The sequence below is a fragment of the Sciurus carolinensis genome, chromosome 7 (assembly GCF_902686445.1).
Source record: "Sciurus carolinensis chromosome 7, mSciCar1.2, whole genome shotgun sequence".
NCBI classification, from domain to species: domain Eukaryota; kingdom Metazoa; phylum Chordata; class Mammalia; order Rodentia; family Sciuridae; genus Sciurus; species Sciurus carolinensis.
This window is the reverse complement of record NC_062219.1, coordinates 85,272,379-85,521,914: the sequence shown is the minus strand read 5'-3', so window position 1 is coordinate 85,521,914 and position 249,536 is coordinate 85,272,379. Positions and strand designations below refer to the sequence as shown.

General features: G+C 35.8%; 3 protein-coding genes and 1 non-coding gene across 10 annotated transcripts; all 4 read right to left on the bottom strand.

Moving 5' to 3' along the window:
* Positions 1-11,741: 11,741 nt before the first annotated feature.
* Positions 11,742-11,839, bottom strand: LOC124989852 (small nucleolar RNA U13). The gene has a single exon (XR_007109665.1). It is a non-coding gene; the product is annotated as a small nucleolar RNA U13 (small nucleolar RNA).
* Positions 11,840-13,519: 1,680 nt separating this feature from the next.
* LOC124988296 (cytochrome c oxidase subunit 7A2, mitochondrial) lies at positions 13,520-20,133 on the bottom strand. The gene is made up of 4 exons (XM_047557654.1): positions 20,003-20,133; positions 18,648-18,737; positions 14,864-14,948; positions 13,520-13,721 (listed from the first exon to the last, which is right to left on the bottom strand). Exons 1-4 carry the CDS (start codon positions 20,018-20,020, stop codon positions 13,663-13,665), a joined length of 252 nt encoding a protein of 83 aa, XP_047413610.1. The 5' UTR covers positions 20,021-20,133; the 3' UTR covers positions 13,520-13,662.
* Positions 20,134-28,391: 8,258 nt separating this feature from the next.
* Tmem30a (transmembrane protein 30A) lies at positions 28,392-56,658 on the bottom strand. Its single transcript, XM_047557653.1, has 7 exons — positions 56,198-56,658; positions 40,347-40,454; positions 38,467-38,574; positions 34,134-34,221; positions 32,978-33,127; positions 32,141-32,350; positions 28,392-29,745 (listed from the first exon to the last, which is right to left on the bottom strand). The coding sequence occupies exons 1-7, from the start codon at positions 56,432-56,434 to the stop codon at positions 29,552-29,554; spliced, it is 1,095 nt and encodes a 364-aa protein (XP_047413609.1). The 5' UTR covers positions 56,435-56,658; the 3' UTR covers positions 28,392-29,551.
* A 4,924-nt stretch (positions 56,659-61,582) lies between these two features.
* Filip1 (filamin A interacting protein 1) lies at positions 61,583-242,515 on the bottom strand. 7 transcript variants are annotated; one of them, XM_047558227.1, is made up of 8 exons: positions 242,148-242,515; positions 159,171-159,452; positions 120,885-121,058; positions 114,883-115,061; positions 84,203-87,011; positions 81,321-81,378; positions 69,576-69,640; positions 61,583-61,601 (listed from the first exon to the last, which is right to left on the bottom strand). In XM_047558227.1, exons 2-7 carry the CDS (start codon positions 159,444-159,446, stop codon positions 69,600-69,602), a joined length of 3,537 nt encoding a protein of 1,178 aa, XP_047414183.1. In that variant the 5' UTR covers positions 159,447-159,452; positions 242,148-242,515; the 3' UTR covers positions 61,583-61,601; positions 69,576-69,599. The 7 variants fall into 7 exon arrangements, 6 of the variants coding, with proteins under 6 accessions (XP_047414183.1, XP_047414182.1, XP_047414179.1 ...); XR_007109450.1 differs by lacking the exon at positions 61,583-61,601 and adding an exon at positions 66,108-67,233 and having other exon boundaries at positions 81,155-81,378; XM_047558226.1 differs by lacking the exon at positions 61,583-61,601 and adding an exon at positions 66,108-67,233.
* Between the last annotated feature and the right edge of the window lie 7,021 nt (positions 242,516-249,536).

Genomic DNA, 249,536 nt, shown 5'->3' with positions numbered 1-249,536 from the left:
CCAAAAGTACAGGTAACAAAAGCAAAAATAGACAATAAGATTACATCAAACAAAAAGTTTCAGCAGAGCTAAGGAAACAATTCATAATAAAGAGTCAATTTATGGAATGTGAGAATGTTTGCAAATCATACACCTGATAAGAGGTTAATATCAAAAATATATAAATACAAAAAAGTCAAACTCATTGGAATAGAAAATGGAATGAAATGTTAAGATTTGCAACTAAAAAACTAACAGAAGAAAAGAGAAAGTTCAGAGACTGGGCTTGGGGAAATGAAGAGATGTTGGTCAAAGGGTCCAAATTTTCAGTGATACAGAAGTAATAAGGTCAAGAAATGTATTATACCTCATAGTGACTACAGTCAACATCAACATATTGTCTACTCGAAAATTACTGTGAGGGGCTGGGGTTGTGGCTCAGTGGTAGAGAGCTTGCCTAGCATGCATGAGGCACTGACTCTGATTCTCAGAACCACATAAAAATAAATAGATAAATAAATAAATGAATAAAATAAAGTTTAAAATTTTTTTTAAAAAGAAAATGGCTATAAGAGTATATTTCAAGTGTTTTTACCAAAAAATAATAAGCATGTGAGATAATGTATATGTTAAGTAGATTGATTTAGCCACTCTACAATGTCTGCATGTATCAAAACATCATGTTGCATGTCATAAATGTATGCAATATTAAATTGTCAAATTTTTTAAAACTTCAAAATCATATATAAAAACTTTCTGAAACATTAAGAACTCAGTGTGTATTCAGAGGCTGCTCATAAAATATTCATTCCTTAAACTGATAAATATAATAGACTAAAGAAGCATAAGACCTCCTTCTCCTCAAAGAACTTACAATTGAATGGGGGGGAATAAGAAATGCAAAACATGCTTGCTTACATGTATGTGTAAGCAGTGCTATAGCTGTTCACAGAAGTGAATGGCTTCACCAAACAGCATGGTGACTCTGTAAGACCCTCAGATAGCAGCCGCCCCAAGGAACATGAACATCAAGGAAAAGAGGAGAAAGAAGTAGATATACCTCTCTTCAAAGTGAATAAGCTATTACCCGTAACCCTAATGATACAAGTCACAGGGGCACACTTTGTAAATGGTCAGGATAAAAACCAAACCCGTGTGTCAGATCCCAGCACTACTTTTTACTATGGGGGTGGGGGGATCGAAAATTCTACTTTGAATTATTTAGCTTTTCTGTAACAGTGGGTTGTGTTTGTGCTACTGCCACATTTTGGCACTTACAGAACATACTGCCCATGCACAGAATTAAGACAGTTTTGTGTGACACTAGTAGTCTGGGAGTAATATTTTACATAAGAACAACTACTTATGAATAAGATTACCCCAACCATGTTGAGGAGGATGTTCATATATTAGGACTGTGCTACCAAATGAATTTTGCCTCTATTGTGCTATTTTACTTTGGAGTGGGGAAAGTAAAATCTTGCTTTATTTGTTTCAAATAAAAACATTTAGACAAAAAAAGTGGATATTTTAAATTTAGATTTATTGAAATATCATTTAATGATATTCTGTGGTAAGAAGGCAATACTGCCCCCTTGTGGTAACATGACCCTTTGCAATGTCTCTTAATTTTTTTATTTTATTTATTTTTATTTTTTAATTTTTTTAATGCAGGGTCTCAGTAAGTAGACAGGCTGCCATCAAACTTGCAGTCTTCCTGCCTCAGCGTCCCCAGTGGTGAGTCTCTGGGGATTGTGCCACCATGCCTGCTAACCTGAGAATTTCCACTACATCATGAAATTGCTGTCGAATCTGAATTGATTTGTGAACATTACTTTCAAGTTGAGCTGTTTTTCAGGATTTTTTGTTTGTTTGTTTGTTTGTTTGTTTGGGGGTACCGGGGATTAAACTCAGGGGCACTCAATCACTGGGCCACATCCCCAGCCCTAGTTTGCATCTGATTGAAACAGGTTTCTCAGAGTTTTGAAAATTCAATGCATGTATCAAAAGTCAAATGTCAAAAGAGTAACTGTTAGCTGGGTGCAGTGGTGTACACCTATAATCCCAGCCACTAGGGAGGCTGAGGCAAGAGAATAAAAAGTTCAAGGCCAACAGCCTCAGCAACCAAGAGAGACCTTTGCAACTTGGCATAACCCTGTCTCAAAATAAAAAATTAAAAGGACTGGGATGTAACTCTCTAGTAAAGCTCCCCAGGGTTCAATCCCCAGTACAAAAAAAAAAAGAGTAGTTCTTTTGCCAGAAGTGACAACCTAACTGTTACCCTGTTCTGTGAAGATTCTACAATAGCCCAAGTAACCACTTGAGGGGAAACAACTGAGGTTCCACATAGATGTGAAAGGTTGTTAGTGCAGTAGGGAGTTACATTTGCATGCTTTTGTTCCATCAACTAAACAAAAATGTAGATAGCTATGCAAGTATGGATTGAAGTATTGTGTGTTTAAAAATGGTTTATTCTTTCTGTGGTATAGAGGGCTTTATTAGAGAGATCCTAATGGGAACCCAAAGTGGGAACAGTGATCTTCACCAGCAACCTAGCAACACTCTGGCCTCCAGAATTGCTGCTTCAGAGGTTCATGGAGGAATCATGTCTCAGAATGTAACTCCCTGACAGAAGAAACTGTGTAGAACCTTGCCAGGATCATAGGAGGCATTTCAATGCTTGTTGAATGAATATATGAAGAAAAAGTGTTCCTTGTTTCTCCATGCAAGTCAATTCTTCCCAGGACACAGGGGAGGGAAAGCATGGGAGTGTCCGAAGACAGAAGCTTGAGTAGAGCAGCACATAGCCAAGTTGATTTTACAAGAAGTTGGTGAAGCAGTTGACAACAGGTAAAGAGGGGAGAGATGTGGAAAATCATGTTCCTGGGCGTATGTGATGTGCCAAGGACAAAAATGAACTGGGAAGGGTAGTGATGTTCCTGTACGGACAGGTGGGAGCTCAGAATCATGGTTATTTGGGTATGATTATAGATAAGACCTTGACTGGCTTCCAACATGGTGCGGCCTCCAGCATAACCTGCACAACACAGCATTAACCACCCATGTCTCCTGGGCGTCTCTTTTCAGTTTTACCATCCTCCTATTTTTAGATTTGAAGGCCTTGGATGTTGTGTCCTCTTCTTTAAGGAAAATGTTGCAACTATAAGTTGCAACTACAAGCCCTAAATCATCTCAACTGTCAACTTTCCTTTTTCCTGTGATTATTAAAGGTAGAATAACATTAAAGAATTATTAAAGGTAGAATAACATTAGTGAAGAATAACACCTTCTACCCTCTTTACCAATTTACTTATTAATTTCTCTCTGTGGCAGTTACTCTGTTTCTCATGCATGGCATAAGTTTTAAGACATTAGGTCATTACACATATCCTTACTAGCACCTCCTGCCCCCTTACTCTTGTCTAAGATGACAATTCACTTTCCTTAATATTTTAAAATCTGCTCAGTCTATTATAGTATTCTTTTCATTAGCTATTTTATCTCCATTCCAATTCACCTAAATCTACTGACTTCCTCCAATAATGTTTCTTCCTACCACCCATAAATCCCCATCAAAAAGAAATTCTCTAATGGATCTTTGAATGACAAAATATGAATTTCAGTTCCTGTACATGTCAGAATTTCTTTCTCCTGCCACCAAAATTCTGAGCAGAATAATCTATAGTTCTAGAATTAATTTGTTTTTCTCACCTACCAAGGTACTTTTCATCCTTTTGTTACTCTTAAAAAAGGACTATATTCTTCATGTTTAAATTCTACTCACACTTGATTGGCACATCGAGTGCATATAGTATTATAAAGAGGAGGTTTAGTCTATAAAAAACTCTTCAGAGCATTGGTTCTTAATAGTAAGCCATCTGATGAAAAGTAAGTCCTGCAGAAAAATTGTTACAATGATGGTTTCCCTTAACTTCCCTTAATGGATCCTGAGCCAATTAGAGCTTTTTAAAAAATATTTTTGGGAACCAATCTAGATGTCCTTCAATTGATGAATGGATAAAGAAACTGTGGCATATATATACAATGGAATATTAACACACCTCTCTCACCACTGGATAGATCTTCCAAACAAAAATTGAATAAAGAAACCATAGATCTCAATAACACAATCAACAATTTAGACTTAACAGACATATATAGAATATACCATCCAACAAAGAACGAATACACTTTCTTCTCAGCAGCACGTGGATCCTTCTCTAAAATAGACCATATTTTATGCCACAAAGCTACTGTTAGCAAATACAAGAAGATAGAGATACTACCTTGTATTCTATCAGATCATAATGGATTGAAATTAGAAATAAATGACAGAATAAAAAACAGAAACTTCTCCAATACCTGGAGATTAAATAATACGCTATTATATAATGAATGGATAACAGAAGACATTAGGAGGGAAAGAAAAAAATTCTTAGAAGTAAATGAGAATGAAGACACATCATATCAAAATCTCTGGGACACTATGAAAGCAGTACTTAGAGGAAGATTTATTTCATGGGGCGCATTCAACAAAAAAGTAGAAATCAACAAATAAATGACTTAACACTACAGCTCAAAGCCCTAGAAAAAGAAGAGCAGACCAACACCAAAAGTAGTAGAAGACAGGAAATAGTTAAAATCAGAGCCGAAATCAATGAAATTGAAACAAAAGAAACAATCAGAAAATTTAACAAAATAAATAGTTGGTTCTTTGAAAAAATAAACAAAATTGATAAACCCTTAGCCACACTAACAAAGAGAAAGAGGGAAAAAACTCAAATTACTAAAATTCGGAATGAACAGGGAAATATCACAACAGACACAAGTGAAATACAAAACATAATTAGAAACTATTTTGAAAATATGTATTCCAACAAAACAGAAAAACTCGAAGACATCAACAAGTTTCTAGAGACATATGAATACCTAAAGAGAAATGGGGAGTTCTAAAAACACGTTTGTCTTCCACTTACTTATACAGAACAAAGAGTGGAATGCTGTCAGAAGTATTCTTTTTTTTTTTTTTTTCCTTTCCGTACCTATGAAATGTATGAATGAATGCGTTTCATAATCAGGAAATGACTTTTTTAGATACAGGTATACCTTGTTTTACTACACTTCAAAGATACTACATTTCTTACAAATGGAAGTTTTTGTGGCAACCCTGCACCAAGCAAGTCTATTGATGTCATTTTTCAAATAGCATGTTCTCGTTTCCAGGCTCTGTGTCACATTTTGATCATTCTCACAATATTTCAAACTTTCTCATTACTATTAAATTAGTGACCTTTAATGTTACTATTGTAATTGTTTTGGGGGCCTATGAACCTAGCCCATGGGAGATGAAGAGCTTAATCTATAAATGTGCATGCTCTTACTGTGCATGCTCTTCCCTCTCTGAGGTCTCTCTATTTCCTGAAACACAATACCGAAGTTAGGCCCATTAATGACCCTACATTGGCTTTTCAAGTGTTCGAGTGAAAGGAAGATAAGCATGTCTTTCATTTTAAATCAAAAGCTAGAAATGATTAAGCTCAGTGAGGAAGGCATGTCAAAAGCCAAGACATGTAAAAAGCAGGGCCTCTTCCCCAAAATCAGCCAAGTTGTGAGTGCAAAGGAAAAGTTCTTGAAGGAAATCAAAAGTGCTACTCCAGTGAATAAGAAGGGGAAATGGCCTCATCAGTGATACAGAGAAAGTTTTAGTAACCTAGTTAGAAGATCAAACTAGCCACAACATATCCTTAAACCAAAGCCTAATGAAAAGCAAGACCCTCACTCTCTTCATTTCTATGAAGGTTGAGTGAAGGGAGGAAGCTGCAGAAAAAGTTTGAAGCTAGCAAAGTTTGGTTCATGAGGTTTAAGGAAAGAATCCACCTCCATAACATAAAAGTGCAAGGTGAAGCAGCCAGTGCTGATGGAGAAGAATCCAGAAGCTATAGCTAAGGTCATTGATGATTACAGCTGCACTGAATAGTGGCGCATGCCTGTAATCCCAGCTACGGCATTGGCTGAGTCAGGAGAATCACAAGTTTGAGGTCAGCCTCAGCAAATTATCAAGACCCTATCTGGAAAAAAAAAAACTATTTTCAATGTAGATGAAACAACTTTACTTTTGAAGACAATGCTATTTAGGACTTTCATAGCGAGAGAGAAGTCAATGCCTGTCTTCAAAGAGCAGGCTGTCTCTTATTAGGGGTAATTTTAAACTGGTGACTTTAAATCAAAGCCAATACCCATTTACCATTTCAAAATTCCTAAGGCATTTAAGGTTCAAGGCTTCAGTGGAGAAAGTAACTGCAGATGTTGTGGAAATATGGAGAGAACTAGAATTCAAAGGGTAGCCTAACGGGACTGAATTGCTACAACTTTATGATTAAATTTTACTGGATAAGGAATTGATTCTTATGAATGAGCAAAGAAATTAGCTTCTTGAAATAGAATCTACTTCTAATAAAGATGCTATGAACATTATTGAAATAAGAACGAATGACTTAGAATACAACTTAAATTTAGTTGATAATGCAGTGGCAGGGTTTACTCAAATTTTCAAAGAAATTCTACTGTGGGTAAGAAACTGTCCACTACCTTTACATGCTACTGAGAGATCTTTCATGAAAGGAAGAGCCAGTCACTGCTAAAAACTTTATCATTGTCTAATTTTAAGAAATTGCCACAACACCCCAGCTTTCAGCAAGCACCAGCCTGATTAGTCAGCAGTCATCAACACAAAGGCAAGACCCAGCAACAAGGTTATGACTCCCTGAAAGCTCAGATGGTCATTAGTACTTTTAGCAATGAAGTATTTTTAATCAAGGTATATACATTTTTTAGACATAACACTATCATACACTTAACAAACTACAAAATAACACATAACTTCTATATGCACCAGGAAACCAAAACATTCATATGATTTGCTTTATTGTGATATTTGCTTTAATTTGGTGCTCTGGAATCGAATCTGCAATATCTCTGAGGTATGCCTTTGATAAAATGTGTTTTGTTCCTATTAGGTATTCTGTAGCAGTCAATGTATTTTTCTTTCTCAGCATACTTAATAATCATCTATAGCCAAAAAAATAAAATAGTTCTACAATGAAAAGACTTGACTAGGAGACCAGTTACAAAAATTTATTGTTTCACCTAGGCTGCTGTAGTTTTGGAAAAAGAACATAGGAAATCTTTCAGAATTTGATAAACTCATATTCAAAATTACTTCTTGTGAAATAAATCTGTTTTGATTTGTTTACCTTCAGTCTTTTAGCCCTGTAAAGGCATTTTCTTAGTTACTTTTTGTCCAGACTTATATTTATAAATATGGGCAGTGGTGGACAAGAGAGATTCTTGGATCCCCATTCTTTACAGGGACTTCTTGGTATTCTTCTTAGACTGTCATTCCCACTTAAGTGGAAAGAAAACTTTTCCAAAAATCATTATGATAACCATTAGGAAATAATTACCAAATGTAAAGATATGTTTTTGTGACCAAAACAGACAAGATGGATCTTCATATACTGGTTTCCCAAAGCTGATACTGTTTTAGGAAAAAGTTCTGTGGGAAGACAGTGTATACATTAATGATTATGGACTATTTTAATTATATTAATTGAAGTAAAATACCCTGGAAAAAGAAATTAAAAGGCCCAACCAAGAACATTCACCTCAAGTCATCAGAAAAATGCCAGAAAATATTTTTAGTAACTCACCAGAGGGAAGATAATGACCTCCTACATGAGATCGATAAAGATCTGACATAATCTCAGATCAAGGTACAACCCCTTTACTGAGCACAGTGACACACGCCTGTAATCCCAGCGGCTCAGGAGGCTGAAGCAGAAGGATGGTGAGTTCAAAGCCAGCCTCAGCAAAAGTGAGGTGCTAAGCCATTCAGTAAAACCCTATCTCTAAATAAAATACAAAATAGGGCTGGGGATATGGCTCAGTGGTCAAGTGCCCTTGAGTTCAATCCCCACTACCCACCTCACAAAAAAAAAGAAAAAAAAAAAAAAGGAAGAAACAACCCCTCTTCATTATATTATTGGCATATTTATAACTGGAAGTCAATATTCAAGTCCCAAGTTATCTCTGTGCATGTGTGTATATTCGTTGCATTAAGTCTGCAAATTCTTGAGTTCCCCTTTCTTTAGCTGATTTCATGTATGCTTTGAAATTATCATTTCCGTAGGTAATTCTTTAGTTTTCAAGCAATCTAATTGTAAACATTTAATCATTTTTCCAGTATATTATAGGATAAAAATTTAATAAATGTCTTAGGTTTTGATTGGATTTCCTCATTAGTTAAGTGAGTTCTCCAAAATATCCTTGACCTGTAGAAGCTGCTTCTTTTTAAAGAAAATATGTAACAGCTGTAAAACTATAATTTTCAGAGATAGACCATCAGAGCAGATACATACATGTCCAGATTCACAGGAATCTGAGAGAATTCAAATAAAAAATTACCAGTCATTACAATACTGATTCATAATATGTAATCAGTATAATATGCCACATAATATAATCAGTACATAATTATATGCATTATATAATTAGTATGCATCAGTGTTCAAAGACAATAAAGTCTGTGGGGGAAACAGGCAAAGTTGTGCTAAGTACTAGTTTTTCTTCTTACCTTGTCTAGGAAGTAATGTGGCACATAGTACATAAATACTGGGTGTCGTAATAAAACAGATCTAGGTTTGAAGTCTAGTTCAAAGGTAATTGCAGTATGATCTATTTTCTCAGCTTCTAGTTCTTGCTAATAATAGTAACAATGACTTTCTGGGACAGAGTGTCCCCATGCTAATTTGAGCTTCTTGCTAAATCAATATCATGATTATCAAATTGTTTTGCATATTATGAAACCAGAAAATATCTTTGCAGACCCTGAATGAATGGGCATGGCAATGTGCTGTGTTAGTCACTGGGAAAGAGGTAACAGTTACTATTTTCTCCATCTCTGTTCCAACAACTTTGGTCTTCATTCTGTAATTCAACCACACAGATCCATCTCCCTTTCCCTAGAATGATTTTCTCCTGACTTTCAGCTGGTTTCTTCTTTTTCTGATCTCAGGTCAAATGTCAATTACCTTAGCTTCCACCCCACTATTTTTTCTAATACATTACCCTATTGACCTACAGTTCCCACTATAGGACATTATCATGTTTATAAATTACTTTGCATGTCTTAATTATCTTCACTGATTACAATATAAGCTCCATAATGGAGCTTGCTGGTCTAGTTCACAGTTGTAGTCTCTAAGCCGAATAGTGCTTCATAAGAAGCAGACTTTCAATAAGTAATTGTGAGATGGATGAATGGATGAGGAAGGGTAAGATCTGTACAGTGACTAAAGATCCTCCATTCTATTCATCACCTCCATGAATGACACCTGCTCTTAGGTGGTCAACATCTTACTAGGTTACTCCACCATTGGCCCCTCATGGTCTATTTCAACAGACATCCAGGTTAATCCTATTTAAAACATATAAAAGTGCTCTTCAATGAGGACCCCTGTAATGACTCCATAACTAGAGTAAAAATCAAAGTCCTTACAGTAGTCTACAAGGCCACGTTTAATGTTTGATGTTGCTACTCCTTACCTCTCCAACTTTCTCTCCCTCATCTACTCTTCGTCTTCTTGTTCTTTGACCATGACAGGCAACTTAGGGCATTTGCTCTAGGCTGTTCCCTTTTCCTGGAATACCTTTCTACATATAACAAATTGGCTACTCAGTTTCTGTAGTTTTATATAAATCTCACCTTCTCATTGAAACCTACATGACCCTCTCATTCAATACTGCAACCAACCAACCACCCATGCCAGTTCTCCTGTATCTTTTTTCCCCATAGAACTTTAATTCTAATACTTTGTACAGTTTTTATATTAACTGTCTTTACTGCTATGCCTCACTACAATGTAAAACCTGCTTTTTCACGGACTCACAGGCACTTAGAACAATGATACACTATAGGTACTCAATATATGCTTACATGAATTAGCAATATTGATATATAGATAGAAGGAAAAGTCTTGGGTAGTGGTTTACAAAATGGTACTCTCCAGATGGATGCCTAGAAGGGCCCAGGTAGACAGAGTCCCAAGCTGAAAGCTATGACATTTCCAGCTATCTCAGAGGAAGGTTTTGAACTGACAAAGCTGTCTATAGCTGTATCTTAATTCTTCTTTCTATAATTTGTATATGTATTCTCTATCCAGTTGCATTTGTGTTCCTTATGTAAATTTTTTCAAAACGTTCCTGTTATGAGAAACCAATGATTACCATTTACAGAGCACTGAACTACTATTTAGTGTAACTGGTCGAGTTCCTTTAGATATAATAGCAAAAAAGTCCAGAAAATTCTGTTTTGGTTGGTTCCTGACTAGAGAAACCTAACTACAGTAATTCGATGTACAATGGAAACATTATTGGCCAATGGAATCCAACAAGTCATAAGAGCAAGGCATTGGATCTGGCATCAGAAATGAGTAGAGCTAGGACCCCAAATGCTTCAAGGTCTTGCCTCCTCCATGTTGACTGCATTCTTTTAAATAACAAACTAGTTCCACAAAGACTGCTATTTGCCAACTAACGTCTCTTATTCTCATTAAACCAAACCCCAACTTTTGCTTAGCAACATTTCTTGGCCTCCTTGAATTCAGGCATGATCATGTGACAAAGCTACAGCCCAAGAGATAAAAGCTGAAGTCTGTGTTGGGCTTTAAAAAGAGCTCACTTATTCAGCATGTACTCTTCACCCCTCCTTCTTCATGCTAGAACATGAATGAGACAGCTGGAATTAAGCATCCATCTTGAGAAGATGATGAACACCATAAACTAAGGACAGCAGAGCCAAAAGACAAAATGAACCTAGAACATGAATGAAACTGTGAACCTGCCCTATCCGTAGTTGATAGCTCTGCTCTGTGCCACAGTGATAGGAATGAGATGAAAAGATGTGGTTCCTGCTTTTAAGAGTTAATAAGGCATATCAAACATTTAGTAGGGTGCAGTGGCCCACATCTGTAATTCCAGTCACTTAGGAGCCTGAGGCAGAAGCGCAAGTATGAGGTCGGCCTCGGCAATTATTGAGACCCTGTCTCAAAATGAAAAGTAAAAAGGATTGGAGATGTAGCTTAATGGTAGAGCCATTCCTGGATTCAGTTCCCAGTACCATAGGCAGGCACACACACTGCACACCTGGGATGTGACAGGCTTATACTGAAGAGGCAAAGACTTTTTTTAGCTACTTACCAAATTTCAAGGTTTGAAACTAACCTGTTAACTACAAGGCTACAATGGTTTCTGGTCTTGTCAACAACTCTAATTCAAAGGGATGAAAACTCTTGATGAAGATGAATACAGGGAACATTTGATGCATGTTGCAACAAGGGAGGATGCCTACATTTACAGTACAAGCCAGGGAGCATTCCCAGGTGTGTGGAAAATGAGGATGGTATGCACCAGAAAGAAGTCTCAGTGGAGAGAGCACTGAGACTGCATTTCAAATATAAGATGGAAGAAGAGATGAGGCTCTTAAGAGTAGGGTGGGTAGACAACTAAAGATCAATGAGAAACAATGATGGAACTGAAAACATATTACTCACGCTTTTATGAGACTGCACAGGGAGACAGAAGCCTCTAGAGTTTTCATATTTAAACACATTGCTATTAACAGTGTACTACCAACATAGCCCAGTCAATATTTAATCAAACTGGTAAAATGACATACTAGACACGAGTTTCCTTTACATCTTTTATATCACAGGTAACATGCTGACGTATTAACAAGGTTTGAAGGGAAGCACATCTCAACAGTATGAACACCCAATTGTCATGCTTATGAACCTAAAATGATCAAGATTTGAAATTTTTTGATTAGCTAAACCTGCACTTGAAATCTGCCATTTTTCAGCCCTGAATAAACTGCCTAAGATTTAGTTTCACCTGTAAATCCAGCTTAGCAACTTCTTCTAGAAGAGACTACAAACATAATTTTGAGCATACCAAATTTCACCTTACAGTGTTTTTATTAATAACATCACAGAATTTCTTCTATTTAGTAAGATACTAATCTCAAAAATGCACAGTGTTATGATAAAAATTAAAAGAGATTGTAACAATGGTTATTATTTCCTGCATTTTTCATTATGCCTTATCAACTCCTTTCATGGATTCTGGGTGTCTCTGAAATCAGTAGTAGTTCTCTTTCTTAATACCATGAAGTATAGCACACATTTCCATGGAATTCTGTCTAGCAATCCCTTCTTCTGGGATCTTGCCCTTCACCCTCACCTCCAACTCCAACCATGCTTGTAATGCAGAATTTTAGGGTCAAGTAGTTAACCTAAGATTTTTAAGTCTCTTAAACGCTTAAGTCTAATTTTAGTTTACCTAATCCTATCAATGTTAACACAGTCCAAAGAGAACATTTTGGCATAAAAAAAACTTACTAGAATCATTTTATATGTCTTACTGGTTTAAGTCATATATGGTAAAGCATCTGTCACAATTTCAAGAGATAATGATTTTTATCTACATGTCTTTCACACTACTGCATAATTGCATTTTAAAACACATTTACAAAAGTTGTTTTTATTGTAAAATAGTTTCAAAATATTATCAGATTACTTTTTAGCTCGAGTACTGAATTAGCCCAATTAGTCCAATTTTACAACTTTTTCAGTTTTTACAAATGTCTAACAGTGTTTATTCCACTCCCTTCAAAAGTATGCAGGAAGACAATCTGGCCACCAAGATCCTTTCAACCTCAGAGTTTAAGGCAAAAATTCTTAATTGGTTATCCTTTAAGATTTGTACCCTAAGCCTCAATGTTTTGATAGCAAAAGCTTTAATATGGCAATTTTAAATGACTCACTTTTTCCAAATATATTTTTCTTATCTAGAAATTGAAGTTTAAAAAACTCTTCCTCATAACTTCCCTCAGACTCAACTAGACCCCAATTTTATTTAGTACTACAAATGTATACCTTGCAAAGGAGATAATGCACTTTGACTCCCTATGTTCCTCTAGAAGATAACTTTAAGAAACTATTTTATATGTTATAAATTAACATAGTAAAAGCCAATCCTGAGTATGAAAAAAAGAAAATCCTAAATTGTTTTACAGTCATTCTATTAAAGCCTAAGTCTAAACTGTGGAATATTATATTACATTCAATATTTAAACACATTCTGACATAAAATGAACTTAAGATCCGATCCTAGGGTCCAAATATAACCTGATTCCACTATGCCCAGGTTCCAGTTTATTCAAGGATACAGTAGAGGAAGGGGGCTAAAGAAAGCAATATGCTTGTAAGCGTTAGGCTTCACTGAAATTAAAGACCATCTACTGTATAATTCTCAGGTGCTAAAAGTAAAACTTCACTATAATAACATCAAATGAATGGTAATTTATACAAATTTAAGGAATAAAGAATCTTTTTCTTTCTGCTTCTTACCTAAGATTTGTAAGTGCTGACCAAAACCTGGATTATTAATGTAATTTATCCTTAAGTGATAAAACAAGACAAAGCATGGTAAAGACTGCTTTATTGGTGGCAGTTAGTACAAGTCAATAAATATTGATCCCCAAAGAAGAGCTCAGTTTTTTATCAGAGTACTGGTCCATAGAGTGTTGAATGAAACTGAACCAAATGATTGCTGAGATGACTGTAGTCAGTCCTGCTTCTTGGGAAATGAAGCCACAGCCAACTGATATATGGCATATGCTGTTCCTGAAAAATAAACATAACAACTTATAAGAAATTCTGAATTTAAAATGTATAAGCTTATTATTCCAGCTCAAAAATTGTAAGATAAAGGCGAAGATGGCATTAAGACTACCCTAATGGGAATATAAAATGTATTTTGATAGATGCTGGCAAAATGTTATATAAATATATTTAAAATATATTTCATCTAGTTTTAATATTTATCTTCCATACAAAAATGTAGTCTGTCAATAATAAATGTAAGCTGTTTTAAGAGTGAGATTAAGAACATACATACATACATAAAGACTACTGGCTATTTCCGTATTAACCTAACATTGCCTAAGAAATGCTAAAAAAAAAGGCATGCATTTCCTAAAGTGTGTTAACAATGTAAGATCAAAAGATGAGATTTTAAAATAATAAAATTTAGTATTAAAAATAGCTAATATATGAAATTATATTTTTTAAAACATATTACCAGAATATCTAAGAAATAATTATATTGGCTGAAGGAATGTAGAACATTATCTTCTTAAAAAAATCCAATGTTACTAACTGGTTGTTGTCTTGATCCACAAATGTCCCTTCCACTTTTAAATGTCTTCAAGTTAAAGAAGTTACCTTGGTATGAGGTCTTTGTAATTAAGAGTTCAAATTCCAGCTTTTCCACAAAGAAGCAATATTATCTTGGGTGACTAATACAATTTTCTCATTCTTAAAATAAGGACATATGAAAGACTCTATACAAGGGTTATAGAAATTCAAGTATGTGGCATTCCTATAAATATGGTGGTGACACAGTAACTACAGAAATATTGTTTCCTTTCCTTCCTCAGACAGCAATGATTCAAATTCCTAACTATGCTCCTATTATACCAACTTGTGATGTGCCTGTTAATATTGACTAATGGACCTGCCTAATCCATTGAAAAACTATCACTGGACTTTGCATATGTAAAAGTGAAATATTATTCTGTACAAGTTTGTTTTAATCATAAATATGTATGCATGAGTTAAGATGTATTATGCATCAGTCAAAATATTTAAAAGCCCCTGCTACAGAACAGAGAATGAATGTTTTATTGGCCAAAAAAGGTTCCAGAGCCTTCTGACAACATTACTATTACTCTTCTATGAACATTAAAAGATTCCAAATGTCTTACCACCAACTGTAAGAATCATGGTGGCTCTATACAGCAGGGCATCAGCTACCCCGCCCTTTAGATGCACTGGAATCCCATTATCCTCCTAGGTTAAAAGAAAAAAAGAGATTAATAAATGTGTCTCCCGTTTTCCACAAAGTTTCAAAAGATTAATCATTCTTATAAAATGAAACAACTTCTTCAATCCCTGGAATTAAAATATTTATATATCAAAAATCTATGGGTTGGTAGCTCAGTGGTAGAGTGCTTGCTTAGCACATGTGAGGCACTGGGTTCAATTCTCAGCACCACATAAAAATAAATAAAATAAAGATATTTTTAAAAAATCTAAATGGGCTCCAATTCTGATTATTCTCTATACTATTTAAAATATAAAGTTAACTTTCTTCTTTCAAAGTTCATTTGTAATACCCCAAAGATGGTTTGTTTCCAAGGAATTATACACATTAAAGCTATAAGAATATACTCCACAAATCCAACTACTTAATATAATCAATAATCATCATATTCTAGATTTAGAGTTAGAAAGTTCTTCCTTAAACGTGGGAACAGGGATCTCTGACAGATAATATCCAGTATACAGAACTGGAAAAACTTACCACCAAGAAACCAACCCAATTAACAAATAGGCAAAAGAACTAAACAGACACTTCTCAGAAGAAGAAATACAAATGGCCAACAAATACATCAAAAAAAGTTCAACAACCCTAACAATCAGGGAAATGCAAATCTAATCTACATTGAGATTTTATCTCACTCCAGTTAAAATGGCAATCATTAAGGACACAAATAACAAAAACTGGCAAGGATGTGGGGAAAAAAGTACACTCATACATTGTTGGGATGCAAATTTAGCACAGCCACTTTGGAGAACAGTATGGAGATTTCTCAGAAAGGAATGGAACCACTACATGACCCAACTATCCTCTCCTTGGTATTTATCCTAAATAACTAAAATTAGTATATCATAGTGATACAGGCACATCAATGTCTATAGCAGAGCAATTCACAATGACCAAGTTATGAAACCAGTCCAGGTGCCCATAAAAAGATGAATAAATAAGCAAGGAAAATATATGTATACACGATGGAGTTTTACTCAGCCATAAAAAGAATGAAATTATGTCATTTGCTGGTAAATGGATGGAAACTAGATTCAGAAATTCAAGGGTTGAATGTTTTCTTTCATATGTGGAAGGTAGACCAAAAGAAAAGGGGTGGGGAGATTCCATGAAAATTGAAGAGAGATCAGTGAAGTACAGGAAGTAGATTGAGAGGGAGAAGAAGGTCTGGAAAAGGAAGGAAGGGTCAAATTAAATTGACCAAATTAAATTATGCCATATACATATAAGAATATACCACAGTGAATTTAACTTTATGTATATCAATAAAGCATCAATTAAAAAAATATATAAACAGGAGAGGAGGGAAAGAGAAAGTACTGGGTTCTGAAGTGGACCAAATTATATTCTATGCATGTATGATTATGTCAGAATGAACCCCAATACTATGTGTAACTACAATACACTAATAAACAGTTTTTCAATCCTAGAAAATGACAGAAGAGGGGCATGGGAGTTTGGATTGTAATCTAAAATTTATAAGCCTAGCATCTATTCCAGCTCTGGCACAGAATAAATGTTCAGTATATCTGTTAAATGAAGTGTTTTAATTTTATAAGGTATACACATTTTTAATCACTTGAAATTTTATTTGGGAAAAATAAGAAATCACTAAAAAAAAAATCACTCATAATCTACCTATTTATAAATGTAAATTGCTCTACTTCCCTAGGCCTTTTCCCAAGAGATAGTCATGATTCACAGTATGATATAAATCTGTTTTAATGCGTACATCATTAATTCTAACATATACACAAACAACACATAAAATGAGATAATGCTGTGTAATCATCTGCCATACACTATTGTTTTTTGTTCAATACTATCTTAAAATCACTGTTAGTGCATTTAAACCTATCTTGTTTTTTCCAATGGCTACATGATGGTTCCTCTATGCCAAAATGTCTTACCTGCAGTAGTTAATCTTAATGGATATTTAGGTTGTCAGGTTTTTGGTTTTGTTTCGTTTTATTCCCTAAATTAAGATCCTGTTCCATTTTCACATACTTACACAATTATTTCTGCAGCAAAGATTCTTAAAAGTGGGCTTCCTAGATGACAAGGTATGTAATTTGTTTTTAATAATACTTTCATATACCCTCTAAAACTTTTGTACCAATTTTACTGCTATGTATAAAGAAAGTATTGTAGATGAATGTACCCATCTGCCATAACCGTAACTGAAACACATAATGTATTTTACCTCTTCCTAAAATCTTGTCAGTTGGATGGGGGCAGTAGTGAATTTTTTATTTTAATTTTTTTTTTGTTGTTGTTCATGTTTATTTAATATGACTGTGGTCCAAAGGTTCACATTTTTATAGAAGCTACAACTGTTCAGTTCCAGGAAGAGATAAAACCAGGATAGTCCACTGAGCCTCACAATCTGAAGGGTGATGGCTCAGAGTTAGGACCACTTTTTTCTTTTTTCTGGTACTGAGGACTGAACCCAGGGGCACTCATCACCAAGCTACATCCCCAGTCCTTTTTATTTTATTCTACTAAGATGCCAAGGATGGTCTCAAATTTACAATCCTGCCTCAGCCTCCTAAATCACTGGAGTCACTGGGATTACAGGCAAGAGCCACTGCACCTAGCCAGGACCATTTGCTGGTGATAATGAGATGAGTGAACTGGTGTACAATAAATCTGTTATGGGGAGAAATATAAGGGGGGTGGTAGGAATAACTCTGAAGTGTTGGCCCTATTCATGACATCGAAGGTCTGAGTCCCAGCTATCACAACATAGTTATTCTCCTTCTCCATGGATAGGCAGGGTATGCTCAACCAGTAGTATTTCTCCAGAAGATAGACCATGTTTGTTTCCAAAGGCACAATCCATGGCTGACAATGCTTCTGTCAAGAATACAATTATGGCAGAGAAAAGCAGGAAGGCAAATGGTGCCAGTCAAGCTCCTCAGGAGTATGCATCTCTTTCCTGGCTGATAGCTATGTGAATTAATTCTGCATTTCTTACTGATTTATAGAAGTCCTTTGTATACTAAGGGCATTAACCTTTTGCTATATTTTTGAAATTTTGTTCTCAATTTGTGCCATGTCTTTGGTCAACTATAAATAAATTTTAAAATTTTACATCACCAAACCTTGTAATTTTTCTTCTTTACTGCTGCTCAGCTTTATAAAGATTACCTTAGAAGATTTCTCCACCCCTAAGATTATAAGGAATACTTATATTTATATTTTTTACTTATATCTTATATTTTAATTTTTTGATGTGAAAATTTACATAATTTATTTTCTTCATATAATATTTCTTTAAAATAGTTATTTTTGTCAATACTAACTTATTGCATCCTTTTCTATGGATATGCTATATCCTTCAACACATATTAAATTTCTATACAATACTTGCTGTGTTTCTGGGCCCTTTCTGTGGTATGTCTGCTTCTATGCGACTATTCCCCCAAAAATCCTAATAAACTCCCCCAAAATGATTTATCATTATCTATACCTTTCTTCCCTCATTTTTCTACTTGCCCAAGGGCCTCTTGGATATGGCAAATACTCAGCTACCAATAGTTTTATATCATTCTTTTGCTAATGCAAGAGGACTTCTCACAGCAGACACCTCTAGATTTACTTCCTATTTCCACTTTTGGGTACTCTAACAAGTAACAGTCTCCTATAAAATATTTCATTACCTGAAACAGCTTTTGTTTCTCTGGAACTTTATTTTCAAAATGCCTGCGTGAAGCAGTGCTGATGGTCCTTTGGGCAATCTGACGAAAACCCTGAAATGGAAAATCCACATACATTAAACAGATTTAGAGCCTAAAGAAACCTTGAAAAGCAACCACTTTCAATCCTTAATATTATAGACCGAAGTGAGTTTTGAAACATATCTGATCTGTTAATAATGTTCGTGGACCAGCATCCAGATTTTTCAATTTGTTGTCCATCCTCTGCTCTGTTCTTCATATATTACATTCTGTACTCTCCAAAGACCATATTCATATCTTTGCCTGAACTGAACCAGCTTTTTATAATCCTTAAGGAAAATACATCAATATGCAGACATTACAGAAATAAATGGTTAACTAAAATAGTCTAAACTCAAATGTTTCCATTTAATACCCTTCCATATTATTAAGAATGGATTACTTGACAGTAAAATAGGCCAGCATGATTCCTACTCAATCAAAATGCTCCCTTAATTACATTTTTCCTAAGTTTTTTTTTTTTGTGTGTGGGTTTTTTTGGTGGTGCAGGGCTCAAACCTGGACCTTACACATTAGCCAAGTGCTCTATCACTGAGCCACAGTCCCAGCCTCCTAAGAAATTTTTTAATAAGAGTACAAATCTGTTTTTTAAAAGACCTGCATTATATACTTCGTTTAAATAAAGAAATAAACATGTATTCCACTTTCTAAAATAAATGATATTGAGACGCTAAGTAAGAGTAAGACTCTGTTGAATAACTACAGAAGAAAATGATCACTGTTACTCTTTTTGAAATTTGGAAAATATTTTACATACTCTAAGTCGGTAGGTTGAAGCCTGAAGGACAACACAGAATCGCCGGAAGGAAGCAACATTACATTTCGGCCATGACTCTCAAGTTCTATCTAAAACCGAATGACAGTTTTTAAACAGCCTCTGGCGCTCGTAAACTCAGAACCAATGAAACTTATAACCTTTAGAGAACCCTAGAGTTTTCCCATTGTCAGAAATTCTTCACCAGAGACCTTGGTTTTACTCACATCAGCGCTACAACCTCATCAACGACCCACTAATTAGAAGTGCTGACCAAGAACCCAAGGTGGGTCTAACCAACAATTCTGTGTTCAGCTTCCCAGCCTTTCCCTTCCCGATCCAGCAACGGCCAGGAGCAAGAGGAACAAACGAAAGGAAAAAAAGGTCAGGCGAAAAGGACACGAACCAAGGTGACTTCAAAAGACGTCTTCTGCCCCACTTCCAGCAGAATTTTTGTCGTAGTCCCTTGACCTCCACTCTCGACTCCCACCTTCACCATTCAAGCAAACGAACAGCTACTTACCAACAGATTCCGCAGCATCTTGCCTCACTTAGTGCCCACCAACCGCGACAACTGAACGCTAAGAACGAAAGTCACCACGCCGGAACCGGAACTACCTCCTCATCTTGCGCAAGCGTCGAAGAACAAAATCGTTCCGGGCGGAGGAGGGGCTTGCACGGCTAACCATAGAGAGCGAAGGGAAGGCGAGAGAGGCCTTACGCCTGCGGCCGCCCTAGCCCGCTGGCCGTTTACTTCACGTGAGCTTTTCCTGACCTTTTCTGGTGCTGTTCGGTAAAAGAGCGGAGCGGGGTTTGGGACCAGAGTGACGGGGTGGCGTATTTTAAGTACTTTAACAAATCAAGACAAATGTGAGACCAGGCTATCAGAGAAAACTAGTATTTTGAAGAAGGCGTACACCTGAGTGGGAAAAAAACCCGGATTGTGTCCGTGTTTTCTTGTTTTATATTTCATCGATTTCACCACCTTTGAGCCACTGTTTAGAAACAAAAAAGGTAACATGGACACATCCGGTTTTTTTCCACTTAAACTGCCGTGAAGTGTTAATATTCCTTGTGTTGAGAATACTGCTGGAAAGAGCAATTTTTATCTTCTTGCTCAAAATTCTAAGCAGGAAGCTCTTCCACAGTGTCCCCAAACTGGAAGCAGCTTACTGGATTGAGTCTGGGGAAACGCTGAAAAGATAAGTTTAATTGGAGGGTGGAGGTCAACAAATAGGATGGCAAATCTGGACTCAACTCTTGCCCTCAGATTTAGCAGGGCACTATATTCCATGGAGTTTGTCAGATGACAATTGTACAGGTAGGCATCGGTCTTGCTTAAACGATTCCAAGTGTCTTTATTCCTTCTGCTCACCCTTACGTGTGTACAACTAAAAATATGTTCTACAATAAATATTCCACTTTTTCACAGATTCCTACAAATGACTCCATTGCCATTTCAAGCAGAAACTAGTATGGGTTTAGCAAAGGTGTAATGTGTGGATAAAATTGGCAATATTAAAATTATTCCTTCTAACCCTTAGGGTTTTTTCCCCTCCATAATTAATTTATTGGCCCACCAGTTGTCTCAATTCATATTCTCATCAAGGTTTATAAATACCTGACTCACATCCTCCTCAGAGAAAGAACCTGTAATCAAATCTTTGTGTATAGTTACCACACGCAGCGCGAGAGCTTTTAAGTTTACTGTCTATAATTTGAACTTGTTCAAGTTGTTTGTGTTGTGTTTTCTGCATTTATCCCACTATATTGTAAATTTCCCAAGAACAGGGATTGTGTATTTCTTACCAATTCTCTAGCACTACTTAGAGGAAGTACCCATTAACCAACAGATGAATGAATACTTACTGGATGATAGATCTAGAAGGGTATGATTGTCCAAAAAAAAATACACATTAAACATCCTAAAGTAGATGCAGATCCCTATATTCCTGTCACTAAGTGCAATGAAATTTTCTTTTTACTATATCTATACACACACTCCTAAATTTAAAAAAAAAAAAAAAAAACTGATGTTACCAGCCCATTTCTCTTCTTTAAAATAAAGCACCTACAGTTTTCTTTACTTGTCTCCCTTCCTCTCCATTTTTTTTTCCTTATCCCATTTAAAGGTTTTTACTATTGTTAGGGTCATTAATAGCTTCCATGTTGTTAAACTGTCACTCTCAGTTTTCAACTACTCCATCTATTAGCAACAAATAACATGGTTGATCACTCCCCTGAATATACTTTTAAGTTGAAATAAGCCATAAGTGTGACACAGTATAACATTGTAAGCATAGTTTGAAAGAGTTTGGTTTTAACAAGTCCATACTCTTTCAGTCCTTCTATTTCAGTGCCTGCTCCTTTTTATTTTCTTGGCTCCACATTCTCTAGACATCTTTAAAAAAAGAAAATCTTACCTTGTTTCTAAATCCATCTCTTTGATGAACTTATCCAGTTGCATGGCTTGAAATACTACACTCATGTGATGAAAACTCCCATACAAAATAATTTTCCAGACTCATCTTTTAACTCAAGACCTTTCCACTTGGATATCTACTGAGCATTTTAAACCTACTGAGCATCTTAAACCTAAAGCCAAAACTGAATTCTCCTTTCCATTTCTTTAAACTTTTTTCTTCACAGTTTTCCTCATTTTGACACCCAAATTTTGTTTTCTATCATACCCTATAATCACCACACTAGAAAATATTTTTGGCTACAACATCAAAATATAACATGACTCTTACCACTCGTTATCTCCAGTGCTACTACCACTCCATGCCAAGCCATCAGCATGTGCTGCTCAGATTACCGCAATGGCCCTTTTAACTATTTTCCCTCTTTCCACTCTTCTACTACCTTCCATGTGGCAATAACCTTTTTAAGAATGTTAGATAAGACTGTGTTCAAAACTCTGCTTTATTCACTGGCTTATCACCAACCTCAGAATAGTAACTGGCACATAGAAAGTGCTCCATAAATTTTAGTTGAATGAATGCATACTTCACAGAAGACTGAACTTATTAAGGATAAATTTTAAAAATATTTCTTAATACTTGGTGGACTTCTTCCGAGTAATTCAGTCCCAGGATTCCTATCTCCTTGCCCCTGTTCTGTAAATTGTGTCAGAAAACTACAGATGAAATTTGTGTGGGTGCCAATCAAACTTTATTGGATCTTCCTAGGCATACTTGAAATTTTACTATCAGATTCAGTTTATTCTCTGAACCCATATTATTTTTCAAAATAAGCTGCTTTCCAAAACATCAGTTTAGGTTTTTCTCTCTGTAATATTATAGAATAGCTCTTTTGAAAATACTGGTTTCAGAAGACTCATGAAAGTATAACAGAATTGGCAGTATTCCATGTAGATATATATAGAAAATTTGAGGTAGTGATTAAGACTGTTTAATGATATCAGATGTGAAAATATTTCACAATTACTGATACAGAGTTAACAAAGCAGTTACCCAATTCTTTTCCTTTAAAAAACAACTACCATAACAACCCTGATTTTCATCTTACCTACAGCATCTATAAAACAAAGAAAAGAAACAAGCCAGTTTTTGTGATCTCAGTATATGTGCATGTTTGTGATTCTAGAACCTAATTAATCTATTTCCAATTTGACAAAATATAGAACAGCTTCACATGAATTTTAATGTATAAAAACTACTGGTTAGATAAAATAATACTACAGTGTAATTCTATATTTTATCTGTCACATTAATTGCATGGATCACCTTTGGAAATCAGGAAGCATCTGCTTTCTCTTAGTTGATGTATTATTTTATTTATTATGGAGTAAATAATTTTATTTAATTGCAAGCCTCAGTTATTTATCACCAATATTAAGGGGATGGGTTCATGATCTTTATCTCTGGCTCTAAAGTCCTTAATGTATGATACACTATTTCATAAAACATACTGCATGAGTCACTCCCTGTTGAACAATAATTTACTGGCTATCTAGTATGAATGTAATACTTTACAATATGCTCAGGGGGGTATTTTTTAAAGTTCCTGGCTTTCTGGAGCAGATATACTCTAATTAGGATTATAATACTCATATAATAGTACATTTGAATTGCAGACAGAAATGACTCTGGTAGCTGGTACAACAAAAGTTGCTACGGGAAATTTAAGGAAGGTAGAATTAAAATAAAGGGAGCAGAGATTAAAAGCATTCCAGACCTAAGAGTAAGAACATGATTTAATAACCTGGATTTGGCATCAAGCGTGGCATACAAGGAACTATAAAAACAGAACCTAGCTAGAGTGAAAAGGGAAAAAAAATATTGTTGTAGTTAAAAAAATTGCAGATTCTGAATCTGTCACTTAACAATGACAGGAATGGGCCTGGAGGCACAGCTCAGTGGTAGAGCACCTGCCTAGGATGCATGCCTAAAGGCCCTGGCGTCAGGGTCTGATCCACGGGGGTGGGGGGGTGGGGGGGGTTGTGATGTGACTTAAGGCAAGTTACATGACCTATTTGTACCTCAAATTTCTTTTTTTTTTTTTTTTTTTTTGCGGTACTGGGGATCGAACTCAGGGCCTTGTGCTTGCAAGGCAAGCACTTACCAGCTGAGCTATCTCCCCAGCCCTCAAATTTCTTTATCCTTAAAATGAAGATAATAGAATCCACTATCTTTGGGTGGTTATAAAGATCAAATGAGATAATTCAATAAATGTTAGCTATTATTATGGGAGAAGAACCTGGATAAGGAGAACCAGATCAACAGAAGAAAAATGCTGGTAGAAGGTATAGCATCTATAGAGGCAAAAAAAGGTGAACAGATGTCTTAGGAAATTACAAACAGTTTGTTTTGGCAGAAGGATAAATTGGAGGGTTGTAGTAACAGTAAAAGACTGATTTCAAGGATAAATACATTGAAGGTGTCTTGGAGCTATCAAGAGTAAATAGCACAATGTTAAAATGAAAACTCAATTTTACAATTTTACACTTTAGTAATAATGAAAGGCTGGACTGGACATAAAATTACTAGGGCCACAGACTCAGTAAGAAGGCTCCTATAGTAATCCAAGGAAAAGCCTAAATTAAAATCATTGGCAAAAAGATGCTGTATAAAAGGGGATGGACAAGAAAGCCAACCAAGAAGTACCTCCCTTTTCTCTGGGGTTGTTTCGTTTCTCTGGGGAAGAATTCTCTAGTCTTCCCACAGAAGAAAGCAGGTTGGGGGAAGATCTGTTTTTTTAATGCTTTTAATTCTGCTTCTTTCTTATCTTCCACCCAATTTGTACTTGACACATTTTTTCCTTTACCTGTCTCCCGCCCATTTCTTCTACCTTACAGTCTCCCATTAATTCCTCCAGGTAAAAAGTCTCCATTCTTCTACCTATGGGAGATGTAAAGAGATTATATTTGTGTGGCTGAGTGGAGTAAAGCAGAGATCCTGGAGTTTTGACCCTTCTATTGTGTACAATTTTCAACTGGTCAATATCAGGCTTCACCCTGACTGTACTCTTTGCTATAATCTTCTCAAAATATGGTCTACCTATGAATACTGGCCTGTCAACCATTTATTACTTATTTAATCTTTAAATCATGAACAGGGCAACAAATGTTTTGCCAAGTGACCCTGTGCTAGTGAAACCTATCACTGCTCAAGCCTACCCACAAATAGAGCTTTTGAATAGTCTTTTGTGGCCTAATACATAACAGATTGATACAACTATCCAAAACTATGAGGAAAATTGTCTATATGAACAAGAGGAAAAAAATAAAAACAGCAAGCAACAAGAAAAACTTTTGGTGCTAACAAAGTAGGAAACAAAAAACATAATACATATGCATCTATATATGTTCTCAGAAAATTAATATTTTATCTATGAACTAAGACTAGAATATTTTAGAAACAAGTGAAAGAAGTCTTAGAAATTAAAATATTTTTAAAATATATATTACAAATTCAAAAGAAAGAAGATAAAGTTGAAAGGTCAAATTGGGACAATTCTAGAAGCAAGACAGGCTAAACAGAGGGAAAAAAGAAAATTAGGCATCAATTAAGGAGGTCCAAAATCAAACTAAAGTAAGATTAGATTTCTCAAAAGCAAAAATGAAGACTAAAATGAACAAAGCAATATCTTCAAACATCTGAAAAAATTATTTTTAACGTAAATTGTATGTATAGTGTCAAACTATCAATAATATGAGGGTAGAATAAGGGCATTTTAGATATGTAAGGACTCAGAAAATTTACCTTATATATACCATTTACAAGGCACCTATACATGTTTTGGGAAATGTTGAGTGGACAGAAAGTAAATGAGAAAATAAGAGTTACAAAGGAAGATCATGGGATAATAGCTGTGTAGCAGGCCAGAGGGCCCAGTAAAGACTGACACAGAAGGACAACTGCAGAATAGACAAAAATCCTTCAAAACTATTGATGAGAACACAGTATACCTGACAAAGAATTTGGAAAAATTTTAAGGCAGGTTTTACAGAAAGTTATGTGTTAAAATAAGGCAATTATTAATTTCAGGAAAAACAAAATTACATAAAGGAAAATGTAATCATGATCTACTGCTCTATAGTATACATTATTTTTATAGCCAATTAAATAATAGCAAATTCACTTACTAAATATTAAGATGTAACTGTATAACAGAAAGACACAGTGTTAAAGAGCCAAGTCATATAACATTATCAAGAATATCTAAAATTTAAACAATAGTTGACAAGCATATTATTTAGATAAATTGAGGTAAAAAACAAAGTGAAACAGGAAAGTTAAGTTTAGACAGGAATTGTTGCTTCTCTTCATAAGGCCTTTAGAACCTACTATTTGATTTCTGCTAAATGTATATATGTTACTTTAATAAATTTTAAAGATAAAAGCTAATAAGATCATCATAGTCTGATTTACTTTTAGATAATACATTTATTTTGAAAGTTCAAGTGACACTAGGAGAAATGCGATTTTTGTTTATCAAATGATGCACAAGCTAAAAATGGGTTTTAAATACTTTACTAGATTATCAAACTTTACAACAGACATTTATGCATCAAAAACCTTTTAACAGTAGCAGGTCCTTACTCCCTTCAACTTCCCCTTGATATTACCATGTTCACAAAGAACAAAATGCTATAACTTAATCATTTAATAATTCTAAATCAGGAGGCAACAGGCTGAACAGAATTCATTAACCCTACCTCTCAGGTGCTCCCCTTGCTAGTCAGGCTTTTCTTTTCCTGGGTACGCTACTTCATTATTTCAATCATCCTTGTCTCTCTGTTACCAGACATTCTTCTTGATGTAATATCAAAATTAGCCAGTCTGTCTATACAAATCAGGTAACAAACTGACCACCTCCCAGTAAGAACGAATGTTCCTCAGTAATACAGATAAACCTTGCAATGTATGTTATCAGACTGATTAATAAATACAAACATAATAAGTTAACAATGAACATTTTATCAAATCTAAGCACTGAGATGTTAAAATCTGGACTCACTAACTAAACATTAGAAACCACACTGGAGCAATTTCTTTTAGCAAAATATTTAAAACATAGCAAAATTAGTTTTGTTCATTTTTATTAACACAGAACATACTAACTGAATATTAACTTTAAACATAATCAAGGTTACAAATAAACTGTCATTATCCAATAAACAATATTTACTTGTCACTTGACTTTTCTCTTGGCTGAATAATTCTCTGATTTTCTATTAGGTAGTATACAGGTGTTTATTCTTAAACTGCCTTTTGATTTCAATGAAATTTCTTAGCTTTTTCTTACTGAATAATTTCTCCAGTTGGGAAATTTTTCATGTCAAAATGCTTCCCTGTAAACTATTGCATTTTCTCAAGCCTTCTACTTAACTTGTTTGCCTTAAAACATAGTTAAGTCTTTGAAATTTGAATAGAATATCAACATTTCCAAATATAAGTATAAAGCCTTTAAGAAAGAAATGTGTTCCCTCCCTTCATGTTTTTCAGATGCCATGTGAATGTTCCATGTTCTTCATATTTAGCAATAGGAATCCTTAGAGCTCAAAATGGCAGGAGACGGGAAGAACTTAAGATCACCAATGCACTTGACAGATCAATAAAACTCCAATTATATTTTAAGATTCCATCTTCACAGTTGTGAAAGTGTTGGAAGGGTTCTTCAACTTTTCTTTAGTGGACCCCTTGGTCCCCCAGTCAGACCAGGAGATACAGGATAGTAGTCCTCCTTAAACAGCACAAACTTAATCTGAAAAGACTAAAGAAACCACTGTCCACCCATGATGCAGCCCAGGAAATAAACTGCCACATGCAAGGGAGACAATTTTCAGAATAAAGAGCATTCAGAAGGACTGACAAAGAGTATTTTTAGATAAAGAATACCCTATGCACTCAAATTTTAGGATAACCATACATCAAGTAACTCATGCAAATTAATATTTTTGTAAGTTAAAAAAGTCACTATGAATTACAAGTTCTTTTAACTGAATTTCATGTTATACAAAAACTTAAGAAGTGTGGCACATTTCTTCTATTAACTATCACATTATTTGTTTTCTTTAAAAAAGCATATTAATCAAAATTGATACATTACTCAGATCTTTTGATTTAAAATTTAACTGAAGGAAATCATGGCAAACTGAATAAACAGGCATTCTTCTACAGAAACATGAGTTATTTTAGTTAAAAAAAAGTAATTTTAATGCAATTAAGTCATCTCTGATTAATACATACATTCTCATGCATATGGAAAATAAGTTTACATTCACTTCAAGAGTAAGTTCCATAGCAAACAAATTACTGCATTTATTCAATGAGGAATATTAAAATAATTCCACTTAGTAGAAAATAAAATAACTTCAATCATATATATATATACATATATATGTGTGTGTATATATATATATATATATATATATATATATATATTATAATTTGCCATGTACATACTCTAAAATCCCCAGAATTTATGTAGGAATCTTTTTAAACTGTATTAAGAAAACCAACCAACCAATTGGTATCTTAACTAAAGAGAATGTGTATACACATTCAAGTTTGACCTGTATGCAAAATTAAATGAAATACAAAGGAAATTAAGGTTTCAAAATATTGTGGAATATTAGTACTCGAGTTGAAACACTTACCTGCCAAATAAGAACAACTTGAGGTATTTCAATGCTGAAGTAATTTTCTGAATATTAACTGTCACAAGAATAAAAACAGTCTCCTCTGAACATTTACATCTGATTTACAGTTGAGGCAGAAGATGATCGTCTGCCAAGCAGTTTTTCCATCTCACCTATATTCTTTCTTCCCTTATGCAGTATAAACTTCAAGGGAAATGATCACATGTATAAACATTTCAAGTGAGTTGGGGTTCCTGACTACAACATTTTAACCAAATGAAAAGAAGAATTTTAAATTCACCTATCCAGGACCTACCTGATCCCTTCAGAAGTGAGTATTAATTTCTATGCCAGACAAGGTAATACGCATGTCCTCTGAAATAAAAGCTAAGCTTAACAAAGAACTATAATAGATAAACTGAATACATGAACCACCTCAACAAAGATGGTACTTTAAGCCTTTACAAACAACACATGAAAATGATGAAGTGTTTTATTTAGATTTTGTTTTTCTTCATCTTTCTGTAACTCTGAATCCTGAAAAGTTAGCAAGTCATTAAAACTCATACATCTTGTAATTCCTTTCTTCACACCATAGGTATACATATACAGCATCGTATGTCAATATATTATCAACATAGCATAAACAATTAAGCAGTAGATGCATTTCACATGAAAGAGGCTCTATGCATCATGTGGCCTGTCCCAATAAAAAGCAAACATTAGAATGTCATTTTAGCAATTACAGTGTTGATATGATCAAGGTAGCTAATTTTTTTATACCCGTCATATATTTTCATAAGTCATTCACAGGGAAGAAGCAAAGGACAAAGAATGTTTTGAAAGTACAGTTATGTGCCAACTTCAAAATGACATACTAACCAGACATCAGTGTTCGAAAGCTTAGGTTGAATAGGACTGGTCTTGATACACATGCAGTAGATTTATTTTCAGAATATAAAATTAAATGGTAATGTCTGCAGTATTATTACTGTTTCTATATTTATGATTAATTACTAGCAGTACAACTCCCAAAAGGAAAGAGATGGATCCAATAGTGATGTAAGCAATCCCCAAAAATGGATTTTTTCCTCCCATCCATGAAACAGTGCTCAAGATCATCCGTTTTCGTCCATCAAAAGAATGTACAGGGTAATCTGAAGAGGGTATAGGAAGATTTTTCCATCTCTAGTCACTTGATGTTTAAAATACAATTTTTAAAGTTGACATTTAATTGCTTGTATAATTATGATACACAAGTATCTTACTCATATGTTCTGAATCACAAAAAAATTATTACCTTGAAAGGTTGATGAAGCAAATTAAATGTTAGCAGTAAAAGCCAAAATATTTTACTAAAATAATCAAACTTAAGGGTTGCTCAGGTGGTTCTGAACTCAAGTTGGGGTATAATATGAAATAATATTTCAGATGAACAGTAACGAAGCCCACAAGGAAGAGGAGACTGACAGGCCAGGAGAAAAAATCAAGGAATCAAGAAACTAGAAATCTCTGTACACTCAAAAAGCATACATAACAAGAGTGTAGATAGGAGACTAAGAGAGCTCTGAACACAAGGTCAAAAGAGCAAAATACTAAAGTTTTAGCTTGCTGATTTGGGATCAATGACATAATTCATGCTGTAACACAGAGTATATGACTGAAACAGTACAAGTGAAAAATGACTGTTAAGAAGATTTAAGAAAGGGTGTCCCCCTTCCATAAATTATCTACATGGACCAGTTCCAGAATTCTGGCAAGAGTTAGGGTAGAGAAGAAGAGATATATAAGTCCCTACTGAACAAGGGTACAACTTCTTCAAAGTATCTTTTGAATCAAGTGTCAGGTCCCAACTATTTCTATAATTTCTGCAACATTCCAACCACAGAAAAAGAGTCCTTGGACTCCAAATGGCAGACTCAGATCTACTAATTTCTTAAGCAATCCTAACCTGAGGCAGGAATGATTTTAAAAGCTGTACCTAACCCATGACCCATGAAATGGATACAGTATCAAATCACCCATGACAATTTCTCTTTCTCTGTGTATCCCAAACTCTAAAAAGATGGGCTTCTGCCTTAATTGTAACATCTAGTTCCCACCTTATACCCCATTTTGATAATGAACCTTTGATGTCTGGCAGGTCCAAATTTCTGTCTCGTCAACCTACAAGCACCCTGCATTTTTCCTGACAGTTCTTTCAGTGTTTGGGATCCTGTTGCTGACTTCCTGAATGCAACTAAAAATGTCCTGGTGCTCCAGACTTTCCTTTTACTGTGCTCTGTATTAGGCTACACATTGGTTATCTGCCCTTACTCTTTACTAGATCTTTGTGATGCTAGCTGTAACAGAACTATCCATTTTGACTATCTCCCTGAATAATGTTCTATCTACCAGCACCTGATGGTACTCCTATGAAGGTCTGGTTTCAAAAAATTGGTCACCTTCTGTCTGCCACTATCAGGATTATATTCAGTTGTGTATTCAGGTTTAACAGAGTCTAGGATCCCAATCAATCCTTATTTTGAAATTGGTATGATTCAATCATTTACTAATCCATTCTAAACCAAAAGTATATACTTATGTACCACTTAGATTATGAAAATTAAAAATGCAAAAATCAGCAAATATTTAAAATGTTAGTATCTAGGAACCTTTTCATTCACAATATATATAAACAATAGGCTAGAGTTTAAATAATGGAAGGGATTTGTTTAGAATAAAAGGAACTGCCCAGTATATTCCCCCCCTGAAAAAGACTTTGCATCTCTGTAGACATGGCTGGTCTGACTACCTGGATGAACTAGCTAGGGAATGCAGCCTATGGTGCTGGCCAATGGTAAAGTCATGTCCTTTGGAGACAACACGCTGATTATGAACCCCAACTCTTCTAATTACTACCTGTGTAACCTCGAGCCAACTACTTAAATGCTCTAGGTTCCTATTCTTATCTATAACACTGAGATGATACCTAACTCATAATGTTAACTGCTTGAATTAAAATAACTCATGGAAAGTACTAAGCAGTGATGACATACAGTGAAAAAGGAGTAAATATTTTATCAGTATTGAAAGAGAACCTAAGTTATTAACATAGAACAATGGAGCTAATGATAAAAACTATGATACTATGAACACAGCAATAATTATGAATAATTATTTGATATGAATTAATACATCTGCTGATTTTTAATATCTAAAAATGTATATTAAAAGAATTCAGTACCATCAATACCTATTTAGTAGATACACCATTACCCTTTATGTTAAGTTCGGTTATAACCTCCCTTGTAAAAATATGTAGCTTTTTAATAATTAAAGCACTTATATTTTAAGTAATTTTATCAAGTGATATGTTTGAAACCCTAGTACATACAAATTTAAGACATTTCTAGAAGATATAAGTTACAAGATACATTCTCATGCCCACATACCCATATAAATGGAGAGATCAAAACTAACCACAAAGAAACAGGACACATATATAAAATTAGGCTGCACTAGATTCCTTTCAAGTTCTAAGAATCTGTATACATAACCAAAAAAGGATACTGTATGTGATATTCAAATAGTATCGTCCAGCTGGTAATGTTGGATGTAAATCATTTTTCCGTTCTATAAGACGATACAACTTACGAAAAGTAGGTAATGCAGCAGTACGCATCCAAACAATAAAATCCTCATTTATGAATCCATTATTATCCTCATCTTCAGGATCAAGCTCATATACTGGTTTAAGCCAGTTTACTGGATTTGTTGTATCTTAAAGAGTGGGGAAAGAGATGGAAAAACAACATATTCTAGTCTATTAAGAGTTTCAATGAAAACTCACATTCCTAAAACAAAGATGTACAATACATAATCTGAGTATTTTTCTTCTTTTTAAAGGTTATTCTTATTCTAAGGAAGTCTTCACATCTAAAGAGAGACCAGTTCCTTCTATAACAACAAAAATTACAAAGACTTGGATGATATCTCATCTAAGACAACAAAAAAAGGATACTGAGTATATACCAAAAGGCAGATTACTTAATGCAAAAATATAATGTTATAAAATATTGCAATGTGAAATTAAGAAGGCATAGAAACAAAAAAACTGAATTATAAACAATAGGGGCCATTCAAAACAAACTGCCATGGTTTTAAAAGATTATAACTGAAGTGCTTATAAGAAAACACCAGAGAAACTGTATTTATGATTAAAAGTATACATTTCCTTTAGAATTTTAGTACATAAGAACAGTTACCCAACTTGGTATGAAGTTGAGGGAAAATGTATTTGTTTTTAAAGCATAAACTTTTTAAAAATTCTAAAGATAGAAAATTTAAGGGATTTCATTAAAACTCCTACTTTATTTTTTTTGTAAGGGGCTATTAGTAATGTTTTACCTTTAAATCGTTCTTTCAGGCTTTCTGTTCCAGGAGGATTTCTGAATTTCACATTTTTATCTGTCCACCAAGCAATACCTTTCCTTTTCAAAGGAATGAGCGTAAGCGTAGGATCAGATTCATTGGCGACCAGAAACAATTCTAATGTATCTACATAAGAAAAGGAAAATGTTACTAATATCTACTAAAAATCCACTACACTAAAAATCTATAGCACTTGCTTTATTTTATAAGAAATAAGGATCTGGTATTTGCTTCCAAATGTGGGTATGACAGAGAAGACAAAGGATTCACATTTACTCTCTATTCAGATGTGAATTAATTATATCAACTTTATAATTCTAGATGGACTTCATTCCTCAATACAGATATAAGTCACTTTCCTATATGGCTAGCTGATATGTGATAAGATCAAATGTTTTAATACTAACCCAAATAAAACTGCAAGGTAAATCCACCTCTCTTCCTTTCAATAACACATTCTAACACTCTTGGCTTAACTATTTATCTTATCTGTACATGGTAACTACTAAGCACACATTGCTACAGAGCCCTTGAAATATAGTTAGTACAAAAAAATATGTTCAGTAAGTGTATAATGAACATCAGATATCAGAGACTTAGTAAAAATATATGCATAAAATATCTCAAAATGTTTACCTATTATTACATGCTAAAATGATAATATGGGCATATAGGGTTAAATAAATATTATTAAAATTAATTTCACTTGTTTCACTTGAGGATTTTCAATGTGACTGCTAGAAAACTTAAAATTACCTACATGGTCCACATTTAAGGTTCACATTACATTTCTATCAGACAGTGCTGCTGTAAACGATTGACTACATTTCCCTTTTAATGGAATAAAGTCAGTGTGAATAGCAGTTTGACTTTTATAGTATACAAAATAGGAAGACTAGAGAAATCTCTCTCCTCCTTTCTTCTCAGAGAAAGAAATCCAGTCTTACATAAGAGTGCTCAAAAGGAAGTCAAAAAGCATTATAAACACCATTCAAGACCTAATTGAGTATTTACCTTAAAGTTGAATTTCTTAATTCATGTTTACTACACTAGCAAATTGGTAATAAGGTTATATAAACTGTCCTAATTATGTATGTCTCTATCTACACCTATGTTTGTATCTATATCATACCATTAAACATGCTGTTGGCAATAGCTCCACAAGGAGCAATTGGTTTGTCTTCATTTCTTCGATAAGGCTCACATTCCTTACTGGGATTCTGGTTTTTAGAAGGAAAAGAAGAGAGATATTATCACCTATGCCTCTGGAAGAACTATGAGCTATCCCTAGTTACTAATTAAAAATTCAATCCATGCATGTTTCTCACTGGTAACACATATAAAATGAGTCTGAAATGAAGCAAGCTATAAATAACACCACACTTAAAGACTCAAAATGTATTATACTACCTTTTTAATAAAACATTTACTTGCATCTATTAAATATGCATATATCAAATTAGTATATTTTCAATTTTCATAGTAACATAGAAACTATAAGCATAAAGAGTTGTCTGCCTGAGGGGAAAAAAAAAGAAATGGTCTATTTTCAATCCAAGTTGTGATATAATAAAGAGAATCGTACACTGGAAGCAAAGGGAATAGAGGTTCTAGTTTCTTGGACAAGTTACTTGGTTAAACTATAGTTTATAGTTTCACTTATAAAATGAACATGTCCAACTAAATAATTTCAAATCTTATAATTATGGACTGAATACAATGTCTAACGAAGGAAGGAAGGAGTGAGTTTAATGCATATTCCCAGGATACACTGATCTTTAAATTGTGCATCCAGGTATAAGAAAAATGAAAATGCTGGCAAGCAGAACATTTGCCTGTCCTCCAGACTGGATTTGGACTTAGTCCTTAATGAACACCTCAAGGAGATAAGGCAATTACAGGGTTAAACTAAGTCTGAGGTTAGAAAAATGACTGAGACTCTCAGGCTCAGGCAACATTAATCCATGTCTCAAAATATGTAACAGATCAAAATAATCCCAATTTGAAATTAATAAGACCCTAATTAGACCTCTTCGGGTTATTCCATTACCCACCAAACTTGACTTATATTTGCATTCTCTTTGTCTAGACTAGTAAAAGCTCTACGTGAGTGGAAAAGACAGGAGAAGGAAACGTGATTGGGGTCTCGTAAGATTTCTTCAGTATTTGACTTTTTGAATTTTTTGGTCCCTGTGCCATCTATACTAATAAATTTAGTGCTCCAAAACCATGAAGACAGACAACATATATCACTGGCTTATTACTTTGAACATTTTGATGAAAACTTGATTTTAACAGGTTATTAAATATAGATAAACTCATAGTAGCGCAAATATATTCTAGATGCTCAATTCTTAGAAATTTTTAAAAGAAGTAAAATACTATTTACTGCTTGTGTGTCAGGCACTGAGCTAAGCAATGCTAGGTACATTACATTAACTGGCTTAGGAAAACTAATAAGTACCTAACACATGCTAGGTGCCAGAAAAAGAAAAAGAAAAATGAAAAAAAATTCCTGCTGGTAAGCAACTCAGAATGTAACAGAGAAAACATATCCAGACACAACCAATGTTATGGGCCTGACTATATGGGCAATGACCAAACAGATTCCATTTTTCCTGAAGACTCCATGTCATGTAGGAAATGCTTCTCCCATGAGAAAACTCCACCTCTGTACCCATCAACAGTTGCCTAGGATAGCATGTTTGGCAACACAAAATGGCAATTCTTATGCAATGTAATATTGTTCTCCTTCTGGGTTCCATTTTTCTTGGTCAGTGTACCCTAACATTTGTTTAAATGTTAGTAACCATTATCTGATCATCATAGCAAGAGCCGCTTATGATTAATGTACTGACATGCTTTACTTATGGTATAAAAGGTGTACTTGCAGCCTGCCCCTCTGTCCCACCAGCTGGTGAATCCAGACTGCAAGCTGGTGAATAAAGATGGTTCTGTCTCCTGCTTTAAGATCAACTTGGTGATTTATTGCGATCTCACCATAACACCAAGTATAATACAAAATAAAAGCCACATTTAAAATGTCTGTTTTCATTCAATATTTATTAAATGCTTTCCATGCACTAAGCTTGAGCCAGGTGTTTGGAACATGGTAATTAAAGTCATGTTCCCTACTCTCATAAGTTTACAGTGTAGTCAGGAAAACAAGTAATAAATGAGTAAACAGATTCATAATTATAAATTATAATAAGTGTTATGAAGATGCTATGTGAGTAAATGATGATGACAGAGTAGGAAGGTGAAAAAAGCTTGTTTCTAGAGAAAGTAGCATGTAAGAAAACACCTAACATAATGGGCACCATCTATATAAAGAGCAGGCAGATGAGAGTTTAAGCACAGAAAACAAAATGCCCTTAAGAAAGAACTCAATAGTACATAAAGGTAGCTAGTTAGCAGAGAGGAAATACTCATGGTGAAACTGGAGGATTATGCATAGCTCAGGTTATCCTGAGATTTTACTTGAAATGCTAATAAACCCTTACAAGATTTTAAGTAGGGAAGTGATATTTAACATTTTTAAAAAATCACTGTAGCTGCTTTGTGGAGAATGGCCTGGAAAGGATGGGCAAGATGATGTGGGAGACATTTAACCACAGCAAAAAGTGATGATGTTTTGGACCAAGATATGAATAAAGGTAAATATCTAAAGAAGTTATTTTGCATCAAAGGGCACTTAGGAAAAGTGTAGGTCATGAAATGAGCAGTCCTTCAAGGGTAGTGTAAAAGTAGCATTCTAGGCAAATGAAATGATAAATTGTGAGAGGCAGATTACTCATGTCATAGGCATAATTAGGGAATAGCAAACATGGCCCAGGGCAGTCAAGACAAAGATGTATTAAAGATAAATGTAATTTAGTAAAACTGATGTGGTAGGCTGATGTCAGATTGTGAAGAGCCTTACACATAATGTCAAGTAAATTGGACTTCAATCTGCTATTCTTAATATTCATAAGATTTTTGAAAGCCTCTGGTCTTAGAATCATATTTTTTGTTCTAGTCCAGGGGTCAAAAAATGATAGGCCACAGACTAAAACAAGTCCACCACTTATTTTTATAATAACATTTTATTGAAACACAGCTATATTCACTCATTTAGGTATTATCTATGGCTGCGTTCATTCTACAATGATAGAGTTGAATAGATGCAACAGAGATGTTATGACCTATAAAGCCAAAAATATTTACTACATTGCCCTTCACAGAAAAAGTTCATCAATCCCAAGTCTAAAATCTTTGCTTGAGATTTATAAGAAAATAAGTTTTAGCTTTCTTTTCCCTCAATGAGGATAGTGTTTATCCAAATAAAAGAATTATAAAAAAGAAAAAATGTAAATTTTAAATCAGCCATCATTTCTGATTCTTTGAACACAACCACTCTATAATACCAAACAAGAAATTTGAAAAGGTCTAGGAATTTGGTATGTCTCAAAGTACATCATCTTCTCTGGATTCGAGTCCTAAAAATTGGGTTCCATGAAGTAAAAGGAATACAATCAATTGCAAAATATTATAGAGTTAACCAGAACCCTTTGCATACCAGGGTGTCTCTAGATAGACTTTTATTTCTTAAATTTCACATATAAGAAACCAGCGAGAAAGCCAGATAGGATATAACATAGCTATAACTTTGCCAGGCCCATTCTGGTAACAACATAGTCCCAGATTGAATTCTAAAAGATTCACCAACTCTAAGAGAACCTAAAATGCTCTGAGCTTCTGAATGTTTGCTGCATTGACAACAATAACAAAATACTTAGGCATAAACCACTACTATGCAAAGTTGAGCAGTCAAGAAACTACAATTCCCTAGTCCACAGATTCCCAAATAAGCCAAGGCATCAGAAGGGGAGCTTATTAAAAATAGACATACTAGACCTCCATCCCTAGAGACACTGATATATTTTCTGGAAAATTCTGAAATCTGTATTTTCAAAAAGCTCCACAGAGCTTTTCAGTACTCAAAAACTCCACAATTTTTTAGTAGCCTACCTTCCAGATTTTACTGCTCAGGATTCCAACAAATTAAAAAATGGAGAGAACCTATATTTAGCTTTAAAACACAATCCCAGAAATTAAAAGCTTTTTAGTGCATAACTCCTACTTAGCATAATAATTAGTAATGAACAAACTCAAACAGAACATATTTATACATCCAGAATGCTAGGTTCATCAAAATTCCATTACAAACAAATTAATAAAGCCAACATCCCAATGATTACTATAAACAAGCAGGTAGTAGTGTGTCCTCTGGCTATAAGAAGTCATTAAGCTATATAAATTCCAGGGGGAAAAAATACTATAACTAAAAACCCTCACTACATAAACCAGAAGTGACAAATAACACTTTAATTTCATCCTAACATTAAATACTTAAAATTTCTAACTGAATGGTTACTGTATGTTATTATTGCAGATACATTTTCATATTTCATCATTTTACTTACAAGCAAAGCACTACGATCTCCATTTAGTTGACTATCATCTCGAGATTTCACATAACGACGATGATTTTGATAGAAATTAGACAGTCCATAATACATGAACACATTGCCCTAGAGGAGGGAGATGGAAAATGTTTTCAAAAGCTAATTAAATTGGACTTCACTAGTTTACAATTTGTGGTAATCAGTTCGGGCTAAATTCTACAAGTGCTTAACAATTTAAAATGGTACAACTGTAAATAAGGTTGAAGAAGGTATAAAACAAAAACCCAAAAGTAAACTTGGAAACAATCCTTAAAGACTTCAAAAAAGTACTCCTTACATTTGAAAATAACCCTGAGGACTCCATTAGCCTACCCTGGGCTACTTTCTATCTAAAATTTCTAATTTAGACTGGTCTTCACCAGTTAGCATCAACTTTTCCGAGGGATAATGGTCAGTCGAACTTTCATTTATTATCTAGGCAAATAAATTCTGAACTGAACGAAGATCTAAAATTTCTCAATAGAACAGTATGTAATATTAACAATAAGTTAGTAATTAGAGTATTTTAGATAATGATTCACTTTATAATAATCAAGAAAAGTACTATATTTATATTTGAAGTCAACTTCAAAATAACCTGAGAAAGAATTTTCTATCAAAATTATATCATAGAAACAGGAACAGGATAAATAGGCATTTTGTGGGAAAAAAAGAGTATTAAGAATCAGTAATTTCAATTTATAAACTGAAAAAGAGATCCTTTCCATGAATACTAAGACAAAGTAACCTACTTTAAGTTCCCTGAAAAGGTTTTTAGTCCAATTCAAAGCTTTATGAAGAAACTAAGAACCTAAAAAAGACAATCTGAGGCTGATCAGGTTTGCAGAAGAGAAATTCTGAAGTAGGTTTTTATGAATGGGGGAGGAGAACAATGGAGCTTCTAAATCATTTCAAGTTTCCTTTCTTCAATTCTGACTACTCTGACAAAAGCAAAAATTAATGTATTTTTACAGTTTTCCCATCACATTGAAAGACTGGACTTTTAAAGATACATTAAATTTATATGTTATTTCTGTTGAAATACAGTTAAATAAGTTTTCATGGTTTTTCGAAGGCAGCATTTATCTTGTGCTTCATGTCAGCACAAGAGCAACTACAACCACTAGGTGGCAACCATCTACTAAGGACTACTAAAGTTATTACCTTTAAAAAAATCTGAAATACATCACATCTAAAATGTTGGCATGTATTAAAGCAGTTTTGCATCCTGAAGGATAATTTTATAAAGCTCAATTTGCAAGTAGATTACAGTACAAATTGTTCTTCCATGGCAATTCTGAATTTTTAGGTCCTTAGAATATGCTTAGTGACCAAGAATGGCATATCAGAATGCAAAAGACAGACACATACACACATGCATATACACACAAAATTCCAAGTACTTACCAAAATATAAAAGTTCAATAAAGTGTTTGCTTTTTTGGTAATGCTTCATATCTCACAGAAAAATTATCCAATTAAAAAATTAAGAATAAGTATTTTTTAAAGTAAAACTTGTTTTATAATTAAAAGTAGGCCATTTGAACAATAATTTTAAAATACATTGCAGATATAAATGACACAAAATTGATCTGTACAGTTAACAAAATTTTGAAGTGAAAGGATAAAGTGACACCATAAATTTTATCTAAAGTACTAAAGTAAACCATTCAAATAATTTCTTAATCATACAACAAAATGCAATAGTCAACCATATAAAACAATTTTTCTCAAATGTGTATTCCAATAAATTAAACTGAGTAGTCTCTATAAGAAGAAAGTACCTAGAAAAAAGATTAGTATACTATCAATATTTTTTAAAACATTGCTTTTCTAACCCTTTATTTGGAAACACAGACCTCAAATGACTTTTCCAGTGTGAAGTTAATGGTACAAATGCAAGGTGTTGAAACTGGAGACAAACATTTATTGCAGGGACTGGAAGGTTCTATTCCGGTATAATCAATCTGCAAGAGAAAAATATAACTAAGCACTTCCATGGAGAAAGTGTATACTTAATACAATCTAAAATAACTTGCTATTAAAAGGAAAAATAAGTCTGATGAAGCAATTTAAAAGCAACCTTAAAAACAGACAAAAACTGTTATTAAGGTTATCTGTTTATTTAGACTGTGAAGTGTCAATGGGGAAAAGTATCCTGTTGTTCCACTGACCGATCTTTCCAAAGTCCTCTCTCCTTTTTACCAAAAATAATGCATGTATGCATAAAATCATAAATACAAAATTTAAACTGCATCAAGAATAAAAATTTAAATAGTTTTGAATTCTAAACTACTAAAATACTACTAGAACAGAGATCAATAAATTAGCTTTTCCTCTTAACCTCTTAATCTTAAACATGTTCAGTCATCTCAGCTTTCCATGGTGCATTTTTAAATTAAACCAACAACTATAAGGTTTTCATGAGCTACTATTTTTTTCAAAACCTGGTGATGAATTTGTCTTCTACTGTCCTTGATTCTTGGCAGAGAGCTTCACCCTTGGAATTCTCAGGTGTTTGGATTATCTTTGTTACTCTTAAGTCCCTCGATTCACACTAGAGTTTACATTCACAGTAATTCAAGATGGGAGCTGGTCATCAGAAAGACCAATCTCCTGTGATTACAGGTTTTGGCCCAGTCTAGCCTCTGGGGAAGGAAATGGCTTGAAATATACTTTGACTACTATGTAGCAAATGTTCAATCAGTCAAGCCTAATCATGAAGTCCTGCACTTCAGTCTGGGAACTGAAATGAGGGGATCTTTCTGATTGGTGAACCCACAGAGATGCTGGGAGGGAAATGTGCCCGGAGTATATACAGAGAAAGGACACAGAAGCTCTGTATTCCGAATTTTCCCAAACCTCAAATGTATCTTTCCCAGGAACCTCCACCCTGCTCCCCACAATATCTGTGTGCATCTGAAGTGAGGACAGTCTTATGGAGAGGCGAGATGAGGGCACCTTAGGAACACCCTGAATTTAGTTAGTTGGCAAAAAGTGTGGATGCCTAAGGACTTAATTTTTGGCTGAAGAGGTAGCAGTCTTGAGGACCAGGCCTTTAAACCTGTGGCATCTGATACTAACTCAAGGTTAGCCAGGACTGAATTGTCTTATAAAGGATGAAGTCAGAAGACTTGGCCTGATAACTAAATTCAAAGTTGTTTTTTCCCATTATAAGTATGAAAAAGAATTTTAAATATGTTTTATTTTTTAAGAGTAGTTTTAGGTTCACAGCAAAATTAAACAGAAAGTAGAATTTCCATCTACCCTCTGACCCAAGCTATGCACAACTTCCCCCACTACCAACATCTCCCACAGAAGTGGTACAAGTTACAATAAATGAACCTACACTGCCATCATTATCACCCAAAGTCTATAATTTACATTAGAGTTCACTACTGATTATTTATAAATTCTACACATTTTGACAAATATATGATGACACTGGTCCATTCTAATATCATACAAAATAGTTTCACTGCCCTAAAATATCCTCTGTATGCTGTCTATTCATCCTCCCCATTAAATCCTTGCAAGCGCTGGACTTTTTACTGTCTCCATAGTTCTGCCTTTTCCAAAATGTCACATAATTTGGAATCACACAGTATGTAGCCTTCTCAGTTTGGTTTCTTCACTTAGCAATACGGATTTAAGTTTCCTCTATGTTTTTCCATAGTTTTTAAAATCAATTCCTTATAGCACTGAATAATATCTCCTTATCTGAATGTACCACAGTTCACTTATGCATTCACTGAAGGATATGTTGGTTGCTTCCAAGTTATGGCAATTATGAATAGAGCTGCTATAAATATCTGTGTGTAGGTTTTTGAATAGACATAAATTTCCAATTCATCTGGGTAAATACAGGGCTTCAACTGCTGGATCATATGGGTAAGAGTATGCTTTTGCAAGAAATTATCAAACTCTCTTCCAAAGTAGCTATACCATTCTGCATTCCCACCATCAATAAATGATATAGTTACTGTTGCTCCACAACCTTGTCAGTATTTGGTGTTTGGATTTTTACCATCCCACTAGGCAGGTGTCTGTCTCATTGGTGTTTTTATTTGAAATTCCCTAATGATACAGTGATGCTGAGCATCTTTCAAATGCTTACTTGCCATCTGTAGGTCACAGACTGTGTTCAGTCTCCTAAAATTCATATGTCAAAGTCCTAATCCCTGTGGTATGGTATTTGGAGGTGGGGTTTTGGAGGTGATTTGGTTTAGTTTAGCTCAAGAGGGTAGGACCCCCACAATGGGACTGCATCCTTATAAGAAACCAAAACTCTCTCAATCTTCACTATCTGAGAACAAAGCAAAAAGGCAGCCACCTGAAGACACTCAGAGTTCTCATAAGGAACTAAATCTATGAACACCTTGATCTTAGGCTTTCTAGTGTTCAGAACTGGGATGAAATGTCTGTTGTTTAAGCCACCCAGTCTATAGAATTTTGGTAGAGGAGCCCCCAGCTGATTAAGGCACTGAATATCTTCTTTGGTGAAGTATCTATGCAGGTCTTCTGTTCATCTTTATTAAGCTGTTCATTTTCTTATTGTTTTAAGTGTTCTTTGTATATTGTGTATAATGGTCCTTCACTAGATATGTCATTTGCAAATATTTTATTCCAGTCTGTGGCTTGTCTTCTCGTCCTCTTGATAAGCAAGAATTTTACAATAAGCAGTCCTAATCATATCTTAATAATATTTAAAAATTAACTAATCTTTATTTTTGAAAGAAACCAATACAAGCCCTATACATAGCTGTTTGATTTCTCTTCATAATTGAGGAAGTTTAAACTCTGTATTTAGACAATAGAAACAGCACCTAATTACAACATCTAGTTGATTTTTAAAAGCCACATAATTGCTTAATAAAACCTGATTTTGGCTGGGCACAGTGGCACATGCCTGTAATCCCAACAACTTGGGAGGCTGAAGCAGAAGGATTGCAAGTTCAAAGCCAGCCTCAGCAAAAGTGAGGTGCTAAGCACGCACCTCAATGAGACCCTGTCTCTAAATAAAAATAGGGCTGGGGATGTGGCTCAGTGGTTGAGTGCCCCTGAGTTCAATCCACAGTATCCACCCACCCCACCCCTAAAAAAAATCTTATTTTGTCAAATTCTGATATAACCTATAGAATATTTTTTATCAAAACTTATCTGTGTACTAAAGGAATTTTTTTTAAGAAAAATTTTCTTTCAGTGCAAATGTCTAAGAGAAGCTAGGCATATAAACTAAAATTAATAAACTAAAAACACAAGTCTCTGAAATGAAAGGCACAACATATGTTATTTCTACTAGATTTGCTGGATCACAACTTTGTATACAGGACCTGTTTATGCACACTATTCCACTTAAACACCAAATTTTATGATGCTGAAAGATGAAATAAAACAAGACAATTTACAACAAACTATATTTTAAAATCTCCACACATTTTCTCCCTTTTTTAATATTTTAAAAGTTGCCAGCTGGGTCTGCTCCCATATTGTATGCTTTTGAACTTTCACCTCAAATCACTCATTTTGAAGGAGATTATCAGCTGTGATTAAGCAAGGAGATACATTATTTAACTGAACAAAAATAATTACATTTGATAGAATTTGAAACCTACTAAATAATACTATAGTATAGGAAAATTGGACATTTTATTCGAACCAAAATAATCATTAAACATTAATTATACTTGAACAAAATAAAAAGATTGCTATATTTCTCATATTTATTTTAACTTTAAAAATATATCAAAATATACATATCTTTTGATCCCAAAAGTATAAGATTTGATTGAAAATCTTAAAAGAAAGTCTAAAAAAATCATTATCATTAATATATTAAGCCTTACTATGTGCAAGGCAAGGTATAAGGTACAAGGCAAATAAAAAAGCAATCTTACTCTATCCTTAGTCAATACAATTTACACAGCTTTCTTTCATACACAGGTTTCATTTGATTCTGATCCTCACCAAAATGCTATTATATTATCTCCATTTTATATCTGCCCAAGGTTACATGAGTAGCAGGCTGGTGCTAGGCTAGAATCAAAAATTTCTGACTCTCAGCCCAATGTTCCTACTACTAAATTGCTTTTGCTCAAGAAAAGTACCTTTGCCTCCAGCAGACTATTTTGTCAAAGATAGCACATGAATAGAAAAAAAACCCTAAATGGATGACATAGAGGGACAATCAGTAATAGATGGAACAGTATTAACAAGAAAAAAGGCTTTCAACAGAGCCATAAAAATAGGAGGAGGGCTGGGTTGTAGCTCTACATGAGAAGCACTGGGTTCAATCCTCAGCACCACATAAAAATAAATAAATAAAATAAAGGTATTGTGTCCATTTACAACTAAAAATATTTTTAAAAATAGAAGGAAAAATGAAAGAAAGGGGCATTAGAGAATAAAGAAGGTAAAACAAGGCCCATTTTAAGGAAAATGAGCATAACCATTTTGAATTTGTAGATAAGAGTTTTAATGTATGAAGGATATTGAAGCAAGGCTAAGAAAGTAAACTGGAGCCATAATAATATACAATACTTTACTGATTACTGTTATCAAATACGTACTGTCGGGCATTATAAGCATTTTATACACATTATCTCATTTAAAAAGTATAATAGCCCTGGTAAAGTTTGTATTTATTTTTCTTATTTTAAACTAGGACAGGAATGGGAGTAGAGCTCATTAGTAGAATGTGTTAGTATGCACCAGGCCCTAGATTCAATACCCAGCACTCATGTGGGTATGTACTTACTCACTCACTCACATGGAAACCGTCATTTAGGAAGGTTTAGTAATTTTTCCAAAATCAATGACTGGTAATCCTGAGCAAGAGTTTGAAAACACCTGTCTCCAACACCTATGCTTTTTCAACCATGTCTTCTCACACACTGGAATATCCTTTCTAAGAAACTCAGAACCTTCAGATTATGAAAATGAAGAGAAACTTTTGATGGTCAATTGTAATTTTTGTTGTTGTTGTTCTTATTAAGCTGTCTAGCATCCAAACATACCTTCAAGTACTGTGGCAGTCTCTACAGTGAGAATTTTGAAGGGGCACAGGGATCTACTTTCCACTTCAAAAGTAAAAGAAATGGGTTGTTCCTCTCCCTAAACTCCTGGTAGCCAGTACAAAAGCACAGAATCTAGACTGAGGAGACACTTCCACAAAAATCACTAACTCCAATACAAATACAAGAGTAGTGTGACTAAATCATAAGCCCCAGTGGTAGTATAAAAGGGATAACTCAGCAGCTGTGGCATCTGAACCAGACTCTGCTTTCAAACCTCCCTTAATTTTTACCAGTCTCCAAAACTGATTCTCCAGACTTCCTATTATTTTGTGTAAGAGTTACCCAACCCTACTCTAATAAATTACTTTTCTGTCTGAACTAGCCAGATTGGTTACTGCTACTTACAACAAATTCTCTGAAAGCTAAGTAACTCTAACTATAAAATGTCCCACAGGAAATAAGGAACTAGAGAGATTTTTAGAGTGAGTAACAATCAAATATTTGCATATAGCAGATTACAAGAGAGACTAGGAAATGAAACTTTCTTTTCTTCCAGCATGTCTCAAGATGTAATCACTCATTTATCTAATGCTTAATGAGTGCTTATATATTTTAGGCAATGAGAATCTAGCCTATTATTTGACCTCCTGGAGCTTAGCATATAAAATATTATTTTTAATGTACAAAATAGTCATTAAAATGGAATACATGTTTTGATAAAAAGACTATAAGTACCATGGAAACAAAGGAGAGCTATTGAATAGATCTTAAGTACAGGGAACCCATACAGTACAAAGAAGGACTACATCCCTATAGCACATAAATAGACCCCCAAGGGTATATATGCTTTAGAACTTCAAATAATGTTCTGAATTAGAGAAACATCTAAGAATCAACTAAATTATAGGACAATCAGTTGGTATGTACAGGAGACTCTGGTGTTAGAATTTCTTGATTGTGGGGGGAACCACACCCAATGTCAAAAGTATGATGAATGGTGTGTTAAAAAAAAAAATTTGTTTTTCCTATCAGAATACTCTACCTTCTACTCCTATTCCCCAAGCAATACTTTCCATACCATCACCAGAGTCACTCTTTTAATAATAAGTGATTATGTCACCTATCTGTGCAAAACTGTTCCAATAGTTTCCCATGACATGGAGTATGGAAGTCAAGGTCCTTATATACGCCAATGCTTTACCACTTTAACCTAATCTTTTACTATTCTCCCAAACCTCTCACTCTGCTTCAGCCACACTGACCTCTTTGATATTCCTCTCCTACTAAGAATGCTCCTCAAGACCTTTGCTCTTACTGTTTCTTTGGCATAGGATATTTTTCCCTCACATATCAACATAGTTTACTCCCTTACATCTTGTTTTCAATCTTCACTCAAATACCACTTTACTGAAGCCCTCCCTGGTTATCCTCTATTTAAAATTGTGAACTATCCCTTAACCCTTCTTTATTTTTCTTTATAGCACTTTTTCACCACCTAACATCAGAAGCAGCAGATTAAAGAATGAATAGCAGACAGTAAAGGACATTATGGACAAGTGTGGACCCTTCTTTTTATACAGATTGTGCTGAAAGAGAATACTGACCAACACCTAGAGGAAACAATACAAGAGGTCAGAGTGCTAGGATTTGAATATCAGCTGCCCAACTATAAGCAAAAGACTTACAGCTTCAAAGTCCTCTCCAAAAGAAAAAGTTAAAGAGAGAATAATAACAGTAACAATAACTGATATAAAGTATGTAAAATTATTAACAGTGAATGCAAAAAATGTTCATCATATTTTAACTGATACTTTAAAACTTAACAATTGTACAGATTTGTGGGGTACCATGTGGTGTTTCAATACAAATATACATTGTATAACACAGATGAGGCTAAACGTGTTATCTCCTCTGACATTTATCATTTCTTTACAATAAAAATATTCAAAATAAAAAGTTTATCATTTTGAACAGTTTCATTATTTAGTAGAATTAAAATAGGATGTTTTCATTTTTAAGAAACTAGAACACATTCATATGCTGAATGGATGAAAAAAGAGGTTAAAGAAAACAAAAGGTAGGTAAAGATATTCAATTTTCCTCCTGTAACTTATTTAAGAACTTATCAGCAAAGTCATATACCTAATTTGCTCTTCACATAAAAAACATGCTTTTTATATGAAATCAAGTTCAACAAAATACCACAATCGATTTAAAAATATAATCATTATGAACTGTTTCTAAATCACTTGACTCTCATACCTGAATGATCTAGTTCTCAACCAAAAGACATGTCATTTTACCACCAAATAAATATTCCTATAACCTGTGATGCAGAGATTGTTAACAACCTCCCACCTCAATTTATGTGCTACCTTCCTTTCTTCTACAATATAAAATTCTCACTAGCAGAAAATGTTGTTATTAGAATAAAAACTACATTTTCTAGCCTTCCTTGTAGCTAGTGTGGCCTTGTTACTAAGTGGAGGTAGTACAAGGCAGCTTCCAATTAACTTTTTAAAAAGTCTTTTAATTCTTTGTTCTTCAATTTTTCTTCTATACTGCTGCCCAGAAAAGGCAATCAGAACTCTTGCATCCATCTTGAACCTTAAGCATGAGAGCCAATTTCTAAGAATATTAGTAAAGTGAGGACTCAGTAAAACAGAACCTGCATATCAGTTTCCTATTAGGTTCCTAAGGCATTTAAGATTTTCATTCTTAATTACTCACTGTTGAACCCAACCCTAACTCATACACACTATACATCAACCATATCAACTTTCCTGATTTAATATATTCACTACCAAATACCCAACAACCTGGCACCAGATAATATGCCCTTCCTCTTATTTTCTCTATATACACATTTTTATTTTCTGCCATTAGATCATGCTCATATTCTCTTTTATTGGAATGCATAGAAACTTCTCCTTCAGAAGTACCATTTGACCTTCAAATTCCAGCTCAAAGTCTTTTTTCTACACAAAGCTTTCCCTGGTATAGATGGATGTCATCTCATCTTTCTTTGAACTACTAAGGTATGTGTGTGTGCTACTAAGGCTAGGTGTGTGTGCCACTCACCCAGCAGTGCTTAATTTTCCTGCTAAATGTTTGTTTGATCTTCCCCCAAAGATTCCAAGCTCTTTGAGACAGACCTCAGTTGAAAACAAGGAGGAGAAAAAAACAAGCAACAATAGGTGTTGGCGAGGATGTGGGGAAAAAGGTACTCTCATACATTGCTAGTGGGGTTGCAAATTAGTGCAGCCACTCTGGAAAGCAGTGTGGAGATTCCTTAGAAAACTTGGAATGGAACCACCATTTGTCCCAGCTATCCCACTCCACGGCCTATACCCAAAGAACTTAAAATCAGCATACTACAGAGATGCAGCCACATCAGTGTTCATAGCTGCTCAATTCACAACAGCCAGATTGTGGAACCAACCTAGATGTCCTTCAATTGATGAATGGATAAAGAAACTGTGGTATATATATATATATATATATACAATGGAATTGTATATATATATATATATATTGTATATATATATATATACAATGGAATATTACTCAACCATAAAGAATAATAAAATTATGGCATTTGCAGGCAAATGGATGAAGTTGGAGAATACCATGCTAAGTGAGATAAACCAATCTCAAAAACCAAAGGACGAATGATCTCGCTGATAAGCAGATGATGACACATAATTGGGGTGGGAGGGGGCAAGAATGGAGGAAGGAGGGACTGTATAGAGGGAAAAGAGGGGTGGGAGGTATGGGGGGGAGGAAAAAAATAACAGAATGAATCAACACAACATTCCCTATGTAAATGTATGATTACACAAATGGTATGCCTTTACTCATGTACAAACAGAGAAACAAGGTGTATCCCATTGTTTACAATAAAAATAAATTTTAAAAAAAGAAGCCCTGTCTCCCTGTCCCCAAACATTTCCTAGCATTCACTATGCCCAAAGAGGCACAGAAAAATGTCTTGTTTATTAAAAGCATTGACTGAAATGAATAACAAAATAAATCATTTTAAGTACTAAACAGATTAAGTTAAAAATGTCAAGCTAAAATTCAAGCATAGTCTGACCTAACGTTCAAATTGTAATAAAATCTGTTCAGTACAACAATCCATCAGATTTCAAAAGACACAATTATACTAAACTAATAATTTCAACCTTAGAAAGAAAAGAGGCTACTAAGTAAAAAGGGGGACATAGTTGCCTTATTTTGAGAAAGCAATGCTTCTCAGCTAGGCTCCAGAGGCTGAGGCAGGAGGATTGCAAATTTGAGGTCAGCCTGAGCAACTTAGCAAGGCCATAGGTAACTTTTCCAGACAAAACTTTTTTAGAGGGCTAGGAATGATGTGTCTCAGTGGTTAAGCACCCCCAGGTTCAATTCACGGTTTAAAAAAAAAAAAAAAAAAAAAAAAAAAAAGTGACGCTTTTCAAGTGTCAAAAGCATATTAAGGCATAGTTCAAAATAATGATAGTCTAGAGATCTGTTCATTAATTTAAATCCAAATGTCAAAAGAAGTAGAAGCAAAATAGGACAAATATAGATGAGTGAATTAGTTGAAAACATTACTGTATTTTTCAGTTTTGTTTTGCTACCACTGTAACACTAAATCAAACTGGCATTTCTTCTTAGTAATTGTAAAAATCAGTAATTTTAGTAATTCTAAAAATACATTCTATTCCTAAGAAACAGATTCTGAATTTAATGTGAGAGGAAAGAAGAAATTTGAAGGGCATGCATTTTTATACTGTGTAGGACTGGAAAAGTTCCATTTTGAATGTAAATTTATCTAAAAGGAAATCAATATAAGACCCAAACAGGTCACTCAACAAAATGCTGAGTAACAAAATAAATCATTTTAAGTACTAAACAGATTAAGTTAAAAATGGCATTTTAAGTTCCCCCCCTTGAACTATTACATACTAAAGAATTTTTTAAGAGTCCTTTCTAGAGGTTCTAATGAAGACAAAAGACAACAGAAGAAAAATGTCAAAAATAACTCTTTTTAGGCTGACTGAATTTTATCTGTGACAAAGAAATGAAGAATGATGCTACCTAAGCCAAGATAAATGGTAATCTTAGCTAAGGTATTTTATATCTATTAAATCTACAGAGATGGTTGAACACAAGCAATTACCAGGAATCATAACACCTAACTAAATGATTACTGAAGTTGAAACTAATGATTATTGAGGATTAGAACATGTAAACATAAACAGTTTTGTTGTGGCAAATGCTAAATTTGATTTAAAACTCTAGGTCAAAGGCAGGCATTTCCTTCTCTAAAGAGTCAGAAAATACCACAGAAAATATCAAGGAGCAAGGTCAAGGCTTTTATTTAAAGTACTTATGTAACAAGAAAGAAAAATTTACACCAATTGTTATGAATGAAATTCAAAATATAATATTTATGTACAAATTTTTGTGAGCTTAGGCCTACTCATGAAAAGAATTGTTTTGGCGGGGATAATACTCCACATTATTTGGATTCAAACGGATTGCAAAGTTTCATCTAAAAAATTATTTTCAGTTTCTGGGCTACAAAAAATATTCAAGCAGGCCATATTTACTTTGCCATTCCTTGATTTAAGTAATAATGTCACTTGAGAAACAAATAAAAACGTTAACACCACAAGCCTCTTGATTTCTAAGAGCTTGTTTTTTAGCAACTTCAATTAATTTAAGTATTAAAATTCTCAAACTTATTAACATAAAATGCTTTTTTTTTTAAAGAGCAAAAGAGTAGGATTTATTCAAGTGAGGAAAAAATAGGGGTTACCCAAAATGCCTCATCTTTAACAATCATTTATATAAAGCAATTTATCCTTCCTTAACTCCTAGTTAAAGGTTAAGTATAAACAAAGATTACTAAATGCAGATGAATAAATCTAACCTTGAAAATTTTACAACCTAAGAATTCAAATTACACAGGAGTAAAAACATAAATAAAAAATATATTTTGATCAGAAACTAGGGAAACAGAAGTTAAGTAGGATTAAATAACTGAGTTCACTAAGTGAAATAATAAGATGAAAAACAGGAAAATGAGAATTTTATCAAATAGGAGAAGGAAGCTAATCTATTCAGATTTCATGAAAATGTATCTTAAATACTTTTGGCAATATTAACTGGAAGTAAACGTTCAGTTTCTAAATTAATTCTGAATATAATTCTGAATGACATCCTCATTTGATTCTAAATATTAATTAATTTTTTTTTACTTTTTGAGATGCAGTACAGGCTGGCCTGGAATTCCTAAACTCAAGCAATCCTCCCTCAGCTTCCCCAAGCAGCTGGGACTACAGGCCAATTACAACCTATCTGGCTTTCTAACCATTAATCTAAAACTATGTAACTTTATACTGTTAAAAGTTTTTTCAAAAGTTAAGAATAACCCCATGTTATGGTTTGGATGTGAGATGTCCCCTAAAAGCTCACATGCGAGGCAATGCAAGACCGTTCAGAGGGGAAATGATTGGGTTTTAAGAGTCCTAACCCAATCTGCCAAATAATCCCCTGATAGGAATTAACTGAGTGGTAACAAGTGGTAGGGTGTGGCTGGAGGAGGTGGAAATTGGGGAGTGGTTTGGGGGTATATATTTGTATCTTGTCAATGGAGTCTCTCTCTGCTTCCAGATGACCATGTGAGCTGCTTTCTATCCATCACACTCTTCCACCATGTTCTTTTCTGCCTCACCTCAAGCCCCAAGGAATGCAGTCAGTCCTCTGAAACTGTGAGCCCCTAAATAAACCGTTCCTCCTCTACAATTGTTCTGGTCAGATCTTTTAGTCACAGCAGCGAAAAAGCTGACAAATACCCCACTATCTTTTTCAAGTTAGCTCCATAACTCATCTTCCCCAAGAACCCTAAACTTGAAAAGCATTACCTCTGCTGTGGAAATATGTGCCTGACTCCTACAGTTGCCAGATTAAAGGAAATATATAACTTTGCTCCCAATAAAAAATAAGATAATAAATCCTAATGTTACGATATTAAAGATTTAAATATTTCCTTATGATGAAATTAAAAACTGTAGTTTTCTAAAAAGCCTCATTTTATTTACTTTATAAATCTAAAAACCAACAAGATACATAAACCTAACAAGGGGAGGGAGGAAATAAACTGCCAAATATAGACATTCAAATGTAAAAGTACTTTTTTTTAAAAAAAAACAAAACACCTTTTTAAAGTCCAAGGCACTTTATAAGAGCAGTAATTTTTTAGTAAAACATTTCTGGGAAAATGTAAACACTCACGGATTTTACCTTAAAATTTTGGATTTTTGATCTTAGCACTTTCTACACACTTTGATTTAACAAGTCCCTAGGAATCTCAACACAGCAATAAGGTTTTTAAATTTTCAAAAATAAAGAAACTTAAGATGCAAGCAACTTACATAACAGAAGTGAATGCTAGCAAGAACTTCTCATTAACCATTTACTTTTTTCTTTTTGTACTGGGGAATGCACCCAGGGGCACTTTATCACTGAGTGAAGTCTCCAGCCCTTTTTATTTTTTTAACTCTTTTTGTTGTTGTTGTCTATTTTTTATATGGTGATGGGCTTGAACCCAGGGCTACATGCATGCTAGGCAAGTGCTTTACCACTGAGCTATCTCCCCAGCCCCCTTTTTATTTTTTATTTTGAGTTAAGGTCTCACTAAATTACTGAGGCTGACCTCAAACTTGTGAGCCTCTTGCCTCAGACTCCTGAGTCACTGGGATTAGAGGTATGCACCACAGCATCCAAGAAATCATTTATATTCAGTAACTCTCAACATACTTTAAACTAGTGGTTCCAAAAGATAGAGGGGCCGGGGATGTAGCCTAGTGATGTTTAAGAACCTGGGTTCTATGCCCAGCACAAAAACAAAAAAACAGAAAAAGTGCAGGTAGAGACAAATGGGGGTGTTTTGGGAAAGCTTCCAAGATTTTTCTAATAACTCTAGATCCAATCAGAAACACTTCACTACATATTTAACACTAACACTTTTAAGTACACATATGGATTCTATCTGAGTAACTGGTATATCAATATTAGTACAAAATTCCAAGTTATTACTAATTTTAATTTCCTCTAGTTTCAAAGGTGATATAATGTGAACATGCAGCATTTTAAATCACATTAAAGTTGGAAGTTACAGAATTTCAAAGATGAAAAGAATCTTAGAGATAATCTAATATGAATTTTTTGATTTATCAAGAAACTGGACTCAAAAACACATGGTTATGATCACAAACTAGAGAGTGAGGCTGGAAATTCAATTGTAATACCCTGACTCAACTTCAGTGCTCTTTTCACCAAACCAAGCTGCAACATATTTCTTCAGGCAAACTGAAATCAGGGTTACACATGAACTAATAAGAAATTTCCATTTTGCCAGTTATTTACTGTCAAAAAATTTAGAAGCCTAAAGTTTTTTAAAAAGTTAAATATTTACTTTCATATAATTTGTAAATAATCATTCATTAAAATTCCACATTATTGCTTCTTCTTAAAATCAAGATTTAAGATGATTCAAATTTTTAATGTTAAATTATTTTCTTCATCTACTATCATTTAGCATTGCAAGTAAGGATCTTAGTATAGTGTGAAAGCTTAAAACTGGGAATCAAAATACTGGGTTTCTGTCTCTATTATATAACACTCTTATTTAGTTTACAGTAAAATATCAACAGCTCTGATTCTATTTCTCATCTCATGGTTAAGGATCATCATAATTTAGTGCCAGACCACTTATCTATGTTCCTTCTAAGACTGAACTTCAGAGAAATTAAGTAAATTTTCCAAAAATCTGAGCTACTTACTTTGCTCAGTTGGAACTTAACCCAACTCAGACTGACTCTAACTAGTGTCATGGTCTTTGCATTACACCACATTACACAAATCTTGATACAACGTGTGACCATAATGTGGTTGTGAGAACAAGTATAAGCTGAATGTCAATTATCCAAAATACTTGGGACCAGAAGTGTTTCAGATTTCAGTTTTTTGGATTTTGGAATATTTCATAGCCTTCTCCAGTTGAGCATCCCTACTCTTGAGAAACTGAAATCCAAAAGTTCAAAATCCCAACTTTTTGAGTACCCCACATGACATAACCAAAATGTTTCAGATTTTGAAGCATTTTGAACTACAGTGCAGAACAGTTAAGGAGACATAAACAATAAAATACATAAAAATACATACTGAAATAATATACTGCAACATGTTCTCTAATTATTAAATTGAAAATGATTTTTAGTAAAGGATTTAAAAACTAGTTAGCTATACATACTATTCTCATTACTGTTATTAACAATAAAGTAAGCATTGTAAAATCAAAAATACCTCACTCTTGCTTTTAGAGATAACACTATAAATTAAACTGGAAACAAGGAATCCCTATTCCCTAGTTAAAAAACCCCATTAACCCACATACAGCATTTATAAAAAAGCATGTGGGGCCAGTCACAGTGGTGCACACCTGTAATCCCAGTGACTCCAAGGCTGAGGCAAGAGGATGCAAATTTGAAGCCAGTCCCAGCAACTTAAAGAGGCCTTAAGCAATTTAGCCCTGTCTCAAAATTTTAAGCAAGAAAAAAGAAAAAGTAAAAATGGCTGGGGATGTAGATCAGTGGTAAAGTGTACCTGGGTTTAATCTCCAATACCAAAAAAAAAAAAAAAAAAAAAAAGTGTGTGGGGATATGTATATATATACAGAAATGAAAAAAAAAAAAAAGTCCAAGATTACTTGGTATCAGTTCTTGCCTTTTCAAACAAATAAAAAACACCTAGGATATGAAAGAAGAGAGAATGGAGCAAATATTTAATACTGGTGATTGTACAGTATTTACATCTATCAACCATTCTTCACCACTGCAGACGGATACAGATACAGTACTGCTGCTCTGACAGAAATCAAAATGCTTCCCAATAAAGTTTTTCTGTCATATCTTATATAAGAAAACTGTTCAATAAAAACAAAACGAGTAAAGTTTAATAATGCACAGCTTATTCAGGGTTGTTGTCTCTGACTCTGTAAAGTCTTGAAATCAAGGGAGAATGTGCGGCATAATTATAAAAAAACACTGCCCCAACGCAAAACCAGAACTGAAGTTTCTAGTTATCTTTTACGTATAGCATGCCTCTCATGCAACAACACTTAATTAGCCCAAAATGAAAGGCACTGCGCACACCTGGACTACCCAAATGTCCTAATGTGTGACCTGGTAACATATGACTTGACTTCAGACAAGAATCATCAATCATCAACTCTGTGACTCTGGGTCCTTTTCTCAGCAAGGGCCAAGGTGTAATCTCTGTACCCCGGGATAATCCCCACACAAGTAATGACACTCTACCCGTCAACTACGTCGGAGTTACATCTATAAAGAACTTTTCCTCCCACTTCTCTTTTCACCTCGCTGAAAAACACCCCTAATTCTCCACCTGATCCACTTCCTACTTCAAGCATTCACTCCGTTTCTAACCGTGTAAATCACGGGTAGAAGGCAGCTAGGACAAAACTGCAAATTCAGAACACCCGCAGATAGAGAAAGAAACCGAGGAAGAGGGACGGTGTGGGGAGGGAGGGGCCCGCCCGTCCACCTCCGGAGAGCTAGGGAAGGAGGCGGCGGGCGCCGAAGACCCGGCCCCCAGGACGCCAACTCCCCGCTCCCGCCCCTCACCTCGATCTCGCGGATGTTGTTGGAGGTGACGAAGATGCCGATGCCAATGGGGATGAAGATGAGGCCGATGATGAAGAAGGTAGGTAGCACCGTGCCCGCGGTAAGGAAGGGCTGCCAAGCGGGCAGCCTTTGCTGTTTGAAGGCCGTGTTATCCGGCCTCCGGGTTTTAGTTGTGCCCCCAGGAGCACCCGGGGGCCCACCGTCCACTTCATCCTTCGCGTTATAGTTCATCGCCATCGACCCCCGGGGTGCGGATCCGCGAGGTGCAGGTGGACTGCCCAGGGGACCCGCCTGCTGACCCTGACAGGAGACGCGCAGGCGCCGCTGCCGCCGCCGGCACAGACACCGGAGAAGCGGAAGAGGCGGGACACTCTTTCGCAGACGACTGCTGACCGGAAGCGGGAGTCGGCTGGAGACGCCGGAGGAAGGGAGAGAGGAAGGAGGGAGAAAGCTGAGGGAAAGGGGGAGGGGAAAGGGATGGAGGATAGAAGAGGGAGGGGAACACCTGACGCGCCCTGATCATCTGATCAGCTGCCCTGTGACGACAAAGTGTAGGGCTGAGGCCCTAGAGCGTGAGGCTACGTTGGCGCACGCGCGACGCTGGGGCGCTGGGGCCTCTGCGCTTGCGCCATAGGCGCGTCTTCGCTCTTGTGGCCGCTGCCTCTGTTGGCGCACTAGTGCCTGTTCCTCTGGTTAACACAGCGACGGCGTTCCTATTGGCCGGCTCTGTCACCTGGCTGAGCCACCCTCCTCAGCGACCGAGAGATCTCTGGTGGTTTCGGCTCTAGACAGGTTATTTTCGTTATTCTGACGCCTACTCTGAAGGGGGATTGGAGCGTTTAAAAGACCACACCGAGGGATGCTGAGCCATGTGTAATTGGCAGTATTTGCTGGGGTTATAAGTCACCACGCAACATGCAGGTATAAATTTTAACTGAGATGTGCAACGTTTAACCCCTTGTTCCAAAGTCAAGAATCAATACTGTGATTTGGTTAACCTGTGGTTTTGCTTCACACATTTTTTTTTTCCTCACATTTTTCCTCCATTGATGGTCTTCACTTTGCCCCTTCTCTGTGTCTGCCATTCCCGTTTGCACATTGATGTAGGAAGTCATTTGAAATAAGTTTTGACTTTTTAAAATTGATTATAAAAAAGCTGAAGATACATCATTATATAAAATAAGACACTACATACTTTAAAACTGCCAAGGAAATATGATATCAAAAGTGACTAAATCAGGAGACCAGAGTAGTATACAGACTGAAAATGTAGAACTCATCAAAAAACTATATAATGGTAACCTCCGTTGATTGAATGGAGAACTTTTTTTTATTTGCATATTTCTGTATTTCCCAAAATGTATACAGTAAGCATTTATTGTTTGTAAAATTTTAAAAATCTATTATGTGCAGTCCACATTATTACTGTTTTTGAAATCTAGACCAGTCAGTAAATCACACCATTTCAATATAAATACCCAAACTTTATTTTTTCAAGGCTTTGTCTTATAGTTAGGCTGTTTGGAAGGTAAATCTAGGAAAGGAAAACTAAGGAGTACTTGGTCCTCATAATTTATAATTAAATGCTTTTTTCAAAGTGTCCACAAGTCTTAAGCCTGTGATCCAATCAAAAATTTTTTGCAAAGAATTTAGAGGAATATGAATAATTTGTATCTTGTAATGACACTAGCTTGGGTTGTCTCTTACATGACATTTGTTACCCCTCAAATTTTTAGTACCATTAACATTCCTTGTCTACATTTTATTTTGGTCTATGTAAATTTACCTTCAAACTTAGGCTCAAATGGAAAACAGTTGGTCACAGTTAATGGAGAAGGCATCAACTCCTTTTATTTTGCTAAGTTCTATTGGTTGATAAAAAAAATGTATGTTGCAATGTTAGACATAATTCAGAAGTATGTTTTTTTTTCTCCCCACTTCTGCCTGTATCATTACACTCACTAAATGTGATAGTTCCTTAACTGCTTACTATTCCAGCATTCAGTATAAATGGTCAGTTACAGTTCGTCTTTCTTATTCATGAGTTCTGCATCCAGAGTTCAACCAACCTTAGAGCAAAAATGCTTGGGAAAAAAAATTGCATCTGTGGTGAACATACAGATTTTTTTCACCATCATTATTCCCTAAACAATAACATAAAACAACTATGTATGTAGCATTTACTTTGAATTAGGTATAAATACAATAATCTAGAGAAGTATGTGGGAGAATATGCACAGGTTATATGCAAATATTACACCATTTTATATGAGAGACTTAAGCATCCAAAGATTTTGGTATCCACAGAGCTCCTGGCACCTATCCCCCTAGATAATGAAGAAGACTATATTTTGCTGTCAGGTTTTTTGTTGTTTTTTGGTGACTTAAGTGGTTTTTTTAGTCAACTTTTCATCTTTTTGATTAAAAGACCTGACAGATGAGGAAAAGTTTTATTTTGACTCAGGATTTCAGAGGTTTTGTCCATGGTGGGCAGACTCTAGCTGGGCCGTGGTGAGGCAGAACATCATAGCTTCTGCATGGCAGACAGGAAGCAGAGAGCTTCATTCACCAAGAACAAACTATAAACCCCAAAGTCATGCCTCTGATGACTTACCTCCTCCAGCCACATCCCACCTGCACAGTGTCCATCCAGTTAGTCCATATCAATGGATTAATCCATTGACTGGATTATAACTCTCACAATCAAAGCATTTTACCCCAAACATTCCTACATTGTCTTGCACATGAGCAATTGGGGAACACCTCATGTGAACCATAACAAGTGAATTGTGTATTTAAGTGTTTACTTACTTGTTCATAGGAAAGATTAACTTGTGTTTTTATTTTTAACTAGAAATTCCATTTTGAATGAAGCATGGATTTGTAGAACTGAAACCTTCGATTCCTTCCTAAAACTTACATTTTCAAATGAGGTACAAGTGGATGAAATTACCTTTCCAGATCTCTTGCTATTCCTCTATTTCCTTTCCACTATTTTGCCACCACAATATGCTTCTTTACCCAGCTAACATATTTTTTTCACCTCCTCATCTCAGGAACTCAGGATTTTTATTATTTTCTTCCTCACACATTGTTTTATGATATTCCTTACTAGGTAGTTTTTCACTCACTTGATGAAGTAGGAGTTCTTTTTTTAAAGTTTTTCAGCATTTCAGGGGCAACAAAAGAGAATAGTTGTTCTCACAATGGATTATCAGTATATACATTTTTAAACTATAGTGGTTACAAGTGACCCTGTGTATATATATATATATGTATGTGTTGATACATTTAGATAACATTTGTATTGTTTAAATGATGGTTAACTTTCTGATTCCTTGCAAAACTGGAGCTTACGTGGATGAATGATATTTATTAATGCTATCAAGTCAACAAGTGTGCAATGAATACATGAGCTCAAATATAAAAATAAATTTGAAATGTTAGAACAGATGCAAACCCAACTATCTGAAAAGATATAGATTTTTAGCTTTTTGAGGGGAAGATTTATACCATTTCCATCTTTCAGTTTAATTGCTGTGTTTATATCAGTGAACCAGGAACATCAAAGAAAATACAAAAGAAAAACTTGGGTAACTTGAGGAAGGAGGAAGGAGAAACTGAAACTACTCTTTGTATTGTTTGGCCAAAGTGCCACACAGATTTGCATGTTCATCTCCTTTGATGTTTGGTGCTGCTTTAGCTCTCTAGCTTCTAACCATACATACAAATTATTTCCTTTACATCTGTAACTTAAGGTTGTTTAGGAGAGTTGAAGAAAATAAATGTGCCATATTTTTACAGCATGAGTTTCAGGGAAAGGGACTAGATATGCTTTGAATTGTTTTCAGTACTTTTTTTTGCTCCTCCCCTTCACCCCAATTCAATCAACTATGGCAGCTTAGAAAACTTTGGTGAGACTAAATAATATTTGTTTTTTATTATCTCAGAGAACTTTTAGAAGAGTGATGTAGCATTTGTATAATAAATTTAATTTCCTGTATTTATTACCTCAGAGATTGATTCAAATTGATTTTTAAAAATTACCTATAAAATTAACCTTTTCTTGATTTTCATGTATTGTAGTTATCGAACTCTTTCACTTAGACATATAGAAACCTTTTATTTTCACACTGAGAGATTATCTCATTGGTGGTGTGATTAAAGATTTTGCAAGTTCTTAAATAACCAGTCAGTAATCCAAAATACTAGTCAAACAAGATATTTTAATGCTTAGTACCATCAGAGGAAAAAGCAGTGACACCAAAATTCCTTAGTGGACAGACTAGGATCTTTGTGTTAAAAGGGGGAAATAAGGTTGGATTTCTCATGATTCTATATTTCTTTAAATGAAAGAATATAATTCTAATAAGATCTCGAACTTCATGACTTTCATTGCATAGAACCTCTCAGTTATTACGTCTCCATGGCACATATTCAATAGGTGACATCAATTATAAATAAGATCTTACCTTCAAATATGTTGCCATATCTGGATTGACAACCAGCTAACATCTGTTACATGTAAAACAGAGAAATTAATTATTTAAAAAAGAAGGGTGGAGGAAGGAAGAGGCTTAACTTACCCTGTAAGAATTAATCAAGAGATACAGGGAAGTAGATCTTTTTAAAAGCATTCTTTATAAATCATGTTTGGACCATTTTTAGATTTATTTTAAACTTCCATTTTTCTATTTTTCCAAATCTTAACTTATTGGAAGACCTGGGAGGGGTAGATGCATTTCATCATGATGTCTTCAAACATCTGAGACACTACTGCCTATGAAGGTATATTCACTGTTTTAAAATAACTCCAACATATTCTTGAAGGATAACCTCTTCTAAAATGATCTTAAATGTAAAAGTTGACTTTATTGAGCCTCAAAAGTGAACAACTTTTTTAGTCACTGGCACTAAAGACTAGTACCCCATGAGACACAAAAGAAAGGTCCAACAGACTATTCAACAACATCCTTTTTATTGTCACTGATTCCTCTGGGCAGAGTAATGTGTACTCATTATCATCGCATCCTTAACTCACTCAGCAAACCAATGCTCTCTGACCCTAGACTCAACTCCACTGAAACTACCTTGTTAGTAAATTCCCACTCATCTTCCAAAATTCAGGTTAGTAGCCAATTTAAGGAATAGTTCTTTGACCCTTGGCATGGAGCTAAGTTAAGAGCTGCTCTCTGAGCTCAAGGCAACTTATTCCTACCTCCATCCTTGCAAAAATAACTGTACATCAGTCTTACTTACTAGATATAAGTTCTTCAAGGTCAGAGGTTGTTTTTATTCATTTCAGAAGTTCTAAAAATAGGCAACGTGCCTAGGACATACAAGGTACTCAATAAATCTTGTTGAACTGGCTTGACCTCCTTTACATTTTAGTGGGAAAGATCACCTGCCAACAGACAATTGAAATACAATGAGGTCAGTGCCCTCCATATAAGATAAGTGTAAAAGGTGTTATAAGAGCTCCAAAGAAGTGCCACACTCCATCCCCTTTATGATGTCAAAAACAAAATTGTGAGGAAATGGGTTCTAAAGTCAGAGTGATACTATGGTTCTCCACCAAGAAAACAATAGAATTAAAAAATAAAGGAACATAGAGAAAGTTGAGCTTTATATTATACATATTTTGTCCACTATACATATTATTAATACTATGGAAGACCAAATTATTGTAGGTGATCACGTTCTTTTTCTTAATATTTTAGCAGCTTCCTGTTGCCATAAAAACTGACCACTCCAGTGGTCTCCATTTATCTCACTACCTATTGGCACCAGTGTTTCATATGGGATCCAGTGCTTGGCCTCTGTGATATGAAAGTGAATAAGCACCATCTCTTGTAAAAGTAGTATAGATTATCTGGTAGCCTCCGGAGGGCCCTTTGTCCTACAGACAGGCTATCTTCCTTTATAATCAATGATTATTGAGGATCTCTTCTTGTTTAGTTCAAATGATCCTTTCTAAAGTCTTCAATGGGCATAGAGGTTTCTGCAAAGATGTTTCTGCATCAACTACTAGAACAGTTTGGTGAAGATGTGGCACAGGATACTCTGACTGGCGTACTGTTTCCCAAAAAGCAATCCTATGGAGTTAGAAGTCAATAATTGGGTGCCTACAAAATGCCCTGCCATTTGACTAAACATGTGACTTGCTGTCAAGGAGATGAAGAACTGTGCACAGAGAGACTGAATGACTGAAAAAAGAGAAGGTGGATGAGCTTATAGAAAAAGTCTGTGAAGACTGGGTGAAAGGTGGGACTGAGGAAGGAAGGATGTGAAAAGACCTCTTCCTAGCAATAATTTCATTTAAAAAAAATTTACCCAGGGATGGAAGTGTAGCTCAGTGGTAAAGCACATGCTGAGCACATACAATACCCTGGGTTCAATCCCTAGCACCAAAAACATTTTTTTTTTTTTAATTCAATATCGGGGCTGGGGTTGTGGCTCAATGGTAGAGCACTTTCCTAGTATGCGTGCGGCCCTGGGTTTGATCCTCAGCACCACATAAAAATAAAATAAAGGTATTGTGTCCACCTACAACTAAAACAAAATATATTTTTAAAAAATTCAGTATCTACCCTATATTCACTGTGAGGAATATTTAAGATATGTAATTCTTCCTTTTAAGAAGTTACAAGTCAAGTGTGGTGGTGTATACCAGTAGCCTTATATCCTTGGGAGGCTGAGCTCACAAGTTCAGGACCAGCCTGGGTAACATTGTGAGACCACATCTGAAAAATAAGAACAAAATAACTGGGGAAACAGATTTATACACCCATGCTAGTTGCTGTATCTTGAATCTAATGGCCCCCAGGGGCTCATATGTTGAAAGCTTTTCCCTAGCCCATGACACAGTATTGGGAGCCTTTAAGAGGTGGGACCTACCTGGAAGGAAGTGAGATAATAAGAGACATAACGCTTGAAGTGGATATTGAAACCCTGGCTCATTCCTGCCTCTGCTTTCTGGTCATCATAAGGTAAAAAAGCTTTCTTCCATCATTTGCTCTTTCCATCACATGCTATGCTGCCACAGGCCCAAAGCAACATGACCAAGCAACCATGAACTGAAATCTCAAGAAATTATAATCCCAAATAAGTCTTTCCTATATCAAGTTGACTGTCTTGATTATTTGTCACAGTAAGGGAAAGCTCACCATCACACCAATCACTATAAAGTAGAATGGGACAAAGAGGATGCTGAAGAGAAAAAATATTTTCTTTTTATAGATGCTTATTTATGAAAGGAATACTGGGGATAATATCAGGAAAACTAAGGGATGATGGGTTGTCTTTAAAAAGAAAAAAAAAATCTGTGAAGACAGGTTTCTGGATTCCAGCACCATCTTGTGAATCAGGTTGCAATACCTGGGAACAACCAAGTTAGTGAGGATTGACCCGGATTGATTCACTTGAAGAGAGGTCTTAGTGTTTGGTCTTAGCCTTTGGTTATGGTTAAGTATTAATTTCAAAAGTAGATTTCAATGTCTTTTTTAAAAGTATAGTGCAGTATGCCCTATTGCCTACAAGCATGGGGCCAATCCCTTTCATTTCCCTGTGGAAGGGAAAAACCTGTTGCTCATTACAAGTGACTGTAACCCAGGGTTCAGGATGAACAAATTCATGTAGATAATAGTGTAGATCCTGAGACCTTTTCTCTTGCAAAGTCATGAGATTAACAAATGATGACTTTCTTGGCTGTTAAACCAAATAGACCAAAGGACTTTCTCTCCTCTAACAAAAGAGACCACAGAACTACCCTGGGAGGCAAGAGCCCCATCTGCAGCTTACCTGCAGAAAGCGTCAAGATTTCGATACCATCCTTGTCCACTCTTTTGATAGGTATATCTCTAAATAATACACAAGAGAAGCCATTTCTTTGCTGTATGTAAGGCAAAGATAAGTTAGGATTGTATATAGTCATGGACCACCATTTCTGGCACAGGACTGATAAAAAAGGTTGAGCATAACACTTCCTCACCCCTATCCCACTTTGTGGAAACCATTAACCAAACTTCCTCTGGAGAGGCAAAATACCTGTTGGCAGAGCCTCAAGTATGTTTTCTCTGCAGAGTGATCTGCCTTTAAATTTAGAAAGTAAAAGTAGTATCTGAATACCAATTGGAATTGCATTTGGTGAAGAAAAAGTGGTTTCCATCTCTTGGAAATTGTAGTTTTCATCCTACCAAAGACTCAAACTATGGTATAACTCAGAGGAAAAGCATCCTTCATTTCAGCAGTCCTGCTATCCCTATCTGCTTATACATAGTGAAAGACACTATAATTTTTATTGATGCATTACGATTATACATAATAGATTCATTATGCTATGTTTATACCTACACATAACAATTTGATGAGTCTCCTTCCCAGGCACCTTCCACTTTTCCTACCCTCCTCCTGTCCCCTGGTCAGCTTGCTTTATTCTAGTGATCTCCCCTCTATTATTATCATTGTCATTATTTTTATTACTGAATTATAATTATGTATAAGTGGGATTCATTGTGGTATATTCATACATGGACATAGCATAGACTTCATTCCCTGGTACTTCCCCATGCCCTCCCCTCCTTCCTCTCCCTCAATCCCATTCTTTTACTCTATTGGTTTCCTTTCTATTTTCATAAGATTCCTTTCTCCCTCTCTCACTCGCTCTCTCCCTCTCTCTCTCCATCTTCCTCTCCCCCCTCTCCTCTCTGCCTTTCACATATGAGAAGAATTCTCAACCTTTGACTTTCTGAATCTGGCTTTTTTCACTTAGTATGATGTTCTCCCAGTTCCAACAATTTATCAACAAATTACATAATTCCATTCTTTATGACTGAATAAAATTCCATTGTGTAAAAATATTATGTTTTCTTGAAACATTGGTGCATTGACAAGCACCTAGGTTGGTTCCATAACTTTCCTATTATGAATTGTGCTGCTGTAAACATTGGTATGTTTACATCATTATAGTATGCTGATTTTAGTTCTTTTGGATAAATAACATTTAGTTCTTTTGGATAGCTGGGTCATATGGTGGTTACACTCCAAGTCTTTTGAGGAATTTTCATAGTGCTTTCCAAAGTGGTTGTATCAATTTGCAGTCCCACCCAACAATGTATAAATACACCTTTTTGTCCCCATCCTCACCAGCAGGTACTGTTATTTTTTGTTCCTGACGGTTGGTATTCTACTATAAAAATCTCAGTGTAGTTTTGGTTTGCATTTTCCTGTGGCCATTTGTATTTCTCCTTTTGAGAAATGTATGTTTGATCTTTTGCTCATTTAGTGACTGACTTGATTTTTTGTTGTTCTTCTTGTTTTTTTTTTCTGTGCTGTTTTTTGAGTTCTTTATATATTCCAGATATTAATTTCCTATCAGAAGAGTAACTGGCAAAGGTTTTCTCTCATTCTGTATGCTCTGTCTTCATGCTCTTGTTTCCCTTCCTGTGTAGAAGCTTTCCATTGTATGCCATCTTACTTACTGATTCTTGGTTTTATTTCTTGAGCATTAGGGGTCTTATTGAGGAAGTTGATACTTGTGCCCATATTTTGGAGTATTAGTCCTACATTTTCTTCTAGCAATTGCAGAGTTTCTGATCTAATTCCTAAGTCTTTGATCCACTTTGAATTGACTTTCATGCAGGGTAAGAGATGGAGATCTAGTTTCATTCTTTTTCATATGGATATTCAGTTTTCCCAGCACCATTAATTAAAAAGGCTATGTTTTCTCCAACATGTTTTTGGTACCTTTAAGACACCATAGTTTTAAATGTATATAATTATATTTTAATTATAATATACAAAATAAAAGCTATTGTAAAACAAATGATTTTAAATAAAAAGGTTTCATACTCATTTTAAATGATTTTAATTTTATGACTAGTATGTTCGAACTCAAAAAAAGGGCATTGCACAGTGCTTTAATATTTTAATTGTTGTTTTTCAAGCTCTGGAGAGATTTTCATAAACATAGTTGACTTTGAAAATGACAAAGAATGTATTAATTGGTTAATTTCAATCACCTGTGAAGAACTGAAAGCAGGCTATCACACTTATATAAAAGACAAGCACATAAATCTACTTGACTTTAGTGAAAAATAATAAATTTCTCAAGTACTTAATAAACTTATAGGAGACAAAATTAAGAATGGTGTGAAAATATAATGTATTTCCAAAATTTTTCCAAAATGTACTCTTTTGCTTTTGAAAGTTCATTAAACATGCAAAAATTCTAAGACTATTTGATTACCTTGTAAGCCTCTTATTTTGGAGAATCTATCACCTAATATTTTTAAAACAAAATTTAGATTAAATAAATACAATCTGCACTGTTAAGATAATAAAATATGTGACTTATAAGGTAAAATTCTCCAAAAAACATAAATAAAAAATACCAGAAAATAATCATAGCATCCACAAACATTTCTGTTCAAATTTATGAACGTATTGCATTTTCCCTAGAGAACAAGCACATTTGTCATCATATAATTATGAAATAAATACTGAAAATTTAAGAAAAAAATACAAATGATCACCAAACTCACAGTTGTTATAAATTTATTATAGCAATTTTTATGTTTTTGCCTTCTGATTAGTATTAAGTAGAGGCATAGCACTGGGGGTACAGAGGGTGAATATGCCTCATATACCCATTATTCTTTTTAAAAAGTTCCATTTTGTACTTTAGCCATTTTTAGGTATATTGTTCATACAGGTCATGAATGCAACTTACTTTTGCTATTTTTTAATTTATTTCCAGGAAAATGCACTCACAGCACTAATAGGGCAAAAAAAAAAAAAAAAACATTGCTTTCCTGATACATCATTTACTCTTGGTTTGCCAATGGTTCTTAGAAGCTGTGAATTATTTCAGTAGTGTCAGAGTCTTCATTAGTGCTTAAACTATGTGATCCACACTGAATTTTTAAGGTTGTCTGAAGATACAGTGGATTCTTCACATTTTATGAACATTTCAGGAACCAGACATCTGGTTTATTTATCCTCTCCTTATCTTCTTCAAATCCATACTTCATGAGATACTTGAAGAAGAAAAGAAAAAAAAAAAAAAACCTGTAGAAGACACCCTCCAAAAACAGTGTTGTCAAAAAGAAAAGCCTAAAATAATGGGTTAATTTATTGTACCTTGAACTGGAAACAGATTATGATTTTACTTCAGAAAGCATTTACAATTATTCCATTCAAAAATGATTCTCATTCAGAGTGATTATTGGAGATTCATTTACAATAAAAGATAGGGTAATTATATGATGCAATTCTAGTATAGTGCCAAGATTTCATGTGAAGGCAATATTTTCAAATGGATATGGACCTCGAGGTGTGAGTTTTTATGATCTATTTTGTTGATCCTATCTTATTTCAAAATTAATGTGATTAATTTTATTTATCTGTCATTCAGATTCCATTCAAGTCTAAACAGAGAAATTAATCATAGCATAGACCAAAAAAAGCTTGGTGTCTATCTAAATTTTTGACTGTACCACCATCCTCACTATTCTTGCAAGTAACAATTTTCATTATAAGTTCAGGAGGAAAAAGCACTTTAGATCCAAATATACATAAATTGCTAGTAATATTTTAATTTAGAATCAACAAATATTTAAATTCTTATCCTCTAACATTTTTACTGTTAGCATAATAAAATTCCCACAAGTTGAGAAAAAGCTATTCACTTCAAATGCTAATCTGTGACATATCCAAATGTTTTTGCCATCATAGCTCTAAACACTGGCAAATAGGGCACTTAACTGTGAATTGAAAAATATAGCAATATTAGAACCGTTTCCTAATTGAAAATGTCATTACAGTTCAACATTTTCAGAAAACAAAACATAGTAACAATTTTTAAAATCTTCACACGTACACACTTTAGTTTTCTGAGTCAGTAATCAAAACCACAGGTTTTGTGTTACTTCCACAATCATTCAAGCTAGGGTAAGCCTACTGTAGCATTTCTTTTATTTAAAAAAAAAGAAAAAGAAAAAGTAATTTTAACAAAATATAATTATTTAATTTATAATACATATTGAATATATGTGCCAATTCCATAAGTAGACCTTAAAATCTTAGTACATAGGGGAGGAAATTTAGTATTAATTTTTTCATTCCAGAGACTCAATGTGGAGTATCCTCTGTGGGTTTATAAACCCTGGTACAACGTGTGGGCTGCAGAGATTAGCCAACAGTGTTATTTGTGTGGCTTCTCTCTTTAACCTCAGTTACAGTTTTTGATAAATGATTTCTGCATTCAGAAATTGATGCACCAACACTTAATTTATATTTAAAGTTATCTTTAAAGACCTTATTGTTTTAAAAAACACAGGTTTTAAAAAAAACTGAATTACTAGAGTTTCAAGTAGACTTTAGATGCACATTTTCACATAAATCTAAATTCAACAGCAGCTTTGATGTTGAGATTAATACATATTGTGCTTTTTATCTTTAAGGAATATTTTCCCTTACATACATGTGGTTGTGAAAATTTATCAAAATTGTCTAAAATGTTAGTGGATTTTTCTTATTTTAAAAAGATACTGACATTATATAGGTCAGTTTTTATTTGCAAGCTTTTGTCAAAGTAGAATGTGAGAAATATCTTGATATCACAGTCCTTATGTCTTATACATGTAAGTAAATAATGCAAATAGAAATATAATTGAATGGTCACTCAGATCTGTTCCTGTTTCCCTTTATAGTTAAACTGATATCTCTTTATATTAATTTATTTCACATGAAAATCAGTTCATCTTGGTTTTTGGCATAGAACATCAGAAAGAGCAACTGTATTAAAAGTAAACTTTCTAAGTCAGAGCATTATTTGTATTGAACCATGACTGGAACTATAGCATTGCATAAGAATAGTCAAACTTCTTCCAGAATATCCTGTTTCTAGGTTTTACCCTGGGAAATACAGTGGTGTACTTTTTTTTCTTCAGAAATATCAAATTGATAAAAAGAAAATAGTTATAGGTTACCATTTTGAATGTAACAATACCAATACCTTAAAGAACTAACAGTGTATTCTACAGATATATGTGCCATAGACTATGAAAAAAGAAACACTTTAGGGAAAAAATGGTGTTACAAAATGTATTATAAAAATAAATTACATAGTATGTGCCCATGGACCTGAAAGCTTCCCAAAAGGAAATTTCTTTTGGCACAAAGATTCATTTGCTCTTGCTATATATTTTCATATTTTCAACAAGGCTGTTTTAGCTTTTCCTTTATGTCCTCAAATAAAAAAATCACTGGAAGTGGTAAAATATTTCCAGTTGTGATCAGTAGCATGGAGGACCTTAGTATGACAGAGGGCTGCAGAAATATTATCCATTCAACAGGGATTCAGAGGAAGTACACACACCCAGTATGTGCTTGGTTTACCATCTCATCTGGAGTTCATACGCAACTGGTGAATGATGACGCTTTCTATAAAGAGAAGAAAAATACAGGATTTTCAATTAAACTGAAACTCAAATTGGCAGTTTATGAAAGGATCAATACCACATCATTTCACTAAAGGACCATAAATGTTAAACAACAAAACAAACAAAAACAGATACATAAGCCCAGTAGCATCCCCAGCTGTTGTTGGGTAACTTCCTTATATTGGTGTATGTGCTTTACCTCCAAAAACCCTTTAGAAATAATGACTAAAACTTTAACACTATTAGGTCAATATTAACCTTGGAATAGACTTAACACAAAGATAGTAGTTACCATATACAAGCTTCATAATGGGAAAATAGACTGTTTTTTCCTGGCCAAACTGTCTGTCCTAAACGATAGTCATACCCCTGTGACTTTCTTTTTCTATGTATGTGGACTGCTGGAGTTTTAATAAGGTGATAACCATTATCTATCCCTAAGAAGTCACAGATGGCTCACTTCTTTCTGCTTCTTTTTGCATAACTATATGCTTTTAAACATAAACTCATTCTTCAAAAGTAAGATATTGAGATAGTAATTAGAACAGTCCAGCCACATTATGTATATTTAATATTTATATTTATTTGATTGGTTTTGCTTTTATACTACTAACCTCTATGCCTTCATGAACATGTATCATCATCACTTTTATTCAACCCTAGTTCCACTATGCTAGGCCTGAAACTAATTGGAAAAAATATAAAACAGTCTTACCATCATTGAGATTATATAGAGCAGCAGAAAGAAAATAAGCCCCAGATAATTTCTCCACTTGAAAATTTTATTACCTCCATGCCAACATACAGCAACATTGTAAGTGCAAAAACTTCTTATTTTATTTGAAAGCATGAAGAAATTTACACCTATTATTTTCACTTTAACTTCAAATATCTACTATTTATATTTTATTCTTCTGTAGTTAATATCTGAGTAAGCAATAATTAAATCTTGTACTAATCATGCACAGTGGATGATCTTCCATGGAAAAGAATGTTTTGTTTGGTTTCATTAACTTTGCCTCTGGGAAGCCGCTAGATGGAGATATTTCCATTCCTTTCCTCAGCCTTTTGGCTTGAATTTAAGATAGAACAAACAAAAGCAAAACCCAATGAAGCTGTGAAGGTTTTGTAAATATTTTAAGACACATAAAACTATTTTTCACCATACCAGAAACCCTTGAAATTTGTCTCATTTTTTACATTGGAAAATTATTCTGAATGAAACTTATTTAAATGCCTAAAAATGTGTCAAAATCTTCAGACAAAACAGTAACAAAATAAACCATCAATTAAAATATTATGTAATTAAAAATAAGAGTCTAAGATTCAAATGCTTTTTCTCACTAAAGCCTTATGTTTTAACAATTTCTGTAGTAGGTTTCAAAGAATTAAAAGATCTAGATCTCAAATCCTCATAATAGAATTAAAGTATTTTCTCCTTTTCCCTCAAGAAAGCATATGAACAAATTTAAAAGAGTGAAATCCAGAATTGTTCTTATCATAGATGTAATTCGCAATGCTTGTGCCTTTGTTTTCTTGATACATAATGAGGATACTATATATCATCTCTAATGTCTCTTGCAGTTAACAGTCTGTGCTATTATTCTTTCTTGTTGACTATGCAAGCCTCTTAATTCCTGGAGTTGCTTTCTCTTCATCCTAGCATTTTCAAATCTTCATAATAATGATAGCTACTTAGAATTAACATTCGGTGAAAATACATATGACAAAGGGTTCATATGTAGAAGAAATATTAGTTTAGCTCTACCATTACATTTCATTATTATATTCAAATTAACAAACTGGAAATGCATGCATTTATCTATATCTATAAATACATACATAGAAAGACAAATGTCTCAGAAACACTTGATAATGCCAAATAACATGATTATATATAAATTCTACTTTAATGATAAAATCATTCAATATTTATGTAAATAAACTATTTTAAAAAATATAATTATGTCCAAATTTCCTTGTTTTATATACATAAGACATGTTTTATTATTTATAGAGACAGTGAGGCAAGATCTATATGATAGTCTTTATTAAAACTTATTAAAGAGATTTTATTAAATCTGTAGTTGCTTATTATCTATGTTTTTCCAAATCTTGGGTGAATTATATAAAAATCAGTCACCCAGTATGCAAAACTAAGAAATAAATGTTTTACACCATTAAATTTTGAAGTAACTTATTACAGAGCAAAACTCTCTGATACATTTGGAGTTCACAGTTGCCAAGAAAAAAAATGTAATGGTTTGGAGATTAACACCATTGTATTTCTGTAAAAAAGAAGGAGGAGCAGAATTCCAACGTCTTTTTTTTTTATAACTTAGTACAATAAAATAATGTTTACATTTTACTGAAGTTACAAACTCAGCAAATTTAATTCCATCTACTCTGTCCTCATTTTATCCCAGAATAAGAATCAAGTATAGGTTATATGGGGCCTCTAAAGTAACCTCAGTACAATCAAGTATAATTCTGTAATAATTTTCTCTTTTTATAGATATATTTTTCTGACACTAGTAATTTGTAGAGTATGTAATCATCAGATTGAGACTGAAGATCAAATTACCACCTCTATCAGCAAACTCAAAATAACGAACACATAAATTTGGGCCCTGTACAGACTTTTATTAACATAACTTCCTTTTTTTCTAATTGAAAGGGGGAAAAAAAATCCCTAAATCTTAATCAGCATATGTATATGAAGGACATTGAATTTGTATGTTACTATTAACATTAACAATATACTAAAATGCACTTATTAGACATTTTCCCCTGTATGTTTCTCTTCAGTCTTATCTTGATGTTTTTTTCCTTAAAAAACTGCAGGTAACACATTTAAGTACATTTTTTGTTATTATGACATTGTTATGAAGTGATGTGGCTTATTAATTCATTCTCTATTACACTAGCTATTAGGTAAGTTCCATGCAAAGGAAATTCAACTTATTGTCAATTCATAATTGCACTTGATTTCTGACCTTACTATTTGCCATCCGTGGGTGGTATCTCAAAACTGCAATCAAACCACATGCCTTGAGCTGTATACATGAACCCGAATTTGGGGAGAATGAGTGAGTAGGGTAACCAGAAATTGAAATTCTCTTTCTTCCCAGGAGAGGTACTTGGCTATGGAGTGGGAAAGATGTACTGCCTGGAAAGTCAATAACTCCTTTTCAAGCAGTGCATGTTTTTACTCTGCCAAATTCTCTGCAAGGAAACACTTGAGCTCTGAATTTTAAAGGTCTGCTCATTATATGCCATCATTTTAATAGCAAAGCTCTAAAATCACACACCAAAGACAAAACATAGCAGAAGCTCAGCTTATAGCAGGACTTTGCATCAGTACAGACGGGATGCTTTAGCCATAGGAAAATGCACATCAAGTTACAGAAAGCATTTCCTCTGGTATGTTACATCAATTTTGCTGGCTTATCACCTGCTTCCCATGTTCCATGGCTCCTTACCTACAGGACTCTGCCTGGGAAATACTGAACCAGCTTAGGCATGTGTTCTTCTTCCTCTCCACCATTTACCAAACCTCAGCTTTGAACCTGTTTACAGGCAATTTATCCACCTGTAAAAATGTCCTACATTCTTATATACCATTTAGAAGCAGGAATACCTAGCTGTTGTTTGTTTTTAAGTGTCTCGTTTTCATAAACTGCTTCAGGATTCAGTTATGTTATTATCACATTCAGAAATTAATCAGAGTTCTGATAAAACATCTGTTTTAAATAGGAAGTTCAATGAACTTCCTCTGTTGACTTGGACTTGTACTCCTTTTGGATTCAGTTCAGCTAATTAAAAATACTTCCTATAATCATTTCTGTCATTTGCTTCAGAAAACTTTTGAACCAGATGATATAAACTCTCTTGGGAATCTCTACACCACCTCGTAGTTTTATTTGCTTCCTTCCAAAACATTTCCCACTCCATCCTCAGTCCAAATCATCCCATTACCTCCCCAAGTTGCAGGAGTTATCAATAATCACAGTTATGACTAATAACTTCTTTTCTTCAAGCAAGCTAATTCTTATCTTCAGTGTAGAATGCTATTCCCAGATACAAGGAACTTTGAATTGGTTCTCTCATATAAAACTTTAACTATAAATAAAAACTAGTAGAATCAGGTGCAGTGACATGTGCCTGTAATCCTAGCTACTCAGGAGGACTGCAAGTTATCAAAACCTTGTCTCAAAATGAAAGTAAAAAATAAAAAGGGCTGGGGATGTATCATGGTAAAGAGCCCCCAGGGTTCAATCACCAGTACTAGAAAAAAAGGAGGTAGGGAGCCAGCTGTGGTGGCATATACCTGTAATCCCAGCAGCTTGGGAGGCTTAGGCAGGAGGATAGCAAGTTCGAAGTCAGTTTCGGCAACTTAGCAATTCCCTGAGCAACTTAGCAAGACCCTGTCTCAAAGTTTTAAAAAGTTAAAAGGGCTGGGGATGAGGCTCAGTGGTTAAGCACCACTGGATTCAATTTAAAAAGCGGGGGGGGGGGGGGGTGGTAAATGGTGAACAGATAGATAAATATTTGCATCAAGTATGCTCGGGTTCTACTTCTTTTGGACACAGATGCTAAATATTTTAAATCTATCTTTAAACTTAGAACTGGTTTTTGATCCTGAACTCATCATTAATAAGATGGTTAGACATCTCTGAGCCTCAAAATTTTTCTTCCTCTTTTTTAATTTTTATTTTTTGGGGGGAGGTTTTCTGTTGTTCTTGAATAATTGGTAATTATCCTCTTGATCGCTGGTCTGGTTCAGCTCCAAAGAGCTCTGACTGTGCAGTTCTACCCATGACATACACATAACATTAGCACAAGTATAGAGACTAAAGTACTTTTACCAGAGAAGCAATTAATCTTTAATTCTTAGGAAAAGTGTTGCAGCAGGACCTTGTAAGCTGCTTGCTAAACAATGGAAAAGCATATCATGTTATGACTAAGGAAGAATGCCAGAATCATAAAAGATTACAGCTCAATGCTAAACCATAAGCCAAGGTAAGGTGATTTGCCTTTTGGTGGCAGTAGAGAGTATTGCTCTAGTCTCCTTGTTTTCACTTCTAACTTTTCAGGCCTCTCAGATATCTAGTCTGTTGTTGAGCAACCATCCCTCTCTCAGTGTTCACCTTGATATCCATCCTAAATCTAAATCCTGCTTATTGGTGGTATTGTTTGGTCCTTTAAAATACAGACCCACTCTGTCCTATTTTGGGGATCCCTTCAAGAAAAACATGACCAACCTCTGAAACTCTCCGTTTTCAGAAGTGCCCTTCAGGCTCCTCTAGGAAAGTCAGTGAAGGTGAGGAAGGGCCATTCATAATTCATGCAAGTATATTTACACTTCACTAAAAGTAGTTGGGCTCCCTTTGTTCTTCATAGTGCAGTGGCTTCAGAGGCAAGAACTTCCCAGCTCAGGACTCCTGTTTTGCATTGTCGACCTGCCATTGTGCTTTTGGAGGAAAACAGATGAAACTCACACCTTCCAGAACAGAAGTACCAGAATTTCCTCTAATTCCACCTTCCCTTTGCCCCCATGTTCTCATGCTTGATTTGTTAGTTCCTCCCATGACATTCTCACAGATCTGCATTGCAGACAACGACAGGAATCAGGAACACCTTACTTGCACTACTTTGGCCATCCTTCAACTGCTAGTTTGGTTTCTCTACCATCAATGCCAAGTTTTCACAGCAATGGACAAATCTTTAAATCCTAGGAAAGATTCTGAAATAATAGTTTATCTTCCTAGAGAAGATAAACTCCTGTACAAAGAATGTGAACATAGAAGGACCCATTCACCAGAAAGTAAAATAGAAGAAAGGCAAAGCAAGGAGGGGAACAAATTGAGCAATTCTGTGTCCCTTGAGTGCAGGGTTCCAGCCAAGGGAAAGGGAAAAGTGCTTAGAAGAGTGGGGAGCTAGACAGTCCTGCCACAGGAAACTTAGAGTGCTGACCAAGAAGTTGGCATTGTATTCTGTATAATGAGAAACCTTTGGAGGGTACATTAGAGGAGGAATATGACCAACTTGCAATTTGAAAATTGGAAAGAAAAATGAATCCAAAAGTTTGAGAATAAAGATTATGAGACCATTTAGGAGTATCAGAGTAAAACTGATGAGAAGTCATTAAAATCTCAATTTAGGCCATGTTGGTAGAAGTGGAGAGGTGGGTTTGGCTGCTAGAGAAGTTAGAGGGTTCAGGTAAATAGGACTTCTTGAATGAGTCTATCTGAGAGCTGAGGGAGGAGGAGTCTAGGTTACTAATGGGTTTCTAGCTCTGGTGACAGGGTGGGTCAGTTTACTGCTGCTGAGTTGGAGAATAAGAGAAGAAAAAGTCCTGGAGAGGGGAAGAAGAGGTGTTGAGAATGGGTATTAAACAAGTAGAATTGGTGATAGACAATACAAAGTTGAATATAGAGTTGGATGGAGATAGTTTGGGAGTTATGAACATTGAAGCCATGGGAACATATAAAATAACAAGAGCAAGCACATAGAGTAGGAAAACAGCTCTTGATAGAGATATGGAGAACATCTATACTTAACATGTGTGTAGAAAATGAAGAATCAGCAAGAGAGACTGAGGAAGAGCCCTCAGGTAAAAAGAAATGCAAAGGAGATTAGATGGCTCAATCATGAAAAGAGAAGAACACAGTCTAAATCATTGTTACCAAGACAGAGGATTATTTTGTGGTAAAACTAATCTAAGAAGTTCTAGACCTCAGCACAGGAATGGGTAGCATAGAACAAATGCAGGGGAGTGAAAAGCTTACACATGCTGAGATTCTCATCTCACCTCCCCTGACCTGTTCCCAGAATGCATGGAGCCTGCTCCAGAGAATTCACTGAAGAATTTTTTTTTTTCCCTGTAGAAACTACTGGAAGGTGCACTTCAAAACACAGACTGGTAGACAGGTACATAGATGAAAGAAGTAGAAGGTAAGAAATCAGGGAAATCTTGAATCAACCTATGCAACAGAACAGCAGCTGTGCAGCAGACTTAGAGGACAACCAGCCCAGACTGAGGCAGTAGCCAAGGGTTGCTCTAGGAAGGTCTCCAGGGGAAAATGTGAAGCTGATGTGTCTTAAGTGTTTGGAAAAATTAACTGATAGGTGTTTAGCAGATCTAATGGAGCATTTGGAAAAAAACAAGGATAGATGTATAGAAAACAAAGATGAAGAGGCAATTCTTTTGAAGAGGGAAAAGTGATAGGAAAAAGATAGCACACCCATAGTGTACTACTTTGTTCAGCAAGGAAGAATATTTAACTTTACACTATACACACACAAATATGTAAACATATAAATGCTGGCTGCTGATGTATCAAAAATAGTTAAGTAATCATGTTGGAGAGAATGGGTAAGAGTTAAGAAAGGGGACGAGTGAGAGGTCTAAATCTTGCACTTTCAACATGATAATAGGAAGACAAGAGATATCTAAAACCTAGAAATAAAAAGAGCACAAGCACAATATTTAGGAATATGAACAATAAATGCCAGAAGAAACAGCCAAGAGTTGGCAATGATTTCCTCCAGGGAAAAAAAACTTAGACTGTCATGGAGAAGAGGTAAGACATGTCTATTTTCATTGTCTTTTTCCACTGACTGATATTTTAACTACGTACATGAATCACTTTAAGAAAAATAAAGCTGGGTTGCGATTGTGGCTCAATGCTTTAAAGAAAAGAAAGTCATTAGAGAATAAATGAGAAGTGTGAAAGGAGGCAGAAAATGCTAAGTGTCAATAGCTTAACTGACTGTAGAAGGAGACAGTGCAGTAGCTATATATAGGACTGCACCAGTTGAAGGCAGAATTTTGCTAAAATGGAAGGTGCCAGAGAATATTTATATCCTGTGAAATAGCAGGTGAAAAGAAGAAGCTGCAACAGCAGAGAGCAAAGAGATAACCAGTGATAAGACCCTGGAAGAGGAAGGTCAAAGAGAAACGCTAAACTATTTTTGCTGGGAAAATTTTGGACTCATTCATTCCTATTCACTGGGAAATCCTCTCTATACCTCTCTCCTCCTTACCTTATTCTCTCTCTCTGCCCCCTCAACTACCTGTAGCCTGTGACATGCATTTCTTTTTCTCCTTCTTCCTCCTCCTCCTCCTCCACCACCACCTCCTCTTCTCCTTTCTTCTCCTCCCCCCCCTTCTTCTTTCTCTTCTTTTTCTTCTTCCTGTTTCTCTCCTTTTCCTTCTTTTCCCTAGTTCTGGGGATGGAATCCATGGCCTTGTGTGTGTTATGCCAGTGCTCTACTACTGAGCTGCATCCCAACCCACATGTGCTCTTATCTATAATTCAATCCAAAAAATCTCATTCTTTCCCCAGTATTCTGAATCTATGAAGGACTATGAAATTCAAGTCATTTTATATTCTTGGACATGTTTGCATTTCATTGAACTTATACTTTCCTCACATTATAAATCAAAACCATCTATTCATTTACTTGAAAACATTTGAATAAGAGATTTTGATGCATACACTAAAATCCCTAGGAAGAGCCCAGTTGCCACTCATCAACCAGTCTTCCCTGCAAATTAATGGGAATGCCAATAGAAACCAAATAACCCATTGAAGCAAAATGACCTGAATATGAAGCGCACTTGTCAAAACACAATAAACACTTTTATGGTTGTGTGTCATATGAGAACATTGTTTGGACTATGCATGTGAGGTAACCATTGTCATGTGCTGAAATAGTTAATACATTTAAATTATCTGAGGCCGGGAAGACCAGGGTCTTCTCTGTAGCTATGTTGATTGTGCCCTACATGTCTCTAGAAGGCACAATCACCTTGAAGTCTATGGAAATGGCACATAGCTCCCACCCAGCCTCTCAAATCCAGGAGTTTTTTCAAGGTGGGATCTGAGCTGCAGTTATACACATCAGCCATGATGAGACCCCTTTTATTTTACTATACAATTTGTTTTAGAACAGAAAAGATTTTAAATTTGTATCACATTCACTCCTACAAAAGCCCATTAAACTGCATTTTAAAAGCATATTCACAAATGGAAGCTGGATTTGGAGTGCATTTAATTGTGCACCTCCTATTCCCAGTGGATTTCACTTCTAACACATGGTTTTTAAAAAAGCTATCCAATGTAGAGTTGTTCTAAAATTACAAAGAAAAACTGCCATGGTCGTTGCTCTTTATCATTTCTGAAAGTGACTCTGTATTGTTCTGCCAAGTTTTCTTAGCAGTTGTACTTCATAGGTGGCTCTATGCCAAGATCTAGATGTATAAATACTAGATGTATAAACACTATTAAGCCCTTTGGAGCACTTCACCAGCTGATGGTATGAACTGCAGGAGGAAATGACATAAGCATGGTATGATCAGGTAAAAGCAAAGACATCAGCAAGTGACATTAAGATTATAGTAAATCAATGAAGAATGACTGCTAGAGTCTAAAGGAATGCACTATTTAGCTCTTTTGACACCACCATTTGCTCACACATAGTGTGTCATGGTACAGTAATACTAAATACTTAACAAATTCCAGGTAGGCATTAATAAAAGCAGCAAATGTCCTTGTTTTTGAAAGGGTTGGTTGTCTACTTTATGAAAGGGGAAAAATTCCCTTAAAAAATGCAAGTCAGTATTCTAAATGGCAAGTTCTCTTATTTAAACTCGTCCAAAATCATATTTGTTTGTTTATTTATTTATTTTTCTTTTCTGTGCCAGGTGTTGAATGAGGGCGTCATGCATACTGAACATACACTCTACCATTGAGCTACATCCCAAACCAAAATCATATTTCTTAAAGTGTTTATTTTCTTAGCCTCTCTCTCTCTCTCCCCAACCCCTTTGACTTTTCAGTCCCATTATTGTGGCATGTCTTCAACATGGTTGCTCAGTGTTTTTAATACATATTCTGAGAACTGATGAACAGTAGGCAACAAATCTGATTAAAGAGCCTGTGAATACTATGAGGCATCTAGATCTACCACCACTACAAACAATTCAAGTCCAATTTCTGCAAAGCATAGGAAATCCAGTGAAGAGAAGAATGCAGAGAGGTTTCTTTATCATGAAATATGTTTGTTCATGGACCAAAAACTAATTGTATGTCTTTTTTTTTTTTAATCTGCTTTTCCCCAAATATCAAGAGCAGGTGCTAGTCATATAATTTTGAAATCCTAACAATTCAGAAATGGAAAAACAAAAATTTGTAACTTCGTAGTTATTGTTTTTCTGTAAAGTTGTTCTGTTTGATTCCAAACTTTGGCAAAAGTACAGCCTACATGAGACCTTAGTGTGCTAAGCTGTGGGTTACTAGCCTTGAGCTCATTTGTGGTTATGTGACTACAAAGCACAATATCCACTTTAACATGGTTAATCTCACAATACAGTTGGAATTTGCATTCACAGTCTGTTTCATGCTTATTAAAACATGCTTAAAATTAAATAAAATGATTCAAACGTGATAAAAACTGAAAGGAATAATAATGTATTTCTCCACACCACACAAACACACACACACACACACACACACACACACATACACACACGTGCACAAATCATGAACTGTTTCTACATTTGCAAGTAAAGTCCACATTTAACCGAGGAAAATATTTGGACTCAATTAAGCTATGGATGATGTCATTATTTTTTTCTTGGCATTAATGTATCCGAATTTAGTTTCTGCTATTTTCTATCCATCACAATTTCTGTCCAGCTATAAAGTACCATTTGGCAGCTCTATTCAAACTGCTCCACAATTTAAATCAGTTACACACTTGAATGGAGCACAAGTCTGACGTTAATATCTCTAAAATTACTGTCTATGACATTCTGGGAATCTTTTGGAGATGGCCGAAACTTCTACAATATATACAAACACACACAAATAAGTCAAACTCTGTTTTTAGGATTCCATAGTTCATTTCCATTTTATTTCACATTCAATTCTTTCCTGAAATCATCTTGAAACTTTGTTTTTGCAAAATTTTAGAGGTTCAAGCCCTGTGATAGAGATGAGATTCTTTTTCTAGCACACAAATTCAGTATTTGATAAAGGCAAGTGACAATTATTAAGCTATGTCCTATTTTATAGTAGAGGTTTTGAAAAATAAAAAATTACCATAGAACAAGGTCTATTAAATTTGGCTTACAATTAGAAATTATGGGAGTCAGCCTTCAAGAACATGTTGTACAACCCCCAAATCTTACTGATGAACAAACGGAGGGTTTCTTAACTGATGGGCTAATTGATAGGTCCACTTGCTGGAAGCAAAATTGAGACTAGAAGCCCGGCTCTGCCTCAAGCCCGACATCCTCAACAAACCACACAGCAAACAGCAGTTTGGGTAATTAGTTCTGTTCCCCAAGCATCAAAACAAATGCACAAAATAGGAAAGAAACATGGCTATTAGTTTGGTTATTTTATAAACAAGATATTTAAAACTTAAATTAGTACATGTAAAGAATTGGCACAAACAGATGAAGGCTTGTTTTCACTGCAGCAGTAGCATCTGCACAACATACCCCCTTAGCCACTGCCCTCAGCCCTTCCCCCCTCCAAGAGAGGTAGTGCTGCTGGCTGCAGATTTCTTCAGCTCTATTTTCATAGACTGAGTCTCAGCTCGAGGCTCGAATTTGGTCAGATTTCCTGCTCCTGGGGCTGCCACTACTGGCTTTCCTGCTTTCATACCTTTTGACATAGGAATGCGGGTGGGTGTAGGCCGCTGGGATGACCCATCTTGTCCTGACTGTAAGAGAAACAGAAGGGAGAAGTGTGTGAGTTTCCCCTGAACATGCCATTAATTTGAACATCACAGGACTCTTGACACACAGGAACACCCACAGAAAAAAGGAATTTAAGAAACTTGGATTTGGTATCTTAATTTGCTCTGATTACCTCTGTTTTTCTTCCCTTGAAACATCTATGTTGAACATTATTCTATTCTCAAGCACTACCCTATCTCCTCTACCCTTATTGAAGATGACCTTAATGTCCATTTCATGGAAAACATATGGACTCCCAGGTATGAACTCAGGCAACTTTATTCCTACTGTCCCACAAATTTTCTCCACTCTCCCTTCTTCCCTCCGTTTCAGATGAAGCAGCTCTCCTCTCACTCCTGATGATCCTCAGGTACCTCTCATTTTTCATTGTCACGGCTGACCTTAAAATCCTAACACACTCTTGTTTGGATTTGTTATATGAGTCTCACCAGTTCACCTCCTGTCTCTGATGATGACTTTTGAATCTCTTGCTACCTTCTTGTTCTACCTTATCTACCTTCTAAATGTGAGTGTCCTATTTTCAGCCCTTTCTATGTGTTTTACATTCATCCTGAGAATCCCCTTAGTTTGACCCGGTTTGTGTCCAAGCACTAGAACCTCAAGCCTTCAATTCTCTCTTGAAATGCAGATCTGTATTTCCAGCTACTTACTGGAAATTTACAGCATCCCCCAGTCATCTAAAAATAACATGTCTCAAACATTGCTTATCCTCTTCTTCAAAGAGTTAGTCTCCCTATGCTTCTCTTCCAAGACATCCAAACAACCAAACCAGAAACCTCAGAGCCACCCTCTATACTCAAATTATCATGAAATCTTTTCAATTCTATCTTCAGTATATCTCTGTCCTCATTTTCACTACCATAGTTCAAGTCATCTCTTGCCTATAGAATTGCAGTAGCATTGTATTTAGCAGTCATCCCCTCCAATTTATCCTTTAAATAGTTTTCTAGACAAGTCTTTCTCAAACAAAAATAATGTAATGTTTTTCATGATCATTACCCTTTCAATGGCTCCCCCTTGCCACTCTATGAGATTAAATATCAATTTCATAAAACATGTCCCTGCCTTCAATATCTGACCCAAGTTTACTTTTCCATTTTCTGAATTTGCATTTTTCTCCCTGCTCCCAGTTGCCATAGCATAGTGGGATGCTCACTATTTCCCTAAAATGCCAGGCTGCACATCATCATGCCTTTATACATACTGTTCTGTCTTCATACTCCTTCTCTTTTCCTTCTTGAAAATCCCACCTCATCTATGAAGACTTCTTTGGTGGGTCCTTTGGGTATACCTGTATCAGAACCACTAAGTAGGTTCCAGTCCTGCCTCTCCCACTCAGTCAAGAACTTCTAAAGTCCTCTTCGAATGCCAGCACCTAACACCATGAACAAAGTATAGCTGACACTCAACAAATGGGGAATGAACAAGTGCACACATGAACTAGCCTGATCACATTCTAAGATTTAATGGGATCTGGTTTACCTAAAATAAATGGGCCACCATTCAGGCCTTTAGAAATCTTGGACAGTTGTTTTGAAATCCTATTTGTGTATGGAGTTTAATAGGTGGTCTAAAATGTTGCTACAGAGGGTAAGGCTATCCTGATAGGATCCTCAAAATAGGAATAAGATGTTACAACAGAAAATCTACTCTAAATTACAATAATTTACATCTCCACAATGTTTTTAGGAAATGCAGCAGAAAGAAGCAAGACCCTATATATAACAAAGCTATGCTCTGTGTTGCCTAGAAAGCAGTCCTGAATCATTTGAGAAGGGTGAACAATTTTGAATGTTATTTGACTCCTGTAGAGTCAGTAACTAAAAGCTTTACTGGCAAAAGCAATTAGTAATTCACATTTTGAAGTCTGTCTTGAGTCTGAATTTTGGCACAGAGGATTAATGTAAATTATATTGCGCATGTAGGGAAATAAGCCACAGTTTCTATATTTAAATCATGACTTTACTGTCTTTAAGAGATTTCAATATATGCTATAGAATTTGTTCAAACTTCAGAGCTTAGAGACCATAATATCTAATCTATTAGCTTAATATATATATATGTACAGAACATGCTTTTATTTAAGAACTTTGTCCCCAATAAATGAAGACAATTACTGGATGTAGTTTGAAAAATATAGCTTCTTTTTAAGTCCTAGTTTTCACACTTTGCACATTTTTTATAATCACTCCTGCTAGTTATTGAATAATTATTTATGAAGTTCCTGCTCTTTGCAAGATACAATTAAATAAAAGATAGTTCTTAATCATATAAACTCACTTTTTTTTTCCTTTTAAAAAAGTTTTTCAGATCAAAGTATTTTAATCTTATTTGGGGAATAAAGCATGACTATGACCATATATCATTCCATATAGTATATTTTAGGTTTTAGAAATATAACCTAGGAACAGTTTTTACTTTTCCTGAATATTGTTTCTTTCCTTCTGTCATTGCCTAAAAAAGTATTTTAAATACAAAAATCAAATTTTAAACCTTAGGATTACCCTATGTTGCCTTTTCAAAGAGCCCATCTTTATAAGTATTTTGAAGTGTCTCCATAATGTACATGAACAAATGAAAATTTCCCTCAAAATTGGCCATATTTATCAAAATATTAGATTGCTTAATATTCATCTATCAGCACTGTACTGTGCTGTAGGAAACATCAATGAGTGGGTTCCAGTGGAGGGGTAGGTACAGGGCTTTGATTTATTGTGGGTGCTGTTAGTCTAACCCCTTGCTTCTCCATCCTCCTCTGGCCTGAGCTGTGAAACCTCTTATACTCACCACTGACTGGGTTCCTCGAGTGGATGAGGTTGTGACCGGTGTTATGGTGATAGTGCTCGTCACTTTGCTGGAACCAGGTCGTGAAGAGAGATGGTTCCTGGGAGAGCGAAGGACAGTGCCGGTAGAAACCTCCTTTTCAGCTGTCACGTTGACGGGCCGTACAGTAATAACTGGACTAGCTCCTTCAGCTGAAGTCCCAGGGGATCGTTTAAACTGGGAACCTAAATGAATATGAATTTTATTGTCTTCTGTAGTTATGATGTTGGCATTGGAATTGTATTTTCGTACTGGTGTTGGAACAGTCTGTTTTTCGGGGGTGACTTTGAGGATAGTCCTTCCCACGGGCATTTCTTGGGATTCTGGAGAAACTGCGATTTCGGCTGGCGCTGCAGAAGTAGACACCGTCATTATCTGAATGGGGGACGTGGGCCTGTCTGCAAACGTGCCTCTTCCACTTTCTGGGGTTTTCTCTCTGGAAAACGTAGTAATTGTGACAGGGGACATGGCTCGTTCTGGGCCAAGAGTAGATTCTGCACTTTTTGTTTTTTGAGACATAACATTTGGTGATGGAATAATGGTTATCCTCGGTTTCTGGTTCCCTAAGGTAGGAATGACGGTGGTACTAGAAAAAAATTCTTCGGATGTGGGGCTTGTTATCTCCAAAGTCGCAGTACTGTTCTCGTGGTCTGGTGTCACTCGGATATGCAAGGGCTGACCCTGCTTTGGCGAAAGAACTAGCTCGCCCGGGTGCCCAGGACTGGAATTTGTTCGAGGCCCTTTCTCCTGCGTGATTGAGGGGCCGTTTTCCCTTTTTCTCATCCACGGAATCCAAGACTTTCTCATAGTGAGCTCATTTGCTGCTGGAGGATACCTGTCTAGGACAGAGGATCGTTCCATGGGCTTTTTCAGTCCCACCTGGCGAAGATTGCTCATGATGTGATTTTCTTCTTGGAAGGATTTCCGTATGAATACAGCAGGCGTTTCCTCCTCAGCTGCCTCGCTGCCCACCGCCTCCGTCTGCACCCCGGTGGACGTCACCGGCACATCCACCATTCTTCTTCCGTTCACGCTGGGTCTGAGAGCGCGGCTGTACCGCTTAGAAAGCTCCAACTCTTTGGTCAGATTGAGGACCTCCTGCCCCATGTTTTTGTTCTTATTTTCTTCTTCCATAAATCTTTGTTGAAGGACTGAATAATCTACTTGGAGCTGAGAAAGCTGATCTTCTTTGTTCATTAACTCGTGAATTTTCTCTTTGAGAGCTTGTACCTCGGCTTTTAAATCTCGACTTTTAGCCTCTTCCAATCGAAATCGATGTCTTAGCTCAGCTTCCTGGCTCACAGCCTCCCCTTTCTCTATTGCTTTGTTTTTTGCAATTTGGTGCTTGATCTCCTCTAACTGCTGAGAGAGGAAGTTAGCTTTATCCTGCTCGGTTCTGAATTTCTGCTCCAGCTGATCATACTCGTCCTCTGTCTTCATCAAATCCCCTTCCACCACCTCCAACTGTTGGAGACGCTTCTTCAGTCTCTCAATTTCAAGCGTTAGTTCCTTAATCTTATTATCTTCTGGGCAGGTGAGCTCAGGTCCTTTTCGAGATCTTCCTCCTCTTGTTATTTCTCTTTCCACTTCCTCCATACCATCAAGTCTCTTCTTTAATAAGTCAACGCTGCAGCTTAATTCAGAGGATTTTTCTTCTTCACTTTTCAGTTTACCTATCAACTCATCTCTCTCCTTTGTCAAAGTGTACACCTTTTCCTCCATTTCAGATTTCAGTTTTAAAAGCTTCTTACTTTCTTCGATTAGTTTTTCAGTTACATCCATAACTTTGCCTTGTTCCACCTTAAAATTTTTATTGAGTCCATCCACTTTTCTCTCTTCTTGCTTTATTTTTTCCATCATATTTTTCCTTTCATCAACCAGCATCACTGTAAATGACTTCAGCTTTGTGAGATCATCTTTGAGGCTTAATTCTGCCTTTTCCAGTCTACTTTCAGAACACTCAAGTTCTTTAACTCGACTCTTGACTACCTCCAATTCATTTAGCAGGTCTTTGGTTAAATTCTTTTCTTTCTCCAGATTTAAGTGTAGCTGGGAGCATTCAGATTTACTCTTGCTAAATGCTTCTTCCAGTTTCTCCAGTTCAGACATTCTTTTCTGTAACTTCTCAACTTCAAGTTTGAGCTCCTTACTATGGTGTTCTTCCTCTTGCAGCTTCTTCCTCAGTTCCCTGCACTGGGATTCAGTTTTCGTGATCTCTTCATCTTTACCCTCCATTTCCAACACACGCTTTCGGAGATTTTCCACTTCTGCCATGAGGCTGGAGTTTCCACATTCACCTTTGGCAATTTTATCTCTTAATTCCTGAAGTTCTTCCTCTGCCTTTTGAAGATTTTTATTGGTCTCTTCTAGCTCCTCAATTCTTTGAGATAAGCCAACCAACTTGAGTCTAAGTTGCCTGTTGTGAGACTCTTGGTTAGCCAATTTAGCATTCATCTCTTCATGCTCTTGAGAAAACCTAGAAGCCTTGTGTTCAAAGTCCACTTCTAACTTGAGCAGTTTCTGTCTGTCTTCTTTGGATTTTGAAGTAATGGCTTTGAGCTTTTCTTCTTCTTCCCTCAGTTTCTGAGTAAGATCCTGTACTTTCTGGCTTTGCAAGCCAAGTTGCTCAATGTGCATTTGTCTTTCATCCACCAGCATGAGTGCAAAAGACTTGAGTTTGACAAGTTCATCTCTTAGTTTATTCAGCCGCTTAGCATTTTCCTTTTCTTTACGGGCTTGGTAAGCCTTTTCTTGTTCAAGGAGCTTTTTCAACCTAGAAAACAAAATACAGCTATATGTTAAAAGGTTAGTCAGCAAATAGATTTATCTTAGCTATAAAATAAAAAAAAAAAATTACCACAATAAATACCTTATCAACAGCTGTAATATCAATTACAAATTGCCATTAATGAAACTGGTTAGAAATCAGGAGGCTGGTTACCCTTAGAGAGGGGTAGTGACTCAAAAGGGGTCTGAGTTTCTGTTGCATTATTTACATGCTGGTTATAAAGGATTGTTCAGTTTATGAAATTCCATAAGCTGAACACTTAAATACCTTTCCACATGTATTCCTTAATAACTATTAAGTAAAATTAAAGTTGTGCAATAGTATTATATGGTGCCTTTTGTATTCTAGGCACTAGTATCTACTTTAGTCTCACAACTCTATGAGATGTGTGTTGCTACTATCATCTTCAGGAGGAAAATGAGCCATGGGGATTATGTAACCTTCCATATATCACACAGTTAGTCAGTGGCAGTGCTGGTATTCCAACTCAGTCAGTAGGGCTCCAGAATCCTTACTTATCATCTCTGTATCACATAACTCCAAGAGAAAAATTTACTTAAGTGAAAGGGAAGATCCATAAAAGAAGAACGTTTAGTTTTTCTTGTTCGAACTCTTGAAAGAAATTATGCAACTGTCTACCTGATAGGGACAAGGCACGATAGACTGTCTGACACAAAACTGATCAGCCATATCCCCAGCCCTTTAAATTTTTTTGTTTACTATGAGACAGGGTGTCATAAATTGATTTTAATTGACATCAGAACTGGCACAGGATTTAGTCTGTTTTCTGATTTAAACAATTTTTCTTAATAGAGAATTAGGTCAAAAGGAAATCTGAATCACTATCAGTACAAAAATGTGGTAGTTGTAGGAACTATTACGTTTCATATGTATAAAATGCATTTTCTCTACGGTGTATATGTATAGCTTTAAAAATGAGGAATATACGTATGCCAGAGAAGCTATTTACCATTCTTGTGTTGGTCATTTAACTTGTATCAGGTTTTTTGTTTTTCATACCAGGGATTAACCACTGAGCCAGATCCCCAGCTACTATTATATTTTATTTTGAGACAGGCTCTCAGTTGTGTAGGACCTCACTAAATTGCTAAGGCTGCTTTGAATTCACGATCCTCTGCCTGAACCTTCCAAGCTGCTGGGATTGCAGGTGTGCACCACTGCACCTGGCTTGTGTCAGTTTTTAATAGTTATATTTAAATACCCACAGAAGCATATCTACCAGTTGTTGCAGTGGTGGACACCTGTAATTCCAGCGGCTCTGGAGGCTGAGGCAGGAAAATTGTGAGTTCAAAGCGAGCCTCAGCAATTTAGTGAAGCCATAAGCAACTTAGCAAGACTCTGACTCAAAATTTTAAAAAATTTTTAAAAGGGTTGGGGATTTGGCTCACTGGTTAAGTGCCATGGGTTCAGTCCCTGGTACAATATATATATAAATATATATCCTATATTAGTGTAAGAATGCATCTTAGTAATTAATATTTATAAGTTATAAACAACCACTAACATGTGTCTGTTTTTTGTATATTTTATTCTTTCCATGTATTTTGCATCTTTATTATTTGGATTGATTTATTCTACATTTATTACTAAATTAGTTATTACCCAAGTAAACAGAATTTATCTCACATTTTAATTATTTTGCAAGAAATGATTGGATATAGCTATAGAAGATATTTATAATTAGAGTCATTTTCAGATAATTACCATAGAAATGGTTTTGATATCATTAAGATTTTTTTGTAGAATTTATTTTATAGAGCATATCCTATAACTAAACATCTCAAATTAAATACATAGTTTCAAAAAATCATTATGACTTCATCTATAAAATGAAAGGAAAAGATAGTTTTCAAATCCTATAAACTCACATGAGCAATACCGTAATAGCTTAACAAAATGTGGTCCTTACATGTGTAAAAGGACACTTTATTAATCATCTTCTTTTATTACATGGAATAACAGTGACTTAAATATGATAGAAACCATAAAATTGATTATTAATAAGACTGAAAGAGGTGAAAGCAAAGTAGGGAATCCATGAGAAAAAGGGAACTGACATTTTTAGGTGGCATTAGGGGCTGCTGACAAGAAAATCTGTTCCTGGGTAAGTAATGTTTGAGATCCTAGAGAATCTCTAGTCTTAATATTATTTCAAGAGGCTCTTAAAAGCTCACTCCAAACTCTAATTTTGGCTAATACTTAATTCTAAATAAATAAATAAGTAAATAAATAATAAAAGGGAAGGTCCCCTATGTACTATGTTAAGTACCTTATTATTTCACTTAATTTTCACAATAATCCTTTGAGCAAGGCATTACTATACCATTTTGTAAGAAGGGATCTCATTGGACTTAATTAAAGGAACATAGCTGTGAAAAGCAGGTTGGAATTGTGACTCATATATTTGAACAAATGTTATTTGTTCATAACAATGTTATTCCTCAGATATATTGGCTAGACATTTCAAATTTACAATACCTATGTTAACTTCATTTTGTATGGTTCAATCTATCCTAAATTTGTCAAGGTCCCCTTTGGACTCTTCATACAACATTTCAGCTTATTGCTACCATTGTGTCACTGGTCAAATGGCCCCAATCATTAATAACAAGACAGGTCAATGCACAGGGCCCTCAAAACACTCTCAAGATCTCCCTCCTGCTGACATCAATCCATTCAGTAGCATGGACGTAGTCATCCAATTAGCTGTTGAGCCCACTGGACTGTTCATTCTTTGTATCTCTTCAGAGCTCCCAATCTTCCCCTGTGAACCTGTTCCAACCACATCTTCCTCATGATAGTCAAATATAACCAGTTCTTCCTGATGCATAGGTTCTGACTTTAAAGTCATTGTTGAGTCCTTTATTTCTCTCACATCCCTACATTCAGATTCTCAACAAATCATGTCTGCTCTATCTCAAAATATATCCTCAATTCAATTACTTCTCACCTCCTCCATTCCTATCACCCTGGCCCAAGCCACCATTCCTAAAGCCCCCTAATCTGACTCCCAGCTTCTACTCCTGCCCTTCCGTGTTTTATCTTCCCAAAAGCCTGGGCGATCATAAAGAAAAAAAATCAGATCATATCACTCTGTTTAGAAATGGAAGGAGAAATAGGCAAGTAGATATAGAAAACAGGTAGAACAGGATCAATATTTTAATATTACATACATACACACACACACACACACATATGAGAGCTATTAACATACCTTAAGCTCTTTGGTTTTTCTTTTAGTCATAACCCAGTTAATAAAGAAATAACTGGTAGTATGTCAGTATTAAAAAATGAAGAAGTAATTATATAATACTACAAATCTTCAATCACCAACAAAATAATGGATGTAGGTAGTACTCATCAATGTCTTTGAAAAAGAGATTGCCAGACATTATGTACATATGTACCACCTCCACCCATGAAATATTCTTACCAAAAAAATTGGACTGAATCATCTCAAGTTCTGTACTAATTACTAGATTACAGGAAAGAGGGTCAAGAAATTGCTAAATGACATCACCATTATGAATCAGAAAAATCCAAAATGTGGGCAACTATATAGGATGAACAACCCAGTTTCTTCAATAAATACATTGCAGGATGAAAAAAGAGCAGGAAGGGGATTTATAAATTAGAAATCTAAAAGACATATCAACCAATTATCTTTTGGATTCTTATGCACACTCTTTAAAATAATACAATTGGAAAAATTATGTTGAGGAATTATCATTAAAGTTTAGGTTGGATAATTAATTGTAACAATATTTAATGTCTATCTCTGAGAAATACATATTGAAATGTTTGTGAATACAGTGATTTATCTGGGATTATATCACAATAATCCAAAGGAATGGGAATAGATTAAATCAGACTGGTCATGAGTTCATTACTGAAGCTAAGTGTTGGTACATAGGAGTTCCTTACACTATTCTATCTTTGTAAATGTTTGAAATTTTCCTCAATGAAGATTTTTTAAATCCCTTATTGGAATCTTTAACTTTCTTCTCTCCCCACAAGTCTCAGTAATATGGTCTCTGGCCATATGACTACTTTTTTTTACAGTGTCATGTAACTCATATTTGTCTGTGATTGTTGGTGATTCTTTCATTCCTTTCCATGTTTACAAAATTAACTTTGTAGAGACTCTTAATTTTTCTTCCTTAATGGAATCCATTTGATGCATAGTTAAATTTATGTTAGAGAAAATATCCTTATTCTGTTCTGTTCACAGATACTTGTTAATGTCTCTTTCCTTTTAAAGTCTAAGGTCAAACTTTTGAGTGGAAGAAAGAACAAGTGAGAGTTTTTTAACCTTATCTGGATGGTACATTTTTCTGATGACCACTATACTTGGAACAGTTGTCCATCTGTGTTCCTTAAGCTTCAGAATGCACACCTTCCCTTAGTCATACTTGCTACTCTTCCTTAGAAAGCAAATGGTGGGGGCTGGGGAGATAGCTCAGTTGGTAGAGTGCTTTCCTTGCAAGCACAAGGCCATGGGTTTGATCCCCAGCACGGCAAAAAAAAAAAAAAAAAAAAAAATTAAAGAAAGCAAATGGTGGAAGATTTTATGAATCTTCTTTCCCAACATTCTTAACACTTCCACTTTTTAATCATTTCTCCAAATTTGTCAGCATTAGTCCCAAAATAGCAATTCTGTCTTTGCTTCCTTAAGATGTTATCACTTTGTCACCATCCTAATCCATCGGACCCCATTTCGGATATACTGATGTCACTGAAAAGTCATCCTAGGTTTATTTCTCAGCCAGACCATGCCAATTTCTCTTCTCAGCGCACTATTTTTTATTTTCTTCAATCTTGGTATATGTGTTTCTCTGTCTTTTGAGAGAGAGGAGAGATTAAAACTAGAAAGGGCATGAAAGTAATTAAAGATGAATGAACATCAAAAGAATCAAACTTGCATGCAATTTGAAGTCTTCAATCACAATACATTTTCTCCCTACTAGAGCACAGGGCAGAACTAAGCAGCTGTTGACATGATAAGGCATGGTTTTACCAAATTACTCAGGAATAAGTGTTACTTTTTAATAAATCATCTCAGTTCCTCAAGCTGGTCACTCTTATAATAATTATCCAGCAATAGTCTAATATCCCCAATATACTGTGCAGGGCTAGAATTGGAGAGAAGTAGATGAGTGTAAGTAGTATAGCTACAGAGTTAGATCCTATTTTCATTTGAAATTTTGGTATTTTCCTTTAATTTTAACTTTTTTAAATAGTATATTAAAATGTAGTATACCTTATGACATTTTTGACATCCCCTTAAGTTTGGTATCCCAGGTGAGAGTCTCACTGTATCATCCTAGTTGCATCTCTGCTTACTGAGTGCCAAAGAATCATTTCATTTTTTTTTTTTTATTATTTAAAGTGGTGTATCCTTTATAACAGGACACAAACTTTTGAACCTTGTTTTTGTTTTATATTTCTCAGTAGTAAGGTTGAGTTTGCAAAAGTCATTATGCAGTTTTTTATCTTCCCCTCTTGTGAACACCAGCGGTATTTTAGAGTATCTGGCCTGAAATTTTTTGACCCTAGCCCCACGGAGAAGGGCAGAAGTCCTCTCTCACCCATTCCCACTTTGAAAGAGAACTTGGTGATACAAAATTGAAAGACAAGACGATAATAGTCAAATTGTTGCCCACAGCTTTTGTGAACTGCTTTCACTTTATCAGAGATGACCTTGTAATTATATTCATGATTTTATATTATAGAATAATGTCTTGTAAATTTAAAAATAATCCAGTGATGTTATTACATTTGCTTCTGTAGCATAATCCAAGTAATGCAAACAGCACACACATCAGAATCTCAGGCAGGGGCTGGGGAGATAGCTCAGAAGGTAGAGTGCTTGCTTTGTAAGCACAAGGCCCTGGGTTCAATCCCCAGCACCCAAAAAGAAAAAAGAAAAAAAGAATCTCAGGCAGATTATCACAAATGAAGTTTTCCTCTTCATCAGATTTTAAGGGACTTGTGTATAATTCTGCTCTAAAATAGGCATATTAATGACATGGGTCTCATTGAAAATTATAAACAAGGATATGCATTATGAACCTTCTGTGGGTTAGCCCAATAATTCACACCAAACTGAACTGATTATGAAGTTAAACCCATATCAGTTTATCTTTAAAATGCACAGATGACAACAAATGAAAACCACAAAAAGTTCATGGCTAATAACAAATTCTCCATAAGAAAGATTATGGGATTTACTACTACCAGTTGAGCACGTGTTCCGTAAATGCTTGTGAACAGTGGGTGACAGCCAGACTCTATTGTAAAATACCAATTTAGTCTCAAGAAGTAACATGCTGATTTAAATTTATAAATGCCATATTTAAAACTAAATCACTTATATTTTGCTAGTAAATAGCTCTTTGTCATAGTAAAAATTAAAGTCTAGGGAGTAGGTAGCTATTTGCTCGTAAGAACCACAGAAACTATTGGCATATTCTGATAGTTTTCTGTCAATCAGGAATCACACATTTGGGAATCACTGAGAGGGAAATCTCTGATCACACGCTTTATTATGAAGCTCCCTAACACATATAGAAATATTGCCATGATTTACCAGCTCACTCCATAACTCAACAGAGATAGGTTAAATCCCTCCTCCTTACTGTTGGACAGTATATTAGGTGCTAGTAATAAAAAAGATGCATTATAAGGTAATGTAAAAAAGTGCCATTTAAATACAGTGCTTTAAGTATAGACTAATGAGGGACACCCAAGAGTGGATGTGGATGGAGGAAGTCATTGCTAGGGGTTTTTGAAATTGTTCCCAATACTCTTATGCTATCAAGGTACAGCCCATAAGGCACTTTTGTGAGAACTAGATAAAGGTCCCCTTTCTCTGGAACTAGTTCCAGGCTTAGGTATCCTGAGTGATACACTGAATTAAAACTGAATTTCAACTCCCATCTTTCACAGCAGGAACTCTGACAAGCTACCACCCACAAAACTGCAGTAGACTGAATATTTATATCATACCTCCCCAAATTCAAAAATCCTTATCCTCAATGGAATGGTTTTAGAAACCCAGATGACTAGGTCATGAGGGTGGAGTCCTTATGAATGGGATTAGTGCCCTTGAAAACAGGATCCTGAGCGAATACGCAGAAAAGAAGGTAGTCTAGCCAGGAAGAGGGCCCACATCAGAATCTGACCATGCTGGCGCCATCATATTGGACTTCCAGCCTCCAGAGCTGTGAGAAAAACATTTCTGTTTATAAGTCACCGGGTCTATGTTAGAGCAGTCTGAACTGACTGGACAACGGTACACAGTGGTCCTATGGGCTCCTCTCTCATCCTTCCAGCTTCTGTTTGTGTATGTTCTCCCCACAAAGGATAACCAAATAAACACCTTTTATTGTTTTTTCTTATTTCCTAAATTGTTTGAAGTCCTTTTCAGACACACTCTCAAATTGGTTCGATGACATAGTTTTAAAACTAAAGAAAGCAGGTATTATTCTTTCTTTCCGATGATGTTTCATGAGGAACAGAAAAAGCATGAACTGTATAAGTTTGTCATTCAAGCTTATGACCTGGAGCTCTCCCTCCAGGTGGCCCCTTCATCTCCCTGCCTGCCCCAGAGAGGATTTCCCTATCCTGTTCCCAAAGGATGAGTTGCCAAGGTTCATCACATGTTTTGAATGCTCCATCTAGGAGGCACGTGTGTGACCACAGGAAAACTCTCCGTCACAAAACAAGTTGAATGAAAAGATGTCCTTAGGGAAGCCAGGGAGTAGGGATGACACCTAGACGGAAGTTGGTTTGTAGGTTTCTTGACATCAGGGTCTGAGGATGTTCTCCCGCATGCTTAAGTAGAGGGGCCTCCTCTGTGGGATGTACTTAGGGTCCCACAGGTGATGAGGGGAGGAGCCTGAAGTAGAAGTGAAAGTTCCTAAGGCTATTCAAACAAGTTGAAGACAGTCCAGGAGGTATCAGATGCCTCCTTTAACTCTGTACATGCATTTATAGAGTGTTGTGTAAAATATACATTATGGGAGTTCCCAGTACTAAAATATAGCTTATTGTGAAACTTTTCATTAAGATATTATTAAGCTCATTTGTCTGTTGAATAAATTATTTTCATAAGTAAGATTTGTTTAAAATAATAGACATGAAGTTAAATAGCAGATTTACTCAAGTACATAAATTGCTTACAGTAGTGAATTTTTCCATTTATTTACTCAGAAAAGCAACCCTCTCCCTCTTTAAAATGGCAGTAGAATTTATTGCCATTGCATCTAAAGGTCTTTTAAGAAGGTTTTAACTATAAGCTTATGTGAAATTTTACTAAATATTTTATAATCATTATGTTAACATTTGCCTAATAATCTAATAATATTTAACCCAATTTGGGGACAACTTTAAAGTTATGCAAAAAAAAAAAAGTCACAACAAAGCTCCAAAACCCCAGACTTAATTTTGTTTTGATCTTCACTACTGTTAATCTAGAAAGAAAAAGAAAGAGGAGGAGGAAGGAAGAAGAAATGTGAACACCCTTCTGTTGTAGAAAAGATATTAGATTTTACAAGTAAACAGAAGTTCATCCAGTCACATGGAATTAATAATCCAAGTAGATCAATGTAGTGAGCTCAAGATTTTCATCTTAGTTGAACTCAAGATTTTCATCACTTTAAACACTGAGACAAAATATTGTTAGCAATCAGTGTTACACAAATTAAATCTACACCAATGAAAACCAACCATGCTATCTGCCTTTATTTTCAGATTTCTTTAAAATGAGTTATATGAATCTGAAATCACACTATAAAATTTTGTTCTCAACCACATTAAGTTCTTTCTGTGAAACATTCACAGCCCCCTGTAACCCAACAGAGCACTTAAGACAAACTGTTTATTTTGATACACTCTGCTAAACTCAGACAATGTTTTCTGGCATTTTGAAAAATTACTAAAGTCGAACTTTTTACCCAATTGTTTAACATAGTCTAAGTTTTAATTCCCACTTTGAAATCAAATCTCCTATTTGCTTTAGTATTCTTGTTATCACTGCCACACTGAGTGTTTCAGAACAACAGGGCTTTCTTTGGATCACTATGCATTCTAATTCACTGCCAACTTTTACAGGACTTTTCCACATATGCAAGAGATCTGCAGAAAGTTCACATAACAACATTTAAAAAAAAAACTTGAAAACAATATTTTACCTCAAATAAGATTTTGCTTATCAAGAAATCATAAATTAGAAGATATATTTATAGTACATAGAAAGGCTATTAAAAGTCTACAGAACACAAAGAGTTGGACTGATGGTAGTAAGATAAGAGATTTTTTTTTTTTTTTTTTTTTTCAGTTCTGATACAAACTCCCCAAGGTTTTTGCGGAATGAGATTACTCCTCCCCTCCACAGAAAAACAGGAGCACTCCTCATACCCACAAGGTGCATCTTGGCCAGTTGCAGTCAAGGATTCCAAGGCATCAGTGAAAGTCACAATAAGCTGGTAATTTTCAATGGTTGTCACCATCCACACTCGGTAAAACCTGTAGCCGCGAGCTGAAAGGTTGTGGAATTCTTACAGCCCTTGTCAGAAGTCAGGACACTACAAATGTCCAAACCCTGCTTCTAAGATGGTCTTTGCGATAACACTTAGAAATGAGCTCACTGCCAACTAAGCCTATTAACAAATGAAATGCTCATGGAGGAGAGCAACTAAACATTGCTTAAATCAGAACAGATCTTGACTTCCTTACCTTAATACTAGGAAGCATAGTAGCTTTGTTTTTGTTTTTGTTTTTTATAAGGGGGTACTGAAGTTTGTTCAACAGCAGCAGGCCCTGCTCAGCCCCCTACTCCAAGGGGAATTAACCGTCACATTCCAGTCCTGTCATCAGAACAATGAAAGGTGAATGTTGTGCAAAACAGCTTGGGACCACTAACTGATGATGTCATTCCTCCCTTATATGGTTCATTATTGTGCAGATTTACTTTGGTCTGTGAGAAGGGGTGGAGCTGCCCTGGACTGGAAGGGAAAGGCAGCGATTAAGAAGCCGGCAAGTGAACGGGAATTATGCTCCGCACTAAGGAAAATGCAATGGGGAGAGGGGTGAAGTTGGGGAGGAGGAATGAGATAAAGAAAAGATATGCATAAAACGTCAAATGGGCCTCACTCCTGATTTTTCAAACTAGCTAAACTCTGTCCAGTTCTATTCAGCACACACTGCAATTTAAATAGGGATCCCACTAGAGCCTCATTGGATTCAGCCACGGGCAGAATTCATGTTTCCACTAACGTGCCTGTGCATTTGTGTATATCTAAATGAAGACACTGCAGTGTGGACTACAGAATGTCAAGTACCCCTTAGTTTAAAGATCATTTACAAATGGTTTTGCCTGAATTTTTTCCCCTAAAAACGATTTTCAATGGCAAAAAAAACTACCCTCTGCACAAACTGGGTGAATACATTCAACCAAATTTCAGGAAGTATCCATGTCATCATTCATTCAGGATGTTTTCAAAATCTTTTAGTATTTTTAGTTTTCTCTCTTCTTTTTCTTCCTCCCCACCCCCGTTGTTTTCTTCCTTCTTTCCTTCCTTAATTCCTGAGTGATAAATTCAATTTAAATGCCATTAGGTAACTTAAAAGTTCCAGCATAATTATTTCTAGCCCATATAGTCAGAATATGTATAATACATTATGAAATTCCACTTTAATTGCAAAGTTAAAATATAATATCAGATAAATGAGTCTAGATAATTTTAAAGCTAATAAAATTGTCTATAGTGCATTTTTAAGATCTCAAATATCTTTTGTATTACATACAAAATGTGTTACAGCATAGAAAAGAACATGAAGAAAAAACATAAGTTTGAGATCAAAATCATTGCTTTCCTACATTCCTTCATTCCTTTCCCCTTTTGTTCAATCATGCCTTTTGCCTTTTTTTTTTTTTTTTTTTTTTTTGGCCCTACTGGTCATTGAAGCCTCTAAGCTTACATTCCCCCCATTTTGTTTTCTTTTTTTTTCTTCTTGACATAGGGGCACATTAAATTGCCCAGGCTGGCCTCCAACTTCAGATTCTCCTGCCTTAGACTCCCTGAGTGGCTGGGATTACAGGCATGTACAACTACACCTGGTTTCTGACTTCTTAATAAGCATAATTGAGTATTTTAAGGTTGCAGTACTGAATAAATGTATTTTGATTATAGTTTTTTTGATAAAAGATACATGCAGCAATATTCATGAATAAGGTAAATACTGATACGAGTCAGTTCGTTGTTTTGTTTCTTTAGTTATATTAACATGGACAGGAAGACGGAAACTGAAACAGAACAGAAATTCCACCTTGGTCTGATGCACGCAAGGCTGCGCTGGTGTTGGCGTGGGGTAGGGTCTCAGTCATTGAGAGGCTGAATCCCTGTGCAGCAACTACTTAGTAGATAACTGGGGGTATGTTTTACAACTCCTCTGGCTTCAGTTCACTCAACTGCATAAAAAGGATATGGATTTTAACTTGCAGAATTGTTATGAGAATAAAATAAGATAATTTAAGTCCACAGAGTCAGACATATAGTGGGTCCACAATAAATAATAATATTTTTATTCACAGTTTTGTTCATTTTGATGATAGGCACTTTGCAAAAATACAAATCAATGTTCTAATTTTGACACAAACAATATAAATCCTGTGATAAAGGGGACTCAAGGGGTTAGGATTAATTGCAATGCAAATGAAATCTTGCATTCAGTCTGCTTCTGGTGATTCAAACTTGAGTTATGGCCCAGGGAAGCATTGATTATGTCCAAAACCATATGAAATCAATACTTAGAGACAAATGATAATAGCAAGAAGAAATGTTTTATTACCTTTGAAAAATCTTTTTTAAAACTACCATGAATGTTAATCAGACTTGTTTCTCCTCCTTAATACCACTGAAAAGCTATATTTGAAATTAATTTTAAACTCCATTATTGATTCACTTAAAATGGTTGTATTTATCATAATGAACATTCTCTAGTTAACTGACATTATTACTTAGTAGGAGTCTATTGGAAACTAGAAGAAATGTTAAAGTGGTGAAATAGCCCTCCTTAAGTCACAGCAGCTAGAAATGCCCTGCTATTAGATCCTGAGGGGAAGGAACCACATTGTCTGTGTCTTTCTGTATTCAGAAAGTACCTTTTATTCACTCATTCAACAAACTCTTAACTGGTTGCTCACTGAGGACCAGAGACTGTATTGGGCCCCGGGGCATGTGAAGTGAACAAGATAGACAATCCCTATCCTGATGGAGCTCACAGGAGTGATAAGCACCCTGAGGAAAGGGGGGTAGTGTTGTTCCAGGAGGTAACTATGGGCAGGGGGCTTACTCTGCAGAGATCTTCCTCTAAGGGGTGACAAATGAGGCTGAAGGAACCAGTCAAGCCAAGAGCAGAGGCCAGGGACTCCTGACAGGGTGCTCTAGGAGCTTTGCTCCAGGTCCAGGCCTTCATTTATTTAACCCCCAAACTTAGGAGAAGATTCCATCACCTAATCTAACCAGAAACATAGCCAATACAGTAGTCCTCTTATCTGCAAGTTCACTTTCTATGGTTTCAGTTACCAGTGGTCAGCTGCAGTCCAAAAATATTAAATCAAAAATTAGAAAAATCCATACATTTTAAATAACATTTATTATTGTTATTTATTTATTATTGTGTATCATTATGATTGTTCTATTTGTTTTTAGTTATTGTTGTTAATATTGTTACTGTGCCTAATTTATAAATAAAACTTCATCAAAGGTACGTGTATATTGGAAAAACATAGTGTATATATAGGGTTCAGTGCTATCTGTGGCTTTATGCATCCACAGGAGATTTTTGGAACCAATCCCCTATGGATAAAAGCTATATATTGCTGCATCACTGAACTTTCATGCAAGGAATTTGTGGTTGTTTCTATGAGACAATGACAAGCTTACAAGTACTGCTTACTAATTGTATGAGTGGCAAAATTCAGTTAGAGATTTGTTTTCATTGGGACATAGTATTTGTTATGAATTACCAATATTTTCAATAAGATCTGACAATTGGAAACAGGAACATTGACTTGGCCTGATTTTCCACACGATGGTAAGGAGTTGGATTTTATCCTGACAGTTCTGATTTATGAGTAATATGTAGAGAATGTACTTGGGAGTAAGGAGGACAAGAGTGGAAACAAGCTGTCTAAAAGAAGCTATTGTAGTGCTCAGCCAAGCAATGTGATAGGAACTTAATAAGACTTTACCTTGGACTAGGGCAGTGGGAATGATTTGGAAGAAAAGTGGATAAAGTACAAATTTTAATTTGGAAACAGAATCAATACAACTCATTGGTGGTTATATATGCAAGGTTAAGAGTGAAAGAAGAACTAAGGATTACTAGGATTTTAATTTGGGTAATTAAGTGGAAGTACTTTTAACTAAAATAGCCACATTGGGAGAAACAGATTTGTAGGAAGTAACCAAGAGTTCCATTTTGGACACATTAAGTTTCAGAAGCCTATTAAAAATCGAAAGGGGATGGTCTAATATGGACGTTTACTCAATTATAATTTACTTCATGAGTTAAATAAAACTTTTCTTGTGAGGAGAATTAGTAAATTTTTTCTATGACTCATATACAACCAATAGAGGGTCCCCTTCTTAAACTTTTTAGTAAATATTAACTAAAATGTGTATTAATGCTATATAATGTATGTGGTTGGTACTATTGTGATTATGGTGTCCCCAGCTAAATCCTATGATCACTGTGGGCCGAGATCTTCTAAAAGCAATCATACTTTAGAGCACGGGATCTTAGACACAGAGTATCCATCTGGTTGCCATTGAGAATCATGACCTGACCAAGTGACTTAAAACCAAGTCTTCTTAGAATTGCTCCTTATTCAAACAGATCTTGGAAGGAGAGAGGAAGGAGAAGAAGGCGGAGGAGATTCTTCTGCATTTATGAGAAAGACCTAGCTTAGCATATGGTAAACGGGAAGTTTCTCCGTGTGTGGGTGTACTGGGCTTGCCAATTCATTGTGCTTTCATCTCAGGAGACACTTTGTGCAGCAGAGGAGGTTATTCTCCAGAAGTCTGAGGAGTGGATGCACAGGACGGTTGCGGATGGAGGGAATAGAGTGAGCAGGCAGGAAGATCATCAAAGGACAGACTAGAAGCCCTGCACTGGAGTTCTTTAGTTGGGGCAGGGGTGTGTTCAGGATCTCTCCCTGGAGGCCTGGGGATAGTGTAATAAATCTGGGCAGTAGTTCTGGACACAATTGTGCCTCCTTCCTTGGGAGAAATAGGATCAAAATCTTCTTGTATGTTACAGATTCTAGGAGGGGTCAAATAAATCTGAGAGCATTAGAAGGCTAAGCAAATCAGAAAGACTTGAAGGAGGGAATGATGAATGAGATACCGGGATTAAGTTAAAACACTTTCCGGATTAGAATATAGGATTTGGTGACATTGTGATGAATGACAAAGACTAAGCAAACTAGAGTATTCCTCCCTTCTAAATAGCACTTTGGATGTGCAGCAGCCATAGTCCAGCATTTCCAATTTCCTTTATTCTTCAGATCAGATACATGTGCTTCCTTAAGTATTTGAGAATAAATACATAAAAATAACTCTCAGTGAGTTCTTATAGGATATTAGGAGCTATATAGAAAATAAAAAGAAAATCCTTTAGGCACAGCATTCTGAACTCAAGAAGAATGAAGGAAGATTAAATAAAGTTGAACTCTAGTTTAGTTGCAGCTGAAGCTCACTTCAGCCCCTGAATATTATTTGAATAGTTTCCTGGCTAAGAGTTCACATCCAAGAGCTGAATATGTTATGCATTGAGCATGAAAGACCCAACCTTTGATTAATCTTTTCTGTTCAAACTTTTCACCACATGAAGTACTTTCCAAACACAAGCATTCTTGGAAAAAGAGTGCACACACAGTCAAGAAGCCAGAGAGGAGCAACCTCCAAACATTGAAAACACCACCTTCCCAAGTTCCAGCTCCCTCTCTGGAGTCCAGGATTTGTAATGCTAATCTGAGTGCCTTCTTCTACTCTGGAAAAAAGTAAAAATATAAAAGTAATGTAGTTATTCAGTCCGGTGCTAAGAGGCACACATTTTCCCAGCACTGTTCTTTCTTAACTCTTTCTCGAAGTATGAATTAGTGCAAAAACATTTTATCTGGTATTTATAGTGGTGATAAGTAGATGCCAATTTAGAATAGCATTCCCAGAGTTTTTCATTTCAGAGAATAATCTCACTTATCACTTTTTAATATTTGATTTTGTCCACAGTACAGAAACAAGCTATTAATTCAATTAAAAAACTCAATTTAATTAGACTGGAATTTGGGGAACAAAAACTCCCACTCAGCTGTGGGAAATTTTCACCTTTAAAGCAGTTGCTTTTGCAACCTGGATTCATTTGTTCTCTCTGGAATTTATATACCTTGATAATGCTTCAGTTCATTAAAAAAAAATCAATTGGAAACTTTGTTTTGCATTTTCTGACATAAAGAATATCTGTTCAGAATTGTTCAATTGCCTGGCATTATAGTTGTCTGAAGCGCAGTGATCCTATCAATGTATGGCTAGATCAGAAAACATTAAAAAAAAAAAATCTGTCACTACAAAGTATTGTTTACTCACTGCCTGTGTGTTTGTCACTTGGGTAGACTCTGAAGCTATAATTACTAACTGAAAATTTGTCTGTTAAAGTACCATTCTAGCTAGATTGTTTGCTGTTTTCTCATAATTTTCATTGTGTGTTTTTAAAAACATTTGCTTAAGTTCATTAGGGCTGAAACAGTGAAAAATAGATCTGAACTTAAATTTGCATAAGTTTACTGTATCATTCACAATCAACTTCTTTATCAAAACATGAAGTAAATCCATAGACTTTCTAAATGAGTAAGTTTGTATCTGAATTTCACTAAATGTATACAGAACTTCTATGAAAAATACATACAGTTAAATCCCTCAGTTTGTAAACTATTAGGGGGAGCTCTTCAGATGAACTGTTTTTTGTTTTTTTGTTTTTCCTTTTTCTTCCGCTTTTAAAGCAATCTGTTATCTACAGTTCTTGGGAAGAGAAAGTTATTCTCCAGATTATTCTAATAAGCCAGTCCAAACTGTGATTAATATATTATTATTTTCAAGATACAAAATGTCTTCTGTCACTTCTTTTTAATTTTATTACATTTTTTAATATAGGAAGTTATAGAAATAAATCAGTAAATTTATGACCTCAGCAAAGTTACTGTAGCAGTTTTTCTTCCAAAGGATGCTTATAGTTACTACATGTTTTACTTCTCATAAAATTTTATGTGGCTAAAAATCTCAGTATTGCTTTTTTGTAGAAAGTAAGTCATTATTGTCCAGCTACATGTTTTAAAATTATGTTTTACTTCACAAATAAAATTTTTTATTACATAGGATTTATCTATCCTTTGGAAACTTAAAAAGTAAATGCTTTATTTTCCCCTGACATAAACCAAAACTATTAGAGAATGGTTCTTCTGAAATGGTCAAAACCAGCTCAGGCCAGAGAAAAATGAAACTAAGATATGGTCAATTATTCCCCATGTTTATAAATAAATTCTTTCTAATACACATAAAAATGATTGATTCAGAATTTTATTTTTAAAATATATTTAATTTCTATATCTACTATAATCTATCTCCAGGAATTCTATCAGCTCCATTGATCTGTCTATTCATATACCAGTAACATAATATTTCAAAATATTAGCTTTTTTAAAATTTATTTTTATATATATTTTTAGTTGTTGATAGACCTTTATTTTATTCATTTATATGCTGTGCTGAGAATTGAACCCAGGTCTTCACACATGCTAGGCAAGTGCCCTACCACTGAACCACAACCCCAGCCCCACATTAGCTTTAAAATAAGTTTTTCTTTCTGGCAGGAAACTTTTCTACTGTTTTCTTTTATTTTTTAAGAATTTTAACTATTCTTACTTGTGTGGTTTATTTATTTAAAATTTTAACTATTCTGACTTGTGTGGTTTTTATATGAACTTTAGAACCACTGGATTTATTTCCCTTAATTAAAAAAGAATTTTTAGGATCATATTAAATTTGTTATCTTTATTAGGATCACATTAAGTTTATAGACGACTTTGGGGGAGACTTGACATCTTTATAATGTTGAGTCCTAGCATATAGTAAGTTTCCATTGCTCTCAGTCTTTTTCATGTCCCTAGGTAGAATTCGAGATGTTTCTTTATGAAGGTCTTTCACATTCTAAAGTTTATTACTAGATAGTTCATTTCCAAAATCGTATGTATTATTTTATTTGGAAATATGAAAACTTGATTTTTGAATATTGATTTTATGTAGATTTTTACCTTGCTACCTCACTAAATGTTTGTAGTAGATTTTCAGTTTTATTAAGTCTACCTACAATTAAATAAAAAAATAATTGCCCCCAAACAACCAGAGTTTACTTTTCCAATATTTTGCATTGTTTTCAAAATGTCTGAGTTGTGATTTAGTGAAATTTAACATAGCTGTTCTCCAAGTGTTTAGTACATGAGTGGGCAGGAGGGAATCACTATTGGGCATTATATGCTATGCCTTGTGAAAGGGACTTTTTCTATTACATTATGGCCGTAACTCTATGATACAGGTGCTCAGTTAGTCCCATTCAACAGGAGAAAAAAAAACAAGAATCAGTGAGGTCAGATAACCTATTTGAGGTCACAGATCAGTAACAGGTCAGGATTTGAATTCACAGTTATTTGGTTCCAAATGAAAAGTAGGACACTAAGAAAATGACTGTCTCTAGATTATAGATTTTGAGGAGTCTGGCATCACATAACTAGCATATCCCAGGGAAGGAGGTGACTGAAGTTCACAAGATATTTGTAAGCAGTTTCATCAGTACTCTAAAACTAGCCACAATGCCACATGACTTCTCCTCAGCTCACAGATGGATTCTTTTACTAATGAAGGGAATACTCATTGCAGGCCTCAAATTCATTTGTGAAGTACAATTATCTTAAATTTTCTGTATTTCTTATGTATGATTTCTATTATGGGGTCCCATTCCACCAGATGATAGAAACTTTATCTTAGTCAATTCTGGGTAAGCTCACGGAAGTCAGGTTTCCCTTAGTAAATTCATAGACTCTTCTGGCAAGTCAGGGTCTTCTGAGTAATTCTAGGGCTTCAGTATTTTCTGGGACCATTTGGAAGGTGGGTGGGAGATGATCTGGTAATATTTCCCCATTGACATCCTCTGAGATGCATACTGTGGTCTCTGATCTCAATGGTCAATCTGTTCAGGTTATAGATCCAAGCTGGCTTCAGGAGACCCAGACCATCCTGGTACCCTGATTTCATATTTCTAGCTTTCGAAACTATGAGAAATGAACACCTGTTGTTTACGCCACCCAACCTATAGTATAGAATTTGTTATGGCAGTTCAGCACACTAAGACACTCCTGGGCTCCACCTAGTAATCCCTTTTGTCTCAAATTTCCCACACCAAATCTCTCTGAGATTACTCTCCATTTTGCCCCTTTTCACCCCCAAAAGCTTAGAACAAAACCTTTTGTTTTTGTTTGTTTGTTTTCTTGGTGCTAGGGATTAAAACCAGGTCTTTAAGGATGCTAAGTACATGCTCTATCACTGAAATATAGGCCCAGCCCAAAGCATTCGCTTTCGGACTACCACTCCCATAGCATAGTTATCACTTGTTTCCTTGCTTTTTTCCTCTCAAGGAAGAATCTTCTCTAAATGGGAATAAAATTGGATGCTCTTGATTGCATATTCCTTCTAATGTTATACCTAGATCCTTGTTTTTGAATTCCAAAAGACAAGATCTTGACTTCTCTCTTCTCTATGTAACATCTTTCCTGTGAGGAAGTAGTTACTCCTGATTGACTGCTCAAAAGAGGACAGGTAACAGAAACTATTAGGTTAAAAGACCCAATTAATATCACTCTCCAGTAAATTTTTATAACTGAGATAAGGTAGATAATAATGTTGAAGCTATAGTAATTAGATTCTGAGGCTGTAAGGGATAGAGTCACCCAAGTTGCCTAAGATGATGAGAGTTCTTGGAAAGAATATCCCAAAAAGTGAATTAATATGGAAAATTGCCTCTACAGCCAAATAGGCCCAGGGAGAACTATTAATACTGTTCATTATTGTTACCATAAACCTTTTAAATACCAGTAACTCAACAACAGTACTAGTGATCCGATGCTCGTCAACTTCTCAGAAATTGGATGTCCACTGTAATCCTAGTCCTGCGGTAGCTATTATTGACTCTTTGAGTTTTGTGTTTTGGAGGATTTTTCCCCCCTTAGATTCTGTTGTTTTTCATTCTTTCTGTCTCATATGTCTCAAGAGTGTGCTACAATGGTTTAGTTGGTCACTATAAAACAGAGCACATTATTTGGCAAAGTTTTCATGGTGGGCACCTCATAAGCCCTAGTCTCCCCTGTTTTATACATTTGAGAAATGTTGAAACACTGAAATATTTTAATAAAATGGGTCCATCCTTTGCCCAAAAATTTCAGAGTAGTAACAATGGGTCCACAATGTAAAATGGGGTCAGTCATCATCAGGTGACTTAATATTTTCCCTGGTAGTCAAAGCATGCTCTCTCTAATCAAGCAGTCCCTGCCACTCATGCCAAGTGTGCTCAAGAGCTCGATCTGCTTCATCCTCTTACTGCCCGGTTCTAAAGGCGCTTGAGTTGGAGACCACAACTTATCCATCTAACTGGCTGTAACCACAATTTGCATGATCACATGACAAGAAGAATAAGAGCATTCTTGAAATTTCCCAGAAGAGACCTCATCAGTGAATCAGGAACTTAGGATTTCAGGGACTACCTGATAATATCCTGAATACATTCTGGATCAGAATAATTCTCTCAGTGATTGGTTCAGATGCCACCTACCACTACTGGATTCTCATGCATTATGGTTCATGTTTAAATTCAAATATCAACTGCCATTCTTGCTTCTTCTTGGACTTTTGCACAATAAGGGGGATCAAATACTAAGACTGAGATATTCTTACATGATTTGTTAAAATCTCAAATAGCAAATTGCGTTTCTTGCCCATTTTTCTTTCAAATCAACTTTATTGTGGCCAGTTTTCTCCTTCCCTGCCACCTCTTTGTATGATATCATTAGAGTTCTTCCTGGTCCAAGTCCTTTGCATTTGGTGGTGATGGTGATGTTATGGAAGTCCAAATACGTCGAATATAATTAAGCAAAATTCTCAGCCAGGTTAAGCCCTAAGATCAGGAAAATATTGTCAACATCTTTTATCTATAGTAAAATGCAATCATAGCTGACATTTATATTTAAACATAGCCTAATAGACTCTGAAGTTGAAGGTACAGTTTTCACTCAGGTTGCAACACAAGATCCTGAATTATCAAATATGATTTAACTGCATTTTTTTGGATTAAAAATTTTTAAAAAGAAAGGAAAATGCATTTGAGAACTATTTCTATAACATTAAAATAAGTTAATTCATTGTATAACCCTCGATTAATCAAAAAATTTCATTAATTGGACAGCTCATTTCACTAAGCATCCTTTTAAAAGTTATGTTAGTCTTAGATCTAAGGCTGCTGGTTCGATGACTTTGAGAATGAGGGTGCTATGAAGCTTGGGAGAAAGATCTCATCTACAGCATTTTTGTTCAGGTGGAATCTAATGAAACAGACCTCAAAGGGCATTTTTAATGGTCTCTTTCATATTCAATCCAGGGGGCACCTAGTTAAGAATGAGTGGCAACATGCTCCTACTTCCACCCTGCTGATAATATTTTGGATTTTTAAGAGGATCAACAACTCTAACCTCAAATGTCCCAACACTGAGATGCTGTTTTTTTGAGTCACTCAGATTGCCTGGTCCCTTCAAATAATATGTAACATCTCTTACACTATCTTCCAACCAACTCATCCCCACAAACATATACCTGAGCTATGCACTAAAGGTAATAGCTCATCACCTCTGAATCCTTTATTTTCATCACATTTTCCAATAGTAAGCAGAATATTCATATCACAAGAATAAGCAGAATTTTCACATCACAAGAATAAGAGGAATTGGAAGGTGGAGTTTGATCTTGTATAATCAAAATCAACTGTAAAATAAATTAAGACTAGTTTCTTGGACCTCTGAATTCTAATTCCTATCCTTCCTTAAAAATCATCCATTCCAAAAGAGCCAAAGGATCATTGTGTTAACTCCACTAGTGTGAAATGTGCAGAATCAGCAAATCCACAGAAATAAAAAGTCGATTATTGGAATCCAGGGACTGATGGGAGTGAGGGAAGAGTTTAGGAGAAAAGGGAATTAGCTGCTAATGGATATGGGGCTTCTTTTAGGAGGAAGAAAAATGTTGGAAAGTTAGATTGTATGAAGGCTGCAGAACCTTGTGAATATGCTAAAAACCATTGAATGGTACATCTAAATGATGATTTTATGTTATATGAAGCATATATCAACAAAGCTGTTTTTTAAAAATGTCATTTAAAATATCATGCATTCCAGTAGGTCATATCTCATGACCAAGTTAAGGTCTGTGAATTCAATATGCAGTCTAAGTCACTGGTCAGCTTTCTAAGTCACCTTTCTTTCATCATGCATTGAGGAAATGAGGTTCATTTTATTAAGAAGGTAAGAACTTGGAAGCAGAAAAAGTTACTTTTCAAGCCTTGACTCTGCCAATTAACTATTGGCAAGTGACCTTAGTGGAAAGATCTTAACCTCTCTATTCCCCTCTCTGCTACTGGGGATAATAATTACACATCACATAGTTTTGCAAGAATTAAACAAAATGGGAAATATGTCTAGTTTATCAGGGAGGTCAATAAAATTAACTCTGCTATTGAACAACCTTTAGCAGAGTGCTAAGCACAGAGAAGAGGTTCAGATTTTTTGCTGATATGTTCCACCCATTGATTACTTTCTGCTTGATAACACTTGGACATTTTACACAGCATCAGTAATCTTTTTCAATAGAGTGCTTCCTTGTGATCTAAGTTACAAATGAGAAAAGTCAATTTTGTCACCATGTTTTAGAGATAAGGCAACCAAATCTAAGAAACTTGAAGATATTATACCAGGAAAGGAGATGTGAATTTTTTTCTACAAAGTAGATTAAGAATATTTCTGGTTATGCAAGTGGTGTACACCTGTAAGTCCAATGGCTCTGGAGGCTGAGGTAGGAGGATTGCAAGTTCAAAGCCAGCCTCAGCAAAAGCAAGGCATTAAGCAACTCAGCGAGACCCTGTCTCTAAATAAAATACAGAATCGGGCTGAGCATGTGGCTCAGTGGTCGAGTGCCCCTGAGTTCAATTCCCGGTATTCCCCCGCAAAAAAAGACTATTTCTGAAAGGGAGACTATTAGAGAAGAAGGGAACCAGAGGCAGGGAAGAGGGAAAGATAAGGAAGAGTAATGTGGGGGTAGATGTGATCAAAGCAAATTATATGCATATAAGAATATGCCACAAGGAAACCCATTATTCTGTATAATTAATATGCACTAGTAGAAATAAAGACTATTTCTGAGCATTTCAGTCTTCTAAATCAAGTTTTCAGAAATAGTAGGTCTGACTGGTTGTTTCAACATGTAGGCAAACTAGAACACACTGTCCTATGGATCACCAGGCAAATGCCAAATACCCTTTCACACATTGACATAAAGAAAAATACCAAAACAGGACTCAAAGGCTTCCCCTGCACTCAAGCCCCTGATCCTACAGTCTGGGCTTCACAGGTTAAAGGATTTCTCTTGAGATGCTGATTTGTGCTTTTAAAGAATTAACTTATACTTGGAAGCCTTGCTGCAAGATTATATGATGATGTCATTATTTATGTAGTTCCAGCTGAGCCTATAAAATCCAAAAGTTTTACAATCTATATTTACAGTGATAGATTTAGACAGCATTCCCCCACATCATTTACACACACACACATTTCTTTACATCTCAGACTGCTTTTTGATTTAACTGTGTTTTCTCTATTTTGACATTCTTGGAGTAGCCCTAGTGAAGCTTAAGATTAAAATCACAAGTCTTGCAACTCAGTCAGGGTAAAAAGTACAACCCCTGAAGGTGATCTCATGTACTCAGAATTATACTTCAAAGATCAAATTCACTTGAAATATGAACCAAAAAGAATATAGCATTTAGACAAGATTTCTTTACCCAATCTTAATTAATACAATGAAAGACATTTTCATTTTTATTATTAACAATGCTAATTAAACCAATACATTTTTAATTTTTTTTTTTAGTTGTAGACAGACACAATACCTTTATTTTATTTATTTTTATGTGGTCCTAAGGATTGATCCCAGTGCCAAACACATACTAGGCGAGCACTCTACCATTGAGCCACAACCCCAGCCCAAACCAATCTATTTTTTTTTTATTGTAAACAAATGGGATACATGTTGTTTCTCTGTACATGGCGTAAAGGCATACCATTTGTGTAATCATAAATTTACATAGGGTAATGTTGTTTGATTCATTCTGTTATTTTTCCCTTCCCCCCACCCCTCCCACCCCTCTTTTCCCTCTATACAGTCCTTCCTTCCTCCGTTCATGCCCCCCTCCCTAACCCTAACTCTAACCCTAACACTAACCCCTCCCACCCCCCATTATGTGTCATCATCCACTTATTAGCGATATCATTCGTCCTTTGGTTTTTTTGAGATTGGTTTATCTCACTTAGCATGATATTCTCCAGTTTCATCCATTTGCCTGCAAATGCCATAATTTTATCATTCTTTATGGCTGAGTAATATTCCATTGTATATATATACCATATTTTCTTTATCCATTCATCAATTGAAGGACATCTAGGTTGGTTCCACAATCTGGCTATTGTGAACTGAGCAGCTATGAACATTGATGTGGCTGTATCTCTGTAATATACTAATTTTAAGTCCTTTGGGTATAGGCCAAGGAGTGGGATAGCTGGGTCAAATGGTGGTTCCATTCCAAGTTTTCTAAGGAGTCTCCACACTGCTTTCCAGAGTGGCTGCACTAATTTGCAGCCCCACCAGCAATGTATGAGTGTACCTTTCTCCCCACATCCTCGCCAACACCTGTTGTTGCTCCAAACCACTCTATTTTTATGTTGTTTTCTCTTTTTAATTTGGGCTGTGACTATTTGTAAATATCTGATGGTAATGACTTATGATCGCAGTCTGTTCACTTAGAATAAAGGAAGCCAAGAACAATATAGTACACATTTTAGGTATGTAATCTGTAGCAAAAGATGAGTTTAATGACTCTTGAAAAGTGAAACATAATTTCTGCATTTATTATTTTTTAGACTGTAAAAGGGTAAGGTCAGGGGCATTAACAAGTACTTTAGGGGGACTTCATTTAACTCCCCCATAAACATCATCAGCCTCACAGCATAACTATCAAAAATAAAATGCAATGTAACTAAGACACTGTATGTATGTGCCACACAAAAGCAGCTTCAAAACAAGTCCCCAGGCTGCTCCTTCTAACAGACTACTAACCTGAGGCTTCTCCCTGGACAGTCTAGAATCATTTGATTACTTCCATGCCTATATCTTCACAAAAAACATCACTCTGCCTTTTAAGATTAGGTATCATAGTTCAGATGTAACATAGAAGGGGAGCCTACACACGCAGAAAAGGAACATAAGTCATTTTTGTACAAAATACGTATTTGCACAAAAGGGCTAGACCAGTGTCCTGTACTATGTGATCTTGGTTGAGCTATGTAATTGTCTGGGCCTCAATGTTCCCAACCTGGAGACTAAGGTACTGGAAAGAGCTGGTCTCAGAACCTTTTGCAGCCTTGGAGCCTAGGATTCCTGGTTTCATCAAGTATCTGAAACTGGATTGTTAATCTACATCTCTCTCTGATGCTGTGCCTGGGTCCCTTTTTGTCATGTTTAACCATTTATTCTGGACAAAGTGAGAAACCCTGACAGAACAGGACAAGTGCAAAGAAACTTAGATGCTCCTGAGTTTGGGAGAAGTCCCCTGTTCTATGGGTGTCCCTCACCTTACCCTTCTATTGCCACATCAAAAAGCAGTGTGGAGTGGAGACAGAGACTGCGGAGTCGCACACCCAGAGGGGGAAAAGCTGATGAGTGATTAGGAGAAAGCCACTTAGGCTTATCTCAAGCTTCACTTTCTTCCTTCCTTTACTCATGCTCACAGTAGAAATAAAGGGTAATGATTCCGAAGGGAAGTCCTTGGCTCTGTTTTTGTTTGTCTGTTTCCCCTCACAAAAGGGTTCTTCGGAGAACGGGAAGGGAGCGCAAAGCAAAGATGCAAACAAAGGACTTGGGACCCACTACACAAGGACTCCCACTTGTGCTCAGAAACCCCGCTTCTTAACTAACTGCAGCCCAGCTTCCTCTGCAGGTGCCGTGGCCGGGTAGCGTCTGGGAGCGCCCCAGGCCGGTGCGCTGCGGCGCCCGCCGCGGTCCGCTCCCCCGAGACTTGGCCCACGGGAAAGCAAGCCTCGAGGTCAGCATCCTGCCAGCTCCTATAAGTAGATCTAATTATGACCGCTTACTTCAAAAAGAGGATTTAACCCAAAGCAGATTTAGCAGGGCAGTTTCCAAAGGACAGCAGGAACCCCAGGCATGACCTTTGAGAAAATCCTAAAGGCTTCGCTGCCCGGAAACTGCGAGCCAGTCAACATAAACGCCTCAGATGGCAGAGAATTTCAGAGACGCCAACCTGATATCAGGGCCCTAGTGGGGGCCTTTAATTTAGAACAAAGTGTCTGTTAGAGTGTGTCCGTGGCGTGTGCACTGGAGCTGAGTCGGTATTGAGCTGAGAAAAAACTGACACCCCATCCCCAATAAAAAGCACTAAATTAAAAGTGAACGTGTTTAGGAAGCTAAACAAGAGTCAAAGATCTCTTAGTGAATATTTGCCTAAAACGTGGAAGTTTGGGGCTGAATCCCAGTGATGCTGATCAAAGTATCAAAAGCTTGTTAAAATAAATTTTTAAGAAAAACTTACTTGGACTTTTACAACTTTCTACATAGCACTTTGTTCAGAAGAGGAGGTGGTTGTTTTGATGAAATTAACTCCATAAAAGGCAAAGAATTTTTCATCTAAAATTGACCAACATTTAAGTTAGTAAATAAATACTTCTGACATAGACTCATCCCATAATGAATATGAAAAAAAGGTGAATTGTTATGTGTCATTATTTCAGTTGCTCTTACTGTGCACACAAATACAAAAAGGAAAACAAAAAGAGAAAAAGAAACAGCTGGGATAAATAATCACTCCATCCACACACCTCAATTTAACCAACTCTGTAAGTGAACTGGTGCCACCTCAGACTTTATTTTAGGTGGGCAACTATGGAAAAGACAGACATCTAGTTTACAAAGTGACCAAAAATAATTCACACAGGTGCTCTTTAACAGTATTTAACTTCAAATATTTTTTAAAAGCCAATATCAAACAAGTTCCTACATTTTTACCTGACCACACAGGATATCTAACCAGATTATTGTATATGTAATTAATATTATCTTTTTTGTAATTAATGTTGTAATTAATATTGTGTTGTTTGCCATAGGGTTGGAAACTTCTCAGATATTGAGGTGGTGGAGTTTATTCTCACTGGTTACACCAAAATGTCAAATCAAATCATCAATTTGTTCAAACACTTAGTAAATCTTACAGGAGCTTAAGGCAAGCCCAAAAATATCTTAAATAAGGGATATAAAATGTAACACTTCAGTCATTGTTCTCTTTTCCATTTCACTTTCCCCAAGGGATGTGCCCAATCCAATAAGTAAATGTTACCAATAATTTTTTTAAAAAACTTAAACACAACATGCTCTGCTTTATTCTTTATTTACTCTGTGATAGCTTTTTCTGGTATGTAAAGTATTCTGCAAAAAACAAATCTTTCCTTATACCTAAATAATAGAGCTGGAATAGAAGAAGCTGTTCTCTAGTGGTTCTCAATTTGCAAGCTCTCAACACAGATGCAAGCATGCTTGATAACTAATACTTTGGGATTCCATGTTGTTGATTTCAAAAATGGTGGAAGTCACAGACATAACAAGTCAGCTGAGGAAAGGGAGAAGATAAAAGATGATAGAGAAGACTTGATTACAAAGGTTTTCAGTTTGGAATCTCTGCTTCATATGTGTCAATTTCTGGTTTAAGAAAACTAAATGCCTTACAAGAACAGTCATGGAAACTCCACACACTAATTTTTTTTGTTTGTTTGGTTGGTTTTGTTATTTAACATAAAGTCTTTAAAAGTATGAAACCATTAGAAAGTTAAGCAGAGTTCTAATCATTAAGTAATTTATATACATCCAAATATTAAGATTTTCTACACTAGTATTAAGAATGAACAGGATTCAAGATGGTTAGGTTCAAGAATTTGCCTTTCTGAAAAATGAATTAACACCAAAGAGAAAAAGAGTATTTTTTTTCAAGAGGAGGCAATTTATAGGAAGGCTTTTCAAATAGAGCTACTTCATTGACCAAGCTCAAATATAAGCTCGCTGGGTTTCTTTCCAGCTTTATGGTTTTCAAGGGTTTTAGCATCCTTGTGAGAAGGTGGCACCCTATTTTCATGCACCCCCAAACATGTTCATGAAAACTGTCTCACTCTCTACGGTTATAAGCCATTCAGAAATTGGAATTTAGAAACTCGTTTGCTATGACTGAGGTTGGGTACCAAGGCACCCATCCATAGTGCCACTATTTGGAAGCCTGACCTCTGAAGGGAGGGGCAGAATGCAAGGGCGGCCGGCCTCCAGATGTGACTGGCGGCACACGTGCACATTACCTCTCCCGCTCCTGCTCCAGCAAGTTGGTGAAATCGTCGCTTTTGTTCATGTAGTCAGTGTGTTTGTGCTTCTCGTTCTCTAACTCGTACACAGTACGCCTGTGACACTTCTCTGCCAGCAGCAGCTGCTCTAGCATGCGCCGGTAGGTTTCTTTCTGCTTTTCCTCAAGTCTGTCCAGCTGAGTAGGCAAAGGTGGGAAAGAGCTTAATATTTTATTTCACTTGCATTTGACTCATACATTGGTCTAGTGACTTATTACCTAAAGGGGAAAACATCAAATGTGATATTCTCTGCCATTTCCCCAATCCCATCATTTTCTCTCTGTCAACGGGCTTCATCAACTAGCCATGATAATGCTGCATTTTAACTTCTGTCCTTCCGATCCTTTTTCTGTAAATACATGTATGGTCCCTAAATTTGTAGGAGAATGGACTCTTCCAATTTTGATGAGATGGCCCAAATCCTGTACTTGCAAAAAAAGGTGGGTAACATCCTTCCTGATCTCAGAAAAATTAACGTCTCAGCATGCACAAGTACCAAACTTCTCCTCTGAGAAGTAATTATCATTGTCACAATCTTATTTTAAGGCTTGCAGCTATATGTATTCTAGGAAAAGTATATTAAGGATCCAAAGTCGTCTTATTTTAAGAGATGCTAAATAAAAGGAGGATTTTAGAACCTGTAGAGAGTACATAGCTCTAAAACCATTTTTTTTTTTTTGCAATTTAATGCTTATTTACTGGAAAGAACAGATATGATTATTTGAATATATAGTTTTCATTATGTATCATTTAATCATTTAAGATATATATCACATTACAGAGAAAGTATTAATAATGATTCTTCTCATTCGTATGTAATCATCATTTTAAGATTAGCTCAAAATAAAAGCAGTCTTAAATATTATTATAGTGTTTTTTTTTTCCTTTTTCTCTGGACAGAGTATAAGATCTTTAAAGAATCATGTCTTGATCATCTTTTTAGTCTCTAGTGCCTAGAACAATGTCTAGAACAAATTAGGTGTTCAGTAAATGCTTAAATCTTATAATATTGATATTTTCCTATTATACTTACTATTCCCCCCTCTGTTTTTGTTTGGTACTGGAAATTAAACCCAGGGGCACTTTACCACTAAGATACATCCCCAGTCTTTTTTATTTTTTATTTAGAGACAAAGCCTTGCTAAGTTGCTGAGGCTGGCCTCAAACTAGTGATCCTCCTGCTCAGCCTCCTGAGTCTGGGATTACAGGCATGTGTTACTGTGCCCAGCTTGCTCTCTCTTAAACTCTTTATAGATCAGGATTTCTGAAGGTTGGCACTGCTGAGGCTAGATCATTTATTGTGGGGCTGTGCACTGAGGGTGTTTAATAGCAACTCCACTATGCGATGTCCTGTGCATTAGAAGATGTTTAGCAGCATCTTTGGCCTTCCCACTAGTTGCTAGTAGCACCATCTCCAGTTGTAATGACCAAACTACATTGTCAACTGTCTCCTGGAAGGAGAAATCCATTAGCTTACTACACCCCAGTTAAAACAAGTGATCTAGTTAAAATCCATTCTCAGTCTTAAAATCAACACCCTAAAACCCAGTATCTCCACAGGATATCAATGTCAGAGTTGTTCTTTGGTAGTTTTCTGTTTGCCCTTAAGTTATAAGAAGGATTTGTGATTCTTTTTGCACTTTCATGATGTATCTACTGTAAATGGATCCTTTCTTGGGCCCAAAATTAAAAAAGAGGCTTCCCCTATCATCCTTAGTAACTTTTTTCCAGATCTTCACAACTTTAGCTTAGGAGCAAGTGACCCAATGGAGACTGGTGGAGAAGTCACGTTAACTGGTAGCTGATAAATATAAGATCAGTAGCATTTGGCAAATTACACTTTTATATCTTCTGACAAATTTTTGTAGCCTTAAATGGACAGTCTATACAATTGGAATAGCTCTTGTTGACAAACTATTCTAAGAACTCTCCCAACTTTCTACAAAGTGTTTCTCATCATATTTCATAGAATTTTTCAAGCACTGCTGAAATATCATCATCATCAGAAATCTGGAAGAAGGACTGGGATGTGGCTCAGTGGTAGAGTGTTTTCCCTGCATGTGCAAGACCCCGGGCATGACCCTCAGCAACATGTACACACAATGTGGAGGGAATGACTTGTTCTTCTTTTTGATCCTTTTTATCATAAAATAGGACTCTCCATCTTTGAATATGAAGAACAGCTTCTACCAATTTTTTTATACCCTCTGCCACTACTTCCTAAGGAAGGAGGAGTGACTTATTTGAAGATTATATCTGGAATAGGGTACTGGGCATGTGCAGCTCAATCTTTCATCTATTTTTCATTCAGCCTGCCATAGGATGATATGACATGCTCTGAAGGCTCCAACTTTCCCCTAGGATCTCTCAATCCATTCAAGGAAACATGGAGAGGAAGATGGTGGCATTATTAATTGGATGGTTGACAGAGAAATCCAAAGAGACAGTGATTACATGGACATCTGGGGAAAAAAATAGCACATGGAAATATCAAGTGTTCAGGAGCAGCCTTACTTAGTTTCAACACATTCTGTCCATGTGGGCCTTTGAGACTGGTTGTTCACAGTAGCTTTAGTCCAAGGCTAGGCCACTGGAATAGGTTGCTGGGATCTCTGTGAATAATGCTCACTTGGCCCACATTAGCACAGCTTGACCCCACCTTTAGTATACCATCAGGAAAACAGTCTTTTTGTCTCCTAATGCATAGTTTCTGGGGAATTGGGTTGCATAGTGGGTTTTTTAGGCAGAACTGTGGACCCAGACTTTAGACTTCAAAACCACAAATGCTTCTGCTTCATAGCATTAGTGTGAGGATTTAGCTTTTAATTTTAAATTCCACATGTAAGAACTTAACATAGGTAGCAATACAGCATCTGTGCCAGATGCTATTTCTTTTTATTTTGTCTGAAAATACATCAAACTCCTAAGAGAGAACTGGAGGTAGCCTGTTCTCTTGGCTGTATATGAAAACAAACTCCCATAACTATAGACCCTATAGATTCATGAGTCATATGTACCATGTACCTGGATTTTGGTTTTCAGGATCCAAGCTATAGCTCAGTCTAGAGGAATGGTTTTGATTAATTGAACAGCGAAAGTGCAATGGGCACCTATTATTTTGGAAATACAGCTTCCACTTGGACAGAGGTGGAAGGAAAATTGAATGAGATCATCATATGACCAAAGGCCAAAATTTACTAAGCAAAGAGTGTACCTGGAAGTCTTTTTCTAATGAATCAAATTGGCAGATTAATGCAAAGTCTTGAGATGGGGAAAAATTTCAGTATGTTTTAGATAAAAGGGTCTTTGTTCAGGAAATGTTTTCAACTGTTACCTGAAGAGGACAAACTAGAGATGTTGTAAGGAATTCAGAAAGAGAGAAATCAACTTAAAAGGAAATACAAGATTTTAAAGATCAAATCAGATTTATACAAAGGGGAAATGTATCTAAGTGCTCTCAAAGATAGAGCCATAAAAAAAGATCCTAGAGCTGGGAACTTTCTTATAAAAGTTTGTGAGTGTGAAATTGGTATGATAATAATTGTATGTGTCCTAATAAACTCTTGGATTCCTTGGAAAAAATAGAATATAGAGACTTCAGGATATATTTATGTAGCTTTGAAAATGCCAAGACCAAGACATTTTACTGAAAAGGAAAGTAAAAACAATTAATTTATATCTTTCTGGCTGCGATTGAGCAGAACAAGAAATTAAAAGGAAAGAAACCAAAACCTTAATTTTTCTTGGAATTTTGACTCAAGAGAATTATGAATTTTAATGTTCCAGACTTTGATTTATAAGGAAGTTCAGGGAGATTTAATATTTCTATTTAATTTCTCCCCAGATATTTGGCAGGCAAAAGAGATCCACTGCATTGTGTTCACACTTAGCCTCCAATGAATTCAATTGGATAATCTAGCTGGGTCTAATTTGGTATGCAAATTACAGTGAGAAGTGATTTTATCTTATTTATTATTATTATTATTTTAAATATTTTTGGCTTGCGATGCAACAAAGCATCTAGGAACAAAAGCTAGACTACCCGATTGTGGTCCCAGGAAACTAATGAAACAGTGATACATTGGAGCTCGTGTTTGGAAGAAAGATTCCTCCTGTTCCTGGATAATAAGAACTTGATTGTTAATACTAAAGGATTAAGAGATCAAAAGTCTATACGTAGTGAAAAAGAAAAACAAAACAAAACACTTTTCCTTCTGGCATTCTATTTCTCTCACAAAGCAGGACTTCATTTGTTAGTACTAGGAAGAGTAATTTCATCTTCCTTTCTCTCTACCTCCTTACTCACTTCTCCCCAAAAGAGGAATGACTCTCAGATTGCTGAGAGGAGAAAAGAACAAAGAAGCATGCCCAGCATAGCCAGCTCCAGGACAAATCACAGGCTGGTTGTTTTTGCTCTGCTGCTCTGTCCAGAGGAAGGAATGTTGAGGTCAGGCCTACTTTCTGAAGGTAGATCTGAAACTCCTCCCTTTGTGTACTGTCCAAAGAACTCAGTGGATTGGAGGCAGTGATTCTGCAGGTGTCTGCCCTGGAGACCTATCTCTCCTTGTGTGGGCATTCAAAGCTCTTGGTAGAAAAAAATTAGGAAGCTCAAATGAGACCATTTATCCAAGCTGAATTATCCTATCCAAGTTACTATTATTATAAAATCAATGTATGTTTTTGACCTCTATGTGTCTTTTCCTCCCCAAATCCCTCTATGTTTGGAATCAAGGGAGCAATTATCTTCCTCAAATCCTAGCAAATACTAATGGCTAATGTTTTTCTGAGTACCTAGTACTGTGTCAGATGCTGTGCTAAGAGCTTCATATGTGTTGCTTTGTTTAATCTTCACATCTCTATGAGGTGTGCACTGTGGTTTCTCCCACTTCACAGATAAAGACCCTGAGACTTAAAGAGCATGTGACCTGTAGGTAAGGCCATACACAGTTAGTAAAGGTGCATCTAGAACATGGAAGTGGATCCAACTTGTTCACTGTATTTCATCACATAATCATCTCTTAACATTTCAGGAAAAGTTGAGAATAGAGCTTCAAGTTACCCTTATTGAATAAATTAGAAAATTATGAAGCGTCATTCTGTTTTGAATACTGTCTAAAGAATATGTTGTCTCTTAGATCTGTCAAACTGAGCTGCTCTGAAAACTTGATAAAAGTCAAAGTTAACTTTATAATAAGTTGCTTTAGACTTTCAATTTCTGTGTTTTTTTCCATTCATTATACTAATTGCATAGCTATTAATTTTTCACATGAATTTTCAGGAGTCAGTGTGACTAGATCCATAAACTGCTACCCTAATTTGGCATCAAACTTCTACTACAATGTGAAAGTATTTTTTTAAAAATATTGTATCACAGATAATTAGTAATGGGCAGTTCATAGTTCCTAACACAATCTTATATAAAAATGATTAATATATCCCTACAGATTTATTTAATCTTAAAGAATTGTTCTAAGAATTTTATTGGGAATTTGCCTCAATCATTGTATTTTATCTACTCACATAAGACCTTTTCAATTATAACAGTCTTTAAGATACAAAAAACCCACTGATTTTATAACCATAAATATTAATAATAAAATCGATTTAATTTTATATTACCAACTTGATAATAATCCTGACAACTCAACGTTAAAACTGACAACCATTTCAAATTTTTATACACAAATTTCTTAGAGAATTAAAACAATAATAAAAGCATGTAACTATTAAAATCACATGGAAAGTGTATTTCAAACTTTTAAGCATATTTAAGTAAAAGCTTCTGAAATTCTTATCACTGAAGCCACCAACTACAACCTTGAATTAATTATACTTTAATTCTACATCAGTGTACTATAAAAATTTTCCCATTGAAAGAAAATGTTCAAGTATATAAATAGAAGAATGGGAAGATATGTCTTTGAGGTTTCCTTCTAGGGGACTTAGTATCATATTTTTACCTCTGAGATGGGTTTCTCATAGACATCTTCTCCTATGGACTTCTCCTGAGCAAGGATGGCATCTCGGTGCAGAATCCGAAGCACTTTCTCTGGTTCTGCAGATCCATAGTGAGCCTCCAGAACCTCAGGCTTGGTTTTCTCTGTCTTCAACATATGGATCACATCTTCTCTGGCCTGTGGCAGAAAGTACAGCAAGGTCAGATGGTTGACAATGTAAATCATATAATGGGCTCACAAAATTAACTTGGAGCTTATTGAATACATTCCCACCTCTTCAGGGTTATTGGCAAATTTGCTGGTATTCTGTTCTTTTTTTTTAACCAAGAGCAGATTGGCAAGCAGATACTCTGCTTCAGGTTGCTAGGAAGCAGGCAAGCAGAGAGAGGGTTTGTGCTAATATTAACTACATAAAAATTGCTTGATTTAAGTAGCAATTATTTGAGAGAAGAGGCAGGGGAAGGCTGGTCTTGGTATACCTAACTAGTTTCAGTGCATATGAGGTCAAAGACAAGCTAAAATTTTCTAGGTTTCTATTTATGCTCTCGACGCAGTATTCAAATCCAGTTTAAGGTAAACCCCTGCTCTCTTCATGTTAATTATAGCTAACTCTAACTCCATGTGTAATTAACAAACAAACTTTATTAGTGTCTTCCTCTTCCTCAACAAGAATACCTCTTGCACAGAAACACATGGTTGAGTATTCACACCACACTGGGCTGGGTTTTTCCATCTAATGCATTCATGCTGAAAGTGAAATTTTACTCTTTGAACATCCAAACTGCCTGCAGATGGATCAGGTTGGTAGGGTCATGGTTGTTCTTTTGGTTTCTTAGCACGACTTTAACTGAAGCTTTCGAGAAAACCATGTAATTGTAGGTTTTATATGATATTATCTTTGGTCCCCATCCTATAATGCAAATGCATCTGGATATATTTTGTACTGGTTAGCTGGGATGATATTGCTAATGGTAATGTAACTGACATTTGCTGAAGGTACTCCCATCCAGGCATATCCTTGGAACTGTTTTTCCAGTAATGGTGATGGGTAAGTATCTGACTTCATTCCAACTTTTACTAAAGAACAAACTGGTTGGGAAGAGAGTTTCAGTCTGTGACAATGGATTAGAGTTCCCTGTGTTGATGCTAACTATGGATTTGAAACTTTAAACCTGGATCATTATAATGGTTGTCTAAACAAGAGAACTGACTAGTCAACCACGAATACTGTGTTTACAATATGACTATCACAAGTTGGTCTTTCTTGAGGTTCCCCACTTTATTGCATTGTCAGTCTCCAAATTAATCTAATTACGATGGTTAAAGACTTATTGCTGAGACATCAGTGAAACAGGATTTGCAATTTTTCAGTGTCTCTACCACATATGTGTGTGTGTTCATTTTAAGACCAAAAAAAAAAAAAAAATTACTTTTGAGGAACCTAGTGATTGGGAACATTAAACAAAGTCAGGCTAGCCTGTACAGTGTCTTTATGCAAATTAAATTAGAACAAAGGTGGCTGCTTCAAAGAAGGTATGGCTCTGAATCAGAGTGAATCTTATGCAGCTCACCTAGTGAGTGAGAGAAGAGTGGGCTGAGTTTCAGCTACTCATCTCCTTTGCCAGGTACTCTTGTGCAAGGCAGAATTCTATATCTGTATGAAGTGGCCCTATTCTGAAGGATCCTCCAGGTACATAACTTGTTACTAGTCTTCAGGAAGGAAGTGCTCCTACATTCATCTCACAGGTGAACACAAAGCATCTTCTAAAGTAATAGTTCTCCAAGCTGACTGTATGGGAATCACCTGGGAACTTTAAAAAAATCTCAATGCCCAGGTCATCCCAGACCAATTACATTCCAATCTCTGGTAGAAGGACTTGTGCATCAGTTCACTTTAAAGCTCCTAGGTGATGCCAGGGTTGAGAGTACTGTCTCACACTGCTATGGTTTGGATATAGTTTGAGTGTGTCTCCTAAGGGTTGTGTGCTGGAAGCTTGTTCCCCAGTATGGTGATATGAGAAGTACTGGAACTTTGAAGTGGTGGAGCCTAGTGGAAGGTAAACATTAGGTCATTGGGAACACTCTCGGGTTGATATAATTCTCACGGGACCCTGGATATTCCCTGAGAGAGCAAGTTGTGCAAAAGAACAAGCCTGGCCAGTGAATTTCTCTGGCTTCCTATCTCAAGATGTGACTGCTCTTTCCCTCTCACACATGCTTCTGCCATAATGCCATCTGCCATGTTGTGATGCAGCCAGGGCAGACCTCACAATAGAACAAACTGATGGAGTTACCCAATCTTGGACTCTCAGTCTCCAAACTGTGAGAAGCCTCTTTTCTTTATAAAGGACTCAACCTCTGGGATTCTGTTATAGCAACAGAAATTAAATAAATAGTCACACTAATCAGTTAGGAAACAGAGCAACTAAGCTGATAAATAATCCTTGGTATTATTCAATCTAAAATATGTTACCTTGATGTGTGTGCTTTTTCTTTTTCTGTCTTTGAAAAGATATTGTCACCTTACTCCTTTCTATCGCCTCACACCTGAGGTCAGCCTTAAACTTTAGCCAGTGCTGAAAATTGCATCTGAAAAAAGAAACTGTGAATTTAGTGACTAATGGAGTGACAAGGAAGGAAAATTTAGAATCATATTTCAAAGTGAAAAAATGGTGATGATAAGGTGGTCAAGGTGAAAGTCACCATAACAATACAGTCCTTTTTTTTTTTCATCTTTAAATCAAATGAAGTAAAGGCTGTTTTCTAAAGTTCACATTTTAACTTATGAAGTGTAAAGGCTTATATGGAAGATATAGAATTTACTGTCTTTGGGAGGAAAAAATAAACCAGGTACGATGGTGCACACCTTTAATCCCAGCAACTTGGGAAGCTGAGGCAGGAGGATTGCAAGTTCAAGGCAACTTAGCAAGACCCTGACTCAAATTTAAAAAATAAAAAATAAATAAAATTTAAAATATTTAAACAATAAAGGATAATGAATTTATTTGCATATTGTAATTTGAGAGGTTGATTCAAAATAAAATGCAAATATTTCAAATAGTCTGCTTCCTATTCTCTATAATATATTGTGCAGATATGTAAGAAAAGAGTAGGATAAAAGCAGAATTCAAATTCTTCAGAAAAGAAATCACCACTGAAGGCATAGATTCAATTATATAGTACTTGAGTAATTAAACTTTTTAAAGACTGAAAGAAAATGGCTTAGAAAACAGACACTAAAATATCGGGTAGCGGGATAAGGTTGCTTTTATTCCCTTACCTTTTGCTTAAATGTACGTTCTCAACTTTCCACAATGAATGTGTAATTAATTTTATAAAAAGGAAGTTGCACCTTTATAAAGAAAATCTTCATTATTTCTATTTCACATAAAAGGACAAGGGCAAATCACATAGTAGAAAGTTCTGTTTTTCACATGCCCAATGCTGAGAAAGCCACCTTCATTCTGGCTATACATAAGTGTCCCTGGGATTTAACACAAACAAAACATAAAACCAAATTGCAGAAAGATTGTACTATACCTTGTTTTGGCATTGCCTTGATTCCTTTTAGGATTATTTAAACACAGCAGCAAATTCAAGATAGAATGGCCACTAAGGTGGGTGGGGATCCTAACAATGGGGTGGTGTGAGGACTTGCCCCACTAACATTTTTTCTGATTTACTCATATTCCAACTAGACCACTGAAGGAAATACAGAAGAGCTATTTACATATTGCCTTTCCACATATGACATTCTGAAAAAGTGTTTGTCCCTAATTCTAGACAAATGTAGTCAGAAAGTGGCTTTCAAATGCGAATTGTATTTGGATAAACTTGAGAGTTAACACAAAGCATGACCTGAGCATAAAGGAAGTTAATTAAATCTTTTTTTGGTAAATTTTGTTTTTATTTATTTATTTAGATACTGGGGATTGAACCCAGGGCGCTTTAGCACTGAGCTTTTTATTTTGAGACAGGATCTTGCTAAGTTGCTGCGGCTGGCCTTGAACTTGCATCTTCCTGCCTTAGCTTCCTGAGTTACTGGAACTACAGGTATGAGCCACCCCACCCAGCAAGTTAGTTAAATTTTAAAACTATTAAGCAACTAAACACAAACTAAAACATAGAAATAAAATTCACATCATGGTATAGTAGAATGATTCCAGCTTAAAAAGACTTAGCACTAATTTCCAGTCCTAATTGTTTTGTGTGATTTGTGCAAATTGCTAACATTTCTTTGACCTAATTTATGAAATAGGAGCCAAATAACTTTCTTATGTGATTGGTGTTAGGATGGCATCAGACATAAATATATTAAATGCATAATATAGAACATGGCACACAGTAGGTGCTAAGTCAATGGTAATGATTTATTATAGTTCTGTTAGGTCCCTATCATTAGAAGACTTTTTGTACATGGGGAGAAAAGGAATTTTGTAAGATATTTTTTTTCCCCAGTCAAATGTAAAATTTAAAACTGATGAAGTTTAACCATCTATACATTTCACAATTTGCTCTTAAGAACAGTTTTTCAAAAAGGAATTTTTAAATCTAAACAACCTCTTTCCAAAAGTTATTTCATCTCTCTGACTCAGTTTCTTTGTAAAGTAGGGACACTAATTCTTCTATGTCATAGGGACTTTGTCAGGTTCTAACAAGAGAATACAGATAAAGCAAATCTGTAAATAGGTGATTTCAGTTTAATAGTTTAAGCTATTCAATTTAAAATATGCAAATATTATTTGTTATTTATCATCTCGACCAAATCTTTCTGATTCTTTTAGAAGATAACTTCTATTGTTCCTACCGATGTGAAATATCTATTATTTCTCTTCCTAAAAATCCCTTTATGCTTGAACTTTATTAATGGTGATATGCTACATATATTGCACATTTCAACTTACTTTAATTATCCTAGAAGCTAATTACCAAAGCAAAATAGGCTAAGGTGATGTTATACTATATATCATATATTTAAAACTACACTAGTCACCATGAACTTATTTAGAGCTTTTTAACTTCTGTGTTAATCATAGGAAGAATAACAATATTGTCTTCAATATACTAGTATTTAGAATAGTGAAATACAATAAATCAATATTGTGACATCTTTTTAATCAGTGGATTATTGAAGGTGATGATGTGACCACAATAAATTTGTTCACTATTTTAAATATAAAGTTCAATCTAAGTAAAAATGATCCTATATTTTGGGAATAAAATTACTGTTATACCTCAAAATTGAGAAACTTGTTAATTTTTCCATAACAGAATAAAATTCCAAATGTCAGAAAGCTTCTGTCTCTGAGCACTATTTTCACATGTAAGTTTAGTCAGAAGCAAGTGGTTAAGGTCCTAGAATTCTGGGGCACTCCTAAATAGACCACTTCATTGGAATATAGGTAAAATGACCCAGAGAGAAAAATGCTCTGAAAAGATTCTCCAAAAGAGCTGTTCTTCTACCAGAGAGGAGGAAGGGAATTGGAAGAATAAGAGACAATAAAATTGTTCAACTTACTTACTGCTAATGATAGAGGAGAGTAAAAATGAAATTAGGCTACAGAAAAAGTCAGAAAGGATTCACATCTTTCTCTTGCATCAGACCTAGGTCCTCTTTGTGCCAGTGCAGACATGGTGGACCAAGGGTTGTGAGTGGGCTACATGAGGAGCTGATTCAAAACATGTGGGGGCAGCAAAGAGCTACTCTGTGAAGCCCAGGTCCACAGGTGAGCATGTGATTCATTTCAAGTCAAGGGAGGGCACAGGGGCAGAATAAAACACAGGTTCAAAAGGGGGCTGAATCCAATCATTCATTCAGTAAATATTTGTACACATTTACTTTGTGCAGTGCACTATATTCAGTATTAGAGATATAATTGCAACTCTAGGAATTCAAATGTGAAGGGATGTAGACAATTGAAAAGCATTTACAAAATGACATAATGCACTGACGATGAAGGAAATGCCGGGAGCTAAGAACCTGATCTAGAAGAACAATTGACTTGAATATGAGCTAACAGAGGAGGCTTCCTGGAGGAAGTGAGCTGAAATCACAGTGAGTACTTGGGCCAGAGAAAGAAAGAAGGAAAAACGGTTGAGTGGTGGAGGCCGAGGGAAGACTCTGCAAAGGCCAGACATATTTAGATGCGTAGGTTGGCACAAGGTGAGTGATGACTCATGGGTGCCTTGTAAACCCTGCAATGAGTTTGCATTTTTTCAGGGAGCAGCAGGAAGTTTTAAAATTTTTAAGCAGAAGGACAATAAATGACATGGTCAGATTTGTGTGGTAGAAGGATCACTCAATTGCTGTGTTAAAGACACAAAAATTCTGAGTCAGCAGATCTATTGGTGGATTCCAGGAATTGTGTTTTAAAATATCTCTGCAGGTGATGCTAAAGCACGTCTACATTTAGAAGCCACTGCTCTAGGACAGGTAGGTCAATTCAGCACCCAAACATTTAAAACCATGGTGGTATTAGATCTAGGTTCTCAGCAGGGTCATCTGGTTCCTAGGGACTTGCTTGCCCCAGAGATTTCTTAATGTTCTCCCTGAGTTATCAGTCCCACTGACCTTTCTTCACCCAAGAATCATGGTCACTTCAGAGCAGCAGCCCACACCAGGTCATTGGAAACTGTTAGAAGTGTTTATCAGTCCTGAACAAACCAGGGTCACCAACTGTCCTAGTGTTTCTGGGACTAAGGAGAGCAGAGTCCTAGGGAGTTGGACTTCTGAAAACCAGGACACTCCTAGGCAAACTGGGACAAGTTGGTTATCTTATGGGAATCCCAAATGAAAAGGAGACTGCATATTCCATAATATCCCTGTGTGTAGTAGGGCAGTCAAAAAACTAAATTTGAAATCTTAGCTTTCTTTAAAGGCAAAATGCCACCATTATTATTATGCCTGGTGATCATATGGACTATTTTAAAACTTGCTGGAGTTTTCAATCTTTGAAAAAAAAAAACAAAACCAAAATAAGTAAGAAAGTGCTTAGATTTTGTGTTCTCATGGCAGACTTCTTTATGCAGAAGGACAATAAATGACATAGATTTGTGTGGTGGAAGGATCACTCATTTGCTGGAACATATGTAACCTTGGGAGCACAGGATGGAACAATGAGCCTTGGACCCTGAAGATAAACGATGCATTTCCTGAAGCACTAAGCTTACTGAAAGACAACGAGAGGAGCAATAAGTAGTTCATTTTTTTCACAACGTTAATACAACTTAAATTTTATTTATTTACTTGGGATACCAGGGATTAAGCCCAGGGGTGCTTAACCACTGAGCCACATCCCCAACCTTTTTATTTTTTATTTTGAGGCAGGATCTTGCTAAATTGCTTAAGGCCTCACTAAGTTTCTAGGCTGTCTTTGAACCTGCAATCCTTCTGCCTCAGCCTCCCAAGTCACTGGGATTACAAGCCTGCACAACCACGCCTGGTTATTTATTTGTGTTTAGTTGACACATAGAATTGTATACATTTATGAAGTACTGTGTGATATTTCAGCACGTGTATATGCTATGTAATGTTTAAGTCAAGATAAACATCTACTAAAACATTAATAATTTGCTTGTGATGAAAACATTCAAAATCCTTCAGGTTTTTTTGAGATATACAGTATATTGTCATTATCCATAGTTACCCTGCTGAGTAACAGAACACCAGAACTTCTTGCCCCTAACTATAGCTTAATAACTACTAATCAACCTTTTTCCAACCCAGGCTTTTAATACAATTTAATTATTTATCTGAGTGTTTAAGACAAAACACAGATTGAATTTTTTTTTTTTTTTTTTTTTTTTTTTTTTTTGCTTGAGGCAGACAGTTTGGGAAAGATTCTTAGATATTAACTCCACTCAGTTGCTTGTGAAGGATACCCAGTGGGAAGTTCAAGAGGCACGCCCCACCTAATGACACTGGGCACATTAAACAAGGCACTCCTGCCACGAGCTGCTGACGTTCAATGAAAGATCCATTTTGAGGAAAAACTAAATCTAGTTCTCTGCTTATGGAAGAACCAGAATGACACAGTTCCCAAACACTGTCACTCCTTTGTATTGTTTACTTAACTACGCAAACAAGGCCCCATTGCTGAGCCAAGGAGCCCTAGAAGAGATGGTCTTAGAGGATTGGTACTTGCCCATTCTGTGACTTCTACCCCATCCTAGGAACTCAACTGTTCTGTATCTATTTACATAAGGTGATTTATTAGTTTACTTGTCTATTTCCTTCTTTGGCGGTGAGCTGCGGTGAGGACACTGGATCTACAGTGTCTCTAAGAGTGCCTGCCACATGATAGGCACTCAGTAAATATTTGTTGAAATAAAGAAAAGTAAAATTAAGTGATGTGAAGTCAGAAAGGCATGAAGTCCTGAAAATCTCAGAACAACTGTGACTACTTATCCTTGTTCAAAAGATCTAAACAATTGCATTTTGTCAGTCTCTCTGCCCTTTCATCTGACATCTTTGTCTACAATGTAGGAGTCACTTTGTTCTTCTCAAGTTTATTCCAAAAAGAAAATATGTAAACTGAGTAAGGAAAAACAGTACATTCCACCAGAATGCTGCAACAGGAAATGGACTCTCTTTAAATCTCATGCAAACTAAATTATGCTGTTTATCCTAGTTAGGTAAATAATAATATTATAAATGGATTAAAAGAGAAACTATGTAATTTATAATGTATTAGCTATTATTATAGAAATTCAACCCATTTTCCCCTGAACTTTGGAAAGTAAAATTACCATGATTACTAGTACACAACATATGAGGAGAACGTTTAGACATGGTTAATTTAAAAGGCCACTGGAGCTAAAATGTGACTTCTGGTTTCTCTGGGAAAAAAAAATTTCCTCTGCAACTATATGTTCAATGTAGACTAAGACTTCCTACAGAGTTTCTTCATTAAAGACTAGCACTTCAGACTGAATATCATCCAAAAGAACTCTTGTATTAAAGAAGTAAATGCTATTTTTTTCAGGTTAAAACTTGCTCTTATCATCACCATGAAAGCTTGAATTTTACAAGTAAAAAAAGTCAATGATGTTTTCGTCAGAAATGATTTTTCAAAATTCATCCTAAAATTTATATGGATTTCAAGAGACCCTGAATAACCAAAATGATCATGCAAAAGAACAAAATTGGAGGTGTCTCATGCTTCCTGATTTCAAAACTTGTTACAAATACGCTAATTAAAATAGTATGGCACTGTCATGAAGACAGACATACAGATCAATAGAAGAGAGTCCATAAAAAAACTCTTGAATATATAGTCATATGATTTCCCATAGAGGTACCAAGACATTCAATGGGAAAAGGAGAATCTTTTCAACAAATGGTGCTGGGAAAACTGGGTATCCACATATAAAAGAATGAAGTTAGGCCCTTACCTTATTAGCTTATACAAAAATTAACTCAAAATTAATCAAAGCATAAGGATAAAACTACAAAACTCTTAGAAAAAGTATGGGAGAAATGCCTCATGATATTGAATTTGGCAATTATTTCTTGGATATGATACCAAAAGCACAGGCAACAAAAGAGAAAAATAGATTAATTAGACCATGTCACAATCTTTGTGCATCAAAGAACACAATCTTCAGAGTGAAAAGCAATTCACGGAATGGAAGAAAATATCTGCAAATCATATGGTTTCTAGGGGTTAATACCCAGAATATTAAAGAACTTCTACAATTAAAACACGTTTAATGGGCAAAGGTTTTGAATGGATATTTCGCCAAAGAAACTTTCAATAAACACATTAAAAGATGTTTAATATCATGAACTATTAGAGAAATGCAAATCAAAACCATGGTTAGATTGTAGCACTTTACACCTATTAGGATAGCTATTACAAAACAAAACAGAAAATAAGTGTTAGTGAGAATGTAGAGAAATTGGAACATTTGTGTGGTACTGCTGGACATGTAAAACAGTGCAGCCACTATAGAAAACAACACGGAAAATACCTCAATAAGTTAAAAGTAGATTGTATAATTACCCATTCCACTTCAGGTATATACCTCCAAAGAACTGAAAGCAGGGACTTGATTAGCTATTTGTATACCTTGTTCACAGCAGCATTATTCCCAATAGTCAAAAAGTGGAAGCAACCCAAGTGTCCTTGACACAAGAATGGATAAACTAAATATGTTATATATACACAATGGAATATCATTCAACCTTACAAAGGAAGGAAATTCTGACACATGCCACCCTATGAATGAGCCTTGAAGGTGTTACTCTACTTCAAATAAGTCAGTTACAAAAGGACAAATAGGATTCTACTCACATGAGGTACTCAGAGTAGTCAAATTTATAGAGACAGAAAGTATAATGGTGGTTGCCATGGGCAAGGGAAGATGGGGAAAAGGAAATTATTGTTTAACAGGTATAGAGTTTCTGGTTTAGGAGATTAAAAAATTCTGGAGACGGATGGTGGTGATAGTTGCACAAGACCAGTGTGCTTAATGCCACTGAACTGTATAATTAACAATAGTTAAAATGGTGAGATTTATATTATGTATATTTTACCACAATTTTTTTAAAGTTAAAATTTCCTTGTTCACCCCAAAACATCAAATAAAGAAAATAAAAATCATTTCCAATCCTTTATGTAGAAATTACCAATTTAAAAATCAACTAAAATGCCATGTAATAAATTTTTAAAAGATAGTCATATTTTCCTCATAATTAGTCATCTAAATTTCATTGTCATTCATGGATTTAAATGCATTTCTATTATCTGGTTTTCTTCTTTTTTCTTTTTTGTACACATTGGGATATTAATAGTAAGACAGCTGCTATGTCCTGGATTAGAAATTAGATAAGGTCATAGGTTCCCTCATGTGGAACTATGATCCTACAGTATAAAATTTCTTAAATTCCCAAAGACTAAGCTTTCTGTTTTGTGCAAATAAAGACCTTGGGAGAGCCCTTAAGCTGCCCACTTTCTGTGAAACAGGTGAGAAGCTGAATTCCTTGGAACATGGAGAAGTCATTGCTAAAGCACAGATATTTGTGGTTGTTTATCCAGCTCAGTAAATATGATCCTTTGAACATAAACCAGCAAGACCAGACCCAGGACAGATGAAGCATCTCCTGCACGACTCTGCCTATTAGGTTAGATTTTCTTTACCTTCTTCCTTTTTCCTGATTGTCTCCTTTTCAGGAGGTCTCTAGATGGTATTAGTCTAGCTTGAGCAAAATCATGACTGGCATGATGGCCTTGCTGCAGAGCTATTTGCATGAGGGACTGAGGCTCTTCCTGGGAAAGAACTCATCCCAAGGGAGGAAGGGCACCATTTTGGTTGAAGAACAATGAAGCAGGGTCAGAGGGGAAGGGTGAGTCTGAGTGCAGCACAGTGCCTGTCACTCAGAATCCCATCCAGCCCACCCCCCTCCACCCATGCCCGAATCCTGGGGTGAGGGATTGCAATAAAAGACCCAAATAAAAACCAGAGGAATTGGTAAATTAGAATTCAAGGCATTACAGCTTCCCCAGGAAGGGGGGAGGTTGGGGAGAAGCGGCTCTCTCTGTATCTTATGTTCTCAGTGTAGATATCAGCCTGAGCGGCTTCCAAGTGGACACTCACTGCCATCAACAGAGGAGAATGCCTTTGGGGCACACAGTAGTGTTGACCATGCTTCCAGCAGGCACTTACAGGGTTAGCCATGTGACCACAGTGGAATGGACAGGAAGAAAGGCAAAAGAGCAAATGCCAATGGTCGCCCAGAGGGGCGTGTAGAACATGTATAGGTCATTTTCTGGGGTCTTTTAGGACTTAAGAGAGGAATGTAAAGGAGCTTGGCACTTTCACTGAGCAGGAGGACTACAGAAGTAAGAGAGAGAAAGATGGTAGCCTTTGATCTTATTTTTATCCTCAGACTGGTGAGAGTTGAGAAATGTGAGGAATACTCTTTCAAAAGAGTAATAATTTCAGCCAAATGAGATAAAACTACATTGTCTAGATAGTATTTATACATGAGGTTTATTTGTACCACATAACATTGAGTTCAGTTTCTGACCTCTAAGTGAATTCTGCTTATAACATACATAGCAATATTATAGTTTAATTTTTTGAACAAGAATACAAGAAAATCTCAGCCATTCTGAAATCAGGAAAAATTTCACACTGGGTATTTGTCTTAATAAAAAAGAAATCAAGAGTTAGCACTTGAAATCATTTTAAGGTTTGAGAGTAGGTGCATCCTCAAATGTATTATAAAATCCCTTTCTACTTAAAGAATATGACATATGTAAGTTAATGTCTTTTTTAAAACGTCATTATCAATAAAAATTTTCTGATGTTCTAAAGATATATATTATTAGTGGATGCTGAGTTCACTTGCTTTTTGTCTTTTTTAGAAAACATGTTCCTGATGTAAACTTAGAGCTAGTTTTTTGCTGACTTTTATCCCGACTCAAGAGGTACAGTGTGGTAGGAAAAACAGGCATTTAGGAATCTTGTGTTAGAGACATAAACTCCTACTGCAGTGTGACCTTGAGTGAGTGAGTTTGCCTCTCCAAACTGTAAAATGGGTCTAGCAGTAGCTACTTCATAGATTTTACGTGAGCTAATATATACAAGGTACCTGGTAGATTTCAGTTACCTTACCCCTTAGGAGTCAGTCAGACTGTGGCTCTACTGTTGACTACAGCTATGTGACTTGTGTCAGTTGACTCTGAACTTCAGTTCCCAACTTAGTATGAAAATGAAATACATATGAAACATCTAATATTGTATACAGCAGGTGTTCAATAAAAAACCAATTTCTTCTTTTTGTTCTCCTCTCATAACAGTGAGGTGGCTGATTTGGGACAACTGGATCTACTGGGCAACGCTACCAAAAGTCTTTCCGCATCCTGAATCAGTAAGTCAAAGGCTAAGATACCTTTTCTCATCTTTGTTGGTTTCAATATCCTGTGACTTCTCAAACCACTCATAACAATATCTGTGATTCTGATTCCATGAAGCTAACAGACCAGTGGCAAACCCATGTCAGCTCACATCTGCACTTTGGAGCTTCTTGTGCTATTTCTTGATGTGATTTGAAGAAGCAGCTCCCTCTCTAATTCAACAGTTTGGACTACCGTATTTACTTAGGTCTGCAGTTCCTTCACCACTGTCAAAAGATTGTATTACAGCAGAAATAACATTGTTTTTTTTTTCTAAATGCTTCTAAGTATTCTATTTAAAACCGCATTATTAATAAGAAACTGTGAAATAGCACATCTTGTACTAGTACTTTTGCTAAAAGTAGGCATTGCCTACAAATGAAGGATGCAACCAAAGTCAAGCCCTCTGGTTTAAGAAAAGACAATTTTAAAAATAAATAAGCACCCCCCAAAATGTTAATTTTTTAAAAATTGTTTTTTAAAAATATTTAACAATAATCCCATAGTGTTCCTACTTGGCATTCCTTTTTAAAGAAAAGAGATCCCTGAAAGAGTCACAAACTTCTATATAATTTGTGATTTGCAGACTGCTTTTCACAGGCAATATTTGGCCTTAGAAACCATGTATCCATCTAAAATGCCAAACTTACATTTCAAAGAGAAAGTATAGCTCATTTCATCTATTCATAAAATTATCTTGCCTTTTCAGTATATTGGACCAGAGTTGAGACACATTCAAAAAATTTTAAGCAAGAATATTTTATTGTGCCATTACCTAAGTGCTATTATTTAGGAGTTATATGATGTTCTGCAATTTGAGAATGAATTCTTAAAAACAAAATTTGCAGAATTGTCATTTCTGATGTCCGATACTTCCTTAGTCACAGTAGTTAGCGCTTCATGTTTAGCAATTGTTCATTTCCTCCCTCCTTGCAAGAAAGAGAGCTCACTGAGGGCAAGAGCCTTTTGTTCTCTTTGTGTTGTCACACAATGACTGACTCAAGGGGGTGCTCAATAACATTTGTTAAATGAATGAATTGTGTGTCTGCACACATGCTTGAGCATCCTACTTATATATCAAATTTGTGTTTCTTTTCAAAGCATGTACATCTTCTTTGAGTACCAGAACTCTTTTTACAAACATCTACCTTTCAATAGAGAAAGTTCAGATTCCAAAAGATATTAGTTTATTACTTTCATTTATGTTCACAAAATCCCTGTGAAAACTTCCCCATGATTCAGATTCCTCAACGTATGTGAGGAAGTAGAAATTAACTACAGTTAATTCTCATCGTTCACAGTAGTTTATGATCTATAAAACTGCTAGAAATACTGAACCTGTGAGCTCTCTTCAAAACAGTTCCATCCATCCATCAACCAATGTACTTTTTACTAATCTTACATTAATGAACACTGAATTCACTATCAATAGGACTACAACTCATATCTGGAGGAAGGAAATTTATTTAACACATAATTTTTTTTTTTTCCTGAAAGGATGTCACATGCTTTTTTGTGCTTGAAAACTTTGGACTTCAGAATTATGCTGGGACCATTGTAAACAATAAAACCACACACACACACACACACACACACATATTATATACACACATAATATACATTATATACTTATACATACATATATACATATATATTTATATACATATATACATTATATACACATATAATATGTGTGTGTGTGTATATATATGTGTGTATACACACATGTATATACACATGCACACACACAAGAATGTGGAAAATATGACACTAAATATACCATGAAAGACACTTGACTGCAATATAAGGGCTGAAATAGGAAGGCAGAGCATGTGTTCAATCCTGCTTGGGAATGTGCCTACCAGGCAATTAAGTTTTTTTGCCTTTCTGTGCATGACTGAGTATGGACCTGAAAGCACTGCAATTATTGACTTAAGGATTAAAATAAATGTTATTGAGTAGGCAAATTCAGAGTTACAGAATCTGAAAATAATGAGGATCACTTGTATTTTAAAGCCATGAAGAAGATCATTGGATAGAGGAGTAGCAAAGAAGACTACTGCTCACTAAATGTCAATGGGCACTCCCATTTCCAACCTCCTTGTAGATTGGAGGAAGTTCTGAAAATAATCTGTTAATAGACACACACACAGGTCTTTACAAATATTAAATTAAAAATATTAGCTGGATGCAGCGGTGTAAGCCTGTAATTCCAGCAGCTCCAGAGGCTGATGCAGGAGGATCGCAAGTTCAAAGCCAGCCTGGCAACTTAGTGAGGCCCTAAGCAACTTACAAAACCCTATCTCAATATACACAATAAAAAAAGGACGGGGATGTGGCTCAGTGGTTAACTACTCCTGGGTTCAATCCCTAGTACCCCCCCAATATATATGTATTTATACATACCTTAAACTATTCATATCTTTTAATTAAGTACTTTAATAAGAAAGATAGATTGTTGCACAAATATATTATTTCTAACAGAAAAAAAATCAAAGAAACTCCAAATTTCAGAAACATTTGAGTATAATACAAGATAAAATATTGTGCAAGATTTAATAATTACCTTTTATTGTCTAGCATGCACAAGACCCTGGATTCAATACCAGCACCACACACACAAAACAAAACACTGTATTTCAATAAATTTGAATGATGAAGAAAGTGCCTTCAATCAATATTCAAAGTTGTATACAAAATGTGCTTGCTATTATGGAAAATAATACTTGTGAAGAAAAATACCAAAATATTTGAATTGTTCTTTCAGAACTATGGATAATTTATATTTTTCTTTATAACTTTTGAAATTTTTTTAAATCAGTGTTTTAAAATTTTTTTCAGTTTTGTCTTCTGAAATTTTTTTGGATATTTTTACCTTATTCCCTTCCCCTAAGAAATTTAATACTGAAGATGTATTTTATGTATATCTATATATCTCTCTCTATATATATCTATATATCTGTACTTCTGAGAGCCATAAACCATTGTCAAATCTAAAATTTCCTCACACCTCCCCACCTAAGAGTCAATTTTCACCCTCTTGTAAACCTCAGTGGTCTCATTGAGAATGTATGTTTTAAATGACCTCTGTAGAACTGGTTTTACTTAGATAATTAGATAAAATAGTTCTTAAAAGAAAGTACTGGAACAGGTAGTTTTGGATCAAAGGATTATGTGTCCATTAGCAGAATATTTGATCCTCCAGTATTGGAAATTTTGAAACAATGATCTTTCTATTACACCTAAAATTGTTTGTGTAAGTAAACATTGTTTCAGTTAATTTAAGTCTGACTCTAGATATATAATATGGAACTAATATATTTTACTGGGAAGGACAGAGTTGAATTTAATAATAACCAATATTACATTGCAGCCTAGTGTGGACAAAATTCTTTTAGGAGAATTATTTAATTTCTCTTAATTCCATTTTACAGACGAAGAAAATAAAGCTCAAAGAAAGGAAATTGATTGCTCAAGGTCATATCATTAATAAAATATTTGTTCTTTTCCTTACATGCTGCTGTGGGGCTCAGTCACAGTTTTCTGTGAAAATTGATGTGAGCCCAAAGTAAGGGAAGGCCTGGGAACTATACTCACTGGGTCGTGTTTCCTGCACTAACATTCATCCGCAAACATGGCCTCCACCATCTGGTCCAATTTCCCCACACTGCATAACTCGATTGGCTTGCTAGGATCTTGCCAACATTTTTTGAGCGCTGTCATCTTTTTAGTAATTTCCCTAAGAACACCACACTTCAGTGTTTAGGCCAGAGCATGTGAGGCAATGAACCCAGTCCTGTAAACTTTCTTCTCCCACTCGCTGAGACCCCTTGCCAAGCCACTGCTGCTGGGAGACCGCCCTAGAGCATGACTTCTTGAGATGTACTTTGAAGTAGATAAAATATGCACTCATGGACATCTGTCTGTTATTTCCTGCACTCACAGCTTTGTTCTTCTTTATTGCCAGAGAATTCTATGGATGATGTCACTTTTCTCTGAAGAGAACAGGCCATCAGAGCTTTTCACTGACATAATTAATTATCTGTAACTTGATTCTGGGCCAGAAAATTCTCAGGGCAGAGCCCCCGATAGAATTAACTCTACTGTGCATGCTATTCTTAAACTTTTAAAGAGACAGGGTACCATATCTTTTTTTTTCTCAGACACTGATAATGGTATTTTTGTTCAGTGATATCAAGTAACAGAAAGTGAACTGGGACACTATTATATGATTTCACAAGGAAGACCTTCGGTTGAATGGGCAGCAAACTCTAAAGGTCGCTACAGATCAAGTATACAAAGCAAAGCTTTTAGGGCTTAGTCTTAAATGCTACAGGAATGCATCACAATTACTGAATAGCCTCTTTGGGGGATCTTGTGAATCTGCAGCCAGAAGAATGAGATCTCAACCAAAGCTAACATGTTAAATTATCCACAAGGTAAAAGACTTAGATTATTAGTCATGAAACCCTAAAACATCAACGTATTTAATCCTTACAAGAAATAAGAAATTATCAGAATAATGATATTTTGAGTTTTCACATATGCTTTTTATATAGATCTAAAACCAATTAGCCAGTTCACTGGAAGACTTGCTACCCTCCACTCTGCTTGGTTTCAAGATTATGTAAATGAGCCCTTACTTGTCTCTTTAAAACTGGGGCTCCTGGGGAATGATCAAAACTGTAGATGAAATAGATTAGTGGAAGGGGTCTGATGGAATCAGGGCTCTTGAGTTGGGTTTCGGGCTCTGCTATCACCATGTTAGTAATAGGTAAGAACCAGCGAGTCTCTCTGCTTTCTCAATTCTGGTGGAAATAACAAAGTCCTATTCAACTCAAAGGAGTAACTGAGACCATAGATTTGATTATGCATTTAATATTGCCCCCACGAAATAAGTTGTTATTTATGGTCTCCTCTATAGTCTTAATTCTGTACAAATGAGTTTGAATTATGCTTTCTCTGGATTAATTTAGTGTGATAAATTATCTCTTTAGATACACCATCAAAAGTTTTAAAAAGATATAAAATTATGATACAGTAAGTGTTTGTTATTTTAAAAGTCAATATTATAGAAGTGGTTAGAGAAAAAGTGAGAGGTGTATGCCATATCCTCCCAAGTTTACTCTCCAGGACTAATTCTATTCATAATTTGAAGTGGATGGTTTTTTTCTGTAGATATATAAATATGTAACAACGCACATGTTCTCTCTCCCTAATATTTTTTTTTTTTTAGTAGAGCTTTATATACACCATAGTTGGGTTCATCCCAACAAACTATACATGCATGGAAATCGATTTCAGTTCAAGATCCCTCCCTTTTCCCTCCCGTTCTCCTTCCCCTCTCCATTCTCCTTCCTCTACTCTACTTGACTTCCTTTCACTCAACTCTTATTTTATATTTGATTGGTTCTTTTTATTATCTTATTCTTTCCCTCCCCCTTGCCTTTATTTTATTCTAGCATCTGTATATGTCTCTCCCTAATATTATTGAGCATTTACTATATGCCAGGAAATGTACAAAGTGCTTTGCAAACGTTATCTCATTTAAACCTTATAATAACCTTATCAGATATACTATTACTATTATCATTCATAAATGAGGTATCTGGGCTGGTACTAAGAATTTCATAAATTTGCCCAAAGCCCCAAACCTGATAAGTGGATGAGTGGTGATGTCAGAATACAAATGTAGACAATCTGACTCTGTTACACTAAATCACTACTAAATACACTGCAGTGATCTCAAATAGAAATTAAGTCATATGCTAATTAATTTTTTAAATGTGAAATCAGCATTTTTTTTTCAAAGTCGACATTTTACTAGTTATTTGAATGCTACCAAGTACGCTTGAGGGAATGCTGGCATGCATGTCAATGGCAGTTTATGACTATAAAAATTGATATCCTAAACATAGTAATAGACATGTCACTAAAATTTGACTGTATTTAAATACATTATTCATTCATTAGTAATAGGAACGTGCTTGATGAACTCAAAAGATTTGATTTGATATTTTAATTTTCAGATGCTCACATATGTAAACTATTACTTACAGCCTGCTTTCTTCCTAAATGCAGTTCCTACAGTTGACTAAGACTTGATTGATAGGTTTGATAGTCTTCCTAAGGGAAGATGTTGGAAAAACTTGATTTTTTTGTAAGCTTATCAATTACGTCCAATAATCAATCATCAAAGTGGAGAGTGCTCTGCTTAAGCATGATAAGTATCAGTTGTCTCATTACTGTAGACCCTTAGGATTTGTGTTTTTCATAATAGGCTAAATTTAAGCTTTATCTGGCAGTATGACATTAAGTCTGGTATTGAAATATTCTCTGCTATACTAGCTTATATAATACTTAAAATGCATCTCTCTTTCTTTCTTTCTTCTTTTTTTTTTTTTTTTTTTTCTCAAAATAAATAACCAAGAACCACTGGCCAACATTTATATTAATAGCTGGAAACTTTTAGGGACGGAACATTCTTGATTCTGATAAAGTTGATGAAGTGATTCAGGTCCCCCTAATTTATTTCAAACTCCTGCTGCTTATTTATAGTTTTTAAGCTGCCAAACTTCATTGTTTCAGACAATTGATAGGCAATGACCTCTGCTGAGCATTTGTGGTCAGGAACCTTATCTGAGCTGTCATCGTGGTGCTTTGTCATGCGCAAATGAATGGTCAGATGAGAGTGTGGTGGGGATGACTAAATGGAAGAGGCAGGTGGATGAGGTCAGTCAACCAGTGTTGTCAGATTTCTCAGCACTGAACTCATCATTTCACACTCAACAGTGGCCACCCTTGTTAAAAAATATTATGGGAATATCCCTAGATTTCTTTCGAAATTCTCCGTGATCTTCAAGGCCGACAAGAATGTAGTGTGAATGCCCTCTTTTTGCTGCCACTCTCCACACATGCTGGATCCCCTAGAACTAGTGTTGCAGACACCATGGGGCTGCAACAATATAGGCACATGTGTTCTAGCTCATATGCTGGTGGCTGTCTCATGCAAGGTGTCATGTTCTTAGGTATCAATTATGAAGGTCCAAAAATTACTTAATCATAGAAAACCATTTGAAACATCTCTTTCTGGGGTATCTGGCATGACTTTTCTGAGCTATACCTCCCAAGGATTCACTAAAACCACAAATGAAGGAAATGATTATGTGCTTCTGATATTGTAACTGTACTTTTGGCACTACCAGTAAAAAACAGAGAAAACTCCTCCCTACCACCATCTCCAAACTCAAATCTGTACTTAACTCTGCCATCATCTTTTCTATTCCTATACCTCACCCATCTCATAAAACTTTCCCACTGTGCTCTCTAAAACTCAACATCCAATTACAGGCAAACTCTCCTAAGTTCACAAATTCTTCTGAGAATGTTCCCTTCACTTCCTTGATCTAAAGCAGTGATTCATATTTGGCAGCACTTTGGAATCACCTGAAACTTTGATAATAATAGTACACAACACACACACATTCACACAAACAATAAATGATACCTGGGTCTTACTACAGAAGTTTTTTAACCAGACTGAGCTAGCCATCTACAAAAAAGTAAAAAACCAAGATGAATACCAGATGGATTAAATGTGTGCGGAGAAGTACTAGAAGAAAATTTGAAAGAAATCTTTTATAATAGAGTGGGGGAAGGGTTTTCTTCTTAATTTTGACACACATCAGAAGCCATAAACATCTGACTAACAATAGCAATTTACAAATTCTGCATAACAAACAATTTTGAAAGCAAAGCCAGAATAAAAATACTCAGAAAAACATATTTGACTTACAGCTCCTATCACAAAGAACAAATTACTATGCAAAAAAATACTTATTACTTGAAAAAAGACCTTCAATCCAATAGTAAAAAAAGAACAAAGGATAAGAACAGACTAGTCAAAAAATGTGAAATACAAAATCTCTAAAACTGTTTGAAAAGATGCTCAAACTCAGTCATAATAGAAGTCAAAATTAAAACTACAAGGGGAGTGGGCTGGAGTTGTGGTTCAGTGGTGGAGCACTTGTCTAGCATGTGTGAGGTACTGGGTTCGATTCTCAGCACTGCATATAAATAAAGGTCCATCAACAACTAAAAAAAAATTAAAAATAAAAAAACTACAAGGAGATACCCATTTTATCTACCAGACTGACAATGGAATTAGATCATCAAACTAGTAAAACAATTGATTATGTAGTATGTCTGCAAGAGTGTGAGAAAATAGACCTATTATTTGCAACTTAGCCAACTCTGTTGTAAATTTACATACCTTTAAATCATCAATTCTAATTCTGAGGATTTAACCAAGAGAAACCCTCTTACATGTTTTATAAGATACATGTATAATATATTAATTCAGCATTAAAAATGATACCAAAAATCTGGGTAAAAGTTAAATGTCTTTCAGCAGGAGATTGCATTGCACACCTATTATATACTCTACTGCTAAAAAGAATATAAATTTTCCACAAGCCATACTCAGAAAGGCAAGGGTTGAATGTTTTTCTTTCATATGCAGAAGCCAGAACAAAGTAAGAAAAAAAAAAATTAGAGGTGGGATGGGGGGAGGTGATCCCGTGAAGAAAGAGAGAGCAGTGGAGTAGAAGGGGAATTAATGGGGAAGGAGGGGGACAGGAAAAGGGAGGAACTGCGGACTGAAATTGACAAAAGAATGTATATATAAGGATATACTGCAGTGAATTCCACCTGTATATATATATATCTACAAAACACCAAATAAAAAATAAATAAATAAATAAATAGAAGGAAGACCAGTAGAGGAATGGGAACAGGGGGAGAGAAGAGGGGAGGAAAAGAAGCAGCACTGTGTACTGAAATGAAGCAAATTATATTCCATGCATGTGTGACTATGTTAAAATAAACCTCACGATTATGTGTAACTATAATGCACTAATAAATACAATTTTAAATATAAGTAAAATTTCCATATGTGTTAGTAGGGAAAGATTCCTAAGGCATACTTGATAACTGAAAAAGGTCATTCCAGAACAGTGTATATAATATGCTCCCATTTGTGTAAAAAAACAAAAAGAATATGTACCTTCTTGAATCCATTCACCCTCTTCTGACTTTTCAACCACATGTAATATTTTTTTAAAAAAATTTTTAGTTGTCAATGAATCTTTATTTATTCACATATATGTGGTGCTGAGAATTGAACCCAGTGCCTCACACATGCTAGGCTAGCACTCTACCACTGAGATACAACACCAGTCCCCACATGTAATATTTTTAACATTAAAATTTTTCATTTAATAAATTTTTTAATGTTAAATAAACTTTACTCCCAGAATTATATTTTCAAGTTTTACTTGATTTTGGACTCAGGTTTTCTACTGCGTCAGAATATGGTTCCATCCAGATGCTTGTTTTATAATCACATCATTCCTGAGCATGTGATTACAATAAGGCTCCACCTTGGAAGAGATACAGGAATGGAACTTTACCAAAAGATAAAATCTCTGAATACCTGGACAGAACAAAAGTCCTCTCTCATGAGTTCTTGAAAAAACGTGAGCAAGTTACCATAAATAATGGAATAAGCTCTTAAGCACTAGCCTAATTGTAGATGTTTGCATGGAGAACTGTGTTCTTTGCCTAATGACCTTCACTCTGTGGAGACTACATTAAAAATAAAGCAAGACAAAAATCAATGAAGAGAATCAATGTACTGCTCTCATCAGCCAACCTTGAACATGTGGAACTTTGGTGCCTCCTCCCGTCCTCAAAATCATTTGCATAGTACATAATGGAAGAGAATAATTTCCAAAAAGAAAAATTCTCCAAATATTATTTAAGACAGGGACTGCAGGCCTGTCAGCATAGCAGGACCACAGATTAGGGGGATGCGATGAAAGATGAGGCTGGAGTCGGGTGAGGTGAGTTCATAAAAGCCTTTCAGGCTTTAGGGAGTCTCTGAGTGTTTTAGGCAGCAGAAAGACTCAATTGATTTTGTATTTTAAAAGTCTGCCTTGCTGTGTTGTGGAAAGTTAACTGAAGGGTAGCAAGACTGCAGGAAGAGCAGGTCAGTTAAGAGGCTATTGAAATAAACTGTGAAGGGAGGCAAGGATGCCTGTGGCAGTGGAGATCAGGTTCCTGCAGCTATCTGAAGTCAGGAACTCTGTGGCTTATTCTTCCCCTGCATTCCCTCCATTGCTAACCAGCATTCTGTAACTGCCTAACAATCATCCTTTCGTCAGTTGAATCAACGTCACATGATGATAGATAATCAATCTGCATGATCAGGTTGTTGATCCCCTCTTTGCTGTGATGTCTGTGAAGACCACTGCAATGAGGAGATGACACTCAGGAGGGATGAGATCTTATAACCACCTGTGCCTTGTCTCACAAGTAATGAAAGGGAAGCCTTTGTCCCTCCCCACTCAGGCAATTACAACTCTGGAGAAAAAAAAAGGAAGTACCATGCACAGAACTTCCTGGGTTTGGTTTTTGGTGGTCTCCCAGATTGTGTCCTTGTTGGGATGTGTAAATTTCTTTTCAAGAAAAGTCTTTAACCAGGCACCCTGTGGTCAGCACAGCTGGCACTTTGGGCTGTCATATTGCATCACAATCATCTTTAAATAAAACTCAGTGCTCACACTTTGTATCCAAAGTCAATTTCATCTGCATTCAAATGCTTGTCCTCTGTAAACTAAAGGACAAGAACATATCTTCCATGAAAGAAACAAATGCACATTTTGATTATTTAAAAATACAGTCCTTCTTACATATTGTTTTCCAGTTTAAGAGCTTGCCAGTTAAATATGTGTATGTGCTTTCAGATGAGAGCAGTGCATTGATTCTCTATGTAGACAAACACAGGTATCACACACATGAAACACCTATATAGTTTTTTTTTTCCCCCACTAATCCATGATGGCAAGGACTATGCCATGCCATCTAAGGGCAGACCATTCAAGGTTCAAAAAGAGTAGACACCACTGTTCAAGGGTTACTCACTTTAATTGATGCAGGTATGGCTTGGAGTCCATGAGACTGTTTCCTACATTCACTCAGGAGCACACAAACCCTGGTTTATCACTGAATTCCCTCATAAATTAACTAATCCCCACAAACCCCAGGACTTACAAATATTTCAGTATTTCTATTTGTTAAAGGCAGGGGAAAAGCAGAGCGGCTGCTAAAAGTTTTGCACATTGTTTCATGTTTCCTTTTAGGCCCTGGATCAGGAAGTGTTTTAACATCAAGTATTATTCCTAGAGATTAATGGCTGTTGCTTGGAAAGGTTGCGAGAAGTCTTTTTCTGCCAATACAAACATATACATTGTTGATGCTCCAGACTGAATTCACAGATAGAAATATTATTATTATTTTTTCTGTACTGCGTTTGCATCCAGGGCTCCACACACGCTAGGCAAGCACTACAGCAGAACTACAGTAGTCTTCTTTAATCAGAGTTTATGTCCTTCCTTTTGACTATGTGCTAACATCACAGTGAAATGACCTCAACAATTTTCATCAATGACCTTCTTCCCTTTTATTTATTTATTTTTAATAATTTATTTATTTTGATTCATTGTAAACAAATGGGGTACAACTTGTTTCTCTGGTTGTACATGAAGTAGAGTCATACCATTTGTGTAATCATACAGGTACATAGGGTAATGATGCTTGTCTCATTCTGTTATTTTTCCTTCCCCCCATCCCTCCCACCCCTCTTTTTCCTCTATACAATCCATCCTTCCTCCATTCTTGCCTCCCTCCTACCCCCCATTATGTATCAACATCTGCTTATCAGAGAGATCACTCAGCCTTTGGTTTTTTGAGATTGCTTATCTCACTTAGCATGATATTCTCCAACTTCATCCATTTGCCTGCACATGCCATAATTTTATTCTTCTTTATGGCTGAGTAATACTCCATTGTGTATATATACCACAGTTTCTTTATGCATTCATCAATTGAAAGGCATCTAGGTTGGTTCCACAATCTAGCTATTGTGAATTGAGCAGCTATGAACATTGATGTGGCTACATCACTGTAGTATGCTGATTTTAAGTCCTTTGGGTATAGGCCAAGGAGTGGGATAGCTGGGTCAAATGATGGTTCCATTCCAAGTTTTCGAAGGGATCTCCACACTGCTTTCCAGAGTGGCTGCACTAATTTGCAATCCCATCAGCAAGACAGTTTGGATGAAAAATATGATGGGTCTCTGAGCCTTTCATTGTTTTCAGGCTGATGTTTGGTTGATGCTCCTGAAATCAAATTTTAAATCTCAGTTGGGCCAGTAAGCTTTGCCAAGAAAAATATTATCTGCACTTGCAACTATACCTTGCAAACCTGCCACAGGTCATGTGAGGTTTAGAGCAAAACCTCCATCACCACTGCAATAGCAGATGTCTCTTGAAGATCAAGGGGGTGGAAACAAGGAAGATTAAGAGACAGGGAGTCCTGAAGAAAGGATCATCTTGTATCTACCACCTTTACCCGCTGATTTTCAAGTGTGTCTCTGGGACTTTTAGTAAGAGAGAAGAGAATATAAAATGGGTCAAAGACTGACCCAGATATTTGTACACGATGTCAAGGTACTACATGTTATAAGTAGTGCCACTACAGTAACATCTCAATAATTTGGTACCACCAATTTAAGTTCACCATGGTCTAGATATCTTGGTCTGCACCTTATTTATTATCAATATCACTATTACTATTATTTTGGTGGTGCTGGGGATCAAACCTAGGACCTGTGCATGCTAAACACATACTCTACCACTGAGCTACATCCTTAACCTCTATGTTATTCTTAAAAACAACTACAAAAAGTTTTATTATTAAATAACAGTATAAACCACAAAATGTACCTAACAAAGTGAAGATTTTTATAAGGCATTATTATTTTTCTTTGCTATCTTACACATCATTTATTTGTTTTTGAACCTTGTATTATGGAATGTTTAAAATATACCACAAAGTATACCAAATAGTATGATATATATCCCTTATATACTTTTGGAGAGAGGAAGAGTTGGACCATTTTAAAGGAAATTCCAAACATTCTGTTATTTCCATTCAGTAATCCAGGAGACTCTGATAACAATGTTTTCAGGGCAGATCCTATCTGGTGTCTGATTGAGAAACAGCTCTGCCATTATTACTGACCATCCAAGAAAACAGAAAAACTGAAGCTGGAAGTTCTGCCAAAGTCAAATTTCTAGATTTAATATGCAATACTTTTAGAAGAAAATAAAATAGCAATCCACTTTAAAAAAACTGTATATTAATCAATTGGAATGTCAAAGTAGTTTTCAAAAAGCACCTATTGAGTGCTGTATAGATAGTATATCCTTAAGGAGTTTTCAATTTACAGTAGAAATGAAGAAGTAGAAGTCTTGTTAGAATGGTCGAGCAGTATAGAAAAAGAGGGAGAAGAATGTTTCTAAGTGAGGATAAGGAGACCTGAATAGGGTGGAGGGAGAAAAGAATAGTAAGCCTCTAGTCAGAAGATTAGAAAAAGGGAACCTAAATAGTCCATGTCCAGATCCCCTAGAGGACAGAGACCTGCTTACAATTGAATGTCTACAGAACCACAGGAGCTTTGGTTAATCTAGCTTCCTTTATATGGAAAGTGTCCAGGCTAAACATGCAAGTGATAAAGACCATGAAAGAGCTCGCAGGCACAGGAGAGAGAGTCAGGGATGGGAGAGAGGGGGAAAGAGACCTGAAATTAACCTAAGAAGGTGGTAGGATGCTTCAGTCTTAAGGAAGGGGGGAGGGAAGGCAATGAATGGAGGTTTGGGGAATGGAAAGAAGTTGGTAAATTCAATCTCCTAAGTAAATTAGAAGATTAGAGTGTCTCTGGGGGACAAAGAGAGCAAGGGTAGGACTAGGGATTATGAGAGGAAAAGTTTGTATTGTATTTAACATCTATAAATCTTTCAGTGCTCTCTTTAAAAACAAAACAAAGCCTCTTCCTGCCCCTAATATCCCTCATTTACAACCCTGCCCTGTTTCCCATCCATTATCTTCTCCACAGTGAAGTTTGCCTAAGCACATCTAGACCCCAACAGTCTGGTATTAACCTCACAACTCCTTTGAAACCACCCCTAAATGCCAGCTCAGAAAATAGCCTGTTTCCCATTTGCTCCCCTATCCCTAGCACACCATTGAGAACTATAAAGTTCTCCTTCCTGAAATTCTCTGCTCTCTTGCATCCTTGACATATCATGTCCCTGATCTTCTTCCTTTATCTTCAAGCACATCTTCTTTTCCTCTCTAGCCAGTTCCTTCCTTTCTCTCTCCCAACCCTTAACCATAGGTATTCTCTAAGGATCTATCCCTTGGCTTCAATCTGGGTCTCTTAAGATGTTGCTATGTTTTCTTCTCTGTGTTCTCACTGCTCAATAAGGTAGCCACCAGGTGCGTGTAGCTATTTAGATTTAAATTAATTAGCATTCCATAAAATTCAAAATTCAGTTCCTCAATCTAATTAGCCACATTTCAAGTGTTCACAAACCATTTGTAGCTGGTGACTATGCTATAGATCAAAGCAAGTATAGAACACTTTTTTTCTTCATAGAAAATTCCATTGAACAGTATGGATCCAGAGCTTACCCCAGAACTTCAAATCTGGCAATGTAGATGTCCTATCTGACATCTCGCCTGGAAGTCATTCTGGAATCACAGATTTTTTTTCTCTAAATCCTACTCCATTTAATACAGATTTCTTATAGCACTAATTTGTATAAACTTTAATTTTACTTGAAAATGTTTCCAAGTAACAAAAGCATAAACACCAATAAATGGGAAATATTTACATCTATAACTTGGAATATTTAGATATGGTTTTGTTTACTGAAGTAACTAAGGTCAATTTCACTGAGAAAAACTGTAGGCTATTATAGTCATGAAGGAGGAATCTTCATCTTCCACATATTACCCCTATGTAGCATTTCCCCAATCCAGAGTCCCATAAAATAATAAAAACATTTATTTTATGGGAGATTTTCTTTATGAATATGTATTTTTTTTACATTTTTCAATAAAAACCAAAGTTCTATCCTATACAGTTAATGAATACATTAGTCTCACTGCAGAGAAGCAGACTTTATGATTCTTTTAGGAGTACTAAAAGTATTCTGCTTGAAACAATGATAATCAGACACCAAAGATCGTTGTCCAAATACAGACAATGCTACTAGACACATGAGATTCTGAAACATTGTATTCAACAAAGAATCAGGTCTGGTCCTGATTTTAATCAGAAAGCAACCTGTCTCTTTGCTGCCTCCTAAACTTAGCAAAGACATACCATTCTCAGCACGCTGACAATTTTAATGGTGTGAGGTTTCACTGGGCAGGCTTGCTCAGGGTGACCTCAGCCTGCAATTCTAAAGATGGAGTTTATTAAGTGCAGGTGAGCCATCAATTTAAAAAGTCAGAGAGGGTTAACTGAAAGCCTACTTTTCAGAAGCACAGGGATTCTAAGGAAGGCATTACAATGTGACAAAGGGAATTCATTTAGGAAAAGAAAAGCCATCTCCAAAGAAAAAATGGTAAATGGTACCCCAGGAGGATAAGCCCATAGTGCTTGGTTGCACTAGGTAATTCCATCTGAACTGGTTATCATCCTACTCAGTGGAATTATAATGCCTCTTTTTTAAAGATGACAAAAAAGTAGGATCATAGTATTTTAGTAGGAATATCATTGTGAATATTTGTGACCATGATTATTAATTCAGTAATAACTTTATATATAGTATGATGCTTATACTTTCTATAATTCAAAGTATTTTTGCATATGCTTTGGCTTGGATATGAGAGATCCCCCCAAAGCTTCTGTTTATGCAGGAATATTCAGAGATAAAATAATTAGATTATGAGAGCTGTAACCTAATGAGTCCATCCTAGCTTGAATGGACTGACTGGGTGGTAACTACAGGTAGAGGGGATGTGACTGGATGAGGTGAGTCTCTGGAGCATGCCCTGGAAGGGTACGTCTTCCCTGTGAACCCTTCCTCCCTGCCTTCTCTCTGTTTCCTGACCCCACTGAGCAGCTTTCCTCTTTGGACCCTTCCCCCATGTTGGGCTCAGAGCAATACAATTAGCCATCTATGGACTGAGACCTCTGAAATCATGAACTCCTAAGTGCTCCTCTTGGTTGTTCTTGTTAGGTACTTGGGTGACAATGGTGCAAAAGCTGAACTGCATGTTAAAAAGTTAAGTTTGTGAATGTTTCATAGGGCATAAAAATACTGGAACATTCTGAGATTAATCATTGGTTACCAATAGACTAACAATGACATGCCTATCCTTCTTTTAAGAGTACAGAAGGTATGAAAGAAGCAGAGGATGAAGCCCCTTTTCTCAAGAAATTGTTTGGGGCAACAATATATAAGACACTTAGGGAATATGTATGTATGGGATGCTATGGTTCACACTTAAAATAATGTAGAATTTCAGGACAGAAGAAAGATAAGTGTTGGGAAGCAACATTTAGAAAAGATTTCACAGAGGAAGTAAGCCCCTGTTGTCTGAGTACTGACTGGTACTAGAAAAAAAGTATGGGATAAGATAAGCATAAATAGATGTCCTAAATTTCCCCAGAGAGTGCTGATTTCTTTCTTGTAAATAGTCTTAAGGTGAAAGAAATATAAGCAAAATTGCCACTGGAATGGAGGTAGTGTTTGGGTTTGCATGTGTGAGTGTGTGTGTCAGGATTGGCGAAGAGCATAGACTGCCTAATTGGATAGGAATGATCATTTAAAGGGACACTAGAGTTGGGTGCAGTGGTACAGACCTATAATCCTAGAGACTCAGGAGGCTCAGGCAGGAGGATTGCAAGTTTGAGACCAGCCTCAGTAATTTAGTGAGACCCTGTCTCAAAATAAAAAATAAAAAAAGGGCTGGGGGTGTAGTTCAGTGGTTAAGTACACCTAGGTTCAATCCTCAGTACTGAAAAAAATTCAATTCAATTCAATCAAATTACATTAAATTAAAAACTAAAAACTTTTAGAAGTCATAAGTGAATTCAGTAAAGTAGCAGGATATAAGATCAATGCTCATAAATCTAATGCATTTTTATATATACGTGATAAATCTTTGGAAAGACAGATTAGGAAAACTACCCCATTCACAATAGCTTCGAAAAAAATAAAATACTTGGGAATCAATGTAACAAAAGAGGTGAAAGACCTATACAATGAGAACTACAGAACACTAAAGAAAGAAATTAAAGAAAACTTTAGAAGATGGAAAGATCTCCCATGTTCTTGGATAGGCAGAATTAATATTGTCAAAATGACCATACTACCTAAAGTGCTATACAGATTCAAAGCAATTCCAATTAAAATCCCAATGACGTACCTCACAGAAATAGAGCAAGCAATCATGAAATTCATCTGGAAGAATAAGAAACCCAGAATAGCTAAAGCGATCCTTCACAGGAAAAATGAAGCTGGGGGTATCGCAATACCAGAATTTCAACTATACTACAAAGCAATAGTAACAAAAATGACATGGTATTGGTACCAAAATAGACAGGTAGATCAATGGTACAGAATAGAGGACATGGACACAAACCCAAATAAATACAATTTTCTCATACTAGACAAAGGTGCCAAAAATATGCAATCGAGAAAACATAGCCTCTTCAACAAATGGTGCTGGGAAAATTGGAAATCCATTTTCAGAATGAAACTAAACCCTTATCTCTCACCGTGCATGAAACTAAACTCAAAATGGATTAAGGACCTCAGAATCAGACCAGAGACCCTGCAGATTATAGAAGAAAAAGTAGGTCCAGATCTTCAACATGTCGGCCTAGGACTAAACTTCCTCAACAGGACTCCCATAGCACAAGAAATAAAAGCAAGAATCAACAATGGGGATAGGTTCAAACTAAAAAGCTTTCTCTCAGCAAAGGAAACTATCAGCAATGCGAAGAAAGAGCCTACAGAGTGGGAGAAAATCTTTGCCAATCATACTTCAGATAGAGCACTAATCTCCAGAATCTATAAAGAACTCAAAAAACTCTACACCAAGAATACAAATAACCCAATCAACAAATGGGCTAAGGAAATGAACAGATACTTCACAGAAGAAGATCTACAAGCAATCAACAAACATATGAAAGAATGTTCCACATCTCTAGTAATAAGAGAAATGCAAATCAAAACTACACTAAGATTCCATCTCACCCCAATTAGAATGGCGATTATCAAGAATACAAGCAACAACAGGTATTGGCAAGGATGTGGGAAAATAGGTACACTAATACATTGCTGGTGGGGCTGCAAATTAGTGCAGCCACTCTGGAAACAGTATGGAGATTCCTTAGAAAACTTGGAATGGAACCACCATTTGACCCAGCTATCCCACTCCTTGGCCTATACCCAAAGGACTTACAATCAGCATACTACAGAGATACAGTCACATCAATGTTCATAGCTGCTCAATTCACAATAGCTAGATTGTGGAACCAACCTAGATGCCCTTCAATTGATGAATGGATAAAGAAACTGTGGTATATATATACAATGGAATATTACTCAGCCATAAAGAATGATAAAATTATGGCATTTGCAGGTAAATGGATGAAATTGGAGAATATCATGCTAAGTGAGATAAGCCAATCTCAAAAAACCAAAGGTCAAATGATCTCTCTGATAAGCGGACGATGACACATAATGGGGGGTGGGAGGGGTTAGTATTAAGGTTAGAGTTAGGGTTAGGGATGGGGGCAAGAATGGAGGAAGGAAGGACTGTATAGAGGGAAAATAGAGGTGGGAGGGGTAGGAGGGGTGGGAGGGGTGGGGGGAAGGGAAAAATAACAGAATGAATCAAACAACATCACCCTATGTAAATTTATGATTACACAAATGGTATGCCTTTACTCCATGTACAAACAGAGAAACAACATGTATCCCATTTGTTTACAATAAAAAAAAATAAAAAATAAAACAAACTAAAGGGGCACTAAAGATGAATCGCTATAGCTAAGGGGGAGCCAGTTAATAAATAACTTTTGCAAGTTAATCTGAGCAACTTCGATTTCCATCTAGTGATGTCTAAGGACCTCCGGTAAATTCCTGAACAACAGAATGACGTGATCAAGAGAGAGAAATTCTTTAGCAAAAGTAGTCTGGCAGCAGTTATCTACTGACCTTCTGGTTCCCAATTCTCATTCTTATCAAATGATACATCCTTGTTCTCTGTTCCAGATCCTGCCATCATCCTAGGAGGTTTCTATATTTAATGGGAGATTAGCAATACCCAAACTGCACCAGTCCTCGAACTCATTCATTTCAACTACCTTCACTTCCCCTCCCAAGACTCCACCCATGACCTTGCATTAGTGAAATCTGTGTGATTCAGGAATTTTATGTGCAAATTGCCCAACTTCTAGTCTTTCCAGCCCTCTTTTGCTCGCCCTCCCATTGGCCTGTCATCCTCCCAATGTCCTCCTTGCTGGGCAATGTCTCGCCCACACATTCAGCTTTCCCGTACCTCTGTTATTTTACTGCAGACACTTGGACAACAGCAACCCCAGATCCAGTGCCATAAAATATGTCTCCTCTTTACTCTTAGGCTTCTAAACAGGCTGATACCACTGCAAATGCAGTCACACTCCCTGCAGAATTCTGAACTCCATGTAGGGCTCGTATTTGTCCATAATAATCTTCCCCTAACATTCTCCTCAGTAATGACTCAGCATGTGTGGTCATCCTCACAATCCCTGACTGGTCCATGTCTCCTTACTTCCAGGAATACACAGCTTTGTCTTTTGCTTGATGAAAGCTGAGTCTTTAGGGGCGATCCCTCAACTGCTCACCCCTCAGATACAAGTGTTAGCTTGCTCTCTACCCATCTTTTCTTTTTCCCTCTCACAGAAGGTGAAGGGCCTTGTCAGCCCTTATATATATTCTTTTCCTGTCTCTTCCAAGATTCCGTCATAAAAAAATTCTTTCTCTGACTTACATCCTTGACATTGCTGCTCTCTGATCCTGTATCCTCTTAACCTATAAATACAGGGAATTCTTTTCCCTCATTGAAAACCCTCCTTCAACTGGAATTTCCCTCTAGCTACTATCCTATCTTTCTCTGACTTTCTCACACAATCCTCTCAAAATATAACTTCATATGTATTAACTAAGTTTAGTACTCACTACAACCTCACAAGGTAGGAAACATCGCCATTATACACATGGGGAATAAATGGAGGCCCAAAGTCAGCACTAAAAAGGTCAACATCAAACCTTTTGAATTTTACCACATAGTCTTGTGGGACTTGGCATTCAAATCACACTTTACCCTTTTGAATAAAGCCCCAAAGTAGAAGAAAGCAACATGTGATTTCAAAGCAAGTGGTCTGCAAATGTATACTAAGGGCCTGCTTTGTGCAAGACAATAACTTACTGCTCAACTAAAGAGGAAATTAGGTTTCTCTGACTGCATTTTAAAAAGGAAAAAAGAAAACTTAAATTTACCTGCCAAATTTTTTTCTAAACTAGATTTCAACAGGACATGTTATTCTGATTCCTTAACTTTCCTTCTCAACCCACTAAAAATGTACTTAAACTTACTGAGTTCACAAACTCAAAGAGACAACCCTAGGTCTTATCCATCTGCACCTTTCTGCTGATTTGACTGACAGAAACTTTCTTTTTTTGGTAATCTTGACTTCCCTGATTTCCACATCACTCTACTCCCATGTCATGTGGACACCTTCTGGCAGTTTTTCTGCTGGACCTCTTACACTGAGTCTCCACGTTGGGGGATAGTATTGCCTGCACCAAGTCCCTCTCCACTGAAGCCCAACTTCGTACTCATGAACATGCCTGTGCTTTCCCAATCACTCTGTGATTCTACTCATGTTGATCCCTAGGCTTATCTTTCCCCATCCAAAATCTACCCATTCTTCAAGGTTCAATTCTTTAGTGAAACTCATCACTTCCATAATCCATCCTGCTTTTGTATTCCCATAATTTGTGTTAAAATTTCCTTGAAGAATACTCATTTCTGTACATTCTTATCAATCCCACCAGGTCATGAGCTCCTTTTCATGAATACTATAATACCTAATGCCTAAAAACACTTGACACATAATAGGAATTTTAGCTACAAGTATTATTATTGTTTGTATTTACATTCCTCAACCCTCTTGCATAATGATCATGTTTTAAAAATATTATGAGAACAATTTTGAATTAATTAATCAGCAATTAATTAAAACTCTAAGAATGGATGAACTCTTTTAGAAAGAAGTATTGATAGAAAGCTTACCTATAGTAGGTGGTAGAGAAGTAGGGAGAAACTAATGAATGGTATTAAAGAAAATGACTAGGAATCCCAAGAGAATAGAATAGAGGACATTTCTAACAATCCTTAGGCATATAATCTATTTCATAAGTTATCTATGAAATACAATGTATTCTCCCAGTCATCCAAGATGAAGACAGATTCCTTGACCTGTCAGTCACTCTGTCCGATTTAGCCTGGAGAACACTCAAGTCAAATGGAATGGTGGTGCATTATCTAGTTGTGTTGTCTAGTTTTCTGTGCGTCTTCTTATGTGCAGGTGGAAATGAACTAACTATAACAACAAAGGGAGAAATGATGGAACCTAATTTGAGGATTTTTTTTTCCTAAGATGGGTTCAAGAATATATTAAGAGAATTTGCCATATAAAATGACTGCTCATTTTTTTGTATCAAGAAGAAGAATTAATTTGTGAATTGCTCTTGGATCACTTTACAGGAATATACTTTTGCCAACGTTTCTGTGTTATGGTTTTTTGATGTGAGTACCATTTCTTTTGAAGTTTTGTTGTTTTTAGTACTGCCAAGTTGACTGGAGCTTTTAAAGTGCTATTTTTGGACAAATACAAGTGGAAATTAATCATGGTGCCCAAGTGATGGTCTGGGTGTACGATTTCATTACTTTCAGTTTAGCCTGGGAAATATGTAACCAGTTTTTCACCCAGAGAGTAAAAATGTTCCAATTTATTAGAAAGTACTTGTTATTGGAAGCAGCCAATGACAGAAGTATAATAATCAGAACCATCCCAGCTACTTCAATGTAGGGCAACACTGGCCAGTCCTTGTGTAGAGATAAGGTCTACATCTGCTAAGGTGTGGCAAGAAAAGTTTGGAAGGTGTCCCTCTCCAAAACAAGATTCATAATGGCACCAGTTCTAGACAAGACCCTTTAAGATGCAAAATAATCCCTGATAAGGGCAGTTCTGCTTCTAATACATGTCCATTAAAAGTGCAATTTTTAAGCATTCATGGGATATTTGGGTTGGCAAACAAAATATCAAACTTGAAAATTTTGCCAAGAGTCAGTGCCTACAACAAAAATTATGGTGCATATAACACTGATTCAGCAAATGGCTATAGATCCCTCAACATGTTTCAAAAGTCTCAGGACACTAGTGTTCCCCAAAACACAAAATTGTCTACAGTGTCCAAAATGCTGGATATGAATTTGGAGAGAATGAGAGGGATCAAAAGGGAGTCTAAGAAGAAGAAAAATGGCACAAAAAGCCTGAAGAATCCTCTACCTTTTCCCCAAGTTATTTCCAAGGCAAAACTCCTATAGGCAGACTTGATATTGGTATTATCTTCTCAATACTATAAGTCCTTTCTTCTTTGTATCACCTTACCTCCACTGACCTGTAGCTGTGGTCTCTCTAATGCTGCCTTGTTATACAACTTCAGCTAACATTACCCATAGAGTAGTGCCCAGCATGCATGACCATGTGACATCCCTGCATTCCCCCATTTTTCTTACTATCTGGGTCACACCAACTATAAGACTCTGATCCCATCACATTTCCCTGATGCATAAGAAATCTTCTTCAATTTCTTTTACCTACAAAGTTTTGTCTTTTCATGAAATGGCTTTGGTTTGTGAGTTTATGAGTCCACATGAAGGAAACTCTGGAAACCAAGAATAAATATAAAGGTCCTGAAATCCAACCACACTTGAACATCCCCAGTGTGAAAGTGATAGAATGAGAAAGACATTACACAGTGAGACAGGGAATTTGGATCCAGAGCAACTGTAACAAGATTGCTATGCCACCTTGGGTCAATCACACAACCTATTTGTAAAACAAAGGAGATGGAATAGATAAATCACATTGAAGGTGACTAAACGTCCCAGTATTTTATAGAATGTTGGAACATCACTGGCAGAATAAGGGCATTTGAGTCACATACAGTCACTCAATAAAGAACAATAGATGGCCATTGGAGATTTGTGAGATGACTCACTAAATGTTCCACACATGTCAAGCCACAGGCCTGTGCTAGAAGGAACTTAACTCACAAAGCATATTCCTGCTTCACTTTTCAGCAACTGCCCTTCGGATAGATATTTTTTTTTTTTAATCTCTTGTCTGGCAAATCTAGCACATAGCTGCCACATTTTCACCTGCCCACTCACATCTGCTAATGTGAACTGCCTCCCACTCTTAGCTACAACACCCTCGCCAATGTGACAATACTAACAGAGGAAAAGCATCTACTAAAAAACCTATATCTACAGCTCTTAATATAACAAATATTTAAACAAATCAAGAATTTGCAAAATCTGCATTTACAAATGCATATGTCTCTGTGTGACAGATTATTTGCTTTGCAAATGAATCTATCATGGAATTCCTTAGAATTACAGGTCCTTTATTTTTCTTTCCCTTTACCACCTCCACCACAAATGATATTGTACACTTTTAACTTATTTCTAGTCACTCAAGAATACATCACTAATGTGAGGGAGGGATCCTGAATAATTATAAAGATGAATGAAAAGCAAAATACATTTCTTTGGAGCCTTCTGGCTAATTTCCTTGCTGTATTGGTTTATATTTTGTATATCTAGCACCATCTAAAAACCACATGAATTTTAAATACCTTATGGAGTCCACCATGACATAGTAGTTCTCCAGGAAACAGTCTGCCAGAGCCATTGGCACAAGAGCCAGCATGACTGAAAACAGCAGCCAGTGTTGCTTTGTGAAGGTTTCTAAGGCAACAGTTATACCTTTCTCTTGTACGCAAGTCAATAGCTGTCATTTGGGGGCCCGTGAAAAGGGAGTAATTCTGCCTCTTTACACAATAAATGTTAATAAGCAAAACACTAACCACATTTCTGGGAATGGCAGAGTTATTTTTAGAAATGGTGGCACTCTGGAAAATTTCATCTCTTGCTGTGAAATGCAAATGTGATTTCCTCAGTCTATAAATGGTAAACTCAATCGTGTTTGTTTTTGCAAACTTGAGTTTTGTATGTTTTAGATTTCTCTTTACCCTAGGGGTTCCCTTATCTGTATGTGCACACAGATGAGAACAGGAACAGTGGCCCACCCTTCAGGGTAGGTCGTGAATTACTTCTCTGATGCTAACAGCACCCGTAAAGTCCAGGGTTTCATTTCATGTAATTGTGAGTGTTCCCTTAGAGGCTCATGTAAGCTAAAACCTAACAAAAACAAAAAGGACAGTCATCCTGTTCTTAAAAAAAAAAAAAATATTGTTCCCTTACTGCCAGAATGCAATTGTCTAGACTTCAGAAACAAAAGAATCTGAACTGCTGACTGAATTCCTAAAAACAGAAGACTTAATAGGAGGGACCTGGCTCATGACAACTAGATTAAGGTTGGTGGGTGTGGGCAGTGGAAAGATTACTAGGCCAAGAATTCGGAGGCCTGAGATGAGGTCTGGACAAACCAGATCTCAGCTCCAGACCTCAGTTTCTTTAATTATAAGATCTAGATAACGATGCCCACATTTTACTGCAATCAAATCAGATAACAAACTTGAAAATGCTTGGGAAACTATTAGGTTCTTCATAATGCAATGCTCTGCTTGTTGTCATACATTTTGATCCCAATGACATTGTAGAAAAATGAGGCTAAAAGTTACAAAAAAAAAAAAAAAATGAGAAAAGACTAGGCAGCAATGCTGGTTTCAACAAAACCTTCCTTCTCTCCCCTAGTCCTTCTTCTATCTCTCTTTTACCTAACCTCCTAGAAAAAGCAAAAGTAATCATTGATCTTAACACTCCCTTCTAATAATCATGACTTTTCTACATTTTCAACCACAATGCCTAAATTAGATAACCTAATCAATCACCTACTTAGAGACAAAAATCTGTATTAATTGTTTATCAAAATCATCAAATGTTTTGCTTCTAGAGAAGTTTGAAGTTGGAATCAGAACCTTTGCATTTATCATCCACTGAACAAATGGTTATTCAGTAGAAACTTGTGCCAAGCACTGAGATTTAGAAATGAAAGAAGATATATCTCCTTTCCCAGGAAGCTCAGAGTCCAGTGAGGGGGATAGACTGATACTCTCTTATATCTTAGAAACTAAAAACAATAGTTATCTAAGTTTGGCTCTACCTGCAACTCCCCTTCCATTATGCTGAGTAGCTGGATGAGATCTTCTTTGGATAACTCCAGAGATTTCTTAGGCTTTCGTTCACTTTCTCCAGATGGTTTTAGGTGTCGTTTGACAGTTCCCGAAGCCATGACATCATCCTCCTTCCTATTTGATTTGTTCTTCTTTTTTGCATCTTCTGAGAGACTCTTATCATCAGCATTACTGATGATGGAAGACTTGGGGCAGGAGATGTGCCCGTTAGATGAACTTTCACCACCTTGGTTTCGGGATCTCATCCCCACCTACAACACATAAAAAAAAGATAAGCTGTTTTTTATCACCACCAAAAATATTTTTGTCAAAATACTTTTAGAAACTTATGGCAGCTTTACAACCTCACCAATGACAAAAAACAAACAGATCAGTCACAGCTTCCTTATCACTTCAATGAATATGTTATTACAACCTTCAGAAAAATGCTTGGTCTTCAGGAAAAAGTGAAAACGTGACTCTAACCTGACAAACACCTTGAGCCAAATGATCATGATCATGATCAACATCAATTGAGCCAAGGCATATATATATATGATATATGTCCTTGATTCAAAGTGATGAGAATTGCAATTTACCTTTGTGATTTTTCCTACATGAAACATCAGGCTCTAGTCTATTAAGGAGAAAAATATCAGACAGATTCCAGTTCTATAAATTCCTAATCAGTAATCCCTAAAACTATGGAGGTTATCAAAAACAAGGAAAATCTGAAAAAACTGTTACAGCCAAAAAGGGCCTAAGGAGACATGACAAATAAATGTACCACAGGATCTTGGATAGACTCCTGAAACAGAAAAAAAGACATTAAGAAAAACTGAGGAAAAATAAATAAAGCATGAATTTTAGTCAAAAATCAGGTATCATTATTGGCTCACTAACTGTAGCAAATGTACCAGTCTAATATAAGACGGTAACTACAGAGGAGACAGGGTGTGGGCTACATGGGAAGCCCCTGTCATCTTTGCATAATTCTGTGAATCTAAAACAGAAAGCTGATCAGAAAATTCAAACCTCAAACCTTGCCAGAAACCAGTTGAACATCACAAAGTGCAGAAAAACCTCCACAGGGTGAAGGGAGCTTGAAACAGAGAGAAAAGGGAAGGGCAAAGTGAGGAGGAGGAGGAGGAGGAGGGTGGGGTCGTATTTAGTGATTACGGAATTCTGCATTTCCATAGTTTCTTTTTCAAAATTATTTCTTTATGTCAGGCATTTACAGCAATAAAAGAATGAAGAATTGGGAGAAAACTGATCAATCTCAATTAAAATAAAAATTCTAGGCAATTTTTTGTATGTGGTAAAATAAAAGATAAAGCCACCACTTAGATTCTAACTAGTTCTTCGGGGAACACATTTGCTTTACAGATTCTCTGTCAGTCTCTGGGCAAAAGAACCTAACCAACAGATGTGTTACAAACAAATATACTGAGCTCAAAGTCTAGAACTCCAAGTGCCGTGAAGAGTGTTCTAACATCCTGGGGCCGTACTACAAAATTTCCCTAAGCGCTTACAAACAGTAATTTAACGCATGCGCTTATTTAAGACTTTTCCATGAACAGCTAAACAAGATTTTTATTATTCATTCAAGATAAAATGCAGGACTTTGTTATCTGAAAGTAAATTCCCTTATGAACTCTGTCATACTTAAGGAATTTTTTTAAAAATTAGGTTTATAACATAGCCATGTTTCCTTTCAGATAATTTTCAGTTCATTCAATGAATCTTGAAATCTATATTCATGTTCCTTTTTTAAATTGAACTCTAATAATAAAAGGACCCTCTATGTGTGTGTGAACTTTCTACAACACCCTAACTTTAATTAATATAATCTGAAGAAATGGTCCTTAACACTGGCATCTAGTTTTCTGGTTCATTCAGAATTGGTTCTCAATTTTAGAGTCTCTTTTGTGCTTTCCTGGTGAACAAAGAACATAATGGGAGCCAAAGCACTGTGGAGCAGACCTACTGTATTTCATCACAACTTGTTTCTGGGCAGAGTGGGCTAACTTAAGCCAGAAGAAGAAGGAGGAAGTGGGAGAGGAGGGGAGAAGGGGGGGGGGGAGGGTAAGATAAGAAAAAATGAGGTGATGAACAGAGTTTCAAAATTAACTCATGACCTGTTCCACATCACAATTCAGACACATGGGCTTTCCAAACTGAATTATGATTCCCTACAACACACGTGAATTCTTTTTATCCAAAGTAATTTTCTCTATAAGATCTTCAGGCTCTTTGAGATGATGAATCAAATATTAATTTGACAACTTCAATTTAGGTCAAGAGTTAATAGAAATCCCAGACAAGAGTTTCCAAAGCACAGGAAGTGAAGTGATAATGTTTTTAACTTAATTACAGCCTTAGTCATAAACAGTATTTGTATGTGACTATATTGTGTATTTGAGCCTCATCCTCCCTGAATCCTCTTTTATAGGCCTCATAATATTAAGACATAACTAAGAAAGAACAAATGCATAATTGTCTGTTACAGGTATTACTAATCACAATTATATTTGCAAACATTCAGAAAATGGAATCTACTTAGTATCAATTATTTGTATTTAGTTTTCTTCTAAAATTTTCAGTCTGAAGTTAATGTTGTAAAATAAATTTTATTATAGTATAATATTAATGGCTTTTACAGAAAAATACCCACACATTTTAGAATTATCTAATTATTACATATCACTAATCAAGTTAAAAGCTTGAGTTCCCTATTCCCTTCCAGATTAATTTACTTTGGCTGATGGAAAATCTCATGTGCTAGACCCATGATGTTAAGTCTGTCTTAGCAAATATTTTTCTTCTTTGTCACTGAAATTTCACATTAATTACTTTTCCTTTGACATGGGCACATCGATTTTAGTCCTTTCTTAGTAAACCAAACAGGGTCTTCTGTTTTTATTTCCATGACAAAGTCAGTAACCAGCCCCTGTCCTATATCTGACTTGCAAGAGCACTTATTGATAACACACTAGTCAAGAAAGTTTTAGGAGAAAATTAGCATCTCCGAGAGAAAAAAACACAATTTCTCAATAGCCTACCTATGTCTGCTATCAATTATATCCACTTTACACCACTTTATTCTATTTTGAAGGAGCAAAATATCCAGATAATAATGGACTTCCATGTATCACATTTAGTGAGATTCAGACTCTTACTTTTAATAGTTCTCACTGTTTCTTAAGTGTTATACAATGTCTGAAGCATATCTTTTGATATAACTCCTGTGAAGTGGGTGCTATTATTCTCAGGTTTACAGGTGAGGCCATTGAGGTTTAGAGAGATTATGTATCTTTTCCTGGATCACCAAGCTACTCCCAGTAAGAGAAAAGCTAGGATTTGAACTCATACCTGACTCAAAAAAATGTACTCACTGTATGGCTTTCCTCTAAGTTCTCCAATACATGCAAACTGGAAGTGGGGAGGAAACCCAGTAAATCAGAGGCTCAAGAAAAATGTACAAATACTCATGGAGATAATGTTTTCTCACTCCCACACTAAAGAATTTGAGAAATCTTTGCATATATCCTCTCCATAGACATGCCAGCACAATTCCTATACCAACTGCAATTAAGTCACTAAGCAAAAAGAACATTTCCTAAAAACATTAACCTACTACAGAATTGTAAAATGATGAGTCATTCAAAAAACTTCCTCACAATCAACCTGGCCAATTATTAAGGGTACAGGTTATGAAAACAGGATGCAAAGTCTGAACAGGGACCATTACAAACTTATTGTGTTAAAAACCCCAAAGATGAACAATAAACATTTAATTAGAATTGGCGAAATCCTGTCTATTGTGCTTACAGGGTTAGCAGGCAGGTGCCGGACAGGCATCTGAAGTCCATAGGCTTCCTAATAGTGAAATGCATGATTTCAAGTTTCGGACATGAAGATAACAAACTTTCTAGAAGAAACCAAGAATACCTTTGCTTCATCCCAGGTTATATCCTTTGAAGAAAGTTCTCCTCAAGAAAAAGGTATAACAAGTATCAGGTTTTGTAACTTTTTAAAATGGATGTTTTTTTGGGCCACACAGTCTCTTCTTACATAAGCAAATTATGTTAGCATAGTTCATGAAATATATTGACTCTTTCTTAGTAATCAGTCAGCAATGCTCTGCATGGGATTTGCTGACTGGATTGGGAAGAAAGGGAAGATCAAATGTTATTCTGAATTCCTCTTTTTATCTATGGCCTTCTCTCCTTTTCATTCCCCTTTCCTCCCACACACTGGACACTGTGAGCATACTGTCAGGTAAGTAATGTGACGAGAATCAACAAATATAAAGTCTTGGATTAATTTATTAATTTATGTTGAATTAACAAGCAATACTAGAGCATTTGAATAAGTAAAAAGGAAAGGAAAAAGTTTACAGCAATTTCATGTCCACTCTAGTTTCCATGCTTTCTTTGTTCCTACAAATCTTAACCTTGAACTTCCCCCTTGAACACTCACTCTTGCCCTTGCCCTTATCTGGTTTGTCTTGTTATGACTCAACATTGGTCAAAATATTCTCCTCCCTGCCACCACAAATACCTTTTTCTGCATAAATTAGGTTTTGACATATTTCCTATGCTTTCCCAAGTAACCAACCTCTCCTTCTTCCTGGTTTTATATTCTTATACATAGTTTCAAGAACCCACCTGATACACAGAATGAGAGATCATACCCCCCCACACACATATAATTTCTTCTATTTAAAAAATTACTTTATAGAATTATAAGGAAAATGTATAATGTGTAGTAAAGAAGAAAGCACACAATTACAAAAAATCCCTATATTTTACTATATTTTACAGTGTGACCTGGTAAAAGGCCTGTGTCAAGTGGGGTTTCCAGAACATTACAACTGAACTGTCTGCATTCTTTCTTTTAAGTATAAATGACAATACCCAAAGCTTCCAAAACTAAAGGCAAAAGAAAACATCTGTTCTAGTTTTATGTCATCCATGAATTTTAACATGCAAAAGACAAATCAAATCAACTAGTTTATTCTTTATCAATGCCAGATTACTTCTTGTGTGTATCTTATTTACTTGTTAAATCTGATCATAGATATCCAAACTCATGAAATGTTCAAATGTTTCTCTTTAGATTATCATTCATTCTAACAGCATGTACTGTTCAGAAACATTCCCAGGTTTGCCTTTGAATCTTGGAAATTTTTATAATTTTCTTTAGTTCTCTTCATTCTAATTATGTAACAAGTCATATTAAATGATTTTTCACTTTTTGTTATCTACATTAAATCCTTAAAATAACCAGGCTTTTGTTTAAAATATTTTTATTATACTAAGGCAGATGTATCCAAAACAAATTGAAAATTCATTTAAATAATCTTACAAAATTTTAGAATTCAGGAAAGAGAATTCTCTTGGAGTCACTGCAGTCATGTTGTAATTTTAAAAAGCCAAAGAAAATATTATAACTGTGGCAAAAAAAGAAAAATATTATTCTACCCCAGCCTAAAACTCTGGTGAAAATATTTTATGAAGTTCTGTTTAATATCCTTCAAGGATGATATCAGCAGACCAAGAAAAGTTCCATAAAAAAAAGACAAAAAAAGTAACAAGAAAATACGACAAGGAAATTGTTATGATTTGGATGTGAGGTGTCCCCCAAAAGCTCATGTGTGAGACAATGCAGGAAGGATTAGAGGTGAAACAGTTGGGTTATGAGAGCCTTAATCCAGTCAATGAATTAGCGCTCTCCCCATGGGATTAACTGAGTGGTAATTGAAGGCAGGTAGGGTATGACTGGAGAAGGTGGGTCATTGCGGGGTGTGCCTTTGGGGTACATATTTTGTATATGGTGAGTGGCATCTCTCTCTGCTCTCTGATCATCATGTGAGCTGCTTTCCTCTGCCACACTCTTCCTTCATGGTATTCTATCTCACCTTGGGACCCAAAGAATGGAGCCAGTTGTTTATGGATTGGGACCTCTGAAAACATGAGCTCCAAATAAACTTTTCCTCCTCAAATTGTTCTTGTCAGGTCATTTGATCACAACAGTGAAAAAGCTGACTAAAACAGAACTGCCCTGAAATGTAAAAAAAAAAAAAAAAAAAAAAAAAAAAAATCACACCTGAAATAAAGGTATGTTGAAATAATGAGTATACATGAGTCTGAAAAAGAGTCAAATTTGAGTTTTAAATGTTGAACAAGGGGTTGGGGATATAGCTTAGTTGGGAGAGTGCTTGCCTTGAAAGGCCAAGGCCTGGGTTTGACCCCCAGTACCTCAAGAAAAAAAAAAAATTTGCCTTAAATGTTGAATGAGAAGTAGGGTTTGATAAAAGTCACCAGACTGATTAGCCCTTCGCTTTCCATTGCACTAACCATACCCTAATATTCAATATCCTCCATTTTGAGAAAAATTGTATTCCCAGTCTTCTCTCCCAGTACTTCCCATACACTTGCCATTCTTGTCTAGTCACTAACTACAAATTATGTCTACTGTATTTTATTTTTATATCTATGCTCATAAATTTCTTTTATAAAATAACCCATTTTGTTCCTGCACTCCTTATGTCTCCTCTGACTCTTCCAGCAGGTGCCAGTTCTCCTTCCTCAGCAATTTAATGCACTCATTTATTCCTTGTACTTATTAGTTTGCACTTTCATACTTCCTTATATGATCGTTACTGCCCCAAACGTAATCTCCTTCAAAGGAAGTATAAGACTTTTCATATCACCAATAATAGAAAATATTTGATTATTTGGATTAATAATAGTTTGCATATTGGAATATAGGCTTATAGAATTTATGGCTTCCAATAAAATATAAATGAAAATATAGCTAGAATCAGGAAAGATTTAGGTACATTGCTTGTTAATAAATATCTAAAGCAATTAGTAATATTTGGAGAAATTCCTCATGCTAAAAAAAAATAAAAGTTCTATTAAAGTAACAAATGCAGCTTGGCATAAATATTGTATATTAAATACTTGCATTTATTTCCACTCTCTCCTGAAACACTAAAATAACAATAAAGAAGCAAAAGAAGACAGACAAAATAGGAATGTAAATGACAACAGATGAGAGATTTTGACACAGTTTTAGAGAATGGGAAGTGGATAGATGTGTGAATACTAACTTGAACACCCAAGTGCTGGCAGTGTATGAAATCAAAATGATGCAAATAGTTCTAATTTTCCTCATCACCCTCAAGCTAAGGAGGTATCAGCTCCACTGGGCAACGGGGTAACCAAGGTGCCCCAGATCACAGAACCTGAATGGTTGCAGCAGGATTCAAACCAGGTTCTTCCAACTTGAAGCTGGAACTTCTTATTCCACATCGTTGTCACTGCACCTGACATGTGGTCCCTATAGAACCATCGTCAGTATCCTTCCTCACAGCTCTTTACAAGATCTTCCTTCCCCACCACAACTCTTGCCAAATTCTTCCTCAGCTAAATTCCTGTAGCACAATTAATTTGTACCACCCATTTGGCACTTAATTATATACTCCCTGGGATGGTTCTTGAATGGATCCATCTAGAATATAAGTTACTTTTCATAGGAACCCTAAAGCATTTAGTGTGTAAACACCTTCACCGCTGAGGAAACTGAGGTTCAGAGTCCCATAGCAGTCAATGGAACAGTTGGGACTATGACCTGAGTCTCTTTATGAGACTTCTTATTTCCTGTGCACATACTGCAGTAGGGAGTTGTGCCCCTGCAGCCTCTGTATCACATTTTATCTCTTAATGTTCATTACCAATATCTATTACACTGGGTTTTGTTTTTCTGTTTACTTGTTTGTTGCTTCCTTCACAGAAACAATGCTACTATTGATTATATAAAAAAGAAGGGCATTTACTATTTTGTAACACAGTGCTGTATGTGGTAATAATGACATAATGACATTTATCTTGCATTTTCTACATTGATAATTCATTCTTGAACCTCAAATACTTTTTTTTTGTTCTTATTTTTGGTACTAGAGATTAAATCCAGTTGTACTTTACCACTATATCCCCAGCTATATATTTTAGTTTTTATTTTGAGACAGGGTCTTGCTTAGGAACTCACTAATCAAATACATTTCTAAATATGTTTATTATATTTTATTATTGTAATTCTGATGTCACTGTTCCACTATACACAGTATATAATCAATAATCATAGACTATGTAAAAAGAGTAAGACCCTCAAATTTAACTGATTCTGATAACTCTTTAGCTTTCTGGTAAATTTTACCTACTTGATGACTATAATTTTTAATACTACAGCACATTACTGCTTGACTCTGAAGCAAAGGGAATGTTACTATTTAATTAAAGTTGCCAAACATCTAGAAAATTGCCAGTCCCCTGTGGAGCCAGAAATAGAATGTCTTCCTGTAGTCATTACTCCTAAAAAGTCCCAGTATCAGAATTGGATAAGGATCAGTCATTTCCCTGTCACTAACAAAACAAGCCTATCTGTGGCCAGAGGGCAAGCACATTAGGCTTTATCTCGGTAATCTCATTTGTTGAATTATTCTTAAAAATACCTTTGTTTTCAAATTAAACAATAATAATAATAGCTGACATTTACTAAAAAGCTTACTGTACACTGAGCAATGGGTTAAGTACCTGACATATATTATCACCTCATGAAATACCAATGTCAACACAGTAAAGCAGATACTATCATTATTCTTCATATAAAGATAAGGAAAGTGAAGCTTACAGAGATGGAGTCATGTGCACAAATAATAGGGTCAGTACCTGAGAAATCATGAACTAGAACAGGGCTGCCTGATTCTCCACGTGCAAGGCAAAGTATGAATGGAAGTTTTTATCACCAGATCAGGAGTACTGCAATACAAATGAATTCACAGCTACCCTTTCATAGGGCTAAAGCAAGTGTGGTTACAGGATATACATACCCATACAGCCTCCAACAACAAGAACCAGTAGAAAATCCTACTATCCCAGTAAACTTTTTTTTCCTCTAATTTTTACTTGTGCGATACCTTATTCTTTTAAGGTCACATCCTCTTCTCCCTCCAATCTCCTCAGACTGCCTTGATACTATGTAGTACATGAGATTTGCAAAGGAATGAGAGATAACTTTGCCCTCGCAGCCTTGACTTTTGACTTTTGGAATTGAAAAAGTAACTGAGACTCCAAAAACAGAACAATTGTTATGACAACTGAATATGATTTGAACTGTTTTAAAATTAGTCCAATTAAAAAAAATTCCAGTTTGGGGATTAGCTAATTATTCTATTAAGCCAACTGGGAAAATTTCCTATTAGAAAAAAAGTTTGCCTTTATATAGAAAATATTCTAAAATAATTTTATTGCATTTTCAAGAAACATGTAGCAAATCCCAATTAGTGGTCAATGTTAGCCTCCACAAGAGAAAGACCTGCCAGGATATGGGTGATAACACTAGTTCATGCTGACAAGGGAGAAAAATGAAATCCTGCACAGCTCACCCCATCTGTGTGCTGATGATGATTTCATGTATTCTAAGTGCTTGCCACATGTCAACTGTGCTCAGGTGACCTGTAAATGCCTTTCCTGTCAAATCCCTAGGTCATTTCTTACATAAAAGAATAAGTCAGTTGTAATGTGTAGCGTCAGAGTGTGTGTTTTGAACTCTTCCAGACTCTTGTCTCTTTCTAATTGTCCCTGAGTAGCTCTTGGTTTAGATTAGAGCAAAGAATAGGGAACCTAAACTGAAAACAGAACAGAATTACTTTATAAACCAAGGAAAGGGGAGTATAAACCTATTAAAATACATACTGTGGATGCACCTGAAACCACTTGATTGTCGAAGATATCTATCTGAGGTTTAAAGATGTTTATCACTCTAATACTATATGGAGAGACTGGTTTTTTCATTCAGTAAATGGGCAGATGAACTAAACAGGCACTTCTCAAAAGAAGTACAAATGGCTAACAACTATATGAAAAAAAATGTTCAACATCTGTAGCTATCAGGGAAATGTAAATCAAGATCACATTGAGATTTCATCTCACCCCAGTCAGAACAGTTATCCTCAAAAATACAAACAGCAATAAATGCTGGTGAGGATGTGGGGGAAAAGGAACTCTTATCCACTGTTGGTGGGAATGTAAATTGGTTTAGACACTGTGGAAATCAGTATAGAGGTTTCTCAAAAAACTAAAAAACTCAAAACACTATCATGTGATCCAGCTTTACCACTCCTCAGTATTTATCTGAAGGAATTTAAGTCAGTATACTTTAGAGATATATACATACCCATGTTTATCACAGCACACTTTGCAATAGTCAAGTTATGGAACCAGTCCAGATGTCTGTCAACAGATAAACGAATAAAGAAAAAGTGGTACATATACAAAATGAAGTTTTATTCAGCCATAAAGAAGAATGAAGGTATGTTATTTGGCAAGAAAATATATGGAACCAGAGACTGTAATGTTAAGCAAAATAAGACTCAGATAGACAAATATGAAATGTTTTCTCTCATATGTGGATGTTACAAAGAAAAAAGGGACATCACAAAAGGAGAAGGAAGACCATGAGGATAGAAGAAGGGAATCAGAGGGAGAGAAGAAAGGAGGGTAAAGGGAGGCATTTCGAAGTGAAATTGATCAAATTATGTTATGTGAATGTACGATTATGCCACAATGATACCACTACTCTGTATAATTAATATGTACTAATTTTTTTTAAAAAGTCTGTGGTTTCTGTGTCAATCAACCAATCTCCACAGATTTAGAGATTGTGGAGACTGTGAATGCAAAAACTGGCAGGCGTAATTAAGTTGGAGAACTTTATGATAAATTAATTAAGGTGCACTAAGAATTTAAATCTAAAATGCCGTACCCCAGTGCAAAACTTTCAGACTCCGTGTGTGGGCAGAAAGTATGTAAGAAAATAATTATCACTTTTTGGAATGATTTTTTTCAAAGACATAGTGGCTACTTACTACCACTCTTCACCCTTCCTCAGCATTCCATCCACCCCACTGTAGACCTTAGGGAGTCCCACCACCTCATACACCAACATCCTTAGCATTTGTGTTCTAATTTCTGAATCCTTCTGGAGATGTTTGCCATTAACCCTGCAGAATCTAGAGGGCAGCATCCTTAACCCCACACCTATGTGATCCTGTATAAGTCACCTCTCCAACCCAAAAATTCCTCATCTATAAAATAGGGACAGTGACACAAAGATACACTGTGCACCGTTTGTAGGTGAAAACATAAAGCTTGTTCTACTTTCCATATGTATATGAAAATACTAATATTAAGTGAGAAAGATAAAGAGGTCATCTTTATCTCTCAATACCCCCAGATAGTACCAGAGACAAAACCCCTTTGCTTTCAACTGTGAGCTGTAGCACAGGGGTTAGCAAACATTTTCTGTGAAGGGGCAGATATTAAATACTTTAGGTTTTGCAGGACACAGTTTTTGTTGCATCTACTCAACTCTGTTACTACAGCACAAAAGCAGCCACAGATGATACATAAGCAAATAGGTATGGTCAGATTTTTTTCCTATAGCCTTCAGTCTGTCAACCCTGATCTAGGCTGTGTGATAAATATAATTGATACACACATTTAAATGAGGAGAAATGAAAATGGCTTCTGCCCCTCCCCATAGTGTCTCCCAGTTTACAGTAATTTGAAAATAGAAGAAAAAGGCAAGGGAAAAGAGTGTAGTGTGCTGTCTATCCATTCATTCTCTTCTTTTAGATCAAGTTGAGGGAGGAACAAACATAAAGGGAAAAGAATGTCCACAAAGTTTGAAAGATTTTAAACCTGCCATTATTTTATGGCTAAAACCCAAGGGTAGGATTCTCAGACTTTAGTTGGTGCCTTGGAGTATGCAGACAGACAGTATGTAGAGAGATCTAGAAGCATATGCCTCTAGATAGGAAGTGATGGAGACTAAGGTGCACTAAGTGTATGGAGAAGATACGGATCTGGCCAAATGTCCAGCAAGGTGGGAGGTAGCTCAGAGAGGCAGCCAGCATGCTAGTCTGTGAGTCATCAAGGCAGGGGCTTCACGGTGGACCACCCAAATTAGGGTTGAAATGAAAGATGCAGCTTCCCTCGAGGGAATCTGTGGTATCAGCTTGAGTTATGGTGGGATTCTGAGAGAGTAGAAGAGGCAGGGGCAATTCACCAAAAAGAGATGTGGGCTTGACTGTCACCAGGATCCAGGCAACACCGAACACTGCCAGGATCGGCTTCATAGGTGTGTGACACAAGCAGGGACACAGGGCCCAATGCTTGGTTTAGAGCTCTGCTATTGCTGTCTTGCACTTTGTCATTATTTTTGAACAAGGAGCACCACATTTTCATTTTGCACAGGGTCCTCTTAATTATGTAGCCAGTTCTGACAGCAGCATAGAAGTTAAACCAAACCAGATAATGGGCATACTCTTCACCTTATACCAGGCTAATCATGTGAACAAGCTTCTCTTCCACCCTTCACCACCCATGCAGTGTTTGTGTGATACCCCAAATTGTGGAGGAGGAGAGCTTGAGGGAGGGAAATATTAAAATGGAATTTTGATTTGGTCTAGGACTAAGTAATGCATATTGAATGATACCAGATAATACTGAATTTATCAAGAAATATTCAGGTTAAGTTCTCTACCTCAGTTAGGGATAGAAGGGCAGAGTAGAGAAGACTAAGTAAAATTTAGAGCACAGTTGAATTCAGTCATAAAGAAATCAAGTACTAGAACTGTGCCCATGAGTTTTATGAGGTGTCTTGACTTTGAAATACAATACTGGCCACAGTTGCATTAACCAGAAAGTGCCAGAGGACATTCAGGCCATGTATGTAAAGTTTTCCTTTAAATCTCATCACTATTCTTCCTGCTCTGGCTTTGAAAAAGAAAAGCAAGAAATAAGACTCATATGGGGCTGGAGGCAACCAGAGCTCAGGGACTTTCCAACAATGAAGCTGCTGTACAGTGTCTCCCAGCAAAGGTGGAGGAAGGGCTTTTGAAAAGAGGGCACGGTGCAGGGATCCTCTGCCCCAAAACTCTTCAATGCTTTCTCTGTCCTCTTCACCTTCCTCTTTCAGGCACCTCTGTTTTCCCATCCTTGCTCATCTTTTATGCCTTTCACTAAAATTATATAAATAAAAGGGTCTTCCCAGCCACTGCTTCCCTGAAGTGTGCACCAAACCCCAAAATGACCCCAACCTACCCTTTGAACATGCCTCCTTTCCAGAACCTCAGGATGGAGTTAAGAAATCAAGTTGGTTAAATTTAAATCACATAGCAGTGTCACTACCCTAACTATATTCCTCGAAGTGTTTATTAAATCTAGAGAATCTTTGAAATTATAGCAGAAGTAGCCATGTTTAATAAGCAGGGTTGAGACTAAGACAAAGGTGGTACTGCTGGCTTTTTCTCCAACTTAAAACAAGCTCTGGGGGAGGGAGGACAAGAAGAAATACAGAAACATGTTTTTTTCCTCCTCTTTCAAGGTGCTTAGTTCCCTGATGCCCTTTTCTCTGTTAGGTGCCAACTTCCGCTTTTGAGTCTTACTCCACTATTCCTTTCTTGGAGAACCACACTGGGTCCACATATTAAGACACATTTTGGTCCTAAAACCTGGAGTTGAGAGTAGGGGACTATGAGGGCCAGGGTTAAAACACCCACCTCCCAGGGCTCCAGGAGCACATATTGGGAAGAAAAGCCCCTTCTGAAAAACCTAGGGCAAAGCCGCTGCAACTTCACTGTGCATCAGAATCACCCAGCGAGCTTGCTAACACAGAATCTCCCCAGCCCCCCAGAGGAAGTGGAGCTGGAGTTGGGCCTGAGAAACTGCACTCCTAGCAAGTTCCCAGGTGATTCTGATGCTGTTGTCCTGGGATCACAAGAACAACATTCAAGGACAAGGTAAGACTAAATTAGGTCTAGAAAATTGCCCTAGAGCCCTAGAGGCCCTAGACTATCTACCTATTTTAACCAGCAACTCTCTGTCCTTCCCACAACTGAACTAGAAACATTTGGGCTAGATAAAAATAATATTAACTCTAACTATTTACATAAACTGATTACATGCTACATTATTAATTCACTTTCCAGCAGGGTCCCTGTTTGAAGGCTTAGATTTATGAGCTCCAAATGATGCCCTACAAACCAAAATCTCTTGGCAGATGATGTGTGTGTGTGTGTGTGTGTGCACGAGTGTGTATGTGTACATGTGTGTTCAATGAGACTTTTAAAAATCAGATTTCACAATCTAAATTTTCAGATTTTATTGAGAAAATCAGAAGATCTGGTACCACTGGGCCTATAATCCTGTGCAGTATCATTTAGCAGGAGTGGACTAGTGACTCACACATTAAGATGCAGCATTTACCAGCTGGGGCAGCACAGTCCTTACCACTCTCCACAGCCTCTTGAGCACTGAGATCACAACTGAACTTCCATGTTTTTGTTACTATATTTGTGCCGTTTTTCTTATAGTAGAGACGTTCTTCTCTGTACCTAAGAAGAAAAGCAAAAACTGGAAAGGCTGGGTAAGGAGCAGGGGCCTTGCCTTGAGAACTGTCAACTCAGGAGACAAGGGAGAGGGTTTGGGGGACTTCTTTACAGTGTTGGAACCAGAAATGGCAGAGGCCTCAGTAGATCTTCAAACCAGTTCAGGAGCAGGACAGTGTATGGAGGGCCAAGTGGACACTCCGTGGGGCCAATGGAGGAAAGTGAAAGGCCATTCTAGAATAGTTTAGATAGAAATAAAGAGAAGGCAGTATTTATTATACCGCTCTTTTACTATGAAACCCCAGGCTTTCTCTGAAAATTATGGGTTATGTTTCATTCCACAAATTATTTATGTGTACCACTATAACAAGCACTGCAGTGGGCACAAAACACATAATAGAATTAAAAAAAAAATTGTTTCCCTCCGGAATGGTCCAAGTCAGTGGTTGTTAACATTTTTGCTAGTTCAATCCATCAATAAAATATGTAATCATTTATCCCAATATATGTATATATATTTGTTTACAAATGATAAGTGTTATGCTAATCTCGCAATATTTTGGGAATACTAGAAATTATATCCAAAAAGAAGGGAAAATACATAATAAAATCATAATTAAAATATTACATGTAAATTTTTTATAAATAAATACAGTAGAAACTCACACCTCAATGACTTCTCATGTAATAATTTATCTACCAAAGAGGCATTTAAAATTATTTTTAGAATAAAATAAGCTTGGGGTATGCTTTATTCATATCTGAGAATTAACTAGACCTGATTCTCAATAACTCCTCAGATGATAAAAAATTAGAAATATGTGAAAATAAACTACTGTAGATTAGAACAAAGGTGCCAGAGGTGGTACTCCAACTGACCCCTAGAGGAGTAAGTTTCTTCCAGGAAAGAGCATAAACAAAGTCACACAGCTGTCTGGTGACCAGAGGAAGACCTATGGAAAAGTTCAAAATGGAGGACCAGTGCAGCAAATTATTAAGTACGTGTATCAAAAACGCAATGGGTTAACTTAGACAACTTGCACCATGGAAGACTACATTCTGAGTCTGCATTTTCAGTCTTCAGTTTGTCCTTCATGTGGCACTGTTATCCTTTCATATCAGAAAAAAAAAGTGAGTTTTGGTGGTAGCCAGGGTAACAAAATACTGGGAGTGAGGGCAGAGGAAGGTCAAGGAATGTTCTATAGTTACACATCAAGAAAGTACAAAACACAGGTTATTTTTAATTTTGGCTACGTTCCTATAATTTTTTAATGTCTAAAACTTAAGATGTACATAAATAGTAAAGTCTGTTTCTCATGTAGCCATGAGAAAAAATACTTTCCCAGTAATTCAATACTACCTTCTTATTTTGTTGACATTTTATTTTCATCAGCTGCCATTCAAGCCAACAAAAATGCCCAAAGTGAGCATTTTCCAAATTTGTCACCAGGGAGGGTGTCCCTTTCCCATCTCCCCTTGGTTTCTGTCCACCTCTGTCCTTAGTGTACTAGCATGACTCACCAGCCACAGGACACAAATTGAGAATTGCTTTTCTCAGAGTGCTGAAGTGTTTGCCTTCAGTTATCCATATTCTCTCTTCTGATGACACTTGTGGCCAAGGACAAAGATTTACAAGGCAGCTGACAAACCAGTGGGGTGTGGCTCAGCCTGCAAACAAAGGGCTTTCCCCACATGAACAGAGCCAGCTGTCCTAGGCAGAGAATTAGCCTACAGTTTGGGAATCCTGGGCCAACTAAGGTAACTGGCTTAAACACCCATCTTCTCTACATGTGTTCTCAGGAGATGTACCGCCATGTCTGATAGGAGTATTAGAAGAAACATAAAAACCAAAACAAATCAAAACCTCAGAACACAAATGGAATACTTTTTACATCACCTTGTCTTGTGATAGAGATATTGATACATGTGAATTGTGTGAAAATAGTTTTCCTTCTAAGTATTATAAATAGCAAGATTTTGCTTGAACCAAAGTCCTAGTCAAAACTACAGAGTTAGGGGTTTTCTATTTCTTTACAGATTTCACATGGAATATAAACGAATTATACATTGTGTTTGACAGTTGTTTAGATTTTACTAAAACAGTCCCACTGTTTCTATTAGTTTTGTTACCTGTATATTTATAAATGTCATACTCCACATATGATGATACTCCATGTATGATTTCAATGATACTCCACGTATCATTGAAAAGGAAATTTTAGAATAAACCTTTCTTTGTCACTTTAAAATTTATTACTCAAGCCTGGCACAGTGGCTCAGACCTGTATCCTCAACAACTCGGGAGGCTGAGGAAAGAGGAATGCAGGTTCGAGGTCAGCTTTAGTAACTTAGTGAGACCCTAAGCAACTTAGCAAGACCCTGCCTCAAAACAGAAAATAAGGGGGGGTAGGGATGTGGCTCAGTGGTTGAGTGCCACTTGGTCTAATCCCTGATACCAAAATAAATAAATAAATAAATAAAAAGGACTGGGGTGTAGCTCAGCAGTAATGTGTCCTTGGGTTAGATCCTCACTACCAAAACTTAATTAATTAATTATTTGCTCAAAAGTAAGTTTAAAGACAGAATTGATGTAATTAAGTCCAAGATCTGCTTTATTATTTTCATGCAACCTATACTTATTGAGTGATTTCAAAGTACCAGGTATTCAGTAAAGAAAAAAAGTACAGGTGATTTGTTTCATCATGGTCTTCCTAGTCCAGTAAAATAGTTCCAACTGAGGAGGTAAATTATGGAGGGAACTGCAAAACCTAGTAAGATCTTTTGCTTATGCTAGCTGATTGACTGAATGAGTTATTTCCAGGTCAACTTTCACTTTAATTCATTATTAAAAACAAGTTTGTATTCTTATCACAAATCCAACTCCACAAAAATGCTATGGAACACCTTCCCTGTGTAAGGAAGTATGGGTTTTCTCTACCATGGCTCAAAGAGGGAGAATTTTTTTTAAATTATTGATTGCTTTTATAGTGCTAGGGATCAAACCTATGGTCTTATGAATGCTAGGCAAGCACTCTTATCACTGAGCTACAACCTAAACCCAAAGAGAGCAATTTTTTAATGTGATCTATTAAAACTTGAAAAAGTGCTCTGTGTTCTATTCACTTTTTCAAAGAACAAAATGATATCAGACATATATCAGCAATTTAGAGAACCCTAAAATTTTGTTTGCTTTTATTCAAAGGAAGATTTAAGTCACTGGAGATTCTTTATTTTTTGTAAATCTTGTAATATGAATGAATGGATAAATTATTGTTGGGGTGTTGTGAATAAAGTTGGTCTGATTCAAACCAGATCCCACATTTTTGTACCTCTGTTTCATGGCATGAGAACTTAAAATCATGATCCCTAGAACATAGTGAACTAGAAGTAAAATGCTTCTCAAACTCTGCTTCTACCCATGACTGGGGCCCTGCAGGCTCTTCTCAAGACCCTCATTCAGCTATTTTTAGAAATCTTAAAGGAGGAAAAATGAGTAACTATGCTCCTAAGTGCTGACCTGACATCTACCAAGAAACATTCTTACATTTCCTTGTCTTTTGTTCTTTAACTGAAACTGCTGAGATGTTATCAAAGGCACCAAAGAGGAGAATCTCAGGAAGGTGCAGAAGCCTCTAAGATTTAACCCTTGGTGCTCCCCAACTTCCCATATACCCAAGGCAGTGTGGAGCCAGAGCTTTGAATCTCACAGAAGACACAAGAGTTCCAGCATTCACTGCTGCCAAAAGCTCCCACTTTGGATGTCTCAAAGTTGGAAGCAGGGGTGGGCCCTGAATTTCTTCTAGGAAGAGGTGAGCTGTAGGAATAGGCAGTAGTAACAAAAGACCATAGATTATCTTGAAGCTGCATCTGTTTAGAAAGCACACTTTTGTCAAATATGAATTTTTATTTAGTGGAGCTTTAACAGTTGTTCATGGTTATTATAGAACAGGTAAGCCCTGTGCCCAAGCTATCTTTTGATGCTGACACAGATGGAGGAAATTAGTCCTCCTAACTCATTTTGGGTTTTCACCTTGTGCTGACAATGTCAGAAGTTGAAGATATTTTAATGGACACTGGCAGAAATCCTTTGGGTATAGGTTTGAAAAGACAAAGGGGGTAATGATGTGCTAGTAAGCCAGCTCTCCAGAAAAAGAAAAGAAGAAAATAAAAGCCGTGATTGGTAGCATTTGCAGATCCCCATGGTATAAATACCAGCCGGTTTCAAGTTCCCAAACACCACTAAACACAGAGATAGTTAAGATGAACACAATCAGCTTCTGTGATAGTTCCCAGTTGGCGGCAGCACATCACTGAGAGAGGTCCAAGTGGCTCCTGCAGCCTCAACTCCCTGCTTTTACTTTTCTATGAAGACAAAATCAGATCAAAGAAACTTCCCTGCATTCCTAAGTGAAATATTATGAAGCCAGTACTTGGAAAGACAGATACCAGATAAACCTGGCTTTGCTGGCTGCTTCTTTCATTTAACCCTCCATCTGTCCCTGGATAAGGATAAAGGACACTCTGGTCAGACAAGTCTCAGTCCACAGTCCTCTGGTTGTTTCTAAGCATTATCTCGGTTCAAAGCACAGAAAAAGCATGGAGAATGAGAAAAAAAAAAAAAAAGTAAGGAAATAATTTGTCTTTTTAAAGTACGTGACAAATAAGCTAGGGAGAAAATACATGTGTATGGACAAACTTAAAACAAATGGCCTCTGTAATAAAAACAAGCTAGATTTTGAACTGAGGTCAGTGTTTTGTTCTTGTTTTCTTTTCTTTTATTAGAAATAAAGCTTAGTTCATAAGGATGTTGGCTTTCTCATCTTCCTCACACTCCTCATTTCAGCAATCCTCTTGGCCAGAGACATCTCATGGGAGAGCCTGGGTCTGTGGTATTTTGGTAACAGTTACTGATGTGTTGATACAGTCAGGGATCTCTCCCTGCTCGCTATGAGGTAACTGTTTCAAGTACAGTCCAAAGAGATGATGTCAAAGATATATACAAACAAACGCTGACCTTGAAGACTTTTAATGCATCTCTAATGGAACAAGCAGAGCTGTGCTCATTGGTCAGGGTTCTACTTGATTGGTGGAGAACATATTTGGACTTGGGAAGAACTGTTGTCAAGACCAAGAATTAGTCATCAGTAATGTTGGCTAAGAGACTAACTGGGCATTCCAAAGAGTTTAACTGCCAAATGGGCATTTCAAAGAAATTAAATGCTTGATTTTTTTGCTTCAATTTTTTATATCTGAGGTAGAAAACCACCAGTTGTTGTCTTTTCCATAGGGGTAAGCTATAAGGTTCTGTGAATTAAATTTTTTAAATTCAAGATTTTAGAGAAGAACCCCTGTGTATCATGGCTGTCTTCACCATGTTGTATCATAACCATTCCTGCATTATCTGTGCTACATTCTATTAGTGTTGCACAGTAACAGTTGAAAGACAACCAGTTTTAGGTCATGAATTCCAGAATATGCTTCTTTCCACTAGTTGTATGCCTTCTAGTGGATCCTCTGGGGCAGGAAATATTAGTCAAAGAGGGTCAGTGTTTCATCATAGCTTATATATAGTGAATCTATAAATGATTCAGTACCATGTTTTTGTCATTCACTGAGCTACGGTATAAATTCAACATCTGGACTTCATCCTTTGAAAATAGTCTCTTCAACAGTAACTGATGAGCATATTCAGCTTGGGGATTTTGCTTTTCTCTTTTACCCTCCTTTTTTTCTACAGGGCTTTGATTAGAAAGCTTAAGATAAATTTAGCCCAAGTAAAGCATTAAAATGGAAACAGAAATTATACTCATTTTTGTCTGTATTACAGCTTTGCTATTCTTACCAACTCTTTCAACCCACAAGATCTTAAACTGTTGTAGGGAAAAAACTACCTATTTCACTTTTGTAACCCTGGCAGCAAGTAGCACAGGACTTATACATAATGCATGAGCATTTCATCTTTCGTACTCAAATTAGGCTAAAAAAAAATTTAAAGACAGGGTATGGGAAAATGCAATGGACATCAGCATATTGTACTTGATCTCCTGGAAAAGGTGGTTCCTTTCTGACTCAAATAAAATGAAGAATACAAAAAATGTTGTCTCATCTCTCAAAAGTCCTCAGAATCATAAGGCCCCTAATAGAATGCAACTAGTAGAAGTTCTGGGCAATTCATTGAGAGGATGAAGAATTTATAAGGTTTCCCAGAAATTACAGAGAAATTAGGAAGACAAAAGATGACTAAAAGGTTGACAAGAAACTAGATATATTTTGAATTACTTCAGTGGGAAAGAATAAACTCTGCTGGAGTCAGGGGTTATAAACAGGCTATTGACCAACACAAGAGGCCAAAATTACATTCTCCCCAAATAACCTCTAATGAATGTCTCCAGATCTCTGACTTCTCACCCTCAGCATGTTAACACAGAGGTCCTGCCTGAAGACAGTGCCCCTCACCCAGACTGCTGAGAGGAGGAAATCTGAGCCATGAAAAGCTCTAGAAAGAGATAAATCAGTAGTAAGCAAATGTGGTCACAGAATGTGTGAACCATGTACTCTGTCCCTTAAACAGAACAATAGTTACAATGAACAAACATAAATAGCGGCCCTGGAAGTATGAATGAGGGCAGATACAGGACAACGAAAAGTACACTGGTATTAACACTGTAGATCTGTGGAATATATTCACCCTGCTGGCATGAATCAAGCAGTTCAGGTTTGAAAGGATTTAAGTAAATAAATGGCTGATCAATTTATAATAGGATACTAAAAAGATGTTGAAAATATTTAGGCATAGCACTAGCCTTCAAGTATGATGTCCTAGAGAACAACTGTAAAAGTCCATTGAAGACTTTTACACAGAAAAGATCATTGGGGACTTGTATCAAAGTAAAATCCTTCATTTAGGGACTGACCTTTTGAACTTAGCTCAAGGTAAGTTCTTCCTAATGCTGAAATTCAAATTAGGTCATTTATAAGAAATAACTCTCAATTTTAAAAAGGAGGTTGTACAGAATGCAAATTAGTGCAGCCACTCTAGAAAGCAGTGTACAGATTCCTTAGAAAACTTGGAATGGAACTACCATTTGACCCAGCTATCCCACTCCTTGGCCTATACCCAAAGGACTTAAAATCAGCATACCACAGTGATGCAGCCACATCAATGTTCATAGCTGCTCAATTCACAATAGCTAGATTGTGGAACCAACCTAGATGCCTTTCAATTGATGAATGCATAAAGAAACTGTGGTATATATACACAATGGAGTATTACTCAGCCATAAAGAAGAATAAAATTATGGCATGCGCAGGCAAATGGATGAAGTTGGAGAATATCATGCTAAGTGAGATAAGCCAATCTCAAAAAATCAAAGGCCAAATGATCTCTCTGATAAGCAGATGATGAAACATAATGGGGGGTGGGAGGGAGGCAAGAATGGAGGAAGGATGGGCTGAATAGAGGAAAGAGGGATGGGAGGGGTGGGGGGAAGGGGAAAATAACAGATTGAGACAAACATCATTATCCTGTGTACATGTATGATTACACAAATTGTATGACTCTACTTCATGTACAACCAGAGAAATAAGTTTTACCCCATTTGTTTACAATGAATCAAAATAAATAAATTTTTTAAAAAGGAAGCAGTTTAGAGGAGTGATAAAAACATTCTAAAATTTCATAGTTGCAATGATTGTACCATTTTGTTAATACACAAAAATACAATAAATTGCATTATTTGTTTTAAACTTAAAAAAATAAAAATAAAAAGGATGTATCAGCAAATCTTTGCTATTATAGTTAATAAACCAGTTAAAAATATTTCTTGAGAACCTAATAAATTCAAAGTACTATTCATATCCTACTTCAACTGAATTGATAGAAAAATATATGCATTTATGTGACTGTATATTATTTCTATCATGGTCTGCTTTTCCTGCCAACATAAAAGTCATTATCTTTTGAGTTAGGACTTTGTAAAAACTTAACAACTGAATTGATTAGATGATATAAAAATATAGGGAAATAATTTCTGGCATTTTTAAAGAAATTCACTTTGAATACAATGTGGGTACTTTTGGTCACTTTTTGTAAATCTAAAATTATTTTACAATTATAAAAGTTTTTAAAATACATTGTAACAAATATGAAAATGAAAAGCAAATGTGCACCAAGATATGAACTCATCTTTTAAACTGCTTGACCCCATTCAGGATTCCATGTTTCCCCAGCCTTCATAGCAAAACAAATCATCTAGGTTTACCGCCAGGCCTATGATAGAGCCGGAAATGAACAAGAAGTTCTAAGTGAAGAGAATTTTCACTCTGGATGGGTTTCCTGAAGACAAGTAACCACGTTTGTACTATTAAAATCGGCAACAGGAAATTCTGAGACCCATTTATAAAAGAAAAGGAATGCAAGAATGTTTCCAAGTGGTGAAAAATCACATGACTCCATGAGACATGTAAGTCTGTGTGTATGTCTGTGTGTGTGTGTGTGTGTGTGTGTGTGTGTGTGTGTGTGACCCATTTGGAAAACCCTCCATCGATTTGTCACTCTAGCCTTTCTATTGACTTCTTTGAGAAGCTGGTGTGATGAGTAAACCTTCCTCCTTTATCCAATTTCATTTCCCTTTCTTTCCTTCTCAAAGCACTGCCTCATAAATTTATATCTGCACACATACAGAGTCCCTAGCCAGTGATAACAGTGGCACAGCCCCTCCTTGGCTCCCTACTATTCCTGTTAATGAATGGTGGACCTCAGAATTCTTTTTATCATTAGAGAGGAAACAAAGAAGAAAAAAAATGTTAGAAATCAATCAGAAAAACTGTAACTATGGGCCACAATGAAAAATCTTGGAATGAAACTGGAAATTTTCTTCATTTGGGGCAGAAATTATTTCTTAAATTAGTTATCTAATTTCTAAATCAAATGAAACATAAAGAATATGAAAAATCTTAGTTAGATTTTATTCTGCTCTTGAAATACCTGTTGAAGAAAAATGAAAAGTTAACCTATAGATTTAGAAATTTTATTCTCCTAATATATTACTTGCTTAAAATGCTTTACAAAATTATTAAGCCAAAACACTCAGAAGAAAAGCAAATATTTATAAATATTTATGCTCAAAGCATTATTATTAAAAGTATCAGTTTTCAAAAGAATGTATCAAGGAAGTAGATAATTTTAAAAATACATTTCATTTTGGTTTTTCTGAAATACTACTGAAAGTAATATTAAGAGAAAAATGAAAGGAATATGAATTGGTGTTGATTCCTGACTGTACTACTGACCGTATATATGCCCTTGAACAGCTCACCTCACCTCTCTGTCTCACTTGTAAAATAATGGGTTTGCACTTGATTAGCATTTACAAACTGATTACCCATTGACTACCTTCAGCCTGTGATCTTATCTTTCATGTCCAGTGTGTTTTGAAAATTGGGAAATTCTACATTCAAATCCTGATTTTTTATTTCTCTAAAAAATTATAGGATTAAAATACTAAGCCTACATTCCCATGTGGCAACAAAAGGCAGAAACTGAATTGCAGCTCCATCCTCTGGGGAAGGCATGGACTCCTGGTGGTGTACTCTTTGCCTGACTGCTTAGGCATCTCATTAACACTTGAGCTTTATAGGGCTGGATGAAATAATGAATGGTATCGCTTAGCACAGTGCCTAGCATGTAGAAAATGCTTAATAGTAGAGTTGTAAAGGCAAATAATGGTCAACATAATGACTCAACTCAATCGAAGTCAAAGTTAGCATGTAGATTCTTCTCTGCCAAAGGCAACGCTGGTCCTATTTAAAAATCAGCTATTTGCCACTAATTTTCAATATATTTTGCTCTGTTGAAACCAAACAGACTAGGATTTCTAACTGATATACAGTAAATTAAAAATGGTGTTTTTTGAGTGACTCTGGTTCTCGTATTCTCCACTTCTGGCTGAACTGGCTATCAACACTTGATTTGTGAAAACTTTGATCCTACTTATTGCACTTGCTAGGTACATAGTCTACCACAGTGTTTTAGTTAGGCTTTTCATTGCTGTGACCAAAATACCCAACAAGAACAACTTAGAGGAGAAAAAGTTTATTTGGGTTTCCCAGTTTAAGAGGTCTCAGTCCAGAGATGCTGGTTTCACTGGTCTGGGCCCAAGTTGAGGCAGCACATCATGGGAGAAAGGGCCAGAGGAAGAAAACTGCTCAGTTCAAGGCAGAGAGGGAGGAAGGAGCCACATGGAAAAACAACCCTTCCAGAGCACACCACACCCCATCCACCTCCAATGAGTACCCAGTCAATCCATTGAAACTAGGATGAACCGAATAGGTTAGTCTCATAATCTAACCATTTTACCTTTGAATATTCCTGTATCTACACAAACTTTTGGGGGACACATCATATCCAAACCATAACACATAGGTTTATTCTGATTTACTGTAAATAACCAATTTAATAGAGAGCTCATTCATATGTGAACAAATGAGACCACAAAAAAACCTATGAGAGTTTTTGTCATCCGTCCCAACCATTTTGAGCTGCTCTAGAAACTATCACTTGTCACTTACGAGGCTCATTTCCTCAGCCACACTTCATATATTAGATTGCTTTATTAATAAAGGAGCTTAAATGGACTTGCTCCAACATACAACTGGCATAGATTTGCCACACTTTAAGAGATGTGTTTTTAAGTTAAATTTGACTTGCACATACTGTTACTTTGTGTATTTGTTAGAGAAAAAAGTTTATAAGTTATAACCCAACAATACTTTTGGCAACAACATTTTCGAAAATTTAAATAATTTACCACCTTCTTAGAATTTGTTTTATTGAGTTTTTTTTTTCACTTGTAAAGGTGTAAATATCACTTCTATTGCTTCAGAACTTGCAACTGATTAAGCAGAATCTGGCTAGCCTAAAGCATGTTCCTCTGATTTTGATTCCATCATAAATCTGAAACTGGGACAAGATAGGAACAGAACTGCCAGAGGGAAACTGAAGAAGTCTATGTAGTCTGGCTTCCACCCCTACCTGTGCCCCCGCTTCTCCCAACTCTGCAGTAATCACCCCAAATGTAGACCTTCCAACTGTAATTATTCAGGCTCTCAGAACAATATTTTTTAACACACATTTTTGTGTTCATCTTCTGCTCAAGGTTCTTAAGTCATTTGCTGATACTCAGATAACTCTACCGTCCTTGTCATGTCTCACACTCTCTTTCCACCCTTCCCCTTAAAAAGCCCTGCATTCCAACCATGTCCAACTAATCTCTGTTCCCTGGACACACCACACTTTCTTCTAGACCTCTGCCTCCCTCTCTTCCCCTTAGTATTCATCCCACTCTTCCTTTAAGTCTGAAGCATTTTTTCTCTATCCTAGTTTCCTTAGGAAAATTTAGCTGCTTCCTTCTTTATTCTCACTGGACACTGCTCAAATATAACTATGGTGACTACCATGTGTATTTGCCTATGTGTGAGCTTCCTGAAAGCAGGAATCCCAGCACCCAATACAGTGGCTAGCACATGGCAGGCAACAAGCATCTGTTACATATTGAATAAATGGACCTGCTTAGTTCCTATGCCATATATATTTGCAGATTTCATTCTGCAAAGTGATGACTGTTCTCATTACCACTACAACTAGTCAACTTGTATTTTTTACATATCTTTTCAATACATTATGCTTTCTTTATTTATTCCTTTGGGACAGTTTATCTATTTATATTTGATATTTACTAACAACAACAAACTTTTTGATCTTAACAATTTCATGAGATCATTATTTTGCCAAATACTCCAAATTTGAGACTTTCCTAATGTTCATAGTGTATTTATTGTAAAATTGAGAGGGTGAACAGGCAATGAACTACCTTGAGATATAATTTCTAGTTATGCAGACATGAGATTATATAGATAAAAGTGAGATATTTTTATTTACAATTTTTTTTTTTTTTTTTTTCAGTGCTGGGGATTGAACTCAGGGCCTTGTGCTTGTGAAGCAAGCACTCTACCAACTGAGCTATATCCCCAGCCCCCTAATTTTCAAAAATCACAAAATTTTCACTTTCTAAAACTATTAAATTCTCATAGATTCCTATGAGAATAAATCCTTTTCTTCTCTTCACTATTCAAATTGTTTTCACAGTCAAAGGCATATATTCTGCTAACCACTATGGAGAGGTAGTGTCTGAAGCCACAATCATTATAAAATATGATAAAATTTTATAAATAAATGAGGCAAAGTCCAAACTCTCTACAGTGTCATAACTGTGCTTCCTATTAATTAAATGCTGTGAATGTAACCAGTACAGATCTTCATAAAATCTCCCTCTTGCATGTTTAATCCAAAAAAATGAGCTAACTTATATTTCACAATCATTCACAGAGACTGTGACTGTATACAATGGCATGCTCCCTGTGAATGTGTTATGCACCTAGGTGGTTTCAAATTCATGGTGGCTTCTTTAGTGGTAAACATTTAGTTTACCTGGGTTCACACCCCTTGACTTTCACTTGGACAAACCTGAAAGCTCAAAGGAAGTAGAACTGCCAACTTTTGCATAGTTTCTTCCCATAACCATCAATCTCTCTCTGGCAATAAGAGGAGACTAAACCTTGCTTTGCTTTGCCCCAGTGTCACCCGGGAAGATGATGAATCTTTCATTGCATTTGAGCCAAGGATGATGTTCCCCAGCAATGTAAACCAGCACACAATGTTCTATCAGTTCAGTAATTGGGGGAGTCAGATTCTTCATGCCCTATGTGACACATTTCCTGGTTAGGCTAATTGAGCCAGTTGCTTCCAAAAATATGATGCCAAGAGTCTTCCCAGTCATTTAAAAGACCTTCCCTTTTGGTTTTTTAATATTCAATGTTCATTTCCATGGTTAAGATTGGTGTCATGTTCAATGAAGTCACTAAACCTCAGGGAGGAGACAACTTGCCTCCAAAAAAGTGTCATATTATTCAGAGGAGGTATTAGTCAAAACTAAAAATAGAAATCATTAAAGCACAAAGTTGGTATGAACAAGTCTATAAACTTGAGTGCTATGAAGAATTTATACAGTTTACTAAACACAAATCAATAAATTTACCATGTAAATACAATTAAGGACAAAAATCACACAATAATCTAAATAGATGCAGAGAAGTCTTTGACAAAGTCCAGCACACCTTCATGATAAAAACGCTGAAGAAATTAGGAATAGAAGGAATTTACATTAACATCATAAAGGCTATATATGGACAAACCAAAGCCAACATCATAGTGAATGGGCAAAAACTGAAAGCATTTCCTCTAAAATCCAGAACAAGACAGAGATGTCCACTCTCACTGTTTAATTTAATATTCTAGCCAAAACAATTAGAAAAAAAGAAGAAAATAAAGGGTATAAAAATAAGGAAAGAAAAAAAGTCAAATTATTACTGTTTTTAGATGATAAAATTCAAAATCTAGAAGGTCTGAAAAACCCCACCAGAAGACTACTAGAGCTAGTAAACAATTTCAGCAAAATTACAGAAAAGTCAATAGCTTTCCTGTGCACCATAATGAATTTACTGAAAAAGGAATCAGTAAAACAATCTCATTCACAATAGCCTCAAAGTAAAATAAAATGCATAGGAATAAATCTAACCAGGGAAGTGAAAGATCTCTACAATGAAAATTGTATAACACTGAAGAAAGAAATTGAAGACACTAGAAGATAGAAAGACCTCCCATGTTCATGGATAAACAGAATTAATATAGTTAAAATAGTCATATTACCAAAAACAACATACAGAGTCAATACAAACCATATCCAAATACCACTGACATTTTCAGAGAACCATAAAAAACAGTCCTAAAATACATTTGGAAGAATAAAAGACCCAGAACAGTCAAGCAATTTTAAGCAAAAAAAAAGTCATGCTGGAGGCATCACAATATGGTTTCAAATTATAGCACAGAACTGAAGTAACAAAAACTGCCTGATACTGGAATAAACACAGATACACACACCAATGGTACAGAATAGAAGACACAGAGACAAGCCCACACAGATACAGTCATCTGGTCCTTGACAAAGGTGCCAAAAACATTGTTGGAGAAAAGACCATTTTTTAAACAGATTGTGTTCAGAAGACCTGTTATTAACATGTAGATAAATGAGACTGGATTCACATCTCTCACCCTGTACAAATGTCAAGCCAAAATGGATCAAAGATCTAAGAATGAGACCAGAAACTTTGCTACTCCTAGAAGAATATGTAGGGTCAGCACTCCAACATATAAATGCAGGCAACAACTTATTCAATAGGACTTCTAAAGCTTAAGAAATAAAACCAAGAGCTGATAAACGAATGGCATAAAATTAAAAAAAAAAAAAACAACAACAACTTTTGCACAATAAGAGAAACAAGAATGTGAAGACAAAACATAAAGAATGGGAGAAAAAAAAATCGTTGCTACTCTTCTGATAGAGGATTAATATTCAGAACACATAAAGAACTCGAAAAAGTTAACACCAAAACAAATAATCAATTAATGAACAACTGAACTAAACCATCACTTCTCAGAAGAAAAAAAAAAAACAAATGTCCAACAAATATATGAAAAAAAAATGTTCTACACCTTTAACAATTAGGGAAATGCAAATCAAAACTACACTAAAATTTCATCTCACTCCTATTAGAATGGAAACCATCAAGAATACAAACAATAATAAAAGCTAGCAAGGATGTGGGGGAAAGGATAGTTATACACTATTGGTGGGACTGTAAATTAGTACAACCACTACAGAAATCAGTATGGAGTTTCCTCAAAAAAATAAAAATGGAACAGCCATATAAACCAACTGTCCCACTCCTCAATATTTATCTTAAAGAATTGGTCAGCAAACTATAGCAATACATGTATACCCATGTTTATAGCAGCACAATTCACAATAGTCAAGTTATGGAAACAGCATAGTTACCCATCAATGAATGAATGAATAAAGAAAATGTGATACATGTATATATATATATATATATATATATGTATGTATGTATATATATATACATATATATATATGCAATGAACTTTCATTCAGTCATAAAGAAGAATTAAATTATGTCATTTGCAGGAAAATAGATGGAACTTGAGAGCATTATGTTAAGCAAAATGAACCAAACTCAAAAAGTAAAGGGTCATATGTTTTCTTTCCTATGTGGAAGCTGTAAAGGGGAGAAAAAAGAAAGAAAGGGTGGCAGGGGTTGGGGGTGGGGGGTGTGTAGCAGAGGAAAGAAATCAGAAGGAGAGAGGACGGGAGGGGGAAGGAATATACTGGGGAATGATGTTAAGCAAATTATGTTGTTTAGATCATGTGCATGAATGAATATATAACAACAAATTTCACTATTATTTATAATTATAATACACCAACTATTATTTATAATTTTAACATACCAACTTTTATATAATTATAATATACCAATAAAAATAGAGGCGATTAAGAGCTTATACACAAATTTAGCTATTGTAGCTGAAAGGAAAAAGAAAAAATGACTAAAAACATTTAAAAAAAAACAAAAAAAAATTTTTGTTCTCTCAATAAACCCAAGCAATAAAGCTTAATTCCTCAAAAATCAGTTACAAAATACATTTATTTTCTTCTTTTGTTTTTAATTGGTAGAAAGCATTTTCAATGAAAACTGTAGCTATCCATATTTGCTAACTTGAGCCAGGAACCGTTTTTCAAATCTCAGAAGAACTTTGAATGAGGTCAAATTCACCTAAGGAAACTAGGAGGTGGGTAGTGGGGAGAACCCTGAGATTCCAATTGCCATTTAAAGAGGAAAGGGGTTCAGCACTCTCCCTTACTGTGTTTATAAACATAAGTTTTCTTTCCAAGCTGAGATGCTTTTAAATATTTATAGAACATTATGAAATATGGTGGATAGTTGTCTATCCAAATTTTTATAGTATGCCCTCAGCTAATTACACAGATGAGATTAGGTGTACTAAATCTTCATCTTAAAGACAAACTGTATTTTAAAACCTAAATATACCAAAATGTCACAGATGCAGATCAGGCTTCTTTTCCTATTATTTAAAGACTTGAGTTCTTAAGAAATCAAACCAGGTATCAAAATGGAACAAAGGGAGTTTCCTCAGAATAGTTCAAGAGCATTTGTCAAATTAAAAGATTAAAATAATTGTCTTATTGAACTATTTTTACAGGGAGCCATTCTCTCCAAATAGTGTGACACCTTCCATATACATGAAAGAAAAAGTCTTTGTAATTTTTCTGTAAAGACAACATGTCACATAGTAAATAACTTCAAAATTTCTGTTTATATCTGAACTTTCAAATTAATTAAATTGACACTAACCTGGATTGTAGCACACAGTATGAGTTTTGTCACACTCTGTTCCTAGATCACTAATTAGTTGTGGCATCCTCTTGCTGCTGAGTCCAAGTACTGAGTACGTTCAAAGAATCCTCAACATATCACTCAAACTGTCTCTACTGATAGAGCAGAACTCCTATTCACAAAGATAAGTATTTGTCCTTACTGTTCTCAATTCTTTTAAAATAAAACATATATGTGCTTCTATTATATAATTGAGAGAGCAAATAAATTCCTCTAAAATAAATGCAGGGGACAGGGGGTGTAGCTCAGCAGTAGAGTGTGTGCTTAGCATGTGAGAGGCCCTGGGTTCAATCCCAGCACCAAAAATTAAATAAATAAAAATAAACGCTTCAGTAACATGGCTGGACACAAAGTGAAGTTATTTAATTTGAAAAATAATGATGCTTCTTTAACAACTGTGGCAAAATTCTTTATTATTTTTTGTTTGTTTGTTTGGTATTGGGAATTGAACTTTACCCCTGAGCTACATCCCCAGACTTTTTTATTTTTTATTTTGATACAGGTCTAACCAAGTTATTGAGGCTGACCTAGAACTTGCTATCCTCCTACCTCAGCCTCCCAAGTGACCAGGATTACAGGCATGCACCACCATGCCCACCCTCAATGCAAAAAATTTGAGACATTTACTCTTACCATATAGCTAACTTAAACCCTAAAGCCATGAGGGTTCATGACTCACTCAAGGTAGTCGACTGGAATCTGAAATTTCAAAGAAACATGATAAGCTGTTATAAACCCTTACTCTAGGTTAAAGTGCACATATTTCTGTGTACTGAGTTGATATATCTATTATTCATCAATGGGCTTACTAAACTGTCACAAAATCATCATAGAATTCTTCATGAAGTCAAGAGTTAGATGATAAAAGTAATGTAATCATTTTTTGCCACTTTAGAAGTAATAAAAGTCCAAATGCCAGTGTACTTCTCATTCCATGTTGGGATAGTGGAAACAAGTTGGGTGACAGGAAAAGACATGTTCCAGGACAATTAAAAAAAAAAAGAGTAATCAACTTGTGATGTGTAGGCTGAGGTACCTCTTTAAAAGGTTGATCTGTATAAGAATCATAAACACAATTCAAGGTCAAGTTACAAAATGGAAGTGTTACTCACAAGTACTAGGTACTAATATACATTAACATCCTAATATGATTAATCATGTATAATAAAGATATCAATAATTAATAATTTTTAAAGAATTCATAAAAATCAACACAAAACACTAATATAGAAAAATAGGTGATTCACAAAGATAAACAAATTTCCATCCTAACATGAAAATATATTTAACCTCACATACATACAAAATGAATTTAGAAAAACCAGTTAAATTTCCAATAAAAAGACCATAAAATATTAACAACAAAGAATTATAAGGCTAAATGCTGATAAGGGTATAGTGAGATAAGCCTCCATACACAACTCATAGAGATGTCAACTGGTATGAGATAATGCATAAAACAAATTTCTCCTTTGTTAATTTCTACAAAGTATCTGACAATTGTCTACATAGCCTTAGAAAAATAGTCATTCCTTTGGATCCAATTATCCCAATTTCTGGGACTGTATTCTTAAGACAATAAAAAATACAACAGAAAATATATTGACAAAGATTTTTGCCAAAGTCTTAATAATAGTATTGGATTTCAAATTCTACAACATTGGAAACAACTTAGATTATCAATTATGAATGAATTATAAAACAAGTTATAGCTTGTCCATTTGTTGGGGAATTAGGCAGAAAGTAAGAATTAGATGTAAAACTGTATCTTTAATTCTGACTTTGTGAATATAGAATCTAAGATTTTTCAGGAAAATAAAACTTGGAAAATACATTAGATTATTCAGGAGTCGTTTATAGATAATGAAAATGCATATAATTTTTCCTTTATTTTTTAATTTTTCCTAAGTAGTCTGTAGTGAACATGTATTACTTTTGCATTAAAATTTATTTTTAAAAAGTAAGGTATGATACCACTAGATATGAAGGTGAGAGAAAGAGAAGAATGAAAGGACTGGTAAACAGTGTTGGTAACTTGAACCTTGATTCCCAGTGGTAGGTGTGATGTGCTACAAAATGTGCACCATAATCTCTACAAGGCGCAGCTGCAGATGACACAGCAGTCCTAACCACCATGCTAAAGCCCATAGTAATTCACACCTCAGCTGGTCATCTTGGATTGCCTTGTGCAGTTTTGGGCTATCTCTTTTTCTTCTGCCCTTCTCCCGTGCTTTGCTTCCATAAGTCATCTTCTTACCTGTAGGCCTATTTCCTCCAGAAAACTATCTTCACCTCAATTCACTGCAAGCTCTACCACCCTAGAAATCCAGAGTTATATTGTCTAAAACTCTCGTTTGACACTAAAACTATACTGTCCTATGTTAGGGGTTCTTTTTTTAAACTGAAATTTTGATACCCCAGTTAGATTTTTGAACTCCAATAAGGAAAGGGATAATATTGAAAATTCTTTTGTAGCACTAAGTAATCATTCAAGAAATAGATATCGAGCACATAGTATGTGCTAGACAATGTTTGAGGTGTTAGGGATATATAAGTGAAATTTTCAAAAGAGAAAAAAAATTCCATGTGCTCAGAAGTTTTAGGTCCACTGGCAGAGCCTGGTACTTGGTGTCAAGTCATATGTGATGCAAATCCACAATAAATTATGACAGTGGTGGTGACAGTAATGAAGACAGAAACAAAGACAAAGCATGGTATTAGTTTTGATGCTGTCATGACAAATTACCATACATTTCATAGCTTAAAACAACAACCATTTATTATCTCACAGTCTCTGTGGCTCAGAAGTTGAGGTACAGTGTGGCTCAGTTGGTACAGTGTGGCTCAGCTGGTTCTTCTGTTTAGAATCTCATAAGAATAAATCAAGGTATGGTGGGTCTGTGTTCCTCACTGGGTGCTATGGGAAAGAACAGCTCAGCCAGGTTGTTAGCAGAATTCAGTTCCTTGCTGCTGTAGTACTGAGACTCCTATTTCTTTTCTGGGTGTTAGTCAGGAGGACCTTATCTTCTAGAAACTGTTTGCTGATCCTCAGACATGGCAAGAGTGCATTGAATCTTTCTTGCACTTAGAAACTCTCTGACCTCTCCTTTTTTTTGCTTCTTTCTTACCTTCTGCCATAGAAATTTCTCTGTGTTTAAAATACATGGGATTAAATTGGGCCTTAATCACATCTGCAAAGTCTCTGTTGTCTTGTAATATGACATATTCAAAGAAGCCAGAGATGAATGGGTGGGTATCTCTGGGGAGCCATTCTGTCTCCCAGAAAATTATATGAAATACTCCTAACTAAAATTATGGACTCAACTCAAGAAATTAAATCAAATTTCATGACATTTAATGCTTTACTTATTATTAGAAAATGCAGACAGTGGTGCTTTGTAAATTGTGAAGGAAGAACATTTTTTTAAAATGGTTGCCTTTACCACTCTCAGTTCCAACTCCAAACATTTCTACAATAGACTGATTTCCTGATCACCAGATCCAGAACTCATGAACAATCTTTTACATGTCAATGTTTTTAATTGGTAGAAACTATTTTAAGTCATAGTTGAATTTCCTTCTAATCACTCCTACCATCCCTGTTGGCCCAATGCATTTATCCTCATCTAACATCAATTGTCCTAACATCAGTTAGACATTGAAAAACCCGAAGAACAAAAGATGTTTATTTGGGGAGAGGGGGAGAAAAAGGAGAGCTGTGTATTACCTCATAACACCCAAAACTACACAACTTCTCCACCAAGATCAAATTCTGCAGTAAATAGAAAGAGGACCTGGGAGGTGGGAGCATTAAAAAAAAAAAAAAAAAAAAAAAAAAAAAAAAAAAAAAAAACCTGTCTGACCTCTTTGGGGATGGAAAGAACAGAGTGGTCAAAGTCTAATCCTGCAGCCCCACAAACAGATTTTCAAGAGATTGTGGAGGGGACAATGCCAAACTGAAATGACAGACAGCTCTTTTAATGCTTGTACAGTGCCACTTATTCATCTGAGGAGGCAAAGGAAATGCTTTCAAGCCAGACCCCAGACACAGAAAGGAGCCCAGGTTTAAACAGCCCTTCCTGCCAAGAACAGAATGCCACTCAACTGAGTCTTTGCTCATGAAATGAACAGCCGCCCAGGCTCTCTGATGACATCACATCTTGAAGGAGGAAGAAAACAAAATGGACAATTTTTTTGTCATAGCATGAAATATATCCAAACTTCATTTTCACAGCAATGTTCAAGCACCAGTGCTAGTTGGAAAATATAACTAAAAAATTTTTGAATATAATTGATTTGAGGGAGAAATCAAATCAGAAAGTGTAGACAAAAGTGCTTTGTAAATTATAAAGCAAAAAAATTTTAAAAGGCAGTTGCAATTACTATTCTCAATTCCATTTCCTTTATCTTGTTGATGAGAAAACTGGCCCCGACTGGTTTGACATTCTCAAGATTGTTGTTCCCTTGATCAACAAAGATTCAAGGGTCCTCTATTGTCCAGGAAAACTTCACTTTTTAGAATTTTAGGTTTTTTTCACCTTGATCCATTTGCCTTTCAGATCATATCAGCAATTAATTACTGAATAGCTAGTAAGATCAAGACAGTATAGTCATGCATAGATTAACAGGAATATGTTCTAAGAAATTGTAGCTAGGCAACTTCTTCATTGTGCTAATATCATAGAGTGTACTTACACAAACTAGATGGTATAGGTCAACCCTTCAACGTGGATTCTCGATACAGTAGAGACACAATAAACATAGAATGTATAAGACTGCTGCCAGCAAAACACAGTACTTTTTTTTTTTTTTTACTGTTTTATAATAAACTTTACTTATAAGTGGGAATTCACAAAATAATAGAAGTAAATACGTAAACTATAGTCATTTATTGTCATCAAGTTTTATATATTGCATATACATGTATGCTATAGTTTTATATAATTGGTAGTGCTGTACTTTTATACAATTGGTAGTGCAATAGGTTTGCTTATACCAGCATTACCACAAACATGTAAGCAATGCACTGTGCTACGACCTTATGTAGGCTATGATGTTGCTATGCTATTTTTCAACTCTACTATAATTCTACGGAGCCATCATCCTATATGTAGTCCAGAGCTGCCTGAAACTTTGTTATGAGGCATGTGACAAGTACTGTGGGCATAGTCAGAGTCATGAAATATGTTTTTTTTCTGAAATAACTTTATGATCACACTAGTTCCCATTGGAACAATGCAAGTTTACCGGTCTACTATTCCTCAAACTTATACACTGAATTTCAACCATGGCATCTTTATTCATGCCACGTCTCTCACCTCAGGTGCTCTCCATCATTACTACTTCTTCCCTTGGAAATATCATCCATCCTCCCAATCCATGTTCAAGTGCTATCTCTGTTAGGAAGTATCCACATGCCCCATAAGACCAGCAGCTCTCAACCCAGGAGATTTTCCTTCCCAGTGGATATTTGGTAATATTTGGAGACCTATTTGTTTAAAACAAGGAGTTAAGGGTACTATAACATCTATGGGTAAAATCCAGAGATGCTATTAAATATCCTACAATGCACAGGACAGTCCCCCTCAAGAAAGATTTATCCAGCCCAAAACATCAATAAAACTGAAATTAAAGCATGTCCTCTGAATTCCTAGAACATCAAATGTGTGAATACTCTTTTAGCACCTAGCATATATTTGCCGAACTTAGTAAACATATCAGGATGCTGTTAAATCTGAATTTCAGATGAAGAACAAATAAGTTTTTAATATAAGTATTTCCCACAATATTTCAGATATTATTATTCAAAAAATTATTCACTCTTTATCTACTATTCCCTTTGCTACTTTTTTCCTGCTTGCCTGTATTCTCTTTCTAAACGATTTGGAAGTTTGCAAAAGAGAGAATGATTTTATGCTGTTCGGTCTACAATAAGCATTGAAAAAATACATCACTGGTGACAGCGATAAAATATTTTCCTGGTTTTTAGAACCAATGAGCACTCCAGGTTTACAATTATCACTTTACACACAATGACCAGTTCCAGCATCCTCAAGATTCTCTCATCTTTAAGCAAAGTCTTGAGACCCATTCTCATGAAGACAGGAAGTCCCAGTGACAAAAATACCAGATCTGTACTTGGTCAGATGAGTCTGGGTCAAGTTGAAAAAGCAGTATGTCAACTGTGGCACAAAGAAAAATTATGAATCTAAATCTCTATTTAATTTGACCATCCACTTCCCTACATGCACACACTCCTTTATAGCACCCTTCTCTTATGTATAACATCCAAAGAGCTTAAAGTAGAAAGGAGATGGAGTCAGATACCTGTGGCAACACCTCCTCCACTTGTAATGGCTGGCAGAGTAAAAAGTCCTAAAATAATCAGGACAGGATTGAAAGCTCAAAATGCCCTAGACTCTGAAAAGATTATCCTTATCCTTCATTCCACTCTCATGTGCATTCAAAAGTTCAACAGACTTTTATAACTTCCTTCATACTGTCTACTGCAATGGAGTTTTTTAAAGACATCTAATCCTTTCAAACAAAATCAGTCAATCTCAAGCTCTGTCTCTCTCTGTCTCTGTCTCTGTCTCTGTCTGTCTGTCTCTCTTTCTAGGAAACTAGGGATTGAATCCAGGGCCTCCTACCTGTTAGGTCGGTGCTCTGGCTCTGAACTATATCTCCAGCCCCATTAGAACTGTGGTTTTCAATGGAGTGGAGGGCAATTTTGCACCCTCCACCCCTACCTAGTAGGATTGCCATATTTAACAAGTAAATATACAAAACCCTCAGTTAAATCTGAATTTCAGATAAAGGGCAAATAAATTTTTAGTGTAACTATGTCCCATTAAATATTTCAGGCATATTTCAGTCAAAAATAAATAAATAAATAAATAAATAAATATTCATTCTTTATCTGATATTCAAAGTTAACAGGGCATCCTATATTTTACTGTTCAACCTTATCCTTTGAAGACATGTGGTGCTATCTAGAGATATTTTTAGGTGTTAAAACCAGGGAAGACGCTGCTGTATCTATTGGGTAGAGGCCAGGTAAGCTGTTCAACATCTTAAAATGCCCATGACAGCCCACCATAACATATCCAATCCACAATGCCAGTACTGTTGAAATCGAGAAGTCTTACTCTAGAATGACTGAAGAACACCTCATCTGCTCTTCTTTGTTTTTTGGTTTTTGTTTCGTTTTGTTTTGGGTGCTGGAAATCGAACACAGGGTCTGGTGCATGCTAAATACATACTCTATTACTATCTATTACTAAGCTACCCTCCTTCCACACAGCAGCACTGCCCTCCTCCTGCTCCTATTTTTTTTTTTTTTTTTAAATCAGAGAACAGCAGGCCCGGAGGAGTTAAAGTGGCTTACTCTAAGCCTCAGAGCTAATTACTTTCAAAACTGGTCAACTTGGAGGCAAACCCAGAAAACTGGTTCCATTTCTGTGTGGCCCGGAAATGTTACCTCCTACAGCAGATACACTTAAGCTATCCAAGAGTGGATTCCTTCAGACTTCTCCAATAGAGAACATCAATCAAGCCTCTGGGTGGCCTCTGGCTGGGAGGAAGTGAAGGTATAGGGTTTGGGATTAAAAATTTTTGTTCAAATATTTTTCCAAATCTTTTCCTGACCCCTAATTTTTATTTATAGGAAAGGAAAAAAGGGAAGAGTAAAAATGCTGGCTTGAACTGAGCTCTAATTATGTCTACTCTCTCCTCCCACTTCTTTGACCTACAAAGATATATTGTTTGAGTCTTTGGAAGAGCTTCACTTTCCTTTTTCAAGGATCTCTCTGCTCTTGGATGTGAGAAAATTGCTTAACTAAAACCACCCGAAGATGCTATTAAGTACTACAAAGGGAAAATGAAGGCATTGATGAAAACCTACTAGAGATTATTTGGGGAATGGCCAGATGTCAGAGGCCTGTGAAATAACACGCAGTGGTGTACTGAAAATGCATTCAGACGTCAATTCTTGCCACATAAGGTTTGCTTGGAGGCCTAAAGCAAGCAACATGGCTCATCTAAGTAAAGAGCTAGCCAAGATAATCTAATGACCTAAGAATCTAATGACACTATACACTGTCTCTGATCCTGCTTGGTTTTATTTTAACAGACCAATTTTTATTGCTTCTCTTCTGTAAGTGTCTGCAACGATTCCCTGACACTGCTTACTGAAATATTTTCTTATGAGCTGAGTTTTTTAAAATGAATATTTTAAAATATTCATTCAGCATGTTATTAATTACTCATAGGAATTTTGGGCAGAACTGGATTAAAGGGGAATAATTGCTTTAACCAAATTGTCTAACTAAGAAGGTACTCATCCTACTAAAAGAATTTTACATGAAACATAAATTGAATTTTTAAAGGACATATCCTATGGAAGAGATATCGAGAGTTTCTTAATTCCTTCTCAGCCCTCTTAACCCTGTCATTCAATCATTTTATAACTTTCAAAAGAAATAAGACTTTGTCGTTAACATTGCCCTTACTAAATCTAGTGTAACTAATCTCTGAACCAATTGCTTTATAATATCTTTTTGGAACAAGCACTCTGTCTTTGTTATTTATGCTAGCATCTACATTCCCTTATGGACACATAATTTTGTGTTGCTTCTTTGGTCACTGATTTAACAGGGGTGTATTTCATTTGTAGTCTTTCCAACTGTAAAATAGTTCCTGTTTCTTAACATTTTGGTTCCCCTCACACTTTGCATTCCCAAGAGAATTGCAAGATGATTTTAGGAATCTTCAAGGGATTTGTGTATTTCCTGGGAGGCAACTTTTCCAAATATATACTTTAATCTTTTCAAGTAAGTTAAGTAATTATAAGGAATGACAGTCATCCTTATAATTGAGAAAGGAAATACTATAGACCTCTGGCTCTAATTTTCATGTTATTTGAAAGCACTTAGCACTTAGACCCCACCAAGCCAACAGAGATAGCAACAATCCTATGATTAGGAATCCCCAGAATCCTGCCATTAGCTCTTTCTCTAAAGACAACAGAAATCTCCCAGCTCAGTAAGTGAGAGCATGCCTTAGGATTCTTTTAGCTGGAAAAACTTTAAGTAGTTGGTGTAATATCCACAGCTGCAACCTCGTTCAGGATGTGTGAGGCCCCACTGAGCAAACTACAACTAAGACGTCTTTGCAAAATCTCAGCAAATATACAAAGGATAAAAAGCAATGGAGACACTACCCAGAATTCAGCAGCACCCATAGGACAAAGTCTGCCATTCCAAAGGCACTCAGTGCTTATATACATTTCCAATGACTTAAGGTCATTTTATATACATTAACAGTTTTTAAAGAACCTAAATATTGTTTGGGGGGAAATCTATCATGTTCTAAAGTAGACAGTTGAATTTTATCTAGAAGTAACATTAGGTTTTAAATAATTTCTGAAGGTGAGAACTCAGGATCAAGAAATTATTTTATAAAGCAAACACCTTGGAATTTCATCTATCTTAGAGCAAAAAAATTACCAGAGTTATTGACATGAAAATGATTTTCATTTTCCTCTGAGGCTTGATTTAATAAATCAGGTTTACAATGGGACCTCATCCTCTTTTTCTAAGATTCCACTGAGAGTCCCAATTCTAATTATGTGTACACAGCTCATCTCAGAAGATTACCAAGGCAATATGGTCAAAAGATAGTACTGAATTTTCTGGGTGTTACACATGAAATCTATTAAAGTAGAATGCTTATTAACTTGTTTTTCCTCCCAACTTTGACAGACATGGTTTGTTTATAAGAGAAATAAGACACAGTATTGATAAAAATACAACTGACCTGAACAAGCAGATTTGTGAAGAAATATTTAGTACTTTCAAATTTTTATGTGCCCAAGAGGTTGATACATAACTGATGTGGATGTGGGGCTTACTGTAATAACCCCCAAGGACCTCTCTATCTGACCCTTTCACTTTTGAACAAATCATCTCATCAAATCTGATTCCAAGAAATCAAGTCTCTCCAACTATTTAAATGTGTGCTATAGAGAACTTGAGTCCACGAACAAAAATGTTTTATTTTTTGACCATTGCTTGAAGCAAAGTCATCTTGTATAATCATCAGATCTACCTTATAAAATGGTACCAGTATCATTCACATTTTACAGATGAGGAATACAGGGCACACAGAAATTTAGTAATTTTTGAAAAGCTGTTCTGTTAGAATTTGAGCCCAAACAAGTCAGGCTCCAGAGTCCATATTTTTACTACCTCTCATGACACCACATTATCTTGGACATAGAATTTCTCCTTTGACTAAAATTATGTTTACAAATATATTTTAAGTGGAATCATATGCATTTTCACTCAATATAACATTATGAATAGTTCCCTAAGTCTTCAGAAAGTAGAGAAGAACTAAGTCCATTATTCTCAAAGCATGAAATCAGTTGAGAAATGTGTCCCAATTGTAAGATAATTCTTTTAAGAAACTTATGGTCTGAAACCTAGCACATAGTAAGAGAATCATCCCTGGATCTGAGGGACATAGGCAATTACTTAATTTCTTTATATTTCCTTTATTCTCTTGTTTGCAAAATTAAGGTGATATATTAGGTAATTTCCAGATTCTATGCAATGAGCTGCCTGGAGCTAGCTATACATTAGTAAATAAACATTCAAGAATTTTTTCTGAGCACCACTTTGACAAGGGTCAAGTGTGTGCATGTGACATAGCAGAAGAGAGAACAGGATATGAGTGGTCAGGTGGTCAGGAAGTATTCTCTCCAAGGCACCTGTGAAAACTTTCAAGGGAACAGAGACTTGGCAAAAATGAGGCCACCCCAGCAGCAATCCAGATGCTTGCTCACAGTGCCCTTCCCTGGTGGTGTCTTCACCTCTCTTCCTGCACCCTTGTCTTTTTTTTCATGGCCCATGCTGGTTCCGATGGTGAAGCCCGCATGCATATGTGTATTTCATATCTGTAGGGCCTGACTTTGATATCACGATCAGAGATAAAATGTTATACATTTAACAACCAACCAGAGTGGATGTTAGCTGAAGTGCTGAGGCACAAGCCTGAACCCTTTCATTTCTGGATTTGGGAATATGGGGGAGGGAATCCCAGAGGAGCAGCTGTACAGCTGGAATGTCAGGGTCAAACAGCCAAACAGAAAGACACTGGCCCAATCAGGATGGATAGCTATGAACAACTAGTTTACCTACCCTGGTGTGTGCCAAGTTCTTACACATTCTGCTGAAAATCTAAAATGATCAAAATTAAGAATAAATCTCACCAAATCTTATCAATTAAATTACACATATATATATGTATATGTACATATATGTGTATAGAGAAAGAGCAAGTGGGAGTGGGGTAGAGGTGGTAGGAGCTGCTTCAAAAAAATCTCCTTCTTTCCTTACTCCAAACTCTAAAAACGTTCTCTCCCAAATCCAAGTCAAGCCTACTGCCTAGTCTGTATTTATTCCTCCATTATCCCACAACTCTTCATGGTGCAGAGATAGGTCATTCTATACAAGATGCCCCCATCTCTTTATTCAGTTCAAGGAAGTCATTTTCCTGCATCTCAACTTCTTTACTACCCCCATTGGGACCTCGATGTCCCAAGAATAGTTTAGATGGAGTGGGAAAGTCTGAGGTGAGGAGATGAGGGAGTCAAAACTGAGAATACTCAGATAATTTATTTATTTTTCATTGTCATATGAATTTATTTACACCTGAGATCTTCATTGTTGCATTGGAATAAAAAATAAGAACACTGCACGCAAAAAATGTGAAGCTGAAATCCTTTGACTGTTGGTGGAGAGTAGACAAATTTGGTGAGAAAAGAGCATACTCTGAGCAAAGGACCTCAAGGCCTGAGCTGAAGAATCAGCATTCAGTATCGAGTCCCAGGGCATGTGTGGAGCTTAGAATTGCTGCTCTCAATGCACAACCCAAGCTCACTGTTGTACATATTCATACTCCTTTTCCTAAATTACCATCTCATGAAAAAAAGAATTCCATTTATTCAGCATCAACACTTCCCAGTACTTAACATCCAGTATACAGAAGAAGCCATCAAAGTACTGATATCATTGAATTGTCTCATTCTATTCTAACATAATTAGTTACAGTGTGTGGGTGTGTATGTGAGGGACAGCATAGGTTTGTAGTGGGAGTGAGACTAAAGACAAAAAAAAAAAAATAACTAGCTAATCATGTTCAAGTGTAAACATAGCAAAATATCATTTCTTTTAGATAAATATCCAGTTTGGTATTACTCAATTAAGACAGCAAATCAGCTGAAAATAAACAGACTGAATGAGTCTCCTATGTTAATTCACATGATTCCTCTGAAATAGTTTTCTGGGAATCATAAAAGATTCCTCTGCCTAACTTAGGCCACTAGAATGTAATTGACCTAAAAAACAGTCAAAGAATCTTAACAAGAGAGAAGTCTGTAGAAGCATTATGAAAGCAATGTAATTAAACCTAGAATAAACTGTCTAATGCTTCTTATCTTAATTTCTTCATACTAATTTCTTCAGAGTTCATGGCCGTAACTTATGAGTTGTTGAACTTTTTTGATATCACATGATTGCCGCAACCAGCACGGCCAAACACAGTTCTGGCAAGGGGCGAAGGGGGATTTGAAAAATAAAGGCTCACGAACATACATTTTGAAGATTAAGCTGGGATCAGGTGGATCTCTTCTCTCTGATAGAAATGCAGATCTAAAGAGTTACACCAGCAATCTTTATTTATGTATGTTTCATTATCAGGTTGAAGACTATGCAACCATTATTCTTTGTATTCCGGAAAGTTACCAAAACTAAGACATCTGTGTAGCATTTCCACAGTTGCAATCCACAGTTGCAAAGTACAATGTTAGGAGCTTTGTGTAGCTTTCAAGAAAGTGCATTGTTAAAACTTACTGTAAAGTGGGCAGGAATAGGAGAAGCAGAGCTGGTGAAACATTGTGGTTGTCTAGCATAAGAATTCCTTCCTTCCCAGGAGCTGTGTGCCTGAGATCAAGGTTAGAACTCATAGGACTCTTGCACAGAGCCTCCTCATGCAGGGCATTGCCACAGCAGCTAAGCATCCTGTGCACAGAAACATTCCAAGACACTCGGCATGCCACAGTCATGAGGTCATCAGAGACCCCCAATCTCAGTCACTGCTGTCCCATCCTCTGTCACTGCTCTCCACACATGATTTTCTTATTTAGTGGTGTATATAAATGTTCATATTTCTAAAAGATGGTGCTAATTGAATTTTTTACGTTAGGAGTTAACAAGGGTTAAAAGCAAGGTAGAAAAAGGAAGGGACAGCTGAAAATTTTGCTATGCTTCTGTGGCTTTGAAAAAACCCCACGTTTTATGAATTAAAGCCATGGAAAACTATCATGATGTCTAAATATTTAAACGGAAATATTATGCTTCACAGAGGTCATTCTGGCACAGATGTTGGACTGTTCCACGTCTGGCCTTAAGAATCCAAGACATCAGAGCCTTGATGTCATCCTTTTAAGATTATAAAGCCCCACATTTTGATTAACTTGGTTTTATGAGACACAGGCCTGATGCTCAAGTACTTACATCTATCTCATTATTTCACTCTTTTAAATTAACACCAAAATTTCTTTCCTGTGACTAAAAAGAAATTATTTATGTTGCAGTGCTAAATGAAATTTATTTAAGGTACATTAATTTGGGCTTCATTGTTTAAAATATTATGGACTCAGAAGAAAAACCAGCCCATGTTCTAATATAGGACTGATATTAATAAAAAATGTTAAAGTGATTTCTGTGAAAAGTGATCGTCACAGGAATCACAAATACACACTAAACATGCATGTCTGTGGGAAGCATTTCCTTTTTCAAAGTAAAATTTAATGCCTAAACATTTTGTGAATGTTGCAAAGCAAAATTTATGAACAGGTCTCCTAGTTCCAGCTAAGAACAAAATGATTTTTTATGCCACCTCACAGAAGCCAATTCACACCTTCTAAAGTACAGAAACTTGCAGTTCATTAACACAGAATATATTTTCTTCCCTACTCAATAACACTATTTCTATCCCAGGTTGTTCTCCTAAATGTACACTTGTGTATTCAGCAGTCTATTCAACCACTCTTCCATATTTAATAGAGATCCTAAATTCAACATGTCCATAACTCAATCTCCAGTCTTTTTATTTCTTTATTTTTTCTTTAGATACCAGGGATTGAACCCAGGGGTACTGAACCACTGAGCCACGTCCCCAGTTCTTTTTAATATTGTATTTAGAGACAGGGTCTCACTAAATTGCTTAAGGCCTCACTAAGATGCTAAAGCTGGCTTTGAACTTGCAATCCTCCTGCCTCAGTCTCCTAAATCCCTGGGATTACAGGTATGCACTACCATACCCAGCTCAATCTCAGTCTTACCCTTAAATTGTTATTCCCTTAGCTTCTCCTGTCTCCATTAATGGTGATTCCATGTGTCTATATGCTAGGCTGAAATTGACAACTCCCTTTCCCTCAGATCCACATCTAATCTTTTCAGAAATCTTACGGTTGTACTCAGAAAATGTATCCCAGAATCAGACCACTATTCACCACACCCTCACTAGATACAGGCCATCATCTTCCACCTGGATATTGCAACAGCCTTCAAGTCTTGCTTCTGCCTTTGTTCCACAATAATATCTTCTTAACATGGAAACTATATGAGGCTTTTAAAACTTAGATTATGTTCCTTTTCTGCTCCAGACCCTTTCCAGGTAAATGACAAAATTCTTACAATGGCCTACAAGACTCTATTGGATCTGCCCATCTATTACCTCTCAGACCTCTCCAAAATTACCCTTGCCCTTTGCTCACTCTGCCCCACCCACACCAGCCCTTTCAATGTCCCTCCAAAGAGTAAGCATGGTCCTGGTTTAGAACTATCTCTCCAGGCCTTTCCGTCTATATGGGCCACTCTTTATCCAGACAGTTTGTTGCATACCTCTTTCAAGTCTTGACTCAAACATCACTTTCTCCATAGAGTATAATTTGACCCTCTTATTTAAAATTATAATCCTAATTTCCCTACCCATGCCCGCACTCCTGATCCCTCTTACCCTGCCTTACTTTTTATTTTTCTCAGCATTTATCACCTTAAAACTTGTTATATGATTTACTTATTTTTATGATAATTATTTACAATATCTCCCCACCTCCAGCATGTAAGTTCCACAAGGGAGGTAATCTTTGTCTTTTTACTGATAAATCCTAAACACCTAAGCAGCTCCAAGCATATGATAGATACCTGATAAATATTTGTTAAATTAATGAGTAGATGGATGAATGCAATCAAGCCGTGGGAATTCACTGCTAGTCTTTGTTTATGCATCTATTCTATACAGAATTTTATTAAGCATTCTGTACTCAGCATGTGTCTCTATTTCATCTTCCCATTAGATTCTGACAATTAAATTTGGGACCATATTTGATATAGTCATCTACAGAGATAAAACTGTCAAGACATAACTGACCTAAATTAAGAGATCCTCTAGGTCAACACTGTCCAATTTGAGTTTCTGTGATGAGAGAAATTGTCCGTATTTGTGCTGTCCAGAATGGCAGCCACTAGTCACATGGAACTATGACTTGTATGACTGAAGAACCTAATTTTTATTTATTTTATGTTAATTAATTTAAATAGCCAAGGGATTACTGCACTGGACAGCATAGCTCCAGTTTCTTACTATTCCTCTACCATAGATTTCCCTAAGAATCACAGTCAAGTTCTTAGAAAAAATGATTAACAGTTACTATCTCCTGTTAACTATCCTTTCTGTAGTAAAAACATACATAACCAAAAATGGCAGTCCTGCAAACTGATTTGTTAAACTCATTTTCAAAACCTCCTCCCGAGGCATTGAAGATTATGCTCTGGTCACCACCTCAGGATGATAGACTGAAAATGAACTGTACTCTCCTCTTCCCAGTGAAAACCATTAAAATTTTAGGAAGTATGTTTTTCAAAATTCATATAACTGAAAAACAGTATCAGTCTTTGGAGGCCCATAACTTTGAGAAGACACTGGAAGACAGAAAGCAGATGGTATTAGAGCACAGATTTAAAACCACAGCTCAAAACAAGAATAAGAGAGTGCCGCCAGAAACGTTAAGAACAGATACTAAGAACAAGAGGGAGGTCAGGAAAACAGGCAGTGTCATTGTTAGAGGCTAGCAGCAGGAATCACCAGCAAAGTTGAACTGTGCACATCTTCTCCACCAACCTAGGCCACATTTCAGCAACTGGAAATGTTGCTCCAGCTGGAATCCATGGAAGCCTGAAGGCAAAGAAACAATGCCCTGAGCTACCCAAGAGGAAGGAGACAACTCCTCCCCACCGAAGCTCACCTGTGAGTCACCACGCCTGGTGGCATCACCATCCCCCTGTGCACCCTTCAAAACAGAGTGAAAGTCAAGTTTCAGTCACAAATCCCACCCTTCTCTCTAAGCAGGCTGCAGACACACGTAGAGCAGATAGTCTAATTAGGACTTCCAGCTAGGCGTTTGAGCACTCAGGAGTCACCAAACATGGAAGGAAGGTCACTACCAAGAGAGAGAGCCGAGTGCCTTGGCTTTGAAAGTGAAGAACTTACACCAAGAAATGGAAATTAATAAAGAAGTCAGAATAGGACTCTAGGATTATATAGGACTATGTGAATTAGCCACAGAGATATTTCAGATGATATTAAATTCATATAAAATAATCAATTTGAAAGTATGGCTATTAAAATTTTGATCTTTTTAATAGAATATTGAGTAAGTAGGTCAAATAACGGAACAGGCACAAAGAAAATAATGCCAAATCATAATATTAAGTCAAAAATTTCTTCCAGAATGCAATAAAAAGTAATGAAGGGATATGAAGTATAAAATAAAAGTTAAGAATCATAGAAGTAGACCCAAATGTTCCAATATCCACCTAAATGAATTTACTGAAAGAAATATTAGAGGAAATAGAAGGAATATATACAACATTTAGTCACAATTCAAGGATCTACCAAGTGTCAAGTAAGATAAATTTAAATGAAAAACCATACATATATGTTACATAATATTAACATTTGAGAAAACCAAGAGTAAAGGAAACATACTAAACTCTTTGGAAAAGAAAAAAAATAAAAGGTCTCCAAAATCTCCTAATCCTAAATAAATGCTGATTTTTTAAAAACAACAATGACAGTAATTTCTAGAACAACAATGTAGGATGAAAATTCCAAATTATGTCAACATGAGAGGGAATGGGGCTGGGTGCGAACGCTTCAAGTACAATTGCAGCACACAAAGATTTAGTTTTTGTTCAACTAAGAGAGACACTGATGAGTTCTGGTTATTAAATAAAAAATATATGCTTGTATGTGCTAAAAATTGAACCACAACTACTAGAAAAACACAAATACAACTTATCATTTTTATACCATGAGGAAAAATGTGAAAGAAAATTAAATGAATTCACCAAAGGCACAAAAAACTTAGAATAGTATTCACAAACCCCCTACAGAATTATCAGGTCCACAGAATTTTGTTGGCAGCTATTAACAATCTTTTTTAAAAAACAAAATTCATATTTTAAACAAGTATGGGAAAATAGAACCTACCAAATCTTTTAAGTATGTATCATAAACTTTCTAAAAATTTCAAACCAGATTACACAAGGAAAGAAAACCAGTCTCACAATCATGAATGCAAATTGCTAAATAAAATATTAGAAATTTAAGTTCAGAAATCTATTAAGGGAACAATGCATTATTATCAAGTAAATTTTATGCCTGGAAAGCAAAGATAGATTTTTGAAGTGCACGACCAATGTAATGTGCTTACTCGGTCATACGATTTAGGAGAAAAATAATTTTAGTAGGTGCCTGAAAGACTCAATTGTGATTATATATGCACTTATAATGCCTGTGTGTGTGTGTGTGTGTGTGTGTGTGTGTGTGTTTGTGTGTGTAAACTAAAAGCAAAAAGAAATTTTTAAAATTCGATTAAAAAAAGTGTTTATCCCCAAATACAGCAAACATGATACTTATTAGAAATAATAAGCATCTAAGATCAGGAACAAAACAAGAATGACCAGGCCACTGCTGCCGTTAGCATCAGACTGGACACACTAGCCAAAGGAATGAAATTAGTGAAACCGTACTAAGTGGTGTGAGCATTGCAAATTAAGAGGCAAACTGCTGTTACTCACAGAGGACATGATCCTCTGTCTAGAAAATTCAAGACAATCAAACAAAAAGTTATTATAACCAAGAAGAGAATTCAGCAATGTGGCAAGATACAAAATCAACAGAGAGAACAACTTTTCTGTACATTGGAATCAATTGTGTCCAAAATGTAACTGGGAGAAAAAAAAATGCATTCCCAATGGCAACAAAAATAATTAAGTCCTTAGGAAAAAAATTAATAAAAATAAATAAAAACTCTGGGGAAAAATTATAAAGCCCAATTGAAAAAACTTAAAATGGCTTGAATAAGAGAAGAAATATAACACATTCATAAATTAAAATACCAATATTTTAAAATATAGTTTCTTTCTCAAATTACAAATATAATTTCAGCAAAATCTATTCAACATACAGATTTTTCATGAAATTCTAAAATTTGTATGGAAGATTTGATGAACAATGATAACTAACTGTATGTAATGTCATTTTTCAAAAAATGAGACAAAGATAAGGAATTTGTCCTAATAGATATTAAGCATAAATTATATGTTTATGGTATTTAGAGCCATGAAATATTAATGCAACAATGTTTGAGTTGTTTGAAGAAACCAAATGGTCAAGAAATGGACTCATAAATTGGAATTTTACAGAGAATGTCAGAGTTAAGATCACAGACTCTACGTCCAGTGTTCCACGTCCGATTTCTTATTTCACTACTTCTTTACTATTACTGGGCAAGTTATCTGGTATTTCTGTATTTCAATTTCCTTGGGAATAAAATTGGGAATAATCATAGAACTAACCTAATACATTTATTTAAAGTATATGTATGTATGTATGTGTATATGGGTAACTAAAGCATATATTTATGAAATATGATAAAAGTCTAATTTCAAATCAATGAGAAAAATTGATATGGTATTTCAAATCGATGAAAAGAACTAGCTAAGCATTTGAAAAAAGTAGTTAGGTTTTATCTTATACCACTCACAAAAGTGTAATAAAAACTTAAATTTTCTTAATGATAAGAAATTATTAAAAGAAAACACAGGCAAGTCAGGCATTACACCTGTAATCCCAGCTCTGTGGGAGGCAAGGCATGAAGCTGGCAAATTTGAGGCCAGCCTAGGCATCTTAATGAGACCCTGTCTCAAAAATGAAAAGGATTGGAGATGTATCTCAGTGACAGGGCACTGACCCGAGTTCAATCGTAGTACCAAAAGAGACAAAAGAAAAGAAAATATAGGTAAATATGTACCACTTTGGAGTCAGGAAGGCTATTTGAAATAATATACAAAAAGCAAAAACCATAAGAAAATGATGAATTTAACTGCAAAAATTTAAAACACCTGAATGACAAAAGCACCAGAAAAATGAAAAGTCAACTAAGAGAAGATATTCCAAAATAAGTAACAACAAAAGATTAGAACCAACAAATGATTTAGAGAGAGAGAGAAAGAGAGAGAGAGAGAGAGAGAGAGAGAGAAAGGAAGGAAGGAAGGAAGGAAGGAAGGAAGGAAGGAAGGAAGGAAGGAAGGAAGGAAGGAAGGAAAAAATAAAGAAATCTACATGTAAAATGAGTCAAGAATATAAACTGGTAATTCACTAAAGAAATTATAAAAATAATCAAGATTTGAATAAATGGTTACTCAACTTCACCCTGATGGAGGAAATTCAAATTCAATGAGTATATTCATGTATAACTGGAGGGAATACAAGTATAACCACTTTCAAGATCATTTTGCATACCTCATCACCCCAAAAATCTACTGTTAGTATTGCTCCCAGAGGCACTTAAGAGTGTGCTCAAAGAAGCCAGTACAAGTATTTTCATTGCATGTTATTTGTAACTGTAAAAATTCAAAACAAACTAAATACTCATAAAATAGGAATGACTAAATAAACAATTGTGTGTTCTTTCTACGGAAGACCATGCTGCAGTTTTCTAAAATGAGATGAACTAATCTGTGTCGACATGAAAAAATTGTCTAACCATATTGTTAAATGAAGTGATGTATACATTATTTTTAAAAACATACATACGTAGATATCTTTTCAATGGGCAAAGTCATGGGAAAGTCTGGCAACATGTATGTTACTAATATTTCTAGAGAGAGGACTAAGAAGGGAACATTTGAGAGGGAAATAATCAAAGGGTACTGACTTCAGGGATGCGCTATACCACTATGCCATAATCTGTCCCAGTAATCTTACTTCAGTAAGTCAGGTAAAGTTAAATTTTTATAAGGAGACTATTACTAAGGCAATTTAAAATTATTTTAATACACAAATTATTTTTATATGTCATAAATGTGGAAGATAATAAAAATGAAGTTATAATAAAATTCTGTAAATAACATTGCTCTAAACTGTTAAAAATTAATGAAATATTGCCTGAAGTGGGTGACGTGAGCTTATAATCCTAGCTACTCTGGAGGCTAAGGCAGGAGATCAAAAGTTCAAAGCGCAATTTAGCAAGACGCTCAAAATAAAAAAACAAAAGGACTGGGATTGTAGCTCAGTGGTAAAGCACCCCTGTGTTCAACCCCCAGTACCCCCCCAAAAAATTTTTTTTCAATTAACAGTTCCATAAAACCTAAACCATTTCTTTCTTACATTCATGATATTGGAGGATCCAAATATACTGCAGGTCACACCAAGAGAATGTAATCCTTTACCCTCTGTTCTTACAAACTGAAAGGTAATTGTGGGTGAGGTTTTATTTTTTTGTGATGGGGTGGGGGGTTAAATTTGAAACATCTACCTAGGCTGTTGTGACAGAGTATTGTTTAAATTTCCAATATGAAAAAATAAAAATAAAAATTTCTAATATGATTCTTCTGGAAATAAAAGTTATCCTCTTAATACAATTATATTTGAATGTTAATTTAACAGAACAGTGTCCCTTGAATCTTAGTTCATTATACATTGGGAGAACAATTTTATAATCTAAGAATTATCTGTGTTTTAAAAGTTTGATTCCCACTCTGAATGTTTCAAGATAGGGTGTTATGAGCACTAATTGAACCTGGCTTTTAGGGTGAAACATAAGCCTGTGAAGGCCAAACACAAACATGTATTTCTTGATAACCACAAATGGCCTATGATTAAGGCAGAACCTGATAATTTAAGAAAAATTAACTTGTCTAAAGTGAGAACAGAGAATAATTCATGAATGTACTCATTTTTCTTTCTCCATCCCCATTAGTCTACATTGGTCTTTAGCTATGACATGTACAAACCAGTGGGAAAACATTAACTATGGTTAATGGACTGAATGGATTTATTTAAGAAGAAATATTTAAAGAACTAAAAGCATCAAATTATCTCCACAACACATATATTGGTCAACGAAACGTAATATACGGTAGGCCATAAATTTTACTTCTTCCAAAACCTACCTTAAGACCCATAAAGATTGAAAGAAACAGCACATTTCCAAATCTCAGAGTCTCTTAGTCATGTTTTTACTTTTCTTTTCTCATCACCTATTTCAATATTTTCCTACCTTTCTAATTAAAGTCTATACCCTGGAGGGAAGACTGCAGGCATGGTAGAGCACAGGCATTTTCAGGCAGTTAAGTCTGGATATGAAATCAGACCTGGGTACTTTCAAACTAACTGAATTTTGAGAATATCATGGGTTTTTTGTTTTGTTTTGTTTTTTACTTTATGAAAAAACTCTGAAGAGGGATCATTTGCTTTGATGTCCCCAAAGTGCTTATTTATGATAGAATGACATTTTGAAGGTCCTTAAAAGTATGTCAAATAAATGAATAATGAAAGCCAAATCCAAATGAAAAATCTGATGATGGCAAAGAAATCTCACTAAATACTAGTAAAAGATTTATAGTCTTATAACTTCCTTTGTGTAAATTAAGAATCTAGGAGTTAGCTAGGCACAGTGATGCACACCTGTAATCCCAGCAATTTGGGAGACTGAGTCAGGAGGATTCCAAGTTTGAGGAACTTAGTGAAATCCAACCTCAAAACAGAAAAAAATAAACATATAAGAGCTGGGGTTGTAGCTCACTGGCAGAGTACCCTAGGTTCAATCCCATTAGAAATGTTAATATGTTTTAGCTCCTCTCTCTTTCTCTCTCTCTTTACACTTTCTGGAGGTAAACTTGGTGGGATCGATCATATTCTAAAATATTCAGTTCTCATACACTCCAGTATAAGAAGTTGAATTGAATCCATTATTCACTGCGCATGCACTTTACTTAGTTTAACCATATGTCCAGCTAGTAGGGAGCACAGAAGAGGCATATCTTCTTCTTTAAGAGGCTCTAATTAGATAGGAATACAAAACAGTATTTCCTCATGGTGAAAGTGAGCAAACATACAAAAAACACAAAATTAAGTATAAGTGGAAAATAATTGCCTGCCAAAATGTATAGACAAAACAACAAATGCCCTTGAGGAATGAAAAAAAAAATGGAATCAGAAAAGTCTATTTATTATAGAGAAAAATGGTAGTTATCTGGATTTTTATTTTGTTTTTTTTTTTTAAATAGAACCTGAAATATAAACAAACATATAAACACTAGAGAAGTTTTTTTGTTTTTTTGCAAACTTGCTCAACAACAATAATGCTAATAAGGTGGACATTACATCTTAGATCAAGCTAGTCTCTTGTCCTGCCAGAGATCAATGGACACTAAGTTAGACAGAGGCATATTTAGTATTTAAACAAGATTTCATTGTTAGAATGCAAAGGAATGTTCTGATTTTATTTAAAGGTAGATGGAACTGAACTAAGAGAAAATAAACCTCCATTTTCTTTCTGTTTCATGAGGATTTGAATAGGAACAGAGTTTAGACCAGTAAAATAAATGAGCTACCCCAGCAGTTCTCAACCAGAAGCAATTTTACCCCTCAGGGAACATTTAGCAATGTCTATAAGCATTTTTAGTTGCTAGGGCTTGAGAGTTGGGGTGCTACTGGCATCTAGTACATAGAAGTCAAGTATGCTAACAATAAACATCCTGGTGTGCATAGGATTGTCCCTCTACAATAAAGAGTTATCTGGCCCAAAATTTCAATAGTGTTGAGGTTGATAAACACTGAGCTAGACCATCACAGCAGTCAATGGTGAGATTTTCTGCCACAATATATGCAGCATAAACAGGCTAAATTATGGTTTAAAAATACATTAAAATTATAGAGAATAGATATAAAGTTATGAATGACATTAAGTTGGATACATGGAAATCCAAATTGAGCATATGATCTTCTTGTATCAATAAAGTTATACTTCTAGTACAAAGAAGTTTTATGGCATTAAAAACAGAACAAATAGAAATTTAGGAGGAATCCAAGATGGCAGACTAGAGGGAGGCTACATTCCTTGTCACTCCATGACTTGGGATTCAAGCAGAGGAAATACTGTTTCTCTGTGAGGCAGTCATAGCTGCCCAAGAATCCCTTGCTGTTTACCCACCATTAGTCCACCATGATCACCCACCATCTGCCAGCATATTGCCGCCTTTTGAGTGCAGATAACTCAATGACCACTGCCTATCATCCAGCATTTGCCCATTTGCCTGCCTCTTGCCTGTCCATTGCCCACCTTTCACCTACCCATCGCCCGCCACCCAATGTCCACCTACTGATCACCTGCCATTAACCTGCAGACCGCCCACAGATTACTAGTGGATTGCCCCCTGCTCACTGCTTCCTGGAAGTCCATTGTCACAGTACCCACAGGTTTGGTTATATGCAGCCACCACCATCTTCGGACACAAGTCAGGGCCTACAGTTTTGCCGCTGACATCCCTGCCATCTTGGGATGCAGTCACTTCAGTCTGGGGACACCAACCAGGGCCTAGAGATATACTTTTGGGGTAATTGCATGTCTGATTGCACCTAAGGTCCTTCTGCTGTATGTACTAGTGGCTGACATCTGGCTGCCTCTTTGCAGGGTCACTCCTTTATGTAAGCACATCTCTGGTGGTCTCTCTGCAAGTTAAAATGGCATTGAAATCTTGGAACTACAGCATGGCAGAGCCTGGGGAAGCTGAAGCCCAGGTCCATCAGATTGCAGCTGGATTTGCATGGGCCAGTCTGGGTCTGGCAAGCTTTTGGAAAGCCAGAAACTAGAAGCAGTTCTCTGGGGAGAGCACAGGTTGGAGAAACTGGAGAAAACTGGGCTCTCCCTAACTCAGTGAGTCCTGAAGTGTGAGGGGATGGAAGGAGCCAGCTACAACAGGTGGGAAACTGGAAGAGGGTGTGAAGGTATCTTGCCATCAGCTCACCCACCCAGCCAGTCCAGCACTCACTGGACTGGAACTAACATCAAACTTCAGACAACCCTATGTATCAATGGAGAAAGGAAGCTGAGAAAAATTTTGAAAGCCAATGGAAGTAATCATGCAACTTTCCATTGAGACTTTCCTTTTTTTCTTCCCTTTCTCTCACACCTCTACCATCTTTGAATCTAAATACTTTTCATGCATCAACTTATTGAGGAATGGGATATCTGAATAGTATATTACAGTTTTGTTGTGTATTCTTATATCTTTACCTTTTTAAAAAAATCTTTATATATATTTTTCTCTCACCTGTCTCCCTGAATTCTCTATCTCACTTCTCTCATACTTAACAGTCAACCTCTATGAATTCATTCCTCACTCTATTATAATTTTTACCTCTATCTTCTCCCTTTCTCCCTCATAAACATCACATCTTACAATACTTATGTTCCCTCATTATTCTTCATTTGAAATAGTAAACCCTTTTAGCAAACTTACTGTTTATATTGTAGACAGTAATTGAACACATCATTTCTGTTTATTACAACAAAACTGTAGACGCCTTAACAAGAGATATTTGGCTTAAGGTTGTATATTGTTTGCATTGGTGCTGTTAATATTGGTCTCCTCCTTAAAGGTGAGGTACGGGAAGCCTTCAGAGGACATTATAAGACCACAGGGTAGAAAATGTACTACCTCAGATCCATACTGCTAGATGAGAAGACAAATTAACAAAATGAAAAACAAGGGAACAAAGCACCTCAAACAAACCAAGATGTTCCAACAATAGGATCCACAGACAACACAGTAGAAGAAATGTCAGAGAAGGAGTTTAGAAGGTACATAGTTAGACTGATCTTCAAAATAAAGGATGGAATAGAAGAGAAAATATAGGAAGTGAAAGATCAATAAAGAAGCAAAGATTATAAAAAGAATCAAGCAGAAATCCTTGAAATGAAGGAAACAACAAACAAAATTAAGAATTCAAAGGGGACTGGGGATATAGTTCAATTGGTAGAGTGCTTGCCTAGCATGCACAAGGCCCTGGGTTCAATCCCCATGACCACCAAAAAAAAAAAAAAAAATTCAATGTAAAGTATCACCAACCCACTAGACCACTTTGAATACAGAACCCCAGACAATAAAGACAAAATATATACTCTTGAAAATAAAGTTGACCACACAGAGAAGATGGTAAGAAACCATGAACAGAACTTCCAAGAAATATGGGATAACAAGAAAAGGTCAAATTTAAGATTTATCAGAATAGTGAAGGTGTGGAGGTACAAACCAAAGGAATGCACAATCTTTTAAAGGACAAAATATCAGAAAATTTCCCAAATCTGAAGAATGAAGTGGAAAATCAACTACAAGATGCTTACAGAACCCTAAATGTACAAAATTACAACAGACCCACACCAAGGCACATTATAATGAGAATGACTAACATACAGAATAAGGGTAGAATTTTGAAGGCTGCAAGAGAAAAAAAAAATCAAACTACATATAGGGGGAAACCAATTCATATTTCAGCTGATTTCTCAACCCAGATCCTCAATACCAGGAGGTTCTAGAATAACATATATCAAGCTCTGAAAGAAAATGGATGACAACCAAGAATTTCATATCCAACAAAATCAAGCCTCAGATTTGAAGATGAAATAAAAACCTTCCACAAGAAGCAAAAGTTAAAAGAATTCACAACTAGAAAACCTGCACTACAGAACATTCTCAGCAAAATATTCCATGAGGAGGGAAAAAAAAAATGAAAAGCAGCAAGGGGAGGAACTACAGTAAAGGGAAGAACAATCAAAGGAGAAACTAAGTCAACTTAAAAACCAAAAATAAACCAAAATGACCAAGAATATAAATCATATCTCAAAAATAACTCTGAATGTTAATGGCCTAATATGAATCAAAAGACAGAGACTGGCAGATTTGATTTTTAAAGAAAGACCCAACAATATGCTGCCTTCAAAAGACTAACCTCCTAGAAAAAGACATCCACAGCCCAAAAGTGAAAGGTCAGGAAAAAAACATATTACGCACATGGACTGCATAAACAAGCAGGGGTTTCCATCTTTATATCAGATGAAGTAGAATCCAAACCAAAATTAGTCCAAAGGGATAAAGAAGGACATTTCATACTGCTTACAGGAATCATACATCAACAAGACATAAAAATCATAAATATATATGCCCCAAACAATGGAACATCTACATACATCAAACAAACACTTCTTAATTTCAAGAATCAAATAGACCACAGCATAATAATACTAGGTGACTTTAACACACCTCTCTCAGCACTGAATAGATCTTCCAAACAAAAACTAAACAAAGAAACTATAGAACTAAATAAAAATCAATGATTTAGATTTAACAGACATATATAGAGTACTTCATCCATCATAAAGTGAATATACTTTCTTCTCAGCAGCATACGGATCCTTCTCTAAAATAGATCATATGTTATGCCACAAAGCAACTCTCAGCAAATACGAAAAAACAGAAATACTACCCTGCATTCTATCAGATTATAATGGAATGAAACTAGAAATCAACAATAAAATAAAAAGTAGAAGCTACTTTGACACCTGGAGACTAAATATCATGCTATTGAATGATGAATGGATAGCAGAAGAAATCAGGGGTGGAATTTAAAAATACTTAGAGGTAAATGAGAACACTAATACAGCACATCACTATGAAGGCAGTGCTAAGAGGAAAGTTCATTACACTGAGCTCATTCATTAAAAGAATAAAAGGTCAACAAATAAATGACCTGACATTACATCTAAAAGCCCTAGAAAAAGGACAAATCTACACCAAAAGCAACAGAAGACAGAAAATAATTAAAATTAGAACTGAAATCAATAAAATTAAAACAAAATAAACAATTCAAAACACTGACAAAACAAAATGTTGGTTCTTTGAAAAAATAAATAAAATTGAAAATCACTTAGCTACACTAACAAAGAGAAAGAGAGAGAAAACTCATATTACTAAAATTCATGATGAAAAAGGAAGTATCACAATGGACACTATTGAAATACAGAAGACAATTAGAAATTAGTTTGAAAATTTATACTCAGATAAAAGAGAAAATCTTAAAGATATCAGCAAATTTCTAGAGACATATGATCTACCCAAACTGATGCAGGAGGACATACACAATTTAAACAGATCAATTTCAAGCAATATGAGAGAAGACACCATCAAAAGCCTAACAAACAAGAAAAACCCAGGAACAGACAGATTCTCAGCCAAGTTCTATAAGATCTTCAAAGAAGAATTAACACCAATATTCCTCAAATTATTCCATAACATAGAAAAGGAGGGAACCCTTCCAAACCCATTCTGTGAAGCTAGTATCACCAAAACGAGACAAAGACACATCAGGGAAAGAGAACTTCAGACCAATATCCCTAATGAAAATAGATGCAAAAATTCTCAATAAAATTCTGGGTAATCACAAACAAAAACATATTAAAAAGATAGCACACCACGATCAAGTGGGGATCATTCCAGGGATGCAAGGTTGTTTCAACATACAAAAATCAATAAAAGTAATACATCATATCAATAGATTTAAAGATGAGAATCATAGGATTATCTCAATAGATGCAGAAAAAGCATTTGACAAAATACACCACCTCTTCAGGTCCTAAACACGAGAAAAACTAGGGATAGTAGGAACATAACTCAACATTGTAAAAGCTATCTATTCTAAGTCCAAGACCAACATCATTCCAAATGGAGAAAGATTGAAAGCGTTCCCCCTAAAATTTGGAACAAAGCAGGGATGACCTCTTTCACCACTTCTATTTAACATCATCCTTGAAATTCTAGCCAGAGAAATCAGACAAAGAAATTATAGGGATATGAATAAGAAAAGAAGAACATAAACTATCACTATTTGCTGATGACATGATTCTGTATTTAGAAGATCCAAAAAATTCCACCAGAAAACCTCTAGAACTCATAAATGAATTCAGCAAAGTAGAAGGATATAAAATCAATACCCATAAATCAAATGCATTTCTGTACATAAGCAACAAATCCACTGCAAGAAAAATTAGGAAAACTATCCCTTTCACAATAGCCTCAAAAAAAAAATCAATCTAATGAAAGAGGTGAAAGACCTCTACAATGAAAACTACAGAACACTAAAGAAAGAAATTGAAAAAGACCTTAGAAGATGGAAAGATTTCCCATGCTCTTAGGTAGATAAAATTAACACTGTCAAAATGGCCATACTACCAAAAGTGTTACACAGATTCAAAGCAATTCCTATTAAAATCCCAATGACACTCCTCATAGAAACAGAAAAGGCAATCATGAAATTCATTTGGAAAAATAAGAGACCCAGAATAATGCAATTCCTATTAAAATCCCAATGACATTCCTCATAGAAACAGAAAAGGCAATCATGAAATTCATTTGGAAAAATAAGAGACCCAGAATAGCCAAGGCAATCCTTAGCAAGAAGAGTGAAACAGGAGGCATCACAATACCAGAACTTCAGTGTACAACAGAGCAATAGTAACAATAATGGCATGGTATTAGCACCAAAATAGAAATGTACACCAATGGTACAGAATAGAAGACACAGAGACAAACCCACATAAATACAGTTATCTCATACTAGATTAAGGTGCCAAAAATAAACATTGGAGAAATGATAGCCTATTCAACAAATGGTGCTGGGAAAAATGGAAATCCGTATGTAACAAAATGAAATTAAACCTCTATCTCTCACCCTGCACAAAAACCAACTCAAAGTGGATCAAAGACTTAGGCACTAGAACAGAGATCCTGTGCCTAATAGAAGAAAAAGTAGGCCCAAATCTTCATCATGCCAGCTTAGGACATGACTTCCTTAACAAGACTTCTAAAGCATAAGAAGTAAAATCAAGAATCAATAAATGGGATGGATTCAAACTAAAAAGATTCTTCTCAGCAAAGGAAACAATCAATAACATGAAGAGAGAGCCTACAGAATGGGCAAAAATTCTTACCACATGCACCTCAGATAGAGCACTAATCTCCGGGATAAAGAACTTAAAAAAATTAATACCAAAAAACCAAATAACCCAATCAATAAATGGACTAAGGAACTGAACAGACACATTACAGAAGAAGAAACACAAACATATGAAACAACAACATATGCAAAAATGTTCATTATCTCTAGTGATTAGAGAAATACAAATCAAAACTAAGATTCCATCTCACTCCAGTCAGAATAGCAATTATCAAGAATACAAGCAATAATAAGTGTTGATGAGGATATGAGGAAAAAGGTACACTCATACATTTTTGGTGGGACTGCAAATTGGTGCAACCACTATAGAAAGCAGTATGGATATTCCTCAGAAAACTTGGAATGGAACCACCGTTTGACCCAGTTATCCCACTCCCTAGCATATACCCAAAGGACTTAAAATCATTATACTAGAGTGATGCAGTCATATCAATGTTTATAGTAGCTCAATTCACAATAGCTAAGCTATGGAACCAAACTAGATGCCCTTCAACAGATGAACGGATAAAGAGTGGTACATATACACAATATTACTCAGCCTTAAAGAAGAATGTAATTATGGCATTTGCCAGTAAATGGATGGAACTAGAGTATATCATGCTAAGTGAAATAAGCCAATCTCAAAAAAACCAAAGGTCAAATGTTTTCTCTGATAGTGTATGCTGATTCAGAGTGGGGTTGGAGGGTAGGGAAGAAAGAAGGAACTTTGGATTTTGCAGAGAGGAGTGAGGGAAGGAGTGGGACCTAGGGATGGGAAGGACAACAGAATGAAACAGACGTTATTTCCCTATATACATGTATGATTACAATACCATTGTGACTCTGCACCACATACTGCCAGAGGAATGAGAAGTTATGCTCCATTTGTGTACAATGTGTCAAAATGCATTCTACTGTCATGTATAACTAATCAGAACAAATTAAAAAATAAAAATTAATACATATACAAATGCAAAGGAAAAAAAAAAAAGATCAATAGCCAGGTATGGTGGCATACACCTGTTATCCCAGTGGCTAGGAAGGCTGAGGCAGGAGGATCACAAAGTCAAAGCCAGCCTCAGCAACTTAGTGAAAACCTAGGTAACTTAGCTTAGACTGTGCCTCAAAATAAAAAATAAAAAGGGCTGAGGATGTGGTTCAGTGGTTAAGTGCCCCTGAATTCAATCCCTGATTTAAGAAAGAAAGAAAGAAGAAAGAAAGAAAGAAAGAAAGAAAGAAAGAAAGAAAGAAAGAAAGAAAGAAAGAAAGAAAGAAAAAGAAAGACAGACAAATGCTTTGTCAAAGATGCCCAACCTGAATGGAATCACAAAGAAACATTAGATCCAAAATTAGGAACATTTTACAAAATAAATGACCTGTAATCTTCAAATATATCAAAGAAGGACTAAGGAAAGGTTACAGACAGAAATAAACCAAAGAGACAATTAAATGCATTGTGTGTTTCTGAAATAAACCATTTTGCCATAGAAAGCATTGCTGGGACAGCTGGGAAACCTGAATAGGTTCTGAGCATTAGATGGTAGAGAGGTGTCACCGCCAATTTCCTAATCTTGATGCTTGTGCTATATTATATGGAATACCCTTGTTCCTAGCTCATCTGCACTAAAGAAATGATAGAACATCAGGTAAAAAACTTGTTATCCAGTGTTTCAGGGGGAGGGAAAACCTTTATAGTACACATCCAACTTTTCTATAAATTTGTGGGTCCCGCTGAGATGCTAGTTCTTTTCTTCTACGCAGCGTTTGCTTAGGAGGTTGGCAGTCAATATGGCGGCAGAAGAGATGCAAGGCTTCCTCTTTCCATGAGACAACTGCACTCATTAGCTATTTAAAGAGAAAACTATCTGACAAAAGTTTAATCAATCTCTATTGCAAACTAAGCATAATTTAAATTTTCCAATAAAATGTATTTAAAGTATAAATCCATGTTTATTTGAATTGTAAATCACAAGCAGTCTGGGCTGGTTGTGACAAGTAGTTCTAGAGAAGCAGGTAAAGACCGAAGATTTGATATAAAAGCTGTTAGTTTTCCACAAAGAAAAATTTAGTTTACAACCTGAACCACTCACAAGAGAAATCTAGCTGGAATCAAGAGATGGTTCAGAGCTAATTTAATTTTTCTCCTGAAATCTGCTCACAGTCCTCATATTTATGATTGCTAGGCACTGTCCATCATTTCACCATTCCTACAGAGAGATAGCTCAGCAAATATTACTAATATAATAATCATAGCATATGTTATTATTAAAACGATAACATCTTTTCTGAAGTTTAAAAAGTTAAAATAACTTACTTTTTGCCTCTTTGATAATATCTTTGTATTTTTAAAAAAACTTATGATGAATTCTATATATAAACCAAAGCCATCAATATTAGAAAATCGATGAGGGAAAATTATTTCATGAGCTTGCATCTGGTTTTCTGAATTTTAGATATCTGTGTTGTCAGACAAGCCAATTTTAGATGACAAGACTTCAAATCATGTCTTAAGAAAGAATTTTAAAAATAGCATGATTACATCTATAAAATGGAAATAATAGTAGTTATTATTAACATAAATCAGTTCCTTGTATGTAGGAAACACTCAATAAAAATAGCTATGATCATTATTATTTTATCACTTATTTTCCTTCTAGAGCCAATAGCTATAATAGTTGTATTAAAATTAACATTAAATGATTGTCTTATTAACATGACAGTTTATACATTAGGTCTTATTGTTCTCATTATTCCTAATTTGTCATTCAGTTAATTGGGCTTTAAAGAACATGGGGAAATTCCTAGACAATTGCTTCTGTAATTAAGTCCAGATCGCACACAACTCAGGGGACTATTTGTAACCTTCAGTTTGCTGTGAGCCAAATTAAACAAATAAACTAACCATCATTAGTGAAGAAATTAAATAAAACAATTACATAACAACATTATGTAGAATCTTTACAAGAATGTCTTAGAAAATGGTGACCAACCTGTTCCATGTACATATTTTAAATGCTCATTTATAATTCTCCTTTTAAAGTTAAGCTGTTGCTCCAATGTGCTCATGAAAAATTTCTGGAATTTAGCTGAGGACTTTATATAACCAAGATTCTGACTTTTTCTTTGTATATTAAACACCCTTTGCAGTCATTGTACTCAAACCATGTTCTCCCAATCTCTTAGCATAGTAGATGCTACACCAGAGTAGTAAAACAAACATTAAAACCCAAGGAAGTTGAACCAGAACATCCTATTCCCAGGCCTCTGACCTGACTCTCTTGTTGAATGGTAATTTGTTCTTCAAACTCTTCTCTGTTGAATGCATAGGGTTAACTAAGAGTTTTAATTGGAAATGTATAACTAATTTTAAGTTTGGAGGTTAATTATTGGTAAGAAATTTTCATTTGTGAATAAAAATTTTGCCTGCAACATTAATAAAAGGATCTTGACTGGTGTTCCTTTCATGTATCTTGAGGTTGAAGGACACTCTAAGATTGGCTAAAACAGCAAGAACAACAGAGGGAGAGTTCTGAAAAGAAGGAAAAGAGGAAACAAGGAATAAGCCCAGGAATTCATGGGAAGGTGATTAAACAACCTAAGAGAAAAACTGAGGGAGGGGAACAGAACATGCACCTACAAAGATCTGAACCAGAGGGAAAGAGCAGAGGAGAAGCAAAATTCTCACAAGTCATAATGTGATTATGTAAGGGAGAGGACAAGGGATAACGTGAAACAAGGAAATGAGAATAGTATTGACTGAGCTGTTTAAAGAAAAGCAGGCTCTCAATGAAAAATGTGATGAACTATTGAAAAGGTATTGCTAATTAAATTAGAATACCCCCCATTATCTGCTGGGGGAGGGGATAATAGGTTTCTTTTTTCTTTTTTTTTTTTTTTAGAAACACAAAAACAAGGTAAATTTATTTAGCGAATGTGCCAAGATGTAAATATGGAAACCATTTAATTTTTTTTCTTGTGACATAGGAGATTGAACCCAGGGTACTCTGTCATTGAGCTATATTCCCCAATCCTTTCTATATTTTATTTTGAAATACAGTCTCACAAAGTCTCTGAGGTTAGCCTTGAACATGTGACCTCCTGCCTCAGCCTCCCAAGGCACTGGGATTTCAGGTGTGCACCACTATGTTCAGCTGAAACCATTTAATTTCTTTCTTTCTTTCTTTCTTTCTTTATTTTTTTTTTTTTTACAGACTGCATTTTGATTCATTGTATACAAATGGGGTACATCATTTTATTTCTATAGTTGTGCACTGATGTAGATTCATACCATTTATGTAATCATACATGTACATAGGGTAATGATATCTGTCTCATTCCACTATTTTTCATACCTCCCTCCCTCTCATTTCCTTCTATATAATCTAAAATTCCTCCATTCTTCTCTCACTCCCCACCCCCCACTCCCATTGTATATCATCATCCACTTATCAGGGAAAACACTCCACCTTTGGTTTCTTAGGATTGGCTTATTTCACTTAGCATCTCCAACTCCATCCATTTACCTGCAAATGCCACAATATTATTCTTCTTTATGGCTGAATAATATTTCATTGTGTATATATACCACACTTTCTTTATCCATTCCTCTTTTCAAGGTTGGTTCCACAATCTAGCTATTGTGAATTGTGCTGCTATAAACACTGATGTGGCTACTTTACTGTAGTATGCGGATTTTAAGTCCTTTGGATATGAACTGAGGAGTGGGATAACTGGGTCAAAAGGTGGGTCCATTTCAAGTTTTCTGAGGATTCTCCAGACTGCTTTCCAGAGTGGCTACACCCATTTGCAACTCCACCAGCAGTGTATGAGTGTGCCTTTTTCCTGACATCCATGCCAACATCTATTATTGTTTGTGTCCTTGATAATAGCCATTCTAATTGAAGTAAGATGAAATCTTAGAGTTGTTTTAATTTGCATTTCTCTAATTACTAGAGCTATTGAACACTTTTTCATATATTTATTAATTGCCTGTGTGTCTTCTTCTGTAAAGTGTCCGTCCAGTTCCTTGGCCCATTTATTAATTGGGTTCTTTGTATTTTTGGCATAAAGTTTTGTTACTTCTTTATAAATTTTGGAGATAAGCGCTCTACCTGAAGTGCATGTGGAAAAGATTTTCTCCCATTCTGTAGGCTCTCTTTTCACATAATTGATTTTATCCTTTGCTGAGAAAAAGACTTTTAGTTTGAGTTCATCCCATTTATTGATTCTTGCTTTAATTTCTTGTGCTTTGGGAGTCTTGTTAAGGAAGTCTGATCCTAAGCCAACATGATGAAGATTTGGACCTACTTTGTTTTCTGTTTGGTGCAAGGTCTCTGGTCTAATTCCTAAGTCCTTGCTCCATTTTGAGTTGAGTTTTGTACATGGTGAGAGATAGAGGTCTAATTTCATTTTAATGCATATGGATTTCCAGTTTCCCCAGCACCATTTGTTGAACAGGTTATCTTTTCTCCATTGTATGTTTTTGGTCCCTTGTCTAGTATGAGGTGACTGTATTTATGTGGGTTCATCTCTGTGTCTTCTATTCTGTACCCTTGGTCTACCTGTCTATTTTGGTGCCAATACCATGCCATTTTTGTTACTATTGCTCTGTAGTATAATTTAAGGTCTGGTATTGTGATACTCTTGCTTCACTTTTCCTGCTCAGGATTGTTTTGGCTATCCGAGGTCTCTTATTCTTCCAGATGAAGTTTATGATTGCCTCCTCTATTTCTATGAGGAATGTCAGTGGGATTTTAATTGGAATTGCATTGAATCTGTATAGTGCCTTTGGTAGAATGGCCATTTTAACAATATTAATTCTGCCTATCCAAGAACATGAGAGCTCTTTCCATCTTCTAAGGTTTTCTTCAATTTCTTTCTTTAGTGTCCTGTAGTTTTCATTGTAGAAATCTTTCAACTCTTTTGTTAGATTGATTCCCAAGTATTTTATTTATTTATTTAGTTGAGGCTATTGTGAATGGAGTAGTTTTCCTAATTTCTCTTTCAGAGGATTCATCACTTATGAATAGAAATGCATTAGATTTATGCATATTCATTTTATATCCTGATACTTTGCTGAATTCATTTATTAGTTCTAGAAGTTTTCTAGTGGAGTTTTTTGGATCCTCTAAATATAGAATCATGTCATCAGCAAATAGTGACAGCTTGAATTCTTCTTTTCCTATTTGTATCCCTTTAATTTCTTTGGTCTGTCTAATTGCTCTGGCTAGTGTTTTAAGGACGATATTGAATAGAACTGGTGAAAGAAGGCATCCCTGTCTTGTTCCAGTTTTTAGAGGGAATGTTTTCAGTTTTTCTCCATTAAGAATGATGTTGGTCGTGGGCTTAGCATAGATAGCCTTTACAATGTTGAGCTATGTTCCTATTATCCCTATTTTTTCTAGTGTTTGATAATAGATTTTAATATTCTCACTGGATGCCTGAAATTGTTAATAGTACCAAACCCCATATATACTATTTTTTCCTATATGCACATATGATAAAGTTTAATTTATAATTTAGAAACAATAAGAGATTAACAACAATAGCTAATAGTTTATATTGGTATTCTTATACCTGGGGGGGCGGGGATGGTTAAAGGGGTGATTTTAGTGCTTGGATTAAACCCAGGATTTTTCACATTCTAGGCAAATGCTCTGCCCCCAAGCCACAACCCCAGTCCTTACAATAATTAATAGTAAAATAGAACAATTCTAGAACAATTTCCCCCCTGCAATAGTCACCCTTTCACTTAATGTAAGAAATTTGTGGTTTCTATTTGGTATATCCCAAGAGCCAGCATCACTGATCTTTCTCTTTAGGGCCATTATTTCAAAAATTTTGGTTTACTTGAACAATCTCTGTAACACCAGGACAGTCTATCTGATAACAAAGATGGCTACTAAATGACTAACAGGCAGGAAGCATATACAGGTTGGATACGTTGGACAAAAACATGATTCACATCCTGCTCAGGATAGAGCCATATAATGCAAGACTTCATTACACTACTCAGAGTGGTGCACAATATAAAACTTACGAGTTGTTCATTTCTTGAATTTTTTTCTGTCTAATATTTTGAGATTACAGTTGACCTAGGGTATCAGAAATCATAGGAAACAAAACCATAGATACTGTATTTGGTCTAGCAATCACCAAATAAAAGTTGGAAATATATAAAGCCACAGTTGTCATTATTCAGACATACAATGTAAATAATTCAGTTATATACGATACTGTGCTCACTCCTCTTTATTTGTGGGTATGAAAAAAGTAAAAAGAATTCATTCACTTGGCCCAATATATGAAAAATGACACTTGGAAAGACAATCTGAATGATAAAGCACCACTTCACCTCAGCACATTCTTTTCAGGACCAAACAACAAAGATAATCTTAAAGGCCTGCTTGGCTTCAGATGCTTAGTAGCTAGCATCACTCTGGATAACCTTACAGAAGACACTTCTTCCAAAAAAGGGCTTACCCAGAGGAAAGCAGAAGAATGTGAGCACACAAGTCTCGGGTGAGATTTCACTCACATCCCAGCTCCCTACCAAATTTTTTCACCAAGTGTTCCTGCTCTCAGCCCAGCAAGCAATTGGGAATCATGTATCTCCCTCAGAGGACACAAGCCCACACGCCACTCTGTGACTGGGACTTGGGTTAGCACTAGCTTTTCTCCATCCCCTGGAATAGTAGGCACGATTGATGACACCTGGTGGTGCAGAAGATGATGAGACAGAAATCATGAGCACTTGTACAGCAGGCATCCTGGGAAACAACCCACAGGAGGTGGTATTCTGTATTCTAGGAAGCAGCATATTGCTGTGGCTTGTCTGTGGACTCATGCATCTGAATGGTAAGCTGTATGACTTCGGAACTCAAACTTTCTGGGTCTCAGCTTCACCATCTCTCATAAACAGTTTGGAGTCTATCAATCTCTTAGCATATATGAGTATCTAAAAATGTTATAGTAAAACGATTTTTTTCAGAATAATTCATGAACTGAGCAGATTGCTCAAAACTTGAACATTAGTAACTTTCATGAGTCCCTTGCCATAGTACCTCATTTTACACACCTGTCCCTTGGTTCCCCACTCTCATGATCTAGTTATGTGTCCATTTTGATTATCAGTTTGTATTTTGATATTAATATTATTCCAGAAATAAGCCACCATGGAGATGGACTTGACACTTCAATGATGAGGCAAATGGACTTCATAGTCTTGGCTCAACAACTAATCCAGCAAGCCCCCTCCTAGGAAATCTGATCAAGCAACTGAGAAAGAAGTATGTTGACTTCTTTTTTTTTTAAACAAGAGTCTCTAGGTCTGCCAAATTTTTTAGAAGTCAGTAGGCAAGATTGGAGAACAATAGGAGGAAAAGAAAACAATGTATTCTCAAAAGCATTACTTGTGTTTAGACTCTTTTATTTTTCAGAATAGAAGTACACATATTTTCCTTCTGATTATAAGAATTTTTACCACATATTGTTGAAGTGCTTTTCAGGAAGCTTGTACCAGTAGACTTTCCCACCAGAAATATATAGTATCTATTTCCTCGCCACAACTGGGCATTGAATTTTTTGAGTCCCTTGTTAATTTGTTAGTTGAAGCAACACTGTCCTCTTTAAATTTGAATTTTTAATTACCAGTAAGGCTAAACAGTTTTCACATGTTTATTGCAAATTATTTGTCATTTGTCTATTTTTTCTGTTGCTGTGTCTTTTTTCCTTGTTTATTTAAAAAAGCTCTCTATATTTAGCATTTTTGGTTTTGATCATTTTGTCATAAATTGTTGATCAAAATTTAACTTTGTTCATGAGAATTGTTGGTTTGTTTTTGGTTTTGTTTTTCTGTGTAAAAAGTTTCTTCAGATTTTGGAATCAAATATTTTAGTCTTGTTTTTCTGGGTTGCAGCTTTTTATTTTTTAATCTTGCTTAGGAAGGTCCTCACCATTCATTGTGTGTGTGTGTGTGTGTGTGTGTGTGTGTGTGTCTACCTATATAGGTATGTGTATGTATGTATATATATATATATATATATATCAGAATCTTACTTTCTTTTTTTTTCTTTTTTTTTTTTTTTTGTGGTGCTGGGGATCAAACCCAGAGCCTTGTGCTTGCAAGGCAAGCACTCTACCAACTGAGCTATCTCCCCAGCCAGAATTTTACTTTCTTTACACTTAAATTTCTGCTCTAACATTTCTGTATGATATAGAAATTTTATTTTATTTTTTCCAGTTATTTTAACCCCATTGATGAATAATCAGTAATTTCACTGCAGATTTGTAATGTCTCTACTCCCTAACATTAAATTCTTATAAATATAGGTGTATATTTTTCTGAAATTTCTACCATTTTCTCTTTTCCTTCTCGTCTGATCTGAACTAGTTCTGATACCACTACCAAAGTGTTTTGATCTGCATGGTTACAAACTTAATTTTAATATGCAGTAAGGCAACCCTCCCAACGGGAGCTTCACACAACATTTCCTGGCTATTACACAAGTTTATTGCATCAACAGCAGTTAAGCTTTGAAGTAGTGTTGAATATGTGTAAGTATTTTTTCACAGTGCACATACTTAAAAAACTCCTAAAGCAAATACTTTTATAGGAAGCATTCATCGCCACTTTTTAGACATAGTGAGAGTGGTTACAGTTTTGAAAGAATACTCAGCAGTGTGAGTGATAAGGATCAGGAATTTTCCAGTCTACAAGACGCATTTGCCTGACTCATTGCAGCCATGAAAGATTTAAGTATGATGAACATATATGTATTTAATGAATCCTCTTTATAATACTTTTGAAAACATTAAAATTATCAAGTAAGTGAAGGAATTCAATTTATTAGTTCCCCACCATTTGCAGAACTATGTGGACTTGTTGCAACAAATCAAATATTTGAGCATTTCAATGACATTCATTTCTGCTGCATTCCCTCAGATCTTGCTCGTCAGGCCCTAGCTCATTTTCAGCTTCTTCAGTTCCTCTTTATCATAGCAAGAATCATGTGATCACATGCAGGAAGTCTGGACCAAGCACTGACCACCCAAAACTAGGTGAGTGGTCCCACTTTTGTGCTCCCACAATACCATTTACTCTCTAATCACATGGTCCTGAATTTGCCTTTGTTTTTACGTGTACCTCTTGTTAGAGATAATAGAATATTTACTGTTGTATCCCAACCCCTAGCTTAGTGCCTAACACGAGTCCTGACAAATATTTTTGAATGAGTGAATGATGCACACTATTTGCAAAGTAGGAGAAGCACGAAGATCTCTAGCCCAGTCCTTCAATTTAACATCATCTTAGTTGTTTTTGACATTGTATTAAAATTTTAACCTCTTACATCTCCAGGATTGCTCCTCCTCCACAGATACCCTGTTTCTGAATTCCTCCTCCTGGCTCTTCTTCCTACTCCTGCTAAGCTTGCCTAAACAGTGTCAGAACTCAGCCAAGCTCCACCTGCCTGTCAAAATACCCAATAAGCCACATGTCAGACCCTCACATTCAGCTGCTGGCTTGGGTGACTCTGACATCTTTTGCCTTATCTGGCCCCTGTATTCTATTTGTCATGCTCCCAGTTCTGCTCTAGTTCAGCCCCTTTCCAGCTACAATGCATGAGCCTCGCCTGACGAAGTCAGGGACATGTTCTTCAAGATGAGCAGACTGAGTGGACCTCCCTCTATACCTATTTGCTTCCACGGAGTCCAAATCCTTTTAAATTCTCACCAAATAATAGCAACAGCACTGTGGAAATCCAACTCTATAAAATTGTCTGGAAACAGAAGTACTAATATAAACCAGATATAAATCAAATTCTAGGTTATAACTTTTCGTTAATGCTATGTGGAAAAAAGTAAGAGCTCTGTTTGTTTGTTCTCGTTCTTTCTCTCTCTCTCTCTCTCTCTCTCTTGCTCAAAAGAACAAAATTCTTCACTTTCTGAGAAACCACAAGACAATTTCATCTGATTTCCCCCACCCCCACCCCTTGTCCTCTCTTCAGTTTGAGCTCAGTGCTTCATGTGCTCATTTTGGTGAGATTCCATCACAATACATCACCAGGAACACATGTGTTCCGCTGGGACTTTATTCCCTGGAAGATGTGCATAGTGATGTAAATAACAGCATCATTAAAAGTTGGAGGAAGTGATGCGAGAAAGAAAGCTATGGTGAAATAAGGCAAAAATCAAGCAACTATAATCAAGATTTCCTCTTGGAGTAATGCAGATAGTATGGATACTGATAGGGAAATTCAATGGTATTCATCAGCTGGAACTGTCAGCAGTAACATTAATTAAATGGCAGCTGTTGCTTTACCACTTGTAGGGGAGTGGAGCAATCCTAACTCCAAAATAGATTTCCCAGGATGAGAGCATTTCCAGCTCATGAAGTACAATAAGAGCCTGGTTGTTTTTTCATGAGCTTGAGTGAAAAGATGAAGGGCAAATAATTGCAATTCGACTTGTGTCAATAGCTGTGTCTTATGCTACTATTTTTAAGAGTTTTAGCCTGTTAATGGAAATATACCTATACTGTGCTAATCTGAGCTAGAGTCCAGCTCCTGCTCACTAAGTACTGAATCAGTTATTCAGTGATACTTTAATGGACATTTAAAACATTTGCTGATTTTTAATTTATATTGTTATAAAAGCAATATGTGACTTAAAGGTTTAGAGAAAACTCAGAAGTAGGAGAAATAATTACGTATGTCACAGATTGTCATGTTCATGTTTATCAAGGAAAAAATAGGTTTGAGTCAATCACTAAAAATGGGTAGTAATGTTTACTTTCTCAATTTCGTGATATTTAATGGATTTAATTTAACAAACATTTATTGAGCATTTGTTCTGTGCAAGGTGATTCTAAAAACAGTCCCAAGTCACAACTGAGTCTATCACATTGTTTGAATTTACATTTAAATATTTATCACAAAACAATTATAATAACCTCACTTTTTGTTTAGTTCTTATTGCTTAGAAAAACCTACACTACATATTTGTCCTTGGTGATTTTGTCTTACAAAACTTTATTTAACCAGACCATGCATATCAATTTTCTCCTAGGTGCAAAAAGGCCCGTTGAGTAGAATTTTAAACTTGTGGAATCAAACAGAAAAATAATTCCATATATGCTACCTAAAAAAATATGTAGATCTTAAAAGTTCTTCAGAGTACTTTGACCCACTGATCTATTAGTGTTTTCAGGACAGACCCGCTTGTTTCCAATGCACCTGCTGCTATAGGAGAAGCGAAACAATTAATCCCTTCCTGCTGTTGTGGATATTATGAGAGGAATTAGGGAGTAAGTAGTACGAAAGTCCAGACAGGGATCACAGGGAAAACAGGGAAGCAATCCAGACTCGCAGGCAAGGGGATAAGTCAAGGATCTAAACAGGACAGTGGAGTTTATAGCTAGAATGGCTTTGAAATGGTAAAGAGAACATGTGCCCCAAAATAGGGAACAAAATATTGTATTGGCCCACAAGGGAAAAGAAAGACAGGATAAAAGAATCACAGTCACTGGGAGAAATGCAACACTTTAAAACAGTCTCAAAGAGAACAGGCTTCCTCCAACTGGCCCACTCACCAGGAAATCAGAGAGGAAGTCAAGGACCCAATCTCTAGTCAGTCAGAAAACACAGTTAGTGAGAACTAAGAGCACCAAAGCCAGCTGCCACAGAGCCTGATGCTGAAACAGGGTAGCAGCTGCCATTCAACACCTTATTTTCTCAGAGTGAGTTCCAGAATAGCAAAGTGATTAAGCGATCACAAGCACAGGCTGAGGAGTCCAACTGCCTGGACTCACCCCAGCATGGCCACCTGCTTGCGGGGAAGCAATTCCTTTGGTCTCTTTATCTGTAAAATGTACAGCATCTGAGTATCTGCCTCATGGAGTTGTTAGTTCCTAATACATCAAGACACTCAAAACTATTAGTAACTACAATGTTTATTATAATTATGTGATAGAAAATACAAAAGACTGGGACTAAGGGGTCTTAAATTCTAGTCCTTACTCTGCCTCTAGTTCTACTTATGTGACTCTTATCCAGAACTAAGGTGCAGTAATAGAAATGAAACCAGGAAGCAATTGAAAGATCTTTAGTCAAGACCTTGAAAGCAAAGTCAGTTAGTGATCCTGGGGTTCACTTACTTGAACCAGGAATATAGCTACCGCAAGGCGTGGAAAGTGTCCACTGCCAAGTGTCAGCTGAACTTAGTTCCAGACCCAATTCTACCTTCAGGGAAATCTATAAATTCTGCTAAGTAACTTCCCTTTGAGGTGGTCCTAGATAACTCATTCTCAATCTTGGGTGCAAATCATAATCATATAAAATCTGCCAAAATAATCTAATATTGGGGCACCCTCTCAAGCCAACTTGAATCAGAACCTCTGTGGACATAGCCCTGGTATATGAACTATTAAAATACCCCTGGTGACTTTGAAAACCACAGAGCCAAATGGTCTGATGGTCCCAAGTGAGCTGAGTCTAGATGTTTCCGCTCTTTAGTTTCCTACTATAAGGGTGGCCCAAGGACCAAAGTCATGTAACCACTGACAGTATGAGACCCAGAACCTCATTTCTGTTTGCAGTCAGACCAGGTGCAGAAGTGCCAAGAGAACCAGGAAATCTTACAGAAGTCCACATAACTCTTGAATGTAATAAATTGTTAATATCTTCCATTTAAGAAGCATTAGCTAAAGACTAAAGCGGAAATTATCACTCAGTTTTGTTGCCAAGAGAAATTTGGAATAATTGAATGAGAAAAAAATATTCCCAGAAGCCAACCAGTCAAGCTCTTTGTCTCCAACGGATGGAACACTAATTATTTTCCTCCTTGACACTGTTACACCTTTTTATATAAAAACAAGAAAAGACAAAGAGGAAAATCTAAAGTTATTGCAAGGAAATCAGGAGAGATCGTATCAATGAAACAGAAGGCCTTGCTGAAATGTTAAGCATCTCTGCCTTCAGGTTTTTGCACTGGTTTGGATTAAACAGGTCTGCGTCACAGAGCACAGTATCTTTGCTTCAGCAAGATGTTTATTTAGCCTGTCAAATAGCAGAAATACAAGTCGGGCGCATCGACCAATAATGAGTGTGTGTGTGTGTGTGTGTGTGTGTGTGTGTGTGTGTGTGAGACAGAGAGAAGAAAGGGCTTAGGGTACACTAGCATTTTTGTGACAAGACACAGTTTTCACCTTATAGAATTTCTCAGAGGAAAGAAATTCATTCTGTTCATCCTATATAAAACATTGACTTACTTAAGACTACTTGATACACTGGAAAAGTGACATGTTTAGGACCACTGACATAAGAAAAAGCAAAGAATTATCTGTTCCATCAAAATTTTATTAAAACCCCTCCTATTACTTCAGACAATCTGAACATTAAATGCCAGACATGCAAATAAAAACCAAAAAAATTCCAATTACTTCCAAATAGACATTTAGCATCATGCAGGCAACTCTTGTTTTTAAAAGATAAAAGAATGAAATAAAATATTCAATAAAGTGTTTGTGACACTGCTACACAGTGTCTGATAATTTTCTGGCTGAAAAGTGTCAGATAATTTTCTTTCAACTATAGCAGGCTCCCTGTTTTGTATTATTTTGCCTTTGGTTTTGTTCTGATGGAATAACTTCCTGCCAGATTGCCAACTCCCCACCTAAACAAAGTCACCGGGAGCAAATAAGATGTTATTAGGCAGAACAGACCTTCTGTCCTTTTCTTTGTGGCCTCCTCTCACCAACATACACACACACACACACACACACACACACAGATTTTCTTGAAAGAATATGGCTACCAACACCAGGATAAGTATTTAGTAGAACATCCTCTTGAACCACTTCACGAACTGAATGTTTATGATCAAGACCAATACCTGCAGAGCATTTCAAATGTTACAAGCACAGGCTATATTCTGAGTTGTCAATAAGAGCAGCAACAGACTGAAACTCAAATGTATCAAATGATGTAGCCATAACCAAGCCATAATGGATCATAAAATCAAATTTTCCTTGGCATCTCTTCCAGGGAATTGACTCAGCAGTGTCAAAACCAAGAATCACATGGCCCCATCAATAGCTGGAAGACTTGCTTCAGCATTCCAATGCTCCAAGCCCAGCCCTTCATGGGCAGCCCATCTCCACTGGCCACTGAAGCTTCTGACTCCACTGTGGGACCCTGAGAAAGAGGCCCTCTTGACTTCTTTTTTTTTTTTTATACCTAAAATCACTTTATTCTTTTAACTTAGTGAATCTACAACTACAGAGGCAGCAGACCTGCAGTATCACATTCTACACTCATTAAAACTTCTCACCGTCATCTAGGTGGAGGTGTTCCTTGAACAACTGCCTACATTACAAAAAGGTGGTTGAAAATGAAAGCTAAATAAGGTTAAATTCCCTGATTTTAAATTTCAAATCTACCATTGGGCAAGTGATGTAATATTGATAAACCTCATTTTCCTAATGTACAAAAGAGGGATGAAATTAGTAGTATCTTGTAGGACTGAGGGTGTGGCTCAGTCGTAGAGCACTTGCCTAGCACACACAAGGCCCTGACTTTGATCCCCAGTACCACCAAAAAGAAAAAAATATCTCATGTAGTTGTTATGAAAAGCAAATAACATCATCCATATAAAGTGCTTGGCACAGTACCTGGTACACAATAATCTTGAGTATATTTTGGCTATTATATATTACACATAGTAAATATACTGCATACAACTATTATTATATCATATATCATTATATAAGATGTTCAGTGTCTCAGTCATTGGCAGGAACACCTGATATACAACAATCTATGGAATGAGCAGAATGTAGCAGGTAGGAATGTCTAACCCGAAGTTATAGGGCCCCTGAGGAGTGAACTTTGCAGCTGGCTTACTTAAGGAGCAGAACAAGCAACAGACTGTGACCAAAGCAGTTGGTTTTGTGGTGTCCAAACCAGAAGATCTCTAAAAAGATAGCATGTAAATGCTAAGCTTATATGTAGGGCCACTCCCTGATCCAAATACCAGGCTGCTCTTCAAGCATGTGTCACTTACTAAACAGTTAATGAAACACAAAGAGCCTTGAATACCTCTAGCGTCACATTTCAAGACTTATAGAATAATTAGGAAAAATCTGAGCTGGCAAAACTCTTCCTGGCTCGTCCTGGTGAGTAGACCATCTTTGTTTTCCTTTAGTGTGTGTTGTCGTCACAGTAACTGCAAGGCTCCAAATACAGGCCTGGGGTGTCATTTCCTCAAGTACTTAGACTGCTACACTGAAATAGCATTATGAACTCAGCAATGCCTCTTCCTTTCCTGTTGTGCTGTGGTGCCTCAAAGAAGAAAGCTGCAAAATGAGTTACTTCAGACATAAGTATGTTAAAGAAAAAGAAAGTCCATTTATGCCTATTATTGTATTGCCTATGACTCATGGGTGTGTATTGTGTGTGTGAGAAAACTTTATTTTTTTTTTTGCAAAGATCTTTTAGATAAACAAGACAAGTTGGCAGTAACTTGATTGTCTTGGTGATGTCAGCAGTCTACTGTTTTCAATCAAATCATCTTCTGGCCTTAATTCTTCAGCAAATTATTTTTTAAAGAATGCTTTTGACCAACTCTGATATGCCCATTTCATGACTTTCTTATGACTTTTTCTCACAAAGATAAGCAGCAGATATTTCACTTCTTCGAGGTACCTTGAGAGGATTACAGTTACAATGATAATAAAAGACTACTTTCAAGTACATAAAAGGTCATTGCTCAGTGAAGCAACAATCGCCATTTTCACCTATGTTTTGGTAAAGAATATAGGTGACAGAATTTAAGAAAGAAACTAGAAACTGAAAAACCCCCAAACCTTAAGGGTTCAGTTAAAATAAGATCATTTGCAATAAATTCTGCATTAGCTTTAAAAATTCTCAGTTTGTCTTTCACAGGCCTCAGAAATACATAAATCACCCAATGTTATTCACGTTGACACCATTTCCCAAAAAGGAAAAGCAACACAAGCCTTCTTTTGACTTCTCAGTGTTGCTGTGGTTTAAACAAAGCTCTCAGGAATAGAGAAGCATGGGGGTGCTTGCATTACTTCATTTCTCTGCCGGGAGTTTCTCAAGTTCTGCAATCAGCTGGTTAACAGCCAGTTAAGGCTGCTCAATTCATGTTTGACTTTCCTTATTCTAAGTTCTTCCACAACAGGCCGCTTTACTTTTGAAATTAAACTGCCTGGCTACTGCCACAGAGAAAATTGTATCCTGCCTGCAGCCTTTCCATCTCTTTCATTAACTGAAGAGTTAAGACCAAATATTTAAGGAAAAAGAACATAATTCAATATATTTTCCTGAGGGTCCTATATTTTTGCCCTAGAATTTCTATAAAATAACCTGTAAAGCCAGGGAAAGTTCTCTCCTTTTTTTTTTTCTTTCTTTCTTCCTTCCTTCCTCCTTTCCTTCCTTCCTTCCTCCTTTTCCTTCCTTCCAACCTTCCTTTCTTTCTACAACAGGGTTTTTGCTAGAGAAACAATTTTAAAACTCAGTTTGCCTCATCTTTTAAAGATTATTCCTTTACCTGGGTAAAATAAAGTAAAACTGAAGTCTAAGCCATAGTTCTCCTGTGTAAGGTTTATTGCCACTAAGGATACTAAGAAACTTCCCTCCTTAGGGAGTACTTCATGTATTTTTGTTAAATTAAGTATGTAGAATATTAAGCATGCCAGCACACATAAATTTTCATGATATATATATATATATATATATATATTTTTTTTTTTTAATGAAAAGGATTAGGGGCAGTGAATAATAAGAATTCATTTCTATTTGGTATGGTTGAGGTTAGCATGAGATGACCTTTTTTGGTCTTTTCATTTTTATCTGTTACTAGGTTAGTAAAACAAAACAAATCATCTAAGAGAAGAAATAAGGGATGGTAACTGTAATAATACATTGCGCCATGGAAGTCTCCATTGATAAATAACACAGTGTAGCTGGCTGTAAAAGAGGTACCCAAGCACTGCATATAAACACACTTTATCTCCAAGTACAAATATAGAAACCATACAGCAGTCTATGCTGTGGGTGATTTCTTAGCCTTTTTAGTAATGCTTCTAAAAGACAGTAGACTGCTGAATGATAAGGGAGGGTTTAAAACATAAATTCCATACTAAATTATTGGCTGCTGTTCAAACTATGTCTGCTTAGAGTACCCAGCAGCAAAGTATGTCCCAAACAAGATTCCAAATTTAAACAATACATTCTTCTGCCTTCTCAGTGATCTATAAACTTGAATTTGCAAACCATCAGTATCCAAGAATTTTGTGCACAACAAAGATTAAAATTTTAAATAAATAACTACATTTAAAGTGTGATGACAAAGCAATAATAGATTAAATTTATTGGAAAAATCTACCAGACAACTATACATTTTATTAAGTCACTTAATCTTAAAACAACTCTATGAAGAAGTAGTATTATTATCCTCATTTTACAGATGAGAACACTGAGGCACAAATTTGCCTTTCCTGACTCCTCTTTGACAAACATATCCTTGTTGTTATATTTTCAACTCAGATTTAAGAAAACAAAATATTTTCATTAGCTTATCTTTATACTTTATTAATATATATTACAATAAATAAGTATATAAAAAATTTACATTGCAGACTTTTATGTCATTTTTCTAAGATGTTATCAATATTTTTCTCTTAAACTTTTATATTGAAATAGATCTTAAACTAAGCTTGTCTCCCTTATCATGCTACTACCTTTCTAAAACCCACAAGTTTAATGCCATAAAATTAGACTAATGAGTGAAAATGTACATCAAACTCTTTAACATCCTAAATAGAAAACACCTGTTTCATGAAGAAATGCTCATCTGCCTAAAAAAGAAAAATGCAATTAGCACTATTTAGAATGCATAATACTACAAGTTTCACTTCTAAAGAATAAGTAAAAATTATAACCACAGGGAAATCATTGCTTAATGAATATATTAGATATTTCACAAATTCCATTGAAAAACTTCCATAGTCATTCTTGCTGAATGCCCATTAGAAGAGTAATTTTAACCTCTTTGACCATCTTGGAACATAAAGAGAATGTTTTTCTTTTGGTAGACACAGAACAAATCACTTCAAAAAGCATGATTCATGCTTGATATCACACAGGAAGGCTGCAGATTTCATGATTAAAGATAGTGCTGAGAATTATCTCTTTTTAAAAATATCTGGTGGGGGGACAGTACAGGAAGAGAATAGTAATATATTTAAATGTTTTAATGTTCAAGTCCAGATTCTAATCCATGACCCACAAATAGAAGGATTTATGACTTAAATCACTGTACCAAAGGTCACTATAAATAAAATCTGGCAGCAAAAAATGATGAAAGCATATTAGTTTAGTATTTAGAGGTTTAGAAGTCCAGATGCATAGAAGAAAGATAGAAGTCCTTTCAATTAGATTTTTGAGAACTACAACATCATCTCCACAATCAGGTATATGAATATAGTTAAATTTGCCTTTAATTATAATTCGTCTTTGCATGGTAAAACCGTGAGGACTTCCCAGCAGAATTTTTTGAGTAAAAAGCAATTAATTAAATAGTTGCTTTTCTTGGTTTTATACTTATCCATACTTCTGACATACTCATCATTAGAAATCTAGAGCCACAAAATTTAATAGAACATCCACTATGTTCATGGGGCTGAGAAACTTCAAAGCCAATTGTATTAATCAGCTTTGCATTGCTATGATCAAAATACCTGACAAGAACAACTTCAAGGAGTAAAAGTTTATTTTGGGCTCATGGTTTCAGAGGTTCAGTCTGTAGTAGGCAGACTCCATTGCTCTAGACCAGAAGTGAGTTAGAGCATCATGGCAAAAGGGCTTGACAAGAGGAGAGTTGCTCATCTCATGGTGGCCAGAAAGCAGATAGAAAGAGACCAGAGCCAGGGGACAACATAAAGCCCTGAGGGCATATCCCCCAGAGACCTACTGCCTCCAGTCACAGTCCCATCTTGCACACTAGTCCTTTAAAATTATTGATCCATCACATGGATTAACTCAGTGATTAGGTTGCAGCTCTCATAATCTATTCATTTCACCTCTGAACTTTCCTGCAGTGCCTATCTCATGAGTTTTGGGGGGACAACTCATATCCAAACCATCATACCAATTGATGTTTAGTAATTCCTTGTACCTAAAAGACTTCATAAAATTGCCCTGAATTTAATGAAGCAAAACCTACTCCAAAGTACCCTAATTCAAACAGAGTACCAAACTGTCTAAACTAAAAGGAATCACTTCTAAAAGTTACGGCCCAGAAAAATCAGTGTGAAGGGTGGAAGAGTTGAACAAGAAGATAAATTGGACATGCTTTTTTCAATATGTGAAGAGTAGGCATCCACCATATTTCAATATTTTTCCAGAAGACACTGATCTTGGTCTTAAGGAGTAAACAAAGTCTTCACAGGAACAGGGAGTAAATGCATTCCAGGCAGGGGGAATAACATGAGCAAAGGTGAAGCACTGAGATGCTCACTGGTGTGTGTTTGGATAATGGACCATAATCTGAAATACCTGAAGTAGACGGACCTTGTTTTTGTGTAGTGGGAGTGAGACTGGAAAAGTTAAGTAGGTGTCAGATGATGGAAGCCTTTCAAAATACCCAGCCTAGGTGTTTGGCAGCAAGTAGGACTCCCGGTAGATAACTGAAGAGTAGACAGACAAGCACAGTAAGCTTTAGTGAAATTAATCCCATGATCATAGGCAAGATGATTTGAATGGCAGTGAAGGACAGAAGGGGGGCAGCAGTATTAAAATCAGGTGAAGGATAAAGAGAATGGAACTTGTGCGGTGGGAAACAAGGCAATGGAATCTCACAACTTGTATGACGAAGGAGAAAGGGATGGTTTCAAAATGGCACAGAAACATGAACTTTAATAAATAGAATGGGTCTGCATAGTCATGAAGAGTTTGATTGTTCATATAGTGGAGGAAATCACGTGATTTAATCTGAGCTCTTCTTGATTCTTAGGTGTAATCTTACAGTCATGAAGACAGTTAATGACACTCAAAAATTCACTCCATCAGCAAACATGGCTTTCACTCAGGGCCAAATATTGTGCTCAGTTATCTACAAACTGTCCCACTGACTGCAAAAGAAGTTGCTTGCCTAAAACTCATGGTAGATCTTGGCATTAACAGGCATTTGGAAGCCAACAATGTGACCCTTCCTAGGACAAAAACCAGAAAAATGTAAAGTATTTTATTTCTGACTTTGCAAAACTCTTTCAAGACAAAGATATTTCATCTCCAGTAAAGCACTAGGAGTTTCTTCTCTAACTCCAAGGTTACCAGAGTGCGTTTGCACCACAATCTGTACATATTCATTATATATGATTAACTTCACTTACTTTGAAAACTAATCAAGATATCAGAATTATGAATCAATATATATATGTAAATGTGTGTACTGTTTCATTTTCTTGAACACTGTATCAGTTTTAACTGGGTTTTCTTAAAATAGGAACATTTACCAAAAACGTTGATACATTATTTGTCAACAGTTTGTTCAAAATTGATAGTAGGTAAGTTCTTTCTCTACGTGAACAAAATAAGCTTTAACAATTAATTTTAAAATGTGCTTCTATACCTTCTTTGATAGTGTCCTTAGCCTAGAAAAGTCACTAATCCTTTGTGCAAAGTCAGCCTAACTATAGACCAACAGGTATGGATTCTAACCATATCACCAAGGTATAGCCCTAACCTGTCAGATTCAACATGCAATTGTTAACTCTAAGCAATTCTGCTAAAATTGCTTAGCAACTCCTGGAAGGGTGTACCATAAACCCATCATTTAAAATGAGAACTTCCTTCACACCATAGTAAACACATCCATACATATATAGATGCAACTTAAGAACTCTTTTCTAACAAATTCAGTTAAAGTTTTTAAAACAGAATCTATTATATCTATATAAAAGCAATGATTCAATTTACTTTAAAATATACACAACATGCTCCTGAATAGTTTTATTCAACGATTGGAAAAGTAGTGATTCCACACCAGGCATACTTGGTGCTTAGTGGGAAGCGTTGGGGGTGATGTAGTGTAATGAGGTCAGAATCAGCACAAGGTGTACCCGTGTAATCAGAGACTCAGGCAAAGGGAGACATGTAAGGCAGCAAGTCCCAAGTACAGCAATAGGAACACCACTCAGGGCTTTTTTCTCATTTACCACACAAGTCACTTAACTAGTTTTAATAAATGAAAGTTATTTTGCTTCTAGGGGGAATATCCTTTCCACTGCTTAGCCAACCCAATTGAGAAAGAAGCTGCAAAACTGTCTGTCTTTCCTCAAACTTCTGTTACCTGCCGAAGAGTGATAACTTGGCAGAAATAGTTCGGCTCTTAAAACATTGTAAAATTCTTTGTGTTTAAAAGGAATCTGTATAATCCTGAAAAAGAAATGAAGTTTCTGATTTTTTAAATAATTCCCAGTAATTATAATTCCTAAATGTGTTATCATATAGTAGAACAGGAAGAATCAAAGGAAATAGACAAGACAGAATCAGAGAGAACCCTGTTCTTGTGGAAACAGAAATTTCTTACGAGAGTAAGTAGCTATTTATTTTGCTCTTACCTGCCAGCAGCTCGTTTAACCAAGGATATGTCCTTTATGGAGGTAGTTTATCCTTTGAAGAACCCAGTGGCTTGTCCCACAGCCCAGGACAGAATCGAGTCCTGTAAATCTATCCAGCCCAAAAGAATACAGAGGAAAGAGCTTTTCCCACTTTCTTTCCTGGGTCTAGCCAATAGCTGAAGTCATGCAGGAAACTGAGTAGAGGGGGAAAGCAGTTTCTTCTCCCTGAAATCCTGATCAGCAGAAATTGGAAGTTGTATATCTCCCACCCAGACTTTTGTTTAAAAGTTTTTTCAACTGTTGCTAGGTGTTGTTGGGTTCTGAGATTAGGTTTCTCCTCTTCTGCTCCCTTCACAACACTGTCAGAGCAATGACTTTGTTGAGGAGCTGAGCTCGCGAGTGCTATATTTAACCAGTGTTCTCAGCAAGTCGAGCCTGTCAACAGCTGAGAAGTTTGGAGCCGGCTTTACTCAGTTCCTAGGCAGCTGGGTTATCAGTGGATACAGCACTGCTCACCCTGTAAGATTGTGGGGAAACGGCAGACCCTTTTAAGGACCTCTGCTCATTTCACAGAGGTAATTATTGTTTGAAACTCTTAACTGCAGACTGTGATTTGGGACTTAGGTTTTAAAATCTGAAAAGAAACAGAGCAGCAGTTGTCTTGGGCAGAGCAATTTACCAATGCAATATTCTTCTCAATTAGGCTCTCTCTGATAAGTGTTCTGATTTAAAAAAAAAAAAAAAAAAAAATGCTTTTAAAGTGTGTCACAACTGTTAGGGAAATTCACAGTGAGAGATCATTTCCAAGCAGCTTTTAACACTAGTATGTTACAGTTAGATCACTTATCAGTCATAAAACATTTGTGTACCTGAATATTGTTAAAATAAGGTTAACATAAAGGAATGTCTATAACATTACAATTTTGAAAGAGGTGAGTTTGAAAAGGAAAATCTTAGCATTCTCACTCAAGTCATTCATTCAAAGTAACACATGCAAACATTCCAGGAAAACCAGGACTTAGACACCTCTGGTAGTTGACAGGCTTGCTTGTTAACCCCCTTGTCTCCAAACCAGGGAAGCAGCACTTCCACCCTGAAATTCAACATAAAAATTGTCTCAAGATATTTTATTTGCTTCATTCTATGTCATAAAACACTTTGAATCTGCTAAAGTGAAGACTCATCCGAATAAATGCATTTAACTCTTGGGACTGTTTTACTAATTACATACAGAAAATTAACCCTATGGGGGACTGTGAGAGGTCTTTTCAGTCATAGGTGCTGTAGGAAGAAAGAGAATATTATTTTTTAACAAACTAGAATATTGCACTAACAAAAATCTCACTAACATCTTTATATTTACCCCCTTTCCTGAGATCAATATTTATTTATTTATTTATTTATTTATTTATGCAGTACTAGGGATCAAGCTGAGGGGAAAATACCCTCTTTTAGACATGCAAACTGAAGATGAACCACAGGAGTACGTAAGGTCAGATTTAATATTTTGAATCGCATACTTGCAATATATAGCCTATGTACTTTCTTTGGGAAAGCTTGCTATTTTGCACGTGTGTGTGTGTGTGTGTGTGTGTGTGTGTCCTTTTTAAAGAAGTGACCCTCACCTTAAAAGTTAGCTGACCCCCCCACATTTCAACCCATTGGAAAATATTTCAGCTTTTCCCATCCCAGCCAGCACTCTGACAGTTCACATTTTTCTCCTTAATTTATTTACTAGTGTATGCATGTGAAAATTGCATTTGTTCAGTCTCAATCTTCCTGTGTCTGAGCCAACCTTCATTTTTAAAGAAAAAGACTTCCATTAAGATGAAGAACTCATGTGAAATTAACCACCTCTTCTAGAATACTAGTGAATGTTTTCAAAACTTAACCTATTCATAGTCCCTAAAAGTGAGTTCTAATAGGTGTGGAAAGTATGTGCCTGGACTATGGGATAATTCAGGGTTATGAGATAATTACCAGGAGAACTTTTTTAAAAATTACAAAGAGTAAGGACATAATTTTTTGAAAAATACACACACTCTCCACACATATACCATATGCAATAACCTCAGGTTGAAAACCAAAAAAGACAACTCTGAGAAGATATCATTTCACCCCTACTAAGGTTCACTATGGTCATCTACAATCTAAACCAAAGACCATAAGCCTAAAGTCAAGGTAACTGAAGGGAAATAACCATTGTGCTTGATGAGCCTAGATAATTCCATCAAAAGAACAATAGATTATTTCTTCTCCAACTATCCAGATAATTAGAATTTTCAGTGTTGTTGGTTTTATGAAAACTGAGTCTCCCACAATTGTTTTCCTCAAGCTTTGGATTAGCCAGCTATTATTGCTATCACTTTGTTTTTTAATGTAGTGAGAACCATTAGCATACAGAGTTTCATGTAATTAGACACTGTGGCTATCTTAAATTATGTTCTTTTCACTAGGCACATATGCCTATTCAGTTCAGCATACTACAATAATCAGAGTGGCAATCTCTCTCTCTCTCCTTCTTGCTCTCTCCCACCCTCCCTCCCTCCTTTTTTCCCTTCCTCCCTCCCTCCCTCTCTTTCTCTAAGTGAATTTCTTTTGAAGGCTTCCCCTCCCCGGGGAATGATTATTCAGACTAAAGCATTTCCTACATAATCCACAGAGGAAGTAGTGCCATTAAGAACTATTAGAAATTTTGTGTACAGTCAATGAGGAACTGATTTTTCAACACATATTGTTAATATATTGCTGTTCAGCTGCATCCTTTCCCACAGTCTTAAGTGTGAGCATTCTGAGAACCTCTGGTAAACTAAATCTGAATTTCCCAACTTTAAGAATGAGTCATGATAATTTTTTTAAAATAAAAAGATTAATGCTATCAGTGGGGGGAAAGGCAAATGAATTAAATAAGAGTGTTGACACATTCTTTTCTAAAACCAAACTTTCCCACCTTGTTCCTTTAAAAAAGCAGGGTGACTTTTTTAAAGCAGAAGGTTAATAAGCTATTTAATATACCAGTAAAGAGAAAAAGTAGATATTTGCTTTAAAACCATATTTAGATTTACAATGTTTAGGGTTAAAGGGGTATTGTGAGGCAAGTTTCTGAATAAATATCTCCTCTTAACTTTTATTGCCTGACTCTGAGATTTGACCATAAGCTCATGGGTAGTGGAGAATTTTTCTGTTTGTTCCTTGCTGAATACCCTAGCACCATAGTAAGCATTCAATAAATAGAAACATCATTTTGAATAGGAGTGTGTGTTTGCATCCTTTTTTCTTAATGTTAATTATTCAAGCAAATTAACATTAAAGATTAAAGAAAAGATAAAAGAAATTGTAGAGCACATAGAAAGTGATTTCAGACTCTCTGGACAAAATTGGGTCATAATTAGCTACATATGAAAGTCGTAGAAATTCTTAGATTATGAATTAATTATTTTGAATTTTGTTGAAATTCCAAATGAAGTAATAGATTTCAGGATAGCAATAAAAATATCTACGCAACACTTACTATAAGCCAGGCAGAGTTCTAGGACTTGACATGTATAAGCCCACTTAATTCTCACTATAACCTTATAAGGTGGAAATTACTACCATTACTATCATACACTAAGTAAATTGGCCAAGGTCACTTGCTGGTTGTTAACAACCAGAACCAAAATTTGAATCAGGGAGTCTGAAGCCAAAATATTGTGTTTTTAACCATTTAACTACCTCTTATATTCAATAGTTACAGCAGTCTATTCTTAGCAATCTCTGAGTTAAACACTATAGACTTTACTATCCCCCAAATAGATACTCTGACCAAAAACATACCTTTTTTTTCAGTGCTGAGGTTTGAACGCAGGGCCTTGTACATGTGAGGCAAATGCTTTTACTACTGAACCACAGCCAAGCCCCTAAAAAATACATTTAAATTCCACCACTTTGGAGGCTGATAGAAAAAACAGTGGGATAGGGCTGGGGATATAGCTCAGTTGGTAGAGTGTTTGCCTTGCCAGCATAAGGCCCTGGGTTCAACCCCCAGAACCAGAAAAAAAAAAAAAAAAAAAAAGTGGGATAATTTCACAATGAACATAGCAAAATAAAAGCCCATTGGAACGGAATCGAAGTCCTGTTGAATACCAGAGAAAAGGAAATTGGACTGAAAAGAAGATAATTACTAAAAGGAAAAAAAAAAAGTCTATTTTTAGGCAAAGGATATGAGCTGTTTAGCATTCTCTCTAAAACAAAATGCATGTTTTATGATGAGTAAGTTTACACTTAATGAATCTAAAATTATATTCTAAAAATATACTTTTGGTCTTTGGTTTGATAAGCAGTTTTAAAATGTTCAGGGCTATGTATTCACAACCAAAACTTCTCAAAGATGTAACAAACAAGAAGACAAAAAAGAAAGAAAGAAAGAAAGAGAGCTCATACCTTAGCTAGTTCTTTGGCATCAAAATGTTAGTGTGTTAGACTGAATGTAAGAGTCCTTATCTTCTGAAATATTCACAGATGAAGTAATGTAATGATTGGGGTTTGCTTCAAAACAATCCAGTGGGAGAGAAGAAGGAAAATGAGTGAGGATATAATGAACTAAATTGGTAGTGACTGGTAGCTGTTGAAGCTGGGAAATGGGTAATTATTACACTAGTCTTTCTATTTTCATATAGGTTTTAAGTTTTCTGTAATAGAATCTATTTAAAGTATTACTATCTATTTAAAGCTTACTATCTGGCACATAAGTAGACAATTGAAAAATGTTTATTAATCTAACTTTATTTTTATTTTGTGTGTGTGGTACTGGAGATTAGAACCCAGGGTCTTGTGCTCAAGCACTCTACCAACTGAACTATATCCCCAGCCCTATTAATATTATTGACAAAATAACTGTGAACCAAGCCTTTTGAACCCAACCAAGTTCTTATAGGGAAGCCACATGGAATTCCACTACAGTCATCAGATAAGTAAGCAGATAATTGAATTAATAATATTAATAATATACACTATAAGCAAGTGAGATAAAAATTGAACAAGAAAAAAATAAAGAAACTGGAAAGGACCATCCGGGCAATTCATAAATCATTGTAAAACAGGCTACTTTCTTACTTCCTTTTTTTTTTTTAAGATGTTGATGACCTTTATTTTATTCACTTGTTTATATGTGGTGCTGAGAATCAAACCCAGTGCCTCACACATGCTAGGCAAGTGCTCTACCACTGAGCCACAACCCCAACCCCATCTCTTTCTTACTTTCATTAACAAAACTCATCAACAAATTGTTTTACCTATCTGAGAATCAAAGGGGAAAGGATCAAGAAAGTAAGGCAGCCAGACTGCAATAGCTGCAGGTCAGCAGAGGTGGTAGCAGGAAATGTCATCACGAAAGGATGAAAAATTTAGGTGAAAATTGTTCAGAAATGTTGGAATTTGGTATTCATTTTATAGCTGAGCAAGCCCTCTCATGCTTCATGTTTGCATTCTTTACTTTCTCCAGCTGAAAATGGGGTAATAATTCATCTCCTAGGAGAGGCAGAACAAATAATCAGGGACAGGAAAGAGTTTTGAAATTATGAAATATCTGAAAATTTTGTGCCTACTTTGAGGACTACAGGGTAAATCGACCACAGGTTGAAATAACGGAAAGAGTCTTTTTAAAGTCTTATGTTAGATAAATATAATATAAAAATGAATGTGGAAATCAAGATCAGTAGGTTGTTAGACAATAAAGAAGTAAATGAAAATTACAAAGCAGTAAATTTTAAAAACAAGTTTGTAAGATGGTTACAAGCTCCTTGGTGACTCTTTAACCATTAAAAATAACATTACAAAAGAATATTAAGTTATTTAATAAATTGGAAAGAAATTCACTAAAAGTGAAAATGGCAGGAAATAAAGCAGCATCAAATGTATTACTGTGGCCTGTGATTGGGAGTGAGGTATAGATTTCCCTGTCTACATCATGAATAGGCATTTCTGCAGAAATACATGAACTTATACATGCAGGTAGATGTGTATGTTGTGTGTATGTCTAAAATACTTAAGTCTTAATAATGCAATGGTTGTCTTATGTTTTCTAAACATGTTGATTTTTTGTTTTCATAATAGGAGAATAAGATCACTTCAAATCATTTCTCATTGGAATGGTTTTCCAATATTTTACTGGGAGGGAGACTCAAAGATTTATGCTTGGTATAACTTGCCTTTCTTGCTACCACTCAGCATTTCAATGAGTTTGCCCCAGGATAATGTAATAATTAAGCAAATGAACACAGTTAAATTTTGTCTGGTGTGGGTCTGGCATTCAACTTCATTAACTTAATCCCTCTTAAGATTTGCCCAAAGGAAAAAGAAAAAGGTCATCTCATGATTCTTCAAAATGAACTAGAGTTGCTTTGCTTCTCATCCTGTATTTTTCTGTTCTTTTGTCCTTAGAAATGCCTTAACTCTTCATTACCCTGCAACATTGCATTTACTTCTGTAGCTTTCTGTTAGTACGTTTTCCCTCTGAGTCATGGATTGTGTTTAGGGTCTACCTGGAAATTATGCATTGTGCAGGGAAGTAATATTCTCTCCTTTAGGGTTCACCTGAGGAACAAGTCCAACCAATTTGTTGCTATTGACCTCAAGTGAAAGGGAGAAGAGAAATATTTTTGTATTTCCTGAGAAAGAACTGGAACATGACATCACTATCTGAATATGCTTTATGGTGGACAGAGCCTTGGGAAAATGGAGACTGCTTTGACCCCAACTAGCAAGATGATTTTTTTTTTTTTAATGATTTAACCGCTCAGCCTGTTTCCTCAGTTGTCAAGTAGGGATAATGGAATTTAATCTACACACCACACTACCACATTTTACTCTCTTCCATCACCGCTACCATCACTGCTCCCAGCCATGGTACCAGAGAGGTTATAGAGTCCAGTGCCAGGAGAATGGGAACCCAGCATGAAAGCACAGAGAAAGTGGTGGTGCTGTGACGGTGCTGTTGGGTTCCCTCTAGTCAATTTCCATTACCTAGTATTATTTTCATCACCCAAAATTATTTTCATTACCTAAAATGTGTTACTTGTTATAAGGTTTGTTTCTAACATAAACATCTTTTTTGAAAAACATATTTTATTGCTTAGGTTTTTATACATAATTCTAAACTGTTGAAAGCACTCTCAAATATGTGAACCTAAGAAAGCAAGAATGTTTCTTTTCAGAAATTGTTGATTTAATTTGTTGTAGCCTTGCTAAAGGAAAAACAATGTTACCGTTCCAAGGCCACATTTTGCTTATTTATGACAACAAACACTATTCTGATCTTTTGTGTCTGTGTGCTTGCAAATTCAGTCATCTGTAAAACAGGTGCATTCGAATCTAAATTGACCAACATATTGTCAGAAAATGAATATACAT

Bases quoted from the DNA above. Each gene is read 5' to 3' on its own strand.
- LOC124988296 (XM_047557654.1), bottom strand. The intron at 14,949-18,647 runs GTAATGAAATAT...CTTTTAACCTAG, and splicing joins AGAAACAAAAGCTGTTTCAG to GAGGATAATGGGATTCCAGT. The intron at 13,722-14,863 runs GTAAGACATTTG...TTTATTTTTCAG, and splicing joins CATGATTCTTACAGTTGGTG to GAACAGCATATGCCATATAT.
- Tmem30a (XM_047557653.1), bottom strand. From the start codon at position 56,434: ATGGCGATGAACTATAACGCGAAGGATGAAGTGGACGGTGGGCCCCCG. The intron at 34,222-38,466 runs GTAAGTAAAATG...TCTAAAAACCAG, and splicing joins GAGATCGTAGTGCTTTGCTT to AATCCCAGTAAGGAATGTGA. The intron at 29,746-32,140 runs GTATCCTTTTTT...TACCCTCTTCAG, and splicing joins CTATTTGAATATCACATACA to ATTACCCTGTACATTCTTTT.
- Filip1 (XM_047558223.1), bottom strand. From the start codon at position 159,446: ATGAGATCCCGAAACCAAGGTGGTGAAAGTTCATCTAACGGGCACATC. The intron at 121,059-159,170 runs GTAGAGCCAAAC...TTTCTGCCACAG, and splicing joins TAATGGAAGGGGAGTTGCAG to GCCAGAGAAGATGTGATCCA. The intron at 81,379-84,202 runs GTGAGTATAAGA...TTTCTCTTACAG, and splicing joins CTCGAGGAACCCAGTCAGTG to TCAGGACAAGATGGGTCATC.